Genomic DNA, 285,758 nt, shown 5'->3' with positions numbered 1-285,758 from the left:
AACCGCTACACGGTGCCGGGTCTTGATGTCGGTGTGTGTAGCGCACGTGTGCGCCGCGCCTTCAGAAGTGCTTGTTAAAATAGTGAGGCGTAGTATGGGGGCGGGGGGGGGTCGGTGCAGGGGAATACAGTGTGATGTACCCCCTCGTCTCCTCGGCAGGTTTAGATGCGCTTGCTGTCTAGACGCGTGCACGAGCACAACCGCCCACACACACACACACACACACACACACACACACACACACACACACACACACACACACACACACACACACACACACACACACACACACACACACACACACACACACACACACACACACACACACACACACGGGAGGTCTGTGGATGATGGCTAGGGGGACTTCTGTTCTCCTCGCGGTTGTTTACTTCTCTGGCAGAATGTGTGACACAATTAATATCCTCCTGCGTGAGGACCGGTGAACAAGCGCCCCGGTGAACGAGCGCCCCGGAGAGGAGCAGGAGACAGAGGAACACGTTCAGCTACCCAGCGTCTCTCTACACAACGGTGCATAGAATGTGTTCCACGCTACGGTTCGGTGTTCACCGGTCCGGCATCCATCTGGTCTCCGGGAACCGAAGTCCGTCTGGTCAAGGTTACGACAGTTGGGGGGGGGGGAAAGAGAAAGAGTGTTTTTCGTCTCCCTCACGCTAATCTCTGTGCAATCTCCCACCGTCTGTTTGCTGAGAATCATTAGCTATACGGCAATCAGGACGGCAAAACAATCCCTAAAACGAGTGTCTTAATGAGTCCCCTAATCGCCTCCTACTTACCCCCGGTCCCAGCAGCCCCGCCGTAACAAGATGAGTTTATCTGGAGACTTAATTTGTTGACAAGAGTCATTTAGAGATTACTTAAAACATCTCCTCAAGCAGAGGAGAGAGGGGGGGGGGGGACAGAATCTGTCATCTCAAACTGCTCTGACGGATAATAAGGTTCACTCAACGACAAGCTGAACTCGATATGTTTGGTAGAATAACAAAATCGAGTCTGAAATAACGACAAATACTGAAGAGCATCACAGCGATGAACCAAACTACTTCTTCACTGCTGGGTTCTGCGATGGCAGGGCCGTGATTATTCAACACAGAACTTCAGTCCACAGAACCAGGAGAGGATGAAAAAACCGACTGGATGGAAAGACCAAGCAGGCAGCCTGACATCTGAAGGCTGAACATGATATCACCATCACCACACTGGTTAAAGAATGCATGACTGTATACAAATCTACCGTATAATAGTTATAACACTCTGGTCTGACCAACGGACATCCCATGAGAACCAGAGGCCACGGTCACACTGATGTCCCCCGATCGATCAATAGGTCAATCAATCATCGTAAAACCTCGGAATTTCAAATAAACCGTTAAGAGTCGTATCATCCCGAAGATAAGCAGCAGAATCAGGTGGAACGGAACACTACAACACTGAAATACTACACTACTACCACCATATACTACCGAGTTACAAGAGGGATACTCACAGCTGAAGGACCCACAGACCAGTGAGCAGGGCTGAGTGGGAGCAGAGAGAGAGGCTCTAGCCCACCGCCCGCATCGCCCCAGCCCTCTCCTCCGCCACCGCCGCTGCCGGAGCAGGACGAGGTAAACATTCCCAAATATGGGGAAAGTATGATGAAAGCTGCGAGGCCACGGCACTTTGCTTTTGCCTTTTTTTTTTCGCCCGGAATGTTGGAGTTTGGGAGCCGGAGTCGCAGCACACATATCTTTCAGGCGGGATCGGAATACCGGGGAGTAGGGGGGAGCAGGGGTTGGGGGGGGACGCGACAGCAGGGATGGCGGTCGGGCTGACCTAACATGGCTGCCCTGACGGCCATGGAGGGGCCCCTGGGGAGCCCGACTTGGCAGATGCGATGCATTGAAGTATGTTTAGGACGCGTTTACACAGGAACCCGAGACAAGGATCTGGGAGCAACCCTGACGCTACAGATCACTGCAGATTAAGAAGCACTGGAACCCTGGAAGCTGCCCTTTTAAACTCCACACTTTTCAGTGTGGAGTTAACTCTCTCTCATTCAGAAGCTGAGGAGGACAATTTCAAGTAAGCACTCTCTCATTCAGAAGCAACATTCAGGATGATTGTCGCTTCTGAATGAGAGAAAGTTCATTTCTCAATACGTGTGCATTCCATCGGAGTGTACCTTTGGTTCTTCTTCTGTTCTTCTGTGTGGAAGGTCTTCTACAGAGCGGCTGTCCTCAATCACACGGTGAACTCCAACGTCTGAAACATCCAAACAGAAACACGCTCACTACACACAGACAGTCCAAGACAACGTGACATAATAATAATATCATAGTATAGACTCAATTAATAGTGTGTGCTAGTATTTGTACTTTAATTAACTAGCGGTAGTGTTAGTGTTAGTATTGGTGTTAGGGTCAAAGGTCAAAGTGTTTAATTTATCCAATGAGAAGCACTACAGGTCATCTCGGTAAATCAAACTCTCTGGAGCGAGGCGCACACGCACACGCACACACACACACACCATAACAGCAGCAGAAATAGCTCTATAAATAAGTCTGAAAAATGTCACATGTAAATAAGAGCATACATGTGAAATAAGATCCATTACATTGAAAGAGGGCAAGTTACAAGCCATTTCCAAATCCATCCACTTGTGACATCATGAGTCAGTGTCCACGCAGATGTTTGATGGATAGAAAATTGGTTCAATTAACCTCACACCTGGTGGTCAACTAGGCAGAGGTGAGGTTGAGCACCACGCGTTTGAAGCAGTACTCTCTAATATAAGAGCATGACGGAACCCCTTTAAGGTGAGGATTTCGCTCAGGGGTTAGGGGTTAGCAACAGCTTCAAACTACAACCCAACAACCCTCGGCCCACAACCCTTGGCTCGTTATCGGTTAACGTCAATCAAAGTCCAAGCGCTGCGCCAGACACTTTAGCCGAGCACGCGGAGATATGACGAGCATGGGGTGACAGTAATTCAAAGGTGCCTTGCGTTAGATGTCGTGTTTCTCAACGGGTTGACCCAAGGTCTGCTCTACATGGGGGGGGGGGGGGGGGGGGATGTGGTCTGAAATATACACCGCAACTTAACCACAGAACTCACTCTATCTATACAGTAGCATACAGGACACTTGCTCATAGAGATGATCAATGACATGATTATGTGATTATCAGCACCGCGGGGCATGGAGGGGGTGGTTATTTATTTCAATGTGTTCAAAAACATTTTTAGCAGAACCATGATGCTCTTATCATACAGGGAATTGGTTAACATAACAATTGTTAGTGCTTGGCACTTGGTTCTATGAATATCCTTACTGTACTGACAGAGATTTATTGTTGTTTCTCTTTCTTCTTACAAATGTATTGTAAGTCGCCTTGGATAAAAGCGTCTGCTAAATTCCCTAAATGTAAATGTAAAAAATGATGCATGTGCTGGCTGAATGCAAGGCACAATGAACTGTAGTGGAGATATTCAGACCGTTGAAGATCCTTTACAGGACGGATTGCTCACTGAGTGAACCATCAATGAGTGAGCCATCACTCAGTGACCTCATCTTGATATCAGTGACAGTAAAGACTTATAATTCCTCATCAAAAAGCCCTCGAGCACCCTGGTTTCTGCGGAAATCTTGTATTCATGATTCTGCTTCAGGGGGTTGGAGCGGAGTCCACCAAACAACCAAAAAGGTCCCCAATTCAGGAATCTGGGCTCCAGCAGCCCTACTATGTAGTTCAGAACCTCTGGGCGGATCTGGCCGAAGTCCCAGAAACCGTAAAGGGGTGGAGTTACGCCTTGTTTCCTGTTCTGTAACGGAGATCTCTACTGAAGAGACTCATTTGCACGCGTGGAGGAAGGGTTCAAAAGGGGAAACAAGTATTTTGAAAATAGTCTGTTTAGATGGTGTTGCTTTGAAGCCTTTACAGACACATTTCTACAGTACAGTTCGCTAGTCCAGAGGATCACACGCTTACAGATCCTCAGTATCAGCGACATGATTGGTCAAAAATAAATATGACGTGAAAGAAAGTGAAACCAGCCACCGTTTGCCACCAGACTTTGGATTATTAACTAGTCTGAATCCACCTCAGGGACATCGTCTGCTCTTCATAACATGAAAATGACCTGTCACAAATGGACATGTCTGCCAACCTCCTCCACTAGTTTGTCAAAAAGGAACCAGACAAGTTAGCAGGAAAGACGACCAATGCCCTGAGGTCTAGCTTTACATCATGGCCTCTGTGGACTACGCCTGTGTCATGGATACCTAGGAGGCGGGGATCATGGTCAGAGAGACCCACGTCCAGACCAACATAGAGAGCCTCTACGTTGGTCTTTACGTTGGTCTGTACCTGGGTTTCGACCTGGGTTTCTACCATGGTATCTACCTGGGTCTCTCTGAACATGGTAGAGACCCAGGTAGAGACCCACATACAGACCAACGTAGAGACCCAGCCAGGTAGAGACCCAGGTAGAGACCATGGTAGAGACCCAGGTAGAGACCCACGTACAGACCAACATAGAAACCCAGCCAGGTAGAGACCCAGGTAGAGACCCACGTATAGACCAACATAGAGACCCAGGTAGAGACTATGGTCAGAGAGAACCAGGTAGAGACCAACATAGAGAACATGGTCAGAGAGACCCAGGTAGAGACCAACGTAGAGACCATGGTCAGAGAGAACCAGGTAGAGACCAACATAGAGAACATGGTCAGAGAGACCCAGGTAGAGACCAACGTAGAGACCCAGGGAAAAGAGACTAGAGACTCACGTCGTAGAGACTAGAGACGCAGGTCATAGAGAAAGACCCACAAGACTGTGGTCCGCAGTGAGCCGCTAAGCTGTGTATCCACAGCCCTGGCCTGCGGATCTCTGCTCATTAAAACATGCCATTAAACGCATACAGTAGAAGGACTTGACTTAAACTCACACTCAAAAGGCAGTGGAGGGACTACGCTTTTAACATGAAAATCATCAAGGCTGCCAAGTGCATCCTTTTAAAAGACAGTTCTGTTTAATGTTGCCTGAGGTTTTTTTTGTAAAGTGTGCGGAGACGACAGATTTATTCAGTTTGATGATGAAGCCCCTGGGACTTTGATGTTATTGATTTGAAATTCCTATCAAAGTAAAGTTTGAATGCGTGTTTCAGTCTTTTTCAATGGAAACAAGTGATGAATATTTAAGCGCACTGCAAGCTGCTTCTGTGGCAGAACAATGTGTAGGCTATATAATGTTGTATAGTGAGAACTAGGACCCTTCCTTCTGCCCTCAGAGACCAGGAACTCACACTTCTAGTAGGCCTACTGTCACTTCAAGGAATGTGCGAGGATAGCACAGTGCAGGCAGTAACACGGTGGCACTCATATATTAACACTAAAACCACGACTTTCTTCACTTAATATGCAAGAATAGGGCAGTAGAGAAAGTATTGGCACGACACACACACACACACACACACACACACACACACAGTGTCTTCTAGGGACAACACCCAAGATAAGGCTGCATTCTGCTGTTAGCACACATTATGAATGTATGTATGATGCATTATTGACCATAATAATATGCAGAATCAAACCCAGAGACAACAGAGATAAGGGGCCCGGCAGGTCTGCAGAGGCCCCGTGTGTCAGGACGGAGGTGTGTGAGTAGCGACACATCTCCGGCTATAACGCAGCTCTGCAGGTCAGTGTTGTTAGATGTAGACAGAGAGAGCACAACTTTGAAGCTGTGTTCGGAAGCACAGATACGCTGTGTGGTCAGTGGACACATGCCACATAGTTTCGACCATAAACCGTGGCGATGTGTCGGGAAACCGAGCACTCCTTGTCGGACGCTTCCTGACAGCGTCCACGACTCCTCCACACATGGTCTCCACTGAGACCATTCAGGGCACAACGTCGGGTCTTCACAGGACTACAGTCACACGAAACAACCAGCAAACAAGCACTAAAAGCCACACACACACACACACACACACACACACACACACACACACACACACACACACACACACACACACACACACACACACACACACACACACACACACACACACACACACACACACACACACACACACACACGTCCACCCTCCTGCTCCTCCATTGGTGACAACACCAGCTTTCTTCCGCATGTTTGTGCAGCAGACCGCCGGGCTGAAACCCCCCCTTGCTCAAGGGGCCGATCACCGACAACCCGGCGGGGTTCCGCCGATGTTCGGTCTTTAATCAATGGATCCACACAGTAGGCACACGTTGCGGTTCCGACGCACCGTGGCCGTGTCCCCGGTGAGGCTACGCCCTCAGTGGAAAGTACAGCAGGCTGAACGAGGAAGCACAACAGGGCGCAAACTATTCACAAACTACCTCTTTCCCCAACAACAACACACACCAAACACAGGCTGGGGACGACACACACACTGCGAATCATCCCGTCGACTTACCTCGCTTTCTAGGAATACCAGAGCAGGGCTGGGGACAGCGAGGGAAGGCGAGAGAGAGAAGTTTCAGAATCCCAGTAAAAAAAGTCAAAAACTTCTTTATCCAAATTCTGGGAGAGAGCGCAGCGCGCTGGCGGTGACGTCACGGCCCCGGATTCCAGCCGACTCAGTCACTCTGAGTCTGTTTGCCCATGTAAGGCAGTGGGCCCAGCGGTGGATCACTCAACCCCAAAAACACGCACCCACCACACATCCGTGGGCCTGCCCGGACAATTGGACGCATAAATAAGGAATAAATATTTCCTAGACACATAGGATAGTTTATAATAATAATACCATAATACCAATATAATAGTGGTGAGAAGTTCTGTTAATGATCATTTCCCATACTCGTGTTAGTGGATTTCTGTGTTGTTTGCATTCTATACATTTCATTGATTTTTTACCAAGTCCTTTCCAGTAGGGTTCTGACGTCACTATGAGGTGACTCACGGGGTATGTAACGATCTTTTTTATTTTAAAAAAATTGTACTCGAGTCACAGAGGGTCAAGTGTCAACCACGTCATGAATATAAAATATGAAACACAATAGAAATACTCAAAAGTGTAAAAAATACAATAAAGTGACCAAATGGATAAACTATGAAAACAACCCAAAAATATCAGGGTTTTTTGTACTTTAAACGCTTTTTAAAGCTATGCTGACTATGGCGGTGGTTAGCTCCGGGCCGTCAGTGAAGTCGTTCTCCGATCCACCAGGGGGGAGGGGCCGTGGTGCCGTATCAACCAGGCCGGGGAAGTTGTCCTGTACTGGTCTGTGTCACAGAAAACCTCCAGCAAAGTTCATCTGAAAGTCTCTCTGGTCCCTGTGTGTGTGCGTGTCATCTCTCTCTCTCTCTCTCTCTCTCTCTCTCTCTCTCTCTCTCTCTCTCTCTCTCTCTCTCTCTCTCTCTCTCTCTCTCTCTCTCTCTCTCTCTCTCTCTCTCTCTCTCTCTCTCTCTCTCTCTCTCTCTCTCTCTCTCTCTCTCTCTCTCTCTCTCTCTCTCTCTCTCTCTGTGTGAAAGATACACACTCACACAAACACACCCATGATGTTAGTAATCGATAACACAGATAGCTGACAACCAGCTGTATGCCGTCCAACCCCAGATGAAGAACACCAGGGCTAGGGCCCTTCATCATTGGGAACACCAGGGCTGGGGCCCCTCAAGTCCTGGAGAATGTGAAAGGATGCGCTGACAGAAGCGTGTTGTGTCTTATGGATGGGCTGGAGATAGAAGAACACATGTTGTACTGCCTTCACCCCACAATGTGAGAATCAACACGGCTTAACAGAAAACCTTTTGTTCTTTAAATGGTAAATGGACTGCTTTTATATAGTGCTGTTCTATCCAGTGGCCACTCAAAGCGCGAGTCCAAGGCGACAGCCAGCTTGTCGGGAGCAGTTAGGGTGAGGTGTCTTGCTCAGGGACACTTTGACACTCTGTTAGGAGGAGCCAGGGATTGAACTAGCAACCTTCCAGTTACCCGCCTTGCCTCCTGAGCCACATGCCACAAGCCACATGCATTATGCATGTAATCACTCATGTAATCTTGTTACATTTTTAACCAAAGACCCCTGAATGTGGTCTCCGTCTGGTGGACCCTGGAGGTGACCAGGGTTCCAAGACGCCAAACCAGCTGAAAAGATAACGTTCTGCAACTACCACCATTTTATAGAAACATAACACCTGTGAAGGCATATTTTGCCGACCAGTAACCAGTGAACACTGTTCCCGTTTGAACACCACACCACCAAGCTTCCCATGTCTCCACGTGACGTGCTCCGACACAAATAGCGCAGTGAGCGCACAAATCTACCACCAAACTCTTTCTGTCCTCAGCCCAACAACAAACCTCCTTCATTAACGTGTCCCGGATTACGGCAGATAAAGAAAAGCATTAAAACAGGGGAGAATTCAGAGCCAGATTCTGCCGGTTAAAGAGTGACAGGGACCTGAGAGATTTACATAACATCACATTTTGTCAATTAGCAGAACACTCTTTTATCCAAAGCAGCTTACAAAGGGAGTGTGAGGACAATCAAAGCACACAGTCAAAACTGAAGAAGCTACAACAGAAGAGTTGCACAACAACATCTGGACATCAGAGTACACCAAGGAATCAAAGTCTTGTTTTAAAAACGAGTGGTAGTGCACTAAAGTTCATCTCAACAACCGCGCACCGAATCCAACTCCAGAGGCGAAAAAATCCCACACAAGTCAACCCGTAGTCAGCCTGTGAAATGATTGGACACAGACATACAAACACAGGGCTTTCATATCGGAGCGCTGTGCGTGAAGTGTTTGTCAGGAGTCTTTAGCGTCAATAACACACACCACGAGACACAAGCTCTGACACAGAGCCACACTCGCTGCTCATTCAAATGCTGCTGGATAAAGACTGCTGATCCAGGGAGGGAGTGAATCAAGCTTGTACTATCACACACCAAACAAAGCATCATAATCCTGGCAGCTCTCACTACCTCTGAGATCTCTGGCAGGCAAAGCACAGGGCTGATTTGCATGCTGCTGATTATGTGCAAATACCATAACTGCTCGGTGGAACTCTGATTGTGTGTGGCTGGGGGAGCCGGTGTGGGACAGCAATCTGTTTCTCGTCTCCAGTACAAGTGAGGCCTTGATACGGCGAAGATAGCGGTTAGGATAGCAGCGCACTAAATAATGATGATGATAACATTAAACTACAATCTCTCGTCCTGTATCACATTCCAAATGTTATTGCAAAACAGAACATGTCGATTATATTCCAGCGTCATTCAGGAAAAGGCTATATATTATATGCTGGAACACTATTTGATTTCTAGATCTGGATGAATTTGAAACTGAAAACACTTAATACAACGTGACAACTGTGGAGCTGTTTAGGCTAAAAGAGGCGGTGTGGAAAAAAAATGAAAACATAAAAACCCCTGTTTAATATCGCTGGTGTTTGCTTGCCTCATATTTTACTAGAACTGATTAAAGTGCGCTGCGAGCGGCCTCCCCTCCCTCCTCTACCTCCCCCCTGTCCCCCCCCCGTCCTCATCTCCTCCACGCATGAGCAGCGTCTACCAGCCGCAGCCCTGAGATGCGGGACGGTGATAACAGCGCAACGTTTGCAGCTATGTTGACGTCTCACTGATTCCGCCCCACCGCCATACACAAGTTGCGGGGCGCAGGCAGCAGGGAGATAATCTCATTTGTAATGTGTGACAGATTATTTGCACTGCGTTTGTACCGCCACATGCTTAATGGGCCCGCCAGTGATTCTCCCTCTCCTCTCCTCTTCCTCTTCTTCTTCCTGCCTGAAGAGTGATTGAGGAAGACGTCCGCTAACGACACGGCTAAACTAAGCTAAGTGCTTGCGCCTCTAAACTTCAGTTATCAATCAGGCGCCAATTAACACGGTGTGTCTGTGCGCCAATAGCAAAAGCGTGCTGTCTCCGTGCGCCATTAGCGTGGCGTCTCAGTGCGCTAAAAGCATGGTGTCTCTGTGCGCCAATTAGCATGCTGTCTCCATCCACTGTTAGCGTGCATGCTATCTCCGTGTGCGGATAGCACAGGACCTTTGATGTAGCGCCGCTACGCAGCCACATGCTATCCATGCCATTGATCATGTGACAGCTTTACGTTTCCTTTTTAAACGTATGGAAACATCCTATGGTTTTGTGTTGAAAGCGAAAACCCTGCATGTACATCACTCAGATCACCCAACTCCTGAAACCACTCAAACCCTGTAAACGTCCTCATTATGAAGTTAATGATGAGAGTAACCCACGCTGGATTTCCTGTCTGTCCACCACTTCCTGAGCAGAGGGTTAACCTCGCTCAGAACACCACGTCTGCATGTACGCCAGGCATGAGATGGTTCTGCTGTAATTGAAGATGAAGAATACTATTCTCTCTCCAAACATCAAACTAACCTAGCAGTTGTTAGAGCTTGGCCCTTGTTTCTATGGACATCCTTACTGTACTGACAGTGATATATCGTTGTTTCTCTTTCTTTTGACAAATGCACTTATTTTAAATTGCTTTGGATAAAAGCGTCTGCTAAATGCCCTAAATATAAATGTAAATGTAATCAAACTCACTAGAACTATAGGCCATTAATCTAGCAGTAGTTTAGGGGCATACAGTCCTGTAACACTTCTAGTGAAACAATACTAACAGAACAATAAAAGGAATGCTAAATATACGGCTAAATGTTGTTTTTGGTGTTCATCATTGTTATGAGAGCAGCGAAAAAGGGTTTTGTTGAAAAACAACTAAATAACTAAAATGTGTGTTTGTAGTGTACGCCTCTGCTCTGGGGCAATTAGAAGCCTGATAGAACCGATTATTTTTTGAAGGCACAAACAAATTAGTGAGAGTCACGCTGAACAGAGAGACAGGCAGAGTTATGACGACAACCGTGTCCCAGAGCCTCTCGTCTGACAACCCCTGCCCAGATCTGCGTCTCAGATTACACCCATGAATTATAATTCCTGTGTTGCGCTTCCGTGTTAATGCGTCTGCGTACGGCAGATGTGAGAAAATCCTGCGCCTGCGGCCGGCGTTGTCTCCATGTGGACGCGCGAGCGATCAGCAGGTCAGATGGAGTTCCATTCAGAGCGCTGATGGCGTGTCATGGAGACTCTCGCTCACAGAGGAACGTCGCACACGTTCAATCCAACCCACCACCAGGATTCCCGCCGTCAAAGCATCTACACATCTACACAACCCGGCTTAAAGAGTTGGTTGTGTCGGTTGTGACGTCACTACTTTCGGTTGGAACGCCATCCTCATCATTCCGTCGCTCCTCCCCCTCAAAACAAACAAACAACCGTCTGAATCACGGCCCACCAACCCTCCGAGCAGGAAGCAGTCTTATCTTCTCTTCTGAAGATGGCCTACTTCTATACTGTATAGAATCAGTCTGCACATAGGGTATGGGCTGAGATGTGAATGAGTTATTGATCGGTATTGATTCGTTTATGTCGTTTTCCGGGGATGCAGGCAGCGAATGTGGCCGTACTTTGTGGTAACCATAGTTATACAATAAAATACAATATTATATGTCAGTCTTTGGCTGCGTTCCTCCAAAGCATCTTAGAATAGCCGACTGTGAATGCAGACATTTCTCAGTGACCATCGTTAACCCAAAGTACTTCAAATAGGACGAGAAAGCCTGTGTCAAGCGCAGACGAAACCGACAAGACGCAGACCCTGGTACCCCGAAGTCACACGGGCGGCCTTCACCGCGTCGACTCATCGAACCGATTAAAAATAAGTCCTTGAATGACGTGAGAGGCGACGGCCCGCATAATGTACACATCTTCACGTGGCTCCCCATAACAGGCGGTGCATTATGCACCCATGACCTTTATGAGGAGAGATACGCAGATCAGCGCAGAGTGAGGCTGGGCTGACGTTACCGTGGTGACAGCCAACACAGGAGGAACCCTAATCCCCCCACGGCACTGTGATTACCTGCTGCCTCGACGTGACATCATGGGAGCGGCCTCGCGCCGGCAGGGTCGACGGCGGCGAGGGGGGGGGGGGGGGGGTCGGGTTAAACGTGGACAGCCCCGGGCAGAGTCATTAACAGCTCTAACTGAAACTACACAAGGTCTGCCCTGATTAACCAAATCACCAACCCAGGTTCCTGGTTGATAGAGGACGGCGTTTGAATAAAGGCAGAGAATGGGGCTCAGGTTTGGCAAGGTCGGCACTGAACAGAATACGTAGATAACCTTCGGCTCTGCGGCGGTATCTCTCTGACCTTCTGGGGATTTGAATAGAAGAACTTCTGCACTTCAGTATCCTCCTCTGATACCAGAGTCGCTGCGCTGGCTCTCACATAAAACACCCCAGTCACTTATCTCTTTACCCCCCCCCCCCCGCCCCCCCCCCTCCTCTCTGTTGATATAAGGGGAATTGAGCGTGAATCAATATCACCACTGACATAAGAATGACAGAGTGAAATTTAATCAAAATGACAGGATGAATCCATGTCAATACTAACTTCTGATCGATCAGAACGTCGATCCAGATCAGAATGACATGGTGAATCCTCATCAGATTGACAGGGTGAATCCACATGAGAATGACTGGGTGATTCACCATCAGAATAATGTGGTGATTCACTATCAGAATGACAGGGTGCATCCACATGAGAATGACAGGGTGAACCCACTGCCAGCAGCGGCCTCTCTAGGGCCTTTGATATGGATTACACTTTGACAACATGTCCCCACCGTGTATTTATTTATTAATTCATGTTTTAATGCTCTGGCCAGAACCGAGAGAGTAAACCCCCATCGTTGGCAGATGATTAAGGTCAGTGCGGCCAGGCGGGTGGCTGTCTTTAAAACCAGCAGCACCGCGACCCTCGCTGGTCCGGCCCCCAATCCCGAGGGCCTGGCCCCGTGCCACGCCGGGCCCTGCCTGGCCAGGACCTCATGACATCACTAATTAACACGGCCGCCCCACGCAGCCCGAGCCACCGCCACCGCCGCCCCGATCAATGTCCCGGCCCGGGGGGGGGGGGCTGACCTGTGGTTGCCTCTGATTAGTGTGTCGATTGGTCGGTTAATCCTCTCCACCACAGCGCTTTATCCCTGGATCACTGCGTTCCCGAGGCCTGTCCGTCACACACCGCCCCCTTTTGGGTTTCTCTCCTCCTCCTCCCCGGCCCGAGAGCTCAGCGTGTCAACACTGGTTTACGCTGTAAAGTGATGGACTAATTTGGGTTTAGCAGGATTGGCTGAATATTAGTCCCCTCATCCGGGGAGGGATTATCCGCTGGTTCTGTCGTACACTCGACGGCGGATTTGGACGCACTTTGTGAATTTCCAGCATATGGAGGATTCTAATATGAGGGAATTTGACGTCAACATTCATTCCACAACATATTTCTAATGTTCCTTTTAATCCAGCTGTCCATCGCTCTATCTATGCATGCCTCTCTCCATCCTTCACCCACCCGTCAACTCCTCCATCATCCCCCCCATCCATTCATCCTCCCATCCAGCCATCACCCACCCTCCACTCCCCTCCACCCGCCCCGCCGTCAGGCTGGGCGGTCGAGCCCCTCTCCCCTCCTCCCCTCCTCCCTCCCTCCCCAATCAGCCCGGGGACACATCAAGGCATCAGCCATCACATTCATATTCATGTCTCTAATGTGTGTTTTGTAGAGACGACAGTGTGCATGACCATCACACCGACAGCTAGCTGCTAGCTGCTAGCTGCTAGCACTCGGTGGCGCCGCGCGCCAAGCTCAACCGCTCAGCAGTGTTAGCATCAAATGGTGCTAGAGGGAGAGCGCCCGGGGGAGACGGCTGCTGTGCTCAAATGCTCCTGGCGGTGGCTGCGGCAGCGGCTAACAGTGGCATGGATCCCCCTGTAATTAGAGACGTAGCATCTTGTGTCTGCCCTCCCCCTCTGCCCCTTCCCCCCCACCCGGGAGGGTGGGGGGGAAGGGGCATGCTATGCTATGCTATGCTATGCTATGCTATGCGATGCTATGACCGACACTGGATGCTATGACCCCGCCCGTACAGGAGGGCCATGGGGGACCACCGCGAGGATTCATTCTCCTAAATGATTTTCCGATATATCTCTTTGTTTTTCATTAAGGATTCGGGAATTGGAAAACGCAGAAGTTCCATGGAAGTTCCACGGAAATCCTTTTTCGATGGCATTAGAGGGGAAAGGTTTGATTACACAAGCGCACAAAATAATATGTCGGAAGGCCGAAAACATTCATGGGCGCACAAAAGCAAAGCAGGACAAGACAGATAGGTCAAACAGCCCCGATTAAAAAAGACAGAAAAAAAAGAACTTTTCCTTCCTTCCTTGTTTAAGGATTTAAGTTCCCAATTCCATCCCAAACAAGCAGATTCCTGGCCTTCTCATTGGCCGGGGGCAGGTTCCAGTAACAGCTGGTGTGACGTCACGGGCGTGGTCACCCCCCCCCCCACAGTATCAGAGCTATAAAGAGCAGTATCTGGCTGGATTGGGACCAGCTTAGGTAGATTAATGCGCTCAGACACTGAGACGTTTTGTTGTATGGCTCTGTAGATAAAACAATGTGTCACGTTGTCAGCACCCCAGGGTCCTTCAGCGGGCAGATGGCCGAGACGTTCTGAGCCGCCCCAGGACCAGAATTACGGTGATCCAGCCCTGGATCCCCCTCCATTGGACTGCAGAGGCAGTATTGTTGATTTTTTATTTTTTAACAATTTTTTGGGGGGTGGGATTCGTGGAAAGTAGAGAGGACTCTGAGAGCTTTGATCCGTGATTGCTTGTTATCAGTCAGCCAATCAGATTCCAGTGCCAGCAGTTCCTGTTTTCTGGTCCACCTGGCCCCCCGACGGTCAGGGACGTCCGAAACTCTGGTCCCACCAGACAGCATCTCACAGTGGTTCTCAGAAGGTCCTTCACCTCCCGTTCCTCACGCCCTTCGGGAGAAAAATCTGGAGAATAACCCAGAAGCTTCTCACACCACTCAGAACATCTCAGCACCGTTTATGCTGCTGTCTGACTCATATCGCTTCTGATAAGGAAAACCTGGGTTATTGAGAAACATTTCTGGACCTTGTAGCTGCTGATCTTCACAGGGGTCTACGACCACCCTCAGAGACTTCACACACTCTCTCAGAAACTTGTCTTCCCCAATCGACTTGTGGGTTCAGAACAGAACAGCCTTTCTGGGTTGGACTACAAATCCCAGCATGCCACATTCCTTTTACATGAAAAAAGGTGAGACTCCGTCATAAATTGATTGCTTCACATTTAACATTCAACACGTTCCTTTCCTTTTCTCAAGGTGAACAATTGTTTTGGTGTGCATTAAAAGGACACATTGTTTAAGACACAAAAAGTGCAACATATTGTGGATACAGTGTGTACATGAGGTATGACAAGATTACAAAATAAGTGGCAAGAGTATTATAAATACAAGTCTTTGTCATGTTAAGGCTATAGAATACCAATCCAGAGAATTTGCTCAGCATTTGAATATAATGATGTTAGATTAATTATTCATTGCTTGGTTCAATTATTCATGGTTTTTCAAACTGTTTGATTGCTGCCTGAATTCTGAGACGATGATAAAATCATTTTGAGACTCTGAGACACTCAGACTCGGTACGGTAACATTTTCACAGGCAAGAAAACAGGGTTGGCCTAAAACTCACCGCAAACAACAAGAAAACAATGCCTTAGGTAGGGCTTAACTGGAGGGCCGGAGGGCACACAGAACTGGAGGTAAAGTTTATGGTTAGGTTAGTGGTTAGGGTTAAGTTTATGGTAAGGTTTGGGGTTAGGGTTAAGTTAATGTTTAGGTTAGGGTTGAGTTTATGGTAAGATTAGGGGTTAGGGTTACGTTAGTGGTTAGGTTAGGGTTAAGTTTATGGTTACTGGTTAGGGTTAAGTTTATGGTTGGGTTACGAGTTAGGGTTTAGTTTATGGTTAGAGTAGGTGTTAGGGGTCAGGGTTAAATCACTTGCATGGTGTAATTATGGATTTAATTTATTATAAAGTTAAGGGGTTCAGATGATTAAATATGGGTTTGCTTGGTTGTATGGACGATAGTACCCTGTGATATCAGTTTGAAATACTCTAATAACGGTAAAATCCTTCATGAAAATATTAGCGAGGAAAGAAAAATCTTAAACCCAAACTTTTTTATTTTCGTTTAATGCCAGTGATTTACCACATTATTCTCAAACACAAGTTTTGGAGGCGAATGAGTGTCAACTCATTCACCTCCAGTTCTGTGTGGCCTGCTGCCCCCATCCATGCAGTCCCAGACCTCCATAGGTGTACAGGTGTACCCTCCATAGTACCATGCTGGGTACACCTATTGAGGGTAGACCTATGGAGGTCTGTAGGAGGCAGCAGGCCACACAGGACTGGAGGTGAATGACGACCTGGAATCCGGAATGTTCTGGCTTTTCATCGTTACCAAGGTTACCTCCTTCAGTTGAGGTCTGATCCTGGATCCTTTGAGTTAAGAGTATTTTTCTGAACGCAGAATGCAGGAAGTTTCTGCCCTGAAAGGCAGACATTACCAAAATTAATTCTCCACTGAAGACTTTCTAAATCATTATATCCATAATGTCAATCAAGGTGTTTTCAAAAAAGGTCTGTGATACTTTTTGAGATGTTCTGAATGAGGAGAAATGCTGTGCTCTGTCTGTGAGTGAATAAATTGTGCTTGAGAATAATGTGGTAAATCAGTGGCATTGAACGAAAAAAATCTTTGGTCGTGTTAGGATTAATCAATAGGCCGGCGTGTAAACCTTGCTTCAGCGGGCAGGGTAACGTGACCTGAGGAGACTCCTTTCAGTCATAACGTTACCATGTCCTGCGTCACGAGACAAATATAGGTGTAAGAAAGAGAGGAAGAAACAGAGGAAGAGAAAAAGAGAAAGAAATAAAGCAATAAAGAGAAAGCTAAAGTGAAAGGAGTAACGGCTTTGACGGTTTATGTCAATCCAGAACCGGAAACAGAAAACAAAACCAAAAGAAGTCAAACAGTTTTCTGGAACGGCTACTGGCTACTACTACTACTACTACTACTACTACTACTACTTATACCACTACAACTAGGCTACTACTAAACTACTACCTCAACTTCTACTTACTAATACAAATGATACAACTATAATTTGAAAGAAACTTTGAAACATAACATTATTGTTAATATTGTACTATAATTAAAGTAACGATCACCATGTGACTCCACTTCTCCGTGACAGATAACTATGCTCTTTTATAAGTGATGACGTCATCGCGTCCCACGAAAGGCCGAGCGGCTCACAGAGTATATCAGCTGGTTTAGGGACCAGATTTATGGATGATCCAACCAGGACTCCTTTACATATATTACTTCAATGACATTAAACAGTCATAAAATCCGTTTTTATTTGACGAGAGCGGTTTTATAAGAACGCCAAGATGATGATGATGAAGCGGGGGGAGATTTGGGGAAGTCGGTGCCATGGTTACCACCTCCACCATGGTACCACGTGTGGCCTCCGCTCCGCGACGCTCGTCTTTCTCGTGAACAGATGATCGGAAGTTACTGAAAATAATGATTTCAGTAGAACAGCGCCGGGGAATCCTGTGTGTGTGTGTGTGTGTGTGTGTGTGTGTGTGTGTGTGTGTGTGTGTGTGTGTGTGTGTGTGTGTGTGGTGTGTGTGTGTGTGTGTGTGTGTGTGTGTGTGCGTGCGTGCGTGCGCGAGAATGAGAGAAAGAAAGAGAGACACAGCGGGGATGGAGAGAGAGAAAGAGAGAAAGTGAGAGAGACAGAGGGGGGAGAGAGAGAGACCGACAAAGGGGAGAGAGAGAGAGAGAGAGAGAGAGAGAGAGAGAGAGAGAGAGAGAGAGAGAGAGAGAGAGAGAGAGAGAGAGAGAGAGAGGGAGCAAGCAGCGGTGGATGGGAGATTTGCGCGCTAGCGAGCGTGCGTAAAAGTGTCGCCGTTTGCACATTTTAAAAACGTCAACAGACGAGTGTGTACCTCGCCTCAGTTTAACATCATCCATCTGTGGATATATGCTATAGACCAGCGAGGAAATAACACCCTCTTGTTTGCGGTCGGAATTAGGCTCCCCGTGCAGAATATTGACTCATCAGGCCTAATGAAGAGACTCATTAGAAGTGAACCTCTCCACGACTAGGCCTAGATCAGATGCTGAGCAACATTCTCCTGAATCTGAAACATATTTCTGACACTTAACTCGGGGCTCGGTTACATACTGCGTGTCTTAACGGATATGTGTAAACATCCCAGCAGCGTGTGTGTGGATCGGTAAATATGTCGCCGTACCGGCATGAGAACGATCCGTCCGCGTGTTTATTAAATCAACCGAGCCGTGATCCAGCAGATGGCAGAACGGCGGGGAGATGTTTGGGGAAAGAATGGAAAATTCCAGCAGTTGGACTCTGCCGGCCGAATTCCTCTGGCCTTGAGAACCTCGGGGTCGGTCCCCTCTGTGGAACCAGAACCAGAACCTCGGATCGGTCTCCTCTCTGAACCAGAACCAGAACCTCGGATCGGTCTCCTCTCTGAACCAGAACCTCGACCAGCTCTGGTCGGATGAGCGCTCTTCTACAGAAGAGCGTAAAAAATCTCTCTCTCACACACACACACACACACACACACACACACACACACACACACACACACACACACTTATTTATCACGATAATAGTGTAAATACCGTGCATATGTGTATATACAGTTAGCAGTAAATGCAACACGAGTTATATAGAGCAGAGAGCCAGAGAAGGCATTACATTGGAGTAATGATTGTTGCAGACAATGCAGCCTTCATAACGGTAATAACAAAGGAAACCTTCTTATATCCTCACGGTTGAATTGTGAGAAGCAATAAGGGCCAAGAACAACGGTTCTGGCCGTCAGAAATACTACACAAAACGTGCAATTAACGGATATTAAAATGCACACACCTTATACAATTGTAATGTTTAATTTGCAAATAAAAAACAAAGAAAAATAAATAAATACAGAACAGTGATTCAGCACCCTATTCTGATCAATGCAGTCATCTGTTGTATTGATTGTTCGAATATGCTCCAATATTGGAGCCGTGTGATCGATTGGCTGGCGTGCAGTAGGTGAGGAGCGATGGAGAATGGGTTAACGCAGAGCGATGGAGTAGAAAGAGTGTGTGGAGAAGGGGTCTAAAAGCAGCCCTAACAGCGCTATCTGTTTGGTGTTTCAGCCGCTTGCATCAGACCCTCTCCGAGCACAACTCCACGCACTCACATCTTTGCTGACAATGAACGCTGAAGTTGGCAGAAATTTGGTGCTGTGAAAAAAAAGAGACAAAAGTGTGCAGTTTATAGAAAAGGAGGAGAGAGTGAGGCAACGTCCGGGCCCAGGGCTTTTGTCAGTGGCCATCAGGCGCACCAATGACCCGCCGTGGCGTGCACGCGGCGGCAGAGGCGGGCTCCACAGAGGCTGCACGCGGCAGCAGAGAGCGGGCTCGCGAGGGCTCGCGGTTCATACCGGCTGCAGACGGGCTCCCGACATGTCACTTAACCTCCACTTTAACTCCATGTTACAGGCTACAGAATGGCTCTCACCTAAACCATGATTCGTGACGTTTAGTTAAACAAAATGAATATATATTCACCGCAATAATAGTCCTATCATAAATAATATATAGCCTAATATCCGTTGAATATAATATTATAGATGTCTATACTCTGCGTGTCTCTCTATTACATCGTGTCATTCTGTGTAGGCCTCTCTCTCTCTCTCTCTCTCTCTCTCTCTCTCTCTCTCTCTCTCTCTCTCTCTCTCTCTCTCTCTCTCTCTCTCTCTCTCTCTCTCTCTCTCTCTCTCTCTCCATCCCTTTTGTAAGTGGGTCATTTCTTTCCCTGTTAAGAATCGGTTGCACACAAACTTTGCCAAGGGTTCGCGGTAATTACCCGCGCGCTCCGTGGCGGGGCTCGGCGGGGGGTCGCGGTAAATTACGCATCGTGTTCCAAACTACGGCGGCGTGCATTATGCATCACTAACCCCCGAGTGGCTGGGATTTAGAGTTGACTCCGCGCTTTGTTTTTGGGGAGCCTCGTGTTTTTAGGGGCTGCAGCTGCTGATTCGGAGGTCGCCGGTAAAGCGGTGGCGTTCTGGGACCCGATTACCCGCCGGGTGGTGGACACCTTGTGGTGGAGGACGCGTTTAAGTGGAAAGGATGAAGTATTAAATAAAAAAGTTTTTTCGGTGCAAGAGTAAAACACAAAAAGAAAAGTGAGGAAGGAGGGAAACGCGACTTCTTTGGCAGGATGGTTATAGGTCTCCATCGCCTTTATACATTCAAACTTTTTATGATTATTATTCAGCTGTATATCATTCTTCAAGTGTGTGTTTGGTATCAGTCACCGAATCATTACAGCAATAGAAACTCGAGCCTAACGAGACATTACAGTTCATAGACTACCAACCGTCAAATTACCACTTCAATAAAGTGCTGAGAGATGTAGACAGAGCAATGTGTAAAAATAGACCAGGTATTTTATACGTCTGTCCTCATCCTGTTCATCATCGTCGTCCTCATCACCAGAACAAACGTCGGTGTGCACTCTTGCACATGCACCCACACAGCACCGAGCTATGAGGGGAACTACAGAGGTGCCACTGGAGGAAGTGGTGTGTGTGTGTGTGTGTGTGTGTGTGTGTGTGTGTGTGTGTGTGTGTGTGTGTGTGTGTGTGTGTGTGTGTGTGTGTGTCCTTGTACGTGTGTCCGTCTGTCTGTCTTTCTGTGGAAAGGTCTGTATGGCTGTGTGTGTGTGTGTGTGTGTGTGTGTGTGTGTGTGTGTGTGTGTGTGTGTGTGTGTGTGTGTGTGTGTGTGTGTGTGTATGTGTGTGTGTGTGTGTGTGTGTGTGTGTGTGTGTGTGTGTGTGTGTCCATCTGTATTTCAGTGGAAAGGCCTGTATGGCATTATTACATTATACATATCAATATACAATCAAGTGTAAACACTTCAATTACGTGGAGTTCTGGAATATGCACATATTGGATGACATTTTATATTGGAAGTGTGTAAAACAAATCCGTGTAAAACTGGATGGATCTCAACTCACATATCATTTTACAACATCCTTTTACATGACGGCAATTCCTCTTTAAAAATTAAAAGGTCATTGTCACTTTTTGCGAGGACAAGTTTCTATGAATATTTAGAATGGATTCAACATATTCCAGATCCATATCACTGAATGGGGAGCAGAAATTTATAACAAACATGTGCCATGTATTTTAAGGTCAGGGCTTTTCTTTGGTTTGAGGTCTCTGTGTGGAAGAGCGTTTGTGAAACTAGGAGTAATATCCTTGCTGTGTAAATAGGAACTGATTACTAGGAGGGTCGATATATATCTGTATGAATGCATCTGTTCTTATAATGGTTATAATAGAGGGCTAGAATCTAGAGCTTTCTCTTTCTCAGATAAAAACACTGTCCATTCTCTTTATAACTACTGTTCTGCACTCAGATGCAGGCCTACATATACATCACATCACATTATATGGTAGCCTATCATTATATATATAACATAAATATATAACATAAAGCTATAATTAAAAATTGAAACAATAATTTCCTGTTGGATGACAAGAGGTCCTGCTTACATAGATGCATGCACAAAAATAAGTATTATATAAGATACATTATATAATATATAAACCATACAACTTTATTAATCCCAGGAGGGAAATTTAGGGTGGAAATTAACACTTTGTCAACTGTATTATGCATTAACAATATCCACTACTAATACTAATAATAATACTAACTACACAATGAGATTGTACAGTTAGATTTAAGGGAAGTGAAAATGAACAGTTCTGTTTGTCGAGGAAATATGATGAATACGAACACAATCAGCCCTAAACGTCCCATTACGTAATACAGCCACTATGTGGCTGTAAGAAACGTATGTTATAAAGTTTGTAATAAGTAATTCCACACTTCCAACTGATTCATGGTAGACACATTATTAGCTTTGCAGCAAGTTACTACTAAGACTGCAGAGATCACTGTCATTACATGAAATAGTGAGAAATAAAACCCAACTCAACGCAATAGGGGAGGATGAGACACAATAAACACTGCAGGCCAGCAGCCCAAATCAACTAAACCGAAATCAGTAGGCTAGTCCTGTTTGACCCATAAAAGGAAAAAAACATGAATGATCTTCTCTTACAATAAGTCCGTGACGAGGCCCGGGTGAAATAGTCCAAATGTCTATCTGCAGTATATTCTACATTCACACATCTGTAGAAAAATAAAAGCTTGAAAATTGAATACGTGAGAGTGCTCCGATGTGGAGGAGATCCCGGCTATGAGCATGTGGTGAGGTGTAACGATGTTATGGTGTCTGCCTCGGTGCATTTGGACGGGGAGGAGGAGAGCCCTGACGGACACCTTGTTTATGTCACGGAATATGAATCGGTTCTGAGAATCCAGGAGGGCTGGGATTTAAAGGGACGGGTGGTTGTTCGATCCCAGGCTCCGAACGTACCGACCAACCACGGCTCGGTATTTGCATGGTAGGCGGTGCTTATCTCAGTCACCAACCAACCGCCGATTGGCTGTCCCGGTGCGAGGCCGCGCCCACCGTACGCCGGGACCCTGGGCCCCAAGCGACGCCCACTTTGAGGGACTTGTGTAAGCAGCAAGCCTGCGCCGTCGCTTGGACTCTACCAAACGTAGGGGTGCGATGTAACTATTTTGTCGATAAGAGTGCCAAAACTAAACTGTCACAACTCAAACTCGGTCGTGTCATCCACACCATCGCCGTCACCAAACCACACGCGGCGGGTATATAACCAAACACCGTCGCGACGCAGCGGTCGTGTCATTCGCGGCGGTGGAAAAACCGTCTCTCCCCCCCTGCCGTGGACAAAGTGGTACGGTCCCGGGCTCAAATTCCGAGAATTGAGCTGCTCTGATTCTTAGAACTGGGCTTCTTAGAAGTGGTGATGCAAGAAGTTTCTAGGAAAGCGCTACCAGGTGACTTTACATTTCTTTTTTTTCTCCAGGTGACATTTAAAATTTTCCCATTTTCCATTCTTAACCCGCTTTCTACTCGCTCTCGGATATAAATGTTGTGTTTTTATTTTAGACATTTACAGACGCGGTTGTCCTGCAATAACGTGGCGTGTGTATTGTGTGTGTGTGTGTGTGTGTGTGTGTGTGTGTGTGTGTGTGTGTGTGTGTGTGTGTGTGTGTGTGTGTGTGTGTGTGTGTGTGTGTGTGTGTGCCACCACACACACACATCCACTCACCAGGGGGAGAGAGAGGCAATGGGGGCGATGGGAGAGAGTGTGAGCGGCGGTGTGTGTGTTGACAGCGGGGGAGAGTACCGCTACAGACCCGTGCTGAATGACATGCATTTTAGAACGTACAGCGCTACAGTGTGTGTGAACGGGGCTCAGCCTCAGCGCGACAATATGCTTTAACACACTGGGGGGAGAGAGTGGTTATCGGGGTGCGATGGGGTGAGACTTCTGGGGGTCTCACTCGGAGCTGTCCACGGGACCCCCACGCGTGGCCCCGTCCGACCGCCGGATCTGTAGATCAAACGAAATTGGCGATCTACAGATCCCGCGTTCGAACGTGATACAGTGTTGAGTTAATGTTGCGCAAATTATTATTGTGCGTTGTAATGGTTTTGTTGTGGTGTGGTGGGGTCGTGCAGGGAGGGAAGTGTTGTCGATCCGCGATGATGTTGTTGTGTCCACTTATCCGTAGTGGGTGTGAAGGGCTGACGGTGTGTTACTCAACACGCTGCTGGTAGTTGATATCGTGATGTAGGGGTGCAGGAATGTTCCCCTCGCGCTCTGAGGAGGAGGACAGCGTGTGTGTGAGGTGTAAAGTTGTGTGTTGAGTGTGTGCGGGCATGGTGTTAAGAGTTGTGGGCGACATGTGTGTGTTCGCTACTTGTTTCCCTGCTCGTTGCAGACTTCTCGGTGTGATAATTGAAAACATGCGTTTGGAGTGGTGCACGTTGCACGGGCTGTTTGCAGGCTGTTTGCCGGCTGGGTGGGGGTAAGGGTGGAGGTTAGGGTGCCGCTGCAGCTGGAACTTTATTTTCGGGCGTGTCGAGTCCCCGAGGTTTTGGCAGCGAGTTGTTAATATTTCCCAGGCCAATATAAATCATCTTCAGTGTGGAATCAACAAAATGTTAATGGAGCCTTTTGGGCTCATGCTGTCGTTTTTGGAATGTCGTTATATAATAGTAGACGTTTTGATGGGATTTTATTGTATTGGGTGTAATTGGGAGGCCTAATAATAATAATAATAATAATAATAATAATAATAATAATAATAATAATAAAAGTGATCTTCAGTTGCAGTTTTTTAGATTATTTGTCAAGTTCTTGTTTTGTTAAAATAACCTTAAAGGAATTTGTGTTGCAGTATGTTTAAATGTGAGAAGCTGGGGTATGTTGTGGTTTTGAAAGTGAAATGCAAGTCGTGTGACTTTCTCGTGCCGTGGACTTTCTCTGTATAATGACATTTCATTTACATAATGGATTTCAATTACTTCCCAAGGACGCGAAGAGTTGAGCTGAGTTTTTACAGTCACTCACAGGCCTGTTCGAACCCAGAAAATGCACTTTGTGGTTATTGTAATAAGGGATAAAAATAAAAAAGACACTCATAAACCCGTCAATTAATAGACGATACATTTATTATACGGAAGGCTATTACCTGCTCATAACCTATGCGGTTTTTTTTATAGTATTTTTCTAATTAGCCTTTTGTAAACGCGGTAAAGTGCTATGAGTATGACAGTTGAAAGCGGCCGAAGGCGTCATCGTGAGAGCGGTGTGTTCTTCTTATTACCTCAAAGCGTCTAGACGCTGTTTATGTAATAAATGGCGCCGCCTTCTGGGCTAAACACGGCAAGCCACCTACAGAAAAATAGTAATACTAAAAAGAAAAGAAAAATGTATCCAACGCATTCTTGACTCCCAGATCAAGATGTAGTTTTCAATACAGCCCTCTAAAAAAACATCCACACTGACCACCACAACAACAACAACAACAGCAGAGTGTGGTGTGGTTCTGTCGGCAGAGTTCGACAGGATGGCGTGCGGTGCGGCTGACAGCTGTATCCAGTTCACCCGCCACGCCAGCGACGTGCTGCTGAACCTCAACCGCCTGCGCAGCCGCGACATCCTCACCGACGTCACCATCCTGGTCAGCCGGCAGCAGTTCCGCGCCCACAAGACCGTCCTCATGGCCTGCAGGTGGGTGCTCCCTCTCTCCCCGGGCCCCCAGACCCTCTCTAGACGTCTGGGGGCCTCCCTGCCACAGGCCACTGAGAGCTCTGCCCTCTCTGAGTTCTCCTGAGGGCCTCTGACCGGAGAGACACTTTAGAGAAGTGTTGGATCTGAAGTCAGTCAGTGTCACTATGGACGCAAGCATCTGATAAACGACCAAATAGTAGTTATCGTTCTCTTGTGTGCTTTGATGTGTGTCCTAATTTTTGCAGCGGCTTACTGATACCATAATATAAAAAATATATATAGTATAGGCTTTTACTTTACTGTATCTTTTCCTGTTTCCCTGTATTGTGTGGGTTGGATCCAGTCTGACAACGTTATATAAACCCAGACCCGGGCGCAGAACGTAACCCTCTCCGCTCCTCCTCCCCTCAGCGGGCTGTTCTACACCATCTTCACGGACGCCCACAAGGGCAACCTGAACGCCATCAGCCTGGACCCCAAGGTGGACCCCGAGGGCTTCTCCATCCTTCTGGACTTCATGTACACGTCCCGCCTCACGCTTCGGGACAACCTGCTGCTGGCCACCATGAACACCGCCATCTACCTGCAGATGGAACACGTGGTGGACACCTGCCACCGCTTCATCAAGTCCAGGTGAGGCTCAGACCCAGGGTACCGCCGAGGCCCCGGGTACGACCGGGTAAGACCCATTAAGAACCTGGATACGACCTGCTGAGAACCCTTGGTACGAACGAGTACGGCCGACAGAGAACCCGGGTACGACCCACTGAGAACCCGGGTACGAGACCTCGTACGACAGGTTACGGCCGGGTACGACCCACTCAGAACCTGGGTATGACCCACTGAGGACCCTGGTCTTCTCGGGTACGACCCACCGTCTCCCAACGTCCTCAGAACGCCGGAACCGTAGACCCGAAGGGCTCTGGTCGGCTTAGGTGGTTAGATCCGGCCAATCCTGGGGTTTGCAGTTCAAGTCCCTGGTCTGATTCGTCGCAGCATGGCGTCCGAGAGCCGGGGTTTCAGACGTGGGTGACGGCAGCCACAGCTTTAGAGCTGAACGCTTGTTTCAGGACCGGGAAGGATGCGTACGCAACCACCGGTTAGCTAGTCCTTGAGCGAAGGCATCGTGGCGGTTGATTGATTCATGATTCTGTCAAGGCAGGAGTAGGAAAGACAGCATCCCTGCTTTGGCCACGCAGCGTTGAGATCTGTGTGATAGCCGGGGAACTCAGAAGACGCCGCGGAACGCTGTGAATATCAGCCCGTGGTGGCGTGGGTTCACCTGTCCAGACTTGTTGAGTCAAACCCGATGTCTCTGGGTTTCCTTGTGAGGGAGTTTAGTGCTCAAGGAAATTAGTTGACAAGGAGAAGGATCTTAGAACTGTAGAAGTGACGTCACAACAGAACGCAGGAACCCGATTAACCCAGGTTGGAGTTGTTGATTTGTTTGCTTCTGATTGTTATCGTTTAATTGACCTATCATGACCTATTTATGATTGTTTTCTAATCTTGTTAAATTGTTTTTAGCAAACAGTGAAACAAGTGTTTTATTTCCCAGACTTGGCGATAAAGTTTCTTCAATCTGGAACCTATTCATTTAAAACAACAAAACAAATCCATGAATCGTCGTCTGAGTTCTAATCGTCCGTTCCTCCATCCCTGGTTGCCGTAGTGACGCAGCGGTGAAACTGCCCCGGGACGAGTTCCTGGTGAGCCCGCTGGTCCTGCCACCGGACGTCCACGCCTTCCGGCCCCACGACGCGGTCGCAGACGGCCTGCACGCCCGCGGCGTGGGCACCTACCGCGACACCCGGCCCTACGCCTCCACCGTGTTCGGAGGGGTGGGGGTCCCAGGCGGGCCCTACCACCACCACCACCACCCACACCACCCCCACCACCCCCACCACCACCTCTACAGCCAGTTCCCCGCGCCCAGCTTCCCCTTCCCGCTCTGCAAGCTCAGCGACGCCAAGAACGCCTTCGCCGCCGCCGCCGACCTCTCCAAGAGCGCCCTGCACCACAAGCTCCTCCCCCCGCCGGCGCCCGGGTCACATGACCCCACAGCCGGGGCGGGGGTGCGAGGGGGCAGCGGGGTCGAGTACGGCCGCCCACTGGGCGGGACTGGCGGCGGTGGCGGCGGCGGCGGGTTCTCCGGCATCCTCCACGGCGCCGTCTACGGCCGGGAGGCGCCGCGAGACGAGGAGCCCAGGAAGGAGGGCCGGGACGGGCCCAGCCCCGCCGTGGGCCTGGGGGCCCGCAAGAGGGGGTTCCCCGGGCTGGGGGCCGAGCAGCAGAAGGAGCAGAAGGAGAAGGAGGCGAGCAGGGAGCACCGGGAGGAGGAGGTGCACGCATACCCCTCCCTGGGCATGGCGGGCACGGGCCGCAAGGGCCTGATGAGCAGCCCCCAGAGCCCGCTGAAGTCAGACTGCCAGCCCAACTCACCCACCGAGTCCAGCAGCAGCCGCAAGGCCGGCCTGGCCCACCAGGGGGCGGCGCCGAGCCTGGGGGGCGCGGCCCCGGACCCCAAGGCCCGCAACTGGAAGAAGTACAAGTTCATCGTGTGTAACCAGAGCGCCAAGGAGGAGGTGGAGGAGGAGGCGGGGGTGGAGGGGCCGGGGTCCCTGGGGCGCTGCTCCCCGCCGCCGCCGCGGCTGGAGGTGTCGCCGTACCGCCACCGCCACCCGGCCGACGGCCACGCCCCCGACCCCCACCCCCTCCACCCTAGTGGTGGGGCGGGGGTAAAGAAGGGGGAGCCCAGCGAGGAGGTGCTGTCGCCTCAGAGCAGCCGACTCAACAGCATCATCAACAGGTGAGCGGAATGCAGGTTTACGGTTAATTCTACGGTTTTTGTTCTGAATTGTGAGGGGAACTCGAGGTTCCCCAGAGGAACACTGGGGTTGTGTTGTTGTCACGGCCTCCGTTTCCGTTTCTCGCCGGATGTCCATAGAAATATGAAAAGTATCTTAGTTATCTTAGTCCTTATCTAATCTTAGTCCTTATCTAATGTGTTTACTTGACTTGAGTTCACCAGCAGTTTGGACTCTCTTACGCACGCGCATGCACGCACACACACACATTCCAGACAGAGTAAAACTAAAAGAGCTCAACTCACCAACAAAGCTGAGATCCATACGATCCTCCGCCCCCTCACCACCAGCCCCATCTGCCTCTCCTCCTCTTCCTCTTCTATAGTGTGTGTTCTATATCCTGTATACGTCTGCTGCTATACATCTGGAGCCAGCAGCTGCTCCTCCAGATCCCTCTCTGAACGGGAGCGCTTGTTCTCTCTCTCTCTCTCTCTGCAGGGCCCAGAGGGGCGGGGACAGCCACGTGCCGCCCCCCCACTTCCTCAGCCATCTCAACTGCTCCACCTGTGGGACCCCGTCCCCCCAGCACCCCGCTGACGGGGGCCCCAACACCACCACCTCGGCCGGGGAGCTCCACTCCGAGTACTCCGACTCCAGCTGTGGTGAGCACACTATGCGTTACCATGACGATGACAGGGCTGATGGGAGGTGGAGGGTGGGGTTCAGGGTGGGAGTTCTAGTTTGTGATTTCTACGATATGATGGCGGGTTTATCTCTAAAGTGGTGGTATTTTCAACTTGTTCAACTTTTATTAATAGATTTTTTTTATTATTTTATACTTTTTTTTTTACCAAATTGCACAATCGGACTGAACTTTTTTTTAGAGGTATCCGGCAGCATAACATTTTTAATTGCTGTTTGATGTTTTAAAGACACAATTTTGTTCAACACTTTTTTTCTTCACTAGCATTCCTCTTTTTATTTATGAGTAATGTTACGATTTTAGTTATTTAGTTATACTAGTTTAGTTATTTAGTTATACTAGTTTAGTTATTTAGTTATACTCTTACAACACTTATTTATTTCAAGTTATTCACCTGAAGTAATTATTACCTCATAACGTCGATAGAAAACTCAACAGATATTGACATTCCATATTTATGTGCCGATGAAAAGTTCTCTATCGTGTTTGTTTCGGTGGCCAATCTAACAGTCGGTTCCCTTCTCCCGACAGAAAACGGGGCGTTCTTCTGCAGCGAGTGCGACTCGCGCTTCGCGGAGGACGAGGCCCTGAAGCAGCACATGCTGCAGGTGCACAGCGACAAGCCCTACAAGTGCGATCGTTGCCAGGCCGCCTTCCGCTACAAGGGCAACCTGGCCAGCCACAAGACCGTCCACACAGGTACGACCCCCTGACCTTTGACCCCTGACCTGTAACCCCGGAGACACACATGTACTGTTTTGAATCAGTCAGTGAGGGCACAAGAACAATAAATTCAATGAGATTTGTAAAATAATAAAATAGATCTACAACAATAGAATAAAAACAAATTTAAGATTTTGTTGTTAAATATTCACATTTTAGTTTTTAAGTGGGAATTTTTTGGTATTGAGGGGATGACTCTGAAAGTCATTGGTTCATTGGTTCTTTTTTTTGAAAGCCTGTGCTCATTGGCTGTTTCTCTGGATGTCAGCACTCATTGCTCATTGCTTCCTCCTGATTGGCTGTTTGTCCTGCAGGTGAGAAGCCGTACAGGTGTAATATATGCGGTGCTCAGTTCAACCGGCCGGCGAACCTCAAGACACACACGCGGATCCACTCCGGAGAGAAGCCGTACAAGTGTGAGACCTGCGGAGCACGCTTCGTCCAGGTGAGACTTAGAACCAGACTTCAAATCACTATTTACACCGCTTATAACATCACTATTAACACCGCTTATAACCAGACATAACATCACTTTAAGTCATTTTTTGCTGCAAAGAGTGCAATGTAAACTACGTTCATTTCGTTGTTTTATCTTTTATACAAAAAATCTATATATATACAAAAACATTGACATTTTACTTTTCTGTATTCCAAACTGCATTTTCGACTGCAAAGTGTAACTACCTGAATTTTAAAATGAACTGGCTTCTACACTTCAGATGCAATTTGAGAAGAAAACTGCAGTTTGAGCACAGGAACAGGAAAGTGTAGAGGTCAGGATGTTCAGAGGTTAGCGTCGCTGAGCCACCTGCCCTCACCCCGGCCTGCTCTCCGACAAAAATAAACCTGACCCTTTTACACACATTCTTCTGAAGTGATCTCTTTTGAATTCTTACGACTGACTGTGCTGTGCTGTGCTTCAAGTGTGAGATGAACAAAGAGCATTCATCGTCATGACTTGATCTGAGAGGACGAAAGCGTCTGCTGAGCGCCTTCCACGGTAACCGCAGTAACCACGGCGGTGGCCGTGTGACGTGTCGCTGACTCACGCCTCTCCTCCTCTTCTCCCAGGTGGCCCACCTGCGCGCCCACGTGCTCATCCACACCGGGGAGAAGCCCTACCCCTGTGAGATCTGTGGCACGCGCTTCCGTCACTTGCAAACGCTAAAGAGTCACCTCCGCATCCACACTGGGGAGAAGCCCTACCATGTAAGACACACACACACACACACACACACAGACAGAGGGGGGAGAAACCCTACCATGTAAGAGAGACACACACATAAATGCGTGTCTACTTTCCAAATAAATGCATGGGGTTTTAATCTTGCATTTCATTTTTTTTTTTTAATCTCTTGTCTCTATTCATTTTATTACTTTTAAACAATATTTCCTCAAAAATACTGGTTTTACCGCACATTTGTTATTTTTGTCTAGTCTCTTTATTTACAACTGTTAAGCTATTTATTTATTTTACATTGAGGACATTTAGCAGACACTTTTATCCGAAGCGACTTACAATAAGTACACTACCAGAAGAAAGAGAAAAAACAATATATCGTATATACTCTGTAATCAGGGCACACTTCAATGACAATGCTTCTCAATGTCTCCCCAGCTGCTGATTTGATTCGCTTTCAAAATAAAAGCCTGACTAATAACCACCAACGTGTTTCCCTCCGTGTCTCATCTGCAGTGTGAGAAATGCAACTTGCACTTCCGCCACAAGAGCCAGCTGCGGCTGCACCTCCGGCAGAAGCACGGGGCCATCACCAACACCAAGATCCAGTACCGCCTGTCCTCCATGGACCCGCCCACGCCCCTGCTCAGTCCCGCCTGCTGAGCCCCCGACCCGGCCCCCAGGAGCCATGGTACCGGGCCCCAAGACCGGCCCCCGGAGCCATGGTACCGGGCCCCCCCGGAGCCAGGGTACCTGGCCCCCAGACCCGGGTCTTCTGACCCACGGTACCGGGCCCGCAGACCCAGGCCCACTGACCCCCGGCCCGAGGCCCCATGGTACCGGGCCCCCAGACCCAATCAGCCCGGTACCGCCCTGCCACAACCCTAAGACCAAGGCATTTAAAGACTCGTGACCGCGTACAATCACCCAGAATGGTAGTGCCACACTGTGTTCATTCAGAGAGAAAGAGAGAGAGGGAGAGAGACATTACTGGCGTAGGAAGCGCCATTCTAAACAGGTTTATACACACGAGCGTCAAGGCTCCAGTCCTTTGTATCTGTCGGGATGTGAATGCCGACTGCACTTCCGGGCTTTGAGTATGCAGTTTAAAAGATTTATTTTGGTGCGAAGAATGGAATGTATACAACGTCCATTTTGTTTTTTTTGTTGTTGGTTTTTTTCATTTTTGAAAACGAAAACAAATATTTTGTATCAAAGAATTTTACTTTTCTGAAAGTATTAAAAAAACTGAAATTTCGATCGGGGGCGGTACGTATATTTTAAAGATAAACCAGAAATTTGTGGCCGTGTAAAAGGTGTGTGAATATTCTTGTTACGGCCTGTGCGCCACCCCCGCCCTACAGGGGGTTTGGACTAACCCTGAGACATATCAGAAGAGGGACGATATGATAATGCATGTGGCGTTACTACTGCTGCCAAACTCCATGACCTGCCCGTTACACGCTGTGACATCATCTGTAATTATTCTGAACATGACGTCGTGGATTCTCTGCTGGCGGAGAACACGAAATCCTCTCCGTTTTGTGTTTCGGTTTTTATTGTTCGGATATGAATTTCAAGGTACGGACTTCTATATCTATATATCTATATAAATATATGGATATGTATTTATATATACGACCACGGACATATTATGCTTCATAAATGTAATTTGTATAGATGTTAATTCTTTTCGTCATTTATAAAGTGAAGGTTTACAGTTTATGTTCCCTGTTGTACAATCTACAATAAAGTGTGTGTGAATGTCACGGTTTGATCTGTGCGTTACGCCGTTTAGCCGCAAATTCCTCTTCAGTTACGCCTGTTAAATTGGTCCTTTGGTATCAGTTTGAGCCGATTTGGATCCGTTCAAAATGAGTAAAGGAAAAACATGTTAAGATTCTTGTATGCATAAATACATTCAGTTATCAAAACTTCAACTTAATGTCTCTACAAAACTTGAACTTGAAGCGCTGTAGAATTGTGAAATATAAAATGAAGTGGTTGGTATAGTTTGCCTGCAAAACTTGCTAGCACTTGATTCGTAACTTTGTGAGGGTTTATGATTCAGATAGCTTGGGGGACGATGGCACAAATCAGACTAAAGCCCCGGCCCGTGACATGTTAATGCGGCACTGTAATTTCACTGTACGTCCTTACACAGCAATTACTAGCCTATGCTGCCCTCTGCTGGACAACAGAAGGACCATGCATCCACAATTATAAGAAACGTTCTTATCGTTTTAAGAAGCGGTTGACTTTGGTATTTAACCGTTTAGATACCAATACTTCAAGTAGTTAAACACAACGGTGTACTTGAATTTGATTAGCTATTTTTTTTATATAACAAAAAAGGCCTACACAAAAAGAATAAGACAAGCAGACCAGATTCATAAAAAATAATTAGGGACTGTTCGTTATTTATTTAAGACCACCGGAGGGATTTTCGGACCTCTGATCACTTTATGCATAACCCCCGCGGCGACATAATTTTATTTTGACATGACCCTGAAATCGACATGGCAGAATTAATATGACCCTGCCCCTATTTACGGGGGGGCGTCCAAACAGACCACTCTCGCTTCATTCGAAAGCCACAGCGCAAGGCCAAGGAGGAGTAACTGCTACCCAGCAAAAAACGAACATGAAGGATAAACGTGGCGTGCAGAGGGGTAGGTGCCTGTAGTGCGACGAATGCGTGGACTATAACCTGCCACCACAGGGCAATGCCTGCAGCTACTGTAAATGTACACCAGTCAACCACCAGCAAGTCCCAGAGACAGAGTTGGGTCAGATATGTTACATTTGACATGCTTTATGTTCCTAGCGTTTCTGCTGGTAGTAGAAGCGTTCAATTAATGTTTATTTTGCTAGGCAACGTGGAACCAGTCAGCTTCGGATATGATCCATCTTGTGGAATCTCTGCGCATTCAGACATACCTACAAACTCATAAGGGTTGAAAAAGGTGATCTAAACCGTTGTAGGGGGGTCTGGGCATCCCGCCCCAGCCAAATTTTGCTATTTTAACATGTAAATTAAGCATTTTGGTGTACTCCCAGAAGAAAATAAAGGGAAAATAACATTTTCTTATGGTAAAAATGGCACATTTATTAAGCCATAAACTGGTCAGTTAAGGTCTATCCACTATAACCAAACCAGTTTTAAAGTCATTATTTCTGCTGCCACATGGGGGCGTTATACCACACATGAACATTTAGGACAGGTAAACAGTAAATCCCATTGGCCAAATTTGGCAACATATCAACATAATATTTTAATTTTTCATCCTTTTGGCCAGGACAAGACTTTCAATGGCCCGTTTTCTCTGTTTGGCAATGCCAATTGCCTCTTTCGGGCCACACTATCGTTATCCACCACCTCTGCCCTATTACTAGCAGCACTGGTAGATGGCTGGCAGCCAAACTCAACCCTCCTTTCCCTGACTTCGTTGGGCTTTGTCCCTAGTTCCAGCTGCACTAATGTTGGAACACAGCCTCCTATCTACCTCCCCAAACTTCATAACCAAACTTCTACCTCTCCCAACCACTCGCTGACGTCCGAGCAGTCCACTCCAGGACTGGAACGATGGGGAAAAAAACGCGCGCTGTGGTATATCTTAATAGCGATTGGTGGTCATGGAACGTGGAACGTGGAGTAATTTGGCCAAAGATTTTTTTATTGTGAAGATAGCAAACTTGTTTCTCGCTCATTATACAGTCGGTTATTATCAGGGGTGCACATAACTTTTTTTAGTGAGTTACTCATTTGAGTACCAGGAGATGGTGTTCGGTACGCACTCCACACGTAGCGTCGTTTTGATAATGATAGTCATTTATATGTGTGCGCGCGGTGCACAGCGCGCCGGCTCCGTTAGCCTTTTTTTTGCAGGTGGGGAAACGCAAAAGTAGTACAAGATACACGTGTAGTTTTGTTTTGAAGACCTGACGGTGAGTTACGCAAAAGCGCTGTAGCGGCACAAGTGACGTTAGGCATCGCTGATTATGGGCGCGCATGCGTACTTGCGTACCAGTTATGTGCACCCCTGGTTATTATACAGTCGCCCCCCACCCCCACACCTCTCGTTGTGACACATTGCCGTGGCAACAGTCACTAAATAAGCATGTAGTCAGATTGCAGTTCATGGCAAAACATTTTAATCAAGTCCTCGACGGGTACATAGAAAAACAGCCATCAAACAGAAATACTTACAAAAAGTCTTCTATGGTAAAAAATGAATAAGTCTTGATATATTTAATCTATGACCTTTTTCCTCCAGAGACAGAAATTCTATTACTATGGACAAATAGAACCACCGGTCAGTGTTTAAACCAAATCTGTATTTTCTTGCCAAATAGTAAATGTAAACCAAATCTTTAAAAGTTACAACTGGCCAGTAATTGGCTGCACAAAAAAAAAGTTGTCTTTCCTGAAACAAGGCGAGCGACACCGCCAAGATTACCGCCGGATTACGTGGAATCAACCATATTATACCCAACACGTCCTCCAAACCCTACCTAAGCTCTGTACAAATAAAAAAGGAAATAACACGAAACACTAGCGGTGGTCAGAAAACAGCCTCCCCATTCCGAAGCCACCCCTCTCCTCCTCCAGAGTGGAGCGGTCCGACCCCTCTCCTCCTCCAGAGTGGAGCAGTCTGACACCCCCCATCTGCCCCCCACCCCCCTCCAACCTCAGCCTCCGACCACGACAACCCAAGGCTCCACTGTCCTCGTCACCGTGCCGACCACTGGGTGCCGACCACTGGGTGCCATCACTGTTTCTGCTGCATGGCCTCCTTGCGGGCGGCGTCCTGCAGCAGCTGCGTGTCCACCTCATCGGCCGGCAGCTGGACGTAGCGCACCACTGAGCCGCGGATGAAGCAGTTCTTGACCGACAGCTGGGGGGGGGGGGGGGGGGGGGGAGCCACAAGGAACACATCACGCATGGTCAAGGGTTTCTTCAGTCATTACACACCAACGTTTTAACTACAGTGTTTAGAACAGCTAGGACAGTAGGTCATGCATTTTATTGTTTTTAAGCCTAAGCGTATGTTGTTTTTCGTTCTACATGGGTACGCCATTTACGCTTTACTAAATGCATACATTGCGTGCGTTTTACTTAATGTGTACGTCGTTTCCATTTTACGCAATGCGTGTCGTTTACCTTTTACTTAATGCAAACCTTCTTTTACACTTTGCTAAATGCATACGTCCTGTACGTTACATTAATGCATGTATTCTATTGTCATTCTTCTACTCTTGAGCGAGTTAGGACTATATGAAGCAGAGGAGACGTCCGCACCATGTGAGGGTACTTCTCTGGATCCGTGACGCTGATGTCAGTCAGCTTGATGTTCAGGTACTGCACAGGGGAAAGAAACAGGGTGACAATATGAGTGAGGAATCTTATTAATTAAATGATAATCAATGAAAAACAACATGAACTACATCTCCAAACCCACCTGGTCGACGGAGTGGAGGGTCCCACAGATGCTGAGAACACAAGTGTAGAGAGTTTGAAAAACAGAACTACAGCTGCATCACCGACCAACGCAACGACGCTTATCGGCCCGGAGTCAAACGCAAGCGTGCACATTGCATTCGGTGTTGGGGTTTAGATCTGATTTTAATGATTGTAATGACAGATTGCGTGATAGGTTGTTAACCTGACTTCACGTGGAGCCTCGTTGTTTGAGGAGAAAATGAATTGTGCACAGGTAGCACACTCCTGTGCACACACTTGCTCTTTAGTTTAAAGAACGAATATTTTGGAAACAATAGAGAACTTAAAATAGGCCCACAGGAGGATACACTATTAAGACATTATTAGATGGGACACATTTATAAGACACAACATTAAAACATGCCGGCGGCAGCGTCACCGACCTGAGGTCATTCTTCAGCTCCACCACCACATCCTTCCCCACCAGAGACTTGAAGAACGAGTAGAAAAGCTGGGGAAACAAATCAGAGTTTCTTTATTTAGAAAAGCATAGTTTATGTCACGCTAGGCTTCAATATGATGGACCAGGGAAGCAACAACAACCCACCAGCCCACATGCGCATCGACACCCGGCGCAGGTGGACGCTCTCCACCGTCACTGGTGGAGAGCGAGTTCACGCTCTCCACCAGTGCGAGTTGCACGCTTCACTGCAACACTAGTTTGGGTCCGAATGAATGAAATAATTACTTAAAAGTTAAAAAAAATGCTCACCATTGTCCCGGCGCCTTTTCAATCGTTTGGTTTGACTGTCGTCTCGACCTGATGACGTTCCTCTAGACGTCATATTTCAGCGGCGAACCATAAGGTGCGTCGGAATAAAAGCTCCAACAGATGGCGCCACACCACCGCTTGGGGTGCGTTCCAATGTTTCCATGTAACTTCCAGAGGTTCTGATATCTCACGAAAACTTTAAAGGATTTTATGCAGCTAGAGGCTAGGAGACGAGGAGACTTTACCACCAGCACCCTAGAACAATATTACTATTTACCAAGCCCAGTATTTGAACCCCTATCATTTTATTGAGAAAGACATTTCTCAATAAAATTTGAGAAATGTCTTTCTTATTTAAAGATGGTGAAGGCTTGATTTGACATTTGCAAAGAGCGGAAAATAACAAGTGTGGAATAGATTTTGAAACTAGAGAAAAAAAAGAATGAATTCCCGCTTCTCTGCTCCCTCCCTTGGTTCCTCCACCATCAAGCATATGCAGCTATGTTTGCAAGATTGATTTCCCGGAACCAGTCAAATCAGAGATGCCCTGATGGATCAGAAACTAGCCTGGAGCAGTGTTGAGACTAAACCGTCAGTTACAGAGCACACAGTCAACTGAACAGAGCAGCGAATTTCACTGAATAATTGCAGACGGAGAAAAGAGCATTTCTATCATATTTCACTAAAATAATATGTTTTAGATCTTATCTACATCATCTTTAAATATTTAGAAGAAACAAATCGAAAAAGGTCATTGAAGTTGACACATTTTTATTAAGAGGTAGAATCACTATGTACAATATTTGCTTCATGGATGAAAAAAATTAAAAACAGGAACAAATTGTATTTCCTCTAAACGGCAGTAAATATGTGGAATTTGGTCTATATTTGTCTTAATTTTATTTAAAAAAAAAACATTTGTATTGTCTTTAATCTTTTTAGAAAGTAATTAATTAAAATTAAAATTAATTTTTAAACATTTAAACATTCCAGCCCAAACACCAACAGTAACAAACAGTGAATAATCATAAATGAAAATTTTCTTAGTAATTAAAGCGTATAGAAATGTGTTCACATGAATCCACTGTACAAAGTAGTCCTTTTCAAGATGGAGGCCGATGATGTCACAGGTCAACATCAGGGAGACTGCCCTGATGCACATGAGTCTCACTCACGTGCACTAAAGGGAGAGAGGATATGATCGTTATTATTGTTATCATCATCATCATAATACAATACAGAAAACTAGCAGTAGTACTCGCAGTAGTACTAAGCAGTGCCTACTTTTGGTTTCCTAGCAGGGATAGGTCTATAATACAATACTAGTATTAGCATTAGCAGTAGCATTATCAGTAGCATTAGCAGTAGTAATAGCAGTAGTACTAGCAGTAGCATTAGAAGTTGTACAAGCAGTACGTACTGTTTGTCCCAGCGGGTCTAGGTGGGTCTATAATACAGCATAGCGTGGTAGTACTAGCAGTAGCATTAGCAGTAGCATTAGCTGTAGTGTTTGCAGTAGTACTAGCAGTATCATTAGAAGTAGTGTGGGCAGTAGTACTAGCAGTAGCATTAGCAGTAGTACTAGCATTAGCAGCAGCATTAGCAGCAGCAGTAGCCGTACCTACTGTTTGTGGGCAGGGTCTATAATACACTATACTGTAGCAGTAGCATTAGCAGTAGTACTAGCAGTAGCATTAGCAGTAGTACTAGCATTAGCAGTAGCATTAGCAGCAACAGTAGCTGTACCTACTGTTTGTGGGCAGGGTCTATAATACACTATACTGTAGCAGTAGCATTAGCAGTAGTACTAGCAGTAGCAGCAGTATTAGCAGCAGCAGTAGCCGTACCTACTGTTTGTTAGCAGGCAGGGACTGGCTGGGTCTGGCGGGGGCTCTGGTGTGTGGGTCGCGGGGGTCGCGGGGCTCCCTAGTCTTGTGGAGGGGCTGGGGCTCCAGGAGGCCGGCCCTCTTGATGGGCAGCGGGGGGCGGGGCCCGGCAAGCACTATGCCCCCGTCGGACCGCTGCGGCACCACGGGCCTCTTGGACCCGGGGGCCAGGGACGCCGGCAGCGGAGGGGGCTTGCCCTCGGAGCAGGTGAAGGAGCGGTTCCGGGGCGTGGGCCTGGGGGGCCGGTCCGGGTCCCCATCCGGGGGCGGGGCCCCGGGGGCATCCGGGGGCGGGGTCGGGGGGTCCCACCGGGGGGGCTCCTGCTCCTTGCGGGCCTGTGTTACCATGGCGGCATAGAGGGGGTTGTCGAACATCTCCGTGCCGCTGCCCTCGCCCTCGTCGCTGATGATCAAAGATGGACACAAGAGAGACGCATGATGAGGTCATCAAAGGTGGACGAGCAAGGGATACATGATGAGGTCATCAAAGATGGACATGGACAAATATATCATTAGGCGAATTTCAGATCAAGCATGCGTTGCGTTGCCTCGCATAACATAATGCATTCTGGGATAAAAATGTCAGAAATGCTGGTGATAATTTCCCTATGCTACATGTCACATGACTTTAAAAACTTGCGGGAGCTCCCTCCTTCTGCTTTTCTGTGCATATGGTCTCAAATAAATGCGGACAGAAGACACTCCCCTCAACGTATCAAAACGTTGCCCTGGTTGGTTGGAATTACCACATGGAATTTCCCACGTGAGAAATGACAGAACTCCTTTCAAAGAGGCGTGTCCTCTCCCAAATGATGCTTGTTCAAACTACGAGAAGTGCACCTGTGTCCGACTTGACGTGGCGGGAACTTGACGTGTTTCTGACTAGTTCCGGCGGATGTTCTCAAGTCTCGTGCATGCAAGCGCTCAAATGCAGATGATCTGAAACACGCCTATTGTCCTAGTAAACATGTTTTTCATACTTACGCAGTTTGGGATGTCACTAACGGATAAATTGTGAGACGGCTTGTAACGGCCAATCAGCATCACACCCGGTGGTAAAGCTGGTGCCCTTTGAAACCAGGGGCCTTTGAAACGACCAAGAGGGGTAAACTCACGGGGTGTTGGGCACTCGGCCGTGACCAGGACGTTTGGGCGAGATGTTGCCGGCTTTGGGCGTGTAGCTCCACCCTTTGTCCATGGCGTAGCCAAACTTCACCCCCACGCCCATGTAGCTCGGGTTGTTTATATCCATAGTGTGGGCGACGGCAGATCTGGTCACCATGGAAACACCATCCAGTTAGCGTGACAGCCTGGACATGTGGAACAGTTGGTAGTGCTAAAAACAAACTAAGATGTAATGTCTCACCTGTTTTCTCCGGTTTTGCCCTTTGAACTGCCGTGGTCGTCCTTTTCCACTTTGATGAAGTCTGAATAAATGTAAAAAAAAAAAAAAAAGTATTTAGTTATCAATCTGTTGAAGGAGGAGCATCACTCAGAGGTATGGAGTAACCGACCAATCATACAGCCGTAGAGGAGTAATCGACCAATCACACAGCAGTACAGGACTAATCAACCGTTGATACGGGACTACAAGAGTAATCGACCAATCACACAGCAGTACACAACTAATCGCCCAATGACACAGCAGTACAGGAGAATCGACCAATCACGCAGCAGTACACAACTAATCGTCCAATCACACAGCAGTACAGGAGAATCGACCAATCACACAGCAGTACAGGAGTAACCGACCAATCACGCAACAGTACAGGACTTATCGACCAATCACACAACAGTACAGGACCATTGACACAGGGCTACAAGATCAACTGCGGTTCACGTCTCAGCGACCAATCACACAGCAGTACACAACAAATCGCCCAATCACACAGCAGTACAGGCTGTGTGACCGACCAATGATGTGGCAGACTGACCGTAGAGCTTCTCTCTCTGCTTGCACTCGGTGAGGTGTAGACCGATGATGCCCGTCAGCATGCCGGTGCTCTCTCCGCGGTGCGTTAGCGACACGCTGAAACCTGCCTTACAGGCCTCTGCCGCGCGCAGCGCAACACAGCCCTCACCTAGCAACGCCAAGAGTAGGCAGTTAGCTAGCTAGCTCCAGAGAATTCGACTAGCTAACAAGAAACAAACTAAAGACAAAGCTAAAAACAAACTAGCTAAATAAACCAACTAGCTAGCTTATTAATTGTGTTAATATTATTATAACTTCATTAATATAGCAGTTAAGTTATTATCAAGAGGTAGATAGTGAGTTAGTTTGAATAAAAATATATACATCTTACTAAGTTAAATATAATAATGTATACTGACTAACTTAAATATTTAGGTAGCTTGTTAGTTAGTTAAATAGTAAGTCATTGCATGTGTGTCTATAGCACCGTGCTCTTTGATCATATGCTAGGCTGTGTGGGTGAACTAAGGCTGTGTGTATTAGTGAATCCTGTGTGCGTTTACCGTACGACTCGTCACAATCCGTGGACTTCACACAGATGAGGATATGCTGGTCCAGCAGATACTCCGGATCAGAGATGATAGGGGTGAGCTGCGACAGGGAGAACAGAAATAAATTAAAGTATAAATATTTGACATATTTTGAAATGTTAACAGACTATGATGTGGATCGTTTGTTTAGTTTCCTGGTCACCTGGATTTCCCCGAAGCAGACTTTGATGGAGCCGTTATTGTGGTCAGTGTTCTCTCCTTCTGAGGTCTTCACTATCTCTGTTCACAGGAGGATTCACCGTCACATTAGCATGCATTTATACCGTATTTATATAGCATGCATTTATACCGTAAAAAATTATATTTAAATTCTCTATTAGTTTCTGATGGTGCTGCAGCCACTGCAGTTTCCCTCTGGATAACTTAAGTAATATCTGCTCTTATGGTATACTTTATAGAAAGGGTCCGGTGTATATATCCGTGGATCTTACTCTCCAGGCAGCTGGAGTGGAACTCGATGAAGAACTTTGTCTTGGATTTAGTGCAGAGTGTGGCGATGCAGTTCATGAACTTAATCCCTCCTTCAGATGCACTGCTGGGGTCTGAAGAACAGAGAGGATTTCATACCATATGCACACCAATATTTCATACCATATTCTGGCCAATATTTCATACCATATGCACGCCAATATTTCATCCCATATGCACACCAATACGTCATGCCTAATACATGGTAATATCAATCATCATATTTAATTTGATATATTTCACTACTTGGAGGTTTTCTGTTGGTTGCAGTCTGCAACCTGACCGTTATGGCTGGTTCATCGGTTGCCCCGATTCGTTCATCGCAGACAAATTTGCATGCCAGAATTTTTGGGGGAATCGGAGGGAACCCCGCCACCAGTTGTGAGAGGGAATCGCATGAACAGCTGTTTACTAACTAGTAAAGAAATAACTAAAGTAAGGACTAGTAGAGATGCGCGGTTGGCGGTAATACCCGGGCGGACACCACGGATAATCCGCAGGTTGGATGGATTGCGTGGAAGAAAAGTAAGTAAGTAATATCCACTTGGATGAATTACGGGTGGGTCGCAGTTACACTCGTCCGCTGGTTACCATCAGCATTCCAGCTGCTGCCTATGCCCTCACACATTGTTAAAATCATACGTTGGATGCTTTATTCTTTCCATGTGGCTTTTAGTTAATGATCGGGCTATAATAAGACCACGTTGGTTGTGTAATCGCTGACAATAGGGGACATTTCATAGTGGTTGAACATTTTAGCATGCCGACAGACTTTTGTTGGGACGCTGTACACGCAACTCAAAATCGGGATGGGTGCGGGTATTAATTGTTGAAAAAAACATTGCTGCGGGTGGATTATTGATATTAAGCAGCGGGTGCGGATGACATTACAGCTCATCCGCGCATCTCTCTAGACTTCACTGCACTACACCCTAACCCTAACCCTAACCCTGACCGCCATCATAATGCCTAGACCGTAGTATAGGAACTCGGGATCCATTGTTATTGACACTTTGTTGCTGCGTTGTTGCTGCGTGTGTCGTGAACGATACAAAGTAAAGATTATCTAGAGCATCGCACCCTCGAATCTTGTAGTGTGGCCAGTCTTCCGACGAGACGAAGCCAGATTTCCTGGCGATGTGATCGCATAGTGTGACATGTTAAATCGTGGAGGAATATCTGAGAATCGTGTAGTCTGAATCAGCCATTAGAGGCCGATAAATCCTACACACTCCACTTGAATATTCTTAACGTTTCTTAGATTTTCAATTTTAATTGACGTGGCGGAAGGAAGCATTGGGAAGTCCAACATACGATACTTCAACAGAAGTACTATTTGAATATGTACCGTGTTTGGAGACAAACTGAGAAGTCACGCCCACTTCAAACGTGGCGAACACCGGAGAGTGGTCGCTGGTCATGATGTCAGTCGTGCACCCTGCAATGTGGAAAACACACACACACACACACATAAACCAAATTATTGCACTTAAACACTTAAACACCAAACCAACCAATTAACTCAAACACCTGGGATTACCCAGAATGCCTCTGTCCTCACCGTAGGATTGTGAGACCACGTGGACTAGCGGGTAGGACTTCCTCAGGACCCGGTCGCACCACGACGGGAGGTTGTACTTGGTCTGCCGAGAAACAATACATCATACACTGTGGAACCTAATATAACTAGAAAATGCATTTCCTGCAGAAAATGCAGTGAGTGCTGTAGTGCAAAGTGAGGTTAAAAATATGTTTTAATAAAGACACATAGTTTAAGACGTAAAGAAATGTTAAATGGCTTAAATCAAGTGAAGGGTTTTGAACAAAAGTTCAAAAGTCTAAATGGAGTAAACAATTTAAACATGCACACCATTTAAGAAAATGGAAATGGTTGGAAACAAATAAAGTGACAGCTGAATGAAAAGCGCAAAGCATTGCTAAAAATGCAGAAATGTAAAATGAATTGAACTGAAGAATCTGAAAGGTCAAATGTATTGCCCTGCACTGCTGAAAAACCTGGAAGCTCGAAATCGAAAACTGACTGACGCTGAATTGCATTACCTGAAGAAAAAGTGCTGCAATACATAGTTACAAAAGCTGGAAGCTAAACTGTGATACTATCGAAGCTGGAAGATAGTAGTAGTAGTGGTACTAGCTGTAGTAGTAGTAGTAGTAGTAATGATAGTATTAGCTGAAATAGTCGTAGTAGTAGCTGAAGTAGAAGTAGTCTGTGTAGTAGTAGTCGCTGTAGTAGTAGTAGCTGAAGTAATAGTGGTACTAGCTGCACAAACGATATGCCATATGAAAGGTATGGTATTGATTTGTAGAAAGAATTATTATAATCCCGCCAGTATTTTTTTTTTAAACCTGCTGAAATTGTATGTACTCGCCTAATGCAAATTTTTCCAGCCTAACGTGATTAAAAGTAGTCCAATTGAGCAGGAAAAACTGCCCAATCTGGCAACACTGCCTGCATGTCCTCGCGCTCTAACCTCAACATAAATGAGACCAACTGAAAACAAAGCTGATATGGAACTTAAACTGTGATTTTGAAAAAATAATAAAAGTAATCGGAATTCTGTTTCCAGATTATTGAAGATAAAAGTGTGTTAATTTGTTAAACCTTTGAACGAGGGTTAATGATAAAATATTGACCAAGTTACGAAGTCTGAAGTGTCAGAGAATGGGCGGACGGCGGAGCCGTCCTCACATTGACCTCCATTGTAAAAAATAGTATTTTAAAAGTAGAATATATATTAAAAATCTGAAAAGAAGCGCGCGATTTCAAGCTAAATTTAACATTTTAAAATTGGAATGGAGTCTCTAGGTGAAAAATTGATGTAGGTCCCAAAGTTTTTTAAAATGTTCAATTTAGCTTGAAATCGCGCGCTTCTTTTCAGATTTTTAATATATATTCTACTTGTAAAATACTGTTTTTTGGAGGTCAATGGGCGGACGGCTCCGCCGTCCTCACATTGACCTCCATTGTATGGAGTCTCTAGGAATGGAGTCTCTAGGTGAAAAATTGATGTAGGTCCCAAAGTTTGTAGAGAATAATAAAGAAGAAGAAGAGAGAAAGAATAAAACTTAAGAAGAACAATAGTTGAGCGCTGCATGCAGCACTCACCTAATAATCCATCGTATACTGTATAACTTCTTATAATATTATATCTTGTACTGTATAACTTAATATAATAATAATACATCATGTACTGCATAACCTAATATAATAATAATACATCATACACTGCATAATATGATACTGCACACTGTATCCGTGTGGACTGCAGCCACCAGGAGGTGATGGAGGGGCGTGGTTCAGAGTGCTCACCCCGGTGGCTTTGGCCTTGGTGTACGCGTACTTCTCCCGCGTCTCCCTCTCGAAGCGGTACGTTGGGGGGAATGTGACTTCCTCCTCAGCTGCAGGCAATGGTCGGAACATTTTCAGCAAGGGATTAGTACGGTTGTCATGGTGACTGACCAATATATGGATGTATGAGTGGGCCTGTCTGGACTCACAGAAGTGCAGGAAGACCTTGCCCTCATCTCGCTCCGTGTTCAACTGGTCTTTGCCCAGCAGCTCCTGGTACTGCTGCTGCTTGATCTTCGACACAATGTTCTCCGCCTCCTGTGGGGAGAACACAGTCAAGGAGTCTGTTACCTGCACCTACCTGTTAGATACATACACCTGTTACCTGTGAACACCTGTAACCTACAGACACCTGTTACCTGCACCTACCTGTTATCTGCATCTACCTGTGACATACAAACACCTGTTACCTGTGAACACCTGTTACCTGCATCTACCTGTTAGATACATACACCTGTTACCTGTGAAGACATGTAACCTACAGACACCTGTTACCTGCATCTACCTGTTAGATACATACACCTGTTACCTGTGAACACCTGTAACCTACAGACACCTGTTACCTGTAGACAATATACGTGTCTATTACCTTTATATACAGTCCATCCTTTACATAATGTACATTATTTGCTTTGAGATAATTTGATCCAAAGAAAAAAATATAAAATATCTAATATAAAAAATAATAAATGTCTAAAATATCAGACATCGATTTGATAGGTAATGCTTCAGCAAACTCCCTACAGGTTAGTTTCATATGCTCATGATCAGTAATCTTCCTCTTTGGTGTCCCATGTCAGACTGGGTCTCCAGTAGGCCTCCTAGGAGGAGGTCCATGGTCTGTGGCTTCGCTTTGCAGTCACACATGGTGGGCCGCGTCGTACAACCGATGTACTACAGAGTGAACCTGATCTTTAACACACTCCTATAATAGCACATATTGAGGATGTGGTATGGCACCTTGTTCATAGCACAGCCAGCTCTGTGTTTCACTATCTGTAAGTCAGCCAGCTGCTGTGCGGGACTCACCGTGGAGGGCAGCTCTATGCGGTAGTTGAGATCCCCCAGCCAGAAGAGGTGTGTGAAGCGGTGAGTGATATCAAAAGGGTTCAGTTTCTTATCGCCCGAATTCAGGATGTTCAGAATATTGATGTAATTCTGATTTCGTCTGCAACATGGGAGAAAATGTTAACTGGAAATACAGTTTGGGATTTCAGAAATCAATTCTGTATTGTTAGACAGTGTAACTTTGTGTAGTTTTTATATTGTACTATATTAGATACCATTACATTACTTTATATTCGATTATATTTATATACAGTATATATATATTATATACATCTATACATATTCACATATATATATATTATAAATTGCATATTTTATTAAATAAATACATTAATTCATTAACACATTAATTAAATTACACTCTGTACACTCGTACATTAATACATAACATTATTACGTTAATACACTGGTACATTAATACATTACATTATTACGTTAATACACTGGTACATTAATACATTACATTATTACGTTAATACACTCTTATATTAATACATTACATTATGACATGCCTACAGTATTATGTCCGGCTCCTGACCTGAGTTTCTTCTCGCTGCCGGATGTCAGGTGACTGTTGATGAATCCGAAGGAGGTGCCATTGAACATGAAGGATACACCCACCGCTCCCTTGTTCCCTGTGTAGAAACACACAGGTTAGCATTCACCTGCGAGCTAGCTCCTAACTGCTGGATGCTAACACAGAGCTGCCAACTCTCACTTTCACCACGTGACACACGGTTGTACCCAAAACGCGTCCGTCCACCCCGTCCACCCGTCCACCCCCCCCCCCCCCCCCCGTCAACAATCCCGATCGCCCCTCCCCCCCACCCCTCAACAATCCTGATCGCCCCCCCCCCACAGTCAACATTTACACCCGCGGACCCTGCTATAAGGTATGCATTACAAGATTCTACAGAATAGAATCTCACGCCAGCGAAAAACCCAAAAGTTGGCAGCCCTGCTAACATCTAGCTGCTAACTGCTAGATGCTAACAGCTAGCTGATAACAGCCAGATGCTAACAGCTAGCTGCTAACAACTAGATGCTAACTGTGAGCTGATAACTGATAGCCACTAGATACTAACTTCTAGCGGGTAAAGGGAACGTACCTAGTGTGTTGGCGATCCCGGTCTTCACACTGTCCGAGAAGACGTGTGAGATTCTGTTCTCGTGCTCCGGTTTCGCTAGAACCAGGATCCGGATGTTCCACAGTGTCTGGATGGAGATCTGGAGGGAAGAAATTGATCAAAGATTAGGGGGTTTAGACCCCCAGCCGAAGGGTTGGTCAATGTTTCTGTTATTTTGGACTAAATTACATAAAGTTGTAAAACAGGGAAAATTCTCTGTAAAATACATGAAGTCTGCTACCTCCGTCTAAAAGGTAGTACAGCAGGAGAGATGGAGAGCGTAGGGACCATGTACCAGTTTGAAGGAGATGTCGGTGATGATCCTCAGGGTGTTCTTCACAGTGTCCGTCCACTCCCTCTCTCCCAGGGGGTCCTCCTGGGTGCCGATCACGTACAGGTCGTGGGGGATGTGGTCGGCAGTGTCGTCCCGGGTCTTCCCCTGACCCTTACACTGGAACCAGGACCTGAGGCTCTGGGGCGGGCCCGCATTACCTGCCAGGGGGGGGTGTGTTTAGGAGACAGGAGAACCCAGCTGTTCTAGACGATGTCATCAGTGGGTTTAGAACCCAACTGTTCTAGATACGATGTCATCAGTGGGTTTAGAACCCAGCTGTTCTAGAGACCAGTCCGAACCCTGGGAGTCCATCAGCCTGCCACTAGACCAGGGGTCAGCAACCTTTTCAACATGTAGTGCCAGTTGGACATTTTCTCGTTAATGAGTGTGCCTTAAGGAACAATATATTAAATATTAAGCTGAATTATGACACAGCGACCAAAAACATTTCCAGAAGACCTGGAATTGTATTATTTCCATATAGTCCACAATCATGCATCAACATTTTAAAGTTTTTTTTTGTTGTTATATTTGCAACATGGGCTTACAAATTATAATTACATATATCCCATCTTAAAATACTGCTTTCAGAAACTCAAAAACATATTTGCACTGTGAGAAATGTAAAAACAGACATTATATGAGAATGATGGAAACATCCACATCAATATCTTTAAGACATGTACAGCTTTGCAAAAAAACATGTGAAGGCCATGCATACAGGCCACTTGCAACAATCTTTTAAATATTTTCTTCTCTATTACTCACAACATAGGTTTAAAAACGATTAATTGATCCCAATTCAGAACACTGCTTTCAGTAACTCATTTAAACATATTTGCACTGGGAGGAAATGCCCAAAACTGAATAAAGTGCAAAACAAATCGGTAGTAATGATTACGCTGCCGCATTGTAGCGGTGAAAAAAATATATATATATTTTTTGCAAGTGTGCCAATGATTATGCGTCCACGTGCCAGTGGTGGCACGCGTGCCTAGGGTTGCCGACCCCTGCACTAGACCGTCCTTAATGATAATATAGCAGGCCTGTACAATGGAAAAAACCATTGTGAATACTATGGATGTAGCTATGCTACGTAGCTATGCTAAGCTGTTCTTACCCATATTCCAGGTGCCCACGAACACAGTGATCATGTCCGGGTCGAGTTTGGCCGAGTGCTTGTTCTTCAGCTGTTGGAGAAGCTGGCAAAATCCTTCCCTTTTCTGTCCAGAAAAAAGGTGTAAAAAACAGTTGCTAAAAACATCCAGGAAAACTGCTAACTGTAACTATATAAATACAACAGATTCACACTCATTTGTTTCTTTGCTGAAAGAAAAAACCTTTAGGAAAAAGGGTTTCAAACTCTCTGAACTGAAGCTTTAGAAAAGAGACACATCACTGAATAATGACGGTAAAGCACTTGTGAAATAGGTCTTAATTAATGCACAGATCAAGTGATTACGAAATACATTATAACCTCATTCACGTTTTTACAGAAGTGATCAACTGTACACTGTCAAGGTCATAGTTTCAGAAATATGTCGGTTCAAATCATACCTTTGTGTCGTAAAAAATAATATCTTTCTTTAGAATCTTCTCTTTGTCTGTCTCCAGGACGATGACGAGTTTAGCGGGCATCTTCTGGGACTTGACCAGCTTGAGAACTAGAAGAGACACAGAGAACGTTCTGAGAGAGAGGGAGAGTGAGAGAGAGAGAGGGAGAGAGATGAGAGATAGAGAATGAGAGAGGAGGGAGAGAGAGAGAGATGGGGAGAGAGAGAGTGAGAAAGAGAGAAAGAGATGGGGAGATAGAGAGAGAGAGAAAGAGAGAGATACTGGGGGAGAGAAAAATGGGGAAAGGGAAAGAGAAAGAGAGAGAAAGAATGAGAGAGGGAGAGAGAAAGTGAATGAGAGAGGGGGTAGAGAGGAGGGTGAGAGAGATAGAGATGGGGAGAGAGAGTTTCTCCAGAGTGTGGACCTACTCTTGTTCTGGAGGTAGTACTTGTCCTCAGAGCCGTCCTTAGACTTCTTGAAGTACAGTCGCCCGGTCTCCACGTCCACCTTGAGGAATATCTTGGTGGAGATCCCCAGGGAGTCGGACTTGACCTGCGGGGGTCGGAGGAGAAGAGGGTTCTGGTGAGATGTTCTGAGTAGTAAGTACAAAGAGTTAGAGTAGATCGACCGTTGACATGTTCCTGGGAGACCTCAAACGTGGGCGGGATGAGAGATCTCTTGTGGCCCCCGTCGAAGCCCACCGACTCAATCACAGAACTCTTGGCCTGAAACCCACGGATTAAGAGAGGGGGGAGAGAGAGAGAGAGAGAGGGGTGGGGAGAGAGGGAGGGAGAGAGAGAGAGAGAGAGAAAGAGGAGAGGGGGAGGAGAGAGAGAGGGGGGAGAGGTATAATGAGAAAGGAAGAGAGAGAGAAAGAGAGAGAGACAGGGAGAGAGAAACCCGCAGATTAACAAAACGTCGCGAACAAAGCGAGTGAACTGGAGATGGCACATTAGAACATCAGGATTACCTTCTCTTCTATCGAGTGGAGCAGTTTGGTCAGTTGTTCCAGCCTGGAGGACATGGACTGAACTGGATCAGCAAAAACCTGGAGAGAGAGAGAGAGAGAGAGGGGGAAGGAAGAGGGAGAGCAGGACAGAGGCAAAGAGAAAGTAAGAGAATTAAAAGAGAGGGAAAGTACATTTTTCTATTTCCGTCAGCCTGTGTGATGTTTGTAAGAAACACCATTGTAAATAAAGGTTGCCATGTCACGTCCAACACATTGGGGTAAGGCAGAGTTGACTCCACCTACTTGGCTCCTGGAGCGACCAATCCCGGGACAGATCTGCTGGTCCAGAACCGTCTGGAACGCCCCAAGGGTGGGGACGATGCGGGAAATCTCACTACAGGAACCATGACAACCACAACAACAACAACAACATCAACACCAACAACATCAACAGCCTCAGTGAGTGTGTGTGTGTGTGTTAGTGTGTATGTGTTTATGCATGTGCATGTGTGAATGAGTGTGTGTGTGTGTGTGTGTGTGTGTGTGTATACGTACTTGTTGAGGTTCTTGCAGAGGCCCAGGATGAGTTTCTTGAGGCTGGGCAGCGAGTGGTTCCCGCTGTGGACCTGAGCCGCGTCCAGGACCAGAGAGGAGGAGAAGTAGTCCTGCAGCGCCCTCTGGTGCTCCTCTGGGACCCTGGGGGAGGGGGACCGGGGGAGGTGAGGGGAAGGGGGGAGGCGAAGGTGTGATTTGAGGGTGTGAATGTGTTAAGGTGTGAGGTGAATGTGTGATGTGGAGCTGAGAGGTGGAGCTTTCAGGTGTGTTGTGAAGGAGTGATGGGTCTTACGCTGACAGGTCGACCAGCTGCAGCCGCTGTAGGAAGAGGTCTGCCAGCGCGCTGCAGGCCTGCTCCCGGCTCTCCGTCACATCGCTGGCCGGGAAGTTACGGGGTGGCAGCTGTGGCGGGTGGCTGGTGTGTTCTGGAGACGGAGAGAACGCACAACACACTGTATCTGACAACACAACAACACGCAGTATCAGACACATCGTTGTGTGTTCTTCACAACACAGAGAACGCACAACAGACAGCAACACACAACAACACGCTGTATCACACACATCCGCCGCTTCGGTCACCACAGAACCACATGCTCCAGGGTCGGAATAACGCACAGGAACGTCGTCTCCGGATCCACACTGCCCCCCCCCCCCCCCCGCAGAGCTGGGTGGGGTACCTGTGTCATCGTCCAGCCCCTCCTCCTTGGGGACAGGGTACTGGAGGTGGGTGACCAGGCCCATGTTGGGGCTGTAGTACGCCTCCACCAGGTCGGACAGCACCGAGAAGAACCGGTTGGGGACGCCCTCCGAGGCCTGGGGGGTGGGAGGGGGGGAAGGCACAGTGCGGGGCGGGGGGGGGGGGGGGGGGGGGGTCACTTTCACAAGGAAGGGAGCTGGAGGAGAACGTTCATGACTCTCTCTCTGTCCGTCACTCAGGTTGTCAGTTGAAGCTCTGTTTCATTAATTTGTTATTTTGGTGGTTTTACAATTTGAACAAACAAAGGAAAAAATAAAAGTGGGCCTATTGATATAATTCACCAGTCACAATCTGTGAACACCTTTAAAATAAACCTTAAAACACACCTATTTAGTTCAGCATTCTCTCTCATAAATAAATTATTTTTCTTTATTTTCATTGCATTGTTAAGCACCTTATATTGCAATTTTGAACGAAAGGCACTATATAAATAAAGTTGCAATATTGAAAATAATTTTTAAAAAGCGACACTATAGAAAGAAAGTACATTTCATTCTTTCTAGTTGCACTTCCTCTAACACTGGGCATATGAATATCCTCCTTTCTGTCGTTCTCTCAGTCTGTCGGTCCGTCTGTTTTTCTGTCTTTCACAACCCACACAATTCTGTGAGCGAATATTGTCTCTACGACTACTTATTTTAAAAAAAGAAAGAAGTACAACGTATAATACTAAAAATACGTAGACATACACTCATACAGATCTGTCTTCACTCGCGTGTTAGCACGATCAACCTTGTGGCTGTTGGAAGCTTCTCAACCTATTACCACATGGAGTGTGGTTATAACACTAATATATCTGGCACACAAACACATGAGTCGTGTGAACACCAAACAATCTACAACAGACCAGACCCTGCGGGGAAGTCTGCCAAGCACAGTGTCCACTTCCTCGTTCTAACCAAAGAGCCAAACTGTGAAAGATACCGCTCAGAGCTGTATGGTACAACGGCAGACAGAAAACGATCACAAAGTGATGTCTCCCTGTTTGTATTTCAACTGGACGGCACTTCACACACTTTGAAGAGGAATCCAGGCACTCAGAGAGATCAGAGCAGTCCTCCAAAAGAACAAGATCTGAGCTTCATGTGAGGCGGTGTGGTGTGAGGTGACAGGTTGTTCTAGAAACGATGTCATCAGCGGGTTTAGAACCCAGCTGTTCTAGAGACAATGTCATCAGCGGGTTTAGAACCCAGCTGTTCTAGAGACGATGTCATCAGCGCGTTTAGAACCCAGCTGTTCTAGACGATGTCATCAGTGGGTTTAGGAGACAGAACCCACCTGTACTGAGAGCTGCTGTTCTTCGTTAGGTAGGATCCTGTATGTGTACACACAGTTCTGGTACCTGTTCACACACACACACACACACACACACACACACACACACACGTGCATTTAGAACACATTAGAACACAGACACACACAACATGCATGTGTGTGTGTGCTTGTGGGTGTATGCACATTTTAAAGCAGCCTTACAAACATGCATGCATGTGTCTCCAAATGATGAACCCAACAAAAAACATGACATTATCTGACCTGTATTGTTAACTCACTCTAGTTGGCATATCTAATAGAGTTGAACCAAATAGTAAAATATGTTCTTGTTTTGTTGTGTAAGCACATCCGTGGGGAGCAGTTCTTCAGATGCGTGTGATGCCGTGTTGGTTCATCATGTGTGACAGGAGCTCAAGAGGAGACCCACAGATAGAGCACAGCTTTGACACTTTGACTGTTATCATGCACTGGTATGCAAACTCATGAGGAACTAGCATGCAGAGCTCTGACCCCGGGCCACTATGCAAATACTGCAGATACAGCTGATCACACACATCCACACTGATACACACATATGCATTACACATACACACATATATACACTGATACACACATATATATATCACATATATATCACATACAGTATACACACATACATCACAGATACATATATACACATATATTCATCACCATTACATCGCCACACACGTCGTCAACTAGGAAACGAGAAAATTACGTAAATCTATCCACAGTTCTAAGTCAAACTTACATGTCAGTTAAAGACCCCCCACCCCCCCAACACACACACACACACACACACACACACACACACACACACACACTTTCATGCACACACATGCATGCAGCCTCACACATACTCTCTAGCAGACAAACAAACACACACACACAGACTAAAGCACACACACACACAGACACATACACACACACACACACCCATCGATTGTAACTCACAGCACACAGAGTGCGTAGGCCCCCAGGATGGACTCGCTGCCCCGCAGGATGAAGCTCCCGTCGCGGCCTTCCTTGGAGAGCAGGACCTCCGCCCGTGACCGGGTGATGGTGCCATGGTACCAGGGCTGGAAGTGGGGCATCCTGCCTCCCTCACACACACACACACACACACACACACACACACACACACTCTCTCTCAGTCACACACTCTCGCTCTCTCTCTCCGTGTCGAGTTGTTTTACATGCGGGCTGGCCGTGCGCTGTGCTCTCCGCTGTCAGGGCTGTCGGGGCCGCTCTCCTCCTCCTCCTCCTCCGCTGTGTGTCGGGCTGCTGGTGCGACGCCGGCTTCCTGTTGGGGAGCCGCCGCGCTGTCAGAGGAAGGAGCCTCCGTCACAACCGGCACTTCCTCATTCAGGGGCCCGAAGCGAGAGAGCGAGAGAGAGAGAGAGAGAGAGAGAGAGAGACACTGAGAGTGAGTGAGTGAATGAGAGAGAGGGGGGGAGAGAGAGAGAGAAGGAGTGATTAAGTGAGTGAGTGAGAGGGGGGGAGAGAGACAGAGACAGAAAAAGAGAGGGAGAGAGAGAGGTGGTATTGTGCACACAACTAATAGACATATAATGTACTCTTAATTCTTTAATTCTCAACGGCCGCCGGATTAAAAAGAGGAATTTGTTCTTGACTTATAGAAGGGGAAGTGAGTTGTGTGGCCAAAGGCAGCTGCTGCTTATCTCCGTTAAACCCTGAACCCATCAGCAGACACACCTGGGCTTCACACCTTGCCCCCCGCCCTCCCCAGACGGACAGGAGACTCCGGCAAGAGGAAGGACTCTAAATAATGAAGTTACTTTCAAACAGTTACTTTCCAGTTTTTAAACGAATGAGAAACCTTCCACTGGTTCTAAACCGTGTCTCTGCTTTAGTGTATAGTCTGTGTTAGTAGTAGTTGATATTAGTAGCTGGTGTAATAAGTTACAGAGGGGACACGATGAGGTATACTTAGATGCAGGAAGTGCTGCTTCAGAGCGGTTTATGATGTGAGGCCCGGACAGGAAGTCTTGCTCAAATAAGAAAAGACGAAAAAAAACACAACCTCACCAGACCGCAAGCTGGGTCACATGACGCGGAGAGAGAGCAGCCAAGAGTCCTGTGTCCTCATAAGGGCTGTCACTTACTTGACTGACACTTGTACTTGTACAAAGTTAAAGGCTTGTTTACAAACGTTTTACTACAAGTAAAAATGGCAAAATAAACTGTCGGAACACAATGCTGACAACAGCAACATTTTTAAGTTTTAAGAGTTAATAGTTTAGAGTTAAAAACCTTCAATGAACATTCCATTAGGGTCAAGAAAAACTATCAGGCGAGTGTTTACAGGGGTGGCACATGACCCCCTTGGACCCCCTGGGAAAGAACAGAGTGGATCAGTCCACTATGGTCCGGACACAGTGTTGATCTAACTTTGATGCAAATATACGATGAATGGGGAATGACTCAAGTCAACGACTAGTGGCCGAGAACCGAGAGCAGAAAGCTGAGAGCAGAAAGATGAGAGCACACGTCTGTGACTCTCATATCTCTTGATTCCTTTCCACTGAGGTCCTTTCTCGGAGAGGAAGTGACAGAAAGAGGAGGCTGTTCTACTTCCAGAAATGGAGAGAAATAATGAGAGAACGTTTGCATTGTTGACCTGAACAATAAAGACACATGTGTGTTAGCGAATCACAGTTCTTTTATTGGTACGAGAGAGATATTTATAAAATAAGTATCACAAGATTGGTTAGGATTCAAACCACAAAATACAGCTGTTTTCCCGGCAGTAACTCAGCAATAAGTAATACGGTTTCAAAACTACAACTTCAAGTAACCGTGAACTGGATGATCCATTTTTCCATTTAGCAAAGATTTAAGCGTCGTAATTTAAAAAACTTTGGCTTTTTTTTTATTTGGTGGAACCTTTCATGGTAATACGACATTGAACTGATGTAATTCGGGGTCAGCGATATGAAACTTGAATAACTTGATGTGATATTTGTAGACATATATAGACTTATATTTACATAGAAGCTGAACCTGGATGTATTAGTTATTGAAGTTTCATCCACGCTTCCTCAAAGCGTTAGCACACTAGAGAAGAAAGGAGGGGAGGAGTTAATCAAATAAGTGTTAAAGTTGCGCCACCAAGGTGTCAGTTTCTAAGAGATAATTCAGAATGATTACGACATAACACTGATTGAGATGTCTCACCGTGTTGGGGTGTGTGTGTGTGTGTTTGTGTAATTTTACACTGTAGTAAGTAGTAACATTGGGAGTAAATAAGTACAAAAAACTACAAATAAACTGTTGACCTATATGTACACTCTAATTACATCTCCAGTCATTTAACTTTTGGTTTGTGGTTAAATATAAATCAACAATTAATAATTATCAACATTGATATAATCAATAAGTGCCAGTGGTCACCACTGAGCTGAAACATTTCCAGTATAAAAAACATACAAAAATACCAGTAGTATCATCAGCCAATCAATAGTTTTTAAATTAGCCTTTGTAACCAATTTAGTGCACAGCTAAGACGTACACAACTCGCCTACGTAACGATATAGTGCAGCGTAGCGCTCAGGAGATCGGTCTTTTACGAACCACGGTTTGATAGAAAAAACGCCCAAGTATATATAAAATATAAAAAAGTATACAAAAACTTCAAAAATTCTCACAAACTCTATTTTGGAACTCAGACTTCGTAAAGCAAACAAAGAGTTCTCAACGCAAATGCTCGAATCCTGAACTCTGAGTGTGTAAAGAGTTTGGAGTTCTCAACACCATTCAAACGCTCAAACTCCGAACTCCGAAGTGCGTCAAGAGTTCGGAGTATCTAACGCCATTCAAACGCTCAAACTTCGAACTCTGAGTTCATAAAGAGTTCGGAGTTCACAACGCCATTCAAACGCCCGAACTCCAAACTTCGAAGTGCGTCAAGAGTTCGGAAACCAGTTCAGAACTCAGACTTGGCGCTGAGCGAGCTCTCGTGCGTCCCCTTCAGCTCGCCGCTGGTCGCCGCGGAGATGCCCGCCTCCTCGCGGCAGAACATCCGCCGCACCGTCCCGCGGAACTTCTCGGCACCGAACAGGTACACCAGGGGGTCCAGGGCGGCGTTCAGGCAGGTCAGCGAGGACGTGAGGCGGTTGGCCAGGCTCAGTGCGCGGCGCGTGCCGCAGCCCACGTCCGGGTGGGCGTAGCCCAGGATGAAGGTGGCCCGGCTGATGTGGTACGGCAGGAAGCACAGCACGTAGATCAGCATCACCAGCCCGATGGTGCGCAGCGCCTTGGTCTTCAGGGCAGGGTCCAGCCGCGAGCCGCGCCGCAGCGAGCGGACGATCAGCAGGTAGCAGGTGAGCGTGAACAGGAAGGGCGGCGTGAAGGCCACGCCCAGCGACACCAGCGCCCGGCGCGATGCCTTCTCCCGGTACAGCTGCCGGCACACGGTGACGCCGTCCACCTCGGCCGTCTGCCGCGACAGCAGCAGCGGCGCCATGCTGACCGTGACCATCGCCCACAGCAGCAGGCTGGCAATGTGGGCGGAGCGAGCGCGGCGAGCCTTCAGCGAGCGCACGGCGTGCACCACGGCCAGGTAGCGGTCGCCCGCCACGCAGGCCAGGAAGTAGAGGCTGGCGTACATGTTGACGTAGAACAGGAAGCCGGCCACGCGGCACGGCACCTCGCCGAAGGGCCAGTGGCCGCCGGTCAGGTGGTAGGCGGCGCGCAGCGGCAGGATGAAGACGTAGCAGAGGTCCGCCACCGCCAGGTGCAGCATGAAGACGTTGGCGGGGGAGGCGGCGCCACGCTGGTGGGAGAAGATCCAGAGCGCCAGCGCGTTGCCGTTGAGCGCCAGGAAGAACACCAGGATGTAGAAGACGCCGAACAGCGTGTTCTCCAGCGTGGCGTCCGCGGCCACGCAGCCCTCCGATTGGTTGGTCGGCAGGAAGGGGACCGACAGGGTGGTGGTGGACTCCATGGTCGCCGCTGGGGAATTGAGGAACAATATTCACGTCAGTATGTATAGTAGCAATGTTTATCATTCGTCATTCAGATCGTTGGCGGCGTGTGGCTCAGGGGGTAGAGAGGTTTGGCTGGTAACCATAAGGTTGCTAGTTCGATCCCCGGCTCCTCCTAGCAGAGTGTCGAGGTGTAGCAAGACACCCCACCCTAACTGCTCCTGACGAGCTGGCTGTCGCCCGGCGTGGTCGACTTTGCCGTCGGTTTGTGAATGTGTGCGTGAATGTTAGGCAATGATTGTAAAGCGCTTTGAGTGGCCACTGGTTAGAAAATGGAGGTATAAACACAGTCCATTTCGTTTTTACTGTTTGATCAGGGGATCAGATACGATGGAGTTGTTGGGGTTAGGGACCGCTTTGCTCAACGGGGTTGGCCGGGAGTCAAACCCCCACCACTGCACTACCCTGATCCTCTTAGTGTAAATATGAAGCAGTTGGCGGTTGCTGCCCTCTGATGGTCACGCCCCTTGACAACGCTGCTGTAACACTGAGTCCTATTGTTAGGGTTTCCCTCCATTTTATGCATGACCCTCTTTCTCACACTGGGGGGGCTGGGGGGGGAGACAGAGCTGTGGCATTGTGATCCAAGAGCGTTTCTCAACCAGACCCCTGCTCCCTCTCCTCCTCCTCCTCTCTCTCTCTCTCCTCCTCAGCCTCTCTCCCTCTCTCTCTCCTCCTCAGCCTCTCTCTCTCCCCTCCTGTCCCTTTCCTCCTCAGCCTCTCTCCCTCTCCTCCTGTCCTCCTCTTTCCTATTTCTCCTCATCGCTCCCATCCTTTTCTCCTCTCTCCTCCCATCCCTCTAGAACAGACTCCTCTCTCTCATCCTCTCCTCCCTCCTGCTCCTTCCCTCTCACCTCCTCCTTCCCTCTCCTTCCTCCCGTCCCTCTCTCTCCTCATCCTCCCCCCCCTCTCTCTCCTCCCTCCCCCTGCCCCTCTAGGGATCCCAGACAGGGTGCGGATGTCTCCAATGGGAACGGGCCGAGCCAGCATTCCCTGGGGCTTAATCCCGGAGCGGGATCCTCTCAGAACACACTCATCCCTCTGATGAGCAGCCCAGCGGAGCCGCTCACACAGGGCTGATCTCTGCAGGGACAAAGACCAAAGTCAGGACAGCGAAATTAGTCAGTTCACAGATCTGGACCTAAAGTGGTCGATTGTGGTCGCGTCGGAGGCAGCTGCAGGGGCCAGCATGATGCTCTGGGAGGGGGGGTTACCCGGGAATGGCATTGTGGGTAGGAGTGGTTAATGGTGGTGGTTAAAGATGCAGTCAAAGTTCACATGTTCTGCGAGACATAAATCCTCCTGACCAGATTCACTTTTTTTACACTCGCCAGTTGATTCCTGACTTGTCAAAGCTAGTTGCCAAATGTTTGAACAATTGATGACTCCTTGCTCCTCTGGTTTCAATTTCAAATTAAATTAAAGTAAAGATTACTAAAGTAAATTAGCATTTTTCTGTAAATACTTACTTTGTATCAAAGTATTCTAATAAAACATCACACTTTGAGGCAGAAAGAAAACATTCAAAACAAAGTTTTTAAACTTTTTTTCCTCTCAAACTCTATAAAAATTTCTAAAAGCAGTAAAACTCACCTTAGGAGAGCTCTTCAGCGGGTGGGAGCCCCTCGACGCAGGGCAGCGAGAGAGGCGTCTGTTGTTGTTGACGTGGCGCGGTGAATTAATCCCTCGGTCGGCTGCTGGACGGAGAACTGGAGTCTGGAACCGCACTGGGCTGCTGAGGACTCTCAGGCAGGAATGCGGTCCTTCTGAGCGCTCAAGATGTTCTGCCTCGGAGGACTGTAGCCCTTTTTGTTCCTCGACAAATTTGATAACAGAAAGAGCGCCCCAATGAGAGCCTGTCGCTTGACCCCTGACCCCCCCTCCCTGCTCTCCTCCTCACAGGACCACTTGTTGAGCGCACAACAATAGAGCGAGTCAGAACGAGCCCCGCGTCCCGGCAGCAGGAAGATAGAGTGGCAATTCTGGGTCGCATTCACTCGCCGCGTATGACTCCATGGCAACCGAGGGGGAGGAGGGGAGGAGGGGGTTTGTGGCGAATGCCTTTAGCATGAAACACCCCCCCCCCTCCCGTCTCCCCCTAACTCCTCCTCCTCCTCCTCCCACCCCCCCCCCCATCATCAGATAGGCGAGGGAGTGTCATTAATAGAGCGGTTTATGGCTCAGCTCCGAACGATGATGCTTTGTAGACCGGGCTCTACGTTAGGGGCCCCCCTTGGCCCCCCACCAGGAGCCCAGAGGAGGACAGGAGAGGGAGGAGGAGGAGGGAGGAGGAGGAGGTGCAAGGAGGAGGAGGAGGGGGAAGAGGCCCTTGTGGGGCCCTCACCTCCTGGGGCTGCAGAGGAGGACAGGAGAGGGAGGAGGAGGAGGGAGCAGGAGGTGCAAGGAGGAGTAGGAGGAGGAGGTGCAAGGAGGAGAAGGAGGAGGGAGCAGGAGGTGCGAGAGAAGGAGGAGGAGGAGGAGGAGCAAGGAGGAGAAGGAGGAGTGAACAGGAGGTGCAAGGAGGAGGAGGAGGGAGCAGGAGGTGTGAGAGGAGGAGGAGGGGGAACAGAGGCCCTTGTGGGGCCCTCACCTCCCGGGGCGATCCTCTAACGGAATGCCCAGAATAATCAGTCACACAGCCCCGAGACAGATGTGGGGAGCGGGCCCCCCCCCCCGGCCCGGGGGCCCATCATATTTCTTTCATAGTCGGGGGGCCACAGCTGTGTCTGCGGGGACACTCCGGCTCTTTCTCTGTCTGCCACCACAACATGAAGACGCAGCGGCCGCGTGTTGTTGAGAAGACTGAGTGAATGGGGACACTATGTGGGAAGAGGCTCAGACCACCACAACCAGTGTTACCCCAAGGACCCTCTCCTCCCCCGCCCCCCCCCCTTGTTCTCTTTCTCTTTCTTCTGTCACAACTCTGTTGCTGACTTGTGCCCTTGGGCCAAAACACTGCAGCCCGGAGAAGCCGTGGGGTTTTCATAAATACGAGCGGCCCTCAGTCGCAGACACTTTGATGGACGTCCCACGACGGCAGGGGCCAAGTAACACAGGACAGACAGGCAGTCAGATAGACAGACAGACTTGCAGTCACACAGGACACACAGACAGACACAGCCTTCTCTCTGGGAAGATGGGTTTTATTGGTCAATTTCAGCCACAAAGTTGATTCCCCGAACAATAGATCTGTGTTCTTGTGCAAGCGTCAAAATAGAGTCAAAATGTCTTAAAAGATGTAATTCCTTTTAAAATGAGCCCTTTGTTTAAAGACAACATCCATTAAAAAATCACTATTTAAATTTCACCATGAACATCTTTCATCTCTTTTTAAATTAGTTTAATCTAAAAGGCGACAATTTAACTTAAAGTAGAAGAATCGTAATCCCGGTTTAAAACGGGGCGTCTCATTTTCAAGTGTTAACATCGGGCTCATTGATTGGCTACAGAATCAGGACGTGAACTCAGGGTTCACATGTTGAAGCGCTGCTGTCTCTGCCCCGCCTTCTGCTCCCTCAGATACATGTTGACGTAGGAGGTGATGAGGTCGTCCATCTTGTAGCCCTGTCACAGAGAACGCAACGGACCGGAGAGTGTGTCAGTGACCCGAGCGTCGAGGTCTGAGGTCTGTTCTCATCTCAGTGGAAACCTGAACTCATCAGCGGACACACCTGGAGGTCACACCTCGTCCCGCCCCCTCGTCTCCCCCCCCCCCCCCAGACAGACAGGAGCCCCCAGCAAAAGGAAGGACTCAAAATACTCTGAAGTTACTTTCAAATAAATTAATTTCCTGTCTATAAACGAATGAGAAACCTTCCACTGGTTGTAAGCCATGTCTATGGTTTAATGGGTAGTCAGTGTTACTAGTAGTTAAAATAAGTAGCTGGTAGAAGAAGTTAAAGAGGGGACGTCTGTCCTGCCCCTAAATGGACAGACGTACGGACGTAACCACTTCAACATCTGAACATGTAAGAGAAATGTAAGAGAAATGCTTCCTTCACAGAACACTTTGACAGAATCTAAAAAGACGGACTCACACCTTCATCCTGACAGAACAGAACCTCGAACATCCGCCAGGACGGATATTAAACAGAAACAGACTTAAACGTGTGCCAGGAAACATTTTAACAAAGTACCCTTAGCCCAAAGTTGGGACGTTGAACAGAAACACTGACTTCCTCATCGTCTTAACAGGTCTAAACAGATCTACTTTTAAATTCCCCACATTCTCAGTCTGGGAACAATGAAGAGTCTCATCTCTTCTACCTGAACGCCGGCCTCTCTACAGGAGGAGCTGAGGGCCGTATGAGGACGGAGGACCGTATGAAGAGGGAGGACTCACCAGGGAGGTCTCACAGAGGAACTTGCTGCCCTGCACCAGGCTGCCCAGCGTCATGTGGAAGTAGGTGCTGCCGCTGCACCAGCTGGCGATGCGGTTGAAGGCGTGCGTGGCCAGGACCTCCTGCACCCACAACACACACACACAGGTTAACACACAGGCCAGGACCTCCTGCACCCACAACACACACACACAGGTTAACACGCAGGCCAGGACCTCCTGCACCCACAACACACACACACACACAGGTTAACACGCAGGCCAGGACCTCCTGCACCCACAACACACGCACACATGTAAAAACACGTTAACACACATTAATACACACACATTCACACATGTTACCACACGTTCAGATCTACTGGGTGATGCTCTCCTCACCACCATGTTAATCATGTTTTCATTTGGTATACGATTTAGTCAGGAGGTGACTTACAGTTAGGACACATACAATTTATTAAGGACAGGTTGGAGTTATGCTTTTTCATATTATTATTATTTGGAAGGTATTTTATCCAGGCACTGCTTTTAATCAATATTTTAATGGTGTCATTTATTTATAATTACTCCATCCCACTCCGTCTCTCCCTCAACTCTTATCGAGTGTATATAATACTTTGTTATTTTATGAATGCTTTTCTTCTTATTTAATTAATTTCTTATTTAATTTCCCCAGTGGGATGACTAAAGTACATGTTCTCCTCTCATTGGACGAGGGCCTCTCGTCATGGGGTACTTTTATTATGGCGGTCCGCACCTTGGTCTTGGGGTGGATGATGGCCACGCCCATCTTGCTGATGGCGATCCTCACGATGTCGGGGAAGTTCCTGTCCGACGTTTGCTGGGAACAAACCAAAACACATTCTTGTCATCTGAGTCTCTGGGGTTGGAGCGCTTTTATTTTGGCGGAGTGTCCAGAACCAGCGTGAGCAGAGGAGATGAAGGGGAGCGGGGAGAGAGAGGTCAGCAAAGCTATAACAGCAGCCCCATGCGGCTCCACACTATGAACACATTAACTCATGTCAACAGCTGAGCAGTAACCAAACACTAACTCCTTCTCATCCCCACTCCCCTGGCGCCCATCATTGCTAGAGCAGGGGTGCCCTCACCCCAGGGTGCTAACCCCGATGGCCTGGCTCTGGCCTGGTCTCTGATTGGATGGTTGGATGGTTTCACCCCTCCCATGTGGAATTGAAGCGCTTGACATTGTGTGTGCTTGTGTGTCCACATGCGTGCAGGCATGTGTGTGTGCACACGTATGTGTCAATGCATGTGAGTGCGTGTGTGTGTGCCCACATACTTTCAAGTGTGTGCGCACACATGTCCGTGTGTGTGTGTGTGTGTGTGTGTGTGTGTGTGTACTGGTGGTTGTTTAGGTGTGATACCAGGTTGGATACACCCACACACTTGTGGGTGTTGTCGCTGTTTCCCGCTCTAGTGATTCTGGTTACCTTGACGTCAAAGAAGGCGGCACCGAATGTCTGCCAGCGGTAGACGGCCTTCAGGAACTCCAGCATGGCCTCCTCAGCCGTCATCTCCGCCTGCTTGTTGTAGGCAGCAGAGATACTCTGGAAACACACACACAGACGCACACACAGACAGACACAAGCATGAACATTAATGCACACACACATGAAACAAACGTGCACACACACACGTGCACACACATATATATTCACACAAACGCTCACATGAACGCACACACACACGTGCATGCACACACTCACGCACACACACGCAAACGCACGTACACACACATGCAATGAACGCATGCACACACACACACACACACACACACACACACACAGTCTCGCACATACACAAACAGACACATGCATGCACGCACACACACAACACAACAACAGATAATGCGTTTAACATCTCCCCTCCATGACTGAGACACAATGCCCTGGTTTCATGGCGGATATTGAAATTCTATTAATAAGATAAAGAAATGCATTAGCCCCACCCTCTCCGGAACCCGGGACACAACGCTCCCTTTGATTCGCTCCCTGGGCGTCAAGAAGACACCGTATGAAAATGATGGATATCCACTGCATGTCAAACCGGTGACGTACAGGAAGCATGGGTCAGGTGAGAGAGTTTCACTAACGTCACCACAGATGCCATTGGCCATTGTTTATAAATGGGGAACCAGTGAAATATACATACACTCTCTCACTTGGGACATTCTCACACACACACACACACACACACACACACAAACACACACACACACACAGGTACACACACTCAGACGCAGACAGAGTGCAGTCAATGTGACAGAGAGTGCGAGAGAGTCAGTACTGAGGGAGAGACAGTGCAGAGAGAGTCAGTTCTGAGAGAGTAAGTTATAAGAGAGAGTGAGGCAGTACCTTCTTCCACTCGTTCTCCGAGGAGGCCTTGATCTGGTCTGCAGGCAGCAGTTCCTTGAGCAGCTTGGGCAGGACGGCCAGCTGCCTGGAGTCTCCTCCCGTCTTGATCCTGAAGAGCAGCGCCGCGATGTGGACCATCTCCTCCTTGCTCACCACGTGGTACCCCCGCAGGTACTTGGGCAGCTCCTGGAGACCCCCCACACATGAGCTGCCACTCTGTTCACCCTGAGCCCATGAGCCTACCGTGTACTGACTGAGAGTCTGAAGACACACTTCTTTAATGGTTGAGCTTGTTGTACCATGTTTTAGATTGCAGCATGTTTTAGTTTGTTATAGCATGTTGTAATGTACTGTAGCATGTTTTAGTATGTAACATATTTTAGTTGATTTATGTTGTAGCGGGTTGTAGCATGTTTCTTTCTTGCTTCAGCATGTTTAAGTGCCCTTAAGCATGTTTGACCATAATGTAGCTTGTTTTAGCACGTTGTAGCATGTTTAGCGTGCAGTAGCATATTTTAGCAATTTAGTATGCTGTTGCATGTTTGAGCATGCTGGAGCAAGCTTTAGCTTGTTTTAGCATGTTTTAGCATGTTGTAGCATGTTGTAGCGTGGCGTTTGGTCGTACCTGAGGGTAGTGGAAGATGAGGTCGGCCTCGAGGTCACGACCCGGGATCACGTTGTACCACAGCTTCCTCATGAAGAACACCATGTAGGAGACCGTCACCGGACCCCCAACTGCACACACATCAATATACACACATATCAATATACACACACACACAACACACAAATATAAATACACACACATACAAATATATATACATCATGCACACATGCAGTTCACGCACACACACCGTCAGATGCATATACTTTATATACACACACAGCAAACATTTATAAATATACACGTACACACGCCAATATATACATTTGCACACATGCAGTTCACACACACAAACAAGCTTCCAACACACACGCATGCAAATGCACAAACATCACGCACACAACAATAATGCATGCATGCGCACACACACACACACACAACCAGTCAGATACTCTCAGTCACACACATGGAGACATGGGGAACCAGTGAAATGTACACACTCACACACATACACACACACACACACACACACACACACACACACACACACACACACAGGGTTGACTCTGCGGGGGGTCAGGGGTCACGGTCGGTTACCCTCGTTCACACGCTTAGCGTTCTTGCTCCAGTCCGTGATCTGCCTGAGGCTGTCGAAGAAGTAGTCCGCCTCGTTCAGACTGAGGACCTGAAGGAGGTCCCCACAGAGCATACATTGTTACCCACCTCGTAAACACACACACACACACACGCACACAAAGATACTTTCAGTCACACACACACACACACACACACACAAAGATACTTTCAGTCACACACACACACACACACACACACACACAAAGATAAGATACTCTCAGTCAGACACACAGACACACGCTGTGCATTGGGGGGCGATGGGAGAGTGATTAAGTACCTTTTCGGGGGTCTTGACGAAGACGCTGAAGCCATCGGCCGAGTTCAGGCCCAGCTTCACGCCGATGCTCTGGACCAGGTCCCGGACCCGGGTGCTGGTCGCCACCTCCATGACCTGGACAGGGGTCAAAGGGTCAGGGGTCAGGAAACAGGGGAAAGTTAGTTGTCACTTGGACTTACATGACATCATGTGGCGTTGACCCCAATCAGGCCCTTTACTCATTCACCCTCTCATTTGGAGTAATGGCGAGTTGGATTTGGAGTAATGGCTCACAAGTTGTAGGACATATTAAGCAGCACAAATGGGGACTAGCTCGCTGCTTTAGTGATGCTATTTTAGATTAGATATAAGTAAAATGTGGGATTTCTTTTTTTTTTTCACTGTGGTCTGGAGTGAGATTGACCAAAATCACACATGTGTGATGTCCCAGATGTTCCCTATCCCCATAGAGCCCAGTATGATTCATCTGGGCCTGCATTAGTGAGGCTTTACTCTCAGGTCCTAAGTGGTCAGCGACTGCAGTACCCATGTTTGACCAGAGGGGGTGCTGTTGCTGCGGACCGCTTCCAGCGCTACGTCCCCTTTAACAGGCTGCACTTTATGAGGCTGCTCTTTAACAGGCTGCACTTTAACAGGCTGCTCTTTAACAGGCTGCGCTTTATGAGGCTGCTCTTTAACAGGCTGCTCTTTAACAGGCTGCTCTTTAACAGGCTGTTCTTTAAAAGGCTGCTCTTCAACAGGCTGCGCTTTAACAGGCTGCTCTTCAGCGGGCTGCTCTTCAACGGGCTGCTCTTCAGCGGGCTGCTCTTCAGCGGGCTGCTCTTCAACGGGCTGCTCTTCAGCAGGCTGCACTTCAGCAGGCTGCTCTTCAACAGGCTGCTCTTCAGCGGGCCCACTCACCTCCTCCGTGTCGTTGGGAAAGTGGATCTTGTGGAAGATCTGAATGCTGTTCTGCTGGATGGCGTCCACCTCCACCTGGTGGGGGGGCAGCTTCCTGGGGTCCGTCCTACGGACAAACACCAGACCAGAGCCTCAGTCTTAATGTTCCTCACCTGTTTCCAATAAACAATGGGGCTATGGAGACCAGTATCCCACGACCACATTGATGTTCGCACACCGGTGTACCTTACATTTTATATTGTATGTACTAAATATCTTAATTTAATTATCCTTGTATTATGCTCTTCATTTCATTTCATCCTGCACACTTGTATTTTGTATTTCTTTATCTTCATTCAAGAGCAAAATCCTAGTATGTATATGCAAACCTTTACGGCAGTGAAAGGCATTCTTTATTCAGTTTCCTGACAGCTTTTTGACATTGTTGTGGTGTTAGCTTTGCAGTACCACATGTGACATGAGGGGGCGCTGTTGTGGCGGCACTGCAGTACCACAGGTTACCTGAGGGGGAGCTGTTGTGGAGGTTACCTGAGGGGGAGCTGTGTGGAGGTTACCTGCGGGAGCTCTGCAGCCTCTTCAGACAGTCGGCGGCCAGCGGCTGGCGCTCACGGGACTCGATGAAGCGCTGGGCGTGTTTGGAGAGCTGCGGGCCGGGGGGGAACAGACCGCAGCACAGCCACAGCAGCTGCCAGCCCTGCTCCAGGCTGAACCTGGGTCAACACACGGGGGGAGGGGGGGGTCATCTCACCACTGATGAACCAGACCTCCTCGTCCCTGATCCCTAAACACTAGCCTCATAGATCAGACCACAGTATAACTGTTCATTCTTAATCACCTAACTGCATAAAATTTGAATCTAAAATCAAATTTTAAAACAAACCTATCATTATTATCATTATATATCCTATATCATTATCCTTCTTATAAGTGAGTAGGATGTGGTAACAGTGGGTAGGATGGGGTAACAGTAAGTAGGATGTGGTAACAGTGGGTAGGATGGGGTAACAGTAAGTAGGATGGGGTAACAGTAAGTAGGATGGGGTAACAGTGGGTAGGATGGGGTAACAGTAGGATAGGGTAACAGTGGGTAGGATGGGGTAACAGTGAGTAAGATGGGGTAACAGTGGGTAGGATGGGGTAACAGTAGGATAGGGTAACAGTGGGTAGGATGGGGTAACAATAGGATGGGGTAACAGTGGGTAGGATGGGGTAACAGTGGGTAGGATGGATTAACAGTAGGATGGGGTAACAGTGGGTAGGATGGGGTAACAGTAGGATGGGGTAACAGTGGGTAGGATGGGGTAACAGTAGGATGGGGTAACAGTGGGTAGGATGGATTAACAGTAGGATGGGGTAACAGTGGGTAGGATGGGGTAACAGTAGGATGGGGTAACAGTGGGTAGGATTGGGTAACAGTGGGTAGGATGGGGTAACAGTAGGATGGGGTAACAGTGGGTAGGATGGATTAACAGTAGGATGGGGTAACAGTGGGTAGGATGGGGTAACAGTAGGATGGGGTAACAGTAGGATGGGGTAACAGTTGGATGGGGTAACAGTAGGATGGGGTAACAGTGGGTAGGATGGGGTAACAGTGGGTAGGATGGGGTAACAGTGGGTAGGATGGGGTAACAGTGGGTAGGATGGGGTAACAGTAGGATGGGGTAACAGTGGGTAGGATGGATTAACAGTAGGATGGGGTAACAGTGGGTAGGATGGATTAACAGTAGGATGGGGTAACAGTGGGTAGGATGGGGTAACAGTAGGATGGGGTAACAGTAGGATGGGGTAACAGTTGGATGGGGTAACAGTAGGATGGGGTAACAGTGGGTAGGATGGGGTAACAGTGGGTAGGATGGGTTAACACTGAGTAGGATGGGGTAACAGTGTGGAGTATGGGGTGTCTACCGGTTGTTGTTGCTGGTCATCTGCTTCATGATCTGGCAGTAGATCTCGTCTCGGAGCACTTCGTTCTGGGTGGCGGGGCCGAAGATCTGGTCGGTGAGTTCCAGGGAGCTCTGGCTCTGCTTGGTGGGGTAGTCGCCCATGAACTTGAGGATCGGTGAGCGACAGTCAAGGGTTCATAATGATCATGATGATGATGCTAGTACTACTACTGTGAGTGACAGCTGTCAGAGAGATAGTTTTCATGGAGTCAAGTTAATTTGTAATGCCTGAGTATCACCCTAAATAATACTGTCATCTTGACTGCGTGACTTGGGGATCTTTGTCCACATAGTCCAACTCTATGCACACAAAATATAATATATTGGTATTGAATTAAAATCTTACATCTGGGTGTCATTGAGCAAGAACTACAAGCTATATCAGACAATCTTGTCCCTGAATATTACACATGATACATGTAAGTCATACACTCTTTACTATCCAAAAATAGTCATTAAACAGATGGTTTGATCCTTAACGACTTTAGATACAATGTCATTAAGGAGCAGGTAGGGGTCAGGGGTCATTTTGCTCTAGGATGCCTACAGGTAGACTTTAGACTTGAGGGATCGAACCCAGAACCTCTGGGTTGAGATTAAGACACAATAAGACACAACCCATTCCCAAGCACTGGGGGAAGGCGTGGTCGGCGTGGGGAGGATATCGGTGAAGGCCAGGCAGGCCTTGGTGCTGAGGTCCGGGTTCGCTGCTAGCCTGCGGAGGAGGGGCAGCCTCAGGGGCTCCCGGGAGTGGACCCACAGGCGCTCGGGGGCCGCGTTCTTAGACATCACCTGGCGGTTCACATCCTTGGTGGGCTGCCTGGAAGGGAGAGAGTGGCAGACAGACACACAGTGAGTCCAGAAAGGGAAACAGGCGGTCAGACACACACACACACACACACACACACACACACACACACACACACACACACACACACACACACACACACACACACACACACACACACACACACACACACACACACACACACACAGTGAGACCAGAGAGACAGGCAGGCAGACGGTCTGAGACCGACCTGAAGTACTCGATGGAGAACTCCTTCAGGGAGGTGAGGGCGACCTTCTCTGTGGTGTCTGTCTGCGTGGCCTGGATTGCACTCTTCCTCTGGTCTGGAGACAGGTTCAGCAGGTTCTGCAACGCACACACACCGTCATCATCATCTTCATCATCAACATCACCACACCCAACACACGCACACATCCAAACTGCTCTTCATCACCAACGCACACACGCACGCACGCACGCACGCATACACAATTAAAATGGTCATCATCGTACTCCTCAACACCATCATCACAACCAAGACAACATTTAGGGTACATGTTTTATGGTTTGGTATGGTTTTATGGAACTATTCATCTGTGACCTCAATTAATAGTTATGGTATTAGCAATAGGTAGATGAAAGTAGATCTATAACATTCATGTATTAGTGGTAGTTATTATAGTTATTCATGGTATTAACATCTAGATGTTAGACGTTGGTAAATCTATAATAGTTATGGTATTAGCAGTAGGTTGACCTAAGGTTGTATAATAGTAATGGTAGGTAGACGTGTGGTTCTATAATAGTTATGGTAGATAGACCTATGGTTCTATGGTATGGTAGGTAGACCTATGGTTCTATCGTAGTTGTGGTAAGTAGACCTATGGTTCTATCGTAGTTGTGGTACAATGGTTCTATCGTAGTTGTGGTAGGTAGACCTATGGTTCTATAGTTATGGTAGGTAGAACTATGGTTCTATCGTAGTTGTGGTAGGTAGACCTATGGTCTATACAGTAATTGTGGTAGGTAGACCTATGGTCTATAGTAGTTGTGGTAGGTAGACCTATGGTCTATAGTAGTTGTGGTAGGTAGACCTATGGTCTATACAGTAGTTATGGTAGGTAGACCTATGGTCTATACAGTAGTTATGGTAGGTAGACCTATGGTCTATAGTAGTTGTGGTAGGTAGATCTATGGTCTATACAGTAGATATGGTAGGTAGACCTATGGTCTATACAGTAGTTATGGTAGGTAGACCTATGGTCTATACAGTAGTTATGGTAGGTAGACCTATGGTCTATAGTAGTTGTGGTATGTAGACCTATGGTCTATACAGTAGTTATGGTAGATAGACCTATGGTCTATAGTAGTTGTGGTAGGTAGACCTATGGTCTATAGTAGTTGTGGTAGGTAGACCTATGGTTTATAGTAGTTGTGGTAGGTAGACCTATGGTCTATACAGTAGATATGGTAGGTAGAGGTGTGGTACCATGACTTGGTTGGTGGGCTTGTTGAGGGTGGGCAGGATGAGGATGGCCTCTGAGGGCACAGCACCGGTCTTGGCGGTGCGGTCGTTGCGGGCCTTCACCCAGCCGCGCTCCAGGGAGAACTCCTTGTCCTTCACCAGCACCAGCAGCTCGCCCTTCTTAAAGCTCAGCAGCGTCACGTCATCTGCATAGAGTGACAACACCATCCGTTAACTCAGTCAGAGAAGATAACAACAAGACTGTGTAAACTGTTTTTTTTTATTAATTAAACAGGTTTAATATAAATGAGTCTAAACTATACAGGTATAAACAGAAATTAAATAAACTGACAAACTGGTATAAACAAATGTGGCATAAAGTAAACTAAACTGGATTAAACCCCTGTTTATAGGAACAAACTAAACTACCATAAACTAAAGAGGTTTAAACTAAGCTGATGTGCATAAACTGTTTTAAACTAAACTCATATTAGAAACTAAAGTGGCGTAAACCAAAGTCCTTTTATAAACTAAACTGGTGTAAACCAAAGTGGTATCCTAAGCTAAACTGGTTTAATCTACGGAGGTGCAAATTGAACTTGTATCATGATTCATAACTAAACTAGTTTAAAGTAAACTGATGTAAACTCCCGAGGTGTGAACGCAGCAGTAGCAGCAGGAGGTCCTACCGGGGCTGCTGGCGTCCCTCAGGGTGACGGCGTACTGGGATCGCTCCCGCAGCCCGGCCAGGAACACCAGCACCAGGGAGGCCAGGTCCTCCGTCATCGCCCCGCTCAGCGTGAAGTCGCCGCGCAAGGTCAGCAGGCAGACCGAGTGGGACGACAACTTAGAGTCCCTGGTCAGACGGACACAGGAGGGTTCAGAGGTCAGAGGTCATGACAACCCCAGAGGTTGACGTTAGTCACACTGTGGCCGTGATACGCAGTCATAAATCCTGATGCGTCCTCCTGCTCTAGAGACCTCCTACCTGACGGTGTTGACCAAACACTGAGGCTCCTCCTACCTGACGGTGTTGGCCAAACACTGAGGCTCCTCCTACCTGACGGTGTTGGCCAAACACTGAGGCCCCTCCTACCTGACGGTGTTGACATAACCCTGAGGCTCCTCCTACCTGACGGTGTTGAAATAATCCTGAGGCTCCTCCTACCTGACGGTGTTGACATAACCCTGAGGCTCCTCCTACCTGACGGTGTTGACATAACCCTCAGGCCCCTCCTACCTGATGGTGTTCAAACACTGAGGCCCCTCCTACCTGATGGTGTTGACATAACCCTCAGGCTCCTCCTACCCGATGGTGTTGACATAACCCTGAGGCCCCTCCTACCTGATGGGGTTCAAACACTGAGGCCCCTCCTACCTGACGGTGTTGACCAAACCCTGAGGCTCCTCCAACCTGACAGTGTTGACCAAACCCTGAGGCTCCTCCTACCTGACGGTGTTGACCAAACATTGAGGCTCCTCCAACCTGACGGTGTTGACATAACCCTGAGGCTCCTCCAACCTGACGGTGTTGACCAAACCCTGAGGCTCCTACCTGACGGTGTTGACATAACCCTGAGGCTCCTCCTACCTGACGGTGTTGACATAACCCTCAGGCCCCTCCTACCTGACGGTGTTGACCAAACCCTGAGGCCCCTCCTACCTGATGGGGTTCAAACGCTGAGGCCCCTCCTACCTGACGGTGTTGACCCCGGTGACCTCGGGGTAGGACAGCTCCACCAGCCTGCGCTCCCTCTCGTCCAGGAAGGTGATGCCCGTCCAGTTGATGGCCACGATGAAGCGGCTCTTGGCCAGCGCCGGGCCTGAGAGGGTCAGACCAGTTAGAGTAACAGTCCGTTTTGATGTTAGACGGCTATTTTGATGTTGGAATGTGATGCTTTTACATGTATTTATGTATTGAGTACTGAGTCCCTCACCAGCTTCTGCAAAAGGCAGGCCTGGCACTGAATGTACGCACTTATTGTATGTTGTATTTACTTATAGTATTTAGTTATGTAGCATCTTATCCTAGCTATCTCTGTTGTATACGGGGCATGGGATAACTAAGCGATTGTTCGGTTTTGCTCGGTTCTATGAACATCCTATACTTTAGCGACAGCGATATATTGTTGTTTCACTTGCTTATGACAAATGTACTTATTGTAAGTCACTGGATAAAAGCGTCTGGCCCTAAATGTAAATGTACATTTTGTCACCTAGTTTACGCTTGTGTCCAAAGAGACTTCTGAGAAGTCTGAGAACGATCAAAGTACTCATTGAAAATGACTTTCTCTTGGTTAGGAGGAAATGATGGGTAAAATAAGGTAAGTCCTACCTGAGACCTTGACCACCTCGAAGAACCTGGAGAAGAACATGGGCCAGTTCTTGCGGGCATACTCAACCACCTCGGTCTTCATGGTATTCTGGTCTCCACCCTTATACAAACCCTGCAGACCAGAACCACACAGACATGAACACATGAACAATGGTCTCCTGGTCTGACCCTTACACAACCCCTCAGACACGTATGTTGTTTGATAGTCTGGAAATCCAGACCCACATCTAGAAAGCTGTAGGGTTTGGCAACGAGTAAGGAAAATGGTGCCGCCCCAACTTGAGGGGCGGCACTAAGCATGCATTTGAAAATATCACTGCACGCAATTAGATAACACAATGACCAATCAGAAGAATGCAAGGGGTGACGTATCCAGAGCCCCATACGCTAGGCTACCAGCAGAGCTAACCAATAGATAAGGCTCTTGCTGTATCCGGTCGGCAAAACAGCAAAGCTTTTGGCCCACCTTTATCAGATACACAGATGTGATTAGTTAATGTTCAGCTCCAGGGGAATCGGGGAATGAGTATATTGCTTGTTCCCAGAGTGACTCGCTGAGCAAATTCTAATTGTGCTTTCGCGAGAACTCCAGGGTATTTCCAGGGTATCAAAAATAAGGAAAGTGATATGGTTTTAGACTGAACAGAATCACTATTTTTATTTACAACGTTTTTTTTTCGATGACACAAAATTCAGCCAACAGCCCCAGAAAACAGAACAGTATCCTGCAGTACCACCACTCCACCAGCGGGGCCGCTGTGGCTGCGGCCGGACGTGCTGTGTGTCGTGTGCGGTTCCTGTGACTGACCTGGGCGTGGGCGGTGCTGACCATCTGGACCCACTTGTCCTCGGGCTTGGCCTCCAGCAGGGAGCTGCTGATGGCGTCCTGGACAGCGGCCTTCATCTGCTCCGCGGCCCCGGCCCGGCCGTGCTGGATGTACAGGTGCTTGGTGGTCAGCTCCACGTAGTCCTCCTCCTGGGGGGGGAAACAGGGTTTGGGGGGGGAAAGCAAGGTTTAAATAAAAGGGAGGGGCCAAAAGTAGGCGGGTCCTACTGGTGCTGATCCCTCAGGGTCTGATTGGTTAAATAAAGCTTGCTGAAGTATGCCTACAGGCTGCCTTTAGACATCGGGGATTGAACCCAGAACCTCTGGTCTGAGCATCAGACCCTGTAACCCGTCCTCCAGCGCTCTGGGACAACGGGGCAGCTCAGAGCGATGTGCTCACCTTCTTGCACTGGTACTCTCCGAACTTGAGGCCACGGATGACCTGCCGATAGATGAGTTCTGTGCTGACGGCGTCATCGCCACAGTTGTGCCATGGCGCAAACACCTCCTTGCGGAAGTAGAGGCGCCAGGGGGCGTGCTGCTCCTGCCCGCCCTTACGCCTCACTTCCTGCTCGCACTGAGAGATGGCGTCCATCACATGCTCCCGGCCACTGCCCAGCGCCCACACCTGAGGAGGAAAGAGGAGGAGAACATCAGGAGAGAGGAGGAGAATGTCAGGAAACAGAGGAGAGGAGAATGTCAGGATGAGGCGAGGAGAACGTCAGGATGAGGAGAGGAGAATGTCAGGACAGAGGAGACCAGGGAGTAATCAGAGAACACACACACACAGCACTGTTCTGCTGAAGCTCTTACGTTTCTGAACTATACATATCAAGTGATCATGAAGATGAGTTCAAGTGGTCATGACAGTGATGACAATGTGAGAAGATGGGAGGATTCCAGAACATGCTAGAACTCAGTTGGTTAACTCTGTCTAGTAAACCCACAACAGAATGAACCCGTCGATTAAGGCGCTGAGGCCAACTGCTCCTGAACGACAGCGGCTCACCTTCTCGTAGAGCGCCACGTACACCGAGAAGCCGAACGAGTCCTTCAGCTGGACCTTCTGGGACAACATCTGGCAGATCTCGCCGGAGGTGGAGGCGGAGTCCACGGGCACGCTGATGGTGCGGCCGTCCATCAGGGTCAGAGTCACCGTCATGCGCTTCTTCGTCTTTGTCGCCTAGCAACAGGAGGCGGAGGGAAGAGGAATTTAGAGAGTGGTTGTGTCTCCGGACTGACACAATATGCTCTCTGATGTAAACTATACTTTCTAATGGGAACTATTACTCTAATGTGAACTATTACTCTCTAATGTAATCCATTACTCGCTCATACAATCCATTACTCTCTCATGTAATCCATACTCTATAATGTACTATATTGCTTTCTAATGTAATCCATTACTCACTGATGTAATCCTTTACTTTCTAATGTAATCCATTACTCTCTGATGTACTCCATTACTCCCGGGGGTCCCCCCCTACTCGCCTGGAGCTCTAGCCAGCTGGGGGGCTCCCCGCGGACCCCGTTCAGGACGGTCCGTCTCAGACGCTCGGCGCAGTACGGCCCGTAGCCGCCCGGCCCGGAGCGGATGAAGCTCTGCAGGTACTGAGGACGGAGACATAGAAATACAACAGGTAGAAAACCTTTAGTTATGGAGAGGTTTGAGCAGCAGAAATGGTTCAGAGGTTAGGATGTCTCAGACAGATAACAAAGGTGTCACAGGACGGTAATACAAACATGTTTTTAAATTAAAACATGTAATATCTATATACACTATGAGGTGTAGAAATAAAATATACATGCAAAATGTAAATGTATGTAAAAATCAACATCTTCACAAAATGCCATTGAGATTTCCTATTCATTCTTTGCATAGAGCAAACTAGACTATGTACAACTAACGCAGGACCCTCGTCGCAGAGATGAAGATGAAGATGGTGAAGAAGACGGTGGGCTTGATGAAGGTCATAGTGGGGTTACCTTGATGAATTTGTCGGTGGGCGGGAAGATCCCCAGACAGAGGGACAGCAGGATCCATCCTCGGTAGTAGCTGTTCTTGTTGTTGTTCCCCTCCAGCTGTTTGCAGATCTGGCAGTAAATCTCATCCCTGAGGAGAACATGGAACCACAGAAATGTTGGAACCAACCAAAGAAAATGCAATATGTTTTTTGAGGTGGGAAAGCCGGCGGCATTGGTCACCTGAGGTCTCGGCGGACGATGGCGTATCCCACGATGATGTGGAGCTTCTCGAGGGCCGTCATTGGTCGTTCCAGTGTGGTCGCCTCCACCGCCATCATCTCATTGGACAGGCCCGTGCTGCTGTCCGACTGTAGGGGAAGGTCAGGAGTTACGGCCAGCAAACACTAAACTCTAAACACTGAACAGCACCCTCTGTGGTGCAATAAGGGTTACTGCAGTGATCTCAGTTAGAAAACCGTGCTGAGAGATGTCATAGATCATACTAACCACAAGTGTGACATCATCTGACACTCTTCTGAGCCAATCAGGCACAACACAATTTGCTTGCGTTTGGGTAGTTTCTGACATAAAGTGACTTTTCCATACAAAAGTTAAAAAAAAATGACAATATTAATGTAGTTATCTAGCGATAACCTTATGTTAACTAACGTTACTTTCATTCAAATTAAATGACATAACTTCAACTAATGTGACTCAACGCAAGTTGTTGTACAATTGGTTTACAGGCCTCTAGGGGCAGACATTAAATAATGTACTTAACCAGTCAAATTGCATCATCAGGCATGCCACCAAAAATGGCGGGAAGGAAAAAGCAGCTAACGGCTAACGTAAGAGCTACTTCTGACTTCCTGGGCTCACTGTAACATCCCGATCAAATGGCTCCATCGGCTCACCTCCTCAGCGATGCCAGAGGAATTGATTGAGCCGTCGGGCGAGTCCGGGACTTTGTTCTCCGGGATGGCGCCGACCTTCTTGTTCCGGGTCATCAGGTCGGTGAACATGGAGCCCTTCCTGACGCGGGGCACGCCCTCCGACACCTTCCGGCCGGTGACCACCTCGCTGGGGGCCGTGGAGGCCTTCCTGTTCCGGGACATCATGTCGGTGAAGATGGAGGTCTTCCGGCCGGACGCCGGCGATGACGACTCCTCGGCAATGGGGGAGGGCTTCCCGTCTTTCTTGCCCCTCAACACTCGCTGTGGGAGAGAGAGAGACGGGCGAGGGAGGATCAGGGGGAGAGAGAGAGAGACGGGTGAGGGAGGATCAGGGGGAGATCAAGCATCCTGTTCAGAGTTCACCGACACGCTGCATAGCCTCCCTCCCAACCTCCCACACCCATCTTACACACTTACTGTATGTTGTACGTCCTGGCACATAAAAGTAGTACTTAGCATTCTGTAGTATCTTATCCTAGCTATCTTTGTTGTATACAGGGAATGGGTTAACCTAGTGATTGTTAGTGCTTTGCACTTGTTTCTATGAATATCCTTACTGTACCGACAGCAATATATTTTTGTTTCCTTTCTTCTGACAAATGTACTTATTGTTCCAGTTTCTCAGTGTAACTTTAACAATAATTCGGATAAAAGGACGTGATGGATTACTAATTGTAACTGTAAATTAAGAAGACCAAAACAACTATTTTTAATTAGTGCCTTTACAGTCACTCAACAAAGTGGATTCAAATTTCTTAAGAGAAATCACACAGAAGCTCTTGATTTCCTGTTTCCTGTGTGACAGGAAGTGACCTCACCCACCTGGTCCAGGCCCACCATGTGACTGAGGCGCCGGTCGTTCCTGGAGGCCAGGTCCTGGGGCAGGGCGTTGGCCCCCCTGGAGCCCGGACCCCCCGGTGCCAGGGGGTTCACCCTCTGCTTGGGCTCCGGGAGGTCCCCCATGAACCTCAGGATGATCCACCACACCGTCAGGGAGGCCTGGAGGAGGAACAGACATAGTGAGATATAAAAGGACTCAACGTGCTCAAGTAAAACTACACTTGGGGAGGTGTGTGTGTACCTGAATGGGGTTAAGGAGGGGTGTGAGTGTGTGTGTGTGTGTGTGTGTGTGTGTGTGTGTGTGTGTGTGTGTGTGTGTGTGTGTGTGCGTGTACCTGTACGTCTCCCTCGTCCTCGTGGTGGATCAGTGGCTGGGCGAGGCGGTGGCGGACATGTGTGGCCGTGGCCGCGCCCTGGAAGGACATGGAGGCGAACTTGGAGAAGGAGTACTCGTCCAGGTCCTCGTCCTCGTCTGAGGAGAGATCCTGCTCCTCCATGGGCAGCTCGTCCAGGTCCACTGCCTCAGGGACCATCCTCCAATGCTCCAGGTCCTGGAGGAGACACCATGGAGGTCTGAACATCTCACCGTCTTTAGCTCCACCACATGGAGATCTTTCACTGACCTTCTGAACATCTGTTTATATTCCAACAACATGCAGAGGTTTTAACTGACCTTCTGAACATCTGTTTAGATACAAACATGGATATCTTTAAACTAACCTTCTGAACATCTAACTGTTTATACTCAAACAACATGCAAATGTTTTAACTGACCTTCAGAACATCAGTTTATGTTCAAACAACATGCAGATCTTTTAACTGACCTTCTGATCATCTAACCGTTTGTATTTCCATCACATGATGGAGATGTTTAACAGTGGTTCTGGAACATCTAACAGTCTGTCTCAAGATTCATCTTTATTTTAATCACATGGAGAATTTATAACAGGGGCTCTGAAATATCTTCATATATCCATCCTCAAAGATCAACATGGTTTTCGGGGACGTTGTAATCCCTAGTGACCTGCAGAGTGCTCTGTGACAGAGACATCAGAACACAGAGTCATCACCTTCAAAGAACATCGGCCAGTGACCAACTCTCACTGAGCATGAGCAACGGGCGGGTAACTGGAAGGTTGCTAGTTCGATCCCCGGCTCCTTCTAGCTGAGTGTCGAGGTGTCCCTGAGCGAGACGCCTAACCTTAACTGCTCCTGACAAACTGGCTGTCGCCTTGCATGGTTGACACGGCCGTCGGTGTGTGAATGTGTGCATGAATGGGTGAATGTTATGCAATATTGTAAAAGCGCTTTCGGTGGTTAGAACTTTTCTAACCAGTGGCCACTCATAGTACAATATTACCTAACCTTTTTTCCTAACATTTATCTCTATATAAATGCAGTCCATTCACCATTCACCATGAGAACACATCCCACAGACACTGAGACGCGAGTGAGGGGAACCACGCCCACAACCTTCTGCCCGGGACTGGAACCCTCGACCCCCACAACGGACCGACCCTGACCTTGAACCCGTCGGGGCCCTGGCCCTCCTGGCTGCCGCCGGCCGGGTGCAGGAAGTTGAACATGTTGTCCACTATCTCCTGGTCGCTGAGGGGGTTGGTTTGGGCCTTGGCGTCCGCCTCGCGCTGCCTCCGCAGGGCCTCGTTCAGACGCCGCTGCCGCTCCAGAGACGCCAGCTCCTCCTCCCGCCGCTCTTTGGCCGAAAGGAACCCCTGGAGGGAGAGGGAATAACGGACTCTTTGAGTGTTGGGTTATATTATGGTAATAAAGTTGTGTTGTAACTATATTTGCGTTAGTAAAGTTTGGTTGTAATTATCTATGTGTTAATATAGTTGTGTTGTAACTATTAATGTTTAATAAAGTGTTGTTGTAACTGACAATGTTATCGTGTTGATGAAGCTGTGTTGTAACTATATTTGTATTGATAAAGTTGTTATATATACTATACATGCGTCATAACTGACTTTCTTTTCGTTTTTGGGGTTCATTTACCGCTCAGATGTGACTCTGTGAATCTCTGATTTGTTTTTTTATTTTCTATTTAACGCTCTGTCATTTCCAGTTCTGCACAACTTAAAAAAACGCTTAACTTGAGCCATCTTAATGAACAAACAATTTGTTTGGAACAAACAATTTACAAATTATGGCATAATAAGGTTTGATGTGGCAATACTACGATCATAACAACCACATAACAATAGTCCCAGTGGCCAGTTGGTTCCCGACCTTGAGTGCAACATTGTCTTCAGAACGATATATGCCGCTTTTCCACCGCCAGTACCAACTCGACTCGACTCGACTCGCCTCGACTCAACTCGGTTTGGTTGCGTTTCCATCTAAAAAAGTACCTCTTCAATGTGGGCGGGTCGTAGAAAAGAACCTCTCCACCATGGGCGGGTCGTCATTAGGTTTTAATCACGGGAGACGCGATTCCCGGGAAATCTGAATCTGATCAAGACTATTTCCTGATTCCCGGGAAAGGTTATGATGGGAAATAAAATAAAAAGCGCAATGACTGCGCGTCTATTGTTGTCATACGGTAACGTTGATAGAGGCGAAACTCGAGCCCTAGGAAAGGAACGACACTGAAACGAAACAGCGAAACGCCGGTCCGTGGACTCCAGCCACGCCGGACACACACAACCACGCCCGACACACATAACGACGCGCAGCCTAACTCTAGCCCCGGGAAAGGAGCGACACACACGGCGAAACGCTGATCAGTGTCCCCCTCGGGAGCGGGTTCGTGGACTCCAACCACGCCGGACACAACTTAACTTGAGTGAATATTCCCATTTACAGCCGCTGGCCAATCAGTTACCAGCAGCCTGTTTACGTCACACAAAAGTACCTACTCCGCTGGCATGGAACCTCGACGGAGGTAGTACTAAAAAAAAGTACCCGGTACTAGGTACCAGGTACTTTTTTTGCCAATGGAAACGCAAATAAGGCGTGGCGAGTCGAGTCGAGTCGAGTCGAGTCGAGTAGGTACTGGCGGTGGAAAAGCGGCAATAGTGAGTAGCCAGGCTAGTTTAAGACCTAAAATAAGCTTTAAGTGCTAACTTGTCTTCAGAACGAGGGTTCTAGCAGCCATGCTAGCCTAATAACTTAGTTTTAAGCGCTATGGGCAATTTAGCACTTAAAATGAAGTTCTTAAACAAATAGTTTAAGTAGAAAACGACGACAGAACCAGCGTACGTCTCTCTTCATCTTCCTGACGGCCCTGCGGGCCAGCGCGCCACGGGTGTAGGCCTGCAGCAGCACCACCGCGTCCCTCTTACGCCGCCACTCCTTCCGGGCGCGGAGGCCGCGGACCTGGGCCTGCAGCACGATGGCTGCCTCCCTCTTCTTCTGGTACTTGTGCTGCATCTGGCGGGAACGCACGCGGGCCTGGAGCCGCGTCAGCCCGATCTGGACCTGGAGGTCAGGGGGAGGGTTACCCTTCAGTGAACCGCCATCTGTTTTTTTTTCATGATTTCTTTTTTGATTTTGAGCATAACAGATATACAGTACACCTCATACATAAAGTGAAATTGAAACATTCTGTGGAACAAGGTACTAACAAAGAGACAGTTGACCCCCAACCCCCAAAGTATCAATGAAATAGGGTATAATGGGTTTGATACAGGTATTAATGGTACTAATGGTAGTGAATGGTAGTGAATATTGGCAATGAATGCCTTAACATATACAGAGACATATGTATACAGTACAAGTCATGCATCCAGTGAACGCCCTTCTGATGTTGAGTCATTTAGCCTTCCTGAGTCGCTTTCATCCAAAGTGACTTAGGAAGGTTAACATTCTGTCATTAACATTCTAGAAACACCCTTTGAGTGGAAGCAGACAGCACTCTAACACTAGACCCACTATAACCCGGGTGCAGGCGGCCTGGGACTGACCACTCGGTAGATCTTGCGGCCCTGGTGTCCTCTCCAGTGCTTCTGGATCATCAGCGCAGCCGCCTTCTTCCTCAGGAACTGCCTCCTGTCAGAGAGACGGACAGGTGGTCAGGGCGGGGGGACGGGGGGGACGGGAGGCGGGGTCTATATGAGTGACGGGCCACTGGTTGGCTGTCTCCTGACCTGTACTTGCAGCCTCTCAGGACCCGTTGGATCACCAGTGCCTTCTCGTTCAGCTTCTTCATCCTCTCCACCTCCAGCATTGTGTCGTGGAAGTCCTGGAGATTAATGTATTATGAAAACTATGCAATAGTTTATTATGCTTCCTTCATAATATTGTCATGAATAGGATGGGATGGGAGAATGTTGTGAAGGAATGGGATTGGACGTTTTGAGGGAATCTAATTAAAGGTGGATCAGGGATAAAAAAAATCTCAGATGTAGGACCATTATGATTGGTGGAGAGAGTATGATGAAGAGAGATTGTAGGCACCTTGAGGAAGATCTTGGACCGCCCTCTCCTCCAGTGTCCCTCTCCGGCCAGGACACTCTTACAGATCATCTCACAGCATTTATCCGTGCTCTCCTAAGAACAAGCAGCCATCTTGAATTGTATCCCTGGATGTACTGACTAATAAAGCTCTTTCTAAAGACGCTATTAGAAAATTAAGCTCAGACTAAAAACAAACCCAAACAAATAGGTACGTTACATAAATACAATGTTGATAAAGTTTTAACCAAAAATCTGTTAATAAAGTTGTGATGTAACTATCTATCTGTGTGTTCATAAAGTTCATAAAGTGATCTGTGTTGTGTGTTGTGTAACTATCTGTGTTGTGTGTTGTGTAACTATCTGTGTTGTGTTATAAAGGTCTGTTGTATCCATGTGTCAATAAAGTTGTGTTATAAAGGCCTGTTGTAACCATGTGTTAATAAAGCTGTGACTGACGGTCTTGGGGTCGCAGGCGGCGGTGTTGAGCAGCACACGGTAGCGCTCCAGGAACTCGGGGAAGGAGTAGCGGATGGGGAACCCCGCCTTGCGGATCTTTATCGTCTCCATCATCCCCGAGTAGCGCAGCTGACGCATGCACAGGTCCCTGTCAAAGAACTACACACACACACACACACACACACACACACACACACACACACACACACACACACACACACACACACACACACACACTTTGTTGATATGCTCATCTTACAACATTTTTGCAATTGAATTGTTAATCTTTAAGCATGTGTAGAGTGTACAGTATAGAGTGCTATACTGTACGGAATCAGAACCACTGAGAGACATGAAGCCACTGATCCCAACTCCACCCCGTCCTCTCACCTCGGGCTGCTTCAGGTCGTTGGGCTTGATGCAGCGGATGAAGTATGGCTGGCAGGCGCTCAGCGCCTTCATCAGGGCCTCCAGCGACTGGCGGAACTGACCAATCAGGGTGGGCGAGCGCTTCCTACCATCTGGTCCCAGCTGTCAGGTCAGGGGGACAATGAGAATGTCAGTGCTTCAGTTAACTCTTAAGGCCACCAGAGCCATTTTAGACACGTTTTTTTTAGTCGGCCGTCAGACTTCAGCTAGAGATAGAATTCCATTCAAACTAGTCCACTGATTTACACCGGTAGCGTTCTACGCCCGTCTCACGGCCGACAAAAGCTTAACTTTACGCTTCATTTCTATTTTCAAGTGTTTCTGAAGCGTCTCGGTTATGATGTGTAGGCCTATTATCGGATGAATCTTGAAAATATAGTGAAATAAACGGCGGTGGTGTGAATTTATACGCCTACGTTACGCTCACATCTCTCTCTCGCCTGCGGTGTAAATTCCCAGTTAGTTACCTCTCTACTTGCACTTGACTGTTACACCTGACTGTATATTCTGTTTATCCAATCATTCAACTCTATATTTAACTCTTTAGCTAACTATCTGAATTTTTTTTAGCTCTTCAGTAAACTTTATCAAACTCTTGGTTTTATGTGCCTTGCTCAAGGGCCATGGCTATCTTAGATGTTATCTTAATAAAGACTGAACACAACGCAGGACAAATCTGTCAACGCCTCAGGAAGTTTGACACTAGTTACCATGGTAACTTTGTAGCAACAATGCTAACCCCTGAGCCGCTGGGCCAACAGTTAGCATGAACCTTCAGTGTTTTCTCTTCTGGTTAGCATGAGCTAAAGCTAGCGCCGCAGCACCCACCCTGAGGGAGTTCTTGGGGGTGGTCATGGTCATCCGAGGGTTGGCCCCGGCTTTGGCTTGTCCGGGCGCCAGGTCGGACTTGAAGGCCTGTTTGAGGAGCTGGTTGGCGGACGTCTCGACCAGTTCGATCACGTCGGCACTGAGGGCGTCGCGGTTCTTCTCCAGGAAACCTGAAACACACGAAGAGGGGAGATGTACAAACAGAGGAAAGGTTTTTCTTCAATTCAGTTAATAACAAATTAAAAACATTTTTAAATAAAAATTTCAGGAGAATTTCAATGAGAATTTTTATAAATTCTCAACAGAATTACTTTTCTTCAATTCTGTTAATTTCAAGAGAAAACCTCCATAAAACTCCAACAACAAAGTCGACTCCATAAAAACAACAACAAAGTACTTTTGAACGAAAGGTCAACCAAACCCAACGTACCCTGGGAGTCGTAGAAGACAATGCCGGCGAAGTGACGGATCCCGAACTGCTTCTCGTGGTCGTTCTTGGGGGGGATGTAGATGTCTCCCTTCCCATGCTCCTTGTTCACCTTCTGCATCATGGTGGCGTCCGTCCCCTACAGACGAACAGACGGCGCAGACCGTTTAGCCTCTCAGCTCCTTATTCACAGTTCTAGGACTGCATTTATATCTTCACGTGTCTCAAATAAACAGATCCTTCCCACTCCTGTGAGACCTACGAGGCTGAATGAATTCTAAGCAATGCATTTATTTTACTTCTTTTTGGAGGGAGTTGTGTGGTGGGATGGAAGATTAAAGGATGAGTAGTCAGAGAGAAAGAACTGTGGATTATTATATCACAATATTGCAAACAATTTACTCAATTTCCCTTTTTGTATAATGTAAACCTCCATGTCGTATCTATTTCTAACTAGAACTACAATTCTAGAACTGCAATATTAGATCTACTTATATTAGCAGCTCTTGTATTCTGGATCAGTATTGTATATTTCTAAGATAAATTAACTATTATAACTAGTATTGTGGCTGTAGTAATATAGTGCTAGTGTTGTGTTTCTGCTATCTAGATCTGGTGTTGTATTTCTGGTATCGTGTTTCTTGTATTGTAGCTCTGGTATTGTAGATCCATACACATGAATACATGTCAATGACATCCCACCTTGGGGAAGCTGCTCTCCTCGTCGATGAGTGCCAGGATGTTGAGCGGTTTGCTGGCCAGCACGTTGAGCGTGCGCTGGTTGTCGTTGTACTCGATGTGCGTCCAGACCACGCCCTCGCGCGCGTACTCCTCCTGCTCCAGCTTGAACACGTGCCGCACAAAGAACTGCTGCAGCTGCTCGTTGGCAAAGTTGATGCACAGCTGCTCGAAGCTACGACACGCAGACACACACACCCCCCACAAAGATGCACAAAGACACACAAAGACCCCACAAAGACCCCACAAAGACCCCACAAAGACCCCACAGACCGACAGAGTCAAAACAAGTGTGGGAAACAGTACTCTTACAGTACCGCTGGTTTGTTGTTGTTGTTGTTGTTGTTGTTGTTGACAAACCTGTTCTTCACAAAGTTCTCGAAGCCAAAGATGTCCAGCAGACCAATGCACTGGTGGACCTCCTCGCTGTCCTCAGGCAGGGGTTTGAACACGGCCGAGTTGATCTTGCCCACCACCCAGATGAACAGCCGTCCGTAGATGGCCTGGGCAGAGATCAGAGGTCAACAACATGAAGGAACACACCAAGGTACAAGAGAGCCAACAAGGATCTTCTTAACGTCAGCTAGGTCACCTAACCCAAGAACAAATCTCAGACCACACACCTAGAGAGTCTTCTCAGATAAGATGAGATAAGGTAAACGGTTCTTTGCAAACATTTACAAAAACAATTGAAAGAATGTATCTATAAAACATGAGCAGCAGTACTCATGTTTTAGCAGTACTACTTTGTCAGATAACTCATTAGCATCTCCAAGACCCACAAACATCTAGAGTATCTTCTATCCATACGGAGCCACGGTCTTCTCCCCTGACCGGTCTGGGGGTTGGAGGGGGGTCTTCTACCCTGAGGGGCCGGTCTGGGGGGGTTGGGGTTACCTTGACGAAGGCGTCCCTCCCGTCCAGGGCCTGCTCCGAGTTCAGAGACTTGGTCACCTTCTCCCGGGTGGTCTGGAAGGACCTCTGGGTCAGGCTCTTCTCCAGCACCTTGGCGTTCACCTGGACACCGGACCACAAGCACAGTCCTCAGGTGTGGATCATCTGCAGCCTGATGGCGGACATCTAAACTACTCTTCTCAAGCCAAGGCTAAAGTTTAGTCCATTAGATCACAACCAAAATAAAATCCACTAGTGACATCACAAGTGGGAGGGTTCATCCCGATGTAGGACGGGTGGATCAAACCTACCAGTTGGTACAGTCCACTGGGTGATCTGGAAGGTTATGGGGTGTCACCAGTGGGTGGGTATGGACCGTAAAGTGGTTTGTGACGGCTAGTGAAGAGTCAGACGGGGCTTTACGGCGGCGATGGTGAGGCCTCAGGAACCCTTACCTCCAGCAGCTTAGCCGCCATGTTGAAATGGGGCGACTCGATGATGTCACAGCCTTCCATGTTATTCGTACTGGTGCCTTGAATTATAAAGAAGGAGGAAAAGGAATAAATGACAAAGGCTGAACCAGATGTGTTGTGTGTGTTGTCACTATATATGTGTTAATAAAGTTGTGTTGTAACTATATATGCATTAATAAAGTTGTGTTGCAACTACATTTGTGTTAATTAAGTTGTGTTGTAACTATGTGTTAATAAAGTTGTGTTGTAACTACGTGTTAATAAAGTTGTGTCGTAACTGAGGCCTGTTCATTAATGACAAAGGCAGGGCCAGATTCAGGTCCTGCCCTGGACCCCCTGGTGTGAGGATGGAGGCGTGTCTTACTGACCCTCAAACTTGACGTTGCCCAGGTGCAGGATGGCGGCGAGGAGGCTGGAGATCTCCCAGGAGTCGCTGTCAGAGAACATCAGGATCTTCAGGGCAGACAGGAAGTGGGTGTACTCTGTGATGTCATCACGGCCTTCACAGGTCGTGCACTTCCCCTGAAATAAAATGAATTTAATCGAGTCCTTCAAATCAAGAATTCAATTCAACTGAATCCTCGACACCTGCAACGCTTACAGCGTGACCCAGAACCAAAGATGACACCTTTTAACAGTGCGTAACACTTACCCTTTAATTAACTCTAGGAGCTTTGTGCTAGATTTAATCAAAATGTGTGCTGTGTCTCTCAGCTAGTGGTTTAAATGTCACTTAGCTAGCTGGTTCAGTTAACGTCTGTTTTATTCAGAACATAAAAATTGCTATTATTTAAGTTAATATATTCAATATATTTAAGTTAATATATATAACTATTTAATCCTAGCTAGCTGTTACTCTAACTTAGCCATCTGTCCATTAAACGTATCCGTTTGTCGACAGTCAACAAACTTCTCAAACTAAAGCTTTTTCGTATTTGTATGAAGTGTGATTTAGCAGTGTATTCCAGTTAAGGCGTGTCAGATGTGGTTACCATGGTGAGGTAGTTGTAGTCGCTGGCGTTGCCCAGGGACAGCTTGGTCTTCTGCTGTGGCGTCATGCCCACCAGCATGTAGTAGAAGATGTGGTAGTTCCTCTCCTCCGGGGCCTACAGGACGGGACCAGGGCCACGGTTAGGAATCAACATGACAGGCTGGGCTCTGAGTTGTGACTGAGATGTGTCTGTGGTTGGTGGTCCCACCTGCCGGCAGACGCGGGACTTCTCCAGGAGGTACTGCTCGATGCGGGCCCCCTCGATGGCCCCCTGCGTGCTGAAGTTGATGTCAATGTACTTCCCGAAGCGGCTGGAGTTGTCGTTGCGGATGGTTTTAGCGTTCCCGAAGGCTGGGGACACAGGCAGGTTGTATATATAACACGACTGTGATGCACTGTGTAAACTTTTCTTTTTTTTTTTTGGGTAGGCTTTATTTCTAAGGGCGCACTCACACACACACTAGGCAATCTCAACTGGGCCTGAGCCTCTTGTACATATTGGTTGCGTAACCATACGTGTGCGTGTGTCAGCTCAATAGCATCTGTACCGTGGCCTGAGCACACCTCTCCGAAGTGTACTGAGGCCACGGAATTGAACTGTACTTGAGTACGGATGGCGTGCTCACACTAGCCAAACGATCTAGACTTTAGGGGGCAAACATACTCTGGCACGGTACAGATGGCCTAGTGTGAGTGCGCCTCAAATCTCTGCGGCCCGGTGGCCAATGCTCCTCGGCCCGGTACCGGTCCACAACCCGGTGGTTGAGAACCCCTGCCTTACAGGATAGGGTTAGGTAGTTAGGTGGGGTTAGGTAGTACCTTCCAGGATGGGGTTAGGAAGTACGGTGTGGTTAGCTACCTTCCAGGATGGGGTTAGCCTCCAGGATCTGCTGCTCTATCCAGGAGCGCTGGCCGCTGACAGCGGCAAGGTACTGTAGCATCAGCTTAGCACTCTCCGTCTTCCCTGCTCCTGACTCCCCACTGAGGAGAAGAGGGGGGGGGGGGGAGGAGAGGAGAGGAGGGGGAGGGGGAGGAGGAGGAGAAGGAGGAGGTGGGGGAAGGGAGAGGAGGTTGGGAGAGGAGGAGGAGGATGGCAGGGGAGAGGAAAGGAAAGGAGCAGGAGGAGGGGAGATGAGGGGGAGGAGAAGGAGGTGTAAGATAGGAATACTTAAACACTTGCAAACAGTGCTTACAAACAAAACTTTAAGTGGTATAACATTTGCAAAAACCATCTTAATGTTACACATCACTACATAACACAGTATTCTATGTATCTGACACTCTCACAGGTCTGAACCAGACCAGAACCAGAACTAGTCCAGGACCAGAACCAGAACCAGAACTAGTCCAGGACCAGAACCAGAACTACACCCGAACGAGGACAGAACCAGACCGGAACCACACCAGATCCGAACCAGAACCAGACCAGAGTCCCAGATGAACCCACCTGATGACGCAGCACTGGTTCTTCTGGCTGCGCCTCATGTTGAAGAAGCAGCTGTCTGCGATGGCGAAGACGTGCGGGGGCAGCTCCCCGAGCCGCCGGTCCGTGTACAGGTGCACCTGCTCCGCTGTGTAGATGGGCAGCACCTTGTAGGGGTTCACCGCCACCAGGATGGAGCCTGTGTACGTCTGGAAGGAGAGGGGCATCATGAACACCTCATGGAGCGCTGTGGTCTTCAACATGGGATATCAATGGAGCTTGTTTTGTTTATGCTGATTCCCTTGTTGTGATGATATTTACTAATTATGAATCTCAGACAGAACTTTAGTAGAAAAAGAAAGATAAAAATATATATTAAGATATGTACAGTATATAAAAAACGTATATATACACAGAATAAGAGTAGTCAAAAGAATAAATATGTATATATAAATAAATGTAAACTTTATTGACAGTTGATTGATGTAATATGCTACATTATTGAAGGTATACATAATTGACCCTTATACCTTATACAAGTGTGACTCAAGTGTGCTTATTATACTCTGTTAAAAACTAAACCTAGTTATACAGTACACCATGGGTACTATATCAGCACACTGTACTACCGCACGTTCTGCACGAGGACGCTCTATAAATAAAAGAGCGGAGGGGACACGAGAGAAACGCCACCATCAAAACAACCATCATCACAGAGACACATTCATCTGCTGCCCACATCTGCTCTGTGTGTGTGTGTGTGTGTGTGTGTGCGTGCGTGTGCGTGTGTGTGTGTGCGCACAGTCGGTAAACAACAGTGCATGTTGCCCATAAAGACATCATTGAGCCAGTGGTCCCATGTCGCCGTCCCTCAGCCCAGACAGAAGTCACGGTTTGAGTTTCTTTTGACTCGATTCGAGACGTTGTCACACTGGTCTGAGTCTCTGTGAGTCGGACAACACAATGTCCCTGTTCTCCTGGAATAGACTGGAATAAAACAGAACCTCTCTGAGAGTCACCCCTCAGGGTTTGAACTTCTGATCTGAACACACACTGGACGGCTGTGTCTCCTGTGTCTACACTCTCTCTTCTTCTCTCGCTCCCATTTTACAAGCGTTTATTCGTAACCACGGAGACAAATGCCCCCCCCCCCCCACCCCCCGAGATAGCTGCGGGGCAAAGTCTGACAGACAGACGCCCCACCGGACCCAGGAGGAGTCCCGGTACCAGCAGAGAGATCCCAGAGACACACACAATAAAAGCGGGCGTTGTGGGCAAACACACAGAGAGAGCGAGAGCGAGAGAAAGAGAGAGAGAGAGAGAGAGAGAGAGAGAGAGAGAGAGAGAGAGAGAGAGAGAGAGAGAGAGAGAGAGACACACACAGACAGAGAGAGAGAGAGAGAGCACGAGACACAGAGAGAGAGAGAGGAGAGCGAGCGCAAGAGAGAGCAACAGAGAGAGAAGAAGAGGAGTAGACAGGAGCAGACAGACAGACAGACAGAGGGCCACGTACGTAGATGCTGCCCTCCTTGTGGCGGACCAGCAAGTTCCTCAGCAGGCCGGCCTCCGTCAGGTCCCCCAGGCGGATCATGTCCTCCACGCCCTCCACCGAGGTGGGGTGCATGGGCCGCAGGGCCCCCTGCTCCTTGGGGCCCACCTTGTGCACCTGGACACAAGCACAGCACGTCTAAGGTCTCACACGCAGGACAACCAGGTTTACTGTTAGTCATCTAGCATAGTGGTTCTCAAATGGGGGGGAACACGTACCCCTAGGGGTACTTTGGAGTAGTGCAGGGGGTACTCACAACAACAACAAAAAAGTTGAAATTCTGAAGCTAGACAATTGAAAATCGAGAGAATGGACGAGTGGTTGAAATGTAAATCTGAAAACAAGGAGAAAGGGGAATCTGTGAAAATAAAGCGCATCCAGAAACACCTAAATGTTGCTCTGACCATCCCCTGGCGTATTTGAACCCTTTTAATGTTCATGATATCACTTCCAAATAGAACGGACATTCATTGTTTATGTTCATTTTAAGAACATTTCCAGTAAAGGGGGTACTCCGCATAGAAAATATCGTAGGGGCTACACTAGTAGAAAAAGTTTGAGAACCACTGATCTAGCCCACACTTCCCTCCAGAGCAACATACGGTGAAAAGTAAACATCATGAATGAGCAGGTATGGGCGAGGGGGCCTCGTGCTCTAGGAGGCCTACAAGTAGACTGTGAACATTGGGGATCGAATCTCTGGGCTGGGAGTCCACTACCCACCATACGATCCTGCCCTCCATGTACAAGCAGTGAAGCTTCCTTTATCTGTCTTAATCAACATTTAATCTAGTCTCCAGTCTCGAAGTAGACACCAAAAGTGACCATGGAAACCCAGCCCAGTCTGACGCCCCGTTTTATGGCCGTGTGATGTCACGGTTTTATGATCCTCATCGTCGTGACGACGGAGAGCTTTACCTTCCCCTCATCGTCCACCAACTGGAGCTTCCCCTTCTCCGACTGCTTGACCTGGGCTCCGATCTGAACCCCCGTCGCTGAGTCCAGCCACACGTAGTCTCCCTGGGGACGCGGGGAGAGAGCCGAGACCACCACTCAGTTAACACCGAGATACAACATAGAATATACAACACAGAACACAACATCTTCCTTGCTAATTAAGGGAATTTTTTCTTGCCCTCTGGGGGGCTAGGGTCAGGGGGGTGTCATACATATATGTCCTGTTAAGCCCTTTGAGACTGTACCTGTGATTAAGGGCCATACAAATAAAATGTAATTTAATTGAATAGAAGGGTTTGATTTAGATGTGATCCATTATGTCCCTCTTACCGTCAGATGCAGCATTGTGGAAGACTGTGACCAGCCTGGGAGGAAGAGAAGGTTTCACACCAGTGGGAGTTGGTAGGCTCACTTAGTCAACGCCACAACCCAGTACAGCTAATGTCACACAACGTCCATTAAATTCATTCAGAAAGGAAAGTAAGGTGGAAAGTCAATTATATGAGCATAATAGACAGTACTGATTTTATTTCCTTTGAGAGCAGTGTCCCACTAAAAGAGTAGAGGGTTACATATATTTGACCCTTCTGTTCTCACAGGCTATAAATGTGAAGCCTTGGTCATTTAACAAGACGTACATCACTAAAGCAGGCTGTACCAACAAAAGTACCACGTATTACTTCACAAGTCAGATCTTACCTGGCTGTCGACTGCTTGCTGTTGGTTTAGTGTAGGCCTGCGCTTCGCTGGGAAAAAGGTGTAGTTTCTACCATGTAAAAGGTGTCTGTCCTGACCGGGTAAAGTCCTGAGGGAAAGGAAACCGGGAAGTGGAGTGCGGAGCAGCCCATGGGGACGTGTTTATGGCTCTTTGACTTTGCTCTCCTGGCCTGGGCAAGGCCCTGACGCATCACAGCAATCCTCCAAACAGAGACCGAACGCAAGAAAAATCTGAACCTTCTCTCCTTTGTCTTTATTTTGCTGAAAGGAATTCAGCAAGTTTTGAGGAGACTCAAGAACAAACCAAGTGGTTTACTAAAGAGGATTGCAACATGTCTTTGCCAACACACTAAATAAATAACTGATATTCCCTATAGTTAAATGTTTAGTTATGTAAACGAAAGCAAATACTAAATTTGGTTGGACAGGCTCCCATTAGTCCTGTCATGAAAGTGCTAATGTGAGGCAAGAAACACCAGAACAACATTAAGACTTTACTGATAAGTGTCTCACTTGTCATACTATATTTATATATGGAGGACCTCATCCATCCATTTGCATTTGGTTGGCCACTTGATTTGGTTGAATCATATGAAAGTCTTACTTGAATAGAAGCCATTCAAATATTGCATACAGGCTGAACCAAGACCACCTCTATGAACACGGATGGACTAGTCCGTTCGTCCTCCAAAAACTCAATATTTGAAATGATCGGTGCCGAACCTCTTAGCAGCTCCAGGAGATTATCCACGACTAATCAGGTCGTAAACCGATAAGAGCCGAGGGCAGGAATGCCAGGTGAAACTAACATTACGTCAATACAGATTAACTTGCGCGTCTCGAGCGGGAATCCACGAGTACAGTAGGACACGTCCGCTAACACCTCACCCTGTTGGCCTGCTGAAGGGCTTCATCCAGAGCTGAAGTGACTGCACTCTGCGGGCTAGGAGAAGAGTTTCATCCATAATGTACTTTAAGACAAAACATAATTAATTCAAATATGAAATAGTAAGTTTTTTGGGGGAATAATTCAGCTTTTGTATTTTTATTACAATATGGCTCAATCTTTAATCTGTGGACATGAGGACTTCAGCATGATGGCCACTACATACCAGGAAACAAGGCCTCTGAGTGCCAATATTATTGATGCTTTATCAGTGTGATTATGTACAGCTCATCGTTCATACTCAAATATAATCACACCCTAAACAATAAAGTGTGTGTGTGTGTGTGTGTGTGTGTGTGTACACAAGTTCCTCGGACGGTCTCGGCATATTGTTGAAGTAGCTTTACTACAAGTACACAGGACAAGTAACAATGTACAACAGTTGGACGTCACCATGGTTACACCAGACCCCATCCTCGTCACCGCGGTTACGCTCAGCAGCCCCACAGGATGAAATGCTCCATTTAGTACAAAAAGAAAATAGATAATCAATTCAATGAAAAAAATAATAATACGCAAAAGAAGAAATCCAAAAGGACACATTTACAGTGTTACACATGAACACCAAGTCGTCCACCTGGCCCGCGGTAAAGACACACAACCCCCCCCTTAGGGCAGGTGGGGCTGACAGGACCAGAATCTACACTGCTGTCGCCCCCTCACCACGTCACCTCTTAACGGACACCTGGAAGTATTCCCTCAACCTAGTTCACTCACATCCTGTCTTCACTCTGAACCACCGGATGAACCTCCATGGACGCAATGTTTCCTGTATAAGAGCATGTTTTGGCGTGAGTGACTTTGGGTCTCTGAGCAGCGAGTCGCCCCGTTCTGAACAACATGGCGGCCTTCTTCATCGCTCTCTCCATCCATCTTGAGGACATCTGACGGGTTAAGGGAGGGCTGAGTGAGGAGATCTAAACGCAGTGTGAGGTGATGACCTGATCAGAGTACAGTCCTCCACCTCCACTCCCTCTCTGGGGGATTCATGTTAATATCTCTGGAGGCCGGTCTGCTGTCCTGCTCCCGTCTGTCAGTCTGTCCGATGGAACGAGAACATGAAGGCACGGATGAATGAGAAGAGCACATGGTTGAGACTCGAGTCTGCGCGTACGTACACGCATGGACAGAAATCCACACCGTGTTTTGAAGATTTCTATTAGATGATTTTCATATACTTCGTAAAACATCACTTTCCTGGCTTTAGAGTTGATATATGTTCTCCATTCTCTGGATACTGTGTGTGTACACACACACACACACACACACACACACACACACACACACACACACACACACACACACACACACACACACACACACACACACACACACACACACACACACACACTCTCTCAAGCACACGCACTTTCACACACACAAAGAATCACTACATAAATATATCCTTTCCTACAGGGTTCCACTGAAACAGACATTCTCTACTACTGTTAGTTTATAGGGATGAAGGGGAGAGGGGAGAGGGGGAGAGAGAGAGGATTTTGAAAATATAAAAAGAGAAAGAGCGTCCGTGTCTGTAATGTTCATTGAGGACCGGCTCCAGGTGTGGTGAGGTGGGGGGGGGGGGGGGGGGCAGTTCACCTGGAGAGGAGGGCGGGGTCTCTCTCCCTCTCTCAGGCAGGCAGCTCAGCCCCGTGGGGGGGGGGGGGGGTGGGGGGGGATTGTACGTAGCTCGACATAGCACCAGATTCTCAGCAGCTCCTGGAAGAAGAAGATGACATGGCGCACCCCTGTGGCGACGCCCCGGCCCCTGGCCCCGCCCCTCAGGCGATGCTCCAGCCCCTGGCCCCGCCCCTCAGGCGCGCTCCTTGCGTTTGAGCTTGGAGGACTTCTTGACATTGCCATTCTTGTTGAGCAGCTTGAGGACCTTGTCCTTGTGGTCCAGGACCTTCATCATGGTGTCCCGGGCCTCCGTCACCTGGTCCATCACCAGCTTGCAGCGCTGCATGTTGCCCTGAGGAGAGCACATGGCACCGTTGTGTTAAGGGGGACGCAAATCCTGACAGCTGACAAATATTAAACTACAGATTAATTCACAATATAATCAGTTTACTTCAAATAAAATGACCCATATTTACAATAATAATAAACGATAAATATTAAGTCCAGAGTTGAGGTGTGTGTGACCAAGTATGTGCGTGTCTTTTAAGGTGTGTGTCTTTTAAGGTGTGTGTGTGTGTGTGTGTGTGTGTGTGTGTGTGTGTGTGTGTGTGTGTGTGTGTGTGTGTGTGTGTGTGTGTGTGTGTGTGTGTGTCTTTTAAGGTGAGTGAGTGAGTAATATGTGTGTGTCCATGTGTGTGTATCCAGGTGTGTATGTTCAGGGGAGTGTGTGTCCAGGTGTGTCCTCCTCACCTGGATGAGCTCGTTGATGCGGTGCATGTCGTCGTCCGAGGCGGCCGCCCTCTTCTTGGGCATCAGTCCCTCCTGCAGGCCGGACAGACGGCTGTACACGTCGTGCTCCAGACTAGACTGAAGAACAGCAGCAGGACAGGACAGGGTCAGCACCACACCAGACACAGTAGGCTTCAAACAGCGTTATTTTAACCACAGGTGTGTTGGGGGTCAGGTCTACAGGTGAGGTGGGGGTCAGGTCTACAGGTGAGGTGGGGGTCAGGTCTACAGGTGTGCTGGGGGTCAGGTCTACATGTGAGGTGGGGGTCAGGTCCACAGGTGTGCTGGGGGTCAGGTCCACAGGTGTGCTGAGGGTCAGGTCTACAGGTATGGTGGGGACTCACCAGTTGTCTGAGCTGCGCAGCACATAGGTGGATCTTCCAACCCTGAGCTCTGCAGGCCACGCCCCTCTGGTTGGCCATCTCCTGCAGAGATCCCTTCTTCTCCTCTACAGAGAGAAGAACCCGTCAGAGCCTGGTCTAGTCCAGCATCACGGATCAAAACAAACACACTACAGGAGACAGACTGACCTTTGACCCGGATGTCGCTGTAGCGTTGGAAGTGGTGGTAGGCGGCTTTCCAGGGGTTTCTATAGTGACGCAGCAGAGTGACAGGGGGGCGGGGCTTCACCGGAACGTATCGCACTCCTTCCTCGTCTGGACACACACAAACACACAAACGTCAGCAACACAACACTACACATGGATAGATGAACCTACCAACATTGACTGTCCCAACTGGTAGGCTGACCCCGTCCCTCTCCGGTGCAGGTGAGCGGAGGTGATGAATGCAGTAGCACGTGTTTCACCCATAGAGGGAGCCATCGAATTCTAACTCGTCTTCAAGTGTTGTTCAAATTCAATTCAATTTTATTTCTAAAGCCCTTCAACACAGGAACAGTTCCAAAGGGCTTAACAGGCCGTATTTTTATGACACCCCCCTGACCCTAGCCCCCTCATTAGCAAGGAAGAAATCTCGAGTGCAATGGGCGCCATAATTGACAGACAGACAGACGGACATACAAAACTTTAAATCGGGGATTGGCCGGTTTGGTCGTCGTTGGGGTTTGGTTCACCCTTGGACCAGGTGGGAGGGGCGGGGGTAGACGTCCACTACTCACCCACGTACTCCCGGGGCGGGGACTCGCGTCGCTCGGCGCGGCCTGTGATTGGCCGGCCCAGGCCGCGCTCCTCGTCCGTGGAGTTGGTCTCCACCATTTCGCTCTCCTCCGTGGAGATTACGTGCTGCTGCTTACGGGGCTTCTTGCGCGGCGACGCCCCTGGGAGGAGCTCCCCGGGCGGGGGGCCGCAGAGCGACGAGGACCCGTGTCCCCCCATGCCCGACGCACCGCTCACGTTAGGACCTGGGGACAGTGGGTCACATGGTTGCCTCTACACATCCACAATACTAGACCTTTAATACTAGGATCTATAATACAACTACACCTTTAATACTAGACCAACCACACTAGACCTACAACACAAGACCTTCAAAACTACAATCTATAGTACTACCACATTAGACCTTCCACAATAGTACTTCAATACTCGACCAACCCATGAGACCTTCAATACTAGAATCCATAATAGTAGAATCTATATTACACCTTTAATACGAGACCTTCTATACTTCACCTTTAATACTATAATAGTAGACCTTCAACACAAGACCTTCAATACTATAATACTAGACCTTCAGAGGTCATTTCGCTTTACGATAAAGACCACGGGACCAGAGGAGGAGCCGTCCACTCACCGGGATGCGAGTTGTCCAGAGGCTCCGCCTCCTGCTTGATCTTGACCTCGGGGCAGAGGGCGCCGGCAGGCGTGCTGCTGGCGGCCGGCTGCGTAGGCGAGGCCACCGTGTTGGCCATGGAGGCGGTCACCGGTGGCGAGACGGCCATGTTGGCGGGCATCATGGCGGACAGGACCGCCGAGGGTTGGGAGGAGGAGGAGGGAGGGGGGCCGACGGCGGGCGGGGCCTGGGACAGGTGCTGGGCGGGGGAGGACGCCACCGCCTGCTGCTGCTGAAGCTGCTGGAGCTCTGCCCCCTGCTGGGAGGGCAGGGCTTCCACCGCCGCCATGACAGGCGGCGCCATGGCAACGTGGACCTCGGCCTTGGGCTTCAGCCTGAGAGAGAGAGAGAGAGAGAGAGAGAGAGAGAGAGAGAGAGAGAGAGAGAGAGAGAGAGAGAGAGAGAGAGAGAGAGAGAGAGAGAGAGAGAGAGAGAGAGAGAGAGAGAGAGAGAGAGAGAGAGAGAGACAGAGAGAGAGGTCAGAGGTCAGTCATTCACAATACCTCGTCTGCTGGATGGATATAGGTGATGGATGAAGGAGATGAAGGAGGGGGGTGAAGGATGGTGAAGACGAAGGTAGTAGGAGATAAAGGATATGAAGGAGATGATGTCGGGATGGATATAGGATACTATTGCCGTATGAGGATTGACACTCACCCTGACGGCCTGGGAGACCCCGCCCCCCTCACGGACCCCTCTAACCGGCCAGCGTTGGGCTCCCCCGACATCAGGTTCTTACGCACACACCTGGAACCAAGAGGGTCGTTACACATGGCACAAGGAACGGAACCTCCTCTTCCAGTCCAGATGGCCAGGCCTGACCTTCCACCCTCCCCCCCGCACCATCAGCATCCAGGGACCGCAGACATCCCCTGATCGAGGTCAGACCTGTACACCTCACACACGCCCTGACCCAGGTCAGACCTGTACACCTCACACAGGCCCTGACCCAGGTCAGATGGGATCACCTCACAGATGTGCTCTACCCACTCATCTCTAATGAGACGATGAGGTTGCTACAAACGCCTGTCACTCAGCGCAGTACTCACCCGTCATTGGTGGGCTTCTTGCGCAGGATGCTGGGCCGGGGGGAGGAGGCTAGCGTGGGGGCCCCGCCCACCCCCTGGGTGTGGGCCTGCACCATGGTGGCCACGGGCTGCGTGCCGCCGAACGTGCTGCAGATAGTGCTCGCCACGAAGCCGTCCGCCAGAACCATGCCTGAGACGGAGACGAGGGTTAGACGAGGGCGGGACTGCAGGCAGACGAGTGCCTCGCAATCTGTCTCAATGTAAGAATGCAACCTTAAAGCTCCAGCGTGGAGGATTTAGTGCCATCTAGTGGTGAGGTTGCAGATGGCGCCCAACTGATCAGGTAGTGTGGAATCGTTTTGTGTTTTAATCTTCTTGTCAAATGTATCGCTGTGATTCAAATGAGTAAACACATTACCCTTGTTCAACCCTTTGTATTTCATGAAAAGTACAATATATATTACGTTTGATTGATTGACCGACCATCAATGTTAAAGGAAAGCAAACTGAAAACCAAACCACAGTGGCTGTTTCTGATTGGCTCAAATAGGAGGGCCACTATTTTTCCCACTGTGTTCATAACCATGTGTGACATCCTGGTTCCTCACTCCTCAGGGCTACACCCAGTGTTCCCTGTGTGTGTGTGTGTGTGTGTGTGTGTGTGTGTGTGTGTGTGTGTGTGTGTGTGTGTGTGTGTGTGTGTGTGTGTGTGTGTGTGTGTGTGTGACTGGTCTTGTCTTGTCGTGGTGGCGGAGGTCTCACCAGGCTTGGCGTCCATCGGCTGCTGGTTCTGCTGCTGGGTGACGAGGGGGCCCTGCTGGAGGCCCTGGGCGGTGGTGATGGAGGCCCCCGCGTGCAGCCCCTGCACCCCGATGGGCGTGGGCTGGAGCCCCTGTGCTGTGAGGGCCCCCGGCTGGAGGCCCTGGGGCCCGATCTGGGGTGACTGGAGGCCGATGCGGTCCACGGCCATCAGCTGCATGGGGTTGAGGTGGACTGTGGTGGCCACGCCCACGCCGGCAGGGGTCGGCAGGGCGGAGCTAGGGGCCTGCGGGGTCACTGAGCCGGGGAGGGAAAGGTCAAAAGGTCAGAATGGGGTTGAAAGGGTTGCTGGTTTTTTTTTTTTTTTTTCAAAATCTGCCCAACTTTTGAATGAAGCACTTCTAACATTAACGTCTAACCCTAAACCTGCTGAATGACCTGTATGCATGTACTGTCTAACCCCTACCTGCTCCCTAATGACCCATCTCTGCACTGTCTAACCCCTACCTGCTCCTTAATGACAGGTCTCTGTACTGTCTAATCCCTACCTGCTCCTTAATGAACTGTCTCTGTACTGTCTAATCCCTACCTGCTCCTTAATGACCTGTCTCTGTACTGTCTAATCCCTACCTGCTCCTTAATGAACTGTCTCTGTACTGTCTAATCCCTACCTGCTCCTTAATGACCTGTCTCTGTACTGTCTAATCCATAACCTGCTCCTTAATGACTCGTCTCTGTATTCACTCCAAGCCTCTCTGGATATTAAACCCCTGCTAGATGATCAGATCATGAGCAGTAAGAGGAGGGTACTGGTTATCACGACGGGGGGGGGGGAGGGGGGTGTACTCACCGGGATACTGGCGGAGGGTGGGCACGGAGCTGGTGATGGGGGTGTAGGTGTGGTACGGAGTAGAGGAGTAGGCGGGCAGGAAGTACTGGAACTGAACCGGGACCGATGACCTGCAGGAGGAGGGCATTGAACAGAGTCAGTCGTTTTGAACAGAGAGGATCCACAGGCAGGAGTGACAGCACAGGTTACACAAGACAAGGGGTCTAGGGGTCTGCCAAACTACTACCCCCTAGCTGTGGTCAAATCCCTGAAAACTACAGCTGTAAAATCACTGTGAACCTCTTTGTATATTTACAATTCCTAAACAGCTCCTCCTCCTCCTCCTACACCACCTCCACCTCCTCTCACCTGTTGTCGCTGCGGGCCTCCATGGTGACGGCGCTGGGGGAGGAGCGATGGCCCGGGATGGGGATGAGGTTGGTTCTCTCCCCGGCGTAGTCCGGCTGCACGCGGGGCGACGTGTGGGCGATGGGCTGCGGGACCACCTTGGCTGGGGAGGAGAACATATAATATATATATATAACATACTGTTTGCATCATCTATTAGACATTATCGATAACAAACACTGTTTATATCATGTATTAGTCTTTGTCAGTTATCACTGCATGATAACTGTTTATATCATGTGTTGGTCACGTATAGGTCGTTATCATTCATCAACGCACTAAAGAGTAACACTCTTTATAGACTGTGGTAAAACCATTTCTTCTAAGTGATTGAGGGTCGTAGTTCTCTTTAGAACCACACAGTGTGTAGAATTGGTCCAAAAAAATATTCTTCCTCAATCGTCCCTCAAGCCCTCAGAGTGGGGTTTCTATATCTTCACCCATTAATAAAACTCTGTTCAAGTTAACAGAAACAGTTCCCCTCCAAAAACAAATACCAGCTGTAGAGGCTGAAATCAGCCCACCAAACCAGGGGAACCCAAGGACATGGAAAAAGCTTTTTCATTTGCAAGTAGACCAGGTAGCTGTTAGTCTCTGGTTGTATGTGGACCAGGAAGTAAAATCATCACCAACTGGTAGCGGTGAGTCTATGGTACCATGTGTGACGTGTGGACCAGGAAGTAAACCACTCACCGACTGGGATGGCGGAGGTGGTAGCCGCCGTGGCGTGGGAGGAATGCGACGCCATCGTCATGGTTACGATGGTGTTGCTGGTCATCTGAGAGTGCGGGGCTGGCGGAGAAACAGGAAGAGTGATGGATCAGTCAGGCTACGTTGTTTGTTTACAGAAAGCTGTGTTCTCAACTTGGACATAACCTCTTCTCATGGTTACTAATATTGACTATTGGACTGGGTTTTCATGATACGGCAATATCTTCATTTCATGACAGTTAACAATAACGGCGCCCGCCCAGCCCCAGTATGCTGGCAGGCGTACCCATGGTGGTGGTGGATGGCACGGCGTTGGTGGCCACGATGGGAGCCACCGTAGCGGCAGCCATCGGGGTCATGGTGCTGAAGATAGACTTCTGCAGAGAGGGACCAGAGACACTGTGTTAGAGCAAGAATCAGTCACCCAAATAGAATTGACCCTGAACGACCCATCTGTGGTGATGTACCATCGCAAATAAGGTGCTTATACGGAGCAATAGACAATACGTCTGAAAACTAAAATCTGGGAACAAGATTTACAGAAAATGCTAGCAATATGCTGGGATTTTGCTAGCAGTATGCTAGTTGGCAAAAGGTAGCATCAGCTCAGCTCAGGGCCTGTGTGAGGTGTACAGGTCTGACCTGGGTCATGGTGACTGTGAGGTGTACACATCTGACCTGGGTCAGGGCCTGTGTGAGGTTTACCCCATGTGTGAGGTGTTCACATCTGACCTGGGTCAGGGTGTGTGTGAGGTATACCTGGGTCAGGGCGTGGGGCTGCTGGGGCTTGGAGCCTCCGAGGGCGGGGTGCGAGGGCAGTGTGATGCGAGTGGTGGCGTCGCGGGACGTCTGCGGCCGCTGGATGCTGATGGTGGCAGGGGGAGGGTGGATCGTCAGGCCTGGCCGTCTGGACCGGAGGAGGATAGAGATGGGAGATCAGGACTAGGGATGTCACGAGAACCGATACTTCAGTACCAAGTCGATACCAAAATTCTAAAAACGTGACGGTACTCGTTTTTCTTAGTACCGTAGTCAATTCCTCCGGACGTCACGTGAGCAACATATACACCTACACGGGAACATGGGAGACGGCAACTGCAGCTGCAGCGAGTGCGACGGCTCCGCCTCGACTCGTCGATAAAAAGAATAACAAGGGTCGTGTCTGGAAGTACTTTGCGTTTGGAACGCTGCGCCGCGCGACTGTTTCAGACGGGACCCGTTTCAATGTTGCGCTTCTAAACACTAAACACAGCATGGTACGACTGCTAATACGGCGCGGTACCGAGCGGTTGAAAACAATGTTGGCGTCTCCTGTGGCTGCCTTGCGCACCTGTGTTATATTACTTAATATTAGGTTGGAAGTTATGTTTTAAACCCCGCCATGCACGCAAGTGTAAACGCGAGCCGCATAGCTGCATGACTGCCTGCTTTCAGCTCGTATTTTCTTATTTTTTTTATTACTTGAACGCTACACTGTTCTGTTCACTGTACTTTTTTTGTAATGTTTAAATGTTTTTAATAAATGAGTGTATGTTGAAGTACATGGGATTTATTGTTTTGTTTTTGACCGTGGTATCGAATTGGGTATCGAGAATCATGGAATTTCACTGGTATTGGTATCGACTACTAAATTTCTGGTATTGTGACATCCCTAATCAGGACACACGATAGGGGTATGTGAGGAATTTCAGAGTGTTTTTTGTATCGACTACGTACACAAAAAAATCCCTCCTTAGTCAAACATGAGAAAAACACTAACAAAATTTATAAATCTGAATAGTAACATGCAAGTTTGCTTGTACACATGCCCACTAACCCTGTTCACTGAATTTCCCCATTAAATGTTCCTGTTGGATGTCAACACCATCATTAGTATTAAACCTTCCTTAGTTCTCTCCCAAAAACGTTTTATGCTGTGGAAAGGGTTGCTAGGCTTGAATAAAAACATGAGAACCAAGGTACAGTAGGAAGCCGGGGTACGTACCCGTGAACCATGTCAGCAGCTTGGGTCACGGCGGGGTTGATGACCGGAGACTGAGTCCTGCTGGCCGAGATGGGGGCGACCACGGTGGGCAGCACGGCCGTCGTGGTGGTGATGGGGGGGCGGGTCTGTGGGGACAGAGGCGGTGTCACGGCAACAGAGCTGTGGATGCTATCGGACTGTTCCTCCTGGTACCACGGTAACAGAGCTGCCGTCGCTATCCGACTGTACCTCCTGGTACCATGGTAACAAAGTGGTTAATAGACAAATTCGGCATTATTGCTTTCATTAAACAGTTTGTATTGGGTTCACTGTATCGTTATGTCATATTGAGTCATATTGGAGTTGGTTGAGTCAGTGTTGCTGAGCTTCTATTGGGAGTATCAAAAAACAATACCCTGATTGTATCGAGGTGGATGATGTGCGGCACGTTGCCCTGACCCTGACCGGAGTTGGTTCCGGTCGTGGGCCGTAGGACCGTCTTGGGGCCTGACATCGCCGCTGCTGCAGCTGCACCTGGAGGAACGCAGGAAGAATATGGGTTAATCAGAGGCAGGAGGACTACAAGAACCACAAGAACTATACCAGCAGAGAGCAACAATTACATTAACCATGAGAACTACAAGCCCCACAAGACATTAACCATAACTACAATAATAACATACATTAAAAACAAGAACTACAGTACAATAACCATAAAAAACTATATTAACCAAAGGCAGTAAAAGAACCACAAGTATCAACTACAGCAGGATGGTGAGGCAACACTTAACCAAACGGTCCACTACCAAGGCCGCGGGCGTAAGGTAAGGTTAAGTGTACCCAATGAACCTGATGTCAGAGTGCGGTGTGGTGTGAGATGGTCATGAGGTCACGCCTACCGCGGGGGAGGTGGGAGCTGAAGGTCTGCTGTGGGACGGCCGAGGTCCCGATCTGCACCGGTGTTCCGCTGCGGATGATCTGGATGTTGGCCGACATCAGCTGGTGGAGGTTACTGGAGTGGCCCTGGGGACAGAACACCAGGGGGTCAGCGAACACGCAAACACACCCAGCACCGACGCCTCACCTGCTCCTCAAGGGGAACCGCCACGCTGTGGAACACGCTTTGTTCTACTGTAAGAGAGTACTGAGAGTCTTGAGTGACATTGTGGTTGACTCTGTTTTGCTTTCAATGTCTGCTCCTCCAGGTTCCCTCAGCTCCTCTGCCAATGACCTCCTTATGGTTCCTAAGGAGAGGACTTAGGAACTATGACCTAGGACCTGCGACCTGCGACCGCTGAGGAGGTGGGCAGCATTTAGAGTCTACGGTCGTCAACATATCTTTAAACTAAAACTAAAAACATGGACAAGGAAAAGCTTCCTTGTTTCTTCTTCTCATGAGAATGTTCTCAATCTAGCTGTCAAATGTTTCTCGAAGAATATTCCTGATTTTGTGTTGTTTTTAGTATGAAACACATGCTGACACGCAGGCTCACCTGTTGGCCGCTGATGGTTGCCACGGGGATGGAGGGGGTGGGAGGGATGCTGCTCTCCATGGTGACGGTGAGGTTGCTAGGCACCTTTGAGGGTGTGGAGTGGTGGGTCTGGTTGGAGGCGGGCGCTGGGGCGATGAGACGGCTTGGCATGGGGGGCTTCAGCTGCAGAAAGACACACAGGTACATGAGGACCCCGTCATCACACACATGCTTTTATCCAAAGCTACGGACAGTGAATTGGTTTTAAATACATGACATTAAGGAGCAGCTTAGGTTAATATAGTTCTTACGGTTGTTGTTAATTGACTGTAGTTCTTGTGTTTAATGTAGTTTGTTTTGAATGTAGTCATTATGGTTAAGGTAGTTCTTGCGGGTCTCGTAGCTCTTAGGTTAGGGGGCATCTTGCTCAAGGTTGCCTACCGGTGGACTACGATAAGTGGGCAAACCTAATACCTTTCGGCTGGGGTTGACCACCATAACTATCACTCCTAATAATGCTTACTAAACACAGACACTAAAGGTGACCAGCAGAGGGGGTCCCTACCTTCACCGGTCCCTCACTCAGGCTGGGGGGCTGGCCCTGGGGCAGGTGGACCGGGGCGGCGGACACTGTCACCGGGGTGCCCGGCTGGATGGGGATGGGCTGGGCAGCGGTCTGGGGCGGGCCGTGCGTCTGCACCTGGGGGTAGGGTCTCACCACCACCGTCTCCTGCTTATCGTCCCGGAAGGCCAGCGACCCCCCACCCCCGCCGGGGGGGTGGTCATGGGCGGCATGGTCTCCGTCACGGCCCCCCTCCAGGTCTCCTCCAGCTAAAGATGGGAAAAACAACATGTGAAAGATGGCAGGGGCAGGCACACAGCAGAGAGAGAGAGACAGCTGATAGCAACATATGAGAGGATTATGAGGATAGGATGCCCACTTACACCCCCCCACACCCCTTTTACACACTTATTCTATGTTATACATCCTGGCACTTAATGTACACACTTATTGTATATCCTTCCACTTAAAAATAGTACTTAGCATTGTGTAGCATCTTATCCTAGCTATCTTTGTTGTTTACAGGGAATGGGTTAACCTAGTGATTGTTGGTGCTTGGCGTTTGGTTCTACGAACATCCTTACTGTACAGACAGCGATATGCTTTTGTTTCACTTTCTTCTGACAAATGGACTTATTGTAAGTTACTTTGGATAAAAGCGTCTGCTAAATGCCCTCGATGTAAATCTAAACGTAAATGATGGGGTTCCCTACCTTGTTGGCCTTGCTGGTTCACGGGGACCAGGTTTCCCCCACCCGGGATCTGGGGTCCTCCGGTGGAGCCCGGCATGCCGTGTCTGGGGAACTGCTGGGAGCTCATCTCATTAGTCGGTTAGGATCTGGAAAATACAAGTCGATCGTTAACATCGACAGTTTTTAACTTTCATTTGAGTTAAAAGATAACCACGGAGGCCTACGGGCAAACGGTACTCGTCGACAGAAACTACAAGCGCTCATATCAACCTCCCGAATCGATATTCGCATCAGCGTGTTTTCTAACAGATTCATCGCCAGCTTTCCGAGCCAACAAGAAACCAGAGTGCAAGACAGACTGCATTTTGTTAAATTCACACTCAGATGTTCCCTCGGTTGACTCTAGGCCATGCCCCACAGCAACTCGAAGGGAACACACAGCGATTCATCCAACTCGCTGTTAGTCCGCATCCAGAGTGGATCATACGATTGTCGCTGCGCGGGTTGAAGGGGTAACTTGGCCGGGGGACACGGTCAGCGTCCTGGGGGGGGGGGGGGGGGGCGGTTAGTGTCCTGGGGGGGGGGGGGACACGGTCAGGGTCCTGGGGGGAGGGGGGGACACGGTCAGGGTCCTGGGGGGAGGGGGGGACACGGTCAGGGTCCTGGGGGTCGTCCCCCCAAAAAAAACCGTCACGACGTCAATACATTCAACTGCTGATCTGTGTAATATTACACATCGATAGTGACCGTCAGACAATCGACAAAGTGAAGACCCCACACACACACACACACACACACACACACACACACACACACACACACACACACACACACACACACACACACACACACACACACACACACACACACACACACACACACACACACACACACACACACACACACACAGCCTCGGCGTCGCTCACTGCAGACGCTCTCTAAAGCCACAACACTGTCAATAACGATGCTGAATGATAATAGTGTGATATTAGTGCAGGTGAACCCTGCTCTGGGACATCTGAAGGACAATAGTGTGATATTAGTGCAGGGAGACCCTGCTCTGGGTTAGCTCGTTAGCATACGAGCTAACGCTAGGCTCGCTAAACACCGCCTGCTTCAAACGCGTTTTAAACTCTGCCTAGAATCAAAGGACTGCCGCCCCACACACGCTACGCATCTACACGGCTTCACACTCTGCACACATAGTACCTTTTGATGGAGAAATCGGGGCCGAAGTTGCTTTTTTAAATCTCAATGTTTTTCCATTCGCCTTTTCTCTTTTTTTCCGCAACATGTAAGCCGGAAGAGCAATCGGGAAGTAACAAACCTCCCCCGTTGAAATCGACCAATGAGAGCGCATCGTCGCGGGTCTTTGACCAATCGGCAGGCCGGTTGGAGATTGGCCCCGCCTCCGCCGGAGACGGCGAGTCAACTCGTCAACTCACAACAGCAGAAGAAGAATGGAGCGGCTGCTCTATTAACTCCTTTATTCAAAAAACAAGATGATTCACCTGATTTTAACGATTATTTCGGACGCATGAGAAGAAGTGCCTCGATAGGATATACACTTTTGAATCCTCTATAAAGAGGAGGATCGTAAATGGACTGCATTTATATAGTGCTTTTCTAACCAGTGGCCACTCAAAGCGCTTTACAATACTGCCTAACATTCATCCATTAATGCACACATTCACACACCGACGGACGTGTCAACCATGCAAGGCAACAGCCAGCTCGTCGAGAGCACTCATGGTAAGGTGTCTTGCTCAGGGACACCCCGACACTCAGCTAGAAGGAACCGGGGATCGAACTAGCAACCTCCCGGTTACTAGCTAACACGCTCTACCTCCTGAGCCACATGCCGCCCGTTAAGTCAAAGCTGAGAGCTGTCAGAGTCAGTGCCTCCACAGCGACACTAGAAGGCGGTAGACGCATGTTTATATCAATGTATGTTACGCTTACACACAAGACGGACTTGATTGTAGGCCTATTTTATGGGTTCAGTTATTCATCATTAAAGTGACTAGGACTATAAGTCATGTAAAAAAAAAGTCTTTGCTTTGTTGTCTCATAGAGGTGTTGATACAGCCGTGATGGAGGTGTGAATCAGTTGGAGAAGTTTAGACGTGCGGTGACGTACAGGGTAAACTACAACAACGGACACACATCTCCAAGCCACATTGTGACTCAGGCTTATCAGCCAGAGCAGACGTGTGTGTGTGTGTGTGTGTGTGTGTGTGTGTGTGTGTGTGTGTGTGTGTGTGTGTGTGTGTGTGTGTGTGTGTGTGTGTGTGTGTGTGTGTGTGTGTGTGTGTGTGTGTGTGTGTGTGTGTGTGTGTGTGTGTGTGTGTGTGTGTGTGTGTGTGTGTGTCAAGTTTCCGAGGTTAGCTGACGAGCTAACCACAGGCTGGTGATGGATAATAAACTGCTCTCCCAGATCGTTAGTCCTACCGCAGCCACCCCAGGTGGTGGTGAGGGCCCGGTTCCCATGGCGAGAAGGTGACTAGCAGGCAGGCTACAACTACATTCAGCAGACACTTTTATCCAGAGGCTTTTACCAGGAGTTCAGATGCAGGTGATTGAGGAGCAGAAGGAAGATATATTTGTGTGTGTTTTCCTCCACACGGGTTTGGAAATTAGATGAAAATATATATAGTTCAGTATCTGTATCACAACTACAGCCTCAAAGAGATAGACACCCCCTCATCATAAACCCCAAAAAAAAGCTTATTCAGCTCTTGATTGAAAAATAAAGAAAAAAAATGAAAAGCTAGCGATGATTCTTGGCTATTCTAACAAGGATGACAACAACAAAGGGACCAGTATGCGTACAACCAACGCACAACGTCAGACGATCCGTACAAGTGGACAAACCGTCCCCACGGCGGTGACGGTCACCCAGAGCCACCGATGACCGACACCAGGTAACACCTGGGAGGGATGTCGGTCCTAGAATCAAAGGCAGCCCTTGGTCCACGGTGTCGTCTTACCGGAGCTCCAGAGAGCAAACCCCCGCAAAAGCAGAAGACGGTGCCCGGATTTATGTGGAAAAGTGTGTGTGTGTGTGGGTGGGGGGGCGGCGGGGGCGCATTCCAAGGCTTCTCCAGGCAGGAAGTTTTGGAATCTCCATGGAAATTGAGGCAAAACACAGCAGATCCTCAAGTTATTTTTCCAAGAATTTCTCCCAGGCTCCGGTACAAAAATGTGCTCAAGAAGAGGTCCACAATATCTCTCCTCTTCAGAGTGTTGCTGTTCGACCGTGTTGAAGCACCGATATAAATAAAGCTGCAATATAAAAACCACAAACTACAGAGGAAGGTCTAATGCATCTGATGAAACCAGGGAAAACAAATAAAAGTGAGGTATTATACACACCGGGGTCCCTTTGTATAAACACCATCTTTATTGGCCGTTTAAAGGCTGCGGGGGAAGTGGTTTTATAAGCAAACTAGCCTCTCTGCTGTGATCCGTCTTTACATGGCAGGCTGGCTCATAACACCTCGGAATCCATCGTAGATGTCCAGCCTGACAGATTTACAGTCTTATGATAATAATCGGCACATGCCATGTCCAACTACGGTCAAGGTTGTCAGTGTACCGCTTGTAATAAGGTCCAGAGGCTGGGGTGATGGATGCTGAGGCCCACACTGACAGGAAGTTGACCTGTGACAAACTCAACAAAAACTCAAGGAAAATGAAAACTATTTGATCAAGAGGCAAATTAAAAATCAGAATGAAACTGTTGCACATCCGAGGAACTGGTGAAATGACTGAACAATAACAGGATTATAGAGACACAGTGAGTAGCATGCAAAGCTAGGTCACGAGTACTGTTACAGTTAATTTATGTACTGTACAGTTCAAGTGATGAACAATTAAAGAACTGAACAGTTCAAGTACTATAAGTACTACTAATATTTAAAATAGTTGCAGTTGAAGTAGGCTACTGTATATTATTATAACTGTACAATAAGGAAGCCCAGTTTAAGTTTTGCACAGATAACGCGGGCTCTCTACATTCCTGCATTCTGTGGTATGCACTGAGGCCCCCATCACTTTGGCAGGTAGATGATTTAAAGAGCTGCTCTGAACGCTTAAATCAAACCTGAGGGACAGCGCTACGCGTGGCGGGCAGAGGGTACTGCACAGGTCATTTATGATCAGCCTCAAATGATTCAATGTGTGACTTCACTTGGAGCGAATTTGAAACAACCAGCAACACACTACAACGCTGTTGCTGTTTGGTCCAGGACTTCTCGACATTAATTCACATATGGATGAGATTTTTTTCAAAACGTGAATCATTCTCAGCTCCACAGTAACCGCAAAATGTCTGACCCCGTGGTAGTTCACATCCGCCTTGGAAAAGGTATTTAAAATACACAGTCATCTTTATTGTTCCTCCTGCTCGGAGCTGTTAGAAATGGACCTCACTCGCCGCAGGGCGAACCCGTGGAGAAAAGGGAAGTCCGAGGGCCGAGGCATTCAAGGAATGTCCTGCTCTCAGGCAAACGGGGAGGCGAGAGGAAGCGAAAATGTTTACATTGAAAGTCAAGGTTCGCTGGAAGGGAGCGCTGAGCGCGCCGCCGACAGGGGGGCCATGAGGACGCGCCGCGAGGACGAGCGCTACAAGCACCACAAGCACCACAATGTCTGAGGACTAGTCAACCTTCTTGGAATATGTGACACATGGCCAGAATAAATAGTGGTTTCGCAAGGCTTATCGTTGTTAACGTCAGAACTACTGGCATCTGTTTTTTTCCTTCCTAAAATAAGTTGGGTAATTTTAGGAGGTTTCTTGCCAACTTTGAAACGGCTCATGTCATGGCAGAGGTCTTCTTCATTAAGGCAAAGGTTAAGAGAATGTATGAGGAAACAGACGAACCTGAGCTAGTCTGCACGTACGAAAGGAATGCAAGAGACACGTATTAAGGAACATATATTAAGGATTTTTATTCTATGAAAAGTGAAATGTTATTGGCATATACAAAAATTCCATAGCAAAATGTTCACAGCAACGTCTTAATGGGCCATCCAGCCATTACAAGGCCACCGAATAATAACTTGATTTTGTATATTGTCCACGAATAATTTAAGGAGAAAAGGAAGTTTTCTTTGGCATCAAAAATAGAAAACAAAATATAAAAAACAACACAATATATTAACATCTCTCACTTCGAACAACCCTGAATGTAAACAGAGTGTAAATAGCAATATGGGGAGATTTTAGAACCAACTGAAATCAGCTACTTCAGCGTTGACCAGCAACACTTAGCAGAAGACCACACTGGTTTGGAAGGGGACCACCAGTGACCACAGTACACCCCATGGAGTATGCAGAGGTGTCCACGTGTGTATTCTGATAGCACTACAGTTGCCATAAACCATAAACAAACACTTTTAAAAAACAAGTGTAGTTGTGTCTAGTGTGGAATTCTCTTGCAACCGCCTGAAGGGATGAAATACTAGATTTACATACTGATGGTCGATTGTTATTCCCCTCTAAAAATAGATCAACACATCAGAAACCCTGGAATGCTCCCGTTAAACAGAGCCCGACTAAATTGGTGTTCCTGCGCATAAAGACCCATACATTCAGCATTCACGGGACATTAAATAGGGGCGATCGCCCAGAGCTCATTCTTAGCCGCGGTAGCGCAGCGCATTCTCATGTGATAGGAAAAGCAGCAGCAGCATCGCGTCTCGTTTAAAAACACAGTGACGATGACAGAGCAGGGCAGGGAGAGAGCTCAAGATAGACATGCCATTTCTACCCTGCTTATAAATAATGTGGAGGAGAAACATGTGGGTGGGAGCCGGCTACCGACCAGGGTGTCTAGCTAAAGTCTTCCTCAACAGTAAGGCAGGGGGAGCAGCAGCCATGCCCAGAATGTGCACCATTTTAACAAGGGGTGAGGGTCACCTCTTTAGATAGCCCTTTTTCTTTAATGGGTGCGCTCCCTCACTGAGGAATGTGAGCAGATTAGCTGTAGCGTGTCGGGAGGGCAGGGTGGAATGCGGCCCATCGGTGATCACAGGCCCCATTACATTAACCCAGGATTTTCAAAATTAGAGCCCCACGAACAAACTCCAGCCCCCGTTAAGAGATGCGTTCGCAAGACTGCGCCTTAAATAAAGAACAGTATGTTCCCTGCCTACAGGGAGCTTAAATAGCTAACAGCTTAAATAACTTAGATACGGGGCGAGCCCGGGGGATAATGGCCTGATGTGCCTGTTTAGGGGAGTCGTCGTAATCCTGTAACCTTGAATGTAAACGTGGTCGTACGAGGCGGGTCAGGAGGAGAGAGCTCAGACCGACGGGGGCAGGGAGAGAAGCAGAGCTGGGTAGAAGTGAGACATCTCTTGTTTTCCATTAAAAAAGTAAATGGCCGAGCTAGACTCAGTCAGGAGCAGCACTTCATATAAATAAAAACATACATTAACAACAACACGTGGCACGAAATTTGAAAAAACAACCACAACAAATATATTAACAGATGGCTCCGATTCCTATACCCTGCCCCATGGCAGGTCGTTCCACTGGAGAACCTTCTAGAACCCCATCACCATGGGAACCGGCAGGCATCGAGCGCTCAGCCCCACGGTCCTTAATCGTGAACCGTCCCGGGTTCCTCTCCCCGTCTTCCACGACGGCCGATGCGGTCCACTGCCCGACCGGGCTGTGCAGACCTGCTGTAGTCCAGAAGTCTGGTCCACATGACCCACAGGTCGGCCCTTGACTCCCCATCGTCAGGGGAGTACGGGGGAACACCGTCACCAGGGGTCTCTCTAGAGTCCTCCCTGTAAGACCTCCACCCCAGCTGGGGACACCTGGTTCACCCTCTAGATGAGGATCTCCACCACGTCGGAGTCCGGGCAGCTGAGGTTCATGAAGGTCTTGAGCGGTGCCTTCAGCCCCTGCAGGTCTGCATGGTGGGAAGAGAAGGACACACTGTTAGAGAACAGAGCAGTCTTTGGTGGGAATGCTCCTCTAGCGTTCCTCTTATACTCTAAATAGAGGCAAAGCCCAGAGGGAACCGCACAGAGATCCGAAGCGAGGCAACAGCTCACAAGCGACTTAGGGGAAACGTTTCTTAGTTTTGCTGTTGGAGCTAGCTTAGTATGAAGGTGTATTCACCTGAGAGAGATGCAGAGTGAGCCTCTGTAGCAGCAAGCTTGCTTGAGTCCCTGATGGCTTGGGTTCCCTGGGAAAAGGTGGAGGTGGAGATGTAGGAACTCTGGGTAATGGAGTCCTGGCTCAGGCCCGAGGTGCCCTTTGAGCCCCTGGAGTAAAGCATCGCTTCACACGTCTGCTCGTCCCAGAGACCCTTCCCTGCGCAGACAGAAAAAGAGGAGACTGCTTAATGACCCTGGAACATCTTCAACACACACACACACACACACACACATACACACCGCCCAAACATCTGCTCCGGAGACCTCATTCCACCACCACTATTCCGGGGCTGGAGACGCCATATACATTTCAGTTTAAAAACACACGTCTATTTGGAGGGGGGGGTGCAAAACTCATCGGCCCCTCCTCTTTATTTATACTTTTGTATTTTTTTAGAAGCTGCACATTCTGTCTGGCGGCGCTGGCCTGTCTACCAGTTGTCCCCCCGTCGCTTTTTTGGGATTCGTGGATTCTTTCCCCGGCATTGCTCGAATAGGCCCCCTTAAAACCAAACTGTTTTAAACTCTGGGATGACTTACCCTTTCCCTTGGTGAGGTCAGCCAGGCTGCCGCTGCCGCTGCCGCCACCGCCGCTGCCTACGGCGTTGATGGAGGCCGGGACGGAGCGGGCCAGACGGAGACCTTGCCTCTCCGGGCGACCCAACTCCCAACCGGACCTCTGCTGGAGAACCTGGATCACAGCGTCCTTCTCCAGGAGCTGAGAGTGGAGTGCTCGGATCCTGAAACACAACGGAAACAAAACAAAAACACACCCATGAGCACACGTCCACCATCATGGTCGACGTTCTCCACGAGGGAGAGAGAAGCTACCCCATCCGGAGGGCTTTGAACCCACTGACACAGACAGACTCACTGACATTAGAATTGTTGTTGAGCGCAAGCGATCACGAGCGAGCGGAATGTGCACCTACCGGTTTTTCATCTCCTGCTGTCTTGGGCTCTGCGAGGAGGGCAGTGTCTCGTTGAAGCTGCTGTTGGGAGAGCTGCCTGGAGTGTGGTTGATGATTGTAGTGTCTCTGTGGGCAAAACAACCACAAATCCAGACATTAAAACCCTTGTTTCATGGCGTTGGTTTCAACCAACCATTCATCCGTGTTGCACTGCAACTCACAATTACAGCCATTTCTAACACTCTACCAAATACATTTCTGAAAGATTAAATTGTTAAATTGTTGTTTTTTTTAACTTGATGAATCAAGGACTAAAAGATTCCAGCGATTAATTGATTAAGTGATCTATCGTCTAACGGCTAAGACACTCCCCCAACGGGTCCCCCAGGTGATTGACGGCCGGCCGTAGCGTCTTACCTCTGCGCGGCGGCAGTGGCGGCGGCGTCCATGGCGAACTGCCGCATGGTGCTCTCCTCCAGGTACTTCTGCTCCCACTTGGTGATGTCCGCCTCTAGCGCCAGCACCCGTTCCTCGCGCTCCCGGAGCTGCTGCTGCAGGCGGGACCAGTTCAGCAGCTGGTCCGCTGGGCCAGTGCCCTGGGACTGGGTCTGCTGGCAGAGGGGGAGGGAGGACGTTAGACATTAGACTCTTTCCTAACTGTCTTTCCTGTCCTGTCCACCAAGTCCTATACAAACATCCTCAAACTTCACTAACCTAAATGCTCTTTAATCGTTAATTCACTACTCCCAACTGTCTATCAATGATTTGGATTAGAAGTCTAAGATCTTGAAGAACACACACCGTTCTATGGAACATGTCCATTACTTTCTGGGTCCTGAGACAAACCCCTGTTCTAGGGAACTATGTTCCCTCTACTTCCTCCCAGAATGAGATGTTCTCTAGCCCAGAATGAGATGTTCTGTGACCACCAGGGTCGAGGTGGTGGTGGTGGTGATGATGGTGGTCCTCACCTGCTGGGCTCTCAGGCTTTTCAGCTCCTGCTCCAGCCTGGTGCGTAGCCGCAGCTCCAGGGTCTCCCTCTTCTCACAGGCGGCCTGCAGCTGGGCCAGGCTGCCCTGGAGCCGCTCCACTTTGGACACGTAGGCCCTCTTTCTCTGGAGCTCCTCCTCCAACGCCAGGCTGCGGCTCTGGGCCAGCGCCAGGGCCTTCTCCAGGGCCTCGCGCCGCCGCGCCCACTCCTCGCCCGACGCACGCAGGTGCTGCACCTGGCGCTCCACGCGCTCACGTTCCCGCTGCTGCTCCTCATCTGGGGAGGAGGAGAAAGGGAGGAGGAAAGGGGAGGAGAAGGAGGTTAGTTGAATGATGGAGCAAATATTTTCTTGTGAAGAATACGGTCAGGAGATTAACATCTGAGGTTGAAGGTGGAGGGATTTGCATGGCTGTTGCTGAGGTAGAGGGAATGTGGTGCAGGGATGAGGAATGGTCCATTTGGCACTCAGGGGTCAAGCGGGCCCATAAGGAGAGTCCTAGCGCCAACCGTCTCCTTACTGGAATGCGGACCAACGAGGGAAATTTACAAAAACTTCAGGGAATGCAGCCCAGAGCTTTTCATTTTCTTTATTTTCGTAAGACTCACAAGGAGGGCCAATGTGAGAATTCTCCAAATTGTGATCCACTGAGTCGCGGTAATCCATCTCATTAATGCTAACCACAAAGAAGAACTCCCCTACCCCCTCCACTATCGCTGAGGTATTCAGTGTTTGGCAGGAGGAGGATCTTCCAGCGCTGGCCTACCCGCTGACGACTGGGACGGATTACACAAGAGAGCACATGCCATTCCTCTGATCTACCACACACACACACACACACACACACACACACACACACACACACACACACACACACACACACACACACACACACACACACACACACACACACACACACACACACACACACACACACACACACACACACACACGGCTGTAGCGCGAGCGGCCCGGAGCGACTGCGAGTCGTTACCCAGGAGAGGGACAGAACCCCAGCATACGTTTTCATTATTCCCACATTCCTGGACGCGCCGTCTAATGGCTAACACAGGGAGAGTGTGTGTTTAATGCAGCGGCTCCACCAAACGGGTCATGTGTGATTGATTATGGAATTATGGAGTCGTTTGGTGGGGGAAATAAAGCAGAAAAACAACAGTTTAAAGTGGTCTCTGTGGACATCGCCTCGTTAAGGCGTTTTTTAAGAAACGTGTTCTCCATCTCCCCAGTTAAATACGTCAACTAACGATCCTCCACACTGGGTCGTTCTCCGCACGCTGTGCAGAAATGTACTCTGATAAGCGTTCCTTAAGGTATTCGTCTGTTGGCGAACAGCCGTGCCCTGGTTTGGCACCGAGGCTCAAGCTTTGGACCGAAACCCCCAACAGCTCCCCGTCCCCTGAGGTGAGGAAATGCCCAAACATGGCGAGGTGTTCTCTGGCGTTCCAGAGGTCATGTTGAGCCTGGATGTCTTGGACGCCAGGCCTGCTGGTTCCCCCGAGGGAACACAGGGGGAGGGGGGTCATGTAACTCTGAGCGGGGGAGGGGGGGGGGGGGAGGCATTCCCCGTAGCAGAACAGCGTGAAATACCTGGAGCGAAGAGAGGGGCGAAGGTAGTGGGGGTAAGGGGCTCTGGAATCCAGACAGCAGTTTACTGCCCTGCTCATAAAAGATGGCTGCCGGTTTAGTGGGGTGAGGTACGGCTGTCGTGTGTCACCGTCGTAGCCACGCTAACGACCGGTTCAAACACTCGTCAATGTTTATCGGACTCCCAATTATTTTTGCTTTTGGCGTCGTGAAAACCGTTTACTACGCGACCCGGTCGGACCTTTTCGACGAGAGAGGAGAGAAGGTGATGTAGATGTAGGAAAGAGGGGTGATGTTTTCTCAACTCACTTTGCTCGAGGAGTTTGGTGAAGATGTGCTGCTTCTGCTCCGTGGACTCCACCTCCGTCGCCAGACGCTGTCTCGACGCCGTCTCCAGGCGATCTACAGAAACATTGTAGAAAAGAAAACCCGTCAGCAGCGTTTACAGACAAACGTGTGGTTGACTCAAACAAAGACGAGACGCGTGGACCGGGCGGAGGTCTCCACGGCGGGAGGGGGGGCCGTACCTCTGAGGTCTCGGTTGAAGTCGTGCAGCCGTTTGATCTCGGCCTCCATCTTGTTCCTCATGGTCTTCTCCAGAGCCTCCCTCTTGGCGGAGCCGTTCATCAGCGTGTCGTACGCCTCCGAGATCCGGTGGATCTCCAGCTCCAACTGAAGGAGGAGGTGGAGATGTTTACTCTTTATTCGTTTAGCAGAAGCTTCTATCGGGATTGACTAAAAGTGATTTCAGATAGAAGTACAGAGAGAAGACATGAAGCAGCAGGTAGGAGTTAGACAGTACAGAAACAGGTCATTAAGCAGCAGGTAGGGGTTAGGGGTCATCTTGCTCTAGGCTGCGGACATCTGGGATGGAACCCAGAATCTTTAGACTGGTAGTCATAACCACCAGACCATCCAGGAATAAAACCCATCAGCCTCTGTTCCCAGATCGTATTCCAGGGGGCTGTGGTTCTGCTCAACACGTTCTCCTCCTCCTCCTCCTTACCTTCTGTAGGCGGGCGGTCTTCTCCACATGGACCTCCACCTCCTGGCGTAGTCGCTCGTTCTCGCGGAGCAGCACGTCCATCTGGGCCGCGTCGCCGCTGACGCCGCCGCACTGCATGCTGGGTATCCTGACGCCTGCACCAGCGAAGTAGGGGTCTGAGCCGCCGGAGCCCCCGGCCGTGTGGTGGTAGACCCCCCCGTGAGCACCATGGGACAGCTGGGGTGGAGCCGACACAAACCTGCAGAAGCACCAGAGATGATGAGTCAGCGACCACAGAGTGGAGACGAGTTTAGAGTCAGAGAACGCTCTGCCGTTAGTCACCAGGACAGCCTGGGGGGGGGCCTTCTGGGGGCTAGACTGTCTGGGTCTGGAACACGCGTTCCCTGGCATGCAGAGCATCAGGGTATGAGGAGAGAGAACAAACGATCAGCAGGTATGGAGCCCAGTCGCCCAGACACCATCTGCTGCGTCTGTGTGTTCCGTACATGCTGCATACGTGTTGAATGTCTCATACATAGCAGTCGTGTTGGTACACGATACGTGTTGAATGTGCTACATAAGTGTTTCAGGGCCCGCGCTGGGAGCGGAACCATAAGTATATGTTAGCTATGAATTATGCGACGCTATTAGGAACAGCTCTGCTGGGAGTCGGGGATATGTTAAATATGTGCTGGGTTTGAATTATATAATACTAATATATTCATACCTGTGCCTGGAGTTTAGTCGCAAGTATATGTTTATTTATGTGCTGCGTATTAATTATATAATACTAATATATTCAAACCTGTGCCTGGAGTTGAGTCACGAGTATATGTTAAATAAGTGTTGCATAATATTTGTATACTGGTAATAGTCTTACCTGTGCTGGGAGTTGAAGGGTGGGGGTGGGTCTCTGTACTGGTGGCCCTGCTCCTCTGACCGGCTCAGCATGTATCCTGGGAGCCGGACACAGAAGGGGTATTCCGGCGGGGGGGCACGGCTCTCGGGCCCCATGGCGGGGGGCCCCGCGGGGTACAGCTGGGGGTAGCTGCTGGAGGAGCTCATGGGGGTCTGGGGGTCCCGGGGAAGAGCGTGGTTCCTCTCCAGCGAGAGCTGCATCAGCCTCTCGCTCAGGGAGCGTGCGTGCTCCCGCTTCAGGTCCCAGGGCCCCGCGGGGGGCTGGGGGCCCGGGTGCTGGGCACTGCGGTACTGGGAGTGGGCTTTGGCCTCCTCGTAGGAGGGCAGCTCCTCGCCGTGCAGCTGGTACAGGTGCTGGCAGGCGACCGGGCCCTCCGAGAGGAGGAGGTCCCCGCGGTGCTCCTGGCCCTGGGGCTCCTGGCGCGTGGACATGTGGACGTATTTGGGGGGCTCCTCCAGCGTCAGACTCTCCAGCGAGGAGCGGGGGCTGCCGGTGCCGCCGCCGCTGCTGTTGCTGCTGCCGCTGCCGCCGCGCAGGGCCTGCTGCTGGATGGCCAGCAGGGTGCGCGTGTCCGCCCGGTTCCCCAGGCGGAGCTGCTCCTGGATCAGGCGGTGCAGGACCGTGCTCGACTCCTCGGCGGTTCTCATCTCGGTCGGTTTGTAGGGTTGAGGGTTGTGGGCTGTGAGGACGGCTGTGGTGTTGGGTTAACACGGGCTGGGGAAACATGAGGATCGCTACGGGTTACAAATACATACGAGGATGCTGTGATGTTTCCATTTGTGAAATACGAACTCAATCCACACCAATATTACTAATAATGTAGAGAAATGTTAGAACTGAACTGGACCTTTGCACTAATTTAAGTTAAAGTTTAATCGGACATAATTCGAGTTCAGACGGATAAACATAAAGCGATTAAAATACCAATCATAAGATAGTACAAAAACAATAGCGAACCTGGACAATCCAGTCCATCGTGTAAGGTTCCCCACATAAACGTGTTAAAGTGTAGGCTACACATAGATAAGGCTGATCAGCCCGACATGTGCACCAGGGGCCATTGTTTTTGTGTACATCTCTAGTAGACGGTATTCACATCTCCTCACATGACGACCGAAACACACACACACACACACTGGGCTTTACTGGGATCAAACCATGGACAAGGTCTCACATAGTAATAGTCAAACAGACGTCAATAATCCTCGATCGGAGACTTTATATCGATGAGGATGTGAGCCTAGTCTATGCGTAAAGCGAACACCAGTGTTCAACGCTTCAACGAAACAAAACGCAAATCCGAAATAACTCACCCCAATCAAAGTTCAAAACTCATCCCGGACGGAAAATATCCTCGTTATAAACTCCCTCCGCAAACACGATACAAATAAAAACACAGTGAATAAGGTCCCTCTGAGGATACGAGTGTACAAGTGTCCCGTGTTGCTGAGCGGTTCAGTAGGGAGCAGCGTGTGCGCTCCACGGCTCTCTGAGGCAGACTGGCTCACGACGCGCTCTGAGCGCACTGATAACTGAGGGCTGATTGTTCTGAGTGGGAATGCGAGGAATGCCAGAGCCGCGAGTCCCGGAGGGGTCCGAGCGAGGCAGGCAGAGGGGGAGAGAAGGGGGAGAGAGGGGGAGTGGGGGAGGGAAGGGGCCGGGCGTCTCAGCTGGTCGCCTGTGTCATGTTAAGCAGCTAGTTGTTGTTCTGCTGCACAATAGAGTGGATAAACTATGAGGAGGAGGAGGGTCAGGAGCCGTTTTTATAAAACACCATTTCTAAAGAGGAGATTTAATGTGCAAACAAACGCTTTTTATTTCTTTATTTCTTTTTCGTTCTTCCTCACCTCATGACTTCATAGAGCACCTAAGCTGCCCTTTATTTAAATTATTTAAAAGCAAAATTCTTCCTCATTCTCTCTAGTTGTATCAAGACTTCGACTTCCTACTATATATATATATATATATATATATATATATATATATATATATATATAGCATTTGGCTGCAATTCATTCTATCATTTACTTTCTTCCTCTGCCTCTCCATCACTCTCTGATGAAATGAGCTCTCTTCATTGCTTTGAAACTCAGCTGTTAACCGCTTAACCCCACATTATAGCAGTATATAACATAATAAACATATCATACGGTAATATACATACAGCAGCCCTACATTATGACTCCTCTGTCTCAGACAGGGAGGAGAGCCGGTCAGGTAGGGTCCTGATTGGACCGAGGCCTGCCGGTCAGGGAGGGTCCTGATTGGACCATGGCCTCATGCTCCTGTAGTATTGTGTTTGTATGCTGGTCAATATTTAAGCTGCAGCCCGTGTCTCTTAATTTCTGTGTGTGTGTGTGTGTGTGTGTGTGTGTGTTGTGTTTGTGTGTGTGGATGGGGGCTGATTAGGGTGTGTGTGTGTGTGTGTGTGTGTGTGTGTGTGCATGTGTGTGTGTGACACGGGCAGGGTGTGTGCGCGGCACGCTGCCTGCCAGCTGTCCAGACCAGACACCCCCCACGGCCCCCCCTAACGAGGCTGAGAGGCTGAGAGGCCGTATTGTTCTCCTGGAGCATACGTGACAGAGCCACCATCTGCTGTCCTGCACCCATACACACTATTACCCCCCCCATACACACTATAACCCCCCCATACACACTATAACCCCCCCATACACACTCACCATATACACATTCACTATTACCCCCCCATACACACTCATAACCCCACCCTCGTACACACACAAAACCCATCCACCCCTTCACACACACACACACACACACACACACACACACACAGGGTAAACATGGTGTTCAGATCAGCAGGTGGTGGGGGAGGGTAAATATTGATCGTATATTGTAGACACAGAGTATGTGATGAACCCGTTAACCCCTCTGTCCTCTTCTCTCTGTCCTTCTGTCCTCTTCTCTGTCCTTCTGTCCTTCTCTCTCTGCCCTTCCTTCTCTGTTCGCTTCCTCTCTCTCTCTCTCTCTCTCTCTCTCTCTCTCTCTCTCTCTCTCTCTCTCTCTCTCTCTCTCTCTCTCTCTCTCTCTCTCTCTCTCTCTCTCTCTCTCTCTCTCTCTCTCTCTCTCTCTCTCTCTCTCTCTCTCTCTCTCTCTCTCTCTCTCTCTCTCCCCAGAGGGCCCCAACAGAGCCGTGACCTCTGACCTGTAGGTAAATGACCTGCAGGTGATTTGCATGGCAGTTGAGACTCAACTGTTGAAGCAAGGCGTTCCCCAACTGACAACCTGAAGGAGGCCACCCTGTGAACTGGATGCCCTGTGTCTGCTCCAGACCCGCCCCAGGAGGGGGTCTTATCACATCACCAGGGTCCATCTGTCCCCTTATCATCATAACGTGGGGTCAGAAATCTGCAGTCTATTCTCTTTCTCGTTCTTTTACCTTTAAAACTGAAACATGGTGTATATATATAATCCTTCATCATCGTGCTAAGTGAGAGGTTTAATGGAGTGTGCGATGGTGTTCCTTCTGTGCGGAAGAAGAGTACATATCACTTACGTCTGAACGTATTCAACCGTGACCATCTCAAATATGTGCTGCAGATAAGAAAACCTGTGGAGCAGAAGAGTGTGTGCTTCCAGAACTTCACCGTGGGAAACCCACCGTAGAGCAGACAGAGCAGGCGAGGACGTCATTAACCTTGTTATTAACCTATGATCCCAGGGGTAGGATCATAACATCATCATCCTCCTACAGAGAGTGTAAAGTATAATGACTTATCATCCTCCTACAGTAAGTAAAAGATTATAAAAACTTCTTATCAACCTCCTACAGTAAGTGTAACAGGATAATGACTTATCATCCTCCTACAGTAAGTGTAACAGGATAATGACTTATCATCCTCCTACAGTAAGTGTAACAGGATAATGACTGATCATCCTCCTACAGTAAATGTAGCAGGATAATATTATCCTACAGTAAGTATGGTTCTGTGCCGACAGTGTCTCCAGTACCAGACACCCGACCTGAAGCCGTTTCCTTCCAGCGAAATAATCAGTAGAAACGACCCCAGGCCGCCACATTAAAAGCCCGAGCTGCCCGACCGATTTACATGTATTTTGCATCCACATTTCTGCTGCTCTTATGGGGGGGGAGAGGTCCTTTGTGTCTTCAAGTGAGGAGGAAATGGCTGCATTCCTGACATTAACATGTCCATGGACACCCCGCCCCCAGCCGGCAGGGAGGGGGAGAAGGGGGGAGAGGGGGGCATCCAGGAGGACGTTTTCAGAAAGATTCTCTACTTTATTTCAATCTATATCTATATCTCTAGAGCCATGTTTAGATCAGCATAAACATTCTAGAAATATAATTCTAGAATAAAACGCCTTCGCACCATGCCTTGTCTCGTTTGATCATGAAGACAAGGGGAGGTGTGGGAGGGGGACACTGTAATCTACATAGAGTAACATATATTATACCACGGTTCGCCGATCATGTGAGTGAGAATATTTAGCTTGTTTTAATGTATGATTTCAGTGGACTTGTTGGTAGAACAGCAGCTGGGTCCTGGTGTGAGAACACTGGGACCCCTGCTCTAGAGTGTATATATCTGTGTTTAATACGGTGATATCAATGCAGACCTTATCTCACATCATAGCAGCACGTAGCGGTTAGCTCTGCTCCGTATGGTTTTACAAACATGTGACTTCCCTGTGACGTTTTCTGTGACGCCAGCAACCAGATGGTTTAAAGGTCCTCAGAATACCGCGTGGTTCTATGGTCTGAACCGGTATGAGGACCGGGTGCCAGGGGTAAACCTTGTATAAAGGTCCACAGGACAGAACAGAGGTCTGCAGGATTCAAACCCAGAACCTTTGATCTGGGAGTGAACCCCCCCTAACCACTGGACGGTCCCGGCCTCACTGGATCATCCGTCAGTACTTCTGCAGAGGACCAGAGGGCCCGATGCTAACCGTCAGCTCGTAGAGACATAGGTCACGACAGAACGCAAACAAACAAACGCCTCCCGTCAGGTCCTCTGAACAAACACGAGGGGAGACAAAAAGACATGAGACCAGGAGGACGCAGGGGACACGGGGGACACGGGCCGAGGTGAGACCCAGGGACAGGGGGAGACGGGGGAGACAGGCAGATGTGAGCGAGGACGCGGAGCGGCGGCGCTGGCTGTTGACTCAGGACATTCCTCACCGGAGCATAAAGAGCGAGGCCAGCGCTGCCTTAGAACAAACACCAACCACCAACCACCAACCGCCAGGGACGGGTGAGGGACCAAACCACCTCCACACGCTGGACGGTGTGTGTGTGTGTGTGTGTGTGTTTATCTTTGGGATCTAGTTGTGTTGGGCAGGTGCTGTGTGTGTCAGGTATGTGTGTGTGTGTGTGTGTGTTTCAGGTTTGTGTGTCAGGTGTGTGTGTGTGTGTGTGTGTGCGTCAGTGTGTGTGTGTGTGTGTGTGTGTGTATATGTGTGTCAGTTTTTTTTGTGTGTGTGTGTGTGTTGGTCACGGCTGCGTGTGTGGTGTGTGTGTGTGTGTGCATGCATGTGTCAGGTATGTTTGTGTTTGTGTGGCAGGTATGTGTGTGTGTTTATCTGTCTGATCTGCTGTTGTTGGATGCAGGCCTGTGCGGTAAAAGTGTGTACTGTATGTGTGCGTTATCTAGTGTGTGATCCAGTGTGTATGCGGGTTCTCCAACGATGCACATCACAGCTGCCCCTAATCAAGTCGTACCGTATTCTCACACAACACCTAGTTAGTCTTTACAACAAATCCACTCACACACCACTCAGCACAGAACAGATCCACGGTTTAGAGACTTCTCAGCTACAACAGATCCGTGAGATTAGATCAATCTCCAGCGATATTCCCATATCTCCAACTGCATACCGGTCCTACACTCTGATTGGACCAGTCATCCCATTCCATTCCCTTCCTTTGTTTGACCAACAACACAGATCTGGTGTCAGCAGATCCCCCCCCACCCTCCTCAGGCGTCTGTTTGGGTCTTCCTTGAGATGTTGTTGTGGAAACACGCAGGGAAGCTAACAAACTGAAGCTGTTTGCAGAAAACAACCTGGGAAGAATCTGACCAGCAACCCTGAAACCCTCCAAAGCACCAGAGAGGGGTGAGCATCATCCAGCCTAGAAGAACACCAGCACTGCTGACTGGGTACATGTGGTGCTGGGAAGGGGTTCCCAATAGGGGGACGGTGGTGGTGGTGTGGTGAAGGTGATGGTGGAGGTGATGGGGTTGATGGTGGCGTTGATGGTGATGGTATTGGTGGTGGTGATAGTGGTTGAGGTGATGGTGGTGTTGGGTGATGTGGTGGTGGACGTTTGTGTAGGTGGTGGAGGATGTGGTGGTGATGGTGGATGTGGTGGTTGTGGATGTGCCTCTTAAGATGGTGGAGGAAGTGGTGTGTTGGTGGTGGATTTGGTGATGGGGTTGGTGAAGGAGATGCTGGTGGTGGTGGTCGTGGAGGATGTGATGATGGTGGTGGTGGTGTTGGTGGTGATGGGGTTGGAGGGTGTGGTGGTGGTGGTGGTGGTGATGGTGGAAAAGGTGGATGTGATGGGGTTGGTGGTGGTGGAGGTGATGGTGGATGTGACGGTGGTGGGGGATGTGGTGGTGGTGGAGGTGATGGGGTTGGTGGTGGATGTGTTTCTGTAGGTGGTGGAGTAGGTTGAGGGGGTGATGGTGGTGGTGGATATGGTGGTGGTGATGGTGGATGTGCTTCTTAAGGTGGTGGTTGTGTGTTTGTGTAGGCGGTGGACGATGTGGTGGTATGGATGTGGTGGTGGTGTTGGTGGTGGTGGTGGAGGATGTGGTGGTGGTGGAGGAGGAGGTGGTGGTGGTGGTGGTGGTGGAGGAGGAGGTGGTGGTGATGGTGGTGGAGGATGTGGTGGTGGTGGAGGATGTGGTGGTGGTGGTGATGATGGTGGAGGGGATGGGGTTAATGTTGATGGGGGTGGAGGTAGTAGTGTTTGAGGAGGTGCTGATGGTGGTGGTGGTGGTGTTGGTGGTGGTGGAGGATGTGGTGGTGGTGGTGGTAGTGATGGTGGTGGTGATGGTGGTGGTGGTGGTGTTCACCTCAGGTCAGGAGGGCTGCTGCTCCAGAGCAGATGCTGCCGTAACAAAGAGCTGCTGGCTCAGCTCTCTGGGGCCCGGGGGCTCAGGGAGACTGCACCTGTCACACCTCCTCCATATGGCCCCGCACACACACACACACACACATACAGAGAGAGACACACACACACACAGAGACACACACACACACACACACACACACAAACAAATACACACGCACACTAAGAGACGCAGACACACACACACACACACACACACACACTAAGAGACACAGACGTACACACACGCATAAGCACAGACACACAGAGACACACACTAAGAGACACACACACACACACACACACACGCACAGACATGTTTGATTCAAGACAAACACACACAACGTTTCTGGGAAAATGCAAGATAAACAATCTCACACTGACAAAAAACAAATATACTGTTACCGAAACACACACACACACACACAAAAGAATATTGTTACCTAAACACACACACCAAAAATAATATTGTTACCTAAACACGCACTCAAAAAATAATATTGTTACCTAAATACACCACACACATACATCAAGAGATAAACGTAGTGTTCCTGGCCCCCACATGTAGTTAGTATGAACAATCCACACACACACACATACCATACAGCGCACAAACAACATAGACAGATTAAAGGGGGAGGGTGGGGGGGAAGGGCATCCATTGAATTGAGCCATCAAATGTGTGTGTGTGTGTGTGTGTCTGTGTGCACATCTTAGTGTGTGTGTGTGTGTGTTTGTGTGTGTGCGTCTCTCAGTCTGTGTGTGTGTGTGTGTGTGTGTGTGTGTGTGTGTGTGTGTGTGTGTGTGTGTGTGTGTGCGTCTCTCTCTCTCTTATCCAGCACCTGTTTCTACTGGGATGAGGAACCCAGATGACTCTCCTCTCTCTGCTGGACTGGGCTGACTGGGAGCAGGTGGGGGCGTTAACCCCCCCCCCCCACCCTGATGACTCTCCTCTCGCTGCTGAGCGGGAGCAGGTGGGGGCGTTAACCCCCTCACCCCCTTCCCCCCCCTCCCTACAGACACACACTCCTTTGTTCATCATTAGGAGGAGCAGCTAATCTGGAACATGACCCCCCCCCCCCTGCTGCAGGAGGGGGGGGGGTTAACCAAACAGAGAGAGAGAGAGAGAGAGAGAGAGAGAGAGAGAAAGAGAGTTTGGGGGAAAGAGGGGTGGGGGGGTGACAGTTGGGGTGGAGAGAGAGTGCTTTCTACCTTTTATAAATACTTTGACATTTTTCGTCTGTTTAATTTTAAAACTGCTTTGGCATGTCATTTCAATGCCAAAAACGCTCTTTTGACTGGAAATGAATACACAGACAGCCAGGATAAGGTATGTAAATGAGCAGCCAGTAACACTAAGAAGCCTCTTCTTCATCTTCACCAGTGACATCCATGTCCATCACTCTCCTCACTGGACCCTGGTTGCCATGGTGCCCCGGACGTTCAACCGACCAATCAATATCCAGAGCCACTAAGTGTGTCTTGGGAGTGATATTGGGAGCAGCAGGAAGTGGAGCAGACTGGAGCGACCATATTAGTGACATCACTAATTAATGAGCTGTACAGCGCTGAGCTTTCACATATGAAAGGATACAACTTTATTTGTCCCACTCATCACACACAAACACGATGACCTGCCCTGCCTCCAGAGATACGGCTCTCAGTCCGAGCAGGCTCCTCCACCCTCTCCTCCACCGTCGCCACCATCCCATCTCCCAACACCCTCTGGCTCCACTAACAACTCTCTCCACCACACCATTCCTCATCCCCTAACCTCTCTCTTCCACCACCCTCCCTTTCTCTCCACCACCAGAGAGCTACAGCTCTCAGTATGTGCTAGCTCCTCCACCCTCTCTCTCTCGACCACACCAATCCTCCTCCACCGTCTTCTTTCCCCACCTCCCTCTCCAATAACAACTTTCTCCTCCACACCAATCCCCCTCCACCACCCCTCTTGCTCCTTCACAACAGTTTCTCTCTACCACACCAATCCTTCTTCACCACCCTCTCTCTCCCCCTCTCTCTATCTCCCCCACCAGCCCTGCCTGGCTGGCTGTGGGGAGGACAGCTGGCCGGGAGATCAGTGCGACGGCTCTGATAAGAGGAGGAGGAGGAGAAGAACATCCGTCAGCCAGGAGAGGAGATGGACGGCATGGAGCTGGGTGACCCGGAAACCACCCCGGGCAGGTGGAGGAGATCCCCCCCAGACACCACCACCACCACCACCCCCTCCACTACCACCCCCTCCTCTCAGCCCTTCTGTTGGTGGACAGGCTGGGGGTGGGGGGTGGAGAGGAGGGGGTGGTGGAGGAGAGGGGGTAATGGCAGTGGAGGTGGTAGTGGTGGTGTAGTTGGTGGTGGTGGTGGAGGTGGAGATGGTGGAGGTGATCACGGCTGTAGAGAAGGGGAGGTGATGATAGAGGTGCTGGTGGTGGTAGAGGTGTAGTGTTGGAGTTGGGGGTGGTGTTGGAGGTGGAGGTGGTGGTTGAGGTGTAGTGTTGACGTTGGGGGTAGTGTTGGAGGTGGAGGTGGTGGTTGAGGTGATCGCAGAGGTAGAGAAAGGTTGGTGATGACGGAGGTGTTGTAGGTGGAGGTGCTGGGAATGGTGGAGGTAATTAAGGTAGAGGTGGTGGTGGTAGAGGTGTAGGATGTTGAGCTGGTGGTGGTAGTGGTGTTTTAGGTGTTGGTTGTGTTGGAGGGTGGAGGAGGTAGATGTGTAGGTGGTGGAGCTGGTGGTGGTGTTGGAGGTGGAGGAGGTGTCGGAGATGGATGTGGTTTTCGAGATGGATGTGCTGGTGGTGGAGGTGCTGGTGGTGGAGGAGGTGAAGCCGTGAGTGTCTGACAGCGCGGATGGAGGGAGGCCGTCCCTCCCCACCTCTGGCTCCTGCAGCCTGACTTTGTCTCTGGTGGTTTGCCTCCATTGTGTTCCACTTCCTGTGGGAGGAGCCAGCGCAGAGTGGACTCAGCCAACTGTCACATTCCTTTCTAAAATTATGGACGTTACTTTGGACCTTCTGAGGTCAATTCCTGTTGGCTTTCATACACCAAAGTCTGGACGGACCTTACTTCTGACGGGACGTCCAGACTGTCACTCTGAGAGTCATTATTTAAAAAGAAAATCTAGATGGATTATACCGTCTCTAAATTTTCTCTAAATTAAATAAGAGTTTATTTAGCACAATCACCATTGTTCCATAGAGGGAACAACCATACATGTGAGCAACCTTGCCTTTAAATCCTCCCATTATTAATGTACAGTACTCTCTGTGTTTGAAGGGGATCTAAATGAATGTTTGTGTCTGTAATAAGATCATGTGGCAGTTAGGACTCTGTCTCGTAGTGATTTAAGGGGAGCGGGGGGCGGTGGTGATTAACTGGGACGTGAAGTACGACTTAAGCTTCAAACAAACCAGCGGTGGAGACATTTTCCAGGAGAGCCTTCTGTCCCGCCATCGTGAAACCGTTTGAAGTGTTCGTAAAAGAGGAAGGGCTCTCCATCGACTGCTCCAAATGTCAAGTTGACTGAAGTCAAGTGTAGACGCTCAGCCTAAAAGGCTTCAGACCCCAGGAGACCACATCCTGCACCCTAAAACCCCCAGAGACCAGAGGAGAGACAGTAGACCAGGGGAGAGACCGTAGACCTTGGGAGAGAGACCAGAGACCTGGGGAGAGACACTGTAGCCCCCCGGTCCCATAGGGGACAGAACCCACAAAACAGACCCGCAGAACAGATAAAGAGATATTTACAGAACACAGAACATTAAACAGATCTTCACAGAGCAGACCATCAGAACATTAAACAGACCTTCAGAGAACAGGTACAGGATGTTAACACATAAGAAAAAGAGGGGAAAATCTGAGAAGAAGAAAGTAGTATGTGTCTGCATTTTTGTCCTCCATTTCTCTCCACCTCATGTCAGCATGTATTGTGTTTTAAGATACAAAAATACAACCAAGAGAAAGATCAGTTTATATTGTGTTTTAAGAATTTTATAGAATATTACAGAGACAAAAGAGCAGTCAGTATAAACATGTTTTAGATATAAAATAAAGAGAGTAAGTCCTGGATATATTGTGTTTAAAGATCTAAAATAACCAAGACAAATAGTCTGTAAAAACATGTTTTAAGATCTAAAATAACCAAAACAGAAGAGCAGTCAGTATAAACACGCCTCAGATATAGACCAGGACTACGTCCCGTATGAATCAGGTTTGAGGAAACACAACAATGCGATGGGAACCAGAGGCTCCAGATGGAGACTAGACCAGCTTTAATAGAGCCCAGGAGACAGAGGACTGGGTGGGGGGGGGGGGGGGGGGGTTGGGGGGGCACCGTCAGGAATGAGGAAGTCCCCCACCCCCACCCCCACCCCCACCCACGGCCCCCGCTCAGGAAGCACTGCTGTCATTTGCATGATTCCCGGCCCCAACATATGGTGCTTAAAGGGGGGGGGGGGGTGGGGGTTAATGTGATGCTGGGGGTGGAGGTGGGTGGGTGGGTGGGGGGGGGGGGGGGGGGGGGGTGCTGCAGACCACTGATAGCGATGACGACCAGGTCCTGACTCACTAAAGACCCTCTCAGACCAGAGATAAGACGGGGATAACAGAACACCAGCTACTAGCCCCGACCAGAACACATATCATGTGGAGCCAGCAGGTCCCACTCAGACACCTGACCACGCAGAACCAAAGAACCGCACAAAGAACCGAACAAAGGGGTCACACCAGCGTGGTCGTGTTCTTGCTCAAGGCGCACCCGGAGTCAAGAATGAAAAATTTAACCAGCAACCCCCCTCAGTTGCAAGACTACCCCAGGGCTACTGCTGCTCCGATTGGGAAGAAAATGCAATCATTTTCAACAACCAATTCTAGCATCAATTGAATTAAACATTGTTGATCTTTTTAGAGACTTTTAAACAGTGCCAGCATAGCTAGCCTCTCCTGACTCAATGATGCTGTACTGGAATATGAATGAACGCAGAACCCATGTAAACACATCACAGGGCCTTACCATAACTAGAGAATAGTATTTCATTTTCCCAAAGAATCCCAAGAATCTTTCAATTACATTTTAACTTTAACTCGGTCCACCCTCCATACCGTACATATCCTGTTGAACCCCGGCTCATCCTGTGAGTGAGTGCTTCACTTTCTCACCAGGATGGGCGCACACACACACAGCTCATAAAGGCTTCTGATTGAGCGGAAAAGGCCTGTGATAGCAAAGGCCATACCTCGCTCCCGCCTGGCCCCTATAAATATCCTCCCACAGCCCCAGCGGCCGTGTTTGGGTAAAAAATACCAAACATTCTTGACGCCTCTCTTCAGTTTCTACGGCTCACTCTCTGGTCGAGATCTCTCCAACGCCAGGCTGAATATGCATCGTTCTCCCCTCGCTTCTGAGCGTGTTAAAAAAGGAACAGAGGCACGTTTTCAAAGCGACGACTTGTACTTTTTGCTAAAGGGCTGGTAAACAGTTAATGTTGAACCTGTCGGCTCCGTTTTCTCCAAAATAAACACTTTAAAGCATTCCTGCTGAGTGGGGTGATTTATGGCGGGCGACTCAGAGTAATGACCACAGGTGACGACGATTTCCTCTGTGATCCTCCATCACGCCGGGCGCTTTACAGCCGGTGTAATTAAGTCATTAAGACAGAGGGACGCAGGGGGACCAAAGGCTAGGAGATAACAGGAAGCAGGCCGAGAGCTAAACGCTGAGCACTGTCTCACATGGCTGGGATGGTTGAGGTCTGTTGAGATTCCAGAAAGAGAAAAAAAATAATTTAAAAAGAATTTATCAACTATTTTGTCACTTTGAAATATTAAAAATGTTTATTTACATATAGGGCATTTAGCAGAAGCTTTTATCCAAAGTGACTTACAATAAGTACGTTTGTCCGAAGAAAGAGAAGCAACAAAATATCGCTGTCGGTACAGTAAGGATGTTCATAGAACCAAGTGCCAAGCACTAACAATCACTAGGTTAACCCATTCCACGTCTACAACACAGATAGCTAGGATAAGATGCTACACAATGCTAAGTACTATTAGGACGTACCACATACAAACTATTATTACGTTATCACGTTTCAAAATTCAAAATTTTTGAAACGTGATAATTTGTGCCTGGAACAATGCAAAGCAACAGGCATCCCTTAGGGGTCTGAGTTGAGTGTGTCATCACAGTTCTGGTCAGATAATTACTCATTCAAAGTCGGCAGTTTGTCTGCACATTTCCCAACGGCGCTTTGGGCTCTGAATGCTTAGAAAACTGACTCTCGTTGACAACTATATGTTCCCCACTTCCTCTTTCGCAACTTCCTGCACTGATGGATATCACCACCAAGCCTGACACACACTAACATGTAGTTCAGTGTGTCTTAACAGGCAGCACAAAATACTAGACTATACATCTCGACTGTACACCTGCAACCATCACATCTCCGCTTTAAGAGTGTGAACCAGTGTCGGCTCTCAGTAGAACAGCTCCGTTAAGCCTATTGATCCAGAGATGACTATGTATCAGGGTATCTCCAGGTTCTTCACTGATGATGAAATATGCACGTCAGACAAGCTGACAGGACGTCTGCAGATAGCGGACGTCTGTTGACTGATGGATTTATCAGCAACACCTCCGGGCTGACCTTAACCCACTCAGACCAGTAAACCACAGAGCCCAGAGCAACAAGAGCCCAGTTATGACAACAGCCCAGAGAAGTCAGTGCCAAGCACTAACAAGTGCTAGGTTAACCCATTCCCTGTATACAACAAAGATAGCTAGAATAAGATGCCTCACAATCCTTAGTAATATTATTAAGTGCAAGGACGTACAACATACAATAAGTGTGTGCAATAAGTGCCTGTTCAATACTTTTCTTAATCCAAGATGTACTGTTAAATATCTCTATCTTATACTTCGTGGGCTCAGAAGCTGCGTAGCAGTAGTGTTTGAGTCCCAGCTGAATGGGTTCTATCATCAGTGTCTGCATGGCCCTTTGGGGTCGCGGTCCAGTACGCTCCAACCCAGACTCCGAAGGCACCAGAATCTGCCCCGATCTGGAGGGAGGAGGTGGGGGTGGGGGATTGGGGGGCCCGGGAACAATGAGCGTGACGCAGGCTGGTGGACGTCAGGGCTGGGAGCAGGAATGTAAACTCCATGTTCTCCCAGTGCGTCCGTCAGCGGGACCCAGGAAGCTGCGGCCCTTCACTCTCCTTTCCTGTTAGCATTCACCGAGACCCTGCATAGCCTCCCCCCTTATCACCCCCTCCACCCCCCTCTTACACACTTATTGTATGTTGTACGTCCTTGCACTTAATAATAGTACTTAACATCATGTAGCATCTTATCCTAGCTATCTTTGCTGTATACGGAGAATGGGTTAACCTAGTGATTATTAGTGCTTGGCACTTGGTTCTATGAACATCTTTACTGTACCGACAGCGATATATTGTTCTCTTTCTTCTGACAAATATTGTAAGTCGATTTGGATGAAAGCATCTGCTAAATGCCCTAAATGTAAATGTATCAAGTACAACACAGATGAAAACCCTGCATCCCTCTCACATTTCATAGCAACTAACTACGGGATTAGAGGGGACTGAATGAGGAGGCGATATCGCCATGCAGAGTGGTTTAGCACAATGGCCTTATGCGCCCTGTTCCACTGGAGTTTGGATCTTAATATTGAGTTTTTCTGATAAACCAAAACAACAGCACGAGGGTCCTTGTAAATATCCCCCTTATATTGTTGAGTAACACCTGATCATGCCAAGTCCTGCGGAGAGGAAGTGGGCAGGGGGTGAGGGGGGTCAGGGGTTACTGGGTGGGAGTGGGGGGGTGTTGGCCCAGGATGTTTGTGGTCACAGGGCAACTCCGAACTAATTACCAGAGGGCTTCAATATGGTTGCCCATTAGCTGTGAATGAACAGGGATCTGTTCCAAAACACTTTTTACATAACGCAGGGTCGACCCCCTCGCATCAAAGCATTCCTCGCCGAGCTGCAAATTAAACGCCCTAATTTCCCAACTCTGGAATATTTTAGGAATGAGGGCGCCGGACAGTCGCTCTGTTTATCCTTAACTCAATCAACGTTAAGGAATTCCAGGTTATGGCAGAGGCAAATAAATGTCTAGACATATCAGTCGTCGTCACAAGCTGAAAGAAGGGTTGCTGGTTCTGTTCCATCCTTTTGCAAACACGCTGAGGTTCCCTTGACCAAACACATCATCAAACCCCTGACAGATCCTGAGTCAAGGTTGGTCTTGCAGGGTTCACGTAGGTGGTCAGCGAGTGTGACATGTTAGCTGAACTCCGCTATGCACACCTAGAACCTGCAGGGTTTAGCATTCCTGCTTACTTATGGGGTTGTTTTTGGAGGAGGAGCTACTTTCAACGTTCAACGTTGGCTCTCAGAGTTCCCCTGGCCGGAGGTAGACTCTACATGCTGCAGGGGACCACTGTGTGTGGTATGTCTGCGGTAGGACGTAGTACGTCTGCTGATAGCCTTAGGTTCCATGGCAGTAAAGGTACAGAAGGCTCTTCCTCTCCACCGGCCTACCTCCCATTGCCTGCTTGGATCAGAGAACAACAAGCCAAAGAACGCTCTGAAAGAGGTTCCTAAACCGTTCTCGAGATGGAAGACTTACATTGCTCATCCTAACCTTGACGCACCATCTCACCCCCATCTCACACTTACAACTAATTTACCTAAACCTGATCTTTCCACCGTTGTGTGTGGAAACTTAACTTTCCGATGTAATAGCTAAATTAACCCTCATCTGCTACCTCCGTGTCTCCCAGAGCAGCAGGAAGCCCCTCACAGCTCCTAGTGATTCATCTGTCCTGTGCTCTGCCCGGCAGGCCGGGGACAGTGAAGGGGTTAACGGCGGAGCAGGGAGCAGGGCGTGAGCACGCCAGGCATGCCCTGTGAGGCCCTGTGCTGGAATGCGTGAGGAAGAATGCGTGCAGGCTGCAACAATCGTGGGAAAAAGACGCTATGGCCTCTTATCTCGTTAAGGAAGTCGGCCGCTGGATTCGAACACGCGACTTATCGCGTCCCATCGAGGAGCTCCGACCCGGTGTGTGGCGAGTTGCACATCGCTCCTGAGCAACATAAACACACTGGAGAGATGCAGCTAGTCTACAGTAGGCTGCTGCACACAGAGAGCTGCGACACTTCTGACCTAATTATTGAATTATTTAAACCCCAGAGAAACCAGCTGATCACACGATAAGCCCTTGTTTCCCCGCCCCCCCCCCCCCCTTCTTCAGGCAAGTGTACATACTTTCTGCTCACCCCACCCACAACATTCCCTCCAGAATTCAAGTTTTACCATGGTTTTATCATGGTTTTAGGTCATGGAATGTCAAGCAAAACAATGAGCAACAACCCAACAAAGTCGACAATTGTTTGCAGGAGATTAAAGTCAAAGTTCTGGGATGTTTTAAAACACACATGAGGGTAAGGGACGGGGACAGAAGCGATCCACTGATCAGAGCATTGAGACACCTTCGGTCGGATGATCCAAGCTCCTAAGATCTACCATCTACAACTACAACACCCACAATCCCCCTGGGCCTCAGACAGGGTTCTCCTCCACAGTGTAGAACGGAGACCCCAGAAGGTCACATGGTGCAGAAGATACCAGAGCTCCACACACACAAACGTGGAGGAGGAAACTACCAGCGATCGGTCGGACGCAGCGGTGACCTACATAGCCTCAAGGACACGGGAAGACGGCAGCCATCTTGCCAAGTGAGGAATGTGAGGAAAGATGGAGGATAAGTGGGACAATATGTGAGGAGGAGTCCATCCCTCTCCACACTGGACCCGCAAGCAGATGTGGTTCCATGATGGAGACACTGGCGGGGAGACCGCCATTACATCATATCTGGCCACATAGCTCATGCCACATAACTCACGCACACACAGACGCACGCGCCAAGATGGAAGGATTTACTATCAGCAGGGTATTATTTACTATTCAGTCAATCATCATGCTTTTTCCAAAGAGAGAGACAGATCCAGGTCGTTCAGGAGCGGGTTGGGGTAAGGGGGCATCTGGCTGTAGGATGCCCCACAGGTAGGCCGTGGACATTGGGAATCAAACCCAGAACCTATCATCTTGGTGTTCAAGACCAAAACGACTATCCTGCACTGACGGTGCGCTCAAAGAGGCCGGCAACCCTAACCTTGTTAGATCGCCTTTCATTTGAGTCCATCCAGAGTCCATCAGAACCCGGGTTCTGAGCACGGGTCCAGTCCCCCTCACCCCCCCCACCCCTGGGTCCAGTCCCCCCCCTTGCGCATTCCCCCGGGACCGCGCAGGGCACTAGGTGAGGTATTTTCCACAGAGCTCCTGACGTCAGCGGCGTGACTCTGAGTGTCAGCTGCAGAGCTCAGGTCCAGAGGCTAGGCTTTGGAATTCCCAGAGTAAAGAAATGTAGGATGACTGGAATACTGAGCATTTCTAGTGATGGCAGATCAGAATGTTTCACTAAATACCAGATGTGGTGAGGCACAATCATGCTTTAGTTGAGTGGCAAATAAACCTTTACGACCGGTTACGACCGGTTTCTACCGTTCTTCTCAGCCAATTTCGCTGTGTACAATTTTATTAGGCATTTGCTGCATATTTCCAACGCTATTGAAAGCAGAAATTATTTGTAATGAAATCTAATTGCATAGAAGGATATATTTTACCGTAATCAAAATTGGTCAAAGATTATTAGCTTGACAAATGCCAAGCGAACAAGGTCAAATGATCAATCGAAACAGTCAATTTAAGTAGGCAAATTCAACAGAACAATCCAGCGTGCAGTGGAAGACGGCAGACAATAGACGCGTTGTCTACTTTCGTAGCCCATTGGTGGAACAGCGCCCTCTGTTGGGAGGCAAATTAGATTCTTACTCCACAATGGTCAATTCTAGTCGTTGTTCCGGCAGCATATTGCCCATTAAATGTTAATTTTGCCTCTTTCATAATTAAAAAACTAATTATTAAAACTTCTCGGATGTTATGCTTTCATGAACAAGCCGCCACCTTTGTCGTTTCTATTCATAAAGAGTGGAAAAGTTGTAAAACTGCAGCGGATCTAATTAAACAGCAGAAGTTCATTAACAAGGAGCGCTGCAGCCTTACAACAGCAGTCCTTAAATAAGGAATGCCACCAGGGAATCAGATCAACACCAGTACTGTTCCTTAGCCTGGCCCCAAGAGACCGCCACCAGATGAGGGGAGGGAGGGGGAGGGAGAAGGAGAGGAATGGCTTGGCAGACATGTTTTTTGAGGAAAATTATAAGCAAACAACAAGGAGAGATCAGAACTAAGAGATAAATGAGCGAGAAACACATTTTAAAAGAGACAAAATGTCACTAGGGAACATCTTTATTGGACATCCTGACATTAAACGGTGTTCAAAAGTATAAAAAGTACAATGATAACACTCTCCCTCCTCCTCCAGTTGTCCCGCTGGGAGACAGATGGGAAGGGGGGGGGGGGTGGTATAATATTCCCTCGATAGGAGTGCTGTGTTCCGAGAGAAGGGGGTCTACAGGGGGTCTGGCTAGGGGGGGCAGGACCCCAGAGTCCTCCACCAGACCGTCTGGACCGCCAACGCAGGGCCTCTGACGTCCCCTTCGTTGACACATAACGTTACTCCGATCATCAATGGTAACGAAGCTGATATCACCATGGTAACGGAGCTCTCATCACCGTGGTAGCAGAGCTGATATCACCGTGTTAAAAGTTCTCATCACCACGGTAACAGAGCTGATATCGCCACGATAAAGCAGCTCTCATCACCATGTTAACAGAGCTCAGATCACCTTGACCATGGTAACAGCACACTGGTCACCTTCAGTAGCGCCCAGTGAAACCAGTCCAAACGTCTTCCTCTACCACCACCACACCAATTAGATCACCGCCCCCATCAGACTCTTTATGGGCCTCAGTCACCTGCCGGCCATCTTGGATCCACATTCAGGTCCCCCACCCAGCGAACGTTTAGAAACAAGATGGCTGCTAGGTGAATCAGGCCCATGGTTGGTGATTGTCTATTACCCCAGAGTATCTCTGTGATCACTGATGACCGTGTCTGCTTCCACCTCTGGGGTCTGACCGGGTGACCTCTGACCGCTGGGGGTCAGGGCCGGCTGGTACCTGGGGTCAGGGTGGAGATCAGGGTGGAGGTCCGGGTGGAGGTCAGGGCGGGCTGGTACCTGGGGTCAGGGTTGAGGTCCGAGTGGAGGTGGGGGCGGGCTGGTACCTGGGGTAAGGGTGGAGGTCAGGGTGGAGGTGAGGGCAGGCTGGTACCTGGGGTCAGGGTGGAGGTCAGGGCAGGCTGGAGGGCAGGCTGGAGGGCAGGGTGGAGGTCCGGGTGGAGGTCAGGGCCGGCTGGTACCTGGGGTCAGGGTGGAGGTCCGAGTGGAGGTGGGGGCGGGCTGGTACCTGGGGTCAGGGTGGAGGTCAGGGCAGGCTGGAGGGCAGGGTGGAGGTCAGGGTGGAGGTGGGGGTGGGGGTCAGGGTGGAGGTCAGGGCAGGCTGGAGGTCTGGGTAGAGGTGGGGGCGGGCTGGTACCTGCGGGCGGTACGGGCTTGGTCCTCCCTCAGCCCCTGGACGTGGGTCTCCAGCCGCAGCAGCAGCTCCTCCGACCGCAGCGTCTCGCCCTCTAGGAAGCGGGCGACCACGCCCTCCGCCGCCGCCGCCAGTGCCTGGGGGTGGAGCCAGAGGATGAGGACACAGGCAGCATGGAGTATTGCAGAGCTACGTGTTAGCTGCAGAGCTACATGCTAGCAGAGCTACATGTTAGCAGAGCTTCATGCTATCAGAGCTACTGCTATGTTAGCAGAGTAGCATATTAACAGAGTAGCATATTAACAGAGCTACATCTTAGCAGAGCAGCATGTTAGCAGAGTAGCATGTTATCAGAGCTACATGGTAACAGAGTAGCATATTAGCAGAGCTACGTGGTAGCAGAGCTACATTTTAGCAGAGCAGCATGATAGCATAGCTACATGTTAGCAGAGCTATGTATTAGCAGAATAGCATGTTAGCAGAATAGCATGCTAGCAGAGCTACAGGTTAGCAGAACTAACCGCCTGGCATCCATGCCATCAAGTACCATTTAACCTTAGCTACTATAAGAGGAGCTGTACGTTAGCATAGCCACATGTTAGCAACGTCGTTGGCCTAGCTGCACATAAGCAGAGATGAAGAGAATAGGAAAAGGGCTACGATACGTTGTAGAATAGTCATAAGAGTTATGAGTAGAACTCACCATCTCCTCGTCTCCTCCCTCCAGGGGGTCCAGCAGCACCTCCTCAGAGCTGGAGGAGTATCTCCCCCCTGCAACCCCCTCCTCCCGACCCGTCCTCACACTCCTCCCTCGGCCGGGCCAGCAGGAGGAGGAGAAGGAGGAGGAAGAGGAGGAGGAGGAGGGAGGCGCAGGGACACGATGTGTCTGATAGGACCCAGGGGAGAGGAGGTCTGGACGGACCGGGACTTTGTGGGTCTCCTCCCCGTAGTGAGAGGTGTTCTCCTGCAGCTTGGCCTTCATCGCCTGCACCTCCTCCTCCTCCTCCTTCTCCTGCTCCTCCCTCCCTGCTCCTCCTCCACTGCTGGGAGTCAAACCAACAACATGCTGGTGATACTTACACATCATGAACATCGTACATCATACGTGTCTGCATATTAGAATCATTCATCTAGTAGTCGTTTGTTTGTCTCTCCGACGTACCCAAGCCACGTGGACTGTGATTGGCTTCCCTTAGCCGGGGTAGGCGGAGTTCTCTCCTGGAGGCGGGACCTCATCTGGTTCACTTCCTGTCTGAGCTGCTGGTTTTCCCGCTCCAGACTGCTCAATGACGTCACACCCCTCTCCCTGTCGGATCCCTGACACGCAGACCCTCTCTGGAGACAGCAGGGTCAACAAAGGGTCACAAGGATATATATAGTCAACGATCTGGGATGATCATTAGGGTTAGAACCCAGAACGGTCATATACAGGGGTGGGGTCCAGACCTTTGGGGACGATCTCAGTCTCTCCAGAAGACCACTCAGGCGCTGGTTCTCCGTCTTCAGGGACTCCACCTGAAGAACACACACACACACACACACACACACACACACACACACACACACACACACACACACACACACACACACACACACACACACACACACACACACACACACACACACACAAAGCCAGCTTAGATTCAGGTCAGGTGGTGAAAGCCAAATCAATCGAAGCATTCTAGTTGAACGGTATTAAGGAGTAACCGAACACACACTACCAAAGACAGGCTAGCTGGCCAAGGGTCAGGGGTCGGGGGTCGGGGGTCAGGGGTCGTTGTGTAATGCAGGCCTGTGAGGCCCTTTGAGACTTTGATTAAGGGCTGTAGACGAATATAACTGTAACTATATACTATTTTTATTACTATACTACTAGTTATACGATAACTATATATGACTGTTTCCTCCTACATCAAACACCCGACCCCAGACGTCCAATCAGGCGTCCCTACCGTTAGCTCCGCCTCCCGGCGCTCTGCCCGCCCCGCCTCGGCGCTGAGTCGCCGTGCGGCCGTGGAGGCGGAGCCCTCCAGCGTTGCCATGGCGAGGTCCCGGCGGTGCAGCTCCGCGACCAGCCGGGACACCTCCTTCCTCACCCCCTCCAGCTCCCCGCCGTGGGTCTGCCGGTACCGCTGGAGCTCCTCCCCCAGCTGTGACATCACCGCCGCCACCGCCAGAACCACACACACACACACACACACACACACACACACACACACACACACACACACACACACACACACACACACACACACACACACACACACACACACACACACACAGTTTAGAAACTGGGATGCAGTGTGTGTGTGTGTGTGTGTGTGTGTGTGTGTGCGTGCGTGCGTGTCCTTAAGGAGCAGGAAGGAGTTAGAATAACCATTTTTTCTTATATATTAAATAACCTTAACATTGATGACCTAAATCTCTCAAATATAATGATATATAAATATTTATATTCCAAGATAATGCTGTTGATATTATTGATAACTTCAGAATCCTTTTCCCAGCGCTTACCTTCCTGGCGTCGCTAACGGCGACAGCCCTCTCCTCCTTGGCCCGACTCAGCAGCTTCTTCAGGTCCTCCTCCACCTTGCAGTGCTCCACCTGCTGCCTGCTGGCCTCCTCCACCCTGGGGACACAACACAAACACACACACACTTTTAAAACTCTTTCTAATTCTGAAGTACATCTCATCTTATTCACCCTCACGTCATCGTAGACTCTCACCGTATCTCATGCTCCTTGGCCTGCAGGGCCTGCTGCAGCCTGCTCACCTCCCTCTGGAGGCTCAGGACCTCTCCTCTGTCCTCCAGCCCCACCTGTAGGACCAGACGCCAGGTTACAGAGGAGACCAGTCCAAACGTCTTCCCAGAGGAGAGGTGGTCCTCCTCTCCTCTGGGAACAGGCGGTTATACCCTGGGTGACCAGCAGAGGGCGCTAGAACACCACCACAGCCAACACAGAGGTACTGCACCTTTGTCTTGTCTTTCAGAGGGAGCTCCTCTTGGCCCTTCGTCTCTTCGCTCACCTCCTTCAGATGTTTCCTCTGGAGCTTCTGGTAGCTCCGCTTCAACCTTGATAACTGTGTGTTTGGAAACCATGAAGGAGAAAGTTCAAGGAAGGAGATGGGGAGCGTTTTATATGAAAATAAAACAAATCGAGTGTCTTTTGAGGCTCAGTTTCATTTGTAGATTTGAAAGATGTGTGTGTGTGTGTGTGTGTGTGTGTGGTGTGTGTGTGTGTGTGTGTGTGTGTGTGTGTGTGTGTGTCTCACCTCCTCGTGGACCTTCTGTAGCTGCTCCTCGTACCGGGACGCTAGGCTCAGTCTCCCCGCCTGCGCGTCCTCCAGCTGCTTCCGAAGGTACCCCATCTGTGAGTGGTCGGACAATGAGGAGATGCTGGTTAGAACGGCAGAGGATGAGGAACCCTCTCTCAGGGAGTGAGACCTAGCTCAATGTCATCCACAGCCTGTGAATTTAGATTTATATCGGAAGATATCTCGGTTTCATTCAATATCAACACAAGGAGGTCAGCTTTTAATTACTCAAACATGAACAGGATAAATTAAGTCAGAATTTGTTGATAACTGGCAACCGGCATCAATAAAACGTCACATATGGCAGGTAAAACGTTCACCTAAAATCCCTCAGTTATTCCAAACTCCCATAGATGTTTCTATCGAGTTTGCATTGATTTGAACAGAAGGCGCTCGTACCTCCACTACCCTCTGCTCTCCAACTCTCCTGGCCGACCGCAGCTCCTGTTCCCCGGCCTGAAGGCGCAGCTCCAGGCCCCGGACCTCCGCCTCCCATTCCCTCTTCTTGTGGTCCATCATGATGTCGATCTGCCGCATGAGCTCCTGCAGCTCCGGCTCACAAGACGACAGCACGGAGCTGATGGAGATGTCGGGTAACGACAGAATTACGTCAGGTGACGGAGTAACGTTAGGTAGCGTTAGGTAACGGAGTAACGTCAGGTAATGTAGTATATAAAAAGATAGGTATATAAAAGAGAGAAAATACTACAAAAATAAGAGTAACGTTTCAATATCATTACAAAATTTAAAAAATAATAAAGTTAAGTAAAAGTAGTGAAGTAATATAAAAGTGAAAAGTATCTGTTCTATATTTACAATATCATGCATGCTAAATAGCATATATTCACTAACGGTATATACTGAAGAACAGTACAGCAGTGTACAGTACATATATTGGATTCGGATTGGATCGGATTGGATTAGTTCTAATGTTATTATATTGGGGATGGTTTTAATCAAACACGATATGAAGACAGTCATGTCTTCTAGTTATAACTGTTATAAGCTTCGTGATAACTAGTCTACACTGGACTACATTGATGTATTATAAACAGTTATTTCTGACCTCAAGTCGCTGTTCTTCAGGGTTTCCAACAACGGATCCATGACTCAGTGGATCTTTTTTTCTTCTTCTTTTCTTCTTTTTTTTTTAACTTAGTTTTACTTTGTGTTTCGGAAAGATGACATGATGCAAAGCTTGTAAAGTTGTGTTTGTTGTCTTGTCAGTGGCTGCGCGGCTTCCTGTTTAAGTTTTGTTGTTCAAATAAACGCTGGTCAATAAAGTTTCCGGAGAGTTGAACTGGCAAACGGTCTGAGCATAGAGCTAGAACTCACAGACACAACACTCCCTTCTTTATAATTGATTTTATCCAACATATAACTGTGAGCTGTTGAGGAATGGAAATAATTTCGGTACTAGTAATAAACGCATTTACTAGTTACTCATACAATTGTATAGTCAGTGCCACGCTTTGTACGTTTAAGTAAAACCCCAATACACGTTATTGTAATATATACGTGTAGTACATCTATGTATATTCTACACAGCCCTGCCGACGGTGGCACGTCGTAGTTTAAAGAATACCTCGTTTTATTTGAAAAATGCTTTCGTTTACGATCATATTACAACTCCGTTATGAAGAATGAGCGGCCAAATGTGGAACCATTCACGTAACCAAACATAATTCTACAGCAACTGTTTCAATATCAACATTATGTACTTGTCGTAAGCGACTAAGATGGACACGTGGCTCGTTGGTCTAGGGGTATGATTCTCGCTTCGGGTGCGAGAGGTCCCGGGTTCAAATCCCGGACGAGCCCACCTTTTTGGAGCTGATCTGTTTTATTTACATTGATTTGTCTGGTGTAATGATAGTAACATTTATCATTTCAGGGTTTAAATGGAAAAACACAAATAATCACACATCAATGCGTTCTTATTCCTATCGACGTACAATAAATACTATTTATTCTTTCAATATTTCTTCTGACTGAACATTTGTCTCCTGAAATAAACGTTTAATGTGAAAGAAGTGTTGTGATTCTTTTCTTTCATACATGTGAACCTTCAGATCAAGCGGCTCGTTGGTCTAGGGGTATGATTCTCGCTTTGGGTGCGAGAGGTCCCGGGTTCAAATCCCGGACGAGCCCTCACTTTTTAGTCTTTCCTCACCAAATTGCAATATGAATGGCTATCACATTTCACATTAACATTAATGTCCCCTTAATATGTAACAGTAGTCAAAAAATGTTCAATACCAGATAATTGTCATTTAACAAAACCGCAACAAACATAGTTGAACAAAATCAGATGTAAATAACAAATCTGAATTAGTCTCGACGATGATTGACCCAGTCGATGATTGAATTAGTCTATGACGATGATTAACCATTATTGTCATATGTGATTATCAAGAAAGCTGAGACTAATTCATCAGTTATTACGATGACTAACCATTATCGTCACATCTGATTATCAAGAAAGCTGACACTCATCATTCTATCCTTTAACCTTCCGGGAAAGAGTATTCCTCACACAAGTTCGATATCATGTCGCTTCCTGCACTTCCCCCAGCCCTGGCCCCCGGCCCCGACCCCCACGCGTCCACCTGTTCGCTGTCACACACACAACAAAGGCGACAGCACGCAGCCAGTGGGCCGGTCCCAACCAGGGGAGGGCCGTCGGGAGGGGAGGGACGGCTCCTTTGTGCTCCCGGCCGCCTCGCACCGTCTGGGGCGGGGGAACACAGCTGCTATTCCGGTTCAGCTTGGCCGGACACCGCCCCCCTCCCCCCACCGCTCCACACAAACGGTTTTAAACGGCCGCAGCAGGGCCGGTGGGTTAGTGTCTCTCTGTCTGTCCCGGTCTCTCTGTCTCTCTGTTTAGGGAGTTTGGTTCACTTATTTTTATTTGATTTAGTTTATTTCGTTTTTGGTCTTTTGTTTATTTTTATGAGGAGCAGATTGTGATACGGATTGGATCTACTATAGGCCTACTTTCTTTTTTTGTTGGATTATTTAGTTTCTTGTGTAAGTACATCTATACACATTCATATTGTGATTGACGCAGTATTTACATTTTAATTCTTGATGTTTCTTTTAGCAGAAGGCTACACATAGATAACAATTAAAAATAGTTATATTATATTATATAGCAGCCTATATTTTATACATATAACACACATTTGATGTCATAAACATATTTTATATTATGCCATTATATAATTGCATATTAATGTCATTTTTCAATAACACAATAAAAATGACCACCGTTTGCTAGATGTATCTACATTTAAACAAATTACTATAGAAAAGTTGCTTTGGGGAAAAGCTATAAATATGAATACCAGATATGAAATCACTGAGTTATAATATTTGTTTTCAAACATGTTTCTAACCAATTCCTTTTCCCTTTAACAGGCAACTTGGATCCCGACTGGCATCCCCTTCTGCTGCTAAAGGCTTCTGCTGCTAAACGCTAACCCATAGCTGCTAACTGCTAGCCTAGCCAGCCAACTGCCAAGCTCCAGCCTCAGCCTCTCCTTCCCCCTCCCCTTCACCTCCACCTCCACCACACCCTCTCCCTGTCAGAGGCCGGCCCCATGGTGCTGTGTGAGGACACCGAGTGCAGCGTGTGCCTCCAGGCCTACAGCCGTCTGGAGCGGGTCCCCAGGGTGCTGCACTGCAGGCACACCTTCTGCACCCCCTGCCTGGAGGCGCTGTCCCAGGGCGCCGGCGACCTGCTCACCGTGCCCTGCCCGCTTTGCCGTCGGGTCACCTGCGTGCGGCGCTGCGTGGGCCTGCAGGGGTCGCTGTGGGTGGACAGCAATGTGTGGGACTACATACTGGACCGGGAGGAGAAGGAGGAGGTGGTGCAGGAGCAGCGGCGGCCGGAGGAGGAGGTGTTCGGAGGGAAAGGGGGTCGGCCGTCGCCTCACGCTGAGTGGTGAGTTTCATTTGAGATGCGCGCACGCGCTCAAACACACAAGCGCTCACGCGCACACGTGTGCTCTCACACACACACGGGTGCTCTCACGCACACACACACACACATTCTCACGCACACACAAACGCTCTCACGCACAGTCACTCAATCTCAGACACTAACATGCTCTCATGCACACTTACACACTCATGCGCACACACATTCTCAGTCAGACACACACACTCACACTCGCGCTTACAGACATGCACATGCTGTCGCACACTGTCACACACTCATATACTCTCACAACCACACATGCTCTCACGCACGCTCGTGCTTACACAGACGCACAGGCTGTCACACACTCTCACACACACTTGAGAGTGTGAGAGTGTCACACACTCTCACCCTATAGAGTGGTCTGAACTAAACTGCTGTCTCCCTGTCTCCCATTTCAGTCCTGCCTCACGGCCCCCCAGGACCAAACTCAAGCTCCCCGCCTTCTTCAAGAAGTTCAGCCTCCTGAAGACGTCGACGGAGAGGGCCATGCCTGGAGACCCTGTGTAAGTTCTGGACCAGGGTCACATACTATATACTATCAGTTCTGGACCAGGGCTACCCACTTTAGACCATCAGTTCTGGACCAGGGTCACATACTATATACTATCAGTTCTGGACCAGGGCTACCCACTTTAGACCATCAGTTCTGGACCAGGGCTACCCACTATAGACATCAGTTCTGGAACAGGGTTACCCACTATAGACCATCAGTTCTGGACCAGGGTTACCCACTATAGACCATCAGTTCTGGACCAGGGTTACCCACTATAGACTATCAGTTCTGGATCTGAGGTCTCGCACATGGACTATAAGTTATAGGTCTCTAGAACGGCCTGGACCAGGGTCACCCACTATAGAGTGAGTTATGAACCAGGATCTTTCTTAAGAGAGACTAGGAATGAGGTCACTCACCTGGACAGTAGAAACGTCGCTCACCATAATGTCACCTCCAATACACTCTGTATTTACTAAACATCCACTTTCTCACACACACACACACACACACACACACACACACACACACACACACACACACACACACACACACACACACACACACACACACACACACACACACACACACACGTTACATAGACATGCAGGTTAGTCTAGACACAGAGACAATTTAGCCCACAATGTTTACAAAATGAAGAGATGTATCCATATGTCACTCTGTAATTGAGCATACTTCGTTTAATCACATTTTCGTTTAATCATGGCGTTCTGTTTCTCTCACAGGGAGATGAGGTCCTGGCGTCGCCTAGCAACCGCCTAGCGACAACCACCTTTAGCCCAAACCGAGAATCTGGATCAAGAAATCCATATTTATTGCTTAACTATGAACGTTGACAGGGAAGGAAGCCCAGACTGTACGTGCATGGCTCTTTCCCAGGCCAGCACACCCAGTCTCTCTCTCTCAGTATTCCCAGTCTCTCTCTCCCACCCCCCAGACCAGAGTCCCATTAGCATAGCAGCGCTGCATTAGCATAGCGGACCGGGTATTAATATCTGCGTGCTAACAGAGGCTGGGATGCGGATCAGTGGTGGTGGTGGAGGAGGGTGGCGGGGGGGGGGGACCCCTCTGTTAGGTCCGGGGTGAACCCGTCATCTGGTGTAGTGCTGGGATTTAGCTCATCTGGCCCTCAGTGAGGACGCCAGTAAGAGTTTGACCACCAGCCGGACCCCTGGGACCAGATGGTGTCCTCACAGCGTCTCTGGCCCTCGCATTGTATATTTAATAGATAATCATCTTTGTGGTTTGTTATATTTAAACGTATTCTTTGTGTTTTTTTTAATAAAATGTATTATTGGAGAGTGGTTGTAAGTGGGTTTTTCTTTTGTTTGTTGTATTAAAGAAAGTAACATGAAGTTATATTATACATTAGTTATTATTATAGAGTTGTTATTATGATTCCATACACTGGTCTGAAAAGGGTTTATTCCTATTAAACATTAAGTTGTCACTTTCTGTTCTATTCGCATATTGTATGAAACGTTTTACATTAACGTTTACATTAAGGGCATTAAATAGACGCTTTTATGCAAAGTGACTTACAATAAGTACATTTGTCAGAAGAAGAGAATACAATATATATCGCTACAGTCGGTACAGTAAGGATGTTCATAGAACCAAGTGCCAAGCACTAACAATCACTAGGTTAACCCATTCCCTGTATACAACAGAGATAGTTAGGATAAGATGCTACACAATCTTAAGTACTATTTTTAAGTGCAAGGACGTACAACATACAATAAGTGTGAAGGAGGGGTGTGGAGGGGGGGGGGGGCTATGCAGAGTTTAGGGGTGAACTCTGAACAAGTGAGTCTTCAGTCTTTTACCTTCTCGCCTTGTACTTAGCTGCTGGGTCACCCTACATTTCCCACATGAGATCAATAGTTATAATTAGTTCATCTTATCTTTATTATACTATTCAAACACCAGAAAACCAATACAGCTGTTTAAATATTCCATACTCTACCCTTCACCGTCACAACCAGACATAAAACCACCAGAGTGCCAGTAAACCAAACCTCGGACCACGTAACAGAGACCGTGGATAGTTTGGTTCCTCCTATGTGGAGACACCAGGGTCTAGGCAGAGCACCGGTCTCTGGGTCCCTGGGTCCCTGGTGAAGGGGACAAGGTGGTGGAGATGACCCCGCCACAGACTTACCAGGGCATGGCTAACAGGATTATCTCCTCCATTCACCTCACATCTGTCGAGCAGCCCCAAGTTCGGAAAGATCAGGACACAGAGAAGAGTTAGGATCATTAAAGTATGACGCCACTGTGTGTACACACACGCGCTCATGAATAGAGTGAGTCTGAGGGATCCTGCGTGGATAATCTGCCCTCATTGTTGGGGTCGGCTGAGCTCTCTAGGACCGCTGCATGTAGGCTAAGCCTCTACTGGGGGAAACTAAGGCCACTGGTTAGGACAGGGGCCTGATAAAGAAATACAAAGTAACAGGAAGAACAGTGTTATGATTAGGCCTGCAATATTACCTTATCCACTGAGGATACGATTAGGCTGATACTAATTATTAACTATTTATCATGTATGAACTTTACAATACAAGTGCTTCATATCAAAACAGGAACATAAAATAAACAGTAAGATCAAATCAACACAAGATGATAATATTCCCTATGTGTGACGGATCAAATACTATTATTATTACATAAGTGCTTTGTTTCAAAACACGAACATGATGACAGAAAAGAAGCAGATGTCATCATTTCTCATGCCAGCCCCTGTTCCTCAGAAATGACGAATCAAAGATGTTTTGTATGTCGGACACTTATGAGGAAATCTGATTGTGGTCGTACCTGTTTGGGTGTGGAACCGGTACTGAGACACTGTAAGACGGGACAGGTACCAGCAGGCAGGCCCAGGCAAGCTTAGAGATAGACTCAAAATAACAAAAATTGCGAAATTGAAATGGAAAAATATGTTACTCCATTACTGGAACGATACAGGAAGGAAAACAATAAATGCACCATTATGGAAAAAAATGCACACACCCAAAGAAACCTGACAAAAACAAACCTGACACACACACACAAACAAACAAATACAAACCTGACACACACACACACACACACACAGATCCAATCACCATCAGGAAGTTCTCTGTAAACCTTTCCCCCATATTAATATCAGATTGGGTGTCAGTCATGACTGAATATTGAATCCTGGCCATATTTACTGTCAGTGCTCTTCTCTTTTTCTTTTCTTCGCTTTGTTACCCGTGGACCACCCGTAGTTATCCGTCATCTGACTCGTGGACTCTACTGTATGGGTAGAGTCGACTTGGTCACCATCAACCGTATCCATTTCACTGAAAAGCTGCATTTCCTGTAATTTGAGCTCCTAAAAAAAGAATCAAACGTCTTTAGGAGCCTGCTTTACACACCAGGTGAAGAGAGACTGTTGAAGCCTCCTGCCAGGCAACTTTCACTCGGCTTTCGTCTGAAACCTCTTGCAGAGCTTGCTGAGGTTTGGGAGAGAAGAGTTCGGAAGGAAGATACGAGGAGGACACAGGATCTGGTATTAAGTCGTCTTTATTGATGGTGTGAGACATGCCAGATCTCTGTACAGTGGATGGTGGGATAGCTCTATGGACACAGTAACCAAATCAGATGGGAACGACCTCTGACCTTCCACGGGGTCATGCGCTACACACATACACCCCCCCTCCTCCTCCCCAGTGCATCGCCATAACAACATCCTATTTCTAGCCATGGTGTCCCTCGTCGTCCCGTCACAAATAAACAGGTGTTTGTGCTGAACTCAGGAGCAAGGACACAGTACACTTGTGTGTGTGTGTGTGTGTGTGTGTGTGGGGGGGGGGGGGGGGGGGGGCTGTTATTTACACAAACTCATACACAACGAATAAATAAATAAATACCCTTCCACTAACAAAGGGCTCTCCAGTCCCCACTATGGGCGACAGCCAGGGCAGTAGGCCTACATTCCATTTTTCAGAGTAACAAATGCTTGTTGTCGTCATGGAAACACTAGTAAGTCGAGGCAGCCAATCAGGGGCCGGGGACAGTCACGGATCGAACGCGGTGTTTTCGGATTTGCGGAAACACGACAAACACGTTCAAGTCATCAATCATCACCAGTGTCCGAAAATAACCGTGGACCTCCTGCGATGACTCAATGTTTCACAGTTCCAGAGAGAGAACTGATTCAGAATCCGATTGAGGCGATTCAACAGCGCAGACGTCGTCAGGTTTAAACAATAGCAGGAGAGGTTGGGAGGAGCAAACTGTTTATCTCTACATTTGAGAGTCTGCAATCCTTCCTGTATTCCACCAAGTCTATTATGATTGATTATTAGGCTCATGTTGACAAAGGCCTCCATCTCAGATGTGTAGTATTTTTATTTATGTATTATTTTGTCTAAATCCCAAACACAGCACCCTCAAGTGTGATAAAGATGGTTATTTTACTTTTTTTTTTTACTTTTTTCTTTTCTCACTAACTAGGACAGGTCTTCAAAGTGCAGTAAGAGGTAACTCCAAAGTCAAATTAAATTAGTAACTAACTAGTACATTACAATTCCTGCGCCTGAGATAAGAGCAGGGCAGGCATAATGTCAAAGACTGGAAGCGAACACCAACACCAACCGAAGAAACAGCGCCATCTGTGGTCAAATGTGGTAGTGCGACGGTCTGAAATTGGGGCCAATAGGCTATATGCACACAATAATTCCGCATTGGTTCTCAGAATGCTTCTACAAATCCGGTTCCGGCGTTTTACCGATTTCTGCGACCCACCGAAAAGTGTGATCCGAGGCGGCGCTGTTTTTAAACATGCACAAGTTTGTAGCGTAGAAAGGCATGAAGTCGTGCGGAAACATGCACAAGCTTAAAACGTAACATGTGTATCGTCATCCGGTTTTTTTGCCCGGTTTTGTGAAACCGGGCAAAAAGCAATAGCATGTTGATCCATAGTGGGTATGGGTCTGTAAAATGCTAATCAAATCAAATCAGGGTGTCGATGATGATACAAATGTTACGTTTTAAGCTCGTGCATGTTTCCGCACGTGAACGACTTGCCTGTCTACGCTTCAAACTCGTGCAGGGGGTCGCAGAATTCAGTGTAACACCGGAACTGGATTTGTAGACGCATTCTGAGACCAATGCGTAAGTGTTGCGTGCATAGATTGATTAATTGTCACGTATGTTACCATTCCATAAAAGCACTAGCAAATGCCATCACTGGAAACGTTTTAAGTTGGAAATAGTCATTCTGATATCCTGTATGTATTTGCTAGGGCTTCCGTGTGTTTTGCTTTGTAGTGTTTTTAAATGTTTACAATGACAATTCAAACACAGGCGTCATTTGGAACCTGGTGTTGGTGAGGACGTCGGTACCACAATTGAACAGGTTTGTCTACTCTTGTGGTTGCTTATTTACAAATAAGTATTTCCCTCACTTCACAATCACCTGAAAGGTCTACATGTGCAAATGTTGTCTTCTCTTTGTTCGACAGGAATGTCTCCGTTGACTCGCTGAACAGCTGTTTAAACACCAAAGTCACAAGGTTTACATATAGTGCGCTTGAAACCATAAGGTCTCTCTCCAAGGAACATAAAATACACTATTTACAGGGGGGCAGTGTTCCCCCCTGGCGTCTCCGGGTGTTCAATTATGTGGCCGATCCAAACACAACTATTGAGACCAAATCACACACCGCAACTGATATCGGATATCAGGGCAAGGTGTTTCGGGGTTACTCTGTGAGGCGCCACAGAGTAACGGGGCATATTGGGTGACGGCTGGAGAGAGAATAGAAGTCACTTAGAGTGCCAATACTAACTAAAGTTGCCTGTACAAAATAAGCAAACATTTACACACAAACTCACAGGACCAAAAATGTTTTCTGAAGTAAAGTATAGAAATCCAGGCCAACAGTGTTAAAGGTCCCATGACATGCCACCAGGTGTGAGTGTGATTAGCCGTTACAAGCCGTTTTGGAAATCTGCCCCTTATGACATCACAAGTGGTCCTGTCCACTTAGATGTGTGCTGGATAGATCAGTCTACCAGCCTACCCAGTGGACTGTAGCAAAAGTTGCTCATCACACATCTAGGTGGACACGCCCACCTGTGATGTCATAAGGGGCAGATTTCCAAAACGGCTTGTAACAGCTAATCACACCACACTTGGTGTGGTGTTAAGAAGCAGAAGGACATTTAAGGTTTTTTTTCCTCTTTTAGAGAGTGCATTAAGTCAACGGTGTTGTAATGACATATTCAAACATCACGATAGGACACAGGTATGCTCAAAACACGATGTTTCATGCATGCCGTCCTCAGACCCCTGTGGTCATGGATCTGTGTCTCTGTACACTCTGCGTTGGTGGAGATCCCAAAAATAAATTAAACATTCCAGAGAGTTCCCTGAATTTATAAAAATACAAAAAGAAAGATGAGTGGTATCTTACCTTCGTCAGTTAACAAAAGGGTGTACACATTATAGGACATCCTGCCCCGTTTACATTTTGTTGATATTTTCCGAACTTTTTGGCAATTTCATTAACAAACTAGATTTGACACATTTTCAAGAACCCAGTAGTTCAAACTATTGATCCGATATTCAGATAAGGCGTCCATTCTCCAATGTGCAAATTAATAACATTAAATTTAAAACAAACAAATCGTAAAACAAAAACTTAAAAGAAAATCACATGGTGTAAAAGATGTTCTCTGATTGGCTTGGGAGCATTAGCAGGAGCACCCGCCCTCGGTAGTAACCTGCTCCTGTGGTTTGTCCAACTTGATGTCAATCACTGAGGAAAAACGTTAAGGAATGACTCGAGCAGGGAAGACATATTAGAAAGCAAACATTGATTAAGCAAAATGCTTATTTAAAAAAAACCCATCTTCTTAAACACCAATTTTAAAACATAACAACCCTGACAAATTACACTTTATACTACATTATATATTGTAATGTGACGTTTACGCCACTAGAGGACGCCACAGCACATAACAAACTACAATGTCTAACCTCCCAACTCCACCACAGCCAGGAAGACAGTCAGTTCACGTGTGTGCGGTGCGCGTGCGTACGTGATAATTTTAGAGATAATTTTAATTCAGAGCCAAGCTTATTAATGAGCAGACCTTAGTCTTCTACACCGCTGGTGGTTCTACAGCATCCACAACGTTCTCAGAGACAAAGAGAAGAGAGTCTTCCTGCCCGAGTGACATCATAGTCCTTCATAAGATGAGCACTACTGCTGAACTGACTGAATTCGCCACAGAAATGGGGGGACTCAACACACTCACACTGTGTGTGTGTGTGTGTGTGTGTGTGTGTGTGATATTGTATGACCGTGCGTGTGTGTGTCCCAACTAAAGAAGTCAGCGCCGCATAGCGCAGACCGCATCAGCACCAATGGTCGCATTCTAAAAGTCGTTCTACGGCAATTTACGCTCACCTTCGCTTTCAGCATTTATTCCTCAAACACAGTAAACCAGAAAGGAAGAGTGGAGTGCTCTGGAGATTTAGCGTCGCCGTCGTTTGACAAACGTCTGAGGGCTTTGATCGGCCCGATTTTTCACATCGCCATGACGGTTGCCGGAGCAGCTCAGCCGTCTCAATCTCACCGCTAACTGCCGCAGCTCGCCCCCTCCAGGGTATCATAGTGAACGAGCAAGAGGAGGCGGTGTTGGAACGCAGCCGGTGTCTCTGCACCAGACCTTGACACCCGCCGTCAATCACCCTGACCCTACCGCCTGCCCCCTCGTCAATACAGTGCAATTACCATCCCTTCTCTCACAAAATATTACCAAGAAGCCTTTGGGGCCAGTGGACCTGCAGAGTAAACACTATCAACACTAAACGTCCCGGTGCTAAAGCCCGTGTCCTCAGGCTAGCCGGCTTCTAGCTAACCTTCTGTGTGCGGGAATCTGTCCCGGTTTGACCTTTGCCCTTTACGGAGATGGCGCCATATCCGTGGTTTGTGAGGGGAGGGGGCGGGGTGTCTGGCCAGCGAGGGGGCCCAGCTGCCGTTACAGAGGGGTCGATACCCGGGGCAGGAACCAATAGGAACACTGCAGCGTCGGCAGGGCCAGAACCACCCCAAGGTGCTGTCGCCTGTCGCATCCATCACCAGGGTTACGGCGTCATAAATGCTCCCCGCCTGGCCTCCCGGAGACCCGCCCCCGTCCTTCACACAGACGGGCGCGGCGCTACGAGGTGCAGGGCATGACTTTGAAACACAAAAAAATAAAACAACTTTTTGGTTAAAGTAAGATCTCCTGAAGGGTGTCCTGAAGGCTCGTCCTACACTGATGCTCTATAGAAATAGAGCTTTCATTTGTGTTGTGAATTGATCCTGCTGTCACGGGGACGCGCCACTTCCATCAACATTTAAGGAGGATTCAGATGCAAGGCGTTGAGCTAATTAGCCGTAATGTGGGCTCAGAGGAATCATACTGCCATAGTAAAACCCCAAAGCTGTCACGGTCGGGCTATCGAGCTCTGAGACGCGCCTACGCTAATGCCCTGACAAGGTCCAGCACTCATAGATTAGAGAAACCAATCAATAGCTGTTAGCGGTGTCAAACCAGCCGTCCTCAGACTGAACCCAGGTCAGCAATAGCTACGCTATGCTACAGGTCCACATGTCTCCAGGGAGAGGGGGCCAATTGAACCATTTCCAACATTTAGGCAGAGGAAGCCTGTCAAAATGATTGGATCCATACCCGAGTCTCACAAAATGGACGTGTTGTGTTGCTCGGTTTAGGCAGTGGTGCCATCCTCTTCCTCTTCCCTGTGAGCGCAGTGTTAGTTCTCTAAATATTTGACCACCCCAGCACGCCACTCGTGCCTCTCCTTCCCCTACGCATCGTCTCGGCCCTGTCGCCCACAGTGACTGCACGCGCAGAAGAAGCAGCGTGTGTCTTTGAATCATCAGGCAGTTGGTTTGTAGAAACCTTGCAGTACTTTTGCAATCCTACTCAATATTTATTTTCTACAAAAAAAAAAAAAATGCACCGTCACATGCCGACCACCTCAGCCAGCTCTGCAGTCCCGTCGTGCCCCAGGATGACCACCAGAGGGCCGGAGCACCAGAGGACTTAAGGCCTCGTGGAGAAGGGCCCTCACGCAGAGAGTGTCTGAAGAAGGCAGACGTGTTCAGAGAACATCCTCAACCAAACAGTGAAGAGGATGATGGGGCCAGCATCAGGACAGACTGTCAGAAGTCATCGTGACATGGGGGCACTAATGAGGGGTGGTTATGTGCACACAGCGACAGGAAAGACAGTTTCATAAACCAGCCTCGTTTCCATAGAGACGGTGGTCTTGGCTGACAGGAGTATAAAAGATCTGTCGCGTTTTTTCCAGAGGTGCAGTCAGAAGCTTAATTAAAGAGGGATTTAAACATTGTATAAATCCTTGTTGTTTGTACAAACAGATCACACATAAAGGAACATGGCAACAGTCCTTATACGCCTCAAATTGAGGCGTATTATATAAATGGATCAGAAGACAGATCCGAAGTGATAAACTAGTTTAACACAGAACATGTGGAGTGATTGTGATTGTGTAATTAATATTCTATGTTTGCATGAAACTCAAATAAAATATCATATAATAATTTGAATCAAAGTGAAACGTCCAGACATAAAGTCTTTCAGTAGTCCTACATGCAAGAACACAAGAAAATGATAAAAGGCTATTCTCTAGCTAGGCTATAAGCTAAGCCATTGGGAACCAGTGTTAGCATTGTTCTGTTCTTTAAAACGCTCCACTGCTTATCAATACTGCCCACATTAACAGCACCCGGAGGTTCTGTGTGTTCCATCAACATCAGACGATGGTAGGGATGTATCTCTTCAACATTAGCGTGTGCTAATGGGGTATGACCAGGGCATTAGTCAAAGGATACTTCCCTCTTTGCTGGTCTCCTGCATACTCTCCATCCCAGGAAGAGCTGCGGCCACACGCCGGAACAGCTGCAGGACAGACAGAGAATGAGGTTGCTTTCACACATGAAATCCAACCCCTCCAAGACTCCCACCTGTAGACGTCAGTACATGGACTGTGTTCGGTGCGTCATCAGTATTCGATAATGGAGAAGGAAGCTCACTGAATGCACGTTTAAGAGGTAAAAAAATAGGCTATTAGCGCTTGTTAACGACAGTGACGAGGTGAAAACGGTGAGCTCTGAATGGGATGACTCATCCACACACACACACACACACACACACACACACCAGTGTGGCAGAGCTTTCCCGAGCAACACCGTCTCTTTGTTCTTCATCCTGTTGTTTAGCCTCCCTCCTCCTCCCCCTCCTCGCGTTTTGACCATTTTAAAGCGCGTTGAAGAAAAGAGCCGTCTGTGTTTGTCTGGCCGCCAACCGCCGGGCAGAATCACCACGGCCGCATTGACAGACACGCCTTCCTCTGAGCAGCTCGCGCCCTCGCTCATCGTCAGATTAACACAAAGATCCCGAATTAAGAGTGCCAACGCCCTGCTTTCATCAAGAGCCTCGGATAAAAGCCTCGGCTGAATGCGCAGCCCTCTGCCTCGTGTTATTCCAGTCATCATTGTGAATGAATAAACATTGACTGGGGATTTAACTTGTTGTAAACACACACTGAGAACAAGGTTGTAAACACACACTGAAAACCCATGGAACGGTCCAACGGGGCCCCGGTATGCTCTTTTAAGGGCCTTAAAACCAATCTCTCTTCCTCTCCTCGTAGCGAGAAGCCCACACAGAATACCAATCGCTTGTTGGAGGGCGTTTGTGTTTGTGGATCCCGGTAATAACAGCGGCTCTGACGCTAGCTCTGACTCACTGATCCACAGGCTGCCCGCGGCACAAGCCAAGATATCTGCCATCTGACTGTGGGCTAGCTACGTTAAGTAGCCATGTAGCTGTGCCGCGGGCCTCCACGTCCCCAGTGTATCCTTAGCCGTCGCCTGAGGTTCAGTGCACCTCTCCTCCCAACGGATAAAACTCAGACGTCAGGGCGGAGGAAGGCCCTCTTCGTCTTCCCTGCAACGTTGTCTTTTTTTTTTTTTTTTTTTTTTATTGGTTTATTTGGATGGGACAATGCACATTAATGGACATATAAAAACATGTAAATGTGCCGGATTGTAGCAGCTAATGCTAGTTTCCATCCGGAGTCCCAAAACATAAAAACAGTACACAGTGTCAGAACAACAACAACAACATAGTATTATAAAAAACATAATGCAGACAACAACACACAACTTTAACGAAATAAAACATTGACATTTTGACAACACTTCCAATGACCGGGGGACCAAATGAGTTTCTGAGAGATAAAGTGCAAAAGCGCCAAGGTGACAAGTGCTAAGTGTGTGTCTGGTTGTGTCTGGTTCCTCTATGACGGACTAGCGGAAGAGGTTGGCGTATATTAATGTTTGTGTGTACGACACGTCGTCTTCCCACTATCAATCCGCAGATCTTCTTGGCAGACTCTCAGACGTAGGAACGATAAATACTGACACCAGCATGGAGACCCACAGTCTACCTATGGCGGATATTGCCGCAGAAGAATACTTTAGACTCAACACTGTCTTAATGCTCGGCTAGACTAACGTTAAGATTCTAATGCTAGGCTAAAACTGGTCTCCTGAGGCTAGGCTATGCTAATGCTAGTCAGCTAGCGCTGGGCAAAGATAAAGCTAGGCTAACGCTAGACTGCCAATGCTTTGCTGGGCTCACACTAGCCTGCTAATGTTAGGCCAGGCTAACGCTAGCCTGCTGAGGATATGCTAGGCTAACGCCGGCCAACCGACCTGCTTGACGTTGTAGCCGGTCTTGGCGCTGGTCTCGATGAACATGACGCTCAGCTCCTTGGCGCGCTGCTCCCCCTCCTCGATCGTGATTTGCCTGCAGAGTAAAAATTATCAAATTACTGAACACACACACCACTAGAAGAGGAAATTAATTAACATACCACCAGAAGAAAACAAGTCATATCACAGGAGAATACCACTGGAGTAGCAAGCAAGGGTGTTTGACTCCCAGCCTAAAAAGGTATTTGGTAAGATCAAGCTTACCAAAAGGTATTTGGTAAGCTTGATTGTGCTCGATCACTGTCTTACCCCTACCTGCTCTCTGATGACATGTATCTGGAGTCACTGTCTAACCCCTACCTGCTCTCTGATGACATGTATCTGGAGTCACTGTCTAACCCCTACCTGCTCTTTGATGACATGTATCTGGAGTCACTGTCTAACCCCTACCTGGTCTCTGATGACATGTATCTGGAGTCACTGTCTAACCCCTACCTGCTCTTTGATGACATGTATCTGGAGTCACTGTCTAACCCCTACCTGGTCTCTGATCACATGTATCTAGAGTCACTGTTTGTCACTTTGGACAAAGGCGTCTGAAATGACTCAAAGTATTGAATAGTAAGTCACGTTGATTTACTTACAAAGAAACCTCTCTAAATTGTAATTGTACGACACGATTATGTGTGTCAAAATGATCCTCTGGAGCCTTCACAGATGAATGTCCTTTATTAAAAGTTTACACATTCAGATGTACCCACCAACACCAGACCTAATTAGCATTAGAGTGTTTAAACAAATTGAATTGAATTTTAATCTGCAAGCAAATTCATTCCATTCCATTAGCACAACGTTTTAATGAAGTCTGCTTGTTTTGTGGTTCTTTGAGACAAACACTGGAACGCAGCAACAAGGTGCGTGTGAACCGTCGTCATTTAGGGGATGAGCTCAATGTTTACAGGGTGAGGGGGACGTGGAAGGTACAGGGTGAGGACATGTTGGAGTGGTAGAACCTTCATCGATGGGTCTTTCTGGTCGAGGGAAACAACCACAGAAAATGACCTGGAGCCAAACCACCATATTAAATACATATCTATATATAGGAGCATTATAATACAGGCATTCAGTCAATTCAGTCAAAGCAATTAGTCTGACTCACTAACAAGCTCTATTTTTATTGGAATCACCGGTTTAAGAGCAGTGATGACATCACCGGTTTAAGAGCCGTGATGACATCACCGGTTTCAGAGCCGTGATGACATCACCAGTTTCAGAGCCGTGATGACATCACCGGTTTTAGAGCCGTGACGACATCACCGGTTTCAGAGCCGTGATGTCATCAGGCCGCGGGCTTCGCTGCTCTCAAGACAGAGCGGAGGTGAGCCGTGTCCATCATCCCCTCACTCATCACACTGTTACTCCATGAAGGCCGTAAGAGCTCTTTCATCAGGGCTGGTCAGATATTCCGTCCGTCTGTCTAGTGAAGCCTGACATTACAGAAAGGAACAGTGGTGATCAAAAACAGTGGGATCCAGAAAGAACAGCAGGATCCAGAAGGAACAGCAGGCCTTTGTTCCAGGGAGAGAGAGCGAGAGAGAACGAGAGCTCTACAGCATCTACACTCTGACACCTGATGCTGCTGTGCTCCAGGGCTGAGGGACTCACTCCCCCGGCTTATTCATCACCCACCAGGCCAACACACACACACACACACACACACACACACACACACACACACACACACACACACACACACACACACACACACACACACACACACACACACACACACACACACACACACACACACACACACACCTCCCTCTCACCCTGCAGCTATATAATACACCATGAGTCTAGACAGTGTCTAGGATTCAGGCCCACTATCACCATGTAACATCGCTGGTTTGTGCTCGCTGTGACACAGACATCCAGTTTCCGTATTGTGCTCACAAAGAATTGTTAGTCCCACTATCTCCATCACTGAGAAGGCTCCTTTCTGGCAGTGAGCAGTTACCGGTTGCCATGGCTACCAACAGATTCTAAACTCGACGCAGCCAGTGGGAGAACACGGACGGACTTTGATTCCAGCCAACACAAGAGTTGCCTGTCCTTCATGTGTGTTTGGGTTCGATTCGATGTGTCCCTGAGCAAGATGCCCTCAAATAACCCCTACCTGTCCATGAATTTAATGCATTTAATCTGTATTCGCTTTGAGTTTGGATAAAAGCATTTGCTCAACAGTGTTTCATGTTTCAGTTAACTGTTGATAGTTAACTGAATAGCATGAGTCATGACCTATGTATATGCAGGGCATCATGTACATGTCTGATAGCAGTAGAAGCTAACTGTTGAATTGCATGCATCATATACATGTCTGCTAGCATTGGAGCTAAATGTTGAATAGCATGCATCATGTACATGTCTGCTAGCATTGGAGCTAACTGTTGAATAGCATGCATCATGTACATGTCTGCTAGCATTGGAGCTAACTGTTGAATAGCATGCATCATGTACATGTCTGCTAGCATTGGAGCTAACTGTTGAATAGCATGCATCATGTACATGTCTGCTAGCAGTGGAGCTAACTGTTGAATAGCATGCATCGTGTTGCTGTAAAATAGCTCTTTGAGCTCAGTCTTTTTCCCCTGAATAAACACATCTATATAGGTACACGTCTGCTAGGAGTAGAAGCTAACTGTTGAATAGCATGCATCATGTACATGTCTTCTAGCAGTGGAGCTAACTGTTGAACAGCATGTGTCATCTTCTAGCAGTGGAATCTGAATAGCATGTGTCTGCGAGCAGCGGGCAGCAACACCACATTATCTTTGGACAGGTTTTCGATGGTTCTGACAGCGCCGTCAGGCACACAAAACCCATCAACAAAGGACATGAAAGAACAACTAAACGCTGTGCTCTGCTCGTCCCCTACACTACACACAGCCTCTGTTCCTCGTAGAGACAGAGAACTGCTTCTCAGAGTTCATAAATTAATCATCCATTATTTACAGTTTCTAACCCGGTCCCCAGAATGCCCAAGCAGTTACAAGACGATCAGTTAAATCTCTAGAAACTGATTAAATACAAAACACTGAAGAAGGATTCAATATATATACATAAAATATGTAGGCTCATTGGTAGGCCGCCACAAAACTGTTTTCCCCTCTACCTCATCAATGTTAAAGGTCCCATGACATGCCACCAGGTGTGGTGTGATTAGCCGCTACAAGCCGTTTTGAAAATCTGTCTGTTATGACATCACAAGTGGGAGTGTCCACCTAGATGTTCGCTGGATAGATCAGTCTACAAGCCTACCCAGTGGACTGTAGCAAACGTTGCACATCTCTCCGTCACACATCTCTCCGTCACACATCTAGGTGGACACGCCCACTTGTGATGTCATAACAGACAGATTCTCAAAATGGCTTGTAATGGCTAATCACACCACACCTGGTGGCATGTCATGGGACCTTTAAAGGTCTCAGGGGAAGGAGACTGCTATCAGTTTAATGGCACACGTTAGCCTCAGCTGGTGGCCAAGGAAACTGTAACCAGGAAGAAACCGAATTGAACAAAGTAAAACCAAGCAACATCTAAAAAAAATGGACATGAGCCAAGCCGGGTATCGAACCCTGGTCTCTTGGGCCGGCAGTCCCTAGTGTATTACGGTTTCAAATGATCTGTAGCGGTTACTATGGAGATGATGGGGATTTGATCATAAGCACAGCTCTTTGTGTCTACATCCTGCTCCTCGCCCATCTTTGTTCATTCATTCATTCCACCCCATTCTGATTGTCTCTATTGAACGGTGCTATACATAGCCAACTGTATCTGAGCTTGTCATCTGTGTACATAATGACAGACGGACAGGGAAACTATACAACTCATAAAAGACCACATAGCGTCCAACATATTAAATACAGTCAGGATGTCAAACCGCCTACACAGCTTGGCATTAAAGCCACCCTATAACCAAGTCTTCTTACGCAATGCCTAACCAAGTCTTATCTGCTGTTCTGGCCATCTGGGAACGTCATTAGAACTCTTCCTGCCTCTCAACCAATCAAACAGTCATTGGTCAGAACACAACCAATGAGGGTGTAGGCAGCAATGAAGCCCAAAGCACCTGGTTGGTTAAGAAGCAGTAGAAGGCAGGGAGTGTCCGATGGGCTTCTACCTGGAGGTTAACGGTAGAGTCGTGTTCTGAGGAGGAAGTCCCTGCGGAGCCAGGTTGTGATTGGTTGTGTTGTGAATAGAAAGAATGAAGGACTCGCATGTAGGGAACCGCTGTGGCCCAACATTGCTCCGGGCTTACAGTCACGGTTCAGGAAGGAAAAAAAGTTTCTAGAATGTTCCCCTGGAAAACCCTGACACACAGAGGTCCTGCAACAGGCGCATGTTTCAGGAACGTTGGTTTCAGGTACATTTTCGGTTTGAACTAGTAGCACCATCACCTCTGTGGTCACTGGCCCCTACAAGCCGTTTCCAAATCAACACTGTGGTGACATCACAAGTGGGCGTGTCCACCCAGATGTATGTAGGCTAGATTGCTAGGCCAGGTGCTACAGTCCACTCCATTAAATCAATTCCAATCCATACCTTCCACTGCACTGCATGCCCAGAACGACCTTACGAGAAGACTTATTTTTGAGTGTAAAGTGTCATAAATAACAAAGGACATTTTGAGGGGCAGAATTGAACCCCCGTTTGGTCCAGAGGGTCGATCGTGAATCACATCCCTGACAAATCCCCTGGATGTGGGGGGATTACCCACGGCTGGCTGATCTTAATACACTTGGGTTAAACACTTCGGCTCGATAGAAAGCGGCTGGGCGCGCAACTTCCTCTTCCTGTTTGACCAGGAAGTGAACCGAACTGTAGACAAAGCAGTGAGGATCAAAGTGTCTTAAAGAAGTGACATCACGTTAAGTTCGAACCAAAGTAAGTGCCATCCCAAGTACGAGCCATTAGAAGTGACATCATGATAGGGAATCAGATTGACTCAAACTAACTGCAGTAACACAGAGATGGTGATGTTGCTACCGGCTCATATTCGTTTTTGGTTACCCTTTAACCTTCAGTTGGGAATATGTGCTTAAAATGATTGACAAGTGCCCCAGGTCACTAAAACCATGACCTCACATAAATTACCGAAATTGCAAAAATGTTCAATCATAATTTGAGTCACAACTTGTTTCCCATTCATGATTATTCTTTACTCAAGTAAAACTTTTGAACCTATTCCTGAAATCATATTTGAACAGACAAATTAATCTAATTAGGACTGTGTAGACTTTAACACTAGAACTTCAAAATCATGTGTAGAATAGAAGAAGTTTTATATTTGTGCAAGGAAACCTTCGCAGCCTCCAGCCATAAAAAGACGGAGCCACAAAGACACTGGTAACTCGTAGTGTTGACCGGTACGAACCTCTTATCCGCCAGATCCGTCTTATTGCCCACCAGCATGATGATGACATCACTTCCTCTCTCTGTTCTGACATCATCGATCCATTTGGACGTCTGCTGGAACGAGTTTACATCTGTTGAGGGGGAGCAGCGACAAAACACAATCAAATAACCCGGCCCACTCCAGCAATTAAGCTGCGCCATTAACCGGCATCAAGGCTCCCTGCTGCCGTATACTTTATATAAAACGAGAGCACTTTGGTGGAGCAGAGTTAACCAGAGCAGTTTGCCTCCATGCATGTCCCTGTAATCCGTTATTGTAGCAATCTGATCAAACAGAGAGGGGGGAAATGGGATTAGAAGTATTAATCTTGTTTAACTCAAGGATCCGACATCCTAAATACTTCAAATGTTCAACAGCAGATGAAACACGAGTGTGTATCTACAGGAGACAGAGTATCGTAGTATTGTGTTTCTCTTTGTGGAGCCCAGGGGCATCTCCGACCTGATTAAGTATGCAGGTTTATAACGGGTGAAAGGGCAGATTACCCTGGACAGGATATGTTTAATAACAACGATCATCATTGTATGAAAAGATAGAAAGTATGTCCACGAGTTAAATGTTATTATAAAAGTGTAAAGAGATCTAGGAAGCAGGGTAAACTGTGAAACTCAAATCTAAATGATAAGTGTTTATGTTATTGCTAATCTGTGTAAGACATTGTTGAGGATTTCTGTGAAATATGAGTGGAAGTGTGTGATCTCATAAAAAAAACAGAAAACAGGATCAATAGTCATAATCCGCCTCCTGTTCTCAGAGGACCACCACAATGGCTCATATAATCTTAACTTTATAAACTGTAGATTGTACTGTATACACTGGGCACAATATGGTATACACTGTACTTTAAAGACTAGTAGTAGTAGTATTAGTAGTAGTAGTATAGGATTAGTAGTAGTAGTAATAGTATCAGTACTTCTGATGTCGTAGACCACCATGGCAACAGTAGAGTCCCTGATGTAGAGGTGTGTGTATTGTATTAGTAGTATAGTATTAGTATCAGTAGTACTCGTGATGTTGTAGACGACCACGGCCACAGTAGCGTCCCTGATGTAGAGGTCTATGTATTGTTATAGTATTAGTAGTATTATATTAGTAGTAGTATAGTAGTAGTACTTGTGATGTCGTAGATGACCACGGCCACAGTAGAGTCCCTGATGTAGAGGTCTATGTATTGTTATAGTATTAGTAGTATTGTATTAGTAGTAGTATAGTAGTAGTACTTGTGATGTCGTAGACCACCACGGCCACAGTAGAGTCCCTGATGTAGCTCGGGATCAGACTCCTGAACCGCTCCTGACCCGCCGTGTCCCACAGCTGCAGCCGCACCTGAAAATACACAGTACTTTGACTACTACAGTAGTACTATCAGAACCATAGTAGTACTCACACAGAACTATCAGTATTCTAGAAAACCTCAAACAAGACTATCAGTACTCACACAGTACTTTCAGCACTCTAGTAGTTCTCTGTTTTCTCAATACTCACAACATTATCTCTACTCTGAAGGTTCTCAAACAGTAATATCAATACTCTTATCTCTTATCTCAGTCCTTTTGAAGCAGTCTCACAATACACTCCATCAGCACTCTGGAAGTATGTATGTACTTATTAATCGCACAGAAGTACCACATCAGTATTTACAGCAACCAAATATGTTTGACAGTACAGACGTTTCCTATCCTTAGCTGCTAAACTTCTGCATTGTTCAGATAACGTTCATCAAGCCTTATAGATGTCTGACCAAACTGAGAGACCACACACACACACACACACACACACACACACACACACACACACACACACACACACACACACACACACGCGCGCGCACGGGAGTCGACCCGCTGACAGGCCGAGGTCATGCTGTCGAACGTGAACATTCTTCCACGAAACAAACAGCCGTGCACGTGTCTGTGATTGTATAAATCTCCATAATCCCAGACGGGCGCTGGCCTGCTGAGTGACTGCACTCCCAGCAGTCCACCGCTCAGCCTGCACTGCGCTCTAACGAGCACAACAGAGGGGAACGGTGCACTGTGAACCCGCTGAGCCTCCATACTTTAGATTGGTATCATTTCCTTCCCCATCGCGCGTTGAGAGAGAGAGAGAGAGAGAGAGAGAGAGAGAGAGAGAGAGAGAGAGAGAGAGAGAGAGAGAGAGAGAGAGACACAGAGACAGAGAGAGTGAATGAATGAATGAATGAAAACTTTATTGAACAACAATTAACAAAAGTGTTCAAAAGGATAAAAAAACACAATAAAGCCCAAAGGCTTGTTTCCATTGTGGTCCTTTAGATAATAGAGAGAGAGAGAGATACAGTGAGAAAGAGGGAGAAAGAGAGAGAGAGACTGCTTTGTTTATCTTCCATGTCAATAAAGCTCTTTCCAATTTAACTGAGAGACAGAAAGACAAAGAATAAAAGAGGGACGGTGAGCAAGAGAGAGACGGACAGAGAGAGAGACATTGTTTTTCAGGTTGTTTCCTGCCTCACCGTCCGGTCTTCCAGGTACATCGTTTTTGACAGGAAGTCGATTCCGATCGTGGCCTGAGATAATAAGAGAATGGAGAACATGGTGAATATAAACAATCACACAAAAGCACATCAAATTAATACTATAATAAGACAGTTGCAAAAAATCTGTATAAATAACGGTGCAGATAAATGTTTGGTAATACTACACCAGTGACAGTATTTATCACACAGGCTCAGTAATACCGAGTGTACTACAGTAATATTGCAGTTCTTGTGTTTTTTGACCTGCCAGGACTGAAGTGCCTGAGGCAGGCGTGTTTAAATATAGAACACCACACAGAGACCTACACACGGAGAGATTAGGTGCGGAGTGAATAATTCATGCTGTGTTAAAATATTAAGCACCTCCCATGGTTAGAGAAACAGAACCAGGCTCCACGGACGTTGTGTTTGCTTAACAGTGCTGGAGAATGTTATGGAGATCTGAGGTGTATAGAAATCCTTTTTAAATCACTTTAGGTTCTCAAAGTGTTGAGGAATTCAACTCAGAGTTCAGCTGAATAATGTTAAATAACATTTATTGTCTCCAATACGGGGAATGTATAGCATGGTGGCATGTTTGTGTGGTGGCATGTTTGTGTGATGGCTAGCCGGTTCCATTCCATCTCAATTCACTGCAGCTTTTTTGGAGAAAAGCGACTGCTCAATGAGGAAATGTTAGTGGTGTAATATATTGGGGGAAGCAGGTTTCAACGTTTCAGGTTTCTCACTGCCCCGACCACAGTCCCAGCCTCGGAGGGATTCCCAGGCCGGCTTCAGAAGACTCTCCCTAACCCTGAGCACTCAGACGAGGACAAAACCTCCCAAACCACAAGGAAAAAACCTGAAGAGGGAACACCATCTAACCAGATCTCAACTGGCATAAAGGAGGGGTTCTGAGAACCACCATTTTGAGTTGATAGACACTGAAAATATGAAACTACAAAACATTCATAAATTATAAAGAAAAACAGCTGAGTTGAATATCATAGCATCTCATCTCATCTGGACTGTCCAATCATAATGTAGAATATTGTGTTAACTTCTACTATAATTATGTTTACCTCAACATTTATTAATACTACTCATACATTGATTGATGTTGAATATTTTTGCAGTTCTCTTAGTTACATGCTTTATTTGACCACCCTGTGTGCGTTCTGCTACTGTGACAGCAGAGCCCCTCGTCAACTTTATCTGATCAGTCTGCTCTGCCTCATTATCCCTCAAGATGGCTGATGTTCACCTCCACCTCCCTGTGCCTCCACGCGGAGACACGGAGCAGGTACTCCACCACGGGAAGAGCTACACCACCCGGACGTGTCGGGCGTCTCGCCGGTGGAGCGGGACCTGACGTGGTCACAGCTCCGTGACCACAGGTCTGACAGCTCCCCATCGCCCACACAGCCAGGCCGTTCTGCTCCCAGGCTTTCAGCACCACCCACCTCCACCACCACCAGCCTCATCCTCCCCACTCCTTCACCTCCCTCCCTCCCCGTCTCTCTCTCTGGGCTGCTTGTTGGCATCATGGATGTATACGAAGAATCTGACACAAAAACACGTTACTGCTTCCCTTGTCTTTCACCAAATGAATGTTTCACAGTCAAACATATTTAAAGCCTTCTGTTGCTTCTAGAAGATCAGTAGCAGAAATGAGAACTATTCGGTACTATTTACTATGTAGTCGTTTAGCAGACATGTTTATCCAAAGTTAATTTAGATACATGTCATTAAGTATCTTAGCTCTTAGATCCCCAATGTCTAATCATTGGACATTGGGGATCTAATTGCTTCAGAATAGCAACTAAAGTAAACACTGTATTGGCGACATCCATGCACATGGACTTTGTTCAAATGTTCAAGTTTAGCAGACATGTTTATCCAAAGTTAATTTAGATACATGTCATTAAGTATCTTAGCTCTTAGATCCCCAATGTCTAATCATTGGACATTGGGGATCTAATTGCTTCAGAATAGCAACTAAAGTAAACACTGTATTGGCGACATCCATGCACATGGACTTTGTTCAAATGTTCAAGTTAATACCCAGCATCATTCCCCTTTTTAATTGCCTTCAAAACAGTAGTATGAGAAAGTTGGAGCCTAATTAGTAGCAGAGATGTACTTCTGTTCTGCCAGGTTTAGCCGTTTATGAATTAACCAAAATCTGGTGTCGGGGCAGAGAATATATTTGTGTAAATCTGCGTGGGTGATTTGCATGACAAAACGTGAACACAATATGGATTACATCCTCTGTTGTGCGACTGGGAGAGACCGACTGTAGCTCTCCACTCCACTAAATCCGGATCATTGGACCAATTTGTCCTCCATCCAGTGAAAGGAGTTGTGGGTGCAGTACGCACTGCTCGCTATGCTAACTAGCTCGCCACCACAGAGCCTTCAGAACCTCAGGGGAGGGTCCACGCTAGAAGATGCTAACGCTACATCATTAGCTTTACAACAACTCACAGTAGGCAAAAATTTAGAAATAAACTATTTCCTTCGAATGTGGCTTCATACATTTCTTCCCACAATAATAATAAATAATTCATAGTTTTTCAAGGCACTCAAAAGGTGTGTGTGTGTGTGTGTGTGTGTGTGTGTGTGTGCGTGCGTGCGTGCACTCTGGTAATGAGTCAACATTTGTCTAGTGCCAGACTCAAACTCTTCCCAACACTGCCTCAGAATCTGTTATTTGCTACTCGTTCCATGCTCTGGCTGCCAGGGAACAGAGGGGGTATTGAGGCCTTGTGTGATTGCAGAACCCCAGCGCTAAATCCACCAGGAGAAAGAGTTTAATCCTCTGATGAAACCCAGTGTTACAGCCACAGACTGGTGTAATCTGGTGTTACGTTGAGGATATAAGGGGTCCTTCTTCAGGTGTTTTAAAGATTAAGTTTAGTTTAATTTAAGGAGATGTGGGAGGAGGGAGCAGTGTTTCAATTTCATAATAAGAGTTTAGGAATTAATGTGCGGTTGCGGTTTAAAAAAGGCACACCCTGACTAGTTAGAACCGAATTCTCAGAACCAATCAGGGAAGAGACGCCCGCCCGGATCTATGATTGATAGATCCAACCACCGTCTACGAGGGAGGGGGCAGCAGAGTTTATCTATCCACCAGACCTCAGGGTGGACCCTCCCACTTGTGATGTCAGTGGTGGACCGTTCTCACAGTTTCGCTGTCGTTTCTGTCTCCAGAGAAGCTAGCTAGCTCAGAGTTCAGCCACGTCCGTCTAATCTTATAGAGCGAGTTGAGGGCTCTTCTGTTCACGTTCCCCAACAGCGGAAAATGATCTGGATTCCCTTCTTATCCGAACAGGGAGGAGAAAAACCGTCACCATTTTTTAAACACACTTTATATCGCAAGTGAGGGCTCAGGGGCTGCATCAAATGTCTGTTGCAATGCTGGTAATTTAATAATCCAGGGACATGTCGTGATGTCATGGCAACCATACATCAATATTAATGTGACATTTGAGGACAAGATCAGCCCTAAAATAAAACACCCACGTTCAGCAAAGAGCGAAATGTTTCACAAAGAAACGCATCAGTTTTCATGATCCCAAAATACTGCGGCGGTGGGTAATATTAGTGTTGGCGCTGGCGAGTCGTTATAGTTGCATTATTAAAAAGTAACTCGATGAACAGAGCATTGTGGACGCGTTCTGCAGCGTGGAGGAGGAGGAGGAGGAAGGGTCTCTCAGTGGCAGTAAGATGCATGGCTGTTTATTATGGGCTGGAAATACGATGTGCTTAGCAGGAGCGGTAGAGGTCAGACACAGCCTCAAGGTGTCGTTTACAAACACTACACACAAACACTCACCAAAGTACACACACTAACAAAAGCCCACATACACCAACCGAAACACACACCAATAGAAACATGCACAAACGCTAACCAAAAACACACACTCACTAACACACAAGAACACACACAGAAGAAATTACTTTAAGCCAACATTGGGGTTTGAAATAGAACAGTAATCCAGTTAGCCTACACAGTATACTGTACACAATATACTGTACTTTATGTTTATTTTACATAAGAGACTCATTCTCTCCTCATACTATGTCATGTTTCACCGTACAGCCCGGAAACCAGTCAAACCATTAACAACCCGGTTGGTTTTATTTTATGTACACTTCTCTATTACTCCACCTCCCTGGTAAAATAGATCTTTTACCCCACCTACCTGGTATGTGTTGTCAAAGCTGTCGTACATGAAGCGAGTGATCAGGGACGTCTTTCCAACTGCAAGAAACAAACAGAACAAACAAAACATGATTGATTTGCAGCAGGCGAGAGACCATCACTGTCTGCAGACGAGTTCAACTCTGACACGCAGTCGACTCCAAGTCAATTGTGACTCCAAACAACGTTAACACAACACAAATGTATTCTAATATCACATCGGGGAGTTGCAACGTGATTCCCTTGATGCAAACAGCAGATTGTGGGATTTATCCTTCTGAATAAAACGAGGGGAAGTGAAGATGAGCTAGTTTTGTGTCACTGTCATAAATGACCGTTGCACCAGCCTTTAATATAACTGTCATCGTCTCCCCGGTTGGTCAATTATGTCAAAGGTCCGCCCATCATTCAAAATGACCAAGGAGCAGTATTAGTAGTGGCTCACACTTTCATTGTAACCCCCCCTCTGCTGCCAGCGGTTTAGGATGGGGATCACACAGGGAGGAGAGGGGGGGGGACAAAGGGGGTTTGGCCAAAGGTTCAGCTCATTAACTTTACATTTACCCATTCATTTTTCACCATGAGCAAGTTTCAATTCCGAAGCTAGACAATAGAAATAGAATAAAATGGGGGTTGAAATGTAAATCTGAAAACAAGGAGAAGGAAGGACATGACTCCATATATTATGGGATGTTAAGAATTCATTCTGCTAAAGGACCGGTTTGAGATCCACTCTTCATCCCAGCGAGCAGTCAGACACCTGCTGGTTCACATGCTGATGCATTATGGGTACTCAGAGATCAGCTTGCTAGCATGGGCGGTCATTAGTGATCGCATGGGGAATCAAAAGAGAGGAAGGTTATCTTACTCGCTCATTATAACAACATTACGTCATTTTGCAGAAGCTGCTCTCCAAAGAAACGTAGTTAGTTCAGAGAGTCATTAAGGAGCAGGTAGGGGTTAGACAGTACAGAGACAGGTCATCAAGGAGCAGGTAGGGGTTAGAAAGTACAGAATCAATATTTAGGAGCATCTTGCTCTAGGATGCCTACAGGTTAGACTGTGGACATTGGGGATCGAACCCAGAACCTTTTGGCTGGTCGTCGAACAGTCTCACCCCTGGACAATACTGCCCATGTGCAGATCGTTCTCAGGCAATTGACTTGAACTATCTGTAGTGTATATTTCACTGCTATGCTACTAATTAGGCTCCAACTTTCTCTGACTTTGTTTTGTTTTGAAGGCAATTAAAAAACGTGAATGATGACGGTAAATGGACAGTTTAACTTCTCGCAGAACATGGTACGGGGAGGACACAGGACGCATAGAAATAGAACTATAACCATCAAAACTCAGCCGGAGGGAACACTTACAAACGATGATACTATAATATATACATGTATTCATTCAAACATTTTCTCCCGTCTCCATCATGTCTGTAATTTACAGCCACAGCTCATTTACATAGCAATGCCACTGCGTTTAAGATGTTTTTTACAGCTGTGTTTACAAGGTCTGAGTGACTAAAACACCAATACACCAGCTTGATGAAGAGACACCATCTGTTTCCAGAGAGTCTTAAACAGCTTTAGTGGGATTCTAAACAGTGGAACTAGGAAGGTATGAGGCAGATATCTCAAGTTATTCCCCCACATGACGTTTTCCTTGACTATGAAGTCATTCAGCAGATGGTTCCGTCCACAGAGACACACAGTGGCTTTTTGCTGAGTGTTTGCTGTAGATACATGTCCTTAAGGAGCAGGTAGGGGCATCATGCTCACGGAAGACTAAAAAAATAAGGAATCAAACCCACCAACGTATGGCTTGGAGTCATGAGCCCTAAAACTATCCACTAATCGCTGTGGAGAATCAGTTAATATGGTTTGTTCCATGACTCCATTTTGAGACGTCAGCAGATTCAGCTTAACATTACAGAACATGTTTTTTTCGTATCACCACAATATTATGACCGCTGGAACGCGTCCAATGAAACCAACGCGGCTCAGCTGTCATCGTGACTTCCTGTCATCGACAGATTGCCCACGGGAGTGGGAAACATTTCAGGTTTTATCTCCTAGTCACCCTGCCCCCCTCCCCACCTGCTGCCATTCACGTTTCCTCTGCCGTCTGAGAATGTAAACACTTCTGTTACGTTCAACAGAAGAGGGCCAGTGTGAGGACGGTTCAGGCCTTAGTGAGTACATTTACATTGAGTTGACTTACATACAGTAAGGATGTTCATAGTACCAAGTGCCAAGCACTAACAATTGATAGGTTAACCCATTCCCTGTATACAACAAAGATAGCTAGGATAAGATGCTGCACAATGATAAGAACTATATTTATGTGCAAGGACGTACAACATACAATAAGTGCGTAAGAGGGGTATGGGGGGGCTATGCAAAGTCTAGGTGAATTCTGAACAATTGAGTCTTGAGTCTTTTGCGGAACTCAGCTCTTATCAATCCCCTTTATTACCGACATCATCCTCAGGCCTGTAATGGAGCTGGGCATTAACTCATGATGTCTACTGGCTGCCTTGACTAAATTCCCTTAATGTCCTCCCGTTCAGAACGATCCCGTCCCACCACCATCTGCCCGTGAGTCAGCCTCCACATTACTCACAACACAGTCGATGTCTTGAGTTGTTGTCGACCGGCCGGGGGGGGGGGGGGGGGGTTGTTGGCTACAGCGCTACGCTAACAACATCAGTACACGCCCAATCAGTTTACAGATATTTATCGGCGTAAGAATCCATCACATCTTTATTCCTCCACACCGGCTTCCCTGATTGGCTGTTACTGTGGTCTGGACTGGAGGGAAGGAGAGGTTTGAGGGCTGGGGGGGGGGTATGAGATCCATTAAGATGCAGGGGACGACCGCCATCAGCTGAACACATCTCTGGGTGATCTCCTCTCAGCCAGCGCTAGGAGACAGAAGGTCAGCTGGTGACGACCTCCGGGAGGCCACTCCGTAGCGCAGAGTCAGCCTCCTCAGAGCCGTTCTCTCTGGGTTCCCAACCGGAGGGTCGGGGGCCACTCAGGGCCCCTGGTGAGCGTGTGAGGTCACGTAGACGGCTGACTCACACGCTCACGCTGTCGATGTGTGATGGAGCGTTTCTGCAGGTCTCGTACACTTCCTGCTCGTCGCCATAAGCAAACGACCACCGACTAGTGCGGCGCCATTTGCATACACTTCTGCTGCAAAGCGGATGTAATCATCCGCACAGGTACAGATTCGTCCCACACTTAGATCACAGAACGTGTTCACCTCTTGTTCTGGCCTCCCACAGCCTCTGTGCCCAGTGAACACCAGTATAGCATCTTCTCCTCGTCCTCACCCAGACCCCGTTCGAACACCACCACACCCATGTACCGCTTCAACGATCAGGAGTTGTTCTTACAACACGGTTTAGGGACCACACCACCACACCACTCCCCTGTGGTGCTGCTCTGAGGCGGAGTGTTGGCAGCATGATGTAGTTTATGTTCCCGCCGCGAGTCCTCGCCACAACACATCCTCGCCAGGACCAATTAGAGAAGACGGAACACGGGGTGTCATAGCGCCGGCTGTCTCCTCCCTCCCGCCGAGTCTCTCTCTCTCCCCCTCTCTCTCCCTCTCTCTCTCTCAGCAGCAAGGCGTGGAGACGATGCTTGCGCGCCGCGACCCATTTCCCCTCAGACGTGGTGCTCCGCACTTACTCAGACCGACTTAACGACTCACCTGTCGTCAGACGAATTCGCTCCGCATCCAATCCACTCACAAAGAACACTTTTGTTTCAGAGATGCAGAGCGCTTGGATTTCTATTCCTATAGAGATTTATATTCCTTCTATTCCTTTAGCAACGAGCAGTAGTTGCAGAAAGCTCATGCTAGGCGGCCGTTCTGCTCCTCCAGTCCAAGACGCAGGGTGGTGATGCTGGAACCGGTTAATTGCATCGTTTGAGAATAATGACCCACAGCAGGAGGTGCAACATGCTGCCATGCAGTTCTCCCTGGGTGTGTGTGGAGATGGCTGTGCTGTGTTCCAATATCCATCACATCCGCACTCACTATACTTAGTTTGAGTACGTAGGGACTTCCAATTCAGATCAGGACGAAAAGAAGTGTACTGAAAGGACCCGGATGCAAATGTGTTTTTTCGTAGGCGTAATCCGGGAAATGTCACGCCTCAAGCGTTAGGATTGGACAGGCAGCCTGTCAGTCTCGCACTCGCATGCCAGCCAGAGCTCCGTCATCATGCCTTCATTCATATCTTGTCTACAGCCGCTCTGCCGCTCCGTGTTTACTGAGATGAAAATGTATGTCAACTTCGCCTTCATGCTATGACTCTTGCCACGCAAGCCTGAACACGTTCTCAAAGGGAGACAAATTAAAGCCAATTCTTATTCACCAAACACCTGTAATGTTAGAGATCGTGAGATCCCCAAAATTGAGGTTAGGCCTACAATCAACACGACACAACATGTGGGGCTATGCCTTTGTAATCTTGGATATTTCTATAAAAGAAAAGTTGATTCATTTGTTTGCTCTTTTGTTTTATCATTAGGCTGTGTTAATAGGCCTACATAGTAAATAGTTCATTGTTCTTCTTAATTACGCAATTAGGCCTACTATAATTACATTAAGCCTATGTAGAAATTATTTCTGTATACATTTGTCAACATAATGAATAACACAGACACGAGAATCAGAAATGCGTTTGACTAACGTTAGTTTAATATACATTACAATTTAAGTTACCTTCCATGCAATCGCGCCGACAGATGCAGTCATGTGACGGATTTTGGCCTTTTTGTATTGGATCAGGGACTTAACCAACGTGATTGGATAATCTCTGGCTATCCCCTCATTAATATTCATGATTTTCCCGGATTCCGCCAACGAAAAACACATCCACGACCCGGATGGTGTACTCAAAACAGTCAAACCGCGAAGTGTGGATCGATGCACACTTTTCGCACTATAGGCAGCCATCTTAGCTACGTAGCAGAAGAGACAGGGCTGGGCTGAGCCAACGTCAGCACATTTTTCGCCATTCATGGTTCTGGGCTGGTTACATATCTCGTGAACGTGCGTAATCCACGATAACGTAAGCCTGGTTTGAACTAACCTGAACAAGGCGCAGCTGAACTGCGTTGATGGAACAGCTTTAGCCTCAAGTGGAAGTTGGCGCTAGTTCTAACTGGGCTTAATCAACTAAGCGCCACCTTCGTTAGCAACTTTGATGGAATAGCCCTCTGGAGTCTCAGTTTTAGTGGGGTCGTTAATTGTGATGGTGTTGTTTAGTCATCGCAGCCCCTCTGGAAGAAAGGATTGAATACTTTTAAACATTGCCCACGAACGAGACAAATAACCTCCAGGAACAACGAGGAGGGAGACATTAATCATGGTTAATCTGAAGGAGGAACGGGGATACGATCATTGAGGAAACTAAGATCCATTAAGTCGACTTACTACACTCATCTCCTTCTGTGCCTCATCATGAGAGCGAGTCCTGGAGGGGTTTAGGTGTTCAGAGGTTCACAGGCAATGACAGCTGGAGGTCTCCACTAATGAACACGGGTGGATCGAGGGAGACCAGCGAAAGGATAACTTAGTGCTGGATGGCAAGTCGAGGAAAAAAGCCACGCCGGACTCTCCTCTATCAGGAGGAAGCCTGGGAAACATCCTAACAGTTAGACACCTTCCCTTGGCTCCTTGTTCGAACCCCTTCCCTTCCCCAAACCGTCCTAGATGGATGGTCATGAATCGAGAAAGCCCAGATATACGATGGGTAGATCAGCCTACCAGTTGGTATGGTCCAATGAGAAGGCTGGTAGGCTGATCTACCTATCATACATCTGGGTGGCCACTCCCACTTGTGATGTCACAAACGGGCTTGTAATGGATAATCAACATCAGGCCAACAAAAGAAAATAGAGGCCCTTTAGCAGTCTAGGGTGCCGTGTTTGTGTCTCTGGCCTCACACGTGAGCAGACGTCATTCAGCCAATCAGAGAACACACTCACACTCCCTGGTCCCGCCTCCCAGGCATCAGGACACTGGGATAAAAATAAGGACGGGTTTGTGGCCCCGGGAATCAGCTCAGCGCACCGTGCACAGGGGACAAACAAGAGTACACAGGATGAAATATTAATCCAGAGGGCCCGCCGAGGGAGAGAGAGAGGAGAGAGAAAGAGAACGAGAGAGAGAAGGGGGGGAGAGGAGAGAGTAGCCGGGAAGAGCAGCAGCAGCGATCTGAACATGACGTCATCCACGGTCTGAATGCCCATGTGAGCCGTTCAAAGTGGGCCGCTACCTGTGTATTGGTTTGGGCAGCTGCTGGTTCATAGGAAAGTGCTAAATAAACACAGTGTGTTTACCGGGTGTGTATCAGGTTTAATCCATCTCCTTCCCCTTGCTCATGATGGTAGTGTAGGAGCCAGGAATTAGTTCATTCTTATTTGTTATGGGTTGTAATGTTAGTCTTGTTTGATTGCGGTGTGATTGAGAGCTAGGTCACGTGGATACGGTGGTGACACTCGGTTACTATTAAGCACCCGTTTCACCTGTTCATGTGTGTGGAGGCAGAGATGGCGAATGGGTGTTTTTATTGACCACAGTCTTTTGATCCAATATTCTTTTGATTGCATCATTTGATTGCAACATTTGATCACTGCCATTATTACTTTGATTATACTTTGTGGACATTCTAAGAAGTCTAAATTTTCAGTTTCCCTTTAGGGATTAACGTTCATCTCGTCGGAGGCGGGGTTTGAACCGCGGCCCCTGGGGTGGTGTGGTCCCTGCAGCACCGGCCCCCATATTAATCTCTGACTGGATGGAATTTAATGAACCTGAAAAACACTGCCGCTCTGCTGGAACTACTACAGGGTTTGACGTGTCTTCAGGCAGAATTTACGATGGCCATCTGGAGTTTGAGGATGCAGCATAATAAGGTGTACTACGGTGTGTAATATGCTTATAAAAACAAGGCCATGGAAAGGGGGGGCTGTGGAATAAAATTGGCCGTTACATACCGTCTTTACATAGAGTTTATGAACCTCTTCACAACAAAAAGTCTCCTTGTAGCGAAAAAATTAATTATCTCTTACAAAATATAGTTTCCCATTTTTCAGCGGCATCTTAACAAGCACTTACAACCAGAAGTGCTGTTTTAGCAAAACACAGTCATGCATTTATCTAAGTATCCTCTCTGTGAGTAATCCCTTTTATGTGTGGTTCTCTTCAGGAAAACACAACACAGTCTGTAATTAAATACCAAAAAAAGGCTTTGAATCCAATCTTAATGCCTTTAGCCCATAGCAGCAGCTCCCATGCATGAGGAAAAGCCGTCAAACTTAATTCATGTCCAGAAAAAATTCAGAGAAACTTTAAATAAATGGGAAACTAAACTTCCATGTGATTTGGATTCTTTCCAGGCACTACAGACCTGTCTGAATACCAACCTGAGCCTAGGATTTGTATCCTCACCCTACCCTCAAACCTCTCTTGATGGTAAATTAACTGCACTTTTTTAACCTATGGCCACTGAAACTGCTAAAACCAGAGCCTTACATTCACCCATTAGTAATATACTCATTCACACACCAACGGCGGTGTGTGAACGTTTGCATGAACGTGTGTGAGAATGGGTGAATGTAACGACATTCACTCATTCATACACCTGTTCACATGCCGACGGCGGCGGTTTCAGCCAGCAAGGCAACAGCCAGCTGCTCGGGAGCAGCTAGGGTTAGGTGTCTCGCTCAGGGACACCTCCACACTTAGTTAGGAGGAGCCGGGGATCAAACCCTGCTCTAGCCCCTGAGCACGCTAGCCTCCTTCACCCTGCTTAGCTCTCTCCTCCCGCCCTCCTCTACGTTCAGATCCATCAGCGAGGGTAAAGAAAAGGGTTTGAAAAGCACACAGAGGAAACATTACAGAGCATTAGCGCCGTGCCAGAGCGGAGGAAATCGATCGGACGTGAGCAGAACGCACGGCAGGTAATGCAGCGCACACTACATACGATTAGGACGAGAGCTACCTGCAGCCCCAGGATGAAAACACCCAGGAGGAAGCACTCTTTACCAGGACCTCTGAATAATGGATGAGCCTTCAGCGCTCAGACCCAACAGAGCCCCACAGCGACTCCGCCGCACGTCTGAGAACACAAAGAGCAGAACCAGCCGCTCCCACCGCCGCTCCACTGCTCTGAGCCGGCCGGAGGAGCGGCTCTCCTCCGCTCGCCACCGTGGAACCACGCGGACGCACGGCATCGAGCCTGGGGATGCGCCCCGCCCCGCTCTGAGGGAGACCCCCCCCCCCGGTGATGGGGGACCGGGCCACCGAGGGAGGGAAGAGGAGGAGGAGGGAGGAACAGGATCACGGCCATTTTGAGACCAGAGGGCCAAGAGAGAGGGAGTGAGAGGGAGAGATAAAGAGAGGGAGAGAGAGAGGTAGAGAGAGGGAGAGAAAGAAAGAAAGAGCGAGAGAGCGAGAGAGAGAGAGAGAGGAACAGATAGAGAGCGAGAGTGAGGGAGAGAGCTGTCTGCTCGATGGTTTGATATTTAAATTTGATTCTGTCATAGCAGCCGGTCGGCTGGAGGGGGATGAAGTCAGAGCGGTTGGAGAGGAAGAGGAAGAGGAAGAGGAAGAGCGATGCTTTAGAACAAAGAGTCTGTGGTCTCTACGGGGACGGAGACCACCGTGAAGATGAGCAGGCGCAGCCAATCAGGGAGCAGTGAGGTTCACTGACTCATCCTACAGAAGTAACCGGAAGACGACCTTTAACTTCCCTCAGTCCTATGTGGGGAGGGTTCCTGATGTCCTGCCCTCACCGACACTGCTCCGTACCGGTTCTGTTCCCGCTCTGACTCACCGCTGATCGATAACGGCACGACAACGTTTAACTACCTGGGTCAACTCTCTTACCACACAAGCAGTTGACTTCTGACCAGACATTAGACACAGGTGGAGTCCCAGATCAGTTCAACGAACCCATAACGGCTTTCAAAACGTTTTGTTCCATAAACTCTTATTGCGGACACAATGCCTCATATTTATCACCTATAATAGGTTAACTTGCGTTTACTCATCACTAATTACTGAGCTTAATAATGTCAGTTAATCAATTAATTACTGCGCTTGTCAGTTAATCGCTTAAACGTTGCACTTTTGAGTGTAAATTATCTCTGTACAAAATCCTCTTCACGCCTTTTAAATCACTTAACTTTGTGTGCGTGTGTGTGTGTGTGTGTGTGTGTTTAATCTCTTTAATGAGGAATAATTTACGCAAAATATAGATCAGTGCTAAAATGTCAGCTGTAGAACCAATGTTTTGAAGTTTCCTCATCAGCCAACAAATAATAAAGCTCTCGATTTTAATGTTAAGTTGGTGACCGCAAACTAATTTCACAACTCATATCCTGACAAAATATAATATCAAACACCAACCTAATATCATTCTCATAAGCTATAACCAATCAAATATATTCTAATAAGTCCACACCGACCAAATATCATTCCCAGAAGCCAACACCAACCCATAGCACTGGGCAAGGGACTCAAATGAACAGTAATTAGAAACAGTTTAGTTCCATTTCCCAGAGTCTGCCAACCAATTATGAAATATGATTGGTGCCAGAGGTGTGAATGACCACACACACACACAATATCCAACCACCATCGTAGGCGTACACTTACGGTTTATTACTCATGATTGTACTTCCATCAGCCCACGCTAAAGAAATATATATATCCAATCTAACTAACAAAAACCTTTAGTATCAGTGAAAATATCATTAACTGAGGATAATGATTTCAGATATTCGAACCAGTAAACACAATCCTCTGATTGTGATGGTGTAGGCCTAACCTACTGGAGCGGGGTTGATTATTTTCAAGACAAAATACTTTCTATATCCAGTGACGTTAACAAATCCGCCTCCATGAGTATTATACACCTTTGCTAACTAGCTAGCAACACTAGAAGCTAGCTGCTACGAGACAGAGTGACTAGAGCCTCCTGCTAGCTCCCTAAGCGAGCTGCTTGGTTCTTAACCCGATATGTTGTGTTGTCGTCTCGTCAAGTTACTTACACCTCCTCATCTGACGGCAAACTGCTTACATCTGACCAATCAGGGCAACACTTCACGAATTGTTAAGGAGAACTCATCCTACCTGTCAATCACCTATCGATGCCAGACACACTGAGGGAGGGAGGGAGGAAGGAAGGAAGAGAGGGAGGGAGGGAGGGAGTGCAAAGGGACATTTTATTGGTTGTTATTCTGGCTCTCTTCAGCTATTTTCTGCTTTCTCACTATATACATATATCTGAATTCACTTTAAAACATGCATTTGACTCACTGTAAGACATGTATCTGATTCACTGTATACACGTATCTGAACTCACTGTAAGATATGAATCTAAATCCACTGTATACATGTATCTGAACTCTCACTGCGACTTGCTCTGGATAAAAGCATCTCACCATCACCCAGAGACAACTCTCTAAAAGCCTGAAGCCTTCCTAATAGGCTTCGGTGTGGGGGCTCCAATGGGGGGAGAAACACCACACTCTTTCCAGTCGACTGAGCTTTCAGGTGCAGTCGGGTGTGTTTGAAGAGTCCTTTCAGACGTCTCCACAGGGAAGTACAGATGACTGTGTCCCCAAACCGCCACAAAGGAGGGGGCTCAGAGAAATAACCAACCCGGCAGGGGAGGAGAGAGAGATGGGAGGCAGGAGAGAGAGATGGGAGGCAGGAGCCGGATGGTGTTAGATAGGAAATAGTAGAACCAATATTACAATGGCTTTGGAAAATATGAAAGCTAAAACACAATAAGAAGAAGAAAGTTGATTAATACTACTAGGATAAGATCATCAAATAAGTGTGGTCGAAATTTCCCTGCATAACCAAAATGAGAGCAGTGGAATCAATAAGTGATTAGGAAGTAATAATGATTTAATAATTAATTCATAATCAATTCATAATCAATTACGCTCTGACCTCCAGTGACCTCTCTCATAACGACCCCCGACCCTCCACCAGTCAGCCTGAGTTCCTCCACAACAATCCATTCACTAATTACACCACCTCTTCTCAAGAACACCACCGTGTGGAGCCGGTGGGGGCATGAATACATGAACAGAATTTAGTTCCACATTGTGTTTTGATGAACTATTGTGTTTTGATGAACTAACTCCTGCTTTTCAATCGACCACCCCCAGATAGACCAGTCAGTCTCTGGGGGTTCCTGAAGCTGCTCTCGGCCCGGCTGTTGTTTCAGACATCAGGCCGTGCAGCGCTTGCATTTTCCGTAGTTGTTCCAATATTGATCGCAGACTTTAATTGTTCTCCTCTCATGTGTAATTCCCTGTGAACGAGAGCGTCTGCTAAATGGCTCACTGTGGGTCTGATGCTCAGTATAGTCCATATTGTGTGTTTTATCGATGAGGCTTCTGTAATCAGACCTCAAACTTAGTTTGATGAGGCGAACCGAAGTTCAGGCTAAAAACAGCATTCTGGATCTGACAGAAAACAAGCAGCGCTTCATGTCCTATTAACATGTTAAGTCCCGGGCTTGAAAATCTGAGCACTAGCACCCCCAGGCTATGTAGTGTAGCGTTGGGCAGGCTAGCTAGCTCTACAGCCGGTCGGAGAATGAAGCGCGAGGAGGGATGATGTCGCTATTAATGGGCAGCTGAGACGATCGATATCAGACCAACACTGTCCAGAGTCGCTTCCAGTTCCCCCATCCATCAGGAGGAGAAGGAGGAGGACAAAGGAGGAAGTGAAGGGAGGAGGAGGAGGAGGCAAATGAAGGAGGGAGGAGAAGGAGACAGAAGAGAAGAAAGACATGGAGGAAAGGAAAACCCACTGAGGAAGACGAGGAGGTGGAGCAGGAGAAAGTAAGGGAGGAGCAGGAGGAGGAGAGGTTTAAAAAGAACATGAGGAAGATGAGGAAGAGGAAGAGGGGTCGCCTGCAGGAGAGAAGTGGAATCTGACAGACTTCTCCAGACACCAGCAGATGAAATCTACAGGCTCTGCCCAGCTCATCCTCACAACACACACACACACACACACACACACACACACACACACACACACACACACACACACACACACACACACACACACACACACACACACACACACACACACAGAGCAGCCTGCTCTCCTCAGAGTAAACATCTAAATGAAGCAAAGTCAGATATATAACTTCAATGTTTATTTTGTACATTTTCTTATTACATATTCAAACATCCGTTATTTATTTGACCTAACCATTATTTAACCAAAGACAAACTATATTTCAGGGCGGCTGGCCAAGGCAGCCAGCAGCAGTCAGCGAGCGATCCAGACGGCTATGAAGTAACAGCTGACAGTGTTAAATAAAACCAGAGTCCCAACATAAAGGCTCTGACAGGAGGGACAGAGACCGGTCAGAGAGGCTGGCTCCCCTCCTCCAACACCCATTCAAACACGTTTACCTGGGATTCATCCTGCTCCCCTGTCACTCCACTCTGTGTTTCTATATTGTTTAAACGCTCCTCTCTGCCGACTAGCCTCCAAGCAGAACACTCTGCCATCTTGTCTGAGCGCGTGGGAGACAAGAGAAGAGAAGGAATGTTTTATTTAAGAGACGATTCCTCCTCTCCTGCTTGCCAGTGGCTCCGCTGAGGAAATAGACTTTCTTCACGCATCTCTCTGAGATTAGAAACTGTATTTCATCGATGAGACAGATCTCGCATACAGCAATCAAAAGTCCCGCTACGTTCAGCCACTCGAATACAAGCGTTTATGGGTGCTGCAGGTTTATTGGCCTTTTGAGCACCGGCGGCCATCTTGTTCGAAATGCTAGGTTAGAACAACACCAAGTGATTAGAACTGTATTTTGAAAAAGTCTTATTGGCAGGGGAGGTTTTAGTGGCTTCGGTTTCAAATCGTCTCAAGAAAAGTGATTCAGCTGCTGACCAACAGCCCATGTTGTCGTGTTCCTAAACATCATGTTGCCATGAAAGATATCCCAGTAGCTCTCCAGCCGTGTCATTTGGCAGATAAAACACAAACCCTTATTTTAGAAAAGCTGTTGGTCGGTTATAGTCCATAAAGTCAGTTATGATCTATAAAGACAGTTATAGTTTACAAAGGGCAGTTATGGTCATGGATTATACAATATACTATTGGATCATAAAGACACTGCAGTTGTTTAGTTTGTACAGTTATAGTTGTGGTTTATAAAAGGCAGTTATGGTTGTGGTTTATGTAGACACCATTAGTTCAGAGTCACTCCAGTCCAAGACTGCCTACTTTCTAATCGCTCTCAACTGTCGAAGGAGAATGAGACTGAAGAGTCAGACTTGTGGTCCAACTCTCCTTCTGCTGCCAATCTCAACGGTGACGTGGCGATATTTAGAAGATGAAGTCTGAGAGGGAACCGCCGAGGCAGAGGAAGATGGCGTTCGGGTCTGATGGGTTTAGACCTGCTGAGGCGGTTCTCCTCCCTCTGCTCTCGTGGAGTCAGACAGAGCAGCGCTGCCTCCTAACTATCTCCTGGTCCATCTCCCGTCAGCTTTGTTCAGCCTTAATCGGTTCCACTGTTCAGTCACAAAGCCGCTTCACAGGCAATACGACGTTACACCACACCCCCTCGCACTAAGCTCTCTAAAGGACATGGATCAACTCCCCCGAACCCGGGGGGGGGGGGTGGGGGGCTTGAAGAGGAACCAGGGAGAGGGACCCCTCCTTCCAGGGACCGAGAGGGTCTAAGGTGAAAGGGTCAGACTTATAATTGCAGCACAACCAAAACAAACCAGGTGGATCCGTTAGAAGTCAAGGATCCACAACTCGGGCCAAGACCGCCAGACAAGGTGGAGGACACCATAACCAGGAATTAACCAGGCTGTCCTCAATGCCGGGGTCACAACAGATGGGGGCTAGGGTCTGGACCCCCAGAGGGGGACTAGGGTTTTGACCCAAGAGGGGGACAGGGTCTGGACCCCCAGAAGGAGACTAGTGTGGACCAGAGAGACGGTGGGTCTGGAGTGGACCCCCAGAGGGGGACTAGGGTCTGAACCCCCAGAGGGAGACTAGTGTGGACCACAGAGACGGTGGGTCTGGACCCCCCAGAGGGGAACTATGGTTTGAACCCCCAGAGGGAGACTAGAGTCTGGACCCCCAGAGGTGGACTATAGTCTGAACCCCCAGAGGTGGACTAGTGTGGACTGAGACACCCAAGGTGAGCATTAATAAATGATGCCAACAGGCCCGGCGGCGTCACGCCTGCCTGGGCACCCGCCCCAATTACCACTGACATGTCACTGGCTGCTGGGCCTCGTCTGAGATCGTCCAATCACGTGTCCGAGGTCGGGGCCGCTGTCTGGATGAGGACTGGCTTAGGAAAATAAAAGTCCCCTGGCACTGCGGTGCAGTCTGGGTGAGAACACAGCACTGGTGCTCTGGTAGTCTCCTACCTCTCACTCTCTCCATCTCTCTCTCGCTCTCCATCTCTCTCTCTCTCTCTAGCTCTCTCTCCGTTGCTCACTCTCTCTCAGTTTATGTTGCTGTACATCTCTCCTTCTGCCTTGACCTCACTCCACCTCTCTCTCTCTCTCTCTCTCTCTCTCTCTCTCTCTCTCTCTCTCTCTCTCTCTCTCTCTCTCTCTCTCTCTCTCTCTCTCTCTCTCTCTCTCTCTCTCTCTCTCTCTCTCTCTCTCTCTCTCTCTCTCTCTCTCTCTCTCTCTCTCTCTCTCTCTGACCACCCCTCTCTTCCTCTCTCTCCTCCTCCCTCTCTCTCTCCTCACATCTAAAAACCATCTCTTAAAGCAGTCTGGTCATTTAGTGGACAGCCTGATCTGTACCAGCTCAACACACCTGGTGATGATTGAATTGAATTGTTTATTGATCCACATCAGCTATCTCATCCACAGACGAGTGCTCTTCTACCTGTGGTCAAGTTACAAATTGCATTGTCATTTTTAGACATAAACATGCATTTATACAGCATACAACACAAACAAAAACATAAAAATAAAAGAGGAAATAAAAATCATTACTTGATATAAGTTGGTTATATTCTGTTCTGATCAACCCATAGTCATAGTACCCTTATTTACTTCATGAGATCCACAGGAAAAGGTACATAGCCTCTTTTAAAAGAGGAGGAATAAAAAGCCAAAAAGAAATCATGTAACACCTTGTGTAAAGAAATACAATTTTAAAGGCCATCTTACTTGTTTCATTAACCAAAAAACGTGGTAAAGAATTCCATGCTACCATTGCTCTGTAATGCAGTGTTCTCTGCCCAGCCCCTGTTCTATAAGCAGGCAACAAAAATCTCCTCTCTGATGACTGCCGTGTAGAGTATGTCTATCACAAGAAAACATTAACTATTAAATAAATTAACAGGACTCTTTGTTCTTTATATATTTCTCACAATACTAACAAGAGAATAGTGTAACCTACAGATGACTACAGCTACATTAAGTTTGTCCTTACACGACCACATTACTCATCAAAATAGATAAAAGTAGGATTTAATCACAACCCATTTTGGGCACGTATGAGAAAAAATGCCAAGGCACACCTGACAGTTGGAAAGGGTTTATGGCTGACTGAGCACAGCCGGGCCTGTAACTGTGATAAGATCAAATTGGTTTTGACATCAGTGATGAACGCTTGGTTTTATTGGCCCGGACACACAACCGCCTGTCAGGAGGAGGAGGAACCGCCGTCCAGTTTAAACACAACATGCTCCGTATATCATGGCTGCCTTGGCACCTGAGCTAATGGAAAACATCTTAAACAGCGGCCCTCAGTAAATGGACTGCATTTATACAGCACTTTTCTAACCAATGGCCACTCAAAGCGCTTTACAATACTGCCTAACATTCACCCATTCATGCACATTCACACACCGACGGCAGTGTCAACCATGCAGGGCGACAGCCAGCTCGTCGGGGGCAGTTAGAGTGAGGTGCCTTGCTCAGGGACACCTCGACACTCAGCTAGGAGGAGTTGAGGATCGAACTAGCAACCTTCCGGCAGTTCCGGTTACCAGCCAACCTGCTCTACCTCCTGAGCCACAAGCCGCCCTAGCACTGGGGTGGGGGTGACTGGACCTGAGCACAGAACCATTACTCAGTGATGAGGACCAGTCAGTCCTGGGTGTCAGAGCAGGGGTCCTCCTCTCCTACCACGGCAGGGTTTGAGGAAGAGACAAACACATTGAAACAGACCGTTGAGATGCTTGAGGAAATAAAAAACACACGCAAACAACTTAGTCATTCTCAGCTGAGTCGACACTGCAGCCCAAGTTATCTCCACGTCATGAGCGGCCAGGGTGTGTCCCGACACACACACACACACACACACACACACACACACACACACACACACACACACACACACACACACACACACACACACACACACACACACACCGCGATATCACACACTTATCCACGGCAAACATTCACACACCGCCTCGCATAATCTCCCAGGGCGAGACACACACAGGCTATCGATCTGATCGATTCTTCCGATTATTTTCGAGATTATTATTAATTTGTCCAGGAACGAGAAGTCGTGCATCAGGATATCAAGGCGATGCCTACGATGGTTTATTGAATCGCGTTGAATCATAAATCAATAAAGTGCATCCTGAAACACTGTTGCCTATTGTATTGTTCGATTACCTCCGCACCCGTCTGGGCAAAATAAACACACACGCACACGCACGCGCATACACACACGCACGCACGCACCCACCCACCCACCCATATTCACACACGCACATAGAGGATGACCAAACTTATTTGAGTCTTGAACCACACACCCGTGACATGTCTCCGTGAACGGAGACCGGGGACCCGCAGACCGGGAGACCGGAACACGCAGCAGGTGCACCGGTTTCAAACACCCCCACGAGGGGGGATTAAGGGGAGGAAGAGGAGGAGATCAACTTCCCCGGAGAATTCAGCCACACTTACCACTTTGCTCCCCGAGAAAGACGAGTTTGAATTTCCTTAAAGGGTTCCCAAAGTCACTGCCCACGGACATCTCGGGAGGGGAGGGGGCTTCCGATGAGCTGACGAGACCCGGAGAACGGCTGTGTTACCCCCGCTGCTCGCTCTGCGCGGTGCTGCTGCTGCTGCTGCTGGGAGAGGCTGGTTGCGAGATGCGACGTCTCTCTCTCTCTCTCTCTCAGGTCAAGGCGCTCCGTGATGGGAATGCTGCTGCTGCACACGCCAGCTTTGCCCTTGTGTGCGCTTCTGCGCCTGCGCGGCCTCTCCTCAATCCCGCTCCCTCCCCCCCGCTCTCTCCCCCCGGCCCGGTGACATGACGTCATGTTGAACGGAGATGGGAGGATGGAGGTGGACGGTCCGGTAGACTACACTTTATAACGTGTTAAACAACTTGATACAGATAAGACTTTCTCAGACAGACATTAGAACAGACTTAACATGTAATTTCAAACTTTTTATTAATCCGGGAAAAATACTCTTTTATAATAACAAAATACACATTTCAATAATACACAATTATAATAAAAAAACTAAATCCATGATGCCAGTAAACATCCTACTTTGTAGAAGTAAGATACTGTAAATATATTGTGTTGAGTAACAGTGTATAAATGTATCAAACAATGATTATAGGCGGTCACATTAGCCTCAGTTCTTTGAGACAAACATCTGCATGATGAACTTAAATATTAAGCTAAAGTATAAATGTTGCCCGTAGCAACGAGACACCTGAATCGGTACAGTCCTGTGAACATCCACGCGTTTATCCTTCACATAGTCAAGAATCATACTGGCACTTAGACGGTGGTGTACTGGTCTGCTCCCAATCTGTCCTGACACTCAACTGCATCTCAACATCTGTCTAAAAATATATCTCTAAAAACATCCCAGTTTGAGGATTACACATCATGAAAATTAATTCTACTTTGAACAGGAGGTAATTCAAGGTCATGGCACTGAGGTCAAAGTTTGAGTCTTGGTTTGTGTCATTTCCATCAACGCAGCTTAAGTATGGACAGTTCGTCAAAAAGAGGGTTTTGACCTTTAGAATGCAGTGGAAATTAGCTTAGAGCCAGCCAGTGTTACAACCAGCCAGTGTAACACCTGCCAGTGTTACAACAGCCAGTGTAACAACAGGCAGTGGAACAAAAGCCAGTGTAACAACAGCCAGCGTAACAACAACCAGTGTTACAACAGCCAGTGTAACAACCAGCCAGTGTAACAACAGCCCAGTGTAACAACCAGCTAGTGTAACAACCAGCCAGTGTAACAACCAGCCAGTGTAACAACAGCCCAGTGTAACAACCAGCCAGTGTAACAACCAGCCAGTGTAACAACAGCCAATGTAACGGTGAAAATCATGAATTCTCAGCGTCGCAGCAGCCTCGTTACAGGAGGTTGTACAGCGCCGGGGCGAGAGCAGAGCACTGTTACGGCTGTGAGCTGGCGGGCTGTGGTGGTGGAGCCGTCCGTGTTACAACGGCCCCTCCTCCGTCTTCTCAAGACTGTACTCTCTGGTCCTCCGCATCTTCCAGCCCAGCATGACCAGGAACACGATGCCCATGGACTTGAAGGCCAGCTGCAGACCCAGGTACCTGCAGGGGGCCCAGAGCCAGTGTCAGCACTGCCCGTCCAACATCACTGGGAATTAGCAATGGTACACCAACACACGTTACCACACAGCAATACACATTAGACGTGACCAGCTTCTTCAAACCTGTTCCTCAATGTGTTGTTGTCGTAGTAACCACAGCTCAGCTTGCTGCCACACTTGCGTTTCCACCAGACGCAGGACGAGTCGATGGCCATGCCGAACAGGGCAGGAGCAGGAAGCCATGCTTGAAGACACGTTAGCGTTAGCATCACGTTACTAGCCTCTGGACGGCGCACTCAACATGTTTCTCAAAACATTCATTGATTCAGAACAGCAGTGCAAAAAAAATTCCCCAAGGGAATACCGCTTCTGGTAATGGCTAATAACACAACGTCTGTTCACATGTTAATAATTTAACATGTTCAAATGTACGTTTAAGTATGTAGTTCCTTACCAAGAACCCTCATGAGCATGAACTGGATTCCGATGGCAAAAGACTTTTCCTCGGGCGGAACGGTTCTGAAAACAACGTCAATGAAATACGTCAACAGATGAATCACATTTTACAATTCGTGACCATGGTAACCCAAGTCAGCACCGATAATCATCTTAGAAGGCGCTTCTACCGTACATATGTCCTGAATGAGAAAGTATGAGTTAGGGCGGCTTACTTTAGAAACCCTACAGGTCCGGACATTGTTGACATTGGGTTCAAACCCAGTTAAGCACCCTAACCCCCGATATGTACACCCCCTAAAATATCATTCCCAGTTGAACCCAGTTTCACATCCAAACCAGTGGCTGCATTGGGAGTGTTCCCTGGTCTCGTACCGGAGAACCATCATGTAGATGGGGTTGTGGGAGAGGCTGGCGATCAGGCCGGCCAATGAGATGGTGAGCATGACGGGGAGCAGCAGGTGAGGACAGCTGTTGGGGCAGTGTCCGGGCACGGCCTGGGCCTGGCTGTCGGCCACACACCGGCAGCTGGTGTACACCTGAGGACCACAAACACACACATCCACACGGTGTCGGTCGGGACAAGCCGTTGCAATGTTGACCCTTTGATGACATCACAAGTGGGGGTCATCCACTAAGATGCATGATCAGCCTACCAGGCAACCCAGTGGACTGTACCAACTGGTAGGCTGATCCGTCAGAAACATTCAAGTGGCGAAACAGTCACCCGTCAATATCACGAGAAGAGAGTGTATAAACAACACACTAAAGATTCAGATTCTGTAAGCGCTAAATCTTCATAAACGTACACAGCCAGCGAGGAACACAAAGAAACCCACCCTAACTTACGTAAGGATGGGTTAGCCTAGCTAGTATGCTAGCATGCCGCTGGTATCCCCCTATGGAGGCCCTGGGGGTCTTAAAACCCAGCTATCCAGTCTCGGCACTGACCTCTAATAGGCTTCTGTCCAGTCCCCACCAACCAGTGATTACTGGGATTAATCCATGGAACCACCACCCCTGCGCTACGACCGATCGACTGGTACTCCGTCAGCCTGTCGCCCCGCCTCCACCCCGCTGTAGATTAGGCTAGCTAACATGCTAACACGTAGCGCTGCTCCCCTCTGGAATACCCACTCTACGCTCCATGGCTAATTACATATTGATTGCGTTATTGATTGGGTTGTTGTGTTGACCCAGCAGATTCTGTCTCTCTTCAGATGTTAAATTATATGAGGATACAGATTTAAAAAGTACACCGCACTGAAGAGCTTCTGGATTAACCAACAGTGTTGTTTTGTTTCCTGTTAGCACTGAAGAGCTTCTGGATTAGCCAACAGTGTTGTTTTGTTTCCTGTTAGCACTGAAGAGCTTCTGGATTAGCCAACAGTGTTGTTTCATTTCCTGTCAGATGTCTTCCAGCACAGTTTTAGCTTCTGTTCCTTATTGTTGTTCACCTGACCTCTGACCCGTGGGTTACTCTGCCCCCTAGTGGGTGGAGGGGGGGGGGGGGGCTCACCTGACCCCTGACCTTTGACCCCTGGGTGACTCGGCCCCCTAGTGGACAGAGGGGAGGTGGGGGGGGGCTCACCTGGACTTTGAAGGTGTTGTTTGGGTGCCGGGTGAAGTTGGTGCAGCCGGCGTTGCACGGGGAGACATACTCCACACCGTCAGACCCACATACTGGGTTATACCCTCCCTCGGGACACGAGCAGTTAGAGTAACAGACAGACCTGTGAGTGGGGGGGGGGGGGGGGGGGGGGAGAGATGGGGGAGAGGTGAGAGAGAGATAAAGAGAGGGAGGGGGGGAGTGAGAGAGGTTGAGAGAGAGAGATAAAGAGAGGTAGGGGAGAGAGAGGGATAGAGAACAGAGAGAGTGAGGATCTTTGGAAATAACAGTACATCCCACATCAGCAACGACCTTTGACCCTGCTAGGTAGAATAAGGGCCTTTTAAGGATCGGGTGGTTTATCTTGCTCAAGAATGATGGTAGATTGTGGACACTGGGGATTGAACCCACAACCTCTGGAGTCCAACCATGCGACTGCACTATCCTGCCCCACCCTAAAAAAAACTAACAAACACAAAAAATGAACGCAAAGACAAAAGATGAACGCAAAGACAGAAAACAAACACAAAAAACGAATGTAGAAACACAAAAAACTAAAGCAGAAACACAAAACGACAAACAACACCTAAAGTGGACCCAGAGGGGCCGGTCTTACCCGGGGGGTGTTGCGGGGGCGTGGTTGACCTCGAATACGTCCTGCGAGGGACAGCCCATGAAGAAGACGGGGACGAGGAGGAGGGCCGAGATGGACAGCACCACCACCGAGAAGCGGGGGATGGCCTTCAGCGATAGCCCCGCCCTCTTCATGATGATCCCGCCCACCAAGATCCCCACCGCTAGCGCGGGCAGGTTCACTGCACCTGCAGAGCCGGCAGCCAATCAGAGGGGTCCATTTAGAGATACATAGACCTATAGACTACAAGTTAAGATACTACAAATACATCGACTTCAACGTAAATGGACAACAGAAGACTACAAAGAAACTAAATAGAAGAATACGAACAAATGAACTACTTGCAGACAAATAAGTATGATTATAAATCGTAATAAATATAAAAACTACAAATACAAAGACTACAAATACAAATACATATAGACTACAAACAAAAAAAAGTGACCTCTAAACGATTAATGACAAAAAACAACAAACACAGACTATTTATAAATAGATACGTGTAGGATGCTTACAGGCAGACTACCGCCATGGGGGTTTGAACCCAGAAGCTTTGAGCAGGGATTCGACACCCTGAACACTATCTATCCCTGATCTGCCCTGATCCAGAGAGATAGATGAGCACTATCTATCCCTGATCCAGAGAGACTCAGACCCACCAATGAGCAGGCTGCTATCCACGGCGGAGGCGCTGTACTGGTGCTCCAGGAACTTGTTGAGGAAGGTTGCCATGCCGGCGATGACGGCGGAGAAGCAGCATTGGGAGAGGACCAGCATCAGGAAGAACGGACTCAGCAGCAGACGCACCAGCAGACTGGGGAACACTGGGGACACAAACACGGAAATGGTTATATACACACATATACACACACATTTCAATATATATACACACACACATCAGTATATACACACACAGACACATCAATATATGCACACCTGTATACACACACACACACGCACGCACGCACGCACGCACACACACACACACACACACACACACACACACACACACACACACACACACACACACACACACACACACACACACACACACACACACACACACATATAAGTCACTCATTAACTCATTTACTAACTAACTAACTCAATAACTCGCTAACTCACTCACTAACTAACAAACTAACTCACTAAGGGCAACTCGCTTGGTCACTCACTAACTCACTCTTCAGGAAGTCCAACAAAGACGACTTTTGTTTCTTGGTTTCCTCCATCTCCAGTCTTGTGGTCGCTTCAGTCCCATTCACCTGACAAACACAGACATGTACAGATTACAACGTTTATAACAATATTAAACATTGAAATATTATTATGATATTAAACCTTTAAATATGCACCAGACTTGTATAAGGACAAGTGTAAGTACATGTGAGAAGAGGGTGAATATCTAAAGTGTAGCTCAAATGAAGTGTCTTCATGTAAAAAACATTGAGAATATACAAATAAATTGTATGACTGCAATGACTTGGCTCCGCCGGCAGGTGGCAGCAGAGGGCAGAGGCTCTTACCTGGTTCTCCTCGTACATGCTGCGGGGGAAGAAGAAGTAGGGGATGGAGGTGAGGGCCAGGCAGCAGGAGGAGACCAGCAGGCCCATCCACCACGCCCCCACCCAGCGGGGGTCGTTGGGGGTCAACTCCTGGTGGGTCACTGAGAACAGACAGAATCCATCAGAGGAAGTCATGGTGCACGTATTGGTACACGTATAGTGTACCCACCCCCCCCCCCACCACCACACCCCTCTTATGCACTTATTGTATGTTGTACGTCCTGGCACATAAAAATAGTACTTAGTATTGTGTAGCATCCTATCCTAGCTATCTTTGTTGTATAGACGGAATGGGTTAACCTAGTGATTATTATTGCTTGGCACTTGGTTCTATGAACATCCTTACTGTACCAACAGCGATATATATATATTATATTTTTCTTCTGACAAATGTACTTTGTAAGTAAGTCGCTTGTAAGTCGCTTTGGATAAAAGCATCTGCTAAATGCCCTCAATGTAGATGCAAATGTAATCTCTGCTATTCATGTTGTCGTCTTTTTCCGTCTGTTGCAGTCTACTTGTATGTGATTGGTTGGTTATGGGGTGTGGTGTGTGGGGGTACCTGATCCGGTCTTGTCCACGTCCACGTAGACCCGCAGAACCACAGAGCCCAGCAGGTAGCCGAACGCAGGCCCGAAGACAGAGACGGCGAACAGGATGGCTGGGGACCACAGGGAGAACAGGTGATGACCAGAGGGAGAACAACAGGGAGAAGAAGAGGTGAGGACCAGAGGGAGAACCACAGAGAGAACCACAGAGAGGACCACAGGTGAGGACCAGAAAGAGAACCACAGGTGAGGACCAGAGAAGAACAGGTGAGAACCATGGTCTTGTGGGTCACGACCCCCACGACCATGCTTCTCCTGGTCCTGGGGACACGTGCGTCATTCAGAACCACCCCACACAAAAGGAAGGGCCTGAGACCGCGTCCTGGGTCGCCCCCCTCCCCCCTCTCACCCCCCTCCCCCCTCTCACCCCCCTCCCCCCCACTCACCCCCCTCCCCCCCACTCACCGATGTAGAGAGGCGCATTGGCGGCGCCGGCGAAGTCGTCGATGTAGGACAGGCCGTAGGGCTGGATGGGCACCGAGCCCACACCGAACAGCAGCTGGGCCCCGCCCATCAGCAGCCACACCCGGTGGGAGTCGCTGAGCCGCAGCGCCTCCTGGCCCGCCCCACACTCGTCCGGGGAGCTGGCGTTGGCCGGCACCCTGCAGAGGTCATGGCGGTCTGGGGCGGGACGCAGACGGGGGGAAGTGAGGGAGGGCGAGGAGGGAGGGCGGAGGGGAGGACGAGGTAGACAACAAGGGACGGAAGCGAGTGAAGGACAAGTCGAGGCAGACAGTCTGACGGCTTCATTTCCTGGAGATATTTCGAGATATTTTGAGATATTCCGAGCCCCCTGATTGGTCCTCTGCGGCGGGGGTTATGCGGGCCGTGGGAGCGAGCGAGGGGAGAATTGGTTTTAATCTCCTTGGAATCTTCCCTCAGCACAGAGATTAAGGGTCTGCGCCTGATTTAGGCGGGCTTTCTGTCCAGCGCACCTGCAGGCGATCTGCAGATGACCTGGAACGCATCGCAGGCCAAACCGCCGCCAACAGATCATAGCGATCTTAATCACTGAACTCCGAGAGCGATAATCATTTGTTTTCTTGCTCCGCTGTTAAAGATGTGTTTACCCTGGCGACTCGCTGGGAGCTCTGTGGACCCTGAACTGCTTTGTCTGATCATGAACACTAAAGCCTGAGGAGTCGAAACGCAGCCGGAGATACGGAGTGGGGCTCCACGCCAGTGCTGGGGTTAAGGACTCTGAGATAGAGATAAAGGTTGACTAAAAGTCAGGTAGACTAAGGTCAACCAAAGTTCAACTAAAGTCACTAATTCAGTGACGTCTGGTCATCAAGACGTCACTGAATTAGTCTCAAACTCTCAAACTCGCATAGGATGCGAGTTTGAGCCTCCTTAATGTACGCACTTAGTGTATGTTTGTTGGGTTACCAGTTATTTTATTTGCTCATTTTAGTTTTCTGGGTTGAGAGAGTTATTTAGAAAAAAATCCTGTAAATATTTTTTCTGAGGTTGTTTTTCAAAAACGTCCTGCACTTAAAAATAGTACTTAGCATCGTGTAGTGTCTTATCCTAGCTATCTTTGTTGTATACAGGGAATGGGTTAACCTAGTGATTGTTAGTGCCTTGCACTTGGTTCTATGAACATCCTGACTGTACCAACAGCGATATATTGTTGTTTCTCTTTCTTCTGACAAATGTACCTATTGTAAGCGGCTTTGGATGAAAGCGGCTGATAAATGCCCTGAATCTAAATGTAAATGTTAAAAGAGTCCATCATCCTCTGAAAATGCAGCAGGAACAACATCGTGAGACAGAGTTCGCTTTGGAGAGGCGTGTGACTGACGGCAACGTGGGTCTCCGGTGGTCTGTGTGTCGTAGACCTACAGCCACGGTGTCGCCACGGCGACAGGAGGAGGAGGTGGACTTCGGTCGGGGACCGGGGTCCTCCCCATCCTCCTCGACCGGAGGAGGTGTGGCAGGAAGTGGTCTTACCGTGCAGCACAGAGTCGAACTGGTAGGCGGGGTACAGGAAGTGAGGTAGTGTCAGCATCAGGGCGCTGACCGCCATCAGCAGGCCTCCCATCCCGATGAACCTCGGACGGTTCACCCGACTTCCGAAGTAACTCACGAACACGATCAGGACGGTGTTGCCGACCTAGGAACACATGGTGCACACACACACACACACACACACACACACACACACACACACACACACACACACACACACACACACACACACACACACACACACACACACACACAGGTTCAGTAAGTGAAGTAACGTAAAGTGAGAAGTCAACAGACTTCTCACTTAAGAACATACATTTACATTTTGGGCATTAAGCTTTAATCTAAAGCAACTTGCAATAAGTACATTTGTTGGAAGAAAGAGAAACAACAATATATCGCTGTCAGTACAGTAAGGATGTTCATAGAATATTGTTAGTGCCAAGCAATAACAATCGCTAGGTTAACCCATTCCCGTATACAACAGAGATAGATGGAATAGGATGCTACACAATAGTACAAAAGTACTATTTTTAAGTGCCAGGATGTACGACATACAATAAGTGCGTAAGAGGGGTGTGGGGGGCAAGGGGGGTGGCTATGCAAAGTCTAGGTGAACTCTGAACAAGTGAGTCTTGAAGACCTAGAACCTTATTGAGCTCTTAACGCTCACATGGTGCTGGACCATGAGAAGCTGTCCATGTGAGCAGAGGTTCCCCAGAGTTCTGAACAACTGTTCCACACCAAACACAATGTTTTCATATATCAGCTGTTTGCACATCCAGGGGTGTATCACGTTTCAAGCGGTCTATCCCATTTACTGCTGCAGTGTTTCTCTGACGAACTATGACCCAAATAAGAATGAACACAATACTACTAAAACCAAACCGATTCCAAGTATCTGAGTGGGAACACTCGACGGAAGAACATTTACGAGGCCAAGTGAACTCTCTCATGTTGTTTGGACGGGTTTTATCTAACTGGGCCTGAGGACATGGCTCAAAGACCACACCAGGCTGAACCATACCCCCCAGACAGCGGGGGTCGGACAGACACCGGGTTGTACCAACCCCCCAGACAGCAGGGGGGGGCACAGATCTCCCTCGCCTTCCTGTTGATCTGCTGTTGTGCTATCAGAGACACAGATCTGGGACCTGTGTGTTCTCTGATAGCAGAGCGAGAGCGAGAGTTCATGCTCTCTCTCTTTACTATCTTTCCAATGGCTCTCTCTGTCTGTCTCTCTCTCGCTATCTCCCTGTCTGTCACTACCGCTTTGTCTGTGTCTCTCTCTCTCTCTCTCTCTCTCTCTCTCTCTCTCTCTCTCTCTCTCTCTCTCTCTCTCTCACACACTATGTCTCTGTCTGTCTCTCTGTCTCTCTCTTTCTCTCTCTCTGTGATTAAAATGCCTTCCTGTCTGAACACATGTACCTGGAAGACTTAATGTCGAGGAAAGGAATTCCAATAATCTCGCTCCATCTTTCCCTCTCCATCCTCTCTCTCTCTCTATTCTTCTGTTCACCACACTTTAATACTCACTCCCCCTTTCCCTCCCCCCCTTTCCCTCCCTCACAACCTTCAACTCTCTGCCTCTCGTTCTCTTCGTCATTCAAATCAAGAGACGCAGAGACAGAATGAAAGAGAGAAATGATAGAAAGAGATGGAGGTTGCAACATAATGAAAGAAAGAGAGACGGGGAGAGAGAGAGAGAGAAAGATACAGAGAGAAAGTGAGAGAGGATGACTGTTTGTCTGAGGACAGAGAGAGAGATTTATACTTTGACCTCCTAATTTTTCACCTGCTTTGACAATGTTAACGTTTGTTTGTCATGCAAATAATGCTTTGCCAATACATTTAATTTGAGTGTGAGTGAGAGAGAGACAGGAAGTCAGAGAGGGAGACAGAAAGAGAGAGAGACAGAGACAGAGAGGGAGACAGAGAGGGAGTGAGATAGAGACGGGGACAGAGAGAGAAAGAGACACAGAGGGAGACAGAGACAGAGAGGGAGACAGAGAGAGGTTGACTGAGTGTCTCACCTCGTGCAGCGAGGACAGCGTTCCTGAGGAGGAGAGAGAGAGAGGGAGACAGAGAGAGGTTGACTGTGAGTGTCTCACCTCGTGCAGGGAGGAGAGGGTTCCTGAGGAGGTGCTGCTGAAGCCAAAGCGCCGCTCTATGGTGGTGATGGAGCTCTTGAAGTAGGAGCTGTAGAGCAGCTGGGTGAGCTGCAGCAGGCCGTGACACAGCACGAACAGCTGGGGGCAGAGGTCAAGGGTCAGGGTCAGGCCAGGCCAGCTCCTCATAGAGGGAGTGATGAAGAGAAACTTCTTTTTAGGACACGTCGGCCAGCGAAATATTTGATTTAATATTAGAGCATGATCATGGGAAAGTACAAGCAGCAAAGTTACCAAGGATACATTCAGTGAGACAATGGGTGAACAAGATTCTTAAAGGGAAACGTTTGCATTGTGGGTAGGGAATATACAGTTAACAAAGGTAAGTGGGAGTGACCATTCTGGAGCATTTAGGATTGGCGGGAGAGGCCAAGTTGATTTGTAATACACTATGGGGAAGTGGACATGTCTGCAAGTCTGTTAAACAGGGTTGCAATACACTAAATCTACACAACAAAGAAGTCAGTCGATTGGCCTGGCCTCAGTGGCTCCAGTGAGAATGCAAATCTGAACTACCTTGACCTTTCTCAGTTAGAGAGAGGAAGGGTGCTATCTTAAAGTCCAAGGAGAATGTAAACAGTTCCTTTTAGATTGACTAGTAATTATATAAACAAGGTTAATGCAAGGTTTATAATTGTGTATTATAGTTCTGATTAATATTTCCATGACATGGAGGCTATCAGACATACACACACACACACAGGTGTTTGCACGAGCTGGGAAATAATCATGGTCTGCACCCCCTGCTACGACGTCGGACAAATAGCATTGATCCGATTCAGGATTCCATGTATTTACCGACTTTCAGGAATTTTTATGCGGAAACTGAGCAGCCTGTGACTTTTCGACAACGCACCAACGAAGAAGTCCTCACTTATATCAGAAACATAACAAGCTAGGGGATCGAACTAGCAACCTCCCGGTTACCAGTCAACCCGCTCTACCTCTTGATCTAAGCTGACCATAGTGAAAGGGAGGACGTGTTTCGAGAATCGGATGCACATTGCTGGATGTCTGTGTTTCTGGTGCGTCTGCGACTCGAACCCGATGCCAGCAGGGTCCACCTGATAGACAGCTGACTGATTGTGATACAGGGCTCAGCCACTAGGGGAGGTGTTACATAGCGCGTAAAGCATCACCAAGTGTTGTTTAAATGTTTGTAAACACAGTCCACTTAACACACTTCACATACACTACACAAGACGGCTGGTCGCCTAGCAACATCTCGTCTGTCGGTTGGACGTCGACAGACGAGTTTCCCGAAGATGGGAAGGAAAAGGGAAACTAACCGGTCTTAGCCGGTGGACCTGATACCAACTGATAAGAATGGTTACTAGTTACAACACACTGCATGGAAAGGCTGTATTGACGTCACAACATCAAAATCCTAATAACAAAGCCACATACTTCACATTCTGCTTGGCATTCTCTGGTTGGTATTTCGTTTGATTAAATATTAATAATTCTCTCTGACCCCCGAACACACAGAGGCACAGAGCCAAGTGGCCCGCTGGCTGCACACCAAACAAATGGAACAGGCTCCTCGTAAACAGACCGTACACAGCTTCAATACACTGGGGTCGCCCAGGGGTATGCTGGGATTTGGAGTTCTTTCATTAAGAGACAACAAGGGATTAGTCCATGAGAGAGAGACATGGGATTAGTCCACAGAGAGAGAGACAGAGAGGAAGGAGTGAGAACAGGGGAGAGAGAGAAAGACAGACAGAGAGGGTGAGAGAGAGAGAGAGAGAGAGAGAGAGAGAGAGAGGTCAGAGAGGGAGCAGAAGAGAGTTGGATAGAGAGGGAAAAAGAGAGAAAGACTGACAAATTCACAGATTGTCTCTTTCTCTTTCATTCTCTCTAGCTTTCCTCCTCTCTCCTTCTCTCTCCTGCTCTCTCACTGACTCTCAGTGACTCTCTGCCCCTCTTTGTATTTCAACTTCACTGATTCTCTCTCCCCCTCCCTCAAGAGCAAGAGAGCAAGCGACAGCAGGGCTACAGAGAGGGAATGGCCTCTTGGTTCATCTGTGGACCAGAGAATGCTCTCATTAAAGCACAGACTTCTGGTTCGTTAACAAACACAAAGCGCTCTGCTCCCGTCCCCCCCCCGGACGTCAGCTTGCGCCCTCTCTCCCTCTCCTTCTCTCCTTCCCTCCCTCTCTCCCTTTCCCTCTCTCCAACTCCAAACTCTTTGATTGTCCAAATGTTTAGACGCCGGTCGCTGGCCTTTGTGGGAGAATATTTAGCTTTCAGACGGCCGGTCGAACCCTCGCACGGTGAGACGCGACAGCAGATAGAAACCCTGAGGAGGTGGAGCGATACGCTGGTCCACAGCCTCCAAACATCTCATATTGTGTTGATACAGAGGGAGGGATATTTATACAGGACGTTTGTTCTGCTAGAGACTCACAGAATGCATTGATGTCTGTTTATTAGCGTGCATAATATTTATGAGGGCCTGATTGTGATTAATTAATCAATGTTTGGTACGAGAACTTAGAGATGTAGCTCAGAGCTGGAACATTTATTATATAGATGAAAGTATAATGTATATTCAATATGTATAATATACAAACAACAGCTATAATAACTGAAACATCAAATAGATGTATCATGTATAATTCTGTAGAGCATGTTTAATGTATCCAACATACAGTATATAATAAATATTCCCTGCTGAACTCTGCTCTGACCCACAATGCACTATTGACCAAACTCTCATATTAAGATGATGAACGACTTATGAACGACCGCAGGAGCCATAAGTCACTGTAGGGGGCCGTGGGCCCCGTATCTAGCGGTCGTCGCCGGGTGTGGAGACCTGGAGGAAGTCCCTCCTCACATCTCCATGACGACCCCCCATGGAGACACGCGCTGGGACCATTAGCCCAGACAGCCCTGGCTTCCTACAGGAAGTACTTTTAACACAGGAAAACAGCTCCCAGCTCTCTAGCAAAACAAGGAACCGCGATGGAAAGGCTCGCTATAGCCTTGATATATCTGAAGAACTTCCTGCTGAGGAGGAACAATCTCCCAACATTCTTCTGCACAATAGGATCAAGATCAAAGCTCTGACCTTGACCCCCCCTCCCCGCCCCCGCCAGGACGCGACCCTCACCCCTCAGAATAACTTCTGGCTCGTAAATCTCCCACGAGATGGAACTCATCCATGATATCTTGTAATAATGATGATAATAATAATAATAATAATAATAATAATAATAATAATACATTTGATTTATAGAGCTTTTCTAAATACTCAAAGAAGCTTTACAGAGTGAACACAAAATAAATTAATTTAATAAGAACTTATATAAGTAAAAATATAAAAAAGGAGGAAGGGGAGAGAAGGGAGGGAGGTTATGTGGTGAAAGCGATCTTAAAAAGGTTATATACACTCTTATGGCATATCTACGTTGTATAATATTCTTCTGTTTTAATATTGACATACAATCAACGATGGGCCTATTCTACTGCTGTGTGTCTGTTCAAGATGTAATAAAGCACTGAGGATGAAATGCCTTACTGTAACAGAATCTAAAGGCGGCCATGTTGTCTTGTTAAATACACCACGTTTAAAATCCAACAGGGAACAAGTGCGGCGTTCTTTTAAACCAAAACACAAGAGGGAAAGGAACTGCGTGTTTTATACGCAGGTGAAGGCCAGAGCAGAGTCAAAGTCGCACCGAAGACAAATAGTGATGAAAGACAGCAAACACAAAGTGCTGAAAAGCTTATTCTGCTGCCATCAGAAGACAGATTCCAGCAGACCATGTCTGACCGGCTCTGCAGAGCAGGTTCACCGCAAAGTCTGAACACACTGTGAGTGGTAGGCCTACCTAACACACAGACCTCCCCGCACTCTCTCTGAAACACAGAAAGAGTAATGATGGACCTCGGACTCTGAGGAAATATTGCATTAACACCACAGCACAGCGAGGGCTGAGGCTGGATTCAGATGTATAGGACATCATTGATCTGCCTCATGTTGCTTTATATATACTGTAGGTGCAGAGAGAGGATTATGAATAGGTTCATTATTTATTTGGATGCATAACAAATAGTTACATGTGTGTGTTACATTACAGACGGTTATGTTTGGAGGAAAATTTGAAACGTCAAAGTTTAGTTAGTTAGTATATATATATATATATATATATATATATATATATATATATATGTTCTGGCAAGGGTTTGAGTTGGTTAAGGTCCAGATCAGGGTCTGTGAGTAAGCAGCAGAAAAGTCTGCATCGGGATTCAAGCTGAACCTACAGACACCCGCGCCTGGCTCAGAGGCTGTGGGGAATGGGCCTCTGCTCCCCAGGGGGGTAAAGGAAGGCAGCCCTCGCTGCTGGTTGGCCCAGGGACGAGCTGTGTTCTCTGGGTGAGCACCAGACCGTAGGGGGGAATAAGACTCCTGCTGTGTTTAAGGCTGCAGCCATTCCCTTCATCCCTGTTGGACTTTACTTTACAACTGACGCCTGCGGTGACAGACTGCAATCAGCATCTACTGTCAATACGCTGTGATTAGCATCAGCTGGCCAGTAGTTACTGTAAATACTGTTGATTGCTGATAATCGTCCCACACAGGAATACCTTCAGCACTGGTGGACATAACAAGTATGGCTATTTCAATTGTCCTTTATATATGTCTATGTATAGTGATTATATAGAATAGGACTATATAAAGTGAGTATGGTATACAGGGCTATGATTATATTGTATATAGGAATATATATAGTGTATATTGTAGGCCTATAAAGAACAAAAAGTACTTATAAATTGCAGGGCCATATTTCTTATGACCTTGAAAAAGACATTACTCTTTTAATAAATGTAGTACATTACTAATATATGCTTTAATATTACCCAATGTAATTTCAGGTAGGCCTAATTTACATTCAAAACGAAATATTTCAGTATAGTAAAAGGTAGGTCTAGGAAGTTTTAAGCTCCCTAATTATTATTTTTTTTACATTCGGCACCAGTAAGCAGGTTATTTAAAACTTTAAAATATATATATTTGAAAATCTTAGTTTCTCTTTTCGTACCCAATACTTATTATTACTTATTACTTTTACAGTTAAGTTACACCTCACAAACTCACAGACGCGACTAATGCTCGTTTATGATCGACAACTGTTTGCACTGATCAGCAGAATCACATTCAGCGGAGTCTCACTGTCCTGCGCTCCGAGTTGTGCTTCAGACATTCATGCATCCCCATTCACCGTTGGAGGGATTGTTCTCGGCAGAGCTCCGGAGACATAACCACACGGAAACACTGACTGGATGTGTATCTCGACATCTCCTATCTGCACATCTCCTGCAGGTATGTTATTGAGACTCCCTCCACCACACCGCTCTATAGTCACAAATCAGAGCTCCAACAGAAGAGAAGCATACCTTGATGTTCCCGAACAGCCGCTTGGATTTTTTCATGTCTTTGGAATATAACTCCATGATGATGTCCAGAAGGTGCTGGTCTCTCTCTGCGTGCAGGTCTGCTGTGCGCTCAGGTTGTCCTCCTCCTCCTCAGAAGGGCTTTATCAAAGTGCTTGATGTCGTCAGCGAACTCTCCTCCCACAACACAACACAACGCACTCTCTCTCACTTTATTTCCCGATAAACGTGACGCGTAGCTCTCCAACACAAGAACATTTCAGATCTTATTCCCCTGAAGGAGAGACCTCCAGACCGGACCCCACTGAAGGAGGAACCTACAGACCGTGTCCCCCTGAAGGCCTGCAGGGGCGTAGGAAGCGATCCTGGGCCGAGGGGGCCAGGCTCAGCGGGAGGCTGGGGGCTCCTCCCGACGTCATGCTGCTGTATTTAAGCCCTTTCTACTCTTTTCCAGCAGCAGGCCATACGACTTTTTAGTATATACTGTAGCGACCATGCAGGGCTAACATGGGAGAGACTTGGGAGGTTCATGGGGGGAAGTCGGAGAGAGAAGGGAGCGACACCACGATTAGTCATAATCGTGACTAATGGTTCTGATTAGCTAACTTTGGATAACAGCCTTGTTATTTTTATGGGCACTCTTCCAACCCCGTTATAAAGCCGGTATAAAACTAATAAAAATAAAAATAAAAACACGAGAAGGACTGTAATAAAACATGGTTCCCGGTTAAACTTCCTGGTCATTCAGATAGCTAGCAAGTTGTGTGGCGCTTTTCATTTAGTCTCTTTCCATAATTGTTGGTGTTTTTTTCGTTCAAACCCGAGTTTGAGTTGATTTGTTTCTTTTTGACATATAGACACATCTCGTCATAGATGGCCATTGTTAGAATACTTCTTATGTTTGCAAGAGCGCTACTCTATGGAAAAGGATTAGGGCCACATGTGATTATATTTTTGGAGTTCTTTAAACTCAGAACCCAAAAAGAAAATATAAGTGCTTTTAATAATCCTGGAGGGCTACTTTGTGCTCAAACCATGGACAAAAACAATGTCTCCTGTTGGACCTTACTTAACAACTGACGCCTGCAGTGATAGACTGCAATATAATAACAGGCTAGGATAATATAGTAAAGAGTCCAAGCCAAATGCAATCAGAGTTGTGCGTTTCCTCATGAGACACCCTGGGCTCCAGTCCCACTAATTAAACCTTTTTATTCAAAGGTGCCTTTAACCCAGGCTTTAAAAGCAGAGCATCTGACTTGAACAAGCGCTCAAAGAAGGCCTAATACATAGACACATTATATATAAATAAAATGTTCTAATATTGTCTTGTTTTCATTGGGAGAAATATGTAATAATGGGCCACAGAATTGTCAGTATTTCCCACTTATTGTGTATAAAATACAGGGGGTAAATCTCCACACAAAGAAAACACACTTCAAATAGTTACTTTGAGTCCAGAGCGACTGGACCAGACTGATTGATGAGCCCAGCCGAGCACAGACCCAATGGCAGGAGGCTTATATTAACAGCCAATGGAAAGGCCATGCAACAAGTTAAATATAATCTGGCATCAACGCTCAGAAACCTCCTTTAGCAAGCCGCCATCACAAGACGCATAAAAGTTCCTCGTCTCGGTCCACAAGACCTGCGGTGGACTGGCAATAAACGTCATGTTTCAGTTAAACCTGCTCCCTGGTGACATGTCGCCAACCAGATGACATGCAGTGACTGCTGCTGGTTTGGACTGCAACACAACTCATGGGTTCTCCTTTACCGATTGGCTCAAATCAAGTGTCAGATGGTCTGGTGGACAGTGTCACATGACATGATCTGGCACCTGTTTGAGCCAATCAGAGGACGTCAGTTACCTGTATTAGACCAGATGTACAAAACAACACCATTTGATTCTTATTTCACTGATCATCAATTCAACCTAGTATGTTGAAATGATGGCTAAGCATCTCAAAGTAGCAAAACCCTGGCAAGGGGCAAGCAACTAATTATAATTAACCATAAAAACAAAACATCAACACTGAAAATTAACCACGCAATCCTCATGCCATATTCCTAAATGCCGTCGTTATAGAATCCATTTTACTTTTTGATAGTTTAAACCTGCCAAGTTGTATGCGTTTATTACCGGCAGAGCGGTTAGCCGATAAGGACGATGTGAGAGATTACCACTTATTGTCTCCTGGCTTAGCCACATCTGGGCATCCTGCCAACAGATGAATTAACGTCTCACTGCTTCCACGGTATACTGTACATCAATATCAACTGTACATCTCATGTACTGTACAGTAAACACTGTCCTATACAGCGGACATACATCCTATCCTGATGCTGCACAGTACCACAGCCATGATACAGTAGACTCTACTGCACTGGTTACCTACAGTAACCCTGTACTAGACCATACAGTGGATACTAGTTACCACTGCACTGGTTACCTCTGCTCTCTACAGTGACCCTGTACTAGACCAAACAGTGGATCATTGATCTAGATCCCATCCGTGTTGTATTTTTGGTCACATCATACTGGTTACGTTTGCATGTTGAATCATACAAAAAACTGGTAAGTTCGCAGGAATGAAGTCCTGGGAGTCCTACGTTCTAGAGAAGGGCCTCATCTCTCATAACGCACAACTCTTGTTAATTGGAAGCAACAGCAGCTGTGTCTCCACATCCGCAGAGGAGCGAAAAACGCAGACCCCCAGTGGGAAACCGGGATCACCGCCCTGGGACTCCTGCCCGGCAGCTTGGTCCTGGAAGTAGATCCAGTCCCCCCTGCCAGCGGAGGGATACGCCGACTTCACCGCTGAGCTGGAGCACGCATCAATCAACAACCTTTTCATTTATAGAAGCAAAAACATTAGCACTTGCCAAATGTCAGGGCTGTGTACTTTAGATCAACGCTAAATATAGCCCTACCAGCCCGTGAACATTAATCTGTAATCACAGACTTTGCTCCTCCAGGTCATGGGAGGAGGAAAAGGGGGAATCGGTTTGGGGAGCAGGGAACTAGCCCAGACTAGCGAGGAACCACAGCCAAGGCGTTGTTGAACAAGTCCTGTTTAATGTGTGAAGAAGATTCATTCAGAGCGGCTGGGAGCCAGCGACCCGATGCAGACATGCAGTGACCTCAGCACTCCTCCCAGGGACGGGGGCGGGGGTTAGGAGTCTCTCGTGTTTCACAGTGATGGCTCCTGTTCCACATGTTCACCGATAAGAACAGAACGCCGTCCGGGTCGTGGTTTCGGTCCTGACGAAGGTTCTGGTTCCTGGTTCTGGTTCTGACGCAGAACAAACGTGCGTTGTGTCTGATGAGCCGTTACAAACATACGAAACCGGACAAAATGGCGGAATTCACAAATCTGAAATGATGGCAAACCATGGCAGCAAATAAAAACTATATATATATATATATATATAATATAAAATTAAAATAAAAAACGTCAAACAATAACTTCTGATTGATAACCAATACGAGTACACCAACCAATCCATCCGTTCATCTTGAAGACCAGGCGTGTCGTGTGAAGGTGGGATGTGACCTGCTGAGGTCAGAGGTCATCAATGGGGGTCTGTGGCACGTGTTTTTAAAATTTTTTTTTACCATGTCGTCCGGAAGAAAAAAAGCGAAAATATAAGCGGCAACATCCGTAGAGCATCGTTAGGGGTCGCCATGGAAACGTCCATCTGAAGAAGCTCCTCGTACCGAAGGACAGCCCAGCCGAGCGACTGGAGAACAGGAATATATACAAATAATACCATGGATCGCCCCCACTGGAACACTGCCTTACTGGTCCACTGGTTCACCCCCCCACTGGTACACTCCCCCACTGGTCCACCCTCCCAATGGTCCACTGGACTGACCTCCCACTAGTCCACTGTCTCTGGTAACCACTCTGCAAAGCTCCACCACAGGGACCACACAAGCGTGTAAAATACTGTCTTTAAGGTTGGGGTTTCAATTCCATACATGGTAGCATACTGGGAGGGGGGGCAGTACACGGGGACTCCTTGGCAAGGCAGGGGAGGGGAGGGGAACCCCCAGCACCTTTAAAGCTTGTGGAAGATATAAAAAAATTACGTAACAATGCTGTAAAAATTTAAAACCGCTATACTATTAAAAAAAACGTCTTTACAAAATCCAACCGTAACAGATGCTGCTTTCTTGTTTTGTATAATATATATAACTAATTAAACGTTTGGTGTAATTAGTTCATATACATAGTTCTGTAAAAAGGCACGATTTCATCCCATACTCCACAAGATGAGGGGTCTCAGAGGGAGGGACAATAGAACGCATCCTGGTGGTTCTCAGGGGGAGGGACTGTAGAAATGTTCTGTGGTTCTCAGGGTGCGGGACTATAGAAAGCTTTCGGTTTGTTCTCAAGGGGAGGGACTAATGAAATTTTATGTGGTTCTCAGGGGGGCGGGACTATAGACAGAGTGAGGGCGGGACTATAGACGGCGTGGGGGCGGGTCACACGTAGGCTCCCAGGGCGGCATGGAACTCGGTCAGGCACTGGACCAGCTGCTGAAACTTGGGCCGCTCCTCTGGGTCCAATGCCCAGCAGCACGCCATCACCGCAAACCTGCAGGGAGCACAGCGGCCAATCAGAATGGAGCAGGAAGCACAACAGCCAATCAGAGTGGAGCAGGGCACACAGCGGCCAATCACAGCGGAGCAGGGTGCACAGCGGCCAATCAGAACAGAGCAGGGCACGCAGCGGCCAATCAGAACGGAGCAGGGCACACAGCGGCCAATCAGAACTGAGCAGGGAGCACAACGGCCAATCAGAACACGACACCCAAGACAACACTAACCAGAACACAGTACACACTGCATCCAATCAGAACAAAGAATCAAACCCTGACATCCAATGAGAATACAGAACCAGACCCCAACGACCAATGAGAATACAATGGGGAACAGAACAACCAATCAAAGACGAAGAACCGGCAGAGACCCACAAAAACAACCTATCAGAAGACAGCAGGTAACAGAACAAGCAACCAATCATAAAACAGAACTTCAACAACCATTCAATATACAGAGCAACATAGAACCAAGGCAAACAGGGCCGAGTGTGGCCCTGTTTGCCCCCCCCCCCCTCCCCGGGCAGAGGAGGAAGCTGATCCCATCAACACCTATTCTTGCTAAAGGTCAAACAGCGAAAGAACAGCGTGTGATTTTGTGCAGGACTGATTCATGTTTTCATTTGGTTTGTTTGTGGAGGGAGGGACGGCCCTACAATCAATCACTACTCTGTTGTTAGGGAGACGGCAGCCTCTCGTTCGCTAGAAACACACTCGCCACCTGCAAAACAACCTGTGAAAACTGAATTCATACGCTCACCTGCCGATTTTCTAGGTCTGGTTCTTCTAACACTGTCCTGTACTTTCTGCTGTGTCACTAAGAAAACCCTTAACTGCACCTACTAACTTTAAGTCTAAATCCGTTGTAAACACACTCATGTAGTGCTGGAATGTGCAGTGGGCTTGTCCTGTTCTCTACTGTACTCTGAAGAGGAGTTCAGTACTAGCAAACATCTCCTGGGTGTTTGAGTAGTAGAAACCCGAGTGATGGGAACCAGAAGACCAACACGGCCCCCTGCAGTGTCTACATAATGATTCTAAATATCCCTGCGAGATCACAATCTGAGGGGATATTAATGAGAGTAGGGAACAGAAAAAAAGCATGGGCCATTAAATATTAAATCAACTAACAGTTTTCTGTTCTGTTCTTTAGATCGGCATCTTACGGACGATGATCAGTTTGGCATTCGTAAAGTTACCGATGTCTGTAAAGTTAACGATGTTCATAGGGTGAATGATGTTCATAAAGTTTGTAAACTAAACGATGCTCGCGAAGTTACAGATGTTCGTAAAGTAAACAATGTTCGTGAAGTTACCGATATTCGCTAAGTTTGATGTTTGTAAATTTGTAGCATTTGAGGCATTGAGGGACGTTAGGTGACCTACAGCTCGTCAGGGCAGTTGATTGGCTGAGCTATCCTGTAGCCATCCTTCAGGTAGGCGGACATCTCGAAGGGGTCGATGTCCACGTAGGGTGTCTGGCCCAGGGTCATCAGCTCCCACAGTGTCACACCAAACGCCCACTGGGGAAAAAAACACCAAAACAGTGACTACACAATGACACAACACACAGTGAACATGCATCGACACAACACAGAATGAATACGCATCCAGCTCAATGCATTGACAACACAGGAGCGATGAGCATCACATTACTTTAGGCATTACATTACGTTAGTCATTCAGGAGACACTTGAATTCAAAAGAAGGCTGATACATCCTGTTCGACTGTAGTTACAAGAAGGAGCAAAGACAATTTCCACTCTGAGTCAGATAAGGGAGTGTGATTGCCAAGCTTACAATTAGGATTGAAAGTTGAGCAATGGTAATTATGATTGAGGAACAAAACGTTTTACAGAAACAACACAAGGAAATGTTGGCAAAATTCACGTCAGATATGAAATATTCTTACTAAATGTTTTGATAAGGAGCTCGGGAGGGCTAGCTAGGGTTCATGCACTTGATCAAGGCACTCAGTGGTTACTTGGATGCCAACATTTTACATTGATAACAGAAAACAAACCATCTACATGATAACACATTTTGGACAGAGACTACAATATGGTCCTTTGTGAAAAATAAACAAATTAAGTTAAGTCTATCAGCATAATATCATACACTCATGTATCCACATGGTCTAGCCCCGGTAGGAGACACGCAGGGCTCGTTTAGAACCCTTGAGCTTCCAATCAGATTGGGTCAACGGCCGACCACTGTAAACATAGTGCCACACCATTAAACCAGGGTCCCCCGAACAACAACACACACTCCCTTTAAAGGACATGTGGGGACTTCAGGAGCAGGGAGAGAGAGAGAAGGAGGAGGAGAGACTATAGTGATGAATGGGGAGTGTGTAACGTGAAGTCCATTCATGGAGGCGAGGGTGCCAGTGCTGGACGTGTGCGGGCCGTCTGGAGTGTGTCCCGCTGAGATCACCCACGACACCGGAGCCCCCCTGAGGGAGCAGGAGGGGCCCCTACGGTACCCTGGAGGGTGAGGGCCCTTCAGCTGTTGTTTATGTCTGGCTCCTCTTTCCTCGAAGTGTGTGAGTAAAGTTAATTGCCAAAGCGTCATAGCGATATGTATATACAGCGGTAAATAGATTTCTGACTGGCATTTCTTAACTGTAAGTGTATGCGTGTGTTGACCGGGGCAGGAATAGGGGGTAGGGTGTAGTGTGTGTTTCCAGTTAGATCGGAGCAGTCTGACATTTCCAGGTGACTCTGGGGACCAGTGGAGGCAGGGAGGTCGTCCTGCTACTGGGGGGGGGCGTTAGACACATGGTGCTGTTCTCTGTACCTCCCTATCCTCCCCTCACACACAGTGTACACTGCCTTGTGGGGACCTTGCCTTGACCACATGAACACACACAGCCTTGAGGGGACATTACGATACTGTTACCACACACACACACACACACACACACACACACACACACACACACACACACACACACACACACACACACACACACACACACACACACACACACACACACACACACACAGGAGGGACCTGATCTTTCTAGTCGGGACAGTGGCAGCAGAGTGGTGTCATCAGCACCATGTGACCTGTGGTTAGGATGACACAGGCCCACACCCCTGATGACCGCATCAGAAGTTCCCGTTTCAGCATGTGACATTTGATGGAGGTCACCATTGTCACACATTCGTCCATGTATCAACCAACTTGTTTCGTCTCATTTTACCTCTGTGATTTGACAGCTGGATTGGTGACCCCTAAATGCTCCAATCAGGAGACAGAGAGATGGATGGACGTATAGATGGATAGAAGGGGGAAGGAGAGTGGTGGTCCACAACATAACCTGATGGCAACCTAGAGCAGGATGACCCTTAATGCTCCTATCTGACCGAACTTTAGATTAAAGTGTCTGATAAATGACCAAACGGTATATTATTATATATTATGTACTAATAACCTTTAATAATATAGTTTACACGCTGCTTTAACAGGAACAACATAACAACAGTGAGCCCCAGAGTAAAGAGCAGCTGCTCCGGTGTCTCACCACGTCGCTGGCGCTGGAGAAGTCGTGGTTGAGCAGACTCTCCAGGGCCATCCAGCGGACGGGCCGGTTCTCATTATCCCCCAGGCAGTGGTAGTCCATGGGGAACAGGTCCCGGGACAGGGCGTTGTCCGTGATCTTCACCTGCATGTTGTCATCGATGCTGGGGAGATGGGGGGGGGACGGTGTTATGCATCATGAGGAGGAAGGCCACACACAACATGAGAAAAGGTACTGCAAGATTTAAGAGCTGTAATCTGAGTCAATTGGAATCGCCTAGCCATCTGTTCTCCTTGACTGTGAGCCTGCCTCTGTATGAGAAAATATACCACCAACAAACAAAAAAAAGAAATATTCAGATCTTTGTAATGTGAAGACAAACCAGTCGTATGAGCCTTATATAGGCACCCCTCCTCCCCTAGTCCCTCATAAAGGAACCAGACAACGGACCAGGGAGGACCAGGAGGGTCATCCATCACCCTCAAAGGAAAAGGTCACCTGGGACTAGAGACCCTTAAGTCATAACACTTGATACAGGTGCACAAAATGAGCGTATTCAGCTGCCTTAACCCAAAGTTTAGAGCAAGTTTGAGTTTATTTTCTGTTCCAGGCAACAGTAACGGAATACGTTGCACTAATAGTAATGGAGCTAACCCTGTGTGTGCGTGCGTGCGTGCGTGTGTGTGTGTGTGTGTGTCCACCAGGTTACGTTATATTTATAAACTCAGTCAGCCCTTGCAGCCCTTAAACTCTTTGTGAAGCTACTCCAACTTCAATTGTCTGCTTTGTCGCTCGGCCTCACTGTAATTTGCGTTGGATTAAAAGCAGAAGGACGACACCAGAATGTAAATAGTGGAAGGTGAAACACAGGTGGGACCCAAAGCTTTTAAAATGGATTGGGTTATAGAGCCGTCTCAGGAGGAGGGAGAGGGAGAGCAGCAGGGAACCCCAACACTCACACACAGTTCCTGGCAGCCAGGTCTTTATGGATGACCTCTCGACGGGCCAGGTAGCTCATCCCACACGCCACCTGGATCACCATGTAGACCAGGTCCTGCTGAGACACCGCCTGGGAGGGGGGGGAGGGGGAGAGGGAGAGAGAGAGAGAGAGATACAGAGACAGAAAGAGAGAGACAGAGACAGAGACAGAGAGAGAGAGAGAGGTTAGACGGTTTATTTAAAAAACGTTGCACCACATCCCTCTCATGGCGGTCAGCAGAAAGGTGTTTTCCACCAGAGCAGAGTGCACTAGTGTGTGCAGGAGATGTCGGTCTCTGGCGACAGCAGCAGTGAGCAGGTAGTTTGTGTGGCGGTTTCGTGTCGCTCCAGCAGATAAGCATGAGTGTGTGCGATGAATCCCCCTGTTTTCATTCTTCTGTGCAGAAGGACGACATGCAAACGAGTCAGAAGTGAGGTCAAAGGTGTGTTTCACGTGCGTTGTGGTGCAAATTGTTTTCCACTTGCCTCAATGCTCTGAGTTAGAGGGAATCTATTACACAAGACCGGAGCTCAGGTATGACTGACACACACACTTTTTGTTATGTAGTGCTTGGGGCAGGGCCAGAGGAGGTCATGTGCAGCTGTCAGCATGACGAGGTCCAGGCTTAACAACAAGAGGAGCAGGAGACGGGCCCCCAGGGCCTCTGTGAACCTGCAGGAGGCGGGCCCCCAGGGCCTCTCTGAACCGGCTATCCTCCTCGGCAGCCGAGCGTTGCACCCTGACGCCTCAGTGAACCTTTTTCTAAGAAGCTTGACTTAGCTCACATAGACATCCTGCTGGGGGCCCTGGGGTGACACACACACACACACACACACACACACACACACACACACACACACACACACACACACACACACACACACACACACACACACACACACACACACACACACACACACACACACACACACTTTGTGTGGTAGGTGTGGCATTCTGCTTGTGTACACCTCCCGTTCTTCTTATGCAACACCATGGTTGGCTGAGGAGTCTTCGCCGGCGGTGATTTATGAGGTATTCTGAGTGCCCGCCTCTTCTCTGATACGGCGTCTACTCCAGCCAATACTCGTCATCCTAATCCCCAAAATCAGTCAAGAGAAAAGCTCAACTGATATCAGCATACAAAGGCAGGGCGCTCTGTGTGTGTGTCTGGAGCTACGCAGGGCCTGCAGCCATCGTGGAGATGGTGAGGAGGTTCCTCAAGCGATCCTGGAGAGGAGGTCTAGAAGCGATCGCTGTGAGGAAGGGAGGAGGTGAGGAGGTTCTTGAAGTGTTTGTGGGGAGAAGGTGAGGAGGTTCTTGAAGTTGAAGCGATCACGGTGAGGAGTTGAGGAGGTTCTTGAAGTGATCACGGTGAGGAGGTTCTTGAAGCGTTGTGGCGAGGAGATGAGGAGGTTCTTGAAGCATTGTGGGGAGGAGCTGAGGAGGTTCTTGAAGCGTTGTGGCGAGGAGATGAGGAAGTTCTTGAAGCGTGGGGAGGAGGTGAGGAGGTTCTTGAAGCGATCACGGTGAGGAGCTGAGGAGGTTCTTGAAGCGTTGAGGGGAGAAGGTGAGGAGGTTCTTGAAGTTGAATCGATCACAGTGAGGAGGTGAGTAGGTTCATGAAGCCATCATGGAGAAGTGGCGACGAGGTTCATGAAGCCATCATAGAGATGAGGTACTTGAAGCAATTGTGGTGAGGAGGTTCATAAAGTGATTGTGGTGAGGAGGTTCTTGAGATCATCTAGGTGAAAGTATTTCATGGGGAGGACTGGCCGTTATGTCAGGCGTTCAGCCACAACCTCCAGATATCCACCAGATGTTCTGTTTCAGTATCTGCCAAACGCTAATGCTAGTAATTATGTCTTCCAAAAAACACCCCCCATGCCAACACACACACACACACACACCAGTGCCAACCGCTTGAAGGTTTGAATGAGTGTCCGTCAGTGTCTTCACGTGCCAGAAAAACAATGAGAAGAGTGCATGAATGATTGAGTGAGTGGGTGTTGTTAATTGTTAATCAGTCTCCAGGAGACACATGTAGGAGTTAACGAGCGCGTGAATAAATTAATGAGTGTCTGTATCTTCCGATTCCAAGACCACGATGAGAGTGAGCAAAAGTGAGTGAGATGAGTGAGTGAGAGGGTGATTGTTCATCAGCCTCCAGGAGACATGTGAGGAGTTAATGAGTGAGAGGGTCGGTATCTTCAGATTCCAAGACCACAATGAGTGAGTGAAAGAATGAATTAATGAGCGAGTGAGAGGGTGATTGTTAACCAGACTCCAGGTGGCAGGAGATGGAGAGGAGTCTCACCTCACACTCAAACAGAGCTCTGATTGTTGCCAGCGGAGACAAGCTTCGTCTTGCGACGGGAAGCGGACTCTTTCAAACACCTTCCCACAGCGGCTCGCATCTGTGGGCCCTATTGTCCGCGTGTGCGTACGTCTGCTGGCAGACGCAGCGGTTGTATCTCCCGCACACCGTGCCAAACACACACAAGACACCCCGGGGGAAGCAAAGATAGCGGAGCCATTGTGTTCCATCGCACATCAGAACACCACCCCCCCCCCTCTGCCCAGAGCCTGTCGTCTGCAGGACTGCCTCCATACAGCCCATAATAACAAGGCTCACCCGCCGTTTATTGATCAATTGGAGCCGAATGTCAAAATGCCTGCAACCATTTCTGCAGGAGTCTGAACAGGGAGACTGATTACACAACGATGAGCCAGCTAATGTGTTGAAGGGTCTCGATCTAATGGCCCGCCGTGGGGCCGTGGAGATGGGTAATGTTGGGTTCTCGTGGTCGGGCTGTTGACTTTGGAGATTGGAAGCCTAGCTTCAAAAGGTGTTTGTGTGTTCTATATAGGGTAGCTACGGTAGCATCATGCTAACTATTACCACATGAACCACCAACACACTGAAAGAGACATGCTTACGTCATACAGCTTTTTAGCTGCTATTTCAACATTTTAAAAAGAAGGTAAACAAGCTTGATCCTAATTAGATTAATGCTCATAAACCAAAACAAAAGTGTACTTGACAGAGAAGGTAAGCATTGAAGAAGAAGTGAGAAGCTAAGAGATAGCGGTAGCTCACCTGGGAGTCGTTTGCATCCACTAAATCTTACACTGGTGCAAGAAAAGCTGGATGTTGCTTCCAGGTAAGCAGTGCAGAAGCTATATGATAAGAAGCTAACTAGCGGTAGCTCACCTGGGGGTTGTTAGCCTCCGCTAGCTTGCACTGGCGCAGGAAGAGCTTGAGGTTTCCCCAGGCCATGAAGGGCAGCAGCACCATGGGCGTCTCCCCGTCCTCCGTGCACACCTGGCTGATGGGCAACAGATTCCTGGAGGAAAACACAAAACAAATAGAAATGAAGACATTATATATGATGTCTTATCCATATAAATGATGTCTAATAGATTGTGTTTAAATGGTGTTATGTTTCTTAGTGCTAAGAACATACAACACATTTAGTGTAGTGGCTCTCAACCAGTGTAGCCTCATGTCATTAAGACACACTTTCAACGCGCAAAAAACGTGGCCCAGCATAAGAGACAGCGAGGGCCAACCCTTCACCAGGAGAGAGACAGCGAGGGCCAACACTTAAGCAGGAAAGACACAGCAGAGGGAACCTTTGGTTTGTTTGTGAAGGTGCAGTGTTTCCACCGACTGTTCACCATGCACTCCAGACGGTGTGACTACGCTCAGCGCCGACTGGAGCTCTGAGCTCTGACTGGATTCCAGGGAGGTGTGAGACGGGGAAAGTGTTGATGGGAAGGCGGCGATGCCGGTGGTGCTGGGAAGGGGACTGTGGTGTCGGTGGGGCTAGGAAGGGCGTAGGTTGTGAGACACTGACCACTGCCAGACAGGGGAAAGAGGAAGGGACTGAGACTCTGCCCCACGTCTCCTCTCCAGGATGCAGTGATTCACATGCTGGCAGCGCCATCGCCAATCCCACCCGGGGTCATGACCTCTGACCGAAAAAACTAGCCGCTTCAAATCACCTCACCGACATGATCTCACTGACTTCCCGTGCCACATACATGGAAAACAAATTTCCACGTTGAACCTCAACGAATGATTTGAAGAATCATGAACTATATTTCCCAGAAGTGATAGGGTGGTATATTCCACCCATCACTGTCTGCTGCTGTACTGGTCTTCTAGCACCTCCATGAGCACACATTCTAGTCTGAGAGCATTCCATGGAAGGGGCTTCACTTGGGACAAGGGGATTCGCTGTAGGCTTCAGCCTAAGAGGAGGTAGCGGTCTCCAGAAGATACACCCAGCTCTCGTCTGGAACGCTTAGCTCAGCATGCCTGTTACGCAAGCTCAACCTCTGTTGTATGAGTTATTTCACTCATTGCGGCTTATTTTGCACTTCTATGTGACTTAACATCCACTCACCCATCATGAGATACGTTGTGGTGAGGGGCCTCGAAAATCAGGTTTCAATCCCTTCAGCATTCAGAAGGACCCTGTGTTATACTCTGCTTCTGATATACTAAACACTCAAAAGCCCAGAGGTGATATACCTAGGCAGGTGAGGTTCCTGGCCAGGTGAGGTACATGGTCAGGTGAAGTACATGGCCAGGTGAGGTACCTGGCCAGGTGAAGTACCTGAGCGTCCTGACTCACCTGTGGTGGAGCCCCCGCAGCTTGCAGCTCTCAGTCAGCATCATGGTGACCTGGACCTCTGATGCGTTATCTAAACCCCAGGTAGAAAATGTAGAAAGAGGTTACACACACACACACACACGTCAGCTAACAAAGGAGCGCATGGTGAAACCCTCATACACACAATGGCCCAGCTCACCACGCACACAGCAACCCCCACATCCAGGATATACAAGCACAAAAGCAATAATACACACACACACTACCACAACACTCCTCAGGTTACACACACACTACACAAACCCGCAGAACCCCCAGGTTACAAACTAAGTACACACCAACCCACAGAGGAAGAAAGAAAATGTGTGATGGTTCAGTTGGTGTCAAAGCCGCCACACAGCCTCCTATAGCAGTAAGCCATTAATTACCTTCTCCACACACACACACACACGCACACGCACGCACACGCACACACACACACACACACACACACGCACGCGCTGGTACTGATCTCCCTGGTTCTTAATCTGTGGCCGCAGTCTGGCTGCAGTTGGCTCACCTAGCATGCCACGGGAGCAATCATTGTTGCTCCAACAGGAAGTGGGGGGTCTGAGGCTGGCATGAGGCCGCCGTCCACCGCACCCTGCGCAAACACCGGGAGCCGGGGGGGGGGGGGGGGGCGCGGTGGGGGGCAGAGGTCAGCCGTCATGGCAACCCGATGAAAGGTAAGAACAATGTCGCTGAGAGACCCGCCCCTGCCGGGAACCGTTGAGCCTTCTTTACTTGGCGTCGGACCGACGGCGCGAGAAGGGCGTGTGAATCGGGTTCCCCTCCCGGACAGCGGTTCGTGTCCTGAATCACCGCCACCGACCGTGTTTGTCAAGATTTGTCAGCTCTGAATTTTAAACAGTCACGATTTACGAAGTCTGTGCAAGTCGGAGTCGGAGCGCGTCCCGTCTCTCTCCCTCCTCCCTCCCCGCCTCGTCCCGTCAGGGGGAGGGGGGGGGGGGGGGGGTCGAGGACATGCATGGGGGGTGTGTGGGTCATCAGTGGCACTTAATGTACACACTTATTGTACGTTGTACACCCTTGCACTTAAAAATAGTACTTGGCATCGTGAAGCATCTTATCCTAGATGTCTTTGTTGTAGACAGAGAAGGGAACATCCTTACTGTACCGACAGCGATATATTGTTTCTCTTCTGACAAATGTACTTACTATGAGTCTCTTTGGATAAAAGCGTCTGCTAAATGCCCTAAATGTAAATGTAAATCAGCAGGATCCATGTGGGTTGAAGACCTCTGCCTGCAGATCGACTTTGATCAGAGCTGCCGGCGTGTCTCTGGCACGCCCGTGTTAAATTACCACTGCGGCCGTCACAGTGCAAAGGTAGCGTCAGGTTCCCCTCCCTGCCAGCCGGGCGGTGAGGGCAGGACCCAAGCCAACAAAGACTGATCGCTAATAAATCCAGAGAGGTAAAACGCTTATTGTGGTACAAAACAGTATCTGTGTTCTGTAATCTAACCCAGCAGACAGTGGGTTGAACTTGACAAAACAAACCACAAATCATCCATCCACATCCTTGAATGAGGTATAAACATATCTCATAGCTGGCTCCAGGAGCAGCAAAGTGAAATTCTCTGGCGAGCTCAGAGCTCTTGTCAGAGTGTGGAGAGAGGGGGGTGAGAGAGGCAGAGAGGGAGGGAAGGAGAGAGGGAAGATGAGAGGCAGGGAGGGAGAGATACACAGAGAGAGAGAGAGAGAGAGAGAGAGAGAGAGAGAGAGAGAGAGAGAGAGAGAGAGAGAGAGAGAGAGAGAGAGAGAGAGAGAGAGAGAGAGAGAGAGAGAGAGAGAGAGAGAGAGAGAGAAAGAGGCAGGGAGAGAGGGAGGCAGAGAGGGAGGCAGAGAGGGAGAGTAGGGAGCATACCTTTCACCGTCTTCACAAAGACCTGCTTCTCTTTGGTTGGGTCCTTCTCGTCCAGGAGGAGGCCATGGAAGATGCGGCCAAATGTTCCTGAGGCAGAGGAGCGAGACCAAGAGGTTATTTAGGAGGAGGATGAGCAGCCAGACCCAAATGTCAGTGATGTTCACCGGAGCCACGTCTGGGTCTCGCCCAGGCAAATATGCCTGGGCGAGGTTTACGGCTCCCAGAGCCCTATCCATCGCGGCCAGACCTGTCACCAATGAGTGCCAGACCAGGACTGATTACCTGGAACACTGAAGAGCTTCCTGAACCTTCCTCGGGTTCAAGAGCTCAGTAGCCGGTCGCTGGTGATGTCATTACCTTGTCAATACCCCTAACCTACCTGATCAATTCCCCCAAGACTGCATCCCCTAGCAACTAGTGAACTACCCACAACTAGTCCAAACCCCACACGTAGCTAGTCCTATCCCCACTCATAGCTGGTCATAACCCCTTCACAATACCTAGTCAACACTCCAAACATACCTTGTCACAACCCCTAACAATACTAGTCAACTCCCCTAACATACCTAGTCAACACCCTACATAAACCTGGTCTTAACCCCTATGGGGTAGGTTAACTAGTCCACACTGCTAGTCATAACCCCTAACACAAATCATCAACATGTTGACTGGGTATGTTAACTAGTCCACACCGCTAGTCATAACCCCCAACACAAATCGTCAACATGTTGACTGGGTATGTTAACTAGTCCACACTGCTAGTCATAACCCCTAACCTACCTCGTCAACATGTTGACTGGGCATGTTAACTAGTCCACAACACTAGTCATAACCCCTAACATAGTAGGTCACCTCCCCTTACGTACACTCATATAATTGGTCCCGTCTTGTATTCATCTCTGCTGTATTGATGTTTTGATTCGAGCACAAAGGCAGATTTCCACAGATCGAGGGGAGGTGTGTGGAGACACATCAGCGCTGCTGGGCTCCAGGGGCGCAGCGAGCAGAGCTGAACTCTCCTTTGTCTAAACTGCCGTCAAGTTGCTTCAGGGACCGCAGGGGAATTAACGATCTGCTGGCAGTGAGACGCCATTAAGCAAAATAAACTATCAACGTAAACTCTCAAAGGAAAAAAAAAAGAGGCGGCTGAACGCGGGCCCCGGGGCCAACAGGGGCTCCGTGTTCAGACACGCGCCCAGGAATGGCTGCTCCACCGACCGCCTGCCTCCGTCCTCAGTGGTGCGGCGCCGACCTGCACCGACATGCCCGGGCCCCGCTGCACAGGAACATCCAGCTCCCCAATGCACACCTGCACACCCTCCTCTCCCTCGTCTTCAACCTCATCCTCCTCCTCCTTCTCGCCCTCCTCACCTTCCTCGCCCTCCTCCCTCTCCTCACCTGCTCACCCTCCAACCCCTCCCTCCTCACCCGTGTCACCATCCTCTCCCTCCTCCTCATCCTCTTCCTCTCCCTCCTCAACCCCGCTCTCTCCCTCCTCACCCACGTCACCGGGGCTCGTTGAGCGATCTGAGTGGCAGCACAAGGTGTGGGAACTACAGGCAGGTGGCTTGCTGACGCAAATTGACACATACAGCAGGAATTTAATGAACAACAAGCAAATGCTACAGACGTGCCGGAGTTACAACACGCAGGTGTTTATGTACGTTCCTGGAAATGCCTTATATGTTTACAGATGTCGGTCGTGTTTCTGCTCGGGTTATTGACCCGACACGATGCCTCACTGTTGCGCTGTCAAGTAAGCCGCTGCACTAGCGGTCTTCACTCAAGCAGAAAGTGCCAAATAAAAAGATGATTCACGATTTGATTGCATAAATATATCAAAGCTACTGCGAGTCTGGACTACAGGGGAGAGTTCAGGGGACAATAAAATACTGCACACACACTTCAATTTTATTATAGGATGGAGAAATAGATAGATACAGATACGCACCCCCCCACACCCCCCCACTACCCTGTCCTCTGTTCCTGTATGTTTTGTTATGTACGGACTGGTTGATGGCTGGTTGATCTCACACCTTCGCCGCTTTGTTCCCCCCCCCAGTCTAGCAAGGGTCTGTGTCTAGCCCCCCCCCCCCCCCCTCCCCTGTTGCAGGTCTTGTGTTTATATGTTGTAAATGTACTGACTATGTGCTTATGTTACTGAGGTGTTTTTTTCCTGTCCCCTCACTGTACCCATAGGAGCATAGTCTGGGGGTTGTCCTATTTTTTTGGCCTCCCCTCTCCTCATGATGTGTTATGCTGTATTTTCCAATGGAATTTCCCCCCGGGGATCAATAAAGTATACCTAAACCTAGAAATTAATCAGATTTCCTTTGTCAGATTTATGCAGATTCCAGAGAATGACCCTGGACTATTATTTTATTGAGTTATGACTATTGTCAAAGAATTTGGTTTACGTACATGATCATCCCACCTATTGTCGAACAAAAGCCACATTGAAAAGATGATATGTTTTTGTAACTACAAACACACCTGGTGTATAAACAACATTTGATCCAGATTTACCCCATCAAACTCAGAAGCTAATTAATGTGTAGAAACATTCTGGTTTCCTCGCGGCTGACAGGAACAACACGGTGGAAACAGCCTTCTGTTCAGATACCTCTGCTATTATGTTTGGCAGCGGCTCAATGTCTACACACGGCTGCTCTGTGGTTGTGCTGTCACTTGGGCTGTTGTGAAATGCAGTGCATGCGTGCGTGTGAGAGAGGGAAAAGCGTGTTTTTGAGAGGATGTACGTGCTTGTGCGTCGTGTGTTAGAGTGTGTGTGTGTGTGTACAAGCGTGACTGTTTTTGTACGAACATGATTGTGGGTTTATACGAGCGGGACTGTGTATGTGTACGAGCGTGACTATGTTTGTACATGCACGTTTGTGAGTGTGTTTGTAAGAGCACGTGTATGCGTGTGTGTAATCAAGCGAGTGTGTACCTGTGCGTGCTTGTGTGTGTACAAGCGTGAATGAGTGAGGTTTTTGAGAGGGTGTGTATGACCCTATGTTAGCGTGCATGGGTTGGTGAGAACATGTGTGCGCGTGCATTTGTGCGTGCAAGTGTGTCTGTGTTAGAGTCTGTGCGTGTGTTTCCAGGGTTACCTTCGTGCAGGACGTCCCGCAGTGTGACCCTCTCCCTGGAGATGGCGATGTCCTTGACCTTGGCCTTGGCCTCCATCAAGGTCACGCTGCGGAGGTCGTTCTTCTCGATGCGCAGCGACGGGTAGCCTGCACACACACACACACACACACACTAGGAGTTACCACGTCACTACACACACACACACATTAGGAGCCATCACGTCACCACACACACACTCACATATCTGGTGTGACCACACAAACACACCAGGAGGAACCACACACACATCAGGAGTTAGCACACAAACACACCAGGAGGAACCACACACACATCAGGAGGAACCACACACACATCAGGAGGAACCACACACACATCAGGAGTTAGCACACAAACACACCAGGAGGAACCACACACACAAACACACCAGGAGGAACCACACACACAAACATCAGGAGGAACCACACACACAAACATCAGGAGGAACCACACACACAAACATCAGGAGGAACCACACACACACACACACACACACACACACACACACACACACACACACACACACACACACACACACACACACACACACACACACACACACACACACACACACACACACACACACACACACACTGTAGTCTGCCAAAAGGATTTTCTTGCCATTAATGTCACCTGGTGACCCCTGGTTCATAACCATGTTCAAAGGAAGATTGTCATTGACGTGACCCTCCTCAACCAGAAGCTCACGCCCCCCACCCCCACCCCCAGGAGGGACCACCGGCCCGCGTGATGCCAGGACCGGGAGCTGCAAGTAACCAACCGCAACAGCGGTGCCGTAGAGACCCCCAGCGTAGCTAGAGACGGAGGTTTACATCAGCCTGCCACTGAGCAACCGTGGGGATGCCCCCAGCTGTGCATGAGTGTGTGTGTGAGGCACGAACCTCCATCACACACACACACGGCGAGCCCCTTGCCTGTAAACACACACACCGCCTCTGTACACAAGCCGCCAGAGAAGAGCGATAGCTCTCGCTCGCAGGCTGGGTGGTTGGTCTGACGTTTAGCGGTGGAAGAGACAGTAGGTTCCCCACCGGTGGAGTACAGTATAGAGATCTAACATAGGGGGAGGTGCCGAGGTTAAACAAGAAGACTTGAAGGCTTATTTCACAGATCTTCACCGCTGCACTGATGAACAGTACTCATCTTCGACCAATTTCAATGATATTCTTTCAATCGTTTGTTCTTTCGTTCCGTTTGTTTAACGAGAATTAGACTACTCTGAAAGGAGAAATAAATTGTAATGTCATGTTTCAGTAGATAGCGCTTTGTACTTATTCTTCTATAATCGATGGGTCGGTTTACCCAAAGTGGACATGATTATGTTTTTATTTTTAATTTCTTAATTTTTTTAAATACACCACAAATCCAAACTGACAGCATTCCTTTGTCCTTCCGGCCAGAGCCAGATATCCTATCATATCTCAAAGACCCAGCGGGCCGTGAATTGGCCTCAGAGTAATTAATCATTAATATCTACACAGGCGTGGTCATTTCCAGTTTCAGCCATGATTAATTGTGAACCCAGGGCTGTGGTTAATCCTGTTTACTGACCACAGAGCAGCTCTGTTCCATTACCACCACTGTCTCTGTGAGCGGGATCATTGGGGCGTGGAGAGACAAGCTATGGTTTCCTAGTCACCTCCTGGTCCTGACTGCTCGGGCAGTCGAAGCAGAAAAGTCACAGCAGGGGTTCTTAAAGAGTCATTGAACCCCAAACCATGTATTATATGATCGTAAACATAGTAATCTATGCCTTTGTATCACTGTTACTGAAATAAGTCCCCAATTTAGAGAATAAGGGGTTAAATCCTATGTTTTTGCCGTTCTCCACAAAACACGTTACTCTTTGCTGAACGCAGGTGGCGTTCTGTTCATGACCTAGGGGGACCGACGGCGCGGTGTGTGTGGACGTGTGGAGCTCTGTCTGGGCAGCGGTGGACTGCGGTGTCCGTGAGAAAGTTGGGCTTTTTTTGAGAGTTTTGGTCTAAAGACCAAAACATTTATTTTTATAAATCACATCATGTTCAAACTCAATCTGAATCAGTGGCTCACTGGCTCTTTAAATCACGGGTCAGGACCCCAAATCGGGTCTCGATCCAGTTGGAAGCGGGTCATGGTCTGACAATGACCAGAACCCCTGTTCACAAAAGGATGATGGATTTGGGGGTACTGAGTTAGCAGAGTGTGCAGTTTGATCCCAGAGACACACTGAATTTAAAGATCTGAATCTGAATATGAGGTTATATGAGGAAGTTTAAGAACCCCCAAGTCCACAAACGGAGAACTAAACAGTTCTGGTTGTAGAACACAGCTCACTGCTGCCATCTGGTGGCCAATACAAGTTGAGATGAGCTTCAACCACAGCTTCCTAAAATACACATACGCAAGAATAAGCGATTAAAAGGTAGGACGTGCAGTGATGACTTGAATGATGTGATGGTAATGGTGAGAAGACATGAAACAAGAGGGAATGAATGGAACCACGAGGCGATGGAACCGTACTGCTGCAGTAAACTCTAGGGATAAGCTAGCTGTGGTGCTGAAGTCAATGCTAGGAAGAGGCTTGTTGGGCTACTACAGCTAATGCTAGCATAAAGAGTTTTGCCTCACATGACTAACAAGACAAAACAAATTATTTGCCTGGGCGAAATGAAGATATTGTGTTTCATTGACTAGTAGTACTAACAGTGATAAATTGCCAAACAAGACAGAGAAGCCAGCCAATAGATACATTAGAAATACAAGCTTTGTATGCATCCACATTCTTGCCGAGATGAATCCCATTTGTCCGGACATGTGTGCTTTTATAAGGCTAGTGTGTGAGTTATCCTACGACTTCTGGAATAACACAGAGCTCTGGTCCCTACTACCGCTAGGTTTAGGTAACGCTAGGCTAGCCAGACTGTGCTAAGCTAGGCTAGCCAGACCATGCTATGCTGCAGAGGGTACCTTCCCCTCCGTTAGAAACCACAAGTGAAACTTACTTTTGGTTTCGTGGGCGGGGGCCCCGGGGTTGGGGTAGGAGGAGGATGCGGCGGCAAGCTGAAGGATGGGTGCAGAACCGGGGTGGTTGTCTGATGGAGAGAGAGAAGGTGGAGGATAGAGAGGGATGGAGAGAGAGGGGGGTGAAGAGAAGGTGGAGGAGAGGGAGGGATGGAGAGAGAGGGGGGTGAAGAGAGGGTTGGAGGAGAGAGAGAGAGATGGAAAGAGGAGGTGGAGGAGAGAGAAGGGTGAAGAGGGTTGGAGGACAGAGAGGGAAGGAGAGAGGAGTGGAGGAGAGAATGAAAGGAGTGTAGGATAGAGAGGGATGGAGAGAGGGTGGAGGAGCAAGAGTGAGGAGTGGAGGGGAAAGAGAAAGAAAGGAGTGGAGGAGAGAGTGAAAGAGATAAAGAGAAAGACAGACAGAGACAGACAGACAGGGAGAGAGAGGGGTATGCTCAATGGAATGCTCGCCATCATTACAATATGACCTCATCTAATGGAAGCCTGATTGCAGATTGGTTTGAGATACGCTGGTCAGCTGACATCCATTACAGTAGAAATGCTCAGATGAGCAAACCCACCGCATGAAGGGTAGACTGACCCATATAAAGGGTTTGGTCCCAGGGGTAGACACACAGTGCTGGATACAAACACATGGACCCAACAGCCACAGACAGATGCTTGGAGGTGTGACTTTATGGACATTAGTGACAGTGGCATGTGTTCACCCCTAGATGGCGACAATGTTACAACATAAAGACAAAAAAATAACTGTATTGTTAATAATTTTGTAAATACAAAAAAGTGCATAGTAAGTGAGAATATGTGCTTGATAATAGTCAAGAAAATAATTAGATCTCCATTTAATATAGGTTGACAAGAACATGAAAGATTAATCGTTCAAACAGTGTGTTGCCATCCAGGACGTTTACGTTTTTCGGTTAAAACAAAGCTAATTCATCAAATTAATATTTCACAGAAACCGCTGGCTGTAGAAAAACCCTGAGGGATCTATGAGGACTACCTAGTTTAAAGATTTCCAAACATAATCAAAAGGCCCCTAGATGATCGATGGATAGATAGATAGATAGATTGATAACTTTATTTCCATGTCAACACAGTTGATTGGAATTTGTCTTAGTTCCACACAGGTTAAAATAAGGCAATACATCAGCCTAACAGCCAACCAGGGGGCTGCACCAACTGTGGATGGATCCGCCCACTTTGGCTGCTACACAGGGAATGTTCAAACGCCTTATTATGGTTTATCAGCAACACACCTGGGGGTATAACAGCAGCCCTTTAAGAAACCTCTGAGTATCATTTATTTTTACACTGAGTATAATTTAAAAGCAGTAGGATTAAGATGCATTGCATATTGAAACAGGACGTTCTGGGGCGGGACCATGCAAAATGATGCCCGTGATTGGACCAGCATACATATGTCAGTTACAGAAGTATATATAAATATAAAGTCATTTAAATAACAGGCGAGTACAATGGGACTGGTTGTGAGTGCGTGACAGTCTGCCAGGCAGGCGCAACAACGTCCTGACCTGGTATCACAACCTGCTGCCTCCACTTATGCTCACAGCCTCATTCTCACAATCACCCCATTGAAACTTTAGCATGCCGTGCACCTGCCTTGCTCAGGGGACACCGGGTTCAACACTGGTCTGTCTATATGAATCGCTTTCAGAGCAGGAGGTTTAAGCATGTCTTTAGAGGTTTTGTACTAGCGGTTAGTAGCTAGCTAGGTACCGATCTTTCTTGGTTTTGCTTGCTCCCTGCCTTCAGAGTTCTGTTTACTTAACTTACCTTAGAACTCTACAACGCCAGAGAGCAACGCGAGAACCATCTAGAGCTGTTTTCAGATCAAATAATATATCAAGCCTAATGCAGCAATTAGGTATTTGTAAATATTAGGTATTAAACAAGTACAATATTAGTCTCATTTAATTAATACCCCATTTTGCTCCAACATGAACCAATGTGACTCAGCTCACACCAACATATGCACCATGTGAACGTGTGGAGGGGTGACAAAAAGGTCAGAGGTCAGAGGTGGGAGGCGGAGTTCAAAGGAAAGGCTGGGAGAAAGAGGGTGGAGGGGGTAAAGGTCTTACTGGTGACGGAGGCTGCGTTGTTGGGGGTGTCCGCCCTCAGGTACTGGGTAGTCTGGGTGGAGGGCTGGGAGAGACCCTGGGAACTCCCGCTGTCACTCACACTGTGGGAGACAGAGGGGAGGAGGGGGAGAGAGACATACAGATATTATGAGCAGATGAAGCCGGTACACAGTTTAGTATCTCCGGCCACTTTCACTTTGCCAACACAGCTGGTGTTGCTCCAACACACTCTGAGTGGGATAAGGTCAGAGTGATGCCAGTGATTTTTGGTGCCTTACAAGCACCATTGGTCGCCGAACCAATAAATGGACACTGAGCTTGGATAAAAGCTACAGTACAGTTCAGTATATCACAGTACTGTACACTTGTGTCTCTACTATAGCAGGAGAAGAACAATAGCTGCAGGGACATAAATGTGGATTGACATCAGATTTGTTTCGTACAGCCCCCCCCTTCTCAGCCAATCACAGATCTGCGTCACAAGCTGCCATTTTTTTTTGTTGGCAACTTAATTCACCTTCCGAGAACTCGGACCAGCCAGTGGTCTTCAATTGCTTTGTCTGACACTATTCTTGTGACCCAACCTATTAATTGATAATTCTTCTAGGTACTAATAAATGTTCGGTCCTGTTCTCCTTGTCACTTTACGCTTGGAGATCAATCACATCTCACTTTCTTCCCTGTGATGTTATCGCATTTTTTTTAGGGATAAAGTTTATCGTAAACAAACTATCGGTAAGTTTATCTTAAAACGTTCGTGGAATGCATAAAGTTAGTGTTTTGTTATTATACATGTTTTATGGTGAGGAGACAAACTGCAGAAGCTGGTGGTTTGACCGACAGTAGACCCAGCCAGTGTTGTTATTTTCCTTGTGGGGGTGACCTGTTCCTTTAAAAGGACATCCACCTACAATGGGAACCCAGCCAACTCTGCACTTACCATCACAGCCCCGTCGACGTTTAAAGAGCTTGTATCCTAGCATCCTCGCAAGTGACCTCATCAAAAGTCACTTTACGAGAAAAATCTAAAACTAAATTCGGAGCCACTTCATTGTTCCTTCAGCGTTTCATTGGCTTACATTTCTGTGACATCACATTTAACTGTTTGTGTTTTTTATGTGTATGAGTTTATGTGCGGACGTCTGAACTTGCGTCTTCAGATCTGGGAACATTTTATAGGATGCAAACTATGAAGATACACCCCACCAAGAAAACCATGGGAGCAGAACGTCGCATCATAGCTGAACTGACTGACTACTGCCTTCTTGAGGGTGAATCATCAGTGATTAGTAAGACGACTAAATGGACAGAAGCTCATGGTTCCCCTCACTGAATGCATTCCTCTCTGTCAGGCCTCAGCTCTTCCTGGGGTTAGTTTGGCTGTTGGACGACGTATCCACCTAAACCAGTCTGCCAAGTACGAGGCCCCAGTCTCCACGCTAGCTGTCGCTTCGTAATCCCTGAGATTTAGAGTAAGTGGGTCTGTCCCGGTCTGTATATAAACACCATCTCAGCAGCGCCCTCCTATCTCTGCATCCATCCCCCTTTCTCACTCCATCCGTCCATCTCCTACCCCTCTCCCCCACCCTTCTGCTCCCCCTCCCCCTTCTCCTCCCCCCCACCCCTCTCTCTACCCTCTCCTCCTCCCTCTCTCAGCCCCTCTTTCGCTCCCCTCTCCTTTCTCTCACCCCCTCTCTCTCCCCTCTCTTGGTCCCTCTCTCCTTCCTCTCACCACCCTCTCTCCCCTCTCCTCTGTCACCCCTCACCCCTCTCTCTCCCCCCCTTCTCTGTCTGTGCTCCACCCACCTGTCCTCCATCTCCACCCTCTTCATGCTGTGCAGGTGGAGGATGGCCAGGATGATGGCCACCAGGAAAATCACGATACAGCAGACGCTGACGCTGATGTAGAACACCCGGGTGGAGGTGGTGGGGGTGCTGATCCCTTCCACTAGGGGAGGGGGGAGAAGGTCAGAGGACAAAAGGTCAGCCACAACGGTTTGAAATAACGTTCACTCAAACTTTCTTTGATCCAGGAAATAAATATTGAGGAGTCCTCATTTACAGTGCTGACGAGATACTATTCTAAATACAATGCTGTTAAAAATACAAAAACTAAAACTGAAAAAACTGAAAAAGTGATTGAAAGCACAGAAAGATCAGGTCTTTCAATTGGTTTATGTGGCAAGGTGCTTTTCAAGTTGAACAAAGCCTCGAACCGAGCATAGTAGCACATCTGGCTCAAGGGGCATGCAGGTAGACTGTGCACATTGGGTTTCAAACCCAGAACTTTTCAGCTTGGACTAAATACCTGATCAATCATTACTAATACATAATCCATAAATTGAAGTCACTGATAATACAATCTGAAGCTAAGGGACTAATAGTCGATTATAGGAAAGCTGTATAATTCCAGAACCAGCCACCAAGGAGAGGAAGGGAGAGGGGAGGAGAAAAAGGGAGAGGAGAGGAAGGGAGAGGGGAAGGAGAAAAAGGGAGAGGAGAGGAAGGGAGAGGAGAGGAGAGAAAAGGGAGAGGAGAGAAGGAGGGGAATGATAGTGGGGAGGGATGGGGTTAAAGAGGAGAGCTGGGGAGAACTAGAGGGGAGAGACGTGAGGGAAGAAGAGGGGAGGGACGAGAGAGATAATGAGGGAAAGAGAAAGAGATAGAAGAAAGGTACCCTCCCCCCGGACCACTCTCCCCTCCACTTAATGGAGCCCCTCTGAAAGACCGGCAGCTCTGTCTTCAGTGTCTGCTGAGCGGTCCTCGGACCACTAAGAGCTCCAGGGGCCCCGGGCTCTGCAGGGCCACCCAGGCAGAAGAGAGAGGAGCTCCAGCAGGGACCACTAATGGAGCCATAATGCCCAGGCCCGGAGCATCACAATGGGCTGGTCTCTCTCTCTCCATCGGTCTCCCCCCATCCACTCTACCTCTCTCCCTCTCCCCCCATCGGTCTCCCCCCCACTACTCTACCTCTCTGCACTTTCCCAGCGTGTGAATCAGACACACTCAGAGCCACAGAAGAGGAGGTATGGTGTTCAAACTCTACTCTGCTGATCCTGCCTTCTTATCGTCCTATCTGTCTGAGGCCCACCAACGCCACGCCTGACAGGAGCAGCACTGAAGGACGAGAGAGAGGGGGGGAGAGAGGGAGACAGAGAGCAAGAGAGAGAGAGAGAGAACGAGGGAGAGAGTGAGAGGGAGAGCGAGAGAGAGAGAGAGAGAGAGAGAGAAAACTTACATTCAGGTCTTTGAAGGGTAGCATTGTTGGAGAGGGTAGGGATTTTTGGGTCAGAGTCTATTCCTGAGAGAGCGAGAGAGAGAGATTAGATGCAAGGACTGGTAGCAGTACAATGATGGACTCTGTTCAGACCATCAGATATCCAAGTAGGACCTGAACCCATGGAAGGAAAAAGGTTCAACCTGATGCATTCTGGGATGCCGCTGAACTACTTTGGTAGAGGCTGCTTTTAAAGCTTAATTCCAATTAATGTGTTATTCAATCCATTGGATACTATATTATTGCATCAGTTCAGGATGAACCGACAGAACAGCTCTTAAGAGCTGTAAGACCGCAGAACTTCAACGGACAATACGTTGTTTTTTCATTGGTCAAGGCATGAACTCAAATGTAAACTACAGGACCCTACAGTGTGGTTTACTGAAGAGTCTTGTTGTACATCACAAGACAACACTTACGAACAGGAGGAACCCATTGTGAGCCAGAACAAAAACAGATTCAAGCCAGCTGCGTATGACACAGTTCACTCCCCAGTTCACATGTAGTTCATCAACCGATACAAGGAGTGACTGTGAATAACGCAGCTGTGCACTTTATGCAAATCTCCTCCACCAATAACATCTCACATCCTTAATGTGCGAGAGTCCCGCCCAACCACGCGGTCCCAGCCAGAGTAGTGTTCACCCACGACAAACTTTACCGTCGCCACCCCCTCCATGTGGTTCATAAAACACAAACACCATTTATTCAGCTGGGCTAATTTGACTCATGTGCTCAGAATAGAGCAGGTTATGAATTCTCCGCTGGGAGTCTGTTGGTCGCATATAATTAACTGGGGGGGGTTGTAAATAGACACCATTGTTGGTGTCGTTTCCTGGTTTTAACCCAAGCGTGGAAATACAGCACGGTGAATGGCTGATTATCTTCGTCTGGGTGAGAACACGTGCTAAGAGAGACTGGCACACACACTGTCGTTGGAATGACTCAAGTTATAGCACAGTTAACACTTATGTTTTGATCTAAATAAACTCAAAAAAGATAGTATGGAAGCAATTTAATTTGTCGTTTATCATTGACCCTCACAATTGGTTCTATGAACATCTTTACTGTACCGACAGTGATATATTGTTTCTCTTTCTTCTGACAAATGTACTTATTGTAAGTCACTTTGGATAAAAGCGTCTGATAAATGCCCTTATTGTAAATGCAAATGTGAAATTGTAAAGGCTGTATTTAAAAGACTTTCCAAACGTTTGATGCGGATGATCAATTTGATGAAAAATGCATTCATAGTGAGCAAGTGGTTCCACTCCTCAACAACCCCTCCTTGTCTGGTGTGTTCTGGGTGCCGGAGGTGAGGTAAGGTGAGGTTAACTTACGTTTGTAGCAGATTTTCCTCCTCTTGAAGTTGAGCACTGTGAAGTTGGAGGCCTGGATGGTGAGGTTCAGCTGCACCGTGAGCACCGCCTCCCCGTCCACCTTACCGGAGCAGAACAGGTCCACGCGGAACACTGCACACACAGTAATGTAGAGAGACCCAAGCAGTTATGTAGAGCGACACACATTCATCCAGAGAGACACACACAGTAATGTAGAGACACACATGAATATAGATAGACAGAGATGCGCGCACGCGCACACACACACACACACACACACACACACACACACACACACACACACACACACACACACACACACACACACACACACATGAAGAGCGACAGCATAGAGCGACTCCCAGAACACACACAGTATTATTAGTCCAATGGACCAACAGAGGTGAACTTCATTAGTCTGCTAATCTGAGCCCTCTCACAGATGACATAGCGCTCCCTTGTCCAGGATGCTGTTCTGGACCCATCTAACGGACCAGGCCCTCACATTAACACCAGCAGCCACGCCTAGACCCCTGCTCTGGGAGCCCTGTGTATAGAGGGCTCTCCAGGGCCCCCCAGGTACACCAGAGGCCCCATGAGGTGACTTCCTGTAAGGGGGGGGCCAGGAAGCAGGGTGTGGGCCAAGCGACCCTCCACTCGCTCCTCCTGGCTGCACTTAACATCTCCTAGTGGCTACCTCTAGAACTGAGGGCCCATGTTCAGCATACTGAACCTAGCTTCAGGACCATCATGCTGGACCAGGAGGTCTTTAGGACATCCCTGCTTCTACTGAGTATGCTCCCCCTGGCTGACCAGGAACCTTTATGAACCTGGGTTCTACATACCAGAGGAAACCTTGGGCACCTCTCCCAGGTTGGAGATGTTGCTCTTGGGCTGGTTCATGGCGGCGGGGTTCTCCACCTGGAAGCCCAGCCGGTAGTCCGCCTGAGGGACCACAACACAACACATTCATGAAGACGTTTGTGGACCAGCTGTTTCAGCAGCCGATACAGCCACAGAAAACACTGAGAAAAAAACATTGAGAATGATTCGGTCAAACAGCCTGTTGGCTGGCCTTTACTCTCATATGCCAAGAACAGTAAACACAGTGGATTTATATTAGAATAAAGGTGTGTGATGATAAAGGTGTAATGTAATGTGTGCTGCGAGTCTATGTCATGCGATACTAAATAGTGGGGTGTAATGTAATGCGAGTGATGTAATGTCTTGTGATTTAGCATGATGTAATGTTTTATGATGTAACATGATGTAACGTAGTGCCTACCTTGGTCTTGGAGTACCAGGTGAAGTGCAGGCTGTTGGTGTCGCTGGGCACGGGCATGATGAAGGAGAGAGCGAAGTGGCTGACCACGTTGTCCCGCACGTAGTAGAGCTCCGCGTCCAGCCCTGCCAGGGAACACGTGGCGATTAGTAAATTGACTGTATAAAGCGCTTATCTAACCAGTGGCCACTCAAAGCGCTGCACAATACTGCCCAACATTCACCCAATCATACACACAGTCACACACCGACGTCGGTGTCAACCATGCAGGGCGACAACCAGCTCGCCGGGAGCAGTCAGGATGAGGCATCTTGCTCAGGGACATCTCGACACTAGGAGGATCCGGGAATCTAACTAGTAACCATCCGGTTACCAGCCAACCGAATGCCTTACTACTGGTTTAAAAAGGCACAGCCTGGGTACTGATCAGGGATGTTTTTAAAGTGTCTAGTCTGGTGATAACATAAAAAACAGCTCTGCGCAAGTATTGAACAGATGGGACTAGACCCCTTAACCCTGTGGCTTTACAGAAACATGGAGGCACGTTGTGACCGTACAAGATGTACTGTTCTTTTTTAGCAACATTATTAGATGTGTAATGAATGTTCGCAATTACCGGTACAGCGTTTACTCCATACCGTTTAGACTCCACCACTCTCCCCTCCCTTTGAGTGTAAACCTTTTAATTGGCTCATTTGTAAAGTGGTCGACCACCACCAGGAATGACGAGGTTCAGAGCCACGACAAAGGACTTGCTCTCCACAGACGGGCTCCTTTCAGGAGGAGAATGAGAGCAGGGCCAGAGAAAGCCTCACTCTGCCACATGAAAGACAGCACTAGTGTCCCCGAGTTCCCGACCAATGACAAAGGCTTCTCCATCTGCTAGCACTTGTGGCGTTTGCAGCCCGGGAGAAGAGGAAGAAACTCACCAAAACCAAGAAGGACACTCTGCTTTAATAACTTGAAACGCAGGCGAATGACTTGAAAGCAGGGCAGTAGACCTTTTCCAGGTTCTATTTGTGTTGTCCATTCATAAGCTGCCCCACCAGGGTATACTCTGTACCGGTCAGACCCTGTGCTGAGTGACCAGGTGATGGATGCAAGCACAGAGAAGAACATCCTAGCGTAGTAGAATGGGGACCATATTCACTGTTCTGATCATTAGGAAGTTGGAGATGGATAAGGTGAGGGTCCGGTGAGGACAAGTTGAGCATGATCATGTCTTTGATCATGCTCCATGCTAAATTTTGATCATGTTCTTTTCTTGATTGTTCTCAGTCTCACTTTACAGTTGCTTTGATTGTATAAAAAGTGTATTCGAAATTCCAAATGACTAAATGGAAATATAAATGTCTCTGAGGACCACGGTGTCAGATCGACCGTAACAGGATCCCACCAAAAAGGTTGCAGAAACAAAATCAACCAGGTCTTTCCATGGAGTGGAAGAGGGCAGCGGAGTTGACGAAGGGCTGAACGTGTGAGGTTATAAAGGCAGGACCCCCCCCCCCACGGGGGCCTGGGGCAGGGTCTCTGTCTGGCGGTCCATCCCTCTCCCAGAATCAGGTTGGGAGAGGGGGGAGGAATGCGCCCCAGGGTGTGGGGTGGTAAGCTGACAGGCCCACAGACACACCTCCACAGACAGGGCCAATTAGACCGCAGCTCCACAGGTAGGGCTGGCTGGATGGAGATCACAGCAGGCACGGGGGGGTTTTAGACGTATCATTTACATTTACATTTAGCAGACGCTTTTATCCAAAGCGACTTACAATAAGTACATTAGTCAGAAGAAGGAGAAACAACAATATATCGCTGTCGGTACAGTAAGGATGTGTTTAGAACCAAGTGCCAAGCACTAGCAATCGCTAGGTTAACCCATTCCCTGTATACAACAAAGATAGCTAGTAAGCTAGGATAAGAGATATGAGATAGGATAAGTATCACATTAGCTTGAGGATCAGCCTGGACATGGTGGGATGTCACTGGTTCATCCTAGCCTCCCAGACTGAGACTGTACCAGTGATTAAGGGCTATACAAATAAAATGTAATTGAAATTGAAGGCCTCCCCACAATTTTAAAGGGCATACATACCTTCACATCCTAACTAATTCAAACAATTTATTTCATGAATCAAACATACCACTCAAAGACGACAAGCACACAATGACATTGTCGGAAGCACAGCACTGAGACTGGGTTTAGACCCTGTATTAAAAATACCTCTCTGTGCGTCCAACTCTAACCGGGGGGCTAAAAATACAGGTGTTAACGCATGGAGGACAGACGTACGGACGCCTGTATGGTACGGACACCCGTCGCAGGGTAATTATGACAGCTGTGTGCGGCGGCCATGAGGTTGTTCACACGTTACATGAGAAGGGCTGGCGTGAGGATCACTGGCATAAAGCCGTATATATGGAGAGACCGGGATCGCCACATGATACCAGAGCTTTTCTGGATTTTCTGGATATTAAAGGCCTTGTGAATGTGATAAAATGTGAAGTGATATGATCTTCTTGTAATACAAAGCAGAGTGAATTTCATAATCGGCTTGGTACACATATCTAGAACATGGATAACGACGTCACCGATTTGTGATAACATGGAGTCAATCACGCTCCTGTCAACACCCATCCTCTACCGGAGGTCTCTTGAGCAATCAGGGAGAGCTGCCAGACATTTAAATGATCCTGGAATTAGCTGCAAAAAGACTCAAAACTGCTGTCTGTCTCTCTGTGCAATTCTACTGGGAATGCTCAAAGAAACTGGGGAAAGGAGGGAGAGAGGGAGGGAGGGAGTCTATCTATCGGTCTGTTGTTCCGTCTTGGTGCACTTGCAAGCAGGCGTTGTGTTTGCTCACGACGTGGACATGCTGGTTAGCTCATGGCAGAATGATTCATGCTAGCTTAAAGGAAAACCTCAGGATTTTTAACCTGGCAACCTAATTTTCCAATCGTTTTCTTGGGGAATGGGATAGGACCAGTAATGAGCCAAAACGCTGCTGCCTTAATTCACAAAAACAGGCTGCGATCCAACAGCCCCCTGTCAAAATACATCATTATGGAAAGGTCCCCACACAGAGGAAAACAACTTGGTTTTTTTTAAATTTCACTTGATAACGTCTGTTTGTTATTGCGTCCCACCAAGTCCCGCTCAACTAAATAAGCAATTGATATTATTCTTGTACCAAAAATATTAATTTATATATTTGCAACAAAAGATCGATACTTGAGAAAAGATGACACACATAATAGCCAAGTGTTCCTTTAAATATTAAAAAGAATGGAACTTGGCGTCTGTATATTTTATAAATTTACATTTATAAATACAATTACCATGCAAAATATCAGCATGCTATGACCTACGTTTTTATCCCCACACCTAGTATGATACTATCTCTAGTGAACCCATTCCGACTGTACTGTAGATCAGATAACCAGATGCACATGAGTTATTTGTTGCTGAAGGTGATAAACATAGTACCGGCTGAAAGCACCCAAGATAAACACAAGAAGTGTCGCTAGCTAACATAGCTACAGGCTAGTGGCTCTTATTGTGAGGGGGGGGGGGTTGGGCAGAGAAGAGAAGCTTCTTAAAAGGGGACACACACACACACACACACACACACACACACACACACACACACACACACACACACACACACACACACACACACACACACACACACACACACTTTTATTACTCTTCACAAGACTCACTTCAGTCGGTAGAGTGCTCATATAATTATAAAGCCTCACTTCAAAGCCTAGAGGACTGAAGAGAGAACATGTTTCTATCACAGGGAGTGGGTCATATCAGAGAAGAATATAAATACCCTTTCTAGGTCAGAAGCACCATGTTGTTTCACAGCGCCACATCCATTTGATGTGGGCTGTGTTGTCAAACAGGATTTTCTTTAGAATCGTTTAATCTGAAGACACAAACATAACCCTGGAAACCATTGTGATGGGCTGGGAGAGAGTGGCTTGTTCTGATTAAACTCAGGATTAGATAACTTACTGGCAGTATATGACTACAACCTCCTCCATGCAAATAAACTACAGCAGCTACACAGAATAATTCATGTCGTTTAATATGCTCAATTATAAAAGAGTATACAATATAGAGTAGAACAAATCTATGGCTAATTGTATAAAGTAAAGCAAGTAAAATAAGAGATATTGTATATTAAATAGAAGAGATAAGGATATGTATATATCCTAGTATATATTGGAACAAAATAAAGTACAATATAGTATTACAAAGTTCTGTGACAGAGTAGTGTATAATAAAGTATATAATATAGGGTATAACAGGATATAAGAGTATAATTAGTACTCCAAAGTTATATAGTAAAGTATAAACAAGTTAATAACGGGGTAAGTCATAGAGTGTGTGAGTACAATAGTGAATATATAATACCATAGTAGAGTTTATAATGGAGTGTAAGAGGGTAAACATGCAGTGAGCGCTGGCTCGTGTTGCAGGCTTTGTAGCCGCAGAACAAAAAGGTATCCATGTCCAGGTAGGAGGGGCCGACCAGGTGCTACACAGACCGGACTGTTGTTCTCCCCGTCTGTCGTGGTTCCTACCTCGGGCCCCGGGCCCTCTACCTCTGTACCACTGTGGCCCCTACCTCTACACACCAAGGGCCCCTACCTTTAAACCAAGAGCCCCTATCTCAACAGATCAAGGGCCCCTACCTCTACACCAAGAGCCCCAACGTCTACACCAAAGGCCCCAACCTCTACACCAAGGGCCCCTACCCCTTCCATGGGGACCCTTACACTACAGGGGCCTCGTTCTCCCCCGGGGGGCCCAACCTCTCTCCAGGGGCCACCACTGTGGAGGCCACAATAGATAGAATGGTGGCTGTGGCCCCTCGCTAGATAATTGACTGCATTAACCTAGGAGGGCGACTTTGTTCAAGAGGGAAACCCCGACCAGATGTAACGGGAGGGAGGGAGGGAGGGAGGCTGGATAATGACTCACAGACTATCATGTCGTCGTGGGTAACAGCGGGGGAACACCAAAGATGTAACCCTACCGAGACACAGATAAGTATGTACCTTTAAGCTTGATCCAACAAATACCATCAACATGGCAGCTAGCTGGCTCAACGGCAACATGCTACTGAGCTTACCATGGAGACATGGTAATGTTATGTAGTCCTATGCTAGGACTACATAACTTTTTTAGCATAGGCAGCCCAACTGCATAGCATGTGTCATAGCATAAGCATTCCCAACTCCATTCCAGGAAACAGGAGTTTGTATAATTGACCACTGTGAAACCCAGTGATAAACACTGGAGTGGACCTTTATTAATGGAAGATTATGAGAAAGATCCTCTGGTGAAAGATCCTTTCTAGAGTTCCTGGGAGTGTAAAAGTGAACTTGTGTGAGGCAGATACTACAGAGTTCAGCATGGGACAGCGAGAACCTCTGACAAACCCAAACAATTCCTGAGGTGGAGTCAGTCACGCGAGGAGAATCTGAAATCAACCAGGCCCTCCCTACAAACCTTCCCGTTTAAAATTCCCAAACACCAGTTCTGCTCCGGCCCGAGATGAAAACACAGCCCAGCTTTGGAGCTTTGGTGGATTACATTCCACAGCAATGAGTAGAAAACGTCACCGTGTTTGAGGTTTTCTTTAACATACTTCAAAGAACCCATGCATCACCCGGCCCCTCCATACCCCAGATCAGCCCCAAGGCAGAGAGACCAGGGGAAGGGACGTCATCTTAGGAGAGGGTGAATGGACGGCATTTATACTCTGCTGTTCTGGTGGCCGCTGCGACTGCTCTCAAGAGAGCTCTAACGCCACACATTCTCTCACACTCCACTGGGAGCAGTTAGGGTTTCAGCATCTCGCTCGAGGAAACACTGACAACACTTGAGCCTGGGGAACCAGCCTGTGAACTCAACTGACAAGCCACCCCCGTCCAGTTCCCAGATGACCCGATCTGCATCCACCCGATGAGGAGCGGTGCTCCCCAGCAGTTGTTTACTGGTGCGTTACCAGTGGACAGGAAGGTTTACTCACTAAACAACATATGGTTGACTGGACAAACAGAGCCATCCCTAGCTCCCGCCCGGGTCCGGATGGGTCCGGGTGGAGGCGGGGAACACAGGATGCTTAAGAAGACCCGGCACGCCACCCGGACGTGGATTTAGGGCCGTGTTTTCACATGGCAGCCCGTGAATATGGCTGTGTGTGTACACTACAGACCGGGTTCTCATGGCTACGCAGAGACCGGATTAGTTCAAATGTATTGAACAGAGGAGGTGAAAGGGTGCATTGTCTAACTGGTCATTGGAGGTAGCATTAGGAAGGTGAATACAGACTCCAGCATGATGAAATTCAAGGAGGATGTTTTGAAATTGTTTTGGGGTGTATCAGGTACCCACACACTGAATTCACCTCAACATATCTGTTGTTTTCCTACACACAATATCCAGCCTAGTCTTACCCTGGCCTTCAAAGAACCACTCTCTTCAGTCCCATTGAGGATCCCGACCACAGACAAACACACAAAGACCAGATCTGAAAAAACAGGACCTCATCCAACTATAAATACATTCCCTCCAAGATGGCCACTTATGGACAAAGGGGACATCAGAGAGCCCCCCCCCTCACTACCCACCATTCAACTGCAGACTCTTTGGTATCCAGCATGAAGAAAATTAATACAGCTGTCAATCATTCTCTGGCTTGTTTCCGTCTCCAGGCTTCTGATTGGCTGACAGCTGACTGAGGAGGGCCGCAGTATGGGTGCACTATTTGAAATTGTGGTAGGGTAAAAGTCACCATCTTTTGGCATAATGATTGTTTAAGGTCATACTTTCTAGACTCAGATCTAAAGACATGTATTCATACATTGAAAAGAAGAAGCCATTAAAAGGTTTCAGTCAAACCATTCACAAATGAAAGTTAGAGATTGAAATGCAGTCTCCATTCATTCATGGTTCCACATCTAGCTGCACGGTAACCACATCAATAATGAATAGGCCATGGTCAGATTACAAACATAGTGTTTGATACGGTGAGCACACGGTCAGCCCTGAGCTAGCGGTCAGCTCTCTGCCAGGGGCACAAAGGCATTCTTTGAAGCAAACCCAAATAGCTTAAATATAGTTTAAATAGCTTTTAATGGTTATTGGTGGGAAACCGGGAATCCCTGCACTCACTTTCATTCCTCCACACCGATGTTTGCTAGTATGGCGGGAGAGGAGAGGCAGTGTGACCGACCAATCACTGGCCGGGGAACATACTTCCTCCAGTGTTCCTCCGACTGGGAATATTCCCCTCGGAACGACTGGAAAACATCCCACAGCTGGGTCTTCCATGGAAAACCTGGCTCCAACACCCGGCTATTATCAGGAAGGGCTAGCCGAGTTTTGGCCGTGCAGAAGGCTTTCTACAGCCTGTTGTTCACACTTCTGCTGCTGAGTGATCATACTGATGCTGAGCTTCTCAGAGGAAAGGGAGCGAGGCGATGGGGGGACTGAGATCAGCAAGCAGACTTCATATTAAAAGATCCACTAAATGCAAAACAGACCCACACCTGGGGAAATGTGTGGAACTGCAGTTCACCTTTCTGGGGTGCATGGTCAAGCAAGCTTTCAAAACAAGGATTTGTAGGTTTCTGTTTTTGGTTCTGACTTCCTTTATAACATCACCATTTATTGGGGTATTTAAGTGGGCATTTAAGACTTAATAAGATTGCCAATTTTTAGGTAATCTAATCCAAAATTCAGATATAAAACCATTAGAACTTCCTGAACTGTGAAGTCCAAGGTACAGGACATCTATAAATCATTTGTTTATGATATTTTACTTATGGAATGGTCAAAAAACTAAACGTAGAGCAAGGTTTTATAAAACTGTTCAGCGCGAGACGCTTTAGTGTCCTCATGCAGTCAGGGGCCATTTGGAGAACGCATTAAGACATTAAATTAAGTTATAATGATTCAGTTTCAGCGGGACCATCTTCAGCCTGGCACTCCGCTGATTGGCTTGTGGTGAGGTGGGAGAGGAGGGGGGAGGGGAGGAATGCACACGATGATGGGGGAGGATGGGAGGTTAGCAGACCGGTCCTGTCGTTGCGGAGGATTTACGGACAGAACAACTCCCTTCCCATTAGTCACATGTGTAAAAACAATCATGGAGGCAGCCAGTACCTGACCCAAAGACAAATCTATAAATAAGGAACGGCCAGGGCCTTCCTGTGCACTTCCCCGTCCCATCCCGCGGGATCCATGTTCGTTAAGGTTATGAAATTAAAACGCTTCAGGAAAAGGTTTGCAGTGCACTAAACCGTCAGACCCCGTGCGGTCTGCAGCTAAACTCCAGCGTGCTCTCTGGGCCGTTAACAGATAACGGATAACCCGCCAACATGGGACTTGATTACACAGTAGAGGCACACTTAACGTTTAACAGCAAAAAAGCCCCCTACCCTTTGGAAACTGGTGGTGGGGGGAAAAAAAATCGATTCTGTTCCGTACCGCAATATTTTGCGCACGCAATAATATCGATACAGTAGCCCAAAGTATTGCAATATTAAAAAAAGTTTTTTTTATTTAGCTTACTCTGATAGCATGTAACATGTTGACCAACTCCTTTTTTTGAACAAAAATGCCAATATTCCCAAATTAATTTTACATTTTGGTTGATGACCTTGCAGCCAACAGGACTGGACTCTAGCAGTACACATTTGTTTATTTTTCTCAATTTGATTGAAGCTAGGCCTGGGCAATAAAACAATAAATGATCGTATTGCGATAAACTTTTGATCAATATCAATAGAAAACATGTTCAATATATATCGATAAGAGACTGGACCACCGAATCTAGCAGCTGGGTTTGTTACACAAACACGGTTCCATACTTATTTACAATAAGTGAGTGTTTTTCATTGTTGTATCAATATTGGAGTATTTATCAAAGAATAACAGTGGAAGGTCATATTAAGTGTTAAACAGAAGTGTTTACATCCAGCATGGTAATTCCTAGTCTTATTAGGTCATTACAATTATCAAGTTATCGATATCGATCAATAGGATCAAGTTATATCGTGATGTCTTTCAGCCATATATCACCCAGGCCTAATTGAAGCTCTAAGTTACTCTTATTTACATGATTATTCTCAGGTTTATGTTACTTTATTATGTCTGCTTTATGTTACTGTAATTAAATTATTTTATGTGTCAGTTTTATGTTATGTGCTGGGAGCTCAGCATTTATGTGAGAGGTCTCTTACTATGGTCCTGTGTCCTGAATGTTCAAGGACAAAGTTTTTGCACCACCCTCCTAGGTTTTTACACTTCAGGTAATGTGTAGAAGATAATGATGTTCACAGAATTAAATGTGACATTTGAAGCGAGTTGGTCATATTTTCCTCATTATTTGTAATGCCTTTGAATAACATGGGAAACATGAATCGCAATATATCGCAGAATCTAATCGCAATACTTGCTGTAATCGCAATAATATTGAATCGTGGCCCAAATATCGCAATACTATCGAATCGTTACATTTTTGCCAATTCCCACCCCTATTGGAAAGACAACCAGTCTTTATGATAGCAGGTAGAGGGTGCTTGGTTCTAATGGCCCGGTGCCAGAAAGTGTTGCTGAAAGCTTTGCTGGGTTTCAGTTCAACGACCTGAATCGACCAGGTCAGAAAACGTGTTGTTGGACCATAAGAGGATAGGTACGTGGGTACATGTCAATAACATTAACTATTGATCTCCTTACACTTGGTTCTTGGTTTGAGCCCTGATGCCCACCGTCTACATGGAGGTACCCTTGAGCCAAGCAGCCTTAACCCATACCTGCTCCTTAATGACGTGCATCTCAGTTCAGTACAAGCTGTGTTTGGATAAACGCTCCACAACATCAAGGTGATGGTAAAGAAGGAGAGCTACATCCAAACGCATGTTCTGATTGGTCGGAATGCTATGCCCGCCCACATGAACAGTGCGAGGGGATTGGTTAGACAACAGAGACCAGACAGGTTATCCAGTTATCCAGAACCTTGTTCCGCTCATCCTGTAGAAAACAAATGGACGGCTGAGATCTGCAGAAGAGATCACACAACTATGGACGCCCAAGGGAGGAAGGGGGAGAGAGGTGGGGAGGGAGGGAGGTGGGGGGAGAGTGAGAGACAGAGACAGTGGAGATACTAAGATAGAGGAGGTAGAGAGATAGGGGGTAGGAGAGAGAGGGGGCAGTAAGAGTGATAAAGGGAGGGGCAACGCAGAGAGGAGGTAGAGAGACGACAGAGAAGATAAAGAGAAAAAGGTAGAGAGACACAGGAAGACAGACCGAGAGGGAGGGGAGGGAGGGAGAGACACACAGGGGAAGGGGAAGGGAAGAGGGAAAACAAATGTCGATCTAACCCAGGATTCAGGCTGAGGAATGGTGGCCATCTCCCCAAACAGCCCTATCTGAAGAGGAGGGAGACCCTCTCTCACTCACAGGAAGCTCTTGTTGACCCAACAGGGGATCCAGGGCACTAACACTGATGGGTTCCTATTTGTCTTATTCAAGGGCCTCAGCTAAACATGACAGAGCGCAGCGCTGAGGCAGAGAATCAGGGCTGCAACCATTCGTCAATTCAATGATCCATCGCTGCAGGACAAATGCAGTCCATGCATTATCAAAACTCATTAATAAAACTATAATTTTACAGTTGTTTGTTTGCATTTGTAGCATACTGTATAAACACACCGAAGAGACGGCAGATATGGTTCAGCGACACACTTAACACAATGGAAAGACTTTAACAACTACAGTAGTGAGTCTCAAGCTGGGCTGTGTTTATCAAAGTGGCTAATGTGTGAAGCTAGCTCTCCCACTCTCTCTCTCTCTCTCTCTCTCTCTCTCCCCACTGTAATCTAAAACTCTCGCCCCTTCATTAGACTGTGCCATGGTGCTCACGCTGCTAATAACTAGCTTCCAACAGTGCCTCCCACACAATTAAAGCTAACCCAACATTAACAACTCCCTGATAAAAACAACAAACCAGCACCTGTGTGGAAGACTAGGAGAAAATTTCAAAATAAAAGCCAGGGGATATAGGCATGGTTAATCAAAATAAAAGCATGTCTATGTATATCTAGTTTTGCCTCTCCTTCGCCCCTAAATCCTTGAACTATCAAGACTCCCATTTCCTCAAGCGTTCTCTGTGTCACAATGACAGAGTGCTTGGAAAATGAACCACTGGGCAAAGTGTTCAGGGGGGATTAGTGTGGAATGGTTTAATGGAGGTTTCTCCAGGTACCAGAGGCCGTAGTAAAATATGAGACACTAGAGACAGGGGTAGGCCAACAGATCTGTTATCACAATGTCCGTTGAAGGCGTTAGTCTTTTTTAGGCAAAGCTACAAGCGGAGAGGGGACACTCCTGGTAAAATGTCCCAGTTGCTGGTTTATTCAGGTTTCGTTGATACGAATGGTTTCATGTTGTAGGCTTTCCTCGGTCTTCGGCATGTCTGATTTTATACCTGATGGTAAATCAGATGATTCAAACATAAAAACACAGACAGGAACCGTTTAGCTGTGATCGGGTAAAAAGGTTCAGGAAATGGAATCAGGTTACCTCGATAAACCCTTAAACGGCTTGAAGAGACAGCATCTAGACTTGAGCGAGATATTAAATAATCCTCATCCTCCTAATCCCATGACAGTCGTTAAACCCTGTCTAGGATTATCCTACGATAGATTACATCTGTCATCCCCAAGGAATCCTATCCTTTCACTTTAGGATCAGGATGAAGAGGCCCCGACATGAATGAAACTGAATCGAATGTAATGAGAAGGAGGGTTGATATTTTTTTCTGCTAACAGGCATTGGGAAACAGGAATCCACTCATTTTACATTTAGGGCATTTAGCAAACGCTTTTATCAAAAGTGATTTCCAACAATTCACACACAGCCAGCTCGTCTGAAGATGTTATGGTTGTGTCTTGCTCAGGGACACCTCGATACTCAGCTAGGAGGAGCCGGGGGAATCAAACTAGCAACCTTCCGGTTACCCTATCATGCAAAATAAAAATTAAAAACGAATAATAAGAGGGCAGTGTTTCCTGAGGATGTCATTTTCCCTGCAGGTGTAGTGGTCAGGTCCACCTAGACTGGACCCCACCTGCTCTACATGATTCATCCGACCACTTTGTCCTGCGTGCCTTTATCTCAGCAGTTAGCCCGACGTGCAATTATTCCTTACCAGTAAACGTTGCGCATCTGGGCAACAGTGAGCAGTCTTATTTTGATGGAAAGGGGCACAGGTCTGGAAACAATACATGTTGTACCAAGCTATACTGCCTCGAAATACAAATGATGTGAATACGTCTATATGCAAGGTAAATATGCAAAGCGAATGCACGTATTAGTGACAGTTGCAAACTTAGAGACAACAACCCATCTGCAAGATGCTGCAGAACCTAGTAACCTAACCTATTAGACAGCCATCACATTGACAATCACGTCTCAAACACATCAACTGGTTTCAAACACATTCAACACTACATAAACACCGAGGCATACTTTCCTTCCAGTTGTTCCTGTGTATAATAACCAAACACATGAATAATGTTAATGTTTATTGTTCACAATCATAACATGCAAGTGTGCGTGCACATTTTTATGTGGACACCTTGTCTATATTTTCATTGCCTTTCATCTTACTTCTGTGTTTTGTATTTTAAACTTTAATATAATGTCTTCCTTCAGCTGGGAAGTTGTGACAGGGTCAGCCTTTGGATCAACAAGTTATCTGAAACAAAAAAACACAAAACTTACCCAGAAACTTCTTCACCTCCTCCAGGCTCATGTAGACGTTGACCCCCTGGTTGTTGTTGCTGACGGCGGGAGGGGAGCTGCTGGGGCCGGCGAGGCAGAAGGCCCCCTCCAGACCGAGCAGACACAGGAGTCCCCCCAGCCTCCACAGCACCCAGTGAGGCCAGGCCCGCAGCCCCGGGACCCGGGGCTCACACCCGGGACTCGACCCCAACATAGCGGCGGTGCTCGTTGTTGTCTGGCATGCAGTTTTTGTGTTTCTCTCCGTTGTCCCCGCCTGAAACTAACCCCTTCTCATCCGTATCTAAAGGTAACCCCGGGAGGCAACATTACTCTGGACTTAATAACGTATAAAAAACGCACTTTTTATCCAGAGACTCACGAACCTTTTAATGGGTGTTCTCGCGAGATCCACAGCTGTCTGTGGTAGTCGGCGGCGGTGTTCTCGCGATGCGCAGCTAGCCACCAGCTAACTATGATAACCAGACTGGGGTGATCGGCCGCGGTCGGGCGTCCTCGGGTTTTCCAGTGTTGAATTAAATCCCAGTGCTTTTAATCACACCCACCAGATGTTGAGGTCCGGTAAAGTTTCATACTTGTACGAGTAAACACGATAAAAGCGCCCCAAAAAAGTTATGGAGCTAGTGGAGCCAGTATTCCCCTTCCACGGTTCCTTCCTTCCCCGCTGTCCCACTTTTTGGTCTGTGGGAGAGAGAGGGCTGCTGCGCATGCGCTCACTGCTCTGACGACAGAGTCCGAAGAAGCGCGGGTTCGTTTGATTCAGATCCAGATTCAGATTCATGGTACTTTATTAAACCTAATGGAAATTGTTTAATAAAATATTGCTCTGCTCAGGATCTATAAAATAACGTGTTATGAAAAAGTACAGAATATAACATTTAATATAAGTACAATATGAAATACAAAAATAGTGCCCAGAGTATGGAAATACAAATATCAATTATAGCTGCTGCGCAGCAATGGGTCGGGTCCGGGCTAATTTTGGCAAATTCTGAGCAACAAACAGGAGAATAGGAAGACAGGACAGTTGACCTTATAATGTTCAATTTGCACCAGTTGAGGATTGAACCCACAACCTCTGGAACCAAAGACCATTGTCTATCGCACTGAGCTAATTGGCAAGTGGCATTTCAACAGTGGCTTCACAAATTGAGTAAGCCATTCACTGTCGTGCAGGCAGATTTGAAACCACAGTAAAAAGAAAAATCAGTTTTTGAGGTAAAATTATGATATGTATTTGTCAAACATCTACTATGAGTCTAAGATGTTAGGAGCCTTCGCACATGGTCCAGTCCAAGCTATTTGGATTTTTAAATTTAGAGGCTTGCTGTGATGCCACCATCAGTACAACTGTCATGTGTTTCATGTTGAGGACATCTGACATTTTGATCTGTCATCATCATCATCATCATCACCACCCTTGCTGGGTCTCGAACTCACAATTCAGAACATTTTGTTGTTTTGTTTCGGAGTGCCAGCCCATAATGATTTTTTGAAAAAGGGGTGCCATTCCGAACCTGAAAAAAAGTCTGCCTTTGAAGGGACCTGCAGTTGTTCCCATGAGAGCAGAATTCAAAATGTTCTCAAAAATTCAGTTTTTGAGATAAAATTCTGATATTTGCCAAACTTCATCAACCATGACTCCAGAATATTCTCAATATAATATAATATTCTGCCACAGGTTGTTCAAAACCCAGTTAGAATGAAGTTGATACCTCATCAAAATACCAGATGGCCTCATTTAGAAATATAAATTCTTCTTGATGGAGACAGCACACCTCTGAATAAAAAAAAAAGAGAATCCAGGACACAATTGTATTCCTAGGTTGTTTTCTTTTTCTGAGAAAATCATCATGAATGAAAACTCACCAAACTCTGCACACAAAAGACAATAGTCCTGATGGTGGCGCTACAGCAAATGTCTAAATTTTAAAACTTTGAAAATTCATACGAAATCAACCATATGCGACAGCTTCACAACTTCCATTTAACTGTAGCCCCAACATTGGAGAAAGTTATGTACATTTTTTTTCCTTCACTCTGTTTTTTCAAAGACCAATTATGCTTTTCCAGCTTTTCAGACTCATAATGATTATTACTATCCTGTCTTCCTATTCCCGTTTGTTGCTCAATTGCCAAATTTTGCCCGGAACCGACCCATCGCTGCGCAGCACCTATAATTGTATTTTTTATTTGGAGGCTTGCTGTGATGTCACTATGAGGACTTCTGGCATTTTTATGTGTCATTATCATCATCACCCTTGCTGGGTCTTGAACCCACATCCCCTCGCACCACAAACCAGCGCTTAACTCAGTGAGCTAATTATCTGGAAGTGAGACATGGTGTGTGTCTTCTCAAATAGACTCAAGGAGTCAGTGTCCGGACAGCTGTTGTAAAGGCAAATTTAAAAAATGGTCAAAATTTCAGAAATTCAGTCATCTAAACAAAAATCTGATAATACATAAATTGCATCTTGACAGCATGGAAATGTTGGTGATTTGTTTTTAATGATAAGTGTTTTGCTTCATAAGAGAAAATATGATGTTTAAAAATTCCACTCTCACATTGGCTGCAGTTGTTCCCATGAGAGCAGAATTCAAAATGTTCTCAAAAATTCAGTTTTTGAGATAAAATTCTGATATTTGCCAAACTTCATCAACCATGACTCCAGAATATTCTCAATTTTTTTCAGGAAGATTGAAAATGTATTTATCAAGAATTTGATGGTATACGTTTACAGTACTGTTTACAGTCATACGTTTTCATGCACTGTAGGATCAATTTTTGCTTAATCAAAAATCAGAGAAACAATTTTTGTTGAGGACGGTCTGGAGATGCTCTGTACCAAGTTTGGTGACAATTGAGCAAAAATTGTGGGAGGAGATACATTTTAAAAGTTTTACAGTTATTGAAAAAAAACAGAGTGATGGACTTCATAATTTGTAATGAGTTTAAGTGGACAAAAGTTTCAGCAGTATTGAGGCTACATTGTGGTGAAGTTTCAACACTGTAGCATCTACCGTTGGTTTGGTAGGAATTTTTTAAGTTTTTAAATTTAAACGCTTATTGTGCCCCCCCTAGGAGGGGGGGGCACATGTCCTTGGAGTTGAGTGAATCTGGCATGGGACTGGACCTTTGTGCAAAGTTTGGTGAGTTTTCACCCATGGGAAGTATGACTTCCTTGGAAGAAGAAAGAATTCCTAGGAATACAATAGGTTCCCGGCAGCTTAGCTGCCCGGACCCTAAATATATAGGAAGCAGGCACATAAATATTGATAATTTTCATTCACATATAAATAGTCATTAACATAAAGGGACTCAATTGCTTTGATCGCATTTGAGTCTCTTCAAAGTAACATACATACTAATTTCAATTTGGTAAAAACGAATGAATGACGTTAAATAACACACATAATGATAACTTTAAATACTGATTTTTTATATGATTGATTTAAATGAATGCAATTAAGAGATGAGAAGGCTGATTTGTTTACAGAGGTTAATTCAGCTTCAGGATGTTACCCCAGAATCTAAATCTTGTTTAATGTCAATTCCTCTTTGTGTAATGCCGATAATAGACCTAAACATTGGTCAGCTAATAAAACAAAATAAATTTAAAAAATACCTTTTATGTTAGGCTGCTGTATATTTGATGTTCATGCTGTATTGACTAAGGGGGGAAAACACAATCTTTGTTCCCAATCATGAAATAAAGGCCTCTTATTGGTCGACATTAGGCCGCAGAGAGTGCTCAATGAAACCCTGCTGATGCATTAAGATGATGTCACCCTTTGTAGCCCACAACATGGGTCTCCTGGGATGCAGGCTCTGGTTGATAATGATATGTGTCTGATATCAGGCTGCATCTATTACGATTGAACAATGTCACCAATAGATTTGATCCATAAGTCAACTTGAATGCTCACGTTTACGATCAATGCAGTGAAGTGGTTGTTTTGGTGTGTAACAATGGAAAATATCTCATCAACTGCTGCAAGAACAGACCAACAACACAAAAGTAGGTTTTACATTTTATTATTAAAATATTCACCTACAAAACACCTATGAACACTATTTACACAGTAGCTAGCAACAGACGCTTGCTCAGAAAACAAAGGAAGGCAAGAGAGTAAACAACAAATGTACAAAGAAGCTGGTGAGGAACGTCTTTCTCTTGGAGGGAGGGGGTTGGATTATGGGATGTGCTTTACTTTACAGTCCTGTACAGTGTTGCATCGACTGGAATCGATTGTTTTGTCTGTTGCTAATTTTCCCTGAGGGAATTCCCAGAGGGAATATTCCGGAAAACTCCTATGGTTCAGTGTGGGCTGCGTGTCTCTGAGGTATACGGAGGCCGGGAGCAGAGTGCACTGCCAATCCTGTTTATAATACACATGGACAACTTCAGAAACCGATTTGAATAAACTTTGACCTCTTGGTTATTTTGAACTATATTTTCTCAGAGTCACACCTCTTCGTCTCCTAACCATCCCTAAAAGGAGGTATCCTTCGCCTCGTTCCTTCTCTAGGTTGATTTCCAATTCCGAAATGGGTTTTGGGGAGTTTCCCTTGGAGGGGGTGTGGTCTAATGCCGGCCCCTGATAACCTATGAGTCTGTCACTGTGATAAAGGGCGATACGACTAAAGATAGCTTTGAATCTCTGTTGATGCCTTCAACCCTCTTGGTCCGCCGTGTTTGGGGTCCTCATTGCCACACGCTGTTCCAAGAGTCAGAGTTGGTCCGTCTCTGAGAAACAGCGCCCTCTGGAGGCCGGGCACTGACATAACACCAACACAAACTGAACCTTCTTCTCAAATGGAGGACGTAGTTTCTGCCTTGAATGACACTGTCCGTGTCTTTATGCGGCGGCAGCAGGGACAGGTGTTTCAGCGGGGACGGAGGACTCTGGATGGAAAGAGGAAATAAAAGAAAATCGACAGAAAAATAACCATGAATACAGAGTGACTATCTAATCAACCGGCAGCTCGTTAAAACATAACACAATCATGGGTTCGATGCACAGTGGATAATCGTCAATACAATGGACAATACTAGTGTCAATACTATATTGAGAGATATTGACATAATCATGAATACATATTTATATGTATTTGACTACATCCAAGCCTATTTCTCACTCTATTTCTGTCTATTTGTTTGGAGAACACAGTCTCATGTTCAAACCCGATTGTTATATTCACGACCGTTGTCCTCGGCCGATCTTTCTCAAACGTACGAGTTTTGTCGGGAAGCGATGGCTCACAGATCTCCCTGAAGCAGACGTCCTGCTGGACCTTGTAGGTCCGCTTGTACCTGCGGGGGGCAGGGAGAGACCAGTCAGGTTCAGGGGCTTTGTGAGGACATTTAACTCACACACAAGTCTTTGGACAACAAAGTGAGGACTTACAGGTAGTGACACACTCCGTCCTCCCAGACCGGGACACTCTTCGTCTCCGAGAGGAGACGAGTGCAGGGGTGAGGCACCCGCTGGCAGGCTGGGGTAGAGAGGGGGAGAGAGCGAGAGAGAGGAGGGGGGAGAGAGAGAGAGAGAGGAGGGGGGGGGGGGGAGAGAGAGAGGGGGTGGGGTAGAGAGAGGGATGGGAGAGAGAGAGAGAAAGAGACATGGGTGAGGGAGAGAGAGAGATAGAAAGAGTGAGAGAGAGGAGGGGGGAGACAGAGAGAGAGAGAGAGAGAGACAGGAGGGGGGAGAGAGAGTGAGAGAGAGATTAAGACAGAGACAGGGAAACACACCTCATTCTGTATATGAGTGTTAGTATACAAGTGGTGTGAGTGAGGGACCCTGGGTGGTTAAACAAGGTTCAGAGGTTCAGAGGTTCAGAGGAGAGGAGGAGGGGAGGAGAGGCTGGTCTCAGGCCGGGGGCTACGGACACAGGAATGCTGCAGGAGAGGAATGTCTAAACAACTTGACCTGGACGCGTAAGGTGAGGAGACACTCAGAGATGGGGGGCAGGGGGCAGCCCTTAATCTCCCTAGTCTGGCCTCTCTGCTGTTGCATGGAGACCCCCAGTCTGTGTGATGTTGGTGTCATTAGGCACATGGATCAGGTAAGGCTTAGGCTGTCTTCCTCAGGTAGGACGACAGGTAGCCTGCTGAAAGTGGGGATCGAACCCAGAACCCTTCGCCTGGACCCAAATCATTATCCGGAGTTTCCCGGCTCTGCTGCTCTATGATGGTTATAGCTTCCTAGCCTGGCGGCTCATGCTCATTTCCCATGAGCCGTGGGGGGGGGGGGGGGTTGCTAAGCGCTGTAACAGTGAGGCCGTCCTGCGCAGGGATGAGGTCATAACCACAAGCTGTAGGAAACAGTGCAGGTTCTCATGACGAGAGGGTCTCTGGTCCGTCCCCTCACTGGGAAGGCGGAGGGGAGGGGGGTCTACACGGAGGAACTCGACTACACTCAGCTCCTGCGCCCAAATGTTCACTTTAGTTTAGCATATGCATGTATATGTGTGTGTGTGTGTGTGTGTGTGTGTGTGTGTGTGTGTGTGTGTGTGTGTGTGTGTGTGTGTGTGTGTGTGTGTGTGTTGAGATGTGCGTGGCCACGCATCAATGATAACATTTAATAACAGCTCACACTGCCTTCCCTCCAAGCCAGCTGGACCGTCACAGAACCCCCCCCCCCCCCCTCACCACACACACCACCACACACACCACCAGCACCAGCACCACCGACCCCACCACCACCACCCCCACCACCACACACACAACAACACCACCGCCAGCCCCACCACTAGCCCCACCACCACCACCACCAGCACCACCAGCCCCACCCCCAGCCTGGTCGTCTCTGAGAGACACCAGCTGTCCTCAGCTCCCCGGCACTGTGCTCTGATTTCAGCCTGGCTGAGGGAGCTGGACCCGGGCTATGGCTGGTACCACTCCACCCTGCCCTGTCCTGATACTACCCCCTCCTCCCAACACTCCCCTCTCCTCCTCCCAACACTCCCCCCTTCTGACACTCCCCCCCCCCCCTCCTCCTACTCCTAAAAGTCCTCCCCCCGTCCTAACACTCTCCCCCCACCTCCTCACAATACTCCCTCTCACTTCAGTCTAATTCCGAGGCGGAGAGATGACGGGCCAATCAGAGGTGGCCATGAGCCCCTGATCCCGCCCCCTCCTGGCCCTGAACCTACCAGGCTGGGTCCTCACACCCTCCTCCGGGACCTCTAGCGCCAGGCTGATCTTATTGGTCGTCTCCTCGATCCGCTCTAACCGCACGGGGGGCTCCGGCCCTGCAGAGGAACGATGGTACCGTCACACATGGTATATAGAGAGAGGACTCACTGGTACGATGGAGGGATACTATATGGTATATATATACTGTATATCTATAGTGGTCTTACTGGTTCGGTGACGGAGGATCTTGCGGGGGAGGTTGGTGAACTGGGCTGTGATCTTCCCTCTCCGGTCGATCAGCTCTTTATATCTACAGGACAGGAAGTGGAGCAGGAAGCAGTTAAAAAGATTTTCGATAAAAGCGTCTCATCAATATAATTTACAGTAACATGAACATCTAGTCATTTGACTTCTTTCCAAACCAACATACAAATTAAGATCGACAATACCTGTTTTTGCTATTTAATTAAAGTTTCCTGTTTGGTTTGGTTCCCGATTGACCTGTGTTCGTCACTGACCTATGTTCGTCAGAGTTCTCTGTGTCGGTCCCGCCCCCCCGTTCCAGAGGGGGGGTCTTGGGGCGCCCGTGACCCCCCTGACCCAGCGAGGACAGCCTCTCTCTCCTCCCCATCCGCCCCTCCATCGGAACTGTTCCACAACACAGGAGGAAAGGGTTTAGTTAGAGCGGTTAATACTGACCCCTGCTGGCACTCAGAGGGAACTACATCCGCCTGCTCAGAGTGGGTGACGCTCAAACTTGTCTTAAAATATAACTACGTTCTTTAAATAAACGTAAGAATTTTGAATAAACACCACAAATTCATCAAAGTAATTTTTTGTTTTGTACCATGGTCGATGGACACGTTTAGCTTTTAAAGTGCAGCATAGTCAGCAGACAATTCTGAATTTGTTATTCATCTAACTGATTATCTTTACAATAAATGATTCAAACTAATTACCGTAATACATTTCATAAACAACTCAAAATTCAAAGTGGTTTCTCCATGACTGATGGGTATCAATCATTCACAATTGACCCAAAATATCAGAATTAACGATTCAATGTGCTTTTGAAAAAAACAGCGTTGAGATTGACAGCCGAGGGCGTGGCCGGGGGGGGGGGACTCTGGGGGGCGGGCCTCCACTCACGCGTGCTGAAGGCCAGGTGGCGGGCCGTGCTGTGGACCGTCTCCTTGCCGTGGGTCCGGACGGCGGTGAGGGTCAGGTGGTACTGCTGCCCCGGGCTGAGCTCTCGCAGCGTGTACGCGCCCTGCCGCCCACTGGGCAGGAAGCGGCTCCGCGTGTTCAGCCCCCGCGTTACGTTGACCACGAAGCCGTCCGCCGCGCCGCCGGGCGGGCGGTCCCAGGTGATGAGGGCGGAGCTGGACGTCACCTGGGCCAGGGACAGGTTCTGAGGGGGGAGGGGCCCTGGGTGGGGGGGGGTTACGTATGTTGAGTTGAGGACGATGGGGTGCGTCTTCTGTCTTCTTGTCACCAGAAGAGCATGAGGCTCTTTACTATCATCCATTCATCATTCATCCATTACCCATCCATCTATCATCCATCAATCATCCATCAATCATTCATCCATCTGTCATTCATCCATGCATTCATCATTCTTTCATTTCCCCCTCTTCCTGCACAGCCCATAATAGTTGATCCAAAGTGGGCGTGGCCCCAGCGCTCTACTCAGCCAGATGTTGAGTGACAGGCGGGGACGTACGGGTCCAGATGTGCAGGGGTCCGGCCGGCCGACTGGTGGAGGGGAACTCCTCCGCCCGAATGCCGCTCTGGGTCAGCACCTCCAGCGTGTACATCTGGCCAGGAAGCAGGGAGCTGTGGACAGGAAGTGACCTCGTTTACCGGTGGCCAGTCTATGCTTGGGTTATGTGTGTGTAATATGGGGACGCTGTCATTTACTCTTTAATGTTTGTATTAAGGTGGAGTCAGGTTACATTCAAATGTTAAATACACTTTGTCATTTTACACTTTGTTGAAGGGAAGGAAACCCACCACAGTTTGTTATTTTCTGCTTCTTTTCACCAAAAAAATTCAACTCACTAAACTCACTATTTTTAATTTGGAAAACAGTTTCATACACAAGTGACTTTTAAGGATTTTTTTAATCCATGTTATTATTGATCAGGTAGGGGTAAGGGGATCTTATCCAGGGATGTTTATAAGTAGACTGAAGACATTGGGTATCGAACCCAGTACCTTTCGGCTGGGAGTGGAACACCCTCACCCCCGACCCAGATAGTGTGAAGTTACTTTGATGAAAAATCATTAAAGCGACAATATTCATTAAAGCGACAAAGTTCGTGTCCCCCAGACACGAACCTGAAGCTGAACTCGCTGACGCTGCCGTTGAGCAGGGCGGTCCGGGCCCCGCTGGCGTCGGCGGGCAGCAGGGAGAGGCGGAGCTGGGTGGCGGCGGTGTGGCGTGCGGCCTGCACCAGCCAGCTCAGCCACACCGCCGTGGAGGAGACGTTCACCACCGCCAGCTGCTCCACCGCACGCGGACCTGCAGCGCACACCGGGGGAACACATGAGCACTTCACTCATTCATCCACCTGGCATTCATCATTCACCATTCAACCACCCTTCATCCATCTATCATTCATCCATACATTACAGCTAAACATTTAACTCATCCATCAGTCGGTCGTTTATCCATCTATCATCAATTTATCCATTTATAACAGCTAAACATTTCTCTCTCACTTATCTCCAACCACATTTAACACCCAACGTCCTGCAGCTAGTCTTTACTATCTGATGTACAACATGTCATGTCTTTCTGTACCATGGAATACTAATGACGAGGCGAGAGTCAGTGTTATATCACCAAAACACACCAAAAGGTGAAAGTAGTAAATATATAAGCATATCTAGGTATGAAACACAATGTAAGAGGTGCATAATGTCCCCTTTCCTCACTGTTTGGTTCAGGGGCAGAGCATGGCATTAACCCCGCCCTGGTTAGAGGTTTGATTCCCACACATCATTAATAGCATCCACCCGTCTCTCTACTGCACCATGACTCAAACGCCACCCGTGCTCTGGACTCACGGGTGCGTATGAGGGCGACGGCGGGCTGGCTGATGTCGTTGCTGTTGGCGTTGCGTTTGATGGAGAAGGTGGAGATGTTGTAGAGCTCCCCGGGGGTCAGGCCCTGCAGCAGATGGCTGCTCTGCTGCCGGTCCAGGAAGTCCGTCTGCCGGCCCCCCCGCCCCCCGCCCCCGCCTGCCGGCGCCGCCAGGGGGGCATAGGTAATGGCGAAGCCCGTGACCGGGACAGGCGAGGGGTCGGGCTGGTCCCAGCGGATCTCCAGCTCGCTCTCCTCCACCCGCAGCACGTGGAGACCCGACGGAGGCAGCAGGTCTGGGGAGAGAAACCAGGGAGAGCTGGGAACCAGAGACACTCTTCACCACCTAAAACATGAACTAGAACTACAATACATTACCTTAAACATTTACTAGAACTACAATACACCACCTTAAGCTTCGACCTACAGTCCCCATAGTGATCCAAACCTTTAACATGATAGTCGTACTTCAAGCTCACTTATAACTGATTACTTGAATACATTCTTGTATACTTCTCACTACTTTAAGTGACATAGAAAAAGGGGCAGAGATTTTTATTCTTATAAAATTTAATAATAACAATTGTTATTTTCTACTGACCTTTGTCACAGTCCTTGCCCGTGTGTCCGACCCTACAGGTGCAGACGTAGTTCCCCTGCTGGTCGCTCCTGCAGGCACCGCGGTTCCCACAGGGCTGCAGTACACATGGATTCTCCACTAGGGGACGACAAACACAAGCAGCTTAGATCAGCTGTTGGACCACAGGCTGATGTTCAGCATTTATCAGCGTGATCGTCCAGAAACACTTACACATCTGACACTGATCCCCGAAGAATCCATCTCTGCAGAGACAGCGGTAACCTCGACACACACCCCCGTTCAGACAGGGGCTGGAGCTGCACCAGTCCTGCTCTGAACACACACACACGCACACGCACACACACACACACACACACACACACACACACGTAAGTAAGGTAAGACCCTAAATGTACGAAGTGAGCCTACCATGCTACCATGGTAATGTCGGTTGTCCCTACACCACTAGTTACAAAGTTAAAAGCCCCTCAACCCTCATCCTAACATGAGGGTGATGAGTCTGCAGGTGAGCTCACCTAGCTGGCAGCTGGCCCCACTGAATCCCTGCTGACAGCGGCAGAAGAAGCCTCCGGGCTGGTTGTCACAGGACCCCCCGTGGAGGCAGGGCTCGGAGGCACACTCGTCCACATCTGCAGGGGGGGGAGACACGCAGAGGGTGTAGAACCGAGCTTTACCGGCCACCAGGTGGCGGCGTTCTCACGCGTGGAGAGGAACAACGCTCTGAGTTTGAAGGTGTTCCTTCGTTCACACACATCTGTGAACCGATGGGTTCACGAGACCATGAGACGTTTTGTTTTAACCCTTAAGGACACCACTGCTGTGTTGGAGCAGAGCTCATCGGCTGGTTATTTGCAAAGATCAGAAATGTGGGAATAAGTCGAATAAGACTACCCAGGCCCTGGTTTGTTGCGATCAATATCGGGGTTAGAGGAGAGTGATGCATTATGGTGTGTTGCGGTTATTGTTTGGGTCTAAGGGAGAGTGATGCATCATGCGAATATATTGGTGCAGTTAATGCTGGGGTCTGGGGGAGTGATGCATCGTGGGAACGGTTTGGTGCAGTTAATGTCGCGGTCAGAGGAGAGTGATGCATCATGGGAACCCAGCGGTCCCAGCCCTACCCTGGCAGGCGGGGGGCAGGCTCCAGGTGCCGCTGACCCCACAGAGGGTCCGTGTGGCCCGGGGCAGCGAGGTGAACCCGGGCCGGCACACGTACTGCGCCACCGCGCCCGGCGCCGTGGACGAGAACTGCACCTCGGCGTGGATCACCTGGGGGGGCGGCCCGCAGCCCGGCCCTGTAACACACCGGAACACCTCGGGATCAGGTCGACATATGTGCATGTTTATACACCCTTCATAACCATCCTAGAGCAAGATGACCCCTGACCCCTAACTGCTCCTTCATGACATTGATTTGATTAACCTGTGAACCAGGCAAGAGTCTGCTGAATGACTCATGAATAAATAGGTACAGAACAGATAATGAGTAGAGGAAAGAGTCTTGACCTGCCTACCTTACTATAGATAAAGAGGTACATAGTAGATAATGCGGTAGAGGATAGGTAATGAGTAGAGGTAAGAGTCCTGACCTGATTAACTAAAGAAAAATGAGGTACGTAGTAGATAATGATGTACAGAATAGATAATGAGTAAGGGTAAGGTTCCCGACCTGCCTTACTATAGAATAAAGATAATGAGGTACAGAGTAGATAGTGAGGTACAGAGTATATAATGAGGTACATAGTATATAATGAGGTACAGAGTAAATAATGTGGTACAGAGCAGTTAATGAGTGGAGGTAAGGGTCCTGACCTGCGTTGGGGCCGGGCGGGCGGGTCCTGCTGGCCTCACAGTGTCGTCCTCCGAAGGCGTCGGTGCACTCACACTTGTACTTCCCGATGTAGTGGAAACACGTCCCGCCGTTCAGACACGGGCTGGACGCACACGGGTCCGGTTTACCTGGGGACCACAACCCAGACCGTGAGGGGGACTGGGGGGGGACTAGAGGAAACCGGGTCCGGACCTCTACACCAGGGCCACCTCACGGCCCTCCACGGTTCCTACTGAGGTCCCATCGAGATCAGCGATCAGAGCTGCATTAGGTCTGATTGAGGAGCCCATGAGAAGATGAGGTTGTGTTTGAAGAGCAGGTAGAGATACACAGACATCGTTTAACAGCATACCAGCAGCCTGGCGTTATCATAATGGTACGTACCCACTTCACAGTGCTTCCCCGTGAAGCGGTAGGGACACACGCAATGGTAGCTTCCCGCCTCCTCCTTACAGGACCCTCCGTTCCGACAGGGGCCCGACGCACAGGTGTTCAGCCGGACTGGAGGGACAGCACAGAGAACCAGGGTTACCACCACCACGATCATCATCATCATCATCACCACCATCACCATCACCACCATCATCAGCTCCACCTCCATCATCATCATTACCACCACCACCACCACCACCACCATCATCATCATCACCACCATCATCAGCTCCACCTCCATCATCATCATTACCACCACCACCACCATCACCATCATCACCTCCATCACCACCACCACCATCACCACCACCAACACAGGTATGACCAGGTCTGTTCGTCCGTACCATGTACTCTGACCGTAAGCTTAGCCTCAGCGTCGTACCTTTCTCGCAGTGCTTCCCCCAGTAGCCGTGCTTGCAGTCGCAGGAGTATCCACCGTGGCGCTCGTAGCAGTAGCCTCCGTTCATACAGGGGGAGGAGTCACAGACGGAGCGGGGCTGTACTGAAGAACACACAGCAACACTTGACTGTGTCCCATTGGATGTCAGATGGGAAGAGGCCGTGAAATCGGTACAAACAGACGGTTGCTAAACATTATGCAACGTAGCAAACTACCGAACAACTCCTGGTCTTGTGACGGAGCTGAAACTAAGCAGTTAAAATAAGGAATCATTCATCGTTATGCTCAGGTTTCATGAAACTGTTCTGGAAATAAACAAGCTTCTCTGGCTGCCAAGAAGCAAAACAATGAAACAATGATGTAACAATGATTCAAGCGATGACATCAGTCCTATTTAAGCAATACCATCCGTTTCCTCCAGTTAGCATGAGGGTTGAGCCCCTTATGGGACGGTTAAGGTATTTGGTCTTAACCCCCCACCACACTACGTCCTGGCACTTAAGCATTGTGTAGCATCTTATCCTAGCTATCTCTGTTGTATACGGGGAATGGGTTAACCTAGAGATTGTTAGTGCTTGGCACTTGGTTCTATGAACAGCCTTACTGTACCGACAGTGATATATTGTTGTTTATCTTCTTCTGACAAATGTACAAATTGTTGTAAGACGCTTTGGATAAAAGCGTCTGCTAGATGCCCTAAATGTAAATGTAAATATAGTAGTACCTCTAGCGGGTACCCTGCGTGTGCCAGAGGTGTACCCAGGGCTGGGGGGTGTTTCTGGGTCTTACCATAGGGGTAGAAGTCCTTCTGGTCCAGCTCCGCCCCACTGGTCTGACAGGTGCAGAGGTATGCCCCGCCGTACTCCAGACACGGCCCCCCGTCGGGGCAGGGCCGGTTGTTACTGCAGGGGGTCTGGGTCACCTCTGGAGAACACAGAACACACTGATGAGAGGGGTGGAGGGAGGGAGGGAGGGAGGGAGGGAGGGAGGGAGGGAGAGAGAGAGAGAGAGAGAGAGGGAGAGAGGGGAGAGAGAGAGGGGAGAACAGATGGGAGAGAGAGAGACAGACAGAGAGAGATAGAGAGACAGAGAGAGAGAAAAAGAGGGGAGGGAGAGAGAGAAAGAAGGTGATAGGGAGAGAGAGAGAGAGCAAGAGAGAGAGAGAGAGAGGGGGGGGGGGGGGGAGAGAGCGAGAGTGAGACTAGGGGAAGAGCGGACCCACCAAACTGACAGTAGAGTCCAGTGAACCCTGAAGAGCATTCACATGTCCCGTTGAGGTCCACACAAACGCCTCCGTTCTGACACAGACACTCCTCTGGAACACAAGGTCATCATCATCATCATCATCATCATCATCTTCATTATCATCCTCATTGGTTGGGTGTTGACACTAAAAAGTAAATGTGATCTGTGACTTTTACAGAACTTTGCCAGTTTTTTTTGTTTTTGTTTCATTTGTGTGTGTGTGTGTGTGTGTGCGTGTGTGTGTGTGTCTGTGTGTGTGTGAGTGCGTACGTGTGTGCTTGCATGCGTTTGCATGTGTGTGTGTGTGTGTGTGTGTGAGGGGGGAGGCAGAGAGAAAGATAGAGAGACTGTGAGAGAGCGAGAGCAACTGCTTTGGCAGTATGGATGTTTATTTTCCGTGCCAGTAACAGAGAAAGAGGGAGAGAGGAAATGTAAGACACATAACAAACAGCCCAGAGCGCGTCCTCACGACACTAAAGACTTAACAAGGCTGTGATGAAGTAACACTCATGTGGTGTTGATCCAGGATTGGCTCCTTCCTGTGATTTATTGTAAACTCTGTCCTGCTGCACTGTCCTCTCATGGCCCGCCTCTTCCCCTACACTCATTCGCTAGCGCTCAGCGCTACATCCGCTAGCTCTTAGCACATGCTAATTCAGCTAGCTCTAAGCACATGCTACATCAGATAGCTCTTGGCACTGCAACCGCTAGTTCTTATCGTATGCCACATCCGCTAGCTCTTAGCGCTACAGCCGCTAGCTCTTAGCATATGCTGTATCAAGTAGCTCTAAGCGCTACATCCGCTAATTTATATCACATGGTATATCCACTCATGCTTAGCACATGCTATATCAGCTAGCTTTTAGCACATGCTTTGTCAGCTAGCTATTAGCATATGCTTCATCAGCCAGGTCTTAACTCTATATCAGCTAGCTCTTACCAAATGCTACGTCAGCAAGCCCTTTAGCACGTGCTAAATCAGCTAGCTCTTAGCACACGCTAGCTCTGCTGGCTCTTGGCAGATTCTACATCAGTGAGCTCTTAGCACGCGCGCTACATCCGCTCTCCATCACACTTAATTTCCTGACTCTCAGCACATTCCGGAACCGCCCGCTCTCCATCCCGGGAATGTTTGTATTTCCTGGTGTTTCCTAATTGCTGCGGTGGATCAAAGCTAACGGCGGCGGCGGCGTAGCGCCACTAAATGACTCCTCTTTGAAGTCCCCGGGGCCGGCGGCGCAGAGGAGGATGCTATTATTTTTGGGATGATATGGAGCCCGTTTGTGATCCAAACACACACGACCCGGGGCCGATTAATGGAGGGTTAATTTGCGACAGGCACTTTCATTGGCCACCTGCGCAGCGCAGGGCCTTTGATCCAGGGGCCCCTGATTAGGCGGCCCCTGTGTCTCCTCCCAGGAGACCCCGACTCCTTTTTCCACTGGCTGGTCCAAGTGAGCCAGCAGGAAGGAATGTGGGAGACTTAGGATCGTCTCCGTGAACCCTGATGGTAACTACAGCTCAGAGCGCAGGACCAGACGCACAGATTCAACCAGATCGGGGAGATCTGGCCCTTTATCTCTCTCTCTCTCTCTCTCTCTCTCTCTCTCTCTCTCTCTCTCAGTTATAATACAGACAGGTGATTGGTCGTCCCCAGTCTGTCTGTAGTCATCCCAGAGCGGGACGACCCCTGACCCCTCCCTGCTCCTGCGACCTGACTCTGAATCCCCTGTGATGGGTCTGGATGTGGATGAAGGCGTCTGCTAAAGGCCTAAGCGGCGTAAACAGCCTGAGCCTCATGAGCAGTGGCAGGTGGGTTCCTGGTTTGGCCCTGATGGACATATTTCCCTGCGGCCGCGCTGGGAGCAGCTAAGAGGAGCGGAGCGGTGTGGCAGACGGCCAGGGCAGAGTGTGGCAGATCGCTCCTGCAACCTCTCTCTCTCTCTCTCTCTCTCTCTCTCTCTCTCTCTCTCTCTCTCTCTCTCTCTCTCTCTCTCTCTCTACCCCCCCCCCCCCCCCCTCTCTCTCTCTCTCTCGCTCTCTGAAGGAACAACCTGCATACCGATCGCCCGCATCCACTCGTAAAGACGGCCTTAAGAGTCTAGACGGGCGCTTCCTCTGGGTGGAGGGCTCGTTAACCGCTCGTTAACTGCCCGTTAACCGCGGGTTAGCCACTGGTTAAGCGTTCTTCACGGCGTGGGGCGGCGAGGTCGTGGTGGTGTTTACCACAACATACCAGCGCACACCGCTGGGGGCCAGAGACACGTTCCCTGAACCTACACGGTACGGTACATGGGACGGTACCTTCACAGCTGTCTCCGTAGAAGCCCGGGCTGCAGGTGCAGTTGACCACTCCCTGGCTGGTCTGTTCACAGGTTTGCCGTTTCCCACAATCCTCTCCTGCACACGCCTCTGAGGAACCGGAGGGAGGAACAGAGGGGGTGAGGATGGGAGTCATGAACTGGAATATGAACTAACACTCAAACACACAGACATGTTTCCCAGAACCACCTCTTCTCAGCACTGAGCAAGACCAAGTCCTTGGGCCCTAGTTAGACGGTCTAAAATGCAGACGTCAAGGCGCAAAGTCAAAGCACTTTGTGGGCGGTTCTACGGCGCTGTTGCTATTATGACGGCGGGATAAATGAGCTTTGCGCCCGGCGCAAATCTAAAATGGGTTGGGCTGAAACCTGTAGGTGTGTTTTGGGCGTAACGTGCAATAAACCAATGAGAGTTCCACCTTCCATCCCCTTTAAGACCCAGCGCATTTGACTTGGCGAGTTAATAGTTTGACAGCGCGTTGCGTTCTCCGCTGAGACAGATGTATGACCACATGAATTTCAAACTTCAAATGGCTCAGTTTATGGCCAAATAATAGGCATAATTCACACATGGAATAGCGTTTTCTTCTCCAACTTCAGAAAACGGATTTGTCATGTAAATTTAAACTTAAAACTTAAATGACAACTTAAAACATATGATACGTGTTTAGTTTGCGTGTGTTTAAACAGATGGGTGCGCACACACACGCGCACCAAGCATCACCCGCATTCATTCATTCTTTTAAACACTCGCGGTAAAACTGTTTTCTCACGATCAAATACTCATCAATCCTAAAAGTAATGGGCTTGTACACGATGTCTGTGTCAAGAACATATGTGTTTGATGTACGGTGTTTGCAGATGCATTGATTTAAAAGTAGGCCTACAACTTACCGCTGTATCAGCTGTTCTTTCCCAAATCATTTAACCAACCATTTACCCTAAAATTAGATTTTGTTTTGCAGAAATTAGAACTGCTGCGTCCGTGTAGATGAGAGAAGCAAAGTGTATGCGCGTTGTGCAAACGCGACATTAGGCTTTGCGCCCTTAAAATAGCATCTGAACAACGCGCCACTGACTGTAGACTAGGTATTTCCCGGTCAGTTGCGCAATTGTACTGGCGCAATGCTTGGATCGGGAAAATAGCACCAAGTATCATTTGCGCCGGAACACGCCCCTGCTTTTCGCCGACACACCTCTCCAGGCGCCTGGTTGCTGCGGGGGAAAATCAGCTTTGCGCCGGGTGCAAACTAGCAACGACACGTGCGTCAGTGTAGAAAGTCTATTGCACCGGGCGCAAGATAGGGCCCCTTGTATGTTAACCGGCTCAGTAATAAATCCCCTCCTGACCCATGTGAGCCTCGTTTACGAGAACCAACAACCTGCCGTACCTGTTTGATTGTCGGCCTGCGTGGAGTTGGCCTGGATGACGAGGATCTCTGAGGAGGGAGAGCAGAGGAAGAGTCTGTCAGAGCAACACATCTCAGGCCTCCATCTTAGCTGTGAAGAGAGAGGCTTTCTTCAGGTCCTCAGGCTGTGTGTGTTCAGGTTGTGAGGCGACACACCAGGGCCAGGCAGTATTAACACCTTCTGTTTCTGCTTCTGTTATTGGTCTGAAGAAATGGGTCTGAGGTGATGTCACTCTATAAGGGACGACCTTTGAGGATGATTTGGAGCCACTTCACAATAAAGATTCAAGATTCAAGAAACTTTATTTATCCCGAGGGAAATTGCTGTGCAACAGCGATATAAAGTGGAGAAGTGGAGAAGTAATACAAGAAAGGTTCACCCTTTACAATTGATGGTTATTACATCTGTTCACGATTAATAAAATGTTAATTAACGGTTATTTAATGTTATTTAATGTTATTAAATGTTATTTAATGCATTAACCAAGTCTCTTTAATGTACCCCTTATCACAAAGTGTTAACAACGATTTGAATCAGAAAACAGCACTACAAAACTCTCTTTCTTCTCCTTACATACTTTTCTAACGCTATGGAGAGTGGGCCGGCTCTGATAACATTCCGACCAATCACAGCGTTGATACCACCGCTGGGTCCTCTATCCCAGTCCTCAGCTGTGGAATCCTAAACCCATCTCTCCAAATGGAGTGAATCCCGCACGCTCCACGGCGCATCCTGTTTGAGTTGGACAAGCGCGGCGGAAGCTAGCGTGCGGTTTCACACCGCCGCTCGCGGCACGGCTAAGGAAATAGGATGTCGTAAAAGGCCAATAAAACGCGTCGAGCTCAACACTTTTCAGGCTTTGTTCCCCGATCCTACCTCTCTCTCGGAGCCACCGGTCAGCATTCCTAGCGTTTCTGCCTCATGCAGACAACGTTTTATCACCAGGCTGAACCGAGAGGGAAAAGCAGGGTTTCTGAGAACAGATCCGACATGGTTTTCCTCAACAATAATGTCCTCAATAATGTCCTATTCACATCTCTTCCCATCTCTCTCTCTTTAGAGAGGATACTGTACAAATGCCCTCACATTTGCTCTTTCTGTACTTTTCTCCTGCTGTACTTTTGTACCTTTCTTTCCTCAACCTCACTTTGCGTTGGACCCCACAGCTGAAAGGTTGTTGGTTCAAACTCCAATGTGCACCATCGCCCTGCGGTCCCCTACCCGCTCCTCAGTGACCTCTACCTGACCCTATGTCTGAGTGGACAGAAGCAGGTGATGAACGACCTGGCATCACCGCTGTGTGTCGGCTGAGCGTGTGGCTCCTGATCGGATCGGGGAGGTCAAAGGTCACCTGTCTCACAGCGGTCCCCGGTGAAGGGCGGGGGGCAGACGCAGGCGAAGGCTGCCACCCGGTCCAGGCACTCCCCTCCGTTCAGACACGGCTGCGACACACACTCGTCCACATCTGCAGCGGGGCGCCATGGAAACAGAGTCAGGGCACGCTCAGAACCTTAGAGGGCCCAGAGACGGCCCAGGGAAAGCAATCACTTGGTGTGGGTTTGTGTGTGTGTGTGTGTGTGTGTGTGTATGTGTGCGTCTGTGTGTGTGTGTGCGCGCGTATGTGTGTGTGTGTGTGTGTGTGTCTCTGTGTGTGTCTGTGTCAGTGTGCGTACATGCGTGCATGTGCCTGTGTGTGTGTGTGTGTGTCTGTGAGTGTGTGTGTGTGTGATGAGGTTAGGAGACACTGAGCTGGATTAGCGGGCTGCACTTCCCCTGGGCCGGCCCGGTTTCAGCCCAGAACCAGGTGTGTGTTATTAAAATGTAATGCTGTGCCCCTTGTGGAATAACAGCACCCTGAACTCTACAGGAGCCTGATAATTAAATTCCCCAAAAGGTTTGCGTTTCATCAACAAACCAAAAATAAATGAAACGTCTTCGGTGATTAGACGGGACGAGATCCGCTGCGTTTAGTTTCCGTAGTGATACCTTCTCATTACGCTGTGTCAGAGATGAACTCTCATCTGTCCAGAGTGGAACTAAGAAGGTTAGAACCCTCAGCTGCAGAGTGGAGGATACGTCTACAATCATTGTTTTGTCCGTCAGTCTCCAATAAAACTGAATTCCTGACCACCGGAAACAGACATTCCAGGAGAGGCCCTCCAGAGAGGATCAATATAAGTCGTCCGGTGTCACTGCATGGACGGGAAAACCTTATTTGACATGACGCATGAGTGTGACATTATCCAGACATCTGTGAGCAGCTTAGAGGCACAGTGTGTATTTATTTATAAATTGTATTGAGTCATTTAGTCTGTCAAACCATCACGTCTTGTCACACTTTACAAAAGAAATAGGGATTGTTCTAAAATATTTAAAACATGTCCTCTCCAGAGCTGAATGTCCGTTCTGGGCTACCGTAGAAACATGGCGGGCTCCGTTGAAGAGGACCCCCTCCCAATGCTGATATAAAGGACTTATCGCAGGTTACGAAAACACCACAATAAATTTCAGTATGGATGTAGTTTCGATCTTGGAGCCGGTAGAAATCCCTCCCTTCCCGCCTCACGACCCCTGCGTGACCTCTGTGACCCCGGCGTGAACTCTGTGACCCCGGTGTGACCTCTGTGACCCCGGCTCACCTGTCTCACACAGCGTTCCCGTGAAGCCCGGCGTGCACGTGCAGCTGAAGGAGCCGACGCCCTGAACACACACACCTCCGTTACGGCATGGCGTGTCCCCGCACTCGTCCACGTCTGCAAACACACACACACACACACACACACGCACATTCACACGCACACACACACACACACACAAAAACACACCCGCACACACATACACAGTGTGAACAATCATGGCAGACTACTATCATCTAAATTGGAGTAGGCCTCAGAAATTCCAGAGGAGTCAGGAATACAAAGTTACTTCATAGCTGCAGTACAAACAGTTTAACACTTCCTGAGCTCAGGTGTAAAGTATGCTGATTGGTTCTGGTGATGAAGGGGGTCTCCCTGCAGCTACCTGTCTCACAGAGCGGCCCGCTGAACCCCGGGGGGCAGTTGCAGGAGACCCCGTTGACGCGGTCCTGGCAGGTGCCCCCGTTCTGGCAGGGCCCGGAGGAGCACTCGTCCACGTCTGAGGAGAAGAGGAACAGAGTCAGCTCACAGCCTGGAGGCCTCGGGGTGAAGGGTTAGATGAGATAGGACGGTGGTTTATTAATTCAGGATTAGAGAGGAACTGGAGAGGAACCTGCTAGGGTCATTAGAGGAAGAGGAAGAGGGCCAGCAGGAAGATCATCTATCATCTGGAGGGTTGTTGGTTTGATCCCTGAGCAACACATCACCACCTACATCCACTCCCATTAAGCTGTCGTGGCCTCAATGTGGGTTCAGTGTGGGTGTGAGACGTTGATTGTAAAGGGTTATTACTGGTTCACGTTTCATAACAAAACCGCCTCATCAATCTATCTAGCTACTATCTTGTTCTCCAACGTGAGGTCAGGTCCAAACCCCTCATCATGAACTAATCTAAAACCTTTCACTAAGAGAAGCCAGGATTGCACAGTGGCTAGTTCGACTCTCAATCACAAGGTTCAGGGAATATACTCCATGCCTACCTACCTACCACCCTCGGACCAAGACCTATCTAACATCTTACCTCAGACCCCTGCCTGCTCCCTAATGACTGTATTTGTACACTTTGGATTGACTAATTCCTTCAATGGCTGAACTTTATCTTGTGACGGTAAACATCAGGTATTAAAGTGGGACCCAGGGCTCCTCCTCACCTATCTGGCAGTGCCGGCCGGTGAAGCCCGCCAGGCAGGAGCAGGTGAAGGAAGGGTTCCCGGTGATGCAGTCGTCGATGCAGCGGCCTCCATTCAGGCACGGCCGCAGGTGCTGACACACTGAGGCTGTGGCAAGACAGGGACACCAGGGTCACTTTCAGTTTTAGATTCACTTTCACTTTTGCTTGTGTCCAATGTGGTTGTTTCCAGCCTTTTTTGGGGACAAACATTTTAAGTTTCAAAATGTTTTTGACCCCTAAATTCTTAAATGTTTGTGCATTTACATTTTTGTGCAAATGATGTGCATTTGTGCACATCATTTAAAACTTATTAACAAGGTATGTGCACCATGCCACACTAAGTGATGTGTTCATAATATATAGTGTTCATATATATAGGACCTATAAGACCTTTCCAAATAGCCAGCAATCAACAAAGTCAGCAATTAACCCATATGCAGAAATGGCGACCCAATGAACTATACAGTACAGGCAGATCTACATATAGATGTATTTATATTGATGTATCTTTATAACCAGAGTCGTTGCAGCCGCCCACTTCCACCTCGGCGTCGTCGATCCGGAACACCCATCTCCCGGGGTGCCCCACGTTGGTGGTCCCCTCCACGCCCGCCACGTCCGGGGTCCGCGAGCCCGGGATGTTGAAGTAGCGCTTCCCGTCGCCCGCGTTGAAACCTGCCTGGGGACACAGACAACATCAGCCACCACAAAACATCACAAAACACCACAAAACATCACAAAACATCACCCAACTTTACAGAACATCACCAGTTTCACTTTACTCAGCAAAGTATAAGAGCTTAAAGATTGAAGGAAAGTACCGGTCTGGGTGATCAAACCATTGTAACCGTCTCGCCTTGTTTCACTGAAACATCTGTTACCAATATCATTATCTAAATCTCTTTGTTGTGCCCATTCTGCCTAAGGGCATTTTGTGTTGTGAATGTAAACAACAGCAATACATCACTTTGGTCTTTATGAAGACATTTTGTAAAGTAAGCTCCATACTAATGGCCCTACGTTGAAGATGAGTGCTGTGTTGCCATTGTTTACATTCATGCCGGGCGCACTCACACTAAATGCCCTAAGGAATTGAGCCAATATATCTAGTAAGAAGCCATATTTCCTGTTTCCTAGGATTTATTTGTAGCCTCATTATGCAACCTGTGATTGGTTAGTAGCCAGGTGATGCTACCTGTGATTGGTTAGTAGCCAGGCTATGTTACCTGTGATTGGTCAGCAGCCAGGTGATGTTACCTGTGATTGGTTAGCAGCCAGGTGATGTTACCTGTGATTGGTTAACAGCAAGGTGATGTTACCTGTGATTGGTTAGTAGCCAGGTTACCTGTGCGGCAATGCCCCCCAGGCCGGCGGCGTCCCCCCCGCTGCTGGCATGCATGCCGGTGGTCCAGGTGATGTTGTTGTACTGGAAGATGGTGAAGGACAGATCTCCGTCCGTGATCAGGACCACCTGGAAGGTGTTCACCTGGAGAAGAACATCCACAAGGACAACCTGGACTTAGCTTCATCCACGGTATCGAAGAGCCTGGGGGAGAAGGCTTTGAGATCATATCATCTGTATCTGACGCTGTGGACCAGTTTGGATTAATGCGTTATGGAAATTATGGTAAATACCAAAAGCCGACGTGAAAATTGCACATGAATACCCCCTCACGCCGTAATTTCCACTGGAGAGCTCGTAGAATATTTTGATACACAAGCTGCCGAGATGAGATAACCTTTGACCTTTTCAGCAGTAACAGGTCAGGATCTGTGGGTCCGCCATGATTCATTTCACTACGACAACAAAAGCACTTGAACACAACGCACTCGTAATATCTAGTTCACAAATGGAAAGGATCGTCTTTTCCATTGCACGTGAAGGCAGCATAAGTCTCTCTGTGAGCTAGCAGCTTGAGGAGGTGTTGAAAGAGAACCTGAAGTGATGAGTGTGTCTCTGAGCTTATTTGTGAATCAGTCACATCACCAATTAGCTGGTTATTTACAGCCCAAACAGTGTCACAGTAGAGCCCACATGGTTGCTCTTCATCTGTTCTTGTGATGGAGTTGTGAGGAACCTTGGGGCCGGAGGTTGAGGGGCCAGAGAATGCCAGTGTGTCTGCATCTAGGGTTTTTGTCGTGATGTTTGCTTCTCAACGACCCTCTTGAAAAAGAGATTAATCTGTAGGCGTTTTCCTTCCATAAAGTTCCTGAAGCTCTTTAACCTAAACAGTCAAAGCCAAAGAGGTTTTTGTTTGAGTTCTACCGTCTGTGGACAGCTCTTCTGTGAGTGAGTGAGTGAGTGAGTGAGTGAGTGAGTGAGTGAGTGAGTGAGATGGTGAGTGAGTGAGTGAGTGCGTTAGTGAGTGAATGCGTGCGTGCGTGCGTGCGTGCGTGCGTGTGTGCGTATGCGTGTGCACGTGGGTGCGTGCATGTGTGACCTACCGGAGTGACAGCACTCCCTCCGAAGAAGGTGACGCGGTGCCAGGTGGAGACCAGCACCCAGGTGGCCGTGAAGCCGGGGAACTCGGAGTAGTAGGTCCTGACGTCAGCGGTGGCCCGCTGCAGGGTGCCGGGGTCCAGGCTCTCCCGGTAGAACACCTCCCCCGCCCGCCGGTTGTCCACATCGGCCCAGAAGGGCGCCACCACGCGGCGGTCCCCGGCGATGGGGAACGCCACGGGGGTGAACTGGGACACCTCCCGCAGGAAGGACACCAGCCCGTTGTTGTTGACCTGGAGACACACGGGGCGGGGACACCGGATTTACATTATCTTTACGTTATGCTTACACTACGTTTACACCAGGTTAACATTATGTTAACATTGTGTTTACACTACGTTTACATTCTGTTTACATTCTGTTTACATTATGTTTACAAGACATTTACACTAGGTTTACATTTTGTTTACTCTACGTTAATGTTACGTTTACGTTATGCTGACATGATATTTACACTACTTTTTAATTTTGTTAACCTCATGTTAAAGTTATGTTTACATTGCTTTAACATCACATTGACATTGTGTTTACAGTACAAGGGGTTTACTTTTAGTTTTTAGTATTTGTGTGTGGTTAAGCGGCCATTGCAACCAGTTATGACCGAGAGGCAGGGCTCTCAAAGGGGAGGCTACCTATGACCCCTGACCCCCTGACCCCTTCCCAGACCCAGAGCAACCACCTGAGGAATGTCAGCTCTTTAAAAACACACCATGGGAAAACACATTCAACGTTCACACATTCCCCAACACTCATCACATTGGTACAAATTGCAGTCATTCATAGTTGTCATTCTTGCTGTAGCTTCACAAAGCTACAACAAGATGTTTGAACCCAGCTGGTACAGTAACACACTGTGTTGATGCTCTTTGTGTCCAACAAGGTATCAGAGTGTTTAATGCGTGTATCAAGGCCTCTAGGGCGGGGGGTTTCCTGCCTGTATTTCCAGGCCTTGAACCTGGGCGGGGGGAAACAGGACGGTGGACGAACACGGGTCAGGGTGTTCCCGCTCCGAGCAAACAGGAGCCGGCCCCAACATGGCCGCCGCTGCCACAACGGATGTTTGAACTTCCCATGTAGCGAACAAACACTACCTTCATGCTGTCTCACAGCTGCAGCTGTGAAAACCTACCCGCTCACACAGAGAGAGAGAGAGAGAGAGAGAGAGAGAGAGAGCGAGAGAGAGAGGGAGGGAGAGAGAGAGAGAGAGAAAGAGGGGAGAGGGGGAGGAGAGAGAGAGAGAGAGAGAGATAGAGAGAGAGAAAGATAGAGAGAGAGAGAGAGAGAGAGAGAGAGAGAGAGATCCTGATCCGCCTGGAGACACTCTGGGGGTCCTGTTCCCTGTCTGTTCTAGCCAGGCGACAGGACAGTCCTTGGTGGAGCTTCTTACTAATGCTTTGATGGCCCTCAGCCTCGCCTCACCTTGGATTAAACAAATGAAATCAAACAAAGAGACTTCAGTCTTGTGGTGATCTGTGAGCTGAGCCTCAGAGTCCAGAGGAACCAAGTATTAAAGAGCTCAGCAACACAAGGTCTAGTCAACACCTGGAGCCTAGTCTGATGGTTGAAAATCCTAATGACCTCTGAGATAGTTGATGTGAAGTGAAGGTTTCTGAAAGTGATCTCTCAGAGAGCCCTGATGAGATCAGAGAGCTGCTGGGAACACTGGGAGCTAAACTTCACTGGGTGATATCCAGGAGGAAGACCACTGCTTTGCCAATCAGTGAGACGGTAGGAAGACAACACGATAACCTTTGGTTTTAATATTGAATTAAATTCTTAGTCTGTTCTTGTATTATAGTAGTAGTGTCGTAGTAGAGCATACCCTAGTTAAAGGTGGAGAATAGTAGAATCCGGGTGAAAACAAAGTCTTCTCTTTCCTCATGAGGTGGAGGAATGTTTTACCCATCATGCCATCTGGTTCCCCACTGTGACCCTGACCATGACCTCAGCCGCTCTCCTCTCAGCACCCAGGACCATGTGACCGGCGGTGACAGGTGTCGCCACGGCACCCGGGTTATGGGCTGTCATACGGAAACCATGGCAACCTAGGACTTCCAAGGTCTCCAGAGCAGAGGAAGTTTTCTTTGGCCCGGCGGTTAATTTGCCGACCGCAGCTTTGGGGAGACGGTGGAGGTGCTGAGGGTACCTGATCCGGGGGTGGAGGGCTTGGGGGGAGGAGGAGGTGGGGGGTAGAGGGGTGGTGGTGGGAGGGATTGAATGGTGGTGAGGGGGGGTGAAGGCAGTGGTGGTGGAGGTCAAGCAGAGAAGCATGGTACACCACAGGAGGGAAGAGAGAGAGAGAGAGAGAGAGAGAGAGAGAGAGAGAGAGAGAGAGAGAGGTGAGAGAGAGAGAGAGAGAGAGAGATGAGAGAGAGAGAGAGAGAGAGAGAGAGAGAGAGAGAGAGAGAGGAGAGGGGAGAATGAGAGGAGAGGGGGAGGGAGGGCATGAAGTGCCCGAGCTGTACGGACAGACTGGTTGTGGACGGGGAGCGTCGTACAGAGAGAGGAGTGTTAGAGACCAGGGTCACCAGGGAGGGTTCCACGCTCTAGTCCCATAATCCAATCTGCTGAGCATCTGGAAGAGCTTAGAGGAACGCGCTCTCCTTCCTGTTTGACAGTCCTATTAAATACGGACTCTGGCACGGAGCTGACCGCACAAGGAACCGGCACACCTACTGTCGGACTGGGCCCAACACTGCAGCGCTGCGCTGGTCATACTGGGAACCATGACTGGATATATTGGGAACCATACCTGGTTATACTGATAACCATACCTGGTTATACTGGGAACCATGTCTGGTTATACTGGGAACTATACCTGGTTATATTGGGAACCATTCCTGGTTAGACTGGGAACCATGACTGGTCAATCTATGGGAAGCAAACAACTGAACTGTCCTGCAACCCAGTTATGTGTCTGCTGTATATCATGATGTGAGGGAAAGATGTCAGTCTGACAGTCAATATATCTCTCTCACTTTCTCCAACCCCCACCCTTTTCAGTGGCCATAGGTAAGAAAACTGCTTTATGAAATGCAGTCCGAATGTAGTTGAACTCTCTCTCTCTCTCTCTCTCTCTCTCTCTCTCTCGCTCTATCTCTCTCTCTCTCTCTCTCTCTCTCTCTCTCTCTCTATTTAGGAGAAAAACAAACTTTAATCTGGAAATGGAGAGCCAAAATAAACCGCCATAACATCGAAGGAACCCGCAGACCGACCCAGGACAACATGGCCACTTCCACCTCTCCCGACACCCTGACCTCAACGATATGGCCCCCTCCTCCTCTCCCGACACCCTGACCTCAACGATATGGCCCCCTCCTCCTCTCCCGACACCCTGACCTCAACGATATGGCCCCCTCCTCCGCTCCCAACACCCTGACCTCAACGATATGGCCCCCTCCTCCGCTCCCAACACCCTGACCGCAACAATATGGCCGCCTCCTCCTCTCCCAACTCCCTAACCTCACCAAGATGGCTGCTTCCTCCTCTTCACTCTAGTCTCAAAAATGAGACTTCCGATCACTGATGTAAAGTATGGAGGCTGGGGGCTCAAATCTTGTTGAAGGGGGCGTTTCTCTTTCTTTTGCTTCATAAATGTTTCGACCAGTCATGTTGCTCGAAGCAGGATTCTGTCGGCACATAATTGGCTAATAACAGCGAAGATAAACTCAGCCAGCAGCAGTGAAACATAAATCATATACACAGTATGTAGACTGGCCACTGTAGAAATACATAAAAAGCTTCATCATCACGCAAAACAGTTTCTCTTCATAGAAGATCTCCGTAACAAAACCAGGTGTGATTCCGGCGTTGTAACACTCTATTAAGCTATTCTAGTCGGCACGCACACTTACACACACACACACACACACACACACACACACACTGTAAGGAATACATATTGATGTAGAACGCTACGTACACTCAACAAACCACACACTCAAACTAACCCCCCCCCCAGCCCTGGGAGAGCGGGAGCTCCCGGCTAGCGGTGGCTCAGATGAGCGCTAGCAGATGTTAGCGCGAGGAGCTACGTGTTCTCAACACATTCAAGCTCCACTCAGCCGTGATCTCACATGACGCGCCAGCGCTAATTCGTCAGATTCCTCCACAAACCACAATCTGTACAGCGTGTGTGAGTGTATGTGTGGTTTTTGTACATTATGCTACATAAATATGTATTTACAGTGTGTGTGTGTGTGTGTGTGTGTGTGTTTGTGTGTGTGTGCGTGTGCGTGTGCGCGTGTGTGTATGTGTGTGTACATCCATCCAATCGGCAGGCGATCAGTCACAGCCTTTGATCATAAGCTCCTCGTGAACCATCTCTAAGATCTGCCCTTCAACCTCCTGCCTCTCCTCTCCCCCTCCTCTCCTCCTCTCGTCTCCTTTCCTCTCCTCCTCTCCCCCTCCTCTCCTCCGCCTCCTTTCCTCTCCTCCTCTCCTCTCTCCCCTTCTCTCCTCCCTCTCCCCTTCTCCGCTCAGCCGGGATTGAACCGGTACCTGCCCAGTTAACCCAGCTGGACGGGGCGGGTCCAGAAGGGAGGGGTGGTGATGGGGAGGAGATGGTGGAGTTTGTGGGGACATGGGGACTCCCAGCGATGTGTGGGAGCCCCCACAGGAGGGGTGGGTGGGGGCTCGGAGGGAACCTTGAATGGAACTCTGATGATATCCATGATCTCAGGAGGCAGTAGTGCGGAGGCTGGAGGCTGAGGTGAGAGCATTTCTCAGGAAGCAGTAGTGAGGAGGCTGGAGGATGCGGTGTCTCAATGTGTCTCAGGAGGCAGTAGTGAGGAGGCTGGAGGCTGAAGTTGAGGGCATGTCTCAAGAGGCAGTAGTGAGGAGCCTGGAGGCTGCGGTTGAGGGCGTGTCTCAGGAGGCAGTAGTGAGGACTCTGGAGGCTGAGCAGCGAGGTGCACCGGGCTGTGATCGTGACATCGGGGGACGTTCAGGAACAGGCTCTGCAAACATCAGCTCCGAGGCTTCCATGTGGCAGACGCCCAAGCGCTCCGAGCTGGCCCCCGGGGAGCAAGAGAGAATCCACGCTGGGCCGCGGCTGAAATATCACCTGCTACTAGAAGCTGTATCGCTGCTCCTCTCAGTCATTTGGTCGAGCAGATGTTGGGTGGATCTAGCGGAGGCACTCAGCGAGATCGGGACTTCATACAATCATTTAAGCAGCCCGCCTCCTCTTTCATTCTCTCAGATTAGAAGTGAGTTCTGACCGCCGTTCAACTCATGCTGAAGTTATTGTTTACGGGATCTGAACCGAGATCTGAGGGACAAAAACCCGCTGTAGCTCTCTGTCCGCGTCTTATCAGGTCTTGATTCACCGCTGGCTCGCAACCTGGTGTATTGGATTTCAACAATTGTGCTATTTTTATCCCCTTCTTTCTCTCCCTCTCTCTCTCTCCCTGCCCATTTTTTTCTCCCTCCCTAGTTTGTACCTCCCTCCCACCTCCTCCCCCCTCCCCTCCCTCTCCCCCTCCCCCCTTCCTCCCTCCCTCTCTCTCGCTGAGGGTCAGTAGTGTGTTGTGATCGTGAGCCAGTGCACGCCTCTGAGGTCATCCCTGCTGAGCGGCCGCAGCAGAACCAACACAATCTGGGCCGCAGGTGTGCAGGCTAGCCCTGCAGGCTAACCCTGGACAACTCTGGACACGCCGTGTTGGGACATGACCTCACCGGGTCTCATCCCCCAACGCTGAGATTAGAAACATTATGCACTTTGCCCATTGTTGCCATGGTACCACCGTGACTCCAGTGGCACTTTGAACACTGTGTGAGGACTTTAAAGATGTGTGTGTGTGTGTGTGTGTATGTGTGTAAGGACTTTTAAAATGTGTGTGTGTGTGTGTGTGTGTGTGTGTGTGTGTGTGTGTGTGTGTGTGTGTGTGGTGCACCAGGTACACCAGGTACCAGGGCCGTGAGTGAGGCAGGCTGTGGTGCATTGAGAGCCCAGCAGGTGGTGTTCATTTGTGGGTCCGGGCGGCTGCAGGCTGCAGCCTCTGATCAAAGCTCAGCAGTGAACGTCAGCTCCGCCCGGCCGCACCGCATATTTGAGCTGCGACCTGCGATGGAATGGCTCACAGATGCTCCATAGCCACGCAGCCATCGACACACCAACCCTTCTCCAGCTAGGTGTGTGTTTGAGTGTGTGTGTGTGTGTGTGTGTGCGCACATACACACACACACACGCACACACACACGCACACACACATAGAGGACACAGAGCATATTCACACACATGTATGTACACATGTTCAAACACACATATACACAAACGCACACATAAAATACAAACATACAAATAGGTACATACAGCCATGTACACACACAAACACACACACACACACACACACTAAATAAACACACATACCACACGCAAAGTATGCCGAGCTATGCACAAACACACACGTACAAAATACATGTGCTAGCAAAAACATACAAAAATACAAAGACACACACTCACACACACAGGCTCACTCACTCACACACACACATCAAACCCATTCACCTCAGGATGCTCTTTCGGAGATCAAGTCTGTTTGTGTGTGTGTGTGTGTGTGTGTGTAGGAGTTCTGAGTGTGTGTGTGTGACCTCTGAGTGTGTGTGTGTGTGTGTACTCACATAGAGGCCGTTGTGTTTGTCTCCGAAGAAGGGGAACCCCAGGGAGATCTCCACCAGGCCGGAGCCCCCATCATCCTGAGCGCTGGTCCGTGTGTCCCCCTGCTCGGGGCCGAAGGGGTACATGTCCTCCAGGGCCACCACCCCCCCTGCCCCACGGAGCAGGGCGCTCAGGACCAGCAGCACCACCTCCAGGGCCCTCAGACCCCCCCACGCCCGCATCGCCTCTCCCTCTCTGGGCCACGGACACACACGCTCCCCCAAGGCCCCGACGAGTGAGAGAGAGGAGAGGAGAGGAGGAGAGGAGAGGGAGGAGGAGAGGAGAGGAGGAGAGGGAGGAGAGGGAGGAGGAGAGGAGAGAGAGGAGAGGGAGTAGATGGAGGAGAGAAGAGGGAGGAGGGACACCTGTGGCTGTGTCGACCCGGGCAGAGGGGGACAGGAGAGAGCGTTGTGGCAGCTCCTCTCACGTGCTTCTACTGCCGGCTCCTCTGGTCTCGAGCTCCAAGGTTATGCTCTCTCTCTGGTTCTTCTCTCTCTCTCTGGTTCTATTCTCTCTCTGGTTCTGGTGTCTCTGGCCTCTCTCTCTCTTAAAAGTCCGGTCTCTCTCTCTGTTGGTGGACACCTGGTCCTTTCTCCCAGGTTCCGGTCTCTCTGGTCTCGGTCTGATCCCAGAGTGGGTCTCTGTGGTCCAGTCTCAGGTCTCTCTCTGGACTCCTGTATCTCTCAGGTCTCTCTGGTTTCAGGGTTCATCCGGTCCTGGTGTCCTCTCTCTCAGGCTCTGGTCTTTCTCTGCGAGTGGACGGACTACTGGCTGGTCTCTTCTGTCTCTCTTCTGGTGTCTCTTCAGTCCTGGTGTCTCTCAGGTCCTGGTGTCTCTCTGGTCCTGGTGTCTCTCAGGTCCCAGTCTGCCAGGTGGTGGTTTTGCTCTGGAGGATTCAGGGGGTCCGGGTGTAAGGTGGGACAGGGCTGCGGTGGATTCCTGGCATTCTGCTGCAGAGTGGCTGGGCTCTGTGTGTGCTGCTCCTCCTGTGCTGCTGCTGCTGCTTCACCAGTGAGAGCAGAAGTGGGAGAAGACTTCTTCAGCGGAGGAGTTCAGCTTTTTTTTTCTTCCTTTTTTTTTTTTTTTTCTCTAAACAAGCGATTTGGTCCCTAATGGTTCTTCAATAAAAGCCCTATTCTGCCTGCCAAAGGACTTCTTTCAGCGCAGGCCCCGCCTCCCCCACAGGGACCAGCTACCTTGCATAATTAAAGCCCTCCCACCAATAGCGGGAGAGGGGCCGGTAACTGGATAAGCAGTGGGCGGAGCTATGATAATGAAAGGGCTGCATTTAAAAGGAATCAGGGCCTCGGCTCCGCCTCCTCCCTCTCTCTCTTCTCTCCCCCCCTCTCTCTCTCTCTCTCCCCCTCTCTCTCTCTCCCTCGGTGGAGGAGCGTGCAGCTTCCCAGCATACCAGCACACGCTACAGTGCTCTCAGGAACACACAGAACAGTTCTATCAGGAGGAGAACAGTTCTAATATGATAACAGTTCTAACAGGAGAACAGTTCAAACAGGAGAACTGTTCTAGGTTGTGTTGGTTCTAATGGAACATTGAATGAGGAATCAGGGGATCAGGACAAATAAAAAATACACTCACAGACACACACACACAGAGACAGGATCATACAGACCAGACCAGAGAGGGCAAAGGTCATGCTGTTGCCCACAGACTCTACATAAACACCCACACAGCCACTCAATGTCTCTCGCCCCCCTCTTACCCCCCTACCCCCCCCCCCCCCCCCACTCACACACACACACACACACACACGTACAAAGACATGAGACCTATTCAGTACACACTTGATTTAATGTCGCTCATTCGATAATCATTAGTCTCAGATATATTAAGTAAGTCGCCAAGAAACACAAATACTTAAGTGGATTTAACACACAAACATCCTTGGCATTCGTGATCCGTGATCACACAAAACATTTCACAATAATCAAGTATGGAAATCATGGCACATAACTAGGACCCTTTTCAACAATCAGGAATCAAAGAGCAGAATAATGTTAAAACTCTCACAGCATCAGTCACCCCGCGGCCCGGGGAATGTAAACATCGGATTATTAAGTTTGCTTCCCGTCTCATCGCGCGGCACGAGAACACATCGTGACAAAGCGCTTTCAACCTCGTTAGGACAATGCGGGTCTCGTGGTCGGGTGGGGGTCTGAGTGCAGGCCGTTTCATAACCCTCGGACCAGACCAGAGGTGGTCCGCCAGCTCAGGGAAAATCCTCCAAACATTTGTTGGCGGCGGTGAACGCGGATAAACAGAACCACCATTGTTTGTTGTTGTTCTGCTTTCCTGCATTCATGAACCCCAGCACAGTGTACACGTGTGTGTGTGTTTGTGGATGGATGTGGGGCTGTGTGTGTGTGTGTGTGTGTGTGTGTATGTGTGTGTCTGGATGTGTGTGTGTGTGTGTGTGTGTGTGTGTGTGTGTGTGTGTGTGTGTGTGTGTGTGTGTATGTGTGTGTGTACGTGTGTGTGTGTGGTTAAAACAAGGAGACATGACCCAAATGCTCTATTTCTATTTATTATCTATAAGAAGCCGTTTCTTGGGTCGGCATCTATAAGAAGCCGACCCAAGAAATGTGTGGGCTTGAACCTCAGCACCTTGTTTGAGAACATATCAGTTAGGTTCAGAGCCCATCAGCCTGTAAGATGACTGTTGGAACCCGTGGCATCTTCTGGGATCACAGTTAGGAGTTGGGTTAGAATCAGCACCTTTTGTAATGACTGAGAAAGAGCTGGAGTCGAATCCCAGAAAAATTCGACCCCAACTCTGATTAGAGTGGAGTTAGAGTGCTAGAACTAAATAGATTAAAGCTAAGAGCTGGATTTTGGGCTGGGTTTGGACCCTAGGACCTGGGTCAGGATCAGTGTTTGGGGCTGGGTTTGGAGCCTAGGATCAGTGCTTGGGGCTGGGTTTGGACCCCAGCACCTTGTGGGTGCGGACCTGGCGCCTCCTCATGTCCTCGTCCAGCTGCTCCTTCAGCGTCAGGACCTGAGGGACGCAGAGACGCAGCGTCACCACCAACACCAATCAACTAGTCACCCAACCAGTCAACCAGTCAACCACCAAAAAATGAGTCAACCACCAACACACCATCAACCAGTCACCCAACCAGCTCAACTAACTAGTCAACCAGCTAGTCAACCAACCAGTCAACTAACCAGTCAACAAACCACCAACCAACCAATCAACCAGTCAAACACCACCAACAGATGTTAAAGACTATGCTATGACAGCCTGCAGGCCATCCAGCTATCCCACGTGCTTTGCTCAGCGGCCCTTGGGCAGCACTATGTACAGTGTGGGGGTGTCTGACTACCGACCTGGCCCTCCAGACCCTTGACCCGCTGGCGGTGGGCTTTCTCCCGGCTCTCCAGGGCCCGCTCCGCCTGCAGCCCGGCGGCCCGCAGCCGGCCCGTCTCCGCCTCCATCTCCTGGGCGTGGCGCGCCGTCTCCTCCAAGAGGCGCTGGGACTGGGCGTGGCCCAGCTCAGAGTACCGCGCCTGGAGGGAGGAGCAACCACGACTCCTGGTTACTTCTCAGGAAGGAAGGTCTTCTCCTCGCTCTGCAGCCATAGAAGCTGGGCTCATTAGGGCTCATTTCAAGGGAGTCACGAGGAGTAACGCCTTGTTTCCTGCTTCGTTACGGGGACTCAAAACTCACTTGTTCAGAGTTCACCTAGATTCTGCATAGCCATTCAGCCCCCCCCAACAGCTCACTACTGCTGGCCGAGTTTGTTATTGTCAATTACGCACTTAAAGATCCCGTCTCCCGCTACATGATTTGCCGAAACAAATACGAAGTGAGAGAAAGAAACACCCCATTCAGCCAGCTTGCCCCCATGTCTGACTTTAGACACGGATCCAAAGTCTGACTTCCAACAGTTGAGCGATGCTTTGACCTCTGACCTGTAGGCTCTGCAGCTCCACCTGGTTCTCCGTCAGGTCCTGCTCCAGGCCCTGCAGTGCCTCAACCAGGCGCACCTTCTCCTGGCCGCCCAGCACCACCTCCTCCTCACTCCTCAGCCTCTGCAGCTCCGCCTGGAGGAGACACCTGGAGGTCAGCCTGCTGTACCTCCTGCCCCCCCACGTCGCCGTGGGAACCCCTTCATCCACACCGGACCCCACCCCTCCCTCATGATTAGATGAAGATCGCAGCGGCCTGGGCACTTCTCAATGGAACCAGCTGAGGTGTACCGGTTTCATGTACCTCCTCATCGGGGAGGAGGCTGGTCCATGAAGCTCAGACCGGAAGCTCAGATTGTGTAGGTATCACAAAGAACCCCCCTCCCCCAAGCTGCTCACGCCCCCCTGGTGAGGACTCAGGGCTCCACCAGGCCCGAGAGGGACTGAGCCAACACCCTGTCTGTCCACCAGGGTGTGACACTCTGAGGGACGGCTCCCACCTTCCCATGCGAAGGGACGGACCCACCTTCTCCAGGGCCTTGCGCAGCAAGGTTTTGTCCCTCCCCTGCCGCTCCACGCTCCTCTCCAGCTCGCCACGCTCCGTCTGCAGCGTCGTCACGGTGATCTGGAGGGCTCTCAGCCTCTCTTGGAGCCCCTCCCTCTCCTGCTGAAGCTGCTGGGCGGAGCCTTGGGCCTCTAGCCCCACCTCCTTTTGCCGCTTCAGCGCCTGGGAAACATTCGACGGGCACACCATCAGCCTCAATACTGACCGGCCGCAGCAACTGCTTCCGATTGGTTCAAATGGGACCCGGCCCCAGACCTCATGAGCCAATCAAGAGTGAATCCTGTTTTCTGCTCGACCTCCAGTGCCACTACAGTGAATTACTTGAATTACTCTTTTTTTATAGAATATAAGATTATAAATATAAAATTCTATATCATATCTATATTATAAATACAAAATTATATTCTATTATAGAATACTATTATATTTATAATAAAGATATACAATTCTAAATTATGTTTAAGACATATTTACTTATTTCTTACTCCATACTGAATAGAGGACAGTATGATTATTTATGTAACCCAGCGCCTGGTGGTCACCTGCTTCAAAGCGCTGCTCTGCTTCTCCAGCTCCGAGGCCTCCAGCTGCTGCGTCTCCACAGCCGTCTGCAGGCTGTGAGCGCGCTCAGTCAGCGTGTGGTTCAGCCGCTTGCTCTCCGACAGGGCATCCCTCAGGGCATCCAGCTGCTCCTGCAAAGGAACACACTGCTGTGAGACACAGAGAAGACCTGGGTTCACAGAGGAACAACATGTAGAGGAGCTGAATGGCCTTCATCCAATGCTGTGTTGGCTTCATCAACGTCATGCCGTCATGACCCCAGCCTGTTCTGTGTGTGTCCTTCCGCCTCTCGTTAGCCTCTGACCCTGCTGCCTCTTATTAGGTCTGTGATCCAGCTGCCGCTCGTTAGGCCTCTGATCCAGCTGCCGCTCGTTAGGCCTCTGATCCAGCTGCCACTCATTAGGCCTCTAATCCAGCTGCGGCTCGTTAGGCCTCTGATCCAGCTGCCGCTCATTAGGTCTCTGATCCAGCTGCCGCTTGTTAGGCCTCTGATCCAGCTGCCGCTCATTAGGCCTCTGATCCAGCTGCCGCTCGTTAGGCCTCTGATCCAGCTGCCTCTCATTAGCCTCTGATCCTGCTGCCTCTCATTAGCCTCTGATCCAGCTGCCTCTCATTAGCCTCTGATCCTGCTGCCTCTCATTAGCCTCTGATCTAGCTGCCTCTCATTAGCCTCTGATCCTGCTGCCTCTCATTAGCCTCTGATCCTGCTGCCTCTTATTAGCCTCTGATCCAGCTGCCTCTCATTAACCTCTGATCCTGCTGCCTCTCATTAGCCTCTGATCCTGGTCCCTTTTGTTAGGCCTCTGACCCTGCTGCCTTTCGTTAGCCTCCCGTTAGCCTCTGATCCTGCTGCCTCTTGTTAGCCTCCTTTTCAGCCTCTCGTTAGCCTCTTTAGCCTCTGACAGAGGTAGTGCTGAGTGCAGCAGGGCAGAGCTTGTCCTCTTTGCGTTGGCGGCGGCCTGACCAAAGTTTCCGGGCGGAATAAAAAAGATTTATATGACAGCGCCGTGTTTTTGTTTGTCCAACATCTTTAAAACGGCTGGACCAACTGGAGGCCAGGAGCTCTGAGGAGGAGCTCTGAGGAGGAGCCCTGAGGAGGAGCTCTGAGGAGGAGCTCTGAGGAGGAGCTCTGAGGAGGAGCCCTGAGGAGGAGCTCTGAGGAGGAGCTCTGAGGAGGAGCCCTGAGGAGGAGCTCTGAGGAGGAGCTCTGAGGAGGAGCCCTGAGGAGGAGCTCTGAGGAGGAGCCCTGAGGAGGAGCTCTGAGGAGGAGCCCTGAGGAGGAGCTCTGAGGAGGAGCTCTGAGGAGGAGCTCTGAATAGGAGCTCAGAGGAGGATTAACAAGTTTTGGGCAGTGTTTTACTGCCCAGGTCCTCTGTGTCCTCCGGAAAACCCACCGCTAGGTCAACAAGACCAAGAACAACCCAGCCATCCTCCAGAACTCAGAACGCCACGGCGAATTAGTTTTAAATCAAAGTGTGGCAACAGAAGGGCCGGCAATTCATCATGTTCCCCAGTTAAATTAAACATCTTAGAAAAACTAAGAAGGTTTACTGCTCTGCTCGTTTGTTTTATGTGACCTGCCTGAGTAAATATTATGCCGCGAGTTTAATTCCGCCGGTCGCTGCAGTCTCTGCTCCCGGAGCCTAACGATGAATCACCCTGCTCATTAACGGGTCAGCTGTCTCTCATGTTTACTATCAGATTTTTTGGGTAAACATTTACATTGCTACTACTCCTATTGTGTAAATAGATGTTTTCTACATTCATATTTTCACATTTAGTTTAACTTTTATTCACGTTTTTTTTATTGCTTGTCCGGTACTTTGTGCTGTGACACCTGAGTTATATCAACAAAGTAATATCTCATCGTGTGGTTAGTAATCTGGGCTCCAGCAGTCCTACTAAGTTACAGCAGAACTTATGGAGAGCAGGAACTGGAGGGACGGAGTGGCGTCTTGTTTCCTGTTTCATTACAGAGATGTTCTACCAAAGAGAAACTCATTCAGGGGAGTGGATGAGGCTTCCAGAGGGTATTTAATATTGTATAGTTCATTTCTACAGTGGCTCTTATATTGTTGATTTGAAACCTTTACACTTTTTTACAGTTTACTACGTCGGGTCGAGTTTTTCTTCACAAATAAGGTTCTTAGAGATCCCAGCCGACATGGTTGGCCGAAAAACAATGTGAAGCAAGAAAAGTGAAACAGCCCGTCCAGCCAGACCTGGTCTGCTTCCCGCCCTCAGACATGAACGCCCAGCCTGAGGTGTAAGGCCGTGGTCTGTCCCCCACCCTCAGACATGAACCCCCAGCCTGAGGTGTAAGGCCGTGGTCTGCCCCCCTCAGGGTAGGAGGCATGCCCAAGCGCCTGGTTACCTGCAGCACCCTGCGGTCCTCCTGGCTGCTGGCCAGCGCCCGCTGCAGCTGCCCCGCCTCCTCCTGCAGGGCTCCGGCGCTCCTCCGGTTGCTAGACAACGAGCCCGCCGCCCGGCGCAGATCCTCCCTCAGCCCCGCCTCCTGCTGCTCCGCCCGGGCCAGCGCTGCCACCAGCCGCTCCTCGCCCAGCACCAGTGCGGCGCCGCGCTCCACGCTGGCGGCCAGCTCCTCCCCCTGCTCCGCCAGCCGGCCCCTCAGCGCCCCCAGCTGGGCGTCCAGCTCAGCGGCACGGCCCACGGCCCGCTGCCGCTCCCCCTCCGCCACCCGCTGGGCGACCTCCAGCTGGGAGGCCCGGCCCTCCACCGCCTCCCGGGCTTCCCGCAGCCTCTGGAGGTCGGCCGCTGCCTCTGCCTCCGATCCATGCAGCCGCTCCTGGAGGAGGCAGGTCACCTTTACATTATCTTTACATATTGGTTCCCTTAAACTACCTTAATATTAACTTAACATATAGGTTACCCTTAAATTACCTTAACATAAAGGTTACCTTAACATTATGATACATTCCATATTTCGTGACTTTCCATTAAATAAATTACACTATGCTATATTACATTCCACTACATTATGCATACGAAAATTGGTCTGTGATGAATTAAATCAATTAAAACTGTCCTTGTTAGTTGTAAACCTTGTTTTCTCCACTGCCTGTGTGGCTGGAGGATTCTGCGGTATCCAGGGGTCCTCAACATACCTGCAGGCTCCTGGACTCGGCCTCGGCTCTCTGCAGGCCCACCCTGAGCCTGATCAGCTCCTCCCCCAGGCTCCTCTTCTCCTGCTGGGCCTGACGCCACGCCTCCTCCTGCACGCACAGGGAGCTCTGCACCCGGAGCAGCTGGTCAGACGCCTCCCGCTTGCCTGGGGAAACGCAGGTTAAAGAGACACCTGTTAAAGCACAGGAACACCGCCCCCTGCGGTGAAACACTGCTGCTACAGTTTGTTTCAAATGAACCATTCACTTATTCATCTGTTTTGTGTATCACTATTTATTGTTGTGTATGTCGTTCCTTTCTGATAGATTAGTCATACTGATGAGAACTGTGATGTTATCAGTATTATTTTAGCTTGGTTTCTGTTCCTCAGCAGAAGCGTCTCCTTGAACACTTAGATCTGGTGGTTCTGTCCCATGGTTCCCCTGGGTCTCTCACCCTCCACGCAGTCCTTCAGAGCGGCCTGGAGCTGCAGGAGCTGGGCAGCAGACCTCTCCTGGCTGGTC

At 48.2% G+C, this 285,758-nt stretch overlaps 14 protein-coding genes and 2 non-coding genes across 25 annotated transcripts in view; 4 read left to right on the top strand and 12 right to left on the bottom strand.

The window, feature by feature from the left end:
• Positions 1 to 6,589, bottom strand: part of lpp (LIM domain containing preferred translocation partner in lipoma) — a 116,076-nt gene extending 109,487 nt beyond the window's left edge. Inside the window, exons 1-2 of one of the 2 annotated variants that reach the window (XM_084473202.1) lie at positions 6,461 to 6,589; positions 2,183 to 2,262 (exon numbers count right to left, since the gene is read on the bottom strand). The gene's annotated coding sequence lies outside the window, so the exon portion shown is untranslated. Of the gene's footprint in view, positions 1 to 1,504; positions 1,519 to 2,182; positions 2,263 to 6,460 lie in introns of those variants that run through there. The other variant, XM_084473203.1, reaches the window with a different exon arrangement.
• A 16,392-nt stretch (positions 6,590 to 22,981) lies between these two features.
• On the top strand, positions 22,982 to 32,431 carry bcl6aa (BCL6A transcription repressor a). Its single transcript, XM_084472655.1, has 9 exons — positions 22,982 to 23,030; positions 25,102 to 25,276; positions 25,688 to 25,909; positions 26,949 to 28,085; positions 28,582 to 28,745; positions 29,318 to 29,485; positions 29,824 to 29,954; positions 30,581 to 30,718; positions 31,206 to 32,431. Exons 1-9 carry the CDS (start codon positions 23,000 to 23,002, stop codon positions 31,350 to 31,352), a joined length of 2,313 nt encoding a protein of 770 aa, XP_084328781.1. The 5' UTR covers positions 22,982 to 22,999; the 3' UTR covers positions 31,353 to 32,431.
• Positions 32,432 to 34,821: 2,390 nt separating this feature from the next.
• smx5 lies at positions 34,822 to 36,964 on the bottom strand. Its single transcript, XM_084472830.1, has 5 exons — positions 36,905 to 36,964; positions 36,576 to 36,643; positions 36,152 to 36,182; positions 35,992 to 36,051; positions 34,822 to 35,587 (listed from the first exon to the last, which is right to left on the bottom strand). Exons 1-5 carry the CDS (start codon positions 36,905 to 36,907, stop codon positions 35,462 to 35,464), a joined length of 288 nt encoding a protein of 95 aa, XP_084328956.1. The 5' UTR covers positions 36,908 to 36,964; the 3' UTR covers positions 34,822 to 35,461.
• Positions 36,965 to 37,664: 700 nt separating this feature from the next.
• Positions 37,665 to 54,071, bottom strand: inpp5d (inositol polyphosphate-5-phosphatase D). Of its 2 annotated transcripts, none has more exons than XM_084472697.1 (27): positions 53,746 to 54,071; positions 52,777 to 52,840; positions 51,419 to 51,554; positions 51,031 to 51,163; positions 50,739 to 50,879; positions 50,487 to 50,577; positions 50,205 to 50,282; positions 49,885 to 49,959; positions 49,663 to 49,786; positions 49,238 to 49,344; positions 48,801 to 48,903; positions 47,642 to 47,838; positions 47,329 to 47,446; positions 46,758 to 46,854; positions 46,181 to 46,319; positions 45,301 to 45,409; positions 45,113 to 45,201; positions 43,343 to 43,424; positions 43,130 to 43,219; positions 41,745 to 41,855; positions 41,456 to 41,532; positions 41,266 to 41,353; positions 40,725 to 40,871; positions 40,157 to 40,217; positions 39,906 to 40,061; positions 38,752 to 39,193; positions 37,665 to 38,084 (listed from the first exon to the last, which is right to left on the bottom strand). In XM_084472697.1, exons 1-26 carry the CDS (start codon positions 53,883 to 53,885, stop codon positions 38,752 to 38,754), a joined length of 3,195 nt encoding a protein of 1,064 aa, XP_084328823.1. In that variant the 5' UTR covers positions 53,886 to 54,071; the 3' UTR covers positions 37,665 to 38,084. The 2 variants fall into 2 exon arrangements, with proteins under 2 accessions (XP_084328823.1, XP_084328822.1); XM_084472696.1 differs by having other exon boundaries at positions 38,756 to 39,193.
• A 2,666-nt stretch (positions 54,072 to 56,737) lies between these two features.
• gpr17 (G protein-coupled receptor 17) lies at positions 56,738 to 59,503 on the bottom strand (the record flags this gene model as incomplete). Its single annotated transcript, XM_084473378.1, has 2 exons — positions 59,391 to 59,503; positions 56,738 to 57,765 (listed from the first exon to the last, which is right to left on the bottom strand). Exon 2 carries the CDS (start codon positions 57,755 to 57,757, stop codon positions 56,738 to 56,740), a length of 1,020 nt encoding a protein of 339 aa, XP_084329504.1. The 5' UTR covers positions 57,758 to 57,765; positions 59,391 to 59,503.
• Positions 59,504 to 61,268: 1,765 nt separating this feature from the next.
• On the bottom strand, positions 61,269 to 91,968 carry myo7ba (myosin VIIBa; the record flags this gene model as incomplete). Its single annotated transcript, XM_084472556.1, has 47 exons — positions 61,269 to 61,361; positions 62,140 to 62,259; positions 62,894 to 62,977; positions 63,588 to 63,704; positions 64,512 to 64,697; positions 65,137 to 65,246; positions 65,713 to 65,800; positions 66,029 to 66,142; positions 66,929 to 67,034; positions 67,483 to 67,638; positions 68,834 to 68,976; positions 69,526 to 69,691; positions 69,909 to 70,024; positions 71,148 to 71,329; positions 71,813 to 71,979; positions 72,820 to 72,946; positions 73,459 to 73,570; positions 74,267 to 74,434; positions 74,685 to 74,912; positions 75,294 to 75,467; positions 75,776 to 75,895; positions 76,271 to 76,397; positions 76,490 to 76,617; positions 77,176 to 77,463; positions 78,025 to 78,201; positions 78,378 to 78,593; positions 79,566 to 79,775; positions 81,262 to 81,480; positions 81,966 to 82,050; positions 82,149 to 82,243; positions 82,459 to 82,551; positions 82,915 to 83,073; positions 83,305 to 83,445; positions 84,172 to 84,341; positions 84,602 to 84,737; positions 85,301 to 85,511; positions 85,697 to 85,839; positions 86,234 to 86,353; positions 86,686 to 86,755; positions 87,068 to 87,225; positions 87,696 to 87,809; positions 87,903 to 88,045; positions 88,554 to 88,675; positions 89,142 to 89,326; positions 90,631 to 90,783; positions 91,585 to 91,686; positions 91,954 to 91,968. 47 exons carry the CDS (start codon positions 91,966 to 91,968, stop codon positions 61,269 to 61,271), a joined length of 6,657 nt encoding a protein of 2,218 aa, XP_084328682.1.
• A 1,558-nt stretch (positions 91,969 to 93,526) lies between these two features.
• Positions 93,527 to 107,218, bottom strand: sap130a (Sin3A-associated protein a). Its single transcript, XM_084473393.1, has 21 exons — positions 107,123 to 107,218; positions 105,935 to 106,059; positions 105,225 to 105,490; positions 104,681 to 104,842; positions 104,087 to 104,210; positions 103,603 to 103,721; positions 103,209 to 103,333; positions 101,984 to 102,131; positions 101,511 to 101,601; positions 101,207 to 101,305; positions 100,475 to 100,616; positions 100,127 to 100,236; positions 99,280 to 99,573; positions 98,539 to 98,707; positions 98,147 to 98,236; positions 97,451 to 97,824; positions 96,816 to 97,058; positions 96,226 to 96,351; positions 96,040 to 96,143; positions 95,657 to 95,773; positions 93,527 to 95,258 (listed from the first exon to the last, which is right to left on the bottom strand). Exons 2-21 carry the CDS (start codon positions 106,038 to 106,040, stop codon positions 95,100 to 95,102), a joined length of 3,168 nt encoding a protein of 1,055 aa, XP_084329519.1. The 5' UTR covers positions 106,041 to 106,059; positions 107,123 to 107,218; the 3' UTR covers positions 93,527 to 95,099.
• Positions 107,219 to 110,866: 3,648 nt separating this feature from the next.
• On the bottom strand, positions 110,867 to 119,984 carry amotl2a (angiomotin like 2a). 2 transcript variants are annotated; one of them, XM_084472660.1, is made up of 11 exons: positions 119,812 to 119,984; positions 118,460 to 119,212; positions 117,601 to 117,838; positions 117,122 to 117,266; positions 116,904 to 116,996; positions 114,972 to 115,267; positions 114,418 to 114,611; positions 114,022 to 114,126; positions 113,630 to 113,829; positions 113,052 to 113,246; positions 110,867 to 112,839 (listed from the first exon to the last, which is right to left on the bottom strand). In XM_084472660.1, the coding sequence occupies exons 2-11, from the start codon at positions 119,143 to 119,145 to the stop codon at positions 112,757 to 112,759; spliced, it is 2,235 nt and encodes a 744-aa protein (XP_084328786.1). In that variant the 5' UTR covers positions 119,146 to 119,212; positions 119,812 to 119,984; the 3' UTR covers positions 110,867 to 112,756. The 2 variants fall into 2 exon arrangements, with proteins under 2 accessions (XP_084328786.1, XP_084328787.1); XM_084472661.1 differs by having other exon boundaries at positions 114,418 to 114,608.
• Positions 119,985 to 137,063: 17,079 nt separating this feature from the next.
• cep63 (centrosomal protein 63) lies at positions 137,064 to 142,727 on the bottom strand. 3 transcript variants are annotated; one of them, XM_084472980.1, is made up of 12 exons: positions 142,560 to 142,727; positions 141,893 to 142,070; positions 141,452 to 141,547; positions 141,152 to 141,259; positions 140,905 to 140,996; positions 140,692 to 140,806; positions 140,130 to 140,327; positions 139,624 to 139,692; positions 139,340 to 139,512; positions 138,881 to 139,217; positions 138,181 to 138,314; positions 137,064 to 138,051 (listed from the first exon to the last, which is right to left on the bottom strand). In XM_084472980.1, exons 1-12 carry the CDS (start codon positions 142,598 to 142,600, stop codon positions 137,988 to 137,990), a joined length of 1,605 nt encoding a protein of 534 aa, XP_084329106.1. In that variant the 5' UTR covers positions 142,601 to 142,727; the 3' UTR covers positions 137,064 to 137,987. The 3 variants fall into 3 exon arrangements, with proteins under 3 accessions (XP_084329106.1, XP_084329105.1, XP_084329107.1); XM_084472979.1 differs by having other exon boundaries at positions 137,065 to 138,051; positions 138,881 to 139,220; XM_084472981.1 differs by lacking the exon at positions 137,064 to 138,051 and having other exon boundaries at positions 138,063 to 138,314; positions 138,881 to 139,220.
• A 515-nt stretch (positions 142,728 to 143,242) lies between these two features.
• AC3HAE_023623 (transfer RNA proline (anticodon CGG)) lies at positions 143,243 to 143,314 on the top strand. The gene has a single exon. It is a non-coding gene; the product is annotated as a tRNA-Pro (tRNA).
• Positions 143,315 to 143,572: 258 nt separating this feature from the next.
• Positions 143,573 to 143,644, top strand: AC3HAE_023622 (transfer RNA proline (anticodon UGG)). The gene has a single exon. It is a non-coding gene; the product is annotated as a tRNA-Pro (tRNA).
• Positions 143,645 to 144,361: 717 nt separating this feature from the next.
• Positions 144,362 to 146,980, top strand: LOC311352743 (uncharacterized protein). Its single transcript, XM_084472545.1, has 4 exons — positions 144,362 to 144,523; positions 144,914 to 145,439; positions 145,877 to 145,981; positions 146,718 to 146,980. Exons 2-4 carry the CDS (start codon positions 145,096 to 145,098, stop codon positions 146,752 to 146,754), a joined length of 486 nt encoding a protein of 161 aa, XP_084328671.1. The 5' UTR covers positions 144,362 to 144,523; positions 144,914 to 145,095; the 3' UTR covers positions 146,755 to 146,980.
• A 5,667-nt stretch (positions 146,981 to 152,647) lies between these two features.
• rab6ba (RAB6B, member RAS oncogene family a) lies at positions 152,648 to 187,010 on the bottom strand (the record flags this gene model as incomplete). 3 transcript variants are annotated; one of them, XM_084472805.1, is made up of 8 exons in its annotated part: positions 152,648 to 152,786; positions 155,898 to 155,964; positions 157,785 to 157,878; positions 163,219 to 163,330; positions 164,481 to 164,622; positions 165,752 to 165,805; positions 169,966 to 170,024; positions 186,941 to 187,010. In XM_084472805.1, the coding sequence occupies 8 exons, from the start codon at positions 187,008 to 187,010 to the stop codon at positions 152,722 to 152,724; spliced, it is 663 nt and encodes a 220-aa protein (XP_084328931.1). In that variant the 3' UTR covers positions 152,648 to 152,721. The 3 variants fall into 3 exon arrangements, with proteins under 3 accessions (XP_084328931.1, XP_084328932.1, XP_084328933.1); XM_084472806.1 differs by having other exon boundaries at positions 164,481 to 164,616; XM_084472807.1 differs by having other exon boundaries at positions 164,481 to 164,586.
• Positions 187,011 to 187,417: 407 nt separating this feature from the next.
• On the bottom strand, positions 187,418 to 203,284 carry slco2a1 (solute carrier organic anion transporter family, member 2A1). The gene is made up of 14 exons (XM_084473145.1): positions 202,988 to 203,284; positions 197,525 to 197,662; positions 195,396 to 195,558; positions 193,848 to 194,063; positions 193,397 to 193,495; positions 192,796 to 192,935; positions 192,453 to 192,534; positions 191,929 to 192,093; positions 191,252 to 191,456; positions 190,618 to 190,759; positions 189,402 to 189,565; positions 189,025 to 189,089; positions 188,694 to 188,814; positions 187,418 to 188,571 (listed from the first exon to the last, which is right to left on the bottom strand). Exons 1-14 carry the CDS (start codon positions 203,042 to 203,044, stop codon positions 188,451 to 188,453), a joined length of 1,878 nt encoding a protein of 625 aa, XP_084329271.1. The 5' UTR covers positions 203,045 to 203,284; the 3' UTR covers positions 187,418 to 188,450.
• A 2,771-nt stretch (positions 203,285 to 206,055) lies between these two features.
• ryk (receptor like tyrosine kinase) lies at positions 206,056 to 246,284 on the bottom strand. 3 transcript variants are annotated; one of them, XR_014637014.1, is made up of 17 exons: positions 245,606 to 246,284; positions 232,804 to 232,925; positions 232,364 to 232,463; positions 231,519 to 231,650; positions 230,140 to 230,202; positions 228,708 to 228,849; positions 226,902 to 227,002; positions 224,778 to 224,867; positions 221,757 to 221,882; positions 218,644 to 218,730; positions 216,738 to 216,807; positions 215,309 to 215,441; positions 212,078 to 212,187; positions 211,122 to 211,281; positions 208,979 to 209,115; positions 206,469 to 207,588; positions 206,056 to 206,280 (listed from the first exon to the last, which is right to left on the bottom strand). XR_014637014.1 is itself a non-coding variant. In XM_084473146.1 (16 exons), exons 1-16 carry the CDS (start codon positions 245,817 to 245,819, stop codon positions 207,477 to 207,479), a joined length of 1,899 nt encoding a protein of 632 aa, XP_084329272.1. In that variant the 5' UTR covers positions 245,820 to 246,284; the 3' UTR covers positions 206,056 to 207,476. The 3 variants fall into 3 exon arrangements, 1 of the variants encoding a protein (XP_084329272.1); XR_014637015.1 differs by having other exon boundaries at positions 206,487 to 207,588; XM_084473146.1 differs by having other exon boundaries at positions 206,056 to 207,588.
• Positions 246,285 to 250,389: 4,105 nt separating this feature from the next.
• On the bottom strand, positions 250,390 to 277,240 carry sned1 (sushi, nidogen and EGF-like domains 1; the record flags this gene model as incomplete). The annotated part of the gene is made up of 29 exons (XM_084473582.1): positions 250,390 to 250,530; positions 250,862 to 250,938; positions 251,033 to 251,120; positions 252,780 to 252,878; positions 252,990 to 253,072; positions 253,281 to 253,410; positions 253,912 to 254,190; positions 254,486 to 254,598; positions 255,103 to 255,286; positions 255,835 to 256,146; positions 256,452 to 256,568; positions 256,662 to 256,763; positions 256,967 to 257,080; positions 257,573 to 257,746; positions 258,264 to 258,410; positions 258,667 to 258,783; positions 259,097 to 259,216; positions 259,904 to 260,038; positions 260,337 to 260,429; positions 262,664 to 262,771; positions 264,072 to 264,119; positions 265,442 to 265,555; positions 266,730 to 266,843; positions 267,112 to 267,225; positions 267,878 to 268,003; positions 268,414 to 268,576; positions 269,243 to 269,383; positions 270,343 to 270,630; positions 277,022 to 277,240. 29 exons carry the CDS (start codon positions 277,238 to 277,240, stop codon positions 250,484 to 250,486), a joined length of 3,966 nt encoding a protein of 1,321 aa, XP_084329708.1. The 3' UTR covers positions 250,390 to 250,483.
• Between the last annotated feature and the right edge of the window lie 8,518 nt (positions 277,241 to 285,758).

Source organism: Micromesistius poutassou, assembly GCF_964030765.1.
Source record: "Micromesistius poutassou genome assembly, chromosome: 9".
Lineage (NCBI taxonomy): Eukaryota > Metazoa > Chordata > Actinopteri > Gadiformes > Gadidae > Micromesistius > Micromesistius poutassou.
This window is presented reverse-complemented; position numbering and strand designations above follow the sequence as displayed.

Excerpts from the sequence above, each read along its gene's own strand:
- LOC311352743 (XM_084472545.1), top strand. The coding sequence starts at position 145,096 with ATGGTGCTGTGTGAGGACACCGAGTGCAGCGTGTGCCTCCAGGCCTAC. Across the intron at positions 145,440-145,876 it reads CCGTCGCCTCACGCTGAGTG|TCCTGCCTCACGGCCCCCCA; the intron begins GTGAGTTTCATT and ends CTCCCATTTCAG. Across the intron at positions 145,982-146,717 it reads GCCATGCCTGGAGACCCTGT|GGAGATGAGGTCCTGGCGTC; the intron begins GTAAGTTCTGGA and ends TTTCTCTCACAG.
- smx5 (XM_084472830.1), bottom strand. Across the intron at positions 36,183-36,575 it reads GAGCTGAAGAATGACCTCAG|CATCTGTGGGACCCTCCACT; the intron begins GTCGGTGACGCT and ends TTGTGTTCTCAG. Across the intron at positions 35,588-35,991 it reads CAGAGAAGTACCCTCACATG|CTGTCGGTCAAGAACTGCTT; the intron begins GTGCGGACGTCT and ends CCCCCCCCCCAG.
- inpp5d (XM_084472696.1), bottom strand. The coding sequence starts at position 53,885 with ATGCCCCACTTCCAGCCCTGGTACCATGGCACCATCACCCGGTCACGG. Across the intron at positions 43,425-45,112 it reads CCAAGGCCAAAGCCACCGGG|ACCAAGTACAACCTCCCGTC; the intron begins GTGAGCACTCTG and ends GTTTCTCGGCAG. Across the intron at positions 39,194-39,905 it reads GGCCGAGTGCCCAACACCCC|CGACGAGGGCGAGGGCAGCG; the intron begins GTGAGTTTACCC and ends TTTGATCATCAG.
- bcl6aa (XM_084472655.1), top strand. The coding sequence starts at position 23,000 with ATGCAAGAAGTTTCTAGGAAAGCGCTACCAG. Across the intron at positions 29,486-29,823 it reads CCACAAGACCGTCCACACAG|GTGAGAAGCCGTACAGGTGT; the intron begins GTACGACCCCCT and ends TTTGTCCTGCAG. Across the intron at positions 30,719-31,205 it reads CTGGGGAGAAGCCCTACCAT|TGTGAGAAATGCAACTTGCA; the intron begins GTAAGACACACA and ends TCTCATCTGCAG.
- slco2a1 (XM_084473145.1), bottom strand. The coding sequence starts at position 203,044 with ATGGAGTTATATTCCAAAGACATGAAAAAATCCAAGCGGCTGTTCGGG. Across the intron at positions 197,663-202,987 it reads GGCTGTTCGGGAACATCAAG|CTGTTCGTGCTGTGTCACGG; the intron begins GTATGCTTCTCT and ends CTCTGCCCCCAG. Across the intron at positions 192,535-192,795 it reads GCATGTACGAGGAGAACCAG|GTGAATGGGACTGAAGCGAC; the intron begins GTAAGAGCCTCT and ends TGTGTTTGTCAG.
- ryk (XM_084473146.1), bottom strand. The coding sequence starts at position 245,819 with ATGTTGGGGTCGAGTCCCGGGTGTGAGCCCCGGGTCCCGGGGCTGCGG. Across the intron at positions 215,442-216,737 it reads CTGCGGGGGCTCCACCACAG|GAATCTGTTGCCCATCAGCC; the intron begins GTGAGTCAGGAC and ends GTTTTCCTCCAG. Across the intron at positions 212,188-215,308 it reads CGGAGGCTAACAACCCCCAG|GCGGTGTCTCAGCAGGACCT; the intron begins GTGAGCTACCGC and ends CCCCCCTCCCAG.
- amotl2a (XM_084472660.1), bottom strand. The coding sequence starts at position 119,145 with ATGAGAACCGCCGAGGAGTCGAGCACGGTCCTGCACCGCCTGATCCAG. Across the intron at positions 116,997-117,121 it reads CTTCAACCGAGACCTCAGAG|ATCGCCTGGAGACGGCGTCG; the intron begins GTACGGCCCCCC and ends ATGTTTCTGTAG. Across the intron at positions 114,612-114,971 it reads AAAGCCTGAGAGCCCAGCAG|CAGACCCAGTCCCAGGGCAC; the intron begins GTGAGGACCACC and ends CCCCTCTGCCAG.
- cep63 (XM_084472979.1), bottom strand. The coding sequence starts at position 142,600 with ATGGATCCGTTGTTGGAAACCCTGAAGAACAGCGACTTGAG. Across the intron at positions 140,807-140,904 it reads GCCAAGGAGCATGAGATACG|GGTGGAGGAGGCCAGCAGGC; the intron begins GTGAGAGTCTAC and ends TTGTGTCCCCAG. Across the intron at positions 138,315-138,880 it reads AGGGAGGAGACGAGGAGATG|GCACTGGCGGCGGCGGCGGA; the intron begins GTGAGTTCTACT and ends CTCCACCCCCAG.
- sap130a (XM_084473393.1), bottom strand. The coding sequence starts at position 106,040 with ATGAGCTCCCAGCAGTTCCCCAGACACGGCATGCCGGGCTCCACCGGA. Across the intron at positions 100,237-100,474 it reads GAGGCCCGCAGCGACAACAG|GTCATCGGTCCCGGTTCAGT; the intron begins GTGAGAGGAGGT and ends CTCCTCCTGCAG. Across the intron at positions 96,144-96,225 it reads CAGCGACATCCGGGTCAAAG|AGGAGAAGAAGGGATCTCTG; the intron begins GTCAGTCTGTCT and ends TTCTCTCTGTAG.